This window comes from Oncorhynchus masou, chromosome 7 (genome assembly GCF_036934945.1).
Source record: "Oncorhynchus masou masou isolate Uvic2021 chromosome 7, UVic_Omas_1.1, whole genome shotgun sequence".
Classification (NCBI taxonomy): domain Eukaryota; kingdom Metazoa; phylum Chordata; class Actinopteri; order Salmoniformes; family Salmonidae; genus Oncorhynchus; species Oncorhynchus masou.
The window spans coordinates 14,208,535-14,428,534 of record NC_088218.1 but is presented as its reverse complement, the minus strand read 5'-3'; the positions used below and the strand labels follow the sequence as shown (position 1 = coordinate 14,428,534).

The following is a 220,000-nucleotide window of genomic DNA, read 5'->3' as shown; positions in this document are numbered from 1 at the left end:
TATAGACTAATACAAAATCGTTAGCGGATTTCTGTGCGTGTGACATGGGCAGCCGCTGGGGGCGGAACGGGGCCTGGGGGCGGGCGCTGAGAGGGGGGGGTTCGCCCAGGGCGCCATACAAGCTTGAACCGCCACATACACTTGAAACAAATAGCAAAACTGCAGAGAAATGCTTTCTGCTACTAAGATCTGAGTGAAGAGCGGAAATCTCAACTAGCAAACAAGTCGCAGAAATGAAGAACGCAAAGGGGGGGTTCTGGCAGGGGGGAGATTTTCGGCACAACACCAGTACTCATTTTGGGTGCTTATATTTAGGTGCAGGAGTGGCACTACCTTTGAGCTAATATTCTATAAGAGGTGCATGAACTCAAGGAGTAAAAAATGTGGTACTGACATTCTGCTCTGCCCAAGTTGAGCACTGGTGGTAGTGTTGTGTGTATTATACAGGGTACCATGGCTACATAGTTTTGATTATTGTTGTGACATGATGTTGTGTCCTTCTCCTGAAGGATGGATGCCTCGCTAAAGGAGCTGACCAGCCTAGTGAAGGAGGTGTACCCTGAAGCTCGGAAGAAAGGAACACACTTTGGTTTCGCCATCGTTTATCCTGAGCCCAAAAGAAATGGCTACAGGTTAGTATACTACTCTCCGGCCCAAGCTTAAAGGTAGAGTCAGCGATATGACAGAGGCACAAAGTATACAGTAGTGGGTCAGTATTGGTCCCATGGCTATCGCGCTGTGTCAGCGAGACGTGAACCCATTCACATCTGCAGATACTGTGAGAGCGAAGTTTTGCATCAGAGCACCTGAGCACCTTGTAGATTGAAGTCACGCTATGCTCTATAATCTTGCACACAGGGTGTGCACGGTTTTGTTCCAGTCCAGTACTAACACACCAGGGTTTCTGTTAGGAAAATGTGGCGCCGGACAGCATGACCAGGAAGATTTGAAAATGAAAATGAGTATCTGAAAATATAACTAGCAGGCAGAAGGTTAGAAATGGTAGGATAAATTGTAAGGTTCCCCAAACTTGATACTCACGCGCTGCCTATGAAGCTTTTATAAAATAATTGCCTCCCCATTTCCATGGTCGGATTTTGCCTATAGGCTACTTTGAAGCAAGGTAAGACATGTCTCATAATATTAAATAAAAGATTCATGTTTCAAACAATTAAGTATTTAAAAACAAAATACATACTGCCTCCAGCTCACATTGTAAAGTGGTGGATGTCGCGCTGATAGCTTGTTGGCCTGCACTTTCATAGTGAATGGGAGGCGCGCTTCAATTACCAGTTGAGAAATAAAAATGGTAGCTCTCTTTAATCATGTACCAAAACTGTTAACATGCAATTGCATTTAGAAATTGTTGTGCATTGAATGGGTGGGCTGATAAATCACATGTTTTACTCCAGCAGTAACCAGTTGAGCTGCAGGAGAAATCCCGCTTAAAATAGGCTGTGTATGCATGTGTGACAGTTGTATTGGATAAATAAGATAAACAGTGAATAACAAATACACACAGGACAACTTGAATTCCACTAAATTATTCAAATGAACCTATAGACTGATAAGCATCTCAGTCAAATGTATTTCCATCCACTGGTTTTAACATCAATGATTAAAAAGTAATATTTTGCAACTGGATTTTTAGAAATTTTGGCTGGCAACATTTAGTTATTGGCTTTATTTTTTTTCTAGCTAAAAGCGGGCATTAGCTGGCTAATGGAAACCCTGTAACACACCTGACTTAAAGTGAGACTCAGCGACATGATGTTGTCACGTGCAGCAGGATCAACCACAGGTTTTTCAGACGAGTGCAGTGCAAGATGTTGCACTGGCAAAAAAATATCTGCGTAGGTGCATTTCATGCTGCTGCATTAGACATATTCTAAAATGGATTCAACATCCCATAATGATATAGAAAATCAGGTTTTATTTGTTTATTTGTAAAAAAATATTTTTAATTTGTAGTTTTTTTGAACGTGTTTGTACTTTAGAAGTATTCAGGCCCTTTTACTCGGTACTAGGTTGAAGCACCGTTGGCAGCGACTACAGCATCAAGTCTTCTTGGGTATGATGCTACAAGCTTGGCACACCTGTATTTGGGGGGTTTCTCCCATTCTTCTCTGCAGATCCTCTTAAGCTCTGTCAGGTTAGATGGGGAGCGTCACTGCACAGCTATTCTTGGGTCTCTCCAGAGATGTTTGATCAAGTTCAAGTCCGGAATCTGGCTGGGCCACTCAAGTACATTCATAGACTCCAATGCAGTCACTCCTGCATTGTCTAGGCTGTGTGCTTAGGGTTGTTGTCCTTTTGGAAGGTGAACCTTCGCCCCAGTCTGAGGTCCTTTGTGCTTTGGAGCAGGTTTTCATCAAGGATCTCTCTGTACTTTGCTCCGTTCATCTTTCCCTTAATCCTGACAAGTCTCCCAGGCCAAAGAGTTCAATCTTGGTCAGACCAGAGAATCTTGTTTCTCATGGTGTGATTACCTTTTGGGAAACTCCAAGTGGGCTGTCGTGCTTTTTACTGAGTGGCGGCCTGATTGGTGGAGTGCTGCAGAGATGGTTGATTTTCTGGAAGGTTCTCCCATCTCCACAGAGGAACTCTGGAGCTCTGTCGGTGACCATCGGGTTCTTGGTCACCTCCCTAACCAAGGCCCTTCTCCCCAAATTGCTCTGTTTGCCAGCTCTAGGAAGATTCTTGGTGGTTCCAAACTTATTTCATTTAAGAATGATGGAGGCCACTGTGTTCTTGGCCATCTTCAATGCTGCAAAAATGTTTGCTACCCTTCCCCAGATCTGTGCATCGACACAATCCTGTCTCGGAGCTCTACGGACAATTCCTTTCGACCTGGTTTGGTTTTTGCTCTGACATGCACTGTCAACTGTGGGACATTTTTATATAGACAGGTGTGCCTTTCCAAATCATGTCCAATCAATTGATTTTACCACAGGTGGACTCCAATCAAGTTGTAGAATCTCAAGGATGATCAATAGGAACAGGATGCACCTGAGCTCAATTTCAAGGCTCATAGCAAATGATCTGAATACTTATGTAAAAAGGTATTTAAAAAATTGCTAAAAAAAAAATGTTTAAACTTGTTTTTGCTTTGTCATTATGGGGTTTGTGTGTAGATTGATGAGGAAAACAATTAATTTAATACATTTTAGAATAAGGCTATAACAACAAAATGTGGAGAATGTTAAGGAGTCTGAATACTTTCCGAATGCTCTGTAGTTGTTGCGGAACTCGGCCAGACATTGCTGTTTGCTTTGTGCATTGCTGACTACCTTAAATCAAGAGCTGGTGGTCAGTGGATTAGGTAAATCGGCTGTTTGCCTTTTTAAAAGTATTTAAACATGGCCTCAGTTGTTTGATTGGATGATGTCATTATGAAAGTACTGTTGTCTCTATGGTTACAGAGTGAAAGACATCGGCAACACTGTGTCAGGCAGGAAGGGGGAAAATGACTCCATGACGCTACAGTCGCAGCGCTTCCAGATAGGAGACTACCTGGACATAGCCATCACACCACCCAACAGAGCCCCCCCACTTAACCCACGCATGGGCATGGGGAGGCCATTCTGAACGTATCCACACCTGAACATAACCACCATATCACAAAACCCAAACCCACCTCTAAACATACATAAAGCCTTTCTGATCACACTGACTGACTCTTACCATGTCTCAGGAGACTACTGTGACTTTCAATAGGGCCATCCTTCAGATTTCACTGTCCCCCACATACATGCTTTTTATCTTCTGATAGATCATATTTATCAGACATGCATGTTAATTTTTTACCCTCTTGTCTCCCATCTTGGATAATGTGAAATAAAGTTGCCGTCTTTCCTCTTAAAACAATTTCTGTCATTCCTTTTGATAACAATACCAGCAGAAAGAGTGTTTGTGTAATGCCTTGTCTGGTGTAGTTGGGGTTATTGCAATGTCATAATGGTTCCTATAGGGGGCAGCATTAATACACAAATGCTGTTAACCCAGTCTAGACCCCTTCCCACTAGAACAGAGGAAGCCATCTGGGGCCTTGTTTCCTTTCATCCCAGCTCATCTGTTTCCAAAGGCTTCTCTTGGAATGTTTCCTTTTTTTAATCTGTAATATACTTTTTTTTTTGCCCCCCCCCCCTCTTTGTGAAGAGTGATGTAATAACGCTGTTGGCATGGTGATTACTAGACCCCTTATTTCTGGAATCCAGCCGTAATGAGGACGGAACATCAGGGCTGGCGAGCGCATCACAGACATGATGGATCCCTGTGGTCCTGCAGAACCAAACCTGTACTGTCATCGAGGCCAGGGAACCCCTCTGCCATCTGCTCATCTGGCTTGGATCCAGTTATTGAATTGGATGTTTTATATTGATGAATGTCTCTTATACTATACTTCACTTAGGAGAGACCTTATAGACATATCAGTTGCCAGTAATTCTAGTTCTATATCTATGATTGACTCTACCAATAAGGATAGCCATTTTAATGTTCTGGGCCCATAGCTACAAAGCGTCTCAAGAGTGCTGATCTAGGATCCGTTTGGCCTTTTAGATCATAATTAAAATGTATGGACAGGTCCTAGATCAGCACTGCTACTCTGAATTGCTTTGTGGACATGGGACCAGGTCTTGAATTTTTTTTTTCTCCACTTGACTAAATTCTGATGTAGCTTTAAATGTAAATGTAGCTTAAAAAAATGATTGTGTAAAAAAAGTGACAATGCTTTCTTTCTAATATAATAATCCTCAGTGAGTTTGAAGACTTGTTTTGAAACCTGTTCCTGTCTCTGCGTTCTAAGGTCTGCGATGATTGATAATGCATCACTGCTAATGTTGTCAGTCATTAATTCACATTACACACTGCTATCATTGGATGCAGCAGACTGAGAAAAGGTTATGACACCATTGAGGGTTTTATTAGAGATGAATATTTGCACATATTAAATAAGAATCAAGTATGACATCAAAACATGGCCATATAGGGTGTTTACAGCTGTGTCCCCTGAGGGACAATAATGTTTTTCTTATCTTACGTCTCGTATCTGCATAAGGCATCCCAATGTGTTTGTGGTGGTTGTCAACATTGTCTATGTGGCCACACATGCCTTGCAGTGTAAGTTGATGCATATTTCCTGAAGAAGATATTCATGAGGCTAAGCAGTTTTGATGTGACTTTCCCCATTTCATTCCTCCAATGGTTTCTACAGGGAACAGACACAAAACAGTGACATGCTGACCACCGAATCACCCACAGTCAGGAGCGCTGTAGTATAATGCTTCTAGGTTAGGCTAATTTACAGCATCGTTGATCTATTGATTCTCAGATATGCTGGAACAACCTCGGAATAGGTTGCCATGTCAGATCAGTGGTCCAGTCACTGGGGTTATTGAGCCAACTATATACTGTAATAGCGTAATGGGTATTGTGTCTCTGAAATGAGAAGAGACATCACAGAGAATAACACAACAGACTGACGCTTCAGTGGCAATTTGCTTTAATGACAACGGACATTTGAATCAGAGGAGCAAACCACTTTTCATCAGAGCAAATATGGGCTGAGTTATTCCACCTGAGCTACGCAGAGAGGCCACGGTGGGGATTCAGAGTAAATGGGAAGAGATGTAAAGACAAGCCCATGTTTTAGGGAGAGAGCGTTTTCTCTGCCTGCACGCCTCCCGGTTCATTCATTCAACACGCTGCTGTCAGACGGGTGTGTGAGGGCGGGAAACCTGTTTATTCTCCGAGAGCAATCGCTGGGTTTATTTATAGTTGGCCCCCAACTGGGTGTGTGGCACTTGGAGAAATTGGCAATTAAGGAGCAAGCACACCAATGATTGGTGTGGGACTGCATTGGTGAGACAGACACAGCTGTGACAATGGACAGGATGGATAGAAAGGAGTAGAACATGAATGAAGAAATGAAGCAGCACTCACACACCCAAGTCCCTTTGCCAATTAAATTAATGGTTTTAATATCAGTGAGTATCCTAGATTAGATTAGAATTGCAGATGATATGATATTAACAGGCACGGGCACTCTTGATTCAGCCACAACCATCATATTACATATGCAACAGTGTGCTCATGCCAAGATGTGTGTGTGTGTGTTTATTTTCAATCTCTGACCTGATGGTGTACTCAGCCCAGTAGCCACCCAGTCGTAGCTGAGCACTGTCCAACGGGCTAACTGAGATGAATAGTTATTTCCCTGTGTGTGGTGGTGCTACCAGTCCAGTAGGGCTGGGCGACTCTACAGAGTTATCGACAGTTTGGCTTGCCTTCGGCCATTATTGTTTTCAACCAAAAACCCTTGTTGAAATCAAAATGGACAAAATCTAATACCATGTCTTTTAACATTATTATGACGTACACTAAGTATACAAAATATTAAAGATGTGCTATGCAGAAATCGCTCCGGCATTTCTTTGTTGCTAAAATTAGAATAGTTAGCCTAATTTCAGTTTGTGTGAAAAAACAAGCAAGAATAGTATAGATAATCATTGTAACACTAAAACCGCTGTGAAATATCTTTCCCATAACCATGAATATAGTATTTTCAGCTATTTGAAGCTGGTGTATAAAAAAATAAGTAAAAGGCACAAACACAAAACTTAAGAATGGGAAGCATAGAAATAGAATAGTGCACATAGAACAGATATACTGCTTCTTAGACTTGCTTTCAATGACAATGACAGATCTATAACACAAAAAGTTACGTATTGCAGCTTTAAGGACACCTTCCTAATATTGAGTTGTCCAGACCTGTGCTTGGGTGCATCTTCTACTGGCAGCCTCTTCAGCCACCCACTCTGGTCTGAGTCACAGACCATGGCATCAGCCTGGCAAGACGACCTTGAACTTACCCAGGAGGCTCATGGGACAGGGGCCAGTGTGTGTGTCTGATACGGACGGCTGACATTAAATGACATTTCTGGCAGCAGGTGTGTTTGAAGGAAACCTATTAAGAAAGAGACTCACCCCCATCTCTCCCCCTCTCGCTCTCTCTCTCTCTCTCTCTCTCTCTCTCTCTCTCTCTCACACTCACTCACTCACTCACTCTTTCTCTCTCTTTCTCTCTTTTACTCCCCCTTCTTTCTCTCAACCTATCTATTTATGTTTCTATCTATTTACAGTGCATTCGGAAAGTACTCAGACCCCTTGACTTTTTCCACATTTTGTTACATTACAGCCTTATTAAAAAATTGATTAAATACAAATCTAGACACAATACCCCATAATCAGAGATCGAAAACTGTTTTTTTAGAATTGTTTGCAAATACAAAAATACTTCATCTGTGGAGATGGGGGAAAATTCCAGAAGGAAAACCATCTCTGCAGCACTTCATCAATTAGGCCTTGATGGTGGAGTGTCCAGACGAAAGCCACTCCTCAGTAAAAGGTAAATGACAGCCCACTTGGAGTTTGCCAAAAGGCACCTGAAGACTCTCAGACCATGAGAAACAAGATTATCTGGTCTGATGAAACCAAGATTGGACTCTTTGGACTGAATGTCAAGCGTCACGTCTGGAGGAAACCTGGCACCATCCCTACGGTGAAGCATGGTGTTAGCAGCATCATGCTGTGGAGATGTTTTTCAATGGCAGGGACTGGGAGACTAGTCAGGACCAAGGGAAAGCTTACAGAGCAAAGTACGGCGAGATCCTTGATGAAAACCTGCTCCAGAGTGCTCAGGACCTCAGATTGGAACGAAGGTTCACCTTCCAACAGGACAACGACCCCAAGCACACAGCCAAGACAATGCAGGAGTGGCTACAGGACAAGTCTCTGAATGTCCTTGAGATGTCCAGCCAGAGCCCGGACTTAAACTTGATCAAACATCTCTGAAGACCTGAAAATAGCTGTGCAGCAACACTCTCCATCCTACCTGACAGAGCTTGAGAGGATCTGCAGAGAAGAATGGGAGAAACTCCCCAAATACAGGTGTTCCAAGCTTGTAGCGTCATACCCAAGAAGACTCGAGGCTGTAATCGCTGCCAAAGGTGCTTCAACATAGTACTGAGTAATGGGTCTGAATAAATTATGTAAATGTGATCTTTTATTTTTAATTTTTCTGAAAAAATGTCTCAAAACCTATTTTTGCTTTGTCATTATGGGGTATTGTTTGTAGATTGATGAGGGGAAAAAACAATTCAATAAATTTTAGAATAAGGCTGTAACGTAACAAAATGTGGAAAAAGTCAAGGGATCTGTATACTTTCCGAATGCGCCGTATATGTTCAGAGAATATTAGCTGCCTCATTAACTACGTAGCATCACGTTTGAATTCATTAACTGCATTGATGGGAGTTTTAATTCTCCAGCCTCAATGTTTTTTCCACACTAAGAGGTTTGTATTGGGAACACATTATCAGATGGCAGGAGGTAAAAAGCCCCGGGCTACATGTTTGACGCCTCTGCAAACCCTCTATATACCAACCCTCTATATACCAACCCTCTATATACCAACCCTCTATATACCAACCCGCTATATACCAACCCGCTATATACCAACCCGCTATATACCAACCCTCTATATACCAACCCTCTATATACCAACCCGATATATACCAACCCTCTATATACCAACCCTCTATATACCAACCCTCTATATACCAACCCTCTATATACCAACCCTCTATATACCAACCCACTATATACCAACCCTCTATACCAACCCTCTATATACCAACCCTCTATATACCAACCCTCTATATACCAACCCGCTATATACCAACCCTCTATATACCAACCCTCTATATACCAACCCGCTATATACCAACCCGCTATATACCAACCCTCTATATACCAACCCGCTATATACCAACCCTCTATATACCAACCCGCTATATACCAACCCTCTATATACCAACCCGCTATATACCAACCCTCTATATACCAACCCGCTATATACCAACCCTCTATATACCAACTCTCTATACACCAACCCGATATATACCAACCCTCTATATACCAACCCTCTATATACCAACCCGCTATATACCAACCCTCTATATACCAACCCTCTATATACCAACCCTCTATATACCAACCCTCTATATACCAACCCTCTATATACCAACCCGATATATACCAACCCTCTATATACCAACCCTCTATACACCAACCCTCTAAACACCAACCCGCTATATACCAACCCTCTATATACCAACCCTCTATATACCAACCCTCTATATACCAACCCTCTAACCAACTCTATACACCAACCCGATATATACCAACCCTCTATATACCAACCCTCTATATACCAACCCGCTATATACCAACCCTCTATTTACCAACCCTCTATATACCAACCCTCTATATACCAACCCTCTATATACCAACCTGCTATATACCAACCCTCCATATACCAACCCTCTATTTACCAACCCTCTATATACCAACCCTATATATACTAACCCTCTATATACCAACCCTCTATATACAAACCCTTTCTGTAAAGTGCAAATCCTCAGCAAGAAGACAGCACAACCACAACATACACAACAACACTGATTCAAATAGATACCCACTCTCCTTGTATTTGGTTTTATGAGTTTTGAATTCATTATAGCTTCATGTCCTAGCTCAAATATAGTCTGCAACCCCTCATCTCCGTCTCTCCCTCTCTCCCCCTCTGTCTCATTAGATCATCTACAGAGCCTTCAGAAAGTATTCACACCCCTTGACTTTTTCCACATGTTGGTGTGTTACAGCCTGAGTACAACTGGCCTACACACAGTACCCCATAATGTCAAAGTGGAATTATGTTTTTCATGTTTAAAAACAAAATAAAAAATGAAAAGCTGAAATATCTTGAGTCAATAAGTATTCAACCCCTTTGTTTTGGCAAGCCTAAAAATGGGAGTAAAAATGGCTTAACGCAGTTGAACAGGGAATTTCTAACACAGATTCAACCACAAAAACCAGGGAGGTTTTCCAATGCCTCGCAAAGAAGGGCACTTCTTGGTAAAAAAAAAGTTTAAAAAAAAGCTGACATTGATTTCCCTTTGAGCATTGTGAAGTTGTTAATTAGTCACTTCAAAGATACAGGTGTCCTTCCTAACTCAGTGGCCAGAGAGGATGGAAACAGCTCAGGGATTTCACACGCCAATGGAGACTTTAAAACAGTTACTGAGTTTAATGTCTGTCAAAGGAGAAAAATGAAGATGGATCAACAACATTGTAGTTACTCCACAATACTAACCTAATTGACAGAGTGAAAAGAAGGAAGCCTGTACAAAATAAAATATTCCAAAACATGCAACCTGTTTGCAATAAGGCACTAAAGTAAAACTGCTAAAAATGTGTCAAAGAAATTAACTTGACAACCAACCAACTTGACAGAGCTTGAAGAATTAAAAAAAATAATAATGTGCAAATATTGTACAAACCATTTGCATTTCCTCGCATGTCAATTATGTTAATTAGACCGCTGACAGTAATGTGCTTGTTCTGGATGATGAACAGAGAGCTTACCTTCAGCTGAAATATGTCTGGGGCTTCTCAAGCCCTTAATTGGAGCAATCTGGTACGCTAATGCTGGGCTTGTACAAAAGCCTGCACACCCTGTATCTCTCCAGGACTGGTTTTGAAGAGTTCTGTTTCTGAGTGGAGCTTACCACAGGTTCAGAAGGAGGCCATGGTTAGAGGGCAGTGGCTAGGAGACATACAGGAATGCTGACTGTCCATTTACAAGGAGCTCACAGCCCCATAGAGATCCTATTCAATTCCTAATTCTATGTACATCCCCTCCTGTTACGCTAGTCATAGTAGCTAGGTTTCCATCCAAGTAGCGACAGATTTTCATGCGAATATTCTAAAATCTCATTGAACAATATGTGTTTCCATCAGACTGACTTGTTGGGGATGAAAGTATGTGCGTGATGACGTAGTGCACGTAAAAATAACATTTGCGGTAAGTTCCCATGTTCCGAATAGTTAACTGGATTTCCATCACCATTCTTACTCTACCAATAGTTTTGTCACATTGCAAACTTGCACCATTAGTTGTTTTGCATCTGCTCTCTGGACTTTGCTGATAAATGAGAAATATGGATAAGAGTAAAATCATTTTAAGAGTAAAATCATCAGAGAGAGAGAGATGCAGTATTCACTACCTTCACTGCAGTAGCCATGAAGCCTTGGTGAGGAAGCCAGTTCTTAGCCATCCCTAACAAGGTTTTACTTAATTTAAAAGTTAATTTAATAACATTATTTAATTGTGAAAGTACATTTTCTATTTAACTTTTGACCATTTTAAAATATACATGTATTTCTGCTTTGTTGTGCATATGGAATATGGCAGGTAGATGGAATAACTCTCTTGTTTATGTTTGTAATTTACAGCGATTTCCTCGGCAAAGTGAATTAGCCTTCAGTCTAAACTGAAGCAACCTGTGGGTGTTGTGGCTGCCCTTCCACTCTGATGCATCTGAGACACTTACAACGCTCACAAAAAGCCTTTCAGACTAATGGCAAAACATACCACTTTCTCTACAAACCAGCAGGACATAAACCCATCACTCTCTGTTGGAGAGGTAGGAACATAAGCACATTGTTCCCAGTAGAAAACACTTTCCAAATAATTACTCAACAGTTATACAATGTCTTAACTTGTCTTTTGAAGGCTTCGCTCCGTTTTTGAATTGACATTCTCCGCTGTTTCGACCGTTTAAAAAGGGGGGTCAACTTTTAGGATTGGATCTTAAGGACTCATTTCATCATACACAGCCGTTGTCAAAAGTCATCTTTGATTTAAAGGTTTCACTTTGGAATGGTTTTGTATGTATTTCAGGATTTCAAGTGACCACAATCTAACAGTGAGCCCAACAGAAATGTATTACTTTGGCTTTTATCATTGTCATTGGTTAAATGACATGAAGAAGAACCTGTTGGAATGTTCAACAAAGGACTGCGTATTCCATCCGTACTCCTCCCAGGCTAACACCTGTGTGTGAGTGTGTGCTGTGAAGTATTGTGACACGCTGAGATTGTTGTCGCTAATTCTGTTTTGTCTGCTCTAATCTTCCATGTCTGAGCTTTACATTTCGAGTCAGAGAAGGGGGCCACACCCAGGCATTGCTCCTGAGTGTGTGTGTGTTTTGTCTTCATCCACTTGGTATGCCACACATAGTGTCAGTCATCTATGTGATCCGTAGATGGTTGATTGGGATTTAGGCTACACGAACGCATACACACACACACACACACACACACACACACACACACACACACACACACACACACACACACACACACACACACACACACACACACACACACACACACACACACACACACACACACACACACACACACACACACACACACACACACACACACACACACACACACACACACACACACACACACACACACACACACACACACACACACACACACACACACACACACACACACACACACACACACACACACACACACACACACACACACACACACACACACACACACACACACACACACACACACACACACACACACACACACACACACACACACACACACACACACACACACACACACACACACACACACACACACACACACACACACACACACACACACACACACACACACACACACACACACACACACACACACACACACACACACACACACACACACACACACATTTGGCTTTTAACACACACATTTCCCCTGCTTGATAGAAAACCTGTAGCTACACACACACACACACACACACACACACACACACACACACACACACACACACACACACACACACATTTGGCTTTCAGCGAAATTACACTCCAGTTAACACACACATTTCCCCTGCTTGATAGAAAACCTGTAGCTACACACACACACACACACACACACACACACACACACACACACACACACACACACACACATTGGCACACACTCCACACACATTTCATAGAAAACACACACACACACACACACACACACACACACACACACACACACACACACATGTCTATTTCCCTTGTTTGATAGAAAACCTGTAGCTCCACAATCTGTTTCTGTTTGTGTTCAGGTGACATTTCCTGTATGGTGATATTTTGTTCCATTTCCTGATGATACAGTATCTCCAGGACCCATGCTGCACAACATCAGTAGATGCTATGTGATGTGACATTTTCCCTCTGTGTCTTCCACGGGGACCCTGGTGTGTATGACTGTGTGTGTGTGACTGTGTGTGTGTTGGTTGCTCAGTTTGACGATGTGACTTTCCTGGTCTACTTTAGTATCGTTTGATGCTCTGTCAAGTTCACCTGTCTGGCCTTCAGAGATAGAGGCAGAACGTGAACGCTGTGTGCAGTCTGTCATCTCGTCTAGACAGCCTGTTGTACACATTCCAGTCACTTACATTCTCGGCAGAGTCAGGAGCACTCACACACGCACAGACGCAAGCACACACACGCACACACACACAGTCTTGTATAACTAACCTTGTGGGGACACACAACTCAGGCCCATTCAAAATCCTATTTTCCCTAACCCGAACCCTAACCTTAACCAAAAAAACGAACCTTTACCATAACCCTAAAACTAACCCTAGTTCCTAACCCTAACCCTTAACGTAATTCCAACTCTAATTCTAACCCTAAACCCCCCAGAAAGAGGATTTGACCTCGTGGGGACTAACAAAATGTCCCCAGTTGGTCAAATTTTTGTTTGTTTACTATTCGTGTGGGCACTTCTGGTTCCCACACGAATAGTTAAACATGACCACGTGTTCACACACGCACACGCACGCACACGCACACGCACACACACACACACACACACACACACACACACACACACACACACACACACACACACACACACACACACACACACACACACACACACACACACACACACACACACACACACACACAATCAAATGGACAGACAGGTCCATTTAGTGATTATTGTGAAGGTCACCAAGTCCATCCCTGGAGTGTGAAAATAAAATAAAAAATATATAAAAAAATTAAGATTGAAAACACTTTTGTGATTGAGTCTATTCTCAGCTGTACATCTTTTCGTTGTGACGTTCTGGCAGTGCACTTTCCTATCTTTCTCTCTTTGTCTCTCTCTCTCTGTGACAGTTTGAATGGTGACTATGCCAAGTGGCACAGTGTGGAACATTATGTCCAAATGAACATGGGCTGTGGCAAATAGAATAGACCAGATATGACAGGCATCCAGCGGATCATTCTGTAGCCTCTGCTCTTGATTGGGTGAACTGATGCGGTTTTAATTGGGAATAGCCTCAAGACTCAAGATAATTGAATCTAATTCACAATAATATTAGCTTATTTTATTCACATTGTTCATTTTAATTGTTAGAAATGTGTTGGTTCTGCTTCTCTGAGATTATCTGAGGTAAACCGATTGTTATTGATTTGTATTAATTCCTCTTTTAATTTAAACGTATAAACAGTTTGCTCAAAGCAAAAGGCATCAAAAGCTGTTTTTCTCTCTTCCTCTCCTCTCAGACCAATTATAAACTTCACAGCTGAATTAATGATTCATGCAGCGTATAGAGGAGTAGGTTTACCCCCGTCGTTTGCGGAGAGTTCTGTGGTTATTAGTATTTCAGGACTTTTCTGCATTTAGATACGGAATCCATGGGTTCCCTAAGGGGTTGTTTCCCAACAATCAAGGCCCAAACTCCACTGCTGAAAACGTTGAATAATGCATCGTTCCTATCTATCCCCTTTCCATTCTTCCCTCTCTCCTTCCATCCCTCAGCTTCTTCCTCATCTCTTCATCTTCCTCAACCTTTTTCCTGCCATCCCTCCTCTTTCCCTTCCTTCCTTCCTTTCTCAATGACCTAATAGTATAATAATAATAATATTAATAATGATTAATTACATTTCTTGAGCGCTTTCACTATCAGACATACAGTGCCTTGCGAAAGTATTCGGCCCCCTTGAACTTTGCGACCTTTTGCCACATTTCAGGCTTCAAACATAAAGATATAAAACTGTATTTTTTTGTGAAGAATCAACAACAAGTGGGACACAATCATGAAGTGGAACGACATTTATTGGATATTTCAAACGTTTTTAACAAATCAAAAACTGAAAAATTGGGCGTGCAAAATTATTCAGCCCCTTTACTTTCAGTGCAGCAAACTCTCTCCAGATGTTCAGTGAGGATCTCTGAATGATCCAATGTTGACCTAAATGACTAATGATGATAAATACAATCCACCTGTGTGTAATCAAGTCTCCGTATAAAGGGGGCCGAATACTTTCGCAAGGCACTGTAAATTGTAAAACTATTTACATTGTGAGCAACCAGTGTAGCATTGGGTCAAAGAAATATGGTGGAAAGAAACCACCATTTCACTTCTGTAGTCTGTGAGGGATACGTTAAAGGTATAGTCCACCCCCAAATTGTATCCAATTAGATGGTGTCAATCTGCTCTTGCATATTTCTCCTAATCCAATGTATAGCCGGATGTACACAACAACAGACGGATTGCAGTACTGACTCAGCTCATCTTCATCACCTACGTGGTGTGATATTAGGGGGAGATATTGAGAGCCTTCCTCTCTATTCCAGTGGCTTTAACCTAACTGGTAAAATCATAATTTCTCTCTGTATAGTTTTGCTGGAAGGGAGTCGCAGTCGCTGTCCTCATCTGTAGATTAATCCATAAGCTTTCAAAGTGCTGAAAAGATGAGAATTGAGCCGTTTAAAGGGAATCGTAAAGGATTTTACATTAAGGGGAAGGTTTAGGATTGACTACAGCAGTGTTTCCTACTCTAGTCCTTCTGTACCACCAAAAGAACACGTTTGTTTGTACTCCCTGACAAACTCATTGAGAGCTTGATAATTAGTTGGCAAGTTGAATCAGGTGTTCTGGTCCAAGGCCACAACAAAAATGTGTACTGTTGGGGTGCTGGAGGACTGGAGTCGGGAAACAATGGACTACAGCAGTAGCTCTATTTTCAATGGTATGAGAACAGTCTGGGCCTATATCGAATAGAATATTCCCAGTGCTTCACCTACACAGTTCAAAGTACACATAAGGGAAAATCATTATCAGCCAATAGAAAAATATTTGTTATTCCACCTCCTCATCAACAATGTCTTCAAAACGTGACAGGTTTCCATTGAACATAATAAAGTGAATTTCTCCTTAAGGTCGGAATGAGTCTGTCACTCTCTCTCTGCTGAATATTAACATTGATTCAGATCTGTTTATGGCCGGTCATAAAGACCATAGATTTACAGAGCCTGGCGCTGACTTATGGTTAGAACAGTCTTATAAAGGTGTCAGTCTACCAGTGGAACTATACTGCCCTTTGGCCAGCAGTTAACTGCCTCAAGGTATTTAACGGTTTTCACAAAGTCTTAATGTGATTTATTAATGTTGTATGTGGGAAGCTGGGCCTCTGGGCATTCTGATAAAGACCATGTAGGATGAAATGTCAATAACTATAACTAGAAGTCAATGAGAGCTGAATCTGTGATTCTGAGTGCATCAAAGTCATGCGAGTGGATACAATCTGGATTGGTGGCAGTAGATACATAAGTGGATACAATCTGGATTGGTGGCAGTAGATACATAAGTGGATACAATCTGGATTGGTGGCAGTAGATACATAAATGGATACAATCTGGATTGGTGGCAGTAGATACATAAGTGGATACAATCTGGATTGGTGGCAGTAGATACATAAGTGGATACAATCTGGATTGGTGGCAGTAGATACATAAGTGGATACAATCTGGATTGGTGGCAGTAGATACATAAGTGGATACATAGGTAAGTGGGTGTGATACGGCAGCCATTTTATGTAAAATTGCCATATGGACTATCAAGGGGAGAGGTGGGGAGGAAATTGACAGAAGTAGACTCTGTTTAATGCAAGATGGCACTGTCAGAGATGGTCGCCTCCCTTTGAGTCCTTAGGAAACTATGCAGTATTTTGTTTTTCTAAAGTATTATTTCTTACATTTTTACCCCAGGAACTCTTAAATCTTATTACATACAGACGGGAATAACTATTGGATATAAGAGTGACGTCAGCGTACCAACATTACAACCATGTCACACCCTGACCATAGTTTGCTTTGTATGTTTCTATGCTTTGTTTGGTCAGGGTGTGATCTGAGTGGGCATTCTATGTTACATGTCTAGTTTGTCTATTTCTATGTTTGGCCTGATATGGTTCTCAATCAGAGGCAGGTGTTAGTCATTGTCTCTGATTGGGAACCATATTTAGGTAGCCTGTTTGGTGTTGGGTTTTGTGGGTGGTTGTTCCTGTCTCTGTGTTTGCTGCACCAGATAGGGCTGTTTGTTGTTTTGTATTATGTTCATGTTTAGTTGTCTTGTTAAAAAACATGAACTTCAACCACGCTGCGTTTTGGTCCGCCTCTCCTTCGACTCAAGAAAACCATTACAAACCAGGAATACGAATTTCCCGAAGAAGATCCTCTGTTTGGACCACCACCCAGGACAATGGATCTAATCCCAGAAGACGACCCAAGACAACGGCACCGATGAAGGGGCAGACAGAGCGGCCTCCTGGTCAGGCTCCGTAGACGTGGACATCGCCAACCGCTCCTGCGTATACTACTCGCCAATGTCCAGTCTCTTGACTACAAGGTAGATGAAATTCGAGCAAGGGTTGCCTTCCAGAGAAACATCAGAGATTGTAACATTCTCTGTTTCACGGAAACATGGTTTTCTCTGGATATTTTGTCAGAATCGGTTCCATGCATCGTGCTGACAGAGATAAACACCTCTCTGGAAAGAGGAAGGGCGGGGGTGTATGCTTCATGATTAACGGCTCATGGTGTAATCATAACAACATACAGGAACTCAAGACCTTCTGCTCACCCGACCTAGAATTCCTCACAATCAAATGCCAGCCATATTACCTTCCAAGAAAATTCTCGTCAGTTATCATCACAGCTGTGTACATTCCCCCTCAAGCAGACACCAAGATGGCCCTAAAGGAACTTCACTGGACTCTATGTAAACTGGAAACCATATATCCTGAGGCTGCATTTATTGTAGCTGGGGATTTTAACAAAGCAAATTTGAGAACAAGGCTACCTAAATTCTATCAGCATATTGATAGCACTACGAGCGGGGATAATACACTTGACCACTGCTACTCTAACTTCCGCGATGTATACAAAGCCCTCCCCCACCCTCCCTTCGGCAAATCCGACCATGACGCCATCTTGCTCCTACCGTCTTATAGGCAGAAACTCATACAGGATGTACCAGTGACTAGAACTGTTCAACGCTGACCAATCGGAATCCAAGATTGCTTTGATCACCCGGACTGCGATATGTTCCATGTAGCCTCAGAGAATAACATCAACCTATACGCTGACTATGTGAGTGAATTTATAAGGAAGTGCACTGGAGATGTTGTACCCACTGTGACTATTAAAACCTACCCTAACCAAAAACCGTGGATGGATGGCGGCATTCATTCAAAACTGAAAGAGCGAACCACCGCATTCAACCATGGAAAGAGGTTTGGGAATATAGACAGTGTAGTTATTCCCTCCACAAGGCAATCAAACAAGCGAAATGCAGGAACAGGGACAAAGTGGAGTTGCAATTCAATGGTTCAGACACGAGACGTATGTGGCAGGGTCAACAGGAAATCACAGACTACAAAAAGAACCAGCCACGTCACGGACACCGACGTCACGCTTCCAGACAAACTAAACACCTTTGCCCACTTTGAGGATAACACTGTCATGGCCTGCTAACAAGAACTGCACCCCCCCTCTCCTTTTCTGTGGCCGACGTGAGTAAAACATTTAAATCTGTTAACCCTCGCAAGGCTGCTGGCCCAGACGCCATCCCTAGCCACATCCTCAGAGCATGCGCAGACCAGCTGGCTGGTGTGTTTATGCTCCCTATCCCAGTCTGCTGTCCCCACATGCTTCAAGATGGCCAACATTGTTCCTGTACCCAAGAAGGCAAAGATAACTGAACTAATGACTACCACCCCGTAGCCCTCACTTCTGTTATCATGAAGTGCTTTGAGAGACTAGTCAAGAATCATATCACCTCCACCTTATCGGCCACCATAGACCCATTTCAGTTTGAATACCGCCCTAACAGGTCCACAGACGACACACTGCACACTGCCTTAACCCATCTGGACAAGAGCAATACCTATGTAAGAATGCTGTTCATTGACTACAGCTCAGCATTCAACACCATGGTACCCTCCAAGCTCATCATCAAGCTGGAGGCCCTGGGCCTCAACCCCGCCCTGTGCAATTGGGTCCTGGACTTTCTGACGCGCCACCTCCAGGTGGTGAAGGCAGGAAACAACTCACTGACCCTCAACACTGGGGCCCCACAAGGGTGCGTGCTCAGCCCCCTCCTATACTCCCTGTTCACCCATGACTGCGTGGCCATGCATGCCTCCAAGCTCATCATCAAGCTGGAGGCCCTAGGCCTCAACCCCGCCCTGTGCAATTGGGTCCTGGACTTTCTGACGCGCCGCCTCCGGGTGGTGAAGGCAGGAAACAACATCTCTACCTCACTGACCCTCAACACTGGGGCCCCACAAGGGTGCATGCTCAGCCCCCTCCAGTACTCCCTGTTCACCCATGACTGCGTGGCTCTGCACGCCTGCAACTCAATCATCAAGTTTGCAGATGACACAACAGTAGTGAGCTTGATTACCAACAACAACAAGACAACCTACAGGGAGGAGGTGAGGGCACTCCGAGTGTGGTGTCAGGAATACAACCTCTCACTCAACATCAACAAAACAAAGTAGATGATCGTGGACTTCAGGAAACAGCAGAGGGAACACCCCCCTATCCACATCAAAGGGACAGCACTGGAGAAAGTGGAAAGTTTTAAGTTCCTCGGCATACACATCAACGACAAACTGAAATGGTCCACCCACACAGACAGCGTGGTGAAGAAGGCGCAACAGCACCTCTTAAACTTCAGAAGGCTGAAGAAAACTGTTTTGTCACCCAAATCTATAATCCACCCTACAGCAGTCAGGTGTGAAACACTACTCAAATAGAGACATAAATACCCTAGTCAGCTCTCACTCTTCTAACTAATCTCTTTCTTTCTTTCTTTCTTTTGTCTTTCTTTCTTTTTTCTTTCTTTATTTCTCTCTCTCTCTCTCACACACACTTCCCTTTCTTTTCTATCCCTCTCTGTCTATCTAGACATTTTTCACTCATATTTTCACTCCACATTCTTTCTCTTTCTCTGTATACCACCTCCCCCCACACTTTCACTCCATTCTCTCCTCCTCTCTTTCTCTGTATACCACCTCCCCCCACACTTTCACTCCATTCTCTCCTCCTCTTACTTTCTCTGTATACCACCTCCCACCACACTTTCACTCCATTCTCTCCTCCTCTCTCTTTTCTCTGTATACCACCTCCCCCCCCACACTTTCCACCTCCATTCTCTCCTCCTCTTTACTTTCTCTGTATACCACCTCCCCCCACACTTTCACTCCATTCTCTCCTCCTCTTACTTTCTCTGTATACCACCTCCCCCACACTTTCACTCCATTCTCTCCTCCTCTTACTTTCTCTGTATACCACCTCCCCCCACACTTTCACTCCATTCTCTCCTCCTCTTACTTTCTCTGTATACCACCTCCCCCCACACTTTCACTCCATTCTCTCCTCCTCTTACTTTCTCTGGCACTGACAGAAAGGTGAAAAGAGGTGTGTATCTCCTCCTGTTTTCTCTGTGTGAGTCAAGCTGTCTCTCCCTCTCCTCTTTCTTTTTCCATCACTCATCTTTCCATCCACCTCCCTCCTTTTCTTCCTCTCTATCTGGTCGGAAACACATTTCCAGGGATTCCCTCCGGCTGTGACTCCTTCATAGCACCCTTGACCCAGTTACAATGGAAACAACCCACGTGTAGACTCTCACACATAGTTTGTCTGGCTATGGGTCTTAGGGGAGTAAAGACATATCCGTTACCTGAATTCAAAATGACAGGCTTTCTCTCATGATAACGACAGTGTTGTATGCCTCTCCCTGGGCCCTCTCTGCCTTCTCCTCTATCTGTCTGCTTCTCTCTTTCTACTTCACCCTTACCTTTACACTCTCCTCCTTCTCTTTCTCTCTTTATTTCTCTCTCCTCCTCCTCCTTCATCCTCCACTCACCCTTTCTCTCTCTGCCTCTCTCTCTCTCTGTCTGACTCAAGGCGATGCTTCTTGTGTCCTTCATTGATCTTTCTGTTCTCTCAGAGCCACGTCCCCTTGTCCCCCTCACTTCCTCTCCCTCCTCCTCACTCCCTCCCATTCTCCCTCCACCCCTCTCTTCCTCCGTCCCTCTCTGACCAATGGCTCGCTGGAATTGGTATCCACGCCCGTCCATCTCCTTGCCAACGGGGCCTGCGTGGCGTGCGGTTGCCATGGCAATGACTCTCACTTTCAGAACTTGTCTGGTCTGGAATCAAAACAGGCTCCCCGCGCCGTTGCCCCGGTGATGGATTGATGTTATGTTGTCAGACACACACACATTCACCCACACACACATACTCACGCACATACACTCACACACCCTGGCACACTTCTATAGCCAGGACAGTTGAGAGTTCCACCTTTACCTGATGACCACGATCATGACAATGAATGAGGACTGTAATCCATCAATCGACCAATCAATAAATCAATCAGTCAATTAAGCAATCCATCAGAAGTGGCGAAGAAGGCCTCAGAAACAGTGTCTGTGCTGATAGTGCTGGTCCTGGGTGTGATTGGGATTCCAGAGTAGTGTTTGTCTGGCAGACAGTAACAGCCTCAGGGATACAGCTGCTGCTGTAGTGTCTGCCACCTACCTAACGCTGGAGATAGTGACATTAGGTCATCTTGATTACACATCCAATTAAAAATGGTAGCACAAGTGCAAGCACACACACTGCCACACACACTGTCACACACCCACACACAAATGTGTACATGCATACACGTCTTCAAACCAACTAATTTCCTCTGCATTTATAACGAGTGAAAAATCTATGTGCAAAACACGTACGTGTTATTCATTCTTTAGAGAGAAATATGTTATTTTACATCCTCGTCAACAAAAACATCCGGTCAGTCACTCCCACAACCCATCTCAACACTCACTCCCAGCACATCATCACCCAGTACTCTCTCATTCAATGTAAGGTAGCCTGTCTATCTTTCTTCATCAATCCCACTTCCTCCCCGTCAAGATGTTTTGATGGTTGCCATGGCAACCAACAAATGTCCCTGGCAACAGACGGGTGGAAATGTGTGGGTTGTGATTGGTTAATCAGTATTCAGTCCAAGGTATGTTTAACTTGTGCTGTCCCAAGACCCCCCCCCCCACCACCAGCTCCTCTGCACCCTATCTGTCAGTCAAACAGCCTCATTCATCACAGTTATTATAGACACCCACCTCAGAGACCAGACATGTGTCTGTGTGCTGGAGTGAGAGAGAGTCTGTGAGAGAGTGTGTGGTGAGTGCGTGTGCATGTGTGTGAGTGCGTGTGTGTGTGTGTGTGTGTGTGTGTGTGTGTGTGTGTGTGTGTGTGTGTGTGTGAGAGAGAGATACATCAGGAGAGATCCATCAGTCCTTAATCAGAGCCCTGTCTCCCAGCTCCACTGTTAGAACCTTTATTAAATCAACCTCAGACTCCCAGTGGACCTGGTAGACAGTTATATACAGTACTGTGTTTGTCTGTAGAGAGCTTTGATTTCTTAACCTTCATTTAACAAAGCAGTCCTTTGAGATAAATAATCTATTTTTTGAGAAAGACCTGGATCTGTGTCCCAAATGGAACTATGTAGTGCAGCCCTGGCTAATACAGTAGAGCTGGATCTGTGTCCCAAATGGAACTATGTAGTGCAGCCCTGGCTAATACAGTAGAGCTGGATCTGTGTCCCAAATGGAACTATATGGCTAGTAGCCCTGTGTCCCAAATGCTAATAGCCCTGGCTAGTAGAGCTGGATCTGTGTCCCAAATGGAACTATGTAGTGCAGCCCTGGCTAATACAGTAGAGCTGGATCTGTGCCTCCCCTTAACATTTTTCCTATTTTATTGCCTTACAACCTGGAATGAAAATATATTTTGGGGGGTTTGTATCATTTGATTTACACAACATGCCTACCACTTTGAAGATGCAAAATATTTTTTCTTGTGAACAAACAAGAAATAAGACAAACTGAAAACTTGAGCGTGCATAACTATTCACCCCCCCCCCAAAGTCAATACTTTGTAGAGCCACCTTTTGCAGCAATTACAGCTGCAAGTGTCTTGGGGTATGTCTTTATAAGCTTGGCACATCTAGCCACTGGGATTTCTGCCCATTCTTCAAGGCAAAACATCTCCAGCTCCTTCAAGTTGGATGGGTTCCGCTGGTGTACAGCAATCTTTAAGTCATACCGCATATTCTCAATTCGATTGAGGCTTGGGCTTTGACTAGGCCATTCCAAGACATTTAAAAACCACTCGAGTGTTGCTTTAGCAGTATGCTTAGGGTCATTGTCCTGCTGGAAGGTGAACCTCCGTCCCACTCTCAAATCTCTGGAAGACTGAAACAGGTTTCCCTCAAGAAATTCCCTTTATTTAGCGCTGGCCATCATTCCTTAAATTCTGACCAGTTTCCCAGTCCCCGATGATGAAAAACATCCCCACAGCATGATGCTGTCACAACCATGCTTCACTGTGGGGGTGAGGTTCTCGGGGTGATGTGAGATGTTGGGTTTGTGCCAACATTTTCCTTGATTGTCAATTTGAGTCTCATCTGACCAGAGTACCTTCTTCCATATGTTTGGGGAGTCTCCCACATGCCTTTTGGAGTTTTCTTGTGTTTTCTTATTGTTTTCTTTATGCAATAGCTTTTTTCTGGACACTTTTCCGTAAAGCCCAGCTCTGTGGAGTGTACGGCTTAAAGTGGTCCTATGGACAGATACTCCAATCTCCGCTGTGGACCATTGCAGCTCCAGGGTTATCTTTGGTCTCTTTGTTGCCTCTCTGATTAATGCCCTCCTTGCCTGGTCTGTGAGTTTTGGTGGGCGGCCCTCTCTTGGCAGGTTTGTTGTGGTGCCATACTCTTTCATTTTTTTATAATGGTTTAATGGTGCTCCGTGGGATGTTCTGATATTTTTTATAACCCAATCCTGACCTGTACTTCTCCACAACTTTGTCCCTGACCTGTTTGGAGACCTCCTTGGTCTTCATAGTTTCACTTGTTTGGTGGTGCCCCTTGCTTAGTGGTGTTGCAGACTCTGGGACCTTTCAGAACAGGTGTATATATACGGAGATCATGTGACACTTAGCCTGCACACAGGTAGACTTTATTTAACTAATTATGTGACTTCTGAAGGTAATTGGTTGCACCAGATCTTATTTATGTGGTTTATAGCAAAACACTTCGCACCACTTTTCAGTTTGTTTTTTTTAGGATTTTTAAAAATAGGTTATTTTTTTTCATTAATTTCATCACCAATGTAAACTATTTTGTATGTCCATTACATGGAATCCAAATAAAAATAAATTAAAATGACATTGTAATGGAACAAAATAGGAAAAACGCCATGGGGGTTGAATACTTTTGCAAGGCACTGTATGTAGTGCAGAACTGGCAGATGCAGTAGAGCTGGATCTGTGTACCAAATGGAACTTTATCTCCTATGTAGTGTAGCCCTTGCTAATACAGTAGCATTCAGTATAAAGTTATACATTAAACATCAGTATAGTATGACAACACTCAACACATAAAAAAACATATACAGTACCAGTCAAAAGTTTAAACACACCTACTCATTCATATTTGTACTATTTTCTACATTGTAGAATAATAGTGAAGACATGAAAACTATGAAATAACACATATGGAATCATGTAGTAACCAAAAAAGCAATAAACAAATCAAAATATATTTTACATTTTAGATTCTTCAAAATAGCCACCCTTTGCCTTGATGACAGCTTTGCACACTCTTGGCATTTTCTCAACCAGCTTCACCTGGAATGCTTTTACAACACTTTTGAGGGAGTTCCCACATATGCTGAGCTCTTGTTGGCTGCTTTTCCTTCACTCTGCGGTCCAACTCATCCCAAACCCGATCGGGTGATTGTGGAGGCAAGGTCATCTGATGCAGCACTCCATCACTCTCCTTCTTAGTCAAATAGCCCTTACACAGCCTGGAGGCATTTTGGGTCATTGTCCTGTTGAAAAACAAATGATAATTCCACTAAGCACAAACCATATGGGATAGCGTATCGCTGCAGAATGGAGTGGTAGTCATGCTGGTTAAGTGTGCCTTGAATTCTAAATATATCACAAACAGTGTCTCCAGCAAAGCACCATCACACCTCCTCCTCCATGCTTCACAGTGGGAACCACACATGCGGAGATCATCTGTTCACCTACTCTGTCTCACAAAGACACAGCGGTTGAAACCAGAAATCTCAAATTTGGACTCATCAGACCAAAGGACAGATCTCCACCGGTCTAATGTCCATTGCTCATGTTTCTTGGGCCAAGCAAGTCTCTTCTTATTATTGATATCCTTTAGTAGTGGTTTCTTTGCAGCAATTCGATCATGAAGGCCTGATTCAAGCAGTCTCCTGTGAACAGTTGATGTTGAGATGTGTCTGTTACTTGAAGCATTTATTTGGGCTGCAATCTGAGGTGCAGTTAACTCTAATGAATTTATCCTCTGCAGCCAAGGTAACTCTGGGTCTTCCTTACCTGTGGGGGACCTCATGAGAGCAAGTATCATATTAGCGCTTGATGGTTTTTGCGACTGCACTTGAAGAAACGTTCAAAGTTCTTGTTATTTTCAGGATTGACTGACATTCATGTCTTAAAGTAATGATGGACTGTTGTTTCTCTTTGCTTGTTTGAGCTGTTCTTGCCATAATATGAACTTGGTCTTTTACCAAATTGGGCTATCTTCTGTATACCACTCCTACCTTGTCACAACACAACTGATTGGCTGTTAATTGAAATGCATTCCAGGTGACTACCTCATGAAGCTGGTTGAGAGAATGCAAAGCTGTCATCAAGGTAAGTTGGTGGCTACTTTGAAGAATCTCAAATATAAAATATATTTTGCTTTGTTTAACACTTTTTTGCTTACTACATGATTCCATGTTTTATTTCATAGTTTGATGTCTTCACTCTTATTCTACAATGTAGAAAATAGTACAGATAAAGAAACACCCTTGAATGAGTAGGTGTGTCCAAACATTTGATGGGTACTGTATATATATATATATATATATATATATATATATATATATATATATATATATATATATATATATATAAATAATCTACAGAATTCACTAACAGCAATTTATGAAATCATCATTTTTCCCCCTTCCATTTATTTTATTTTCTGCTCGTCTCCTGTCTTTCTCTCAATCTCTGTTGATTGACTGCTCGTACTTCACCTGTCAGTCACACTGGCCCCACCTTTCACCTTCCACTACTCCAGTGAAGGAGGAGAGGAGGACGGAGAACAGGAACGGTGGCGTGAAGAAGTGGTGGAGGAGGAGGGTAGGAGGAGAGGTGGAGAGAAGAAGGGGAAGATGAGAGGAGGGACAAAAGAGGAGTGTTGACAGTGTGTTCTCTTCTCCTGTCGGTTAGCTGAATCTGACTGCTCTGACCTCTTATCTCCTGTACTGATGGAGGTCACATTCCAAATGGCACCCTATTCCCCTATGTAGTGCACTACAGATATACGGTCTTAATTTGATCACCCTGTTGCAGGAGAACTTTCTTGCAATAAAGGAAATGTCAAATTAAACGTTTAAAGATTTGTGAAGTGTGCAATTTCCTCTTTAAAATGTATCAACCCTTACAAATGCATCCATAAAAATACTCATTATAATTCACATTTCCTGTTTCTGTTTTCTTTCCTGCTGTAGCACACTGGCTCAAATTAAGATCCTACATCTATACACAGGGAATAGCTGAGAGGGAATGGAGAGAAGGGGAGGAGGATAAGGACTGACGTTGCAGGAAAGGAGGGGAGGAGGTTGAGGACTGAGAGGGAATGGGAAGGAGAGGAGGATAAGAGAAGGGGGAGGAAGGGGTCATAAGGACTGGAGAGGGAATGGAGAGAAATGGAGAGAGGAGGTTATGCAAGGAATGGAGAGGGAATGGAGAGGAGAGAGGGGTTAGGAGGGTTAAGGAGTGAGGGGATGGAGAGAAGGGGAGGAGGAATGGAGAGAAGGGGTCAGGAGGAGTGCAAGGGAATGGAGGAAGGGGTCAAGGTTAAGGAATGGAGAGAAGGGGAGGAGGATAAGGAGTGCAAGGGAATGGAGAGAAGGGGTCAAGGTTAAGGAGTGCAAGGGAATGGAGAGAAGGGGTCAAGGTTAAGGAGTGCAAGGGAATGGAGAGAAGGGGTCAAGGTTAAGGAGTGCAAGGGAATGGAGAGAAGGGGTGGAGAGAAGGGAATGGAGAGAGGGGATAAGGAGTGAGAGGGAATGGAGAGAAGGGGTCAAGGTTAAGGAGTGCAAGGGAATGGAGAGAAGGGGAGGAGGTTAAGGAGTGCAAGGGAATGGAGAGAAGGGGAGGAGGATAAGGAGTGAGAGGGAATGGAGAGAAGGGGAGGAGGATAAGGAGTGAGAGGGAATGGAGAGAAGGGGAGGAGGATAAGGAGTGAGAGGGAATGGAGAGAAGGGGTCAAGGTTAAGGAGTGCGAGGGAATGGAGAGAAGGGGAGGATGGAATGGAGAGAAGGGGAGGAGGATAAGGAGTGAGAGGGAATGGAGAGAAGGGGTCAATGGAGAATGGAGAGAAGGGGAGGAGGATAAGAGGAATGGAGAGAAGGGGAGGAGGATAAGGAGTGAGAGGGAATGGAGAGAAGGGGTCAAGGTTAAGGAGTGAGAGGGAATGGAGAGAAGGGGAGGAGGATAAGGAGTGAGAGGGAATGGAGAGAAGGGGTCAAAGGAGTGCGAGGGAATGGAGAGGAGGAGTGGAGAGAAGGGGAGGAGGATGGAAGGGGGAGGAGGATGGAATGAGTGGAGAGGGAATGGAGAGAAGGGGTCAAGGTTAAGGAGTGAGAGGGAATGGAGAGAAGGGGTCAAGGTTAAGGAGTGCGAGGGAATGGGGTGGAGGGTGGATGGATGGATCAGAGCACCTGAGAAAGTCTATTTATTCCATGTGAAAATGTAATCTCACCCACACATGCTTTTCTTTAGATGGCCTCTCCATTGAATGAAGCCCACACATACTTTTCTATCAAACACTATACTGTAAGAGAGAAGAGCTTTCAGAAGAGCTGACAGATAACCATCTCTGTTATAAACTAACCATTAAAACTGGCCCTGGGCCAGTGGTTACAGCTTCTCTGATCTGAGAAGCAGACCACTCAGTGTGTGATTTGATAGGTGTGAAACTGTGTGTGTGCTGCTTTTGGTTACCATAGCTACATTAATAGGACTTCAAACCAGATCCCGCACCAATATGGTCACCACATGGGCATGAGTAGGGAATATTACCATGAAGAGCCTGTCTGTGACGCAGGTTGTGTGTGTGTGTCTCGCAGGCCTGACGTGTTTTGGCTTTGATGATAATGAAGCTGAGAGGAACAGGCTCTCAAGTGACAGATCAATGCCACCTCGACTCGACAGACTGCTGCTGTGTGTGTGTGTGTGTGTGTGTGTGTGTGTGTGTGTGTGTGTGTGTGTGTGTGTGTGTTTAATTCCTTTCAGACTATATGCTTATTGGGCTGATAGGTCATTGCTCTGGATGTTTGTGTAAAAAAGAAGTGAACTTAATTAAAGAGCAGGAAATTAACTAGTTCTTTCACCTTTAGATAAAAATAATGAAAACAGTATAACTGCTCGTACATAATTGGTGTGGGATATTATTCATTTCAGATAAGGCTTCAAATATATATGCATTCAATCAGCAAGACAATGAAGGCATGCCAACAGCTTTTCTTGTGTGTGTGTGTGTGTGTGTGTGTGTGTGTGTGTAGGTGCGTGTGTCTGCCTAAATGTGTGTGTTTGTGTCTCTGTGTCTGTGTGATTCTTTTAGCAATGGCAGCATCGACGTGTGGTTGTCAAGGTAGCAGCTCCAGAATTCCAGAATATGCTCACTGAGTCTGTACATAGTCAAAGATTTCCTTATTTTGGGTCACAGTGTTTAGGGCCAAATAGCATTCTAGTTGGCTCTGTTTTTTTGTAAATTATTTCAAATGTGTTGAGTAATTATCTTTTTGTTTTCTCATGATTTGGTTGGGTCTCATTGTGTTGCTGGACCAGCTTGCTTAAGAGGCTCTTCTCCAGGTTAATTTCTCTGTAGGTGATGGCTTTGTTATGGAAGGTTTGGGAATCGCGTCCTTATATAGATGGTTGTAAAATTTATCGGCTCTTTTCTGGATTTTGATCATTAGCGGGTATCGGCCAAATTCTGCTCTGCATGCATTATTTGGTGTTTTACGTTGTACATGGAGGATATTTTGACAGAATTCTGCATGCAGAGTCTCAATTTGGTGTTGGTCCCATTTAGTGAATTCTTGGTTGGTGAGCGGATCCCAGACCTCACAACCATTAAAGGGCAATGGGTTCTATAACTGATTCAAGTATTTTTTAGCCAGATCCTAATTGGTATGTCAAATTTTATGTTCCTTTTGATGGTATAGGAGGCCCTTCTTTCCTTGTCTCTCAGATCGTTCGCAACTTTGTGGAAGTTACCTGTGGTACTGATGTTTAGGCCGAGGTATGTATAGTTTTTCATGTGCTCTAGGGCAATGGTGTCTTCATGGAATTTGTATTTGTGGTCCTGGGAACTGGACCTTTTTTGGAACACTATTATTTTTGTCTTATTGAGATTTACTGTCAGGGCCCAGGTCTGACAGAATCTGTGCATAAGATCTACGTGCTGCTGTAGGCCTTCAGATTATAGTAGGGTGAGGCCGGGTGCTGCAGACTGTTCTAGTACCCTCACCAATTTGTTGATATATATGCTGAAGAGGGTGGGACTTATGCTGCATCCCTGTCTCACCCCCCGAACCTGTGGAAAGAAATTTGTGTTTTTTTGCCAATTTTAACTGCACACTTGTTGTTTGTGTACATGGATTTTATAATGTCATATGTTTTTCGCCCAACACCACTTTCCATCAGTTTGTAAAGCAGGCCCTCATGCCTTGAGTCAAAATATTTTTTGAAATCAACAAAGTATGAGCAGACTTTGCCTTTGTTTCTCTCTCGGTCTCTCAGTCTCTCTCTCTATCTCATTCTTTCTGTCTTCTCTGTCTCTTTTCTCTGTTTCCGTGGGGATTATCATTGTTAGTTTATTGACCACTATGAAGGCATCGCCGAAAAACCTGTGTAATATGGAATGGTGACAATATACAACAGGTGAGATCAGTATATGGTAACATTTAAAGATTTCACCCTAACAGGGCTGAATATGAACACATTCAATGATTGCTATGGGAAATGAGGCAGTGTGTGTTTCTTAAATAGCGTCCTCTTCATGATCTCATAAAGTCTCTGGCGACATTTGAAAAGTTCAACCTCCTCGTTGTGAGGTCTCCGGATGACATGAGGGCAGATTGTGACTTCTCAGCTGCCTTGCCCTCTGACACCGGGTGACATTTTAAAACCGTAATCAGGGTGCTGGAGTTAGGAGGAAATAAACATGAGTGTCAGATTGTCCACCGCTATTTCATTTATACCGTACAATAGTTTTTTTTGTCTCCAGAAATTAATTCTGAACTGTAACCTTGCCTTTTCTCTCTGTAGCTTCATCGCCATATTTAATTTAGCCTCTTTTCTAACCTTTTATGTGAAAAGGGACTTTACCCTGACCCCCAAACACACACATTATAACATTTACCTCAAAATGAACACTGCACAGGTAATTGTGTGAAGGGCAGCTAGTATACTCACATTACAAACAACAACATGGTTGTACATGTGGGGTGTAAACATAATGACAAATGTGTTTATTTTCTGTTGGCTTCAGATATGGCCAGAATGGCTCATGGTTGTGTCACTTTGTATAATACCCATAAGTCAGTGCTTTGGCATACGCTCTGATTCCACGCGACTTCCCCCTCAATGCTCAGACTAATTTACATTATGCAAAACTTAATTACCACAGCCTAATTAGTTGGCAGTCTCATCTATCATTTAGAAAAGGAGAGGGGATGTCTGTGTGTTTGTCTAAGTGTGTGTGTGTGTGTGTGTGTGTGTGTGTACTGTATCTCTGTGTCAATGGTGTGCCTTAATCTACGGTGTCTTCGGGGGTCAGTTTTCTGAACTGGTACATCTTGGGTAAGGCTGTGGGCATGTCAAACTGAATTATGTTTTTCCCGTTCTGGCCACACCTGAAGCTTGACTTCATACAAACATTTTGGAATTCATGTTTTGGTACTCTGGACTCTGTTTGCACATTAACTGAAGGACAGATTGAGGACAGATACTATCAATCGACTGAGGAAGGAAACATAGCTTTCTATTAGCAAATCTCCAATCAACCAATCCCAATCCCAATCACATCTTTGTCATTTCCAATCAGCCTATCCAGTGAGCCGTAGCCAGCCAACCACTGTGTAACATGGATTGATGAGTATTGGAGAGGTATTTTCTGCATTTAAGTCAGTTGTATCTGTGTGTTTGTGTGTGCGTGTTTTTGCGTGTGTTGTGTGTCTGTGTGCATGTCTGGGAGTCTGCCTGCCTACCTGTCTGCCTCCGTCTGTCTATCTGTATGTGTATGTACACTACCGTACAAAAGTTTGGGGTCACTTAGAAATGTCTTTGTTTTTGAAAGAAAAGCTAATTTTTTTGTCCATTAAAATAACATCAAATTGATCGGAAATACATTGTAGACATTGTTAATGTTGTAAATGACTATTGTAGCTGGATTTTTAATGGAATATCTACATAGGCGTACAGAGGCCCATTATCAGCAACTATCACTCCTGTGTTCCAATGGCACATTGTGTTATCTAATCCAAGTTTAGAATTTTAAAAGGCTAATTGATCATTAGAAAACTCTTTTGCAATTGTGGTAGCACAGCTGAAAACTGTTGTGCTGATTAAAGAAGCAAGTGGCCTTCTTTAGACTAGTTGAGTATCTGGAACATCAGCATTTGTGGGTTCGATTACAGGCTCAAAATGGCCAGAAACAAAGACCTTTCTTCTGAAACTTGTCAGTCTATTCTTGTTCTGAGAAATGAAGGCTATTCCATGCGAGAAATTGCCAAGAAACTGAAGATCTCGTACAACGCTGTGACAGCACAAACTGTCTCTAACCAGAATAGAGGTAGTGGGAAACCCCGGTGCACAGCTGAGCAAGAGGACAAGTACATTAGAGTGTCTAGTTTGAGAAACAGACGCCTTACAAGTTCTCAAATGTCCGTTTCATTAAATAGTACTCGCAAAACACCAGTCTCAAAGTCAATAGTGAAGAGGTGACTCTGGGATGCTTGCCTTCTAGGCAAAGTTCCTCTGTCCGGTGTCTGTGTTCTTTTGCCCATCTTAATCTTTTCTTTTTATTGGCCAGTCTGGGATATGGCTTTTTCTTTGCAACTCTGCCTAGAAGGCCAGCATCCCGGAGTCGCCTCTTATAAACTGGGATTAGCTAACACAACGTGCCATTGGAACACAGGAGTGATGGTTGCTGATAATGGGCCTCTGTACGCCTATGTAAATATTCCATAAAAAATCAGCCGTTTCCCGCTACAATAGTCATTTACAACATTAACAATGTCTACACTGTATTTCTGATCAATTTGATGTTATTTTAATGGACCAAAAAATGTGCTGTTCTTTCAAAAACAAGGACATTTCTAAGTGACCCCAAACTTTTGAACGGTAGTGTATATGTGTGTGTCTATGACTTCATGCCGTTTAAAACATGGGGTATTTTCCTTCACGTGTTCAGTCAGAACTTTTACATTTTCCATAGAGAATTAGAGGCATTAGACCGGGATGCTGGTTAATGTTACGCCTGGCAGCTCTCCACTGGAGCCAATCAGGAGATAAACAGCCAATAGAGGCACTTGGAGAGACTTCGACACCCAAACAAAAGACCCAACGTGGATAAATGGCTCGGGAACGTGGGCCTGAACAGGTGAGCTGGAGCGTGCGTTCAAGGGAACACTGCAGAAGTAATGATGCTAAACGAGAGCGTTTTCTCCATTGAAAAGAGCCAGACACAACCTAGGGCACAGTGTCTTTGTCTTCAGCATGTCGTCTGTGTTCTTTTCTGTTATGCCTCTTAGATGACCGAAAAGCCTTGAGTCTGAAGAGACCCTTGAGTCAACGCTGGGCTGTTTGAGTTGCAGTGGAGAGCAGTTAAATGAGCCAGTTGGAAGCTGATGATGAGATGGCCTTAAAGGGATACTTTGGGATTTTGGCAACGTTGCCCTTTATCAACTTCCACACAGTCAGATGAACTCATGGATACCATTTTTATGTCTCTGCATCCAGTATGAAATAAGTTAGAGGTAGTTTTGTGAGCTAATGGTAACTAGCGTTAGCGCAATGACTGGAAGTATATGTTATCTACTAGCATGCTAGCAATTACACAATATACTTCCAGTCATTGCGCTAATGCTAGTTAGCAATTGCGTTAATGCTAGTTAGCAACTTCCTTCATACTGCACACAGATACATAAAAATGGTATCAGTGAGTTCATCTGACTCTGGGGAAGTAGATAAAGGGCTTGATTGCCAAAATCCTGAAGTATCCCTTTAAGGGGGTTATGAAAAAGCTACCAACTCATAGAGAGGAGATATTACCTAATTTATTCAGCTATTCGTCCTTTGTCCAGCTCCTATGCCAAGTTTTGATGTGAGGAAACATTCTCCATTCTTTGTAATGTACCAGATTGGGACAATGCAGAGTAATGTCAATAACATCACCATGTCTCCTTCATATAAATATTTTATTCAATATGTTGTATCTGTGTATACAATGGAGACACAAACTGTACAGTGCAGACAAACTCTTTTGCATATATATGTATGTAAAGTCAGCGGTACATTCACTGACATCTCTTTTTTTTCTTTTGACTTGATACACATAGGCTACAGTACTACATGCTTATCTCCACTGCCTTTCTGGTTTACCATGCAACAGGTGAGAGACGTATAGACAGAGAGAGAGAGAGAGACAGATGGAGAGAGAGAGAGGGGGTGGGCAGGGGTAAGGGGACGAATGAGATGGAATGTTGAGAAAGAAAGAAAGAAAGGGAGAGAAAGAGAGAGAGGTTTGTACAGTTGCACAGTCAAAGTCAATTCAGTTTGACAAAAACTGATCCAGTCTTACTTGAAGTAGTCCGTTAGAGATTCTGAATCCAGCAGCACATAGAGCTCACCGATGGCAGGATTCAATCAGAGACCTTAGAGAGAGTTTGGCCAATGCAGTCTGAACTATGACATCACAGAGCTCGATGGCAGCCACGTTCGTGTCACTGGGCAATATTGAATCCTCAAGAGGCAGCAATGTGGTGCCCAGCTCTACAGTTGGCCCAACTCTCCATATTAAAGGACTCTGGTTTCAACAGGAACAGAAACACCATTAACTCAAAGACACAACACCATCAAATTGTAGGTCTACATTTCTTTGTCAAGAACAGCAGCTTTTGTTCAGCTTGGTACAGACAAAACACTGGACAAGAAGTACAGCAAATGTTGCTTCAACACTTTCCCACAAACAGCCCAGTGGAATCTTTTTTTTTTACACCGAACCTTTTCGAGTGTTTTCTCTATGATCTCACCCAGCGAGCAAGCTTACGGTGGCCCATGAGCAGCCTGGGCCACAGGGCAAGTTCGGCATCCATGGCCCGTTTTGCTCATAGGCTTTACAGTGGCTGACTGTTGTTATATGCTCTTGGAGCTAACGTCAGCCTTCAGGTCCCAGGCACGGTTACAGGCTCAGCAAACTTCCTCTGCGACTTATACAGGAAGTGACAGATCTTGATCCTCACAGTAAACATTTCAGCACAAAAACGTAACAGACCAACACCATTCCCTTATTTCATTTAGACAAATGACACGTAAAAGAGTTTGGGTAAAGTCAAACGACGGGTAACGTCAAAGTATCAATGGCTTCTAAATGAGAAAGCTACAACTCCAAGATGGGATGGGAGGTTTGTAGTCACAGTGTGAAAGCCAATGGATATAGGACTACCGCAGCGTACCTCTTACCAATGCCAGCTAACAGCTACACCTCCAACATCACTTCTTTGACTGGTCCATTTAGGACTGTTCCCCGTAGTGACTCTGTAGTGACTCTGTTCTTTCAATATTTTTTGTACATTCTTCGACTTTGTCAACTTCACTATGTGTGCATGTACAGGGAGCTGTCAAAATAAAGGAAACACCAACATAGTGTCTTAATAGGGCGTTGTGCCACGAGCCAGAACAGCTTCAATGCACCTTGGCATAGATTCTAGAAGTGTCTGGAACTCTATTGGAGGGATGCAACACTATTCTTCTGCAAGAAATTCCATCATTTGGTGTTTTGTTGGCAGGTTGACGTTTATTGTCATAAGTCTTGTCCTAGAGGCAGAACTGAGCGATTTCCCCTTAGATAGGCCAGCTGCAAAGTGAAAATGGGCTTTTTGGTGTTAATTTAAGATTAGGGTTAGGCATCAAGGTTAAAAGTGTGGTTAAAGTTAGGTTTAAAATCAGATTTTATGATTTGTGCCTGTGCCAGCTAGCTAGTGACCACTCTGCAGAACTGCCCCCAGAACAAGATGAATGCGTTTTGTTGATGGTGACGGAAAACGCTGCCTCAGGCACCACTCCAGAATCTCCCATAAGTGTTCAGTTGGGTTGAGATCTGGTGACTGTGCGGCCATTGCCTGTGGTTTACACCATCTTCATGCTCATCAAAACGTTCAGTTACCACTTCTGCCCTGTGGATGGGGGACCCTTATCATCCTAGGGGGGCTTAGCCATGGTAGCCAAAATAATGGCCTGCCCAGCATTTTTATAAATTACCCTAAGATGGGATGTTAATTGTTTAATTAACTCAGGAGCCACACCTGTGTGGAAGCACATTATTTCAATATACCTGGCATCCCTCATTTACTCAAGCATTTCCATTATTTTGGGCAGTTACCTATACGTTGCCAGTGAAAATGCTACATGTCGGTCACCATTGTGCAACTTTTAGTACTTTTCAAATATTTAATTGGAATTTCAATTGATGTTCTGAATTGACCATGGCTTTGGGATAGAAACTCCTAGCTTCTCTGGACATGCGAGCTACTCTGCTACCATGCACTCTACCTACCTACCATGCATTGCATCTGCTACCTCCTCAATACTACCAACGTATTAACATCTCATCCCCAGCCCCAGTCCTCTCCCTCTATACATGTCTTACAAAATAGAAGTATTGCCCTCCTGCATCATTCGCTGCCTAAATGAACCTACAAACACACACACAGAAAATAGTGATAGTAAGAAATAGAATAGAGATGTGGAGGCAGAGATAGAGAGAAGCTAAGAAAGAATGAGAGAGAGAGAAACAGAGAGAGAAAGAAACTAAGATAGAATGAAGGAGAGAGAAACAGCTGAGAATGAGAAAGAGAGAAGAAACTGAGAATGAGAGAGAGTGACAATCATTTGAAAAATAGAAGATGACAATCCTGTTTTGTGTCTGTACAACAATCTATCCAGACAGTCACTGGTGCATTTTGGGTATAGAATTATAAACAAACAAACAAATTGGTAAACAGACGAACAAACGGACTGTGGTCAATATGGATGGACTCTGTTGCTATAGTGATAGAATGAAGGAATGAGAGAGAGTGAGAGAGAGAAGCGTCAGAGTGAGAGAGGGGACAATCATTTGAAAAATAGAAGATGACTCCTGTTTTGTGTCTGTATCTATCCAGGGTAGCCATCAGCAGGCAAGGCTACCTGGCAAAAAGGAAGAGGGGAAAAACACTTCGTCATCATTCTCACAGATTGTCACAGAAAAATAATCGTAAGGATTTGAAAAAGGCATTCCATATCACGTAGGTAGGGCATTCTGCTGTCCAAGTTTGTAGTTTATCTAGCCGATACAAATCAGCCAATCCCCCTCCTCCTCCTTCCCTTCCTCCTCCTTCTCCTTCTCCCCTCCTCTTCTCCCTTCCACCTCCCCCATCCCCCAAATGGAGTGGTCCATTTCCTCATCTCGAACACCACTGCACCGAATCAGCCAAAAAGAGAAAGAGAGAGAGAGAGAGAGAGAGAGAGAATGAGCGAGAGAAAGAGAGAGGAGGTGGGACTTAGCCCATAATTGACCAATCAAGGTGAGAGTTTGAGTGCAGTGGGCAGAGTCTTAAGTCTCTGTCGTGCGGGGGGAGAGGAGGGGGCAGGGTTATGTTGCAGTCTCCTTCGGGTCGGGTTTGTTGATTGGTTTGCCCCCGTTCATGGCCACTGGTTCGCTGGTTGTGCTTTTGCTGGGCGGGACTCCGGCAACTTTAGGCAATGTCTCCCTGACGTCGTGCAACGACGGCTCCTTGTACATCGCAACTACAGAGAACAGGAGAGATCAGAGTGTTAGAGCGTGTGTGTGTGTGTGTGTGTGTGTGTGTGTGTGTGTGTGTGTGTGCATCCATGTGTGTGTGACAACCCCCTTACCTTCTATAGGTTTGGGCAGGAAGTGAGCGGCTGGTTTGGTCTTTTTCACTCGGTTGCCCTTCATGGGCTGTCCTTCCTTGTTCAGGCCCAAGAACCAGGCCCTCCCAGACTCATTCTGTCTGTACAGCATCGACGAGTAGATCACATAGTAGTTCTCAAACACAGACTCCTTAAACTTACACTCTGCTGTAAACAGCTCCTACAGGAGACACATAAACACATACACACAGGCACACAAACGTGTGCAGGCACACAGACACACACAGACACACACACACACACACACACACACACACACACACACACACACACACACACACACACACACACACACACACACACACACACACACACACACACACACACACACACACACACACACACACACACACACACACACAGAATCAGTATCAAACATGCAACAATGGACAAATTGCTACCACTTAATATTCCATTAGATACCAGCGAAACATCCATCCAAGATTTTTATAATAGTTTCAATTCAACTGTTTCCATGACGTTTATTTAACTTCCATTGGCGACGATTTAGCAACATTCAACCTGCTAAATGACTCACCCTGAATTGAATTCCGCTGCTCTATCGATCTCTACATACATTCAGCCTGAATCCTAGAAGTTGTTCAGCCATCCTAGAAGTTGTTTGTGCTCACTACAAAACAAATTCATCTGTGATTGGATCGTCTCTAACCAATCGGACTATCAAAGCCAATAATGTGATTCATGGTTCATGATGGCTCGCTCGAGCCCAACCCATTGGTTTCTGGAACCAATCAGAACGTTTAGAATGTGTTTGCATTCTACAAGATGTCAGGGAGGAAAGCAAATCCAGACTGATTGTGGAGAAGAAACGCTAGTGGGGGTGGTGTTTGGCGCTGTGGCTGGATGGGCAGTCTCCTAAATGACTGATTTGTACTGTAATTAACCATCCCTAGCTTCCAGAGCTTCAGAGAGACAGACGGGCTGGGAAAACATTGAAATTCCAATCAGGTGTGCTTGTCAGTCACCACCACAAGAAAAGAGACACTCGCTCACCTGTGTGGGCCTTTGTTCCCAGTTACCATGGAAACGATGGTACAGAGAAGATGGGAGGAGAAGAGGAGTAGGGTGGGGCAGTGGTGATTGATCGTGTTTGTGGTTGGCAACGTATTTCCATTTTCCTTTGCTCTTTTTATGGTTCTCATTATGGTTCACTGCACTTTTCCCCTGTCTTTCAACTCTGTCCAATTAGCACATTCAGGCTGTGTCTCAATAGTCTAAAGGTGCTTCCTCTACTTGTCTTCTCTCGTCTCTTTCATCTGTTCTGATGTGAAAGATTTGGACAGGTGTCCACCATGTTGTTTTTACTTATCCTGTGACTTCAGATCATTTAGGATTTAAAGGCCCAATGCAGACATTTTTATTTATTTATCTCAACATCAAATCATTTCTGGGTAACAATTAAGTACCTTACTGTGATTGTTTTCAATTAAAATAGTAAAAAATAAACAAAAATAGCTTCTTAGCAAAGATTGATTTTCTCAAGCAAAAAATGTTGCTATGAATGTCTGGGAGGGGTTTGAGTGGGGAGGGGAAAGCTGAAAACTAGCTGTTATTGGCAGCAAGGTGATGAATCCTCTTTCTTATTGGTCTATTAATTAATTCACCACCTGGCGACACCTAAGCAGGCCAAAACTCCATCCCACCAAAATATAAATTTTTAAACAGATCTTTCACGAAAAATACATTATCATAATTTTCACAATTTCACAGTATTATTCCAACCTCATAGTGTGGAAATATATATAAAACACAGTGAAATCCCGCTTTTGACTACACTGGGCCTTTAAGGTGAGGTGACAAGGAGAGGAAGCCATTTTAGAATATTGAGATGGACCGGCATACTGAACAATGTTATAACACACAGGCTGTTAGAGAGAAGGAAGAGGCAGTGGAGATTAAAGGAGAGAAAGAAAGAGGGGAAGGAAAGAATTAGAAAGAAAGGAGGACGAATAAGAAAGAAAGGAGGACGTAGGAGGAGAGAAGAGAGAGATAAATCACCAAGGGAGGAGAATGTTTCCTGGGGGGAAACACACAAACACACACAGTCTTGTATAACTAACCTTATGGGGACACACAATTCAGTCCCATTCAAAATCCTATTTTCCCTAACCCCTAAACCTAACCCTAGCTCCCTAAACATAATTTTAACCCTAACACTAATTCTAACCTTAACTCGAAACCCCATAGAAATAGTATTTGACCTTGTGGGGACCAACAAAATGTCAAATTGTTCTTTGTTTACTATTCTTCTGGGGACTTCTGTTCCCAACAAGTATAGTTAAACATGTTCAAACACACACACACACACACACACACACACACACACACAATTTGCTACAGCAGGAAAATAATCCTGCAGCAACAAGAAATGTGAATTATTATGTGGATTATAATTAATGGACATTTTTTGTATGAGTTGATACATTTTCCGCAAGGGAAAATCAAGTCTGACATTTCAAAGTGGAAATTACAAACTTCAGAAGCCTTATTAAACCTTGAATATACTAGACGTTTTAAATGTCCTGCATTGCAGGAAACTTCTCCTGCAACAGGGTGATCAAATAAAGATCCTACATCTGTACACACACACATGCTGGACCTTAATATTTTATAATATTAGAAACTGACTTAGGGCCAGTTTTTGTGCTGTGCTCTATACAGCTGAGGTCAGACCAGGGGTTAGAAGGGTGCAGAGGTCAGACCAGGGGTTAGAAGGGTGCAGAGGTCAGGCCAGTGGTTAGAAGGGTGCTGAGGTCAGACCAGGGGTTAGAAGGGTGCTGAGGCCAGACCAGTGGTTAGAAGGGTGCAGAGGTCAGACCAGGGGTTAGAAGGGTGCTGACAGTGATCCAGCATTGATCCCACATGACCACCGGGTCCCAGTGGAGACAGCTCTTATTGTTTTCTCTGTCATGCAGGGAGTGTGTGTCAGTGTGTGTGTGTGTATGTGGTGTGGTGTGTGTGTACGTGTGGTGTGGAGTGTGTGGTGTGGTGTGTATTATTTGTGTGGGGTTTGTGTGTATGTGTATATGTGTGTATGTGTGGTAAGTGTGTGTATGTGTGGTGTGTGTGTATGTGTGTCATGTGATTAAGTGTGTATGTGTGTGTGGGTTTGTGTGTGTGTTTGTGCCTCCAACACGGTTCATTATCACACTGCTAATTACCCAGGGGAATTGTGGGTAAACAAGTAAGTTAAAGAAAGGAAAGAGGGCGAGAGGACTGGAGAATGGCAGAATACAGAAGGACAGAATAAACACCGTGTGAAGGACTAGTGAAACTTAGAGACCTCTTTAGATGGAGTGTTTAAGTCTTAAAAGGGCAATCTTCATTTTTGGCAAATATAATTTTTGTATAAGTTATCATTTTGAAAGTATTTTGGCCGTAAACCAAAAAAGCAATACGATAATGGTGGAAACATGGTGTTCAGTTCTACAGTTGTCTGCATCTCTTCAGCTGCCATAAACTGTTAACATGGAGAGATATAGAGTAGCATCCTTGCTGTTGTGTGTCCTGTCTGGTTGTCCTTTAGTGAGGACGACACCCTGCTCTTCCTTTCAACTCCACAAACCTTTCATCTAGTCATCCTGTCCTGTCTCTGGATCCAACAAGCACGTGCACACACACACGCCACAAGGTCTAGGTCAGAAAACAGATGCTCTGGTATAGTGTGAAAGAGAGAGAGGGAGAGAAGAGAAAGAGAAGAGAGACTGATAGAAGAGGAAGAGAGAGAGAGAGAGAGAGAGAGAGAGAGAGAGAGAAGAGGGAGAGAGAGAGAGAGAACGAGAGAGAGAGAAGACAAAGAGGGAGCGAGAGAGAGAGAGAGAGAGAGAGGGAGAGAAGAGGAAGAGAAGAGAGAGAGTAGAGGAAAAAAGAGAGAGCGAGAGAAGATGAAGGGGGAGCAAGAGGGAGAGAAGAGGAAGAGAGGGAGAGAAGAGGAAAAGAAGAGAGAGAGCGAGAGAAGAGGGAGAGAGAGAGAGTGAGAGAGAGGGAGAGAAAAGGAAGAGAAGAGAAGAGAGAAGAGGAAGAGCGAGAGTGAGAGAAGAGAAAGAGAGAGAGTGAGAGAAGAGAAAGAGAGAGAGAGAAAAGGAAGAGGGAGAGAAGAGGAAGAGAAGAGAGACTGATAGAAGAGGAAGAGAGAGCGAGAGAGAGAGAAGAGGGAGAGGAGAGAGAGAGAGAGAGACAAGAGAGAGAGAGAGAACGAGAGAGAGAGAGAAGACTAAGAGGGAGTGAGAGAGAGAGAGAGAGAAGAGAGGGAGAGAAGAGGAAGAGAAGAGAGAGAGTAGAGGAAAAAAGAGAGAGCGAGAGAAGATGAAGGGGGAGCGAGAGAGAGAAGAGAGGGAGAGAAGAGGAAGAGAGGGAGAGAAGAGGAAGAGAAGAGAGAGCGAGAGACGAGGAAGAGAGAGAGCGAGAGAAGATGGAGAGAGAAGACGAAGAGGGAGCGAGAGAGAGAAGAGAGGGAGAGAAGAGGAAGAGAGAGAGTAGAGGAAAAAAGAGAGAGCGAGAGAAGATGAAGGGGGAGCGAGAGAGAGAGAAGAGAGGGAGAGAAGAGGAAGAGAAGAGAGAGAGCGAGAGACGAGGAAGAGCGAGAGAGCGAGAGAAGAGGGAGAGAGAGAGAGAGAGAGAGAGAAAAAGGAAGAGAAGAGAAAGAGAGAGAGCGAGAGAAGAGAAAGAGAGAGAGTGAGAGAAGAGAAAGAGAGAGAATGAGAAGAGAAAGAGTGAGAGAGAGGGAGAGAGAGAGAGAGAGAGAGGGAGAGAAAGGGAAGAGAGAGAAGAGAAAGAGAGAGTGAGAGAAGAGAAAGAGAGAGTGAGAGAAGAGAAAGAGTGAGAGAAGAGAAAGAGAGAGACGGAAGAAGAGAAAGAGAGAGAGAAAAGGAAGAGAGAAAGACTGCAAAAGAGAGATATACACACAGCCATACAAAGGTTTAATGTATTTCTCCACCAAATAAACAAATAACTAATTATCCTCCAGCCAATATATGAGCTACAGTATGTGTGTGCATACGGCCCAGGGTAACTTCTGTCTTTGTCCCTCAAAGCCGCAACAATCCTTTGCCAAGATAATCCAACCGCCTGACAGGTGTGGCATATCAATAAAATGATTAAACAACATGATCATTACACAGGTGCACCTTGTACTGGGGACAATAAAAGGGCACTCTAAAATGTGCAGTTGTGTCACAACACAATGCCACAGATGTCTCAAGTTTTAAGGAAGCATGTAATTGGCATGCTAACTGCAGGAATGCCAGATAATTGAATGTTAATTTCTCTACCTCAAGCCGCCTCCAACGTCATTTTAAAGAATTTGGCAGTAAGTCCAATCGGCTTCACAACTGCAGACCACGTGTTACCACGCCAGCTCATGACCTCTACATTCCGGCTTCTTCACCTGCGGGGTCATTCGAGACCAGACACCTGGACAGCTGATGAAACTGAGGAGTATTTTTGTCTTGTTATAAAGCCCTTTTGTGGGGAAAAGGTGGCACATACAGCATCTATCTCACTTACGTTTTCCTCCATTGTATTAACATGTAGAGGATATGATAGTTCTCCCTCCATAGTATTAACATGTAGAGGATATGATAGTTCTCCCTCCATAGTATTAACATGTAGAGGATATGATAGTTCTCCCTCCATAGTATTAACATGTAGAGGATATGATAGTTCTCCCTCCATAGTATTAACATGTAGAGGATATGATAGTTCTCCCTCCATAGTATTAACATGTAGAGGATATGATAGTTCTCCCTCCATAGTATTAACATGTAGAGGATATGATAGTTCTCCCTCCATAGTATTAACATGTAAGAGGATATGATAGTTCTCCCTCCATAGTATTAACATGTAGAGGATATGATAGTTCTCCCTCCATAGTATTAACATGTAGAGGATATGATAGTTCTCCCTCCATAGTATTAACATGTAGAGGATATGATAGTTCTCCCTCCATAGTATTAACATGTAGAGGATATGATAGTTCTCCCTCCATAGTATTAACATGTAGAGGATATGATAGTTCTCCCTCCATAGTATTAACATGTAGAGGATATGATAGTTCTCCCTCCATAGTATTAACATGTAGAGGATATGATAGTTCTCCCTCCAGAGTATTAACATGTAGAGGATATGATAGTTCTCCCTCCATAGAAAACTCTAACATGGTGAGGGCTAGGATATGTTTTTGTTCTCCCTCCATAAAGGTATTAAACCAACCTGTAGAGGATATTCCCCTCCATAGTTAAACTGTGTGTGTGCGTTGTCTGTCTGTCTGCATGAGTGTGTGCTCGAGTACTCAGATGTGTGTTCTTCACACCCTTCAACACACACTCAGAGCTGGTTTCCTCTTGCCCAGCGTGGTTGGTAATTAACACATACCAGATCATTTCACACTAGTCCATCTGTTGACTGCAGAGACAGAGACCGAGAGAGATGGATGGATCGAGACGAGTCTCTCTCTGCAACCAGAGAGCCGTCTCATCTGTCTGACAGATGTGTAGTACTATAGATCATGTTGATGCTTCGTCTTCAGGAGGAGTAACACTACAACAATCTACTCTGGATCTTACTGTTAAGAGTCGGCCATCTTGTGTCTTTGTGATTCATCAAAGCAGCACCTCTATGAACCATTTAGTTCCAGGTAGTTGTCAATTGTGTTGAATTCTTTGAAGTACTAGAGCAGCATATATGTTGTATTATTATAAAACATCATTCTTCGGTAAAAAACAGGTAATATCTGTTAAATCCCTAACATGACTGCTTTTTTCTTCATAGTCAGCGGTGTGTGTGCGCGTGCGGGTGCATGTGGACAGGACTTCCCACATCAATAATTAAAAAGCAGCCCTCCTCCCTCTGTCTCTAACTGAACAGACAAACAGAACATAACATCTCTCCTCCAAAAAAGGAGAAAACAAGCTGCTCTCCTCTCTGCAGCATCATATCACTGTCCCTCGCTCCGACACAGTGAGGAAAAAGAAGGGATATTTGACTGCTCTGGTGTGTCAGGGTCGGGAATAATTCATATTTCCCTCCCTCTCCATGTCTCACTCTCACCGTCCCTCCCTCCCTCCCACTCTCTCTCACCATCTTTCTCACCACTTCACTTTCTCTCAAGGAAGCCCTCAAGTTTCCTTGGAGACAAGGAGAGAGAGGAGGGTTTGGGTGCAAACGGATGTGGATTTCTCTCTATTTCAATCTCTCTCTCTCTTTCTCTCTCTGCTGGTCTTTTCCATACAAAGCTCCTTGTTAGAACACTACCTGTCGAAGCAGAAGCAGCAGTTGATGTAATTCCATTATTATGTGAAGAATAAAGAGGATGAGTGATGGTGAATTCACAATGAGAAACAGGAAGGGAACTGTTCTTCTGATATATCTGGTGTCATATAGTGACATGCCCATTGATTCATCACCAACCCCATAAAGACTAGAGAACTATTCAAGATAAGAATCTTACTGAGGAGTCATATAATGTTGCAGCCTAAAGAGAAGATGACCTCTTGTGCCCTACCTCGGGTAATGACCAGAGGAGGCTGGTGGGAGGCGCTACAGGAGGACGTGATCATTGTAACGGCTGGAATGGAATCAATGGAACGGAGTCAAATGTGTAGTTTCCATGTGTTTGATACCGTTCCATAGATTCCATTCCAGCCATTACAATGATCACGTCCTCCTATAGCGCCTCCCACCAGCCTCCTCTGGTCATGACAGTATTTAGTATTCATGACACATGTTCCCCTTCATACAAACCCGGGGTGAACCAATGGTCAGACAGGCAGCACTGTACACATAAAATAAGCCACGAGAGTTTTTTGAGCGAGAATAAAGAGGACTTTCGAGTAGTAAGCCATGTTAATAAGAAGTGTCTAGAAGAGTCTTATATGGTGAGCTACTGAGTGGCTAGGACAGGCAAGCCCCTTACTATTGTGGAGGGCTTCATTCTTCCTGCTGCCGCAGATATAGCTGGGACAATGCTGGGGGAAAGGCCCCAAAAAACTATACAGATAATGCATTAATAAACAACACAACGCATCAGTGACATGGCAGGAGATGTTTTGAAACAATTACTGCTTCGCAGACAAGCCAGTGAATTATATGCGTTACAGCTGGATGAGTCAACAGACGTGGCAGACCTGGCACAGCTCCTGGTATATGTCCCGTTACGTTTATGGGGGTCAATTAAGGAAGACATCCTCTTCTGCAAACTGCTGGAAACCCAACACTGCAGAGTTATGTGCCTCCTGTCAACCACACCTCATTAACCTGTGGGGAGTTCTTCACCAGTTTTGATATACAAATAAGGTTTTATATGTAAGATGTCGAAATAAAGAGCAAAATTATTGATTATTATATTACTATTTGTGCCCTGGTCCTATAAGAGCTCTTTGTCACTTCCCACGAGCCAGGTTGTGACAAAAACTCACACTCACACATCATTGGGAGCCTGTGTGGCAGGCTTCCAATGATGGCAAAAAACAACATTTGAGACGCTGACCCTGGAGCTAGAGGGGGTACAGAGGACCCTGGTGCTAGAAGGGGTACAGAGGACCCTGGTGCTAGAGGGGGTACAGAGGACCCTGGAGCTAGAGGGGGTACAGCTGACCCTGGTGCTAGAAGGGGTACAGATGACCCTGGTGCTAGAGGGGGTACAGAGGACCCTGGAGCTAGAGGGGGTACAGAGGACCCTGGAGCTAGAGGGGGTACAGAGGACCCTGGAGCTAGAAGGGGTACAGAGGACCCTGGTGCTAGAAGGGGGTACAGAGGACCCTTACAGCCCTGGTGCTAGAGGGGTACAGAGGACCCTGGAGCAGAGGGGGTAAAGCTGACCCTGGAGCTAGAGGGGGTACAGTTCCTGGTGCTAGAGGGGGTACAGCTGACCCTGGTGTCACAGCTGACCCTGGTGCTAGAAGGGGTACAGCTGAACCTGGTGCTAGAGGGGGTACAGGTGACCCTGGAGCTAGAGGGGGTACAGCTGACCCTGGAGCTAGAGGGGGTATAGCTGACCCTGGAGCTAGAGGGGGTACAGGTGACCCTGGAGCTAGAGGGGGTACAGCTGACCCTGGTGCTAGAGGGGTACAGCTGACCCTGGTGCTAGAGAGGGTACAGCTGACCCTGGAGCTAGAGGGGGTACAGCTGACCCTGGTGCTAGAAGGGGTACAGCTGACCCTGGTGCTAGAGAGGGTACAGCTGACCCTGGAGCTAGAGGGGGTACAGCCGACCCTAGAGCTAGAGGGGGTACAGCTGACCCTGGTGCTAGAGGGGGTACAGCTGATCCTGGTGCTAGAGAGGGTACAGGTGACCCTGGAGCTAGAGGGGGTACAGCTGACCCTGGAGCTAGAGGGGGTACAGAGGACCCTGGTGCTAGAGAGGGTACAGCTGACCCTGGAGCTAGAGGGGGTACAGGTGACCCTGGAGCTAGAGGGGGTACAGAGGACCCTGGTGCTAGAGGGGGTACAGCTGACCCTGGTGCTAGAGAGGGTACAGGTGACCCTGGAGCTAGAGGGGGTACAGCTGAACCTGGTGCTAGAGGGGGGTACAGCTGACCCTGGAGCTAGAGGGGGTACAGGGTACAGAGGACCTGACCCTGGTGCTAGAAGACAGCTGACCCTGGTGCTACATAAAATACAGCTGACCCTGGAGCTAGAGAGCTAGAGAGGGTACAGGTGACCCTGGAGCTAGAGGGGGTACAGAGTGACCCTGGAGCTAGAGGGGGTACAGCTGAACCTGGTGCTAGAGGGGGTACAGCTGACCCTGGTGCTAGAGAGAGTACAGATGACCCTGGTGCTAGAAGGGGTACAGCTGAACCTGGTGCTAGAGGGGTACAGGTGACCCCTGGAGCTAGAGGGGGTACAGCTGACCCTGGAGCTAGAGGGGTTAGCTGACCCTGGAGCTAGAGGGGTACAGGTGACCCTGGAGCTAGAGGGGTACAGCTGACCCTGGTGCTAGAGGGGGTACAGCTGACCCTGGTGCTAAGGGGGTACAGCTGACCCTGGTGCAGAGGGTACAGCTGACCCTGGTGCTAGAGAGGGTACAGCTGAACCTGGTGCTAGAGGGGGTACAGGTGACCCTGGGTGCTAGAGAGGGCACAGCTGACCCTGGAGCTAGAGGGGGTACAGCTGACCTGGTGCTAGAGAGGGCTGACAGCTGACCCTGGAGCTAGAGGGGTACAGCTGACCCTGGAGCTAGAGGGGTCAGCTGACCCTGGAGCTAGAGGGGGTACAGAGGACCCTGGTGCTAGAGAGGGTACAGCTGACCCTGGAGCTAGAGGGGGTACAGGTGACCCTGGAGCTAGAGGGGTACAGCTGACCCTTAAGGTGCTAGAGGGGTACAGCTGACCCTGGTGCTAGAGAGGGTACAGGTGACCCTGGAGCTAGAGGGGGTACAGCTGACCCTGGTGCTAGAGGGGGTACAGCTGATCCTGGTGCTAGAGAGGGTACAGCTGACCCTGGAGCTTTGACCCTGGAGCTAGAGGGGGTACAGGGACCCTGGTGCTAGAGGGGTACAGCTGACCCTGGAGCTAGAGGGGGTACAGGTGACCCTGGAGCTAGAGGGGGTACAGCTGACCCTGAGCTAGAGGGGTACAGCTGACCCTGGTGCTAGAGAGAGGGGTACAGGTGACCCTGGTGCTAGAGAGGGTACAGGTGACCCTGGAGCTAGAGGGGGTACAGCTGAACCTGGTGCTAGAGGGGGGTACAGCTGACCCTGGAGCTAGAGGGGGTACAGAGGACCCTGGTGCTAGAAGGGGTACAGCTGACCCTGGTGCTAGAGAGGGTACAGCTGACCCTGGAGCTAGGGGGTTCAGCCGACCCTGGAGCTAGAGGGGGTACAGCTGACCCTGGTGCTAGAGGGGGTACAGCTGATCCTGGTGCTAGAGAGGGTACAGCTGACCCTGGAGCTAGAGAGGGTACAGGTGACCCTGGAGCTAGAGGGGGTACAGGTGACCCTGGAGCTAGAGGGGGTACAGCTGAACCTGGTGCTAGAGGGGGTACAGCTGACCCTGGTGCTAGAGAGAGTACAGATGACCCTGGTGCTAGAGTGGGTACAGCTGACCCTGGAGCTAGAGGGGGTACAGAAGACCCTGAAGCTAGAGGTGGTACAGCTGACCCTGGAGCTAGAGGGGGTATAGCTGACCCTGGTGCTAGAGGGGGTACAGATGACCCTGGTGCTAGAGGGGGTATAGCTGATCTTGGAGCTAGAGGGGGTATAGCTGACCTTGGAGCTAGAGGGGGTACAGATGACCCTGGTGCTAGAGGGGGTACAGCTGACCCTGGAGCTAGAGGGGAGGGGGTACACAGCTGGAGGTTGAATGTTTGAAGGGGTACGGGACTATAACATGTTTGGGAACCACTGTATTAGACAAACCCTCACTATGGCCTCTGGGGAAACGTACACGTATTCCTCCTGAAGGATTCCATTGTCTTGTTGAACCCAGTGTGTCTACAGGACAGCTGGACTGTATATTAGTACGATGACTGAGTGGTATAAAGGTTGCGTTTACACAGGCAGCCCAATTCCAATCTTTTTTTCACTAATTGGTCTTTCAACCTGTCAGATCTTTGGCCAATAATTGGGCAAAAGATCGGATTTGGTCTGCCTGTGTAAACTCAGCCTTAGATAGTTAGATCAATCTGTTTTAGGTGAAATAATTACACACATACACTTATAGAAGAAAACTGAGAATTGTCATAGTAGTCAACAGAAAATCAGCTCAACCAAGATGGCCGCCCGGCTGGCACACGTCATCATCAGCACTGGTCTGTACTCACTGATGAGTAGAGGTGTCCCTCCCCGTTCATGGCGATGTACAGACCCATCTTGACTGACTGGATGGCCACCACTCGAAGGCCCACTGGGATGAGGTTGAACAAAGCTGAGAGACAAATCAGCACAGTAAAGCAGATTGACAATCTTACCGATAGAATACACATTATTGTGTGTGTGTGTGTGTGTGTGTGTGTGTGTGTGTGTGTGTGTGTGTGTGTGTGTGTGTGTGTGTGTACGTAGCGTACGTATGCATCTATATAAGATTCAGATACTCAGTCAACCATGTGACATAGTTCCACACACACACACGCATGACTAGAATGGGAACGATACAGTATATACATGTAAGCTACCAGAACACTTAATCACATGAATGGATCACGAGACGTGTATGAGACTTGACACATGCGTGTAGTAGCCGTGTGAGAAATGACATTAGTCACAGAGCCGTGTTCATCTGGACTTCTGCGTGTCAGTTCTCATTTGTCCATGTCTGACATGTACTGCATGAGATCTGTGATTGGATGACTTCTGATAAAATGTCTGTCACTGGGTTGACGGAGGTTGTCACTCAGCCACTCAATCTACCCCCCTCTGTGTGTGCATGTGTGTTCGTGTGGACTCACAGGAGTTAGTGCAGCCACTCAATCTACCCCCCTCTGTGTGTGCATGTGTGTTCGTGTGGACTCACAGGAGTTAGTGCAGCCACTCAATCTACCCCCCTCTGTGTGTGCATGTGTGGACTCACAGGAGTTAGTGCAGCCACTCAATCTACCCCCTGCATGTGTGGACTCACAGGAGTTAGTGCAGCCACTCAATCTACCCCCTCTGTGTGTGCATGTGTGACTCACAGGAGTTAGTGCAGCCACTCAATCTACCCCCCTCTGTGTGTGCATGTGTGGACTCACAGGAGTTAGTGCAGCCACTCAATCTACCCCCCTCTGTGTGTGCATGTGTGGACTCACAGGAGTTAGTGCAGCCACTCAATCTACCCCCCTCTGTGTGTGCATGTGTGGACTCACAGGAGTTAGTGCAGCCACTCAATCTACCCCCTCTGTGTGATGTGTGGACTCACAGGAGTTAGTGCAGCCACTCAATCTACCCCCCTCTGTGTGTGCATGTGTGTTCGTGTGGACTCACAGGAGTTAGTGCAGCCACTCAATCTACCCCCTCTGTGTGTGCATGTGTGTTCACAGTGTGGACTCACAGGAGTTAGTGCAGCCACTCAATCTACCCCCTCTGTGTGTTCATGTGTGGACTCACAGGAGTTAGTGCAGCCACTCAATCTACCCCCCTCTGTGTGTTCGTGTGTGTTCGTGTGGACTCACAGGAGTTAGTGCCGTCATCTTTGGTCCCGTCCAGACATCCATCTGGGTTCATCTGCAAGTAGTATCCCTGTCTGCAGTACAACCTGGTCACTATGCCCTTAAGCTGTGGATCTAGAGGGAGAGAGGAGAGAGGAGAGAGGAGAGAGAGGAGAGAGGAGAGGAGAGAGAGAGGAGAGGAGAGAGAGAGAAGTAGAGAGAGAGAAGAGAGAGAGAGAGTCTCATTATTAAAAGGTGGGCTGGCTTCAGTTTAAAATATCTAGACTACATTATTCGGAGGTTTCTTTTATCTCCGTGACAATATCAGTCTGTTCTCACAAAGAAAGAGCGAGCAGACAGACTGGAGCTCAGGAGAAAAAGCTCTTAATCTCAGAAATGTCTGAGAATGTCAGCATGTGTGTGCAACCCAGTCCACACCCACACAGGCCCGAGACTTCATTGTGTTCTCCCCCAACTCCCTGTCACAAAACAGCCAGAGAAAGAAACATGTCAAACAGAGAAACAGAGAGAGAAACAGAAAGAGAGAGAGAGCGTAAGAGAAGGATTTTAGAACAGTGTTGTAGGGCTGAGGAGAAAGAGAATAAAGGAACAGGAGGAGAAGCCATGGATAAACAGTGGTGAAATAGCTGGACCCAACACACACATACGGTGCATTCAGAAAGTATTCAGACCCCTTGACTTTTTGTTACGTTACAGCCTTATTCTAAAATGGATTCAATAGTTTTTCCCCCTCATCAATCTACACAAAATTCCCCATAATGACGAAGCAAAAAGAGGTTTCTAGACATTTTTGCAAATGTATAAATAAAAAAACGGAAATATCACATTTACATAACTATTCAAATCCTTTGCTCAGTACTTGTTGAAGCACCTTTGGCAGTGATTACAGAGTCTTAATCGTTAATTATGATGCTACAAGCTTGACACACCTGTATACTGTATACTGTCATACTGGAAGGTGAACCTTGCTCCGTTCATTTTTCCCTCAATCCTGACTAGTCTCCCAGTCCCTGTCGCTGAAAAACATCCCCACAGCCTGATGCTGCTACCACCATGCTTCACTGTATGGATGGTGCCAGGTTTCCTCCAAACGTGACGCTTGGCATTCAGGCCAAAGAGTTCAATCTTGGTTTCAATAAGACCAGAGAATCTTGTTTCTCATGATCTGAGAGTCTTTAGGTGCCTTTTGGCAAACTCCAAGCAGGCTGTCATGTGCCGTTTACTGAGGAGTGGCATCCGTCTGGCCACTCTTCTATAAAGGCCTGATTGGTGGAGTGCTGCAGAGATGGTTGTCTTTCTGGAAGGTTCTCCCATCTCCACAGAGGAAATCTGGAGGTTTGTTAGAGTCGGGTTCTTGGTCACCTCCCAGACCAAGGCCCTTCTCCCCCAATTGCTCAATTTGGTCGGGTGGCCAGCTCTAGGAAGAGTCTTGGTGGTTCCAAACTTCTTCCATTTAAGGATGATGGAGGCCACTGTGTTCTTGGGGTCCTTCAATGCTGCAGACCTTTGTTGGTACCCTTCCCCAGATCTGTGCCTTGTCACAATCCTGTCTCGGAGCCCTTTGGACAATTCCTTTGACCTCATGGCTTGGTTTTTGCTCTGACATGCACTGTCAACTGTGGGACTTTATATAGACATGTGTGTGCCTTTCCAAATCATGTCCAATCAATTGATTTTACCACAGGTGGACTCCAATCACGTTGTAGAAACATCTCAAGGATGATCAATGGAAACAGGATGCACCTGAGCTTCATTTAGAGTCTCATAGCAAAGGGTCTGAATACTTATGTAAATAAGGTATTTCTGTTTTTATTTTTAATACATTTGCAAACATTTCTAAAAACCAGTTTTCACTTTGTCATTATGGGGTGTTGAGTGTAGATCGACAAGGATGTTTTTTAGAATAAGACTGTAACATAACAAAATGTGCAAAATGTCAAGGGGTCTGAATACATTCTGAATGCACTGTACACCGACCGCACCATCCTGATTCACACACACACACACACACACACACACACACACACACACACACACACACACACACACACACACACACACACACACACACACACACACAGCACCCTCCTGTGTCTCTGTAGTAATGAAGGATTCCCCTTCTGTTGACATTAATATTAATCTGATGCTCTGCACATGCAGACCACACCCAATGCACTCTCTCGCTCTCACTCTCGTTCTCCCTCTACACACACATACACACACACACAAACACACTCACACTCGACACACTTTCTTTCACACAAACAGACCACACCCTCTTCTGAGTCTCTACAGCAATGTGGAGGTCCCCTCTGAAGGTGTTGTTGGTTGTGGTGATGTGTGTGTGCCAGAGGAAAAAAAGGTATGCTCCAATGAACATGATAGATTAGAACTGCAGACGAGACTGACCCAGTTTAGAAGCGCGAGAGAGGGAAATTGAGGAAGGGAGAGCGAGAGAGGGAAATAGAGGGAGAGAGAGGGAGAGAGGGAAAAAGGGAGAGGATGCTCCAATGAAATGAGGGAGAGAACGAGAGAGGGAAATGAGGGAGAGAAGCGAGAGAGGGAAATTGAGGGAGAGAGAGCGAGAGAGGGAAATAGAGGAGAGAGAGCGAGAGAGGGAAATAGAGGGAGAGAGAGCGAGAGAGGGAAATAGAGGGAGAGAGAGCGAGAGAAAGGGATTTTCCACTTTTCACACCAGGGACAGGGGAGGAATGGTTACCAGCCCTCTACACTAGTAGTCTGTCTGTTCAGCTCAACATTCAACCACCTGAGAATACACTTTAGAAGACCTTAGACAACGTCTGGTCATTTTCATTTGGGGGTGAAAAAACCGTCTATTACTATTCAGTCTTTACTAATGACCAGAACAGAGTAGAGATGAGGAGATAGAGGTGGAGTCACTGAGATGAGAACAGAGTAGAGATGAGGAGATAGAGGTGGAGTCACTGAGATGAGAACAGAGTAGAGATGAGGAGATAGAGGTGGAGTCACTGAGATGAGAACAGAGTAGAGATGAGGAGATAGAGGTGGAGTCACTGAGATGAGAACAGAGTAGAGATGAGGAGATAGAGGTGGAGTCACTGAGATGAGAACAGAGTAGAGATGAGGAGATAGGGGTGGAGTCACTGAGATGAGAACAGAGTAGAGATGAGGAGATAGAGGTGGAGTCACTGAGATGAGAACAGAGTAGAGATGAGGAGATAGAGGTGGAGTCACTGAGATGAGAACAGAGTAGAGATGAGGAGATAGGGGTGGAGTCACTGAGATGAGAACAGAGTAGAGATGAGGAGATAGGGGTGGAGTCACTGAGATGAGAACAGAGTAGAGATGAGTAGATAGAGGTGGAGTCACTGAGATGAGAACAGAGTAGAGATGAGGAGATAGGGGTGGAGTCACTGAGATGAGAACAGAGTAGAGATGAGGAGATAGGGGTGGAGTCACTGAGATGAGAACAGAGTAGAGATGAGGAGATAGGGGTGGAGTCACTGAGATGAGAGCAGAGTAGAGATGAGGAGATAGAGGTGGAGGAGATGAGAATAGTGTAGATTATGCTCTAGAAGGACTTCAACAGTACAGATTCACTTAGAGAGACCCATTTAAACACTGTTTAATCAAGTGTGTCAGGGCTTCCTCTAATACCTAAATGAGTCTCTCTGTGTGTGTGTGTGTGTGTGTGTGTGTGTGTGTGTGTGTGTGTGTGTGTGTGTGTGTGTGTGTGTGTGTGTGTGTGTGTGTGTGTGTGTGTGTGTGTGTGTGTGTCCTTATGGAAATCCTGTTCCGTATGAGTGTTAAATGAAGGCATGCTATCAGACCATTGACTTCCACTCAGAGACAGAGAGGGTATCAAGACGACACATCTGTACCTTAACTAGACTCTCCTAAAGACCCTCCTTTATGGATGGTTCATCCTGGGTCTGGTTTCCCTGAGCCTCTGTAGCGTTACACAGTTCAAAGCTGCACAGTCAAACATGACATGGAATGTGGGGAAAAACAAAGCCCTTTTCCTAAAGTGTATATCTTTGTCAATGGAAACACAAGGTCAAGACGACCCAAAACATATACAAAATTCCCAAGCTTCCATAAATCTGACTAACGGAATTGTATTTCTTCACTTTGGGAATTCTGTCTGCTTCAACAGGTAGGGTCTCTTTCCTTCCTCACTGACCTGCTGTGTGTTACTGAGGAGAAATTTCCATTTTCCCAGATTCCCATATCCTGTCTGTTACTAGGGAAACTGGCCCAGGATTCCCTCTTTGTCTGGGTTGCCATGGATACAGTCTCCTGATTCCAATGTCCCTGTCTGCTTATCCAGAGGAAGGTATTTCCCCGTCTTTGTCTGCGTTGTTCCAACACCGCTAATCTCTGGTTATCCTCCCCATGAGGATCCATATCATTTTAATCAAAATGATATCGACCTATTGAATAGAACATGTATTAAATAATGCCTGTCGCCATAAATCAAAATGTCAATATCATAAGTAGTCACACATGGCAGAAATCAATCATTGGTCATAGAATCCCTAGTACATGTATGTTACAGGAACGTCCACCATCTGTAGTTGACCTGAGAGCCTCTCTTTTCTCCTCTCGCCTCTCTTTTCTCCTCTCCTCTTGCCTCTCCTTTCTCCTCTCCTCTCGCCTCTCTTTTCTCCTCTCCTCTCGCCTCTCTTTTCTCCTCTCCTCTCGCCTCTCTTTTCTCCTCGCCTCTCTTTTCTCCTCTCCTATCGCCACTCTGACTGCGTGACTGGGTCTGAATCCTGGCGACACACACATAAGGTTTTCTGAAGGGCAAACATAGACTCTCCTCCTCCTTATCTATGCCTCTCTTCCCTCTTTCCATCTTTCATTCTCTCTCTCTCTCATAGGTAATGTTCAAATAATGTGAAAAGCCACCCTCTCCTCTTCTGCTTCTTGAAGTAATAGAAAATGTGTCCTTCCTTCTTACACCTTCTTCACGCAGTCAGAGTGGCGATAGGAGAGGAGAAAAGAGAGGCGAGAGGAGAGGAGAAAAGAAAGGCGAGAGGAGAGGAGAGGAGAAAAGAGAGGTGAGAGGAGAAGAACAGAGAGGCGAGAGGAGAGGAGAAAAGAGAGGCGAGGAGAAAAGAGGTGAGAGGAGAGGATAAAAGAGAGGCGAGAGGAGAAAAGAGAGGCGAGGTGAGAGGAGAGGAGAAAAGAGAGGTGAGAGGAGAGGAGAAAAGAGAGGCGAGAGGAGAGGAGAAAAGAGAGGTGAGAGGAGAGGAGAAAAGAGAGGCGAGAGGAGAGGAGAAAAGAGAGGCGACAGGAGAGGAGAAAAGAGAGGCGAGAGGAGAGGAGAAAAGAGAGGCGAGAGGAGAGGATATATGGCCAGGTTTCAACCAGAAGCTACCACAGCTGGAGGGAGGGAGGGATAGTGGAAGGAGAGAGGAGGAGGAGAGAATGGAGATGAGTAGTGGAGGAAACAAGTTGTAACGGAGGAAGGAGGAGAGAGGGAAAGAGAGAGAAGAAGGGAGAGGGGACTGTCTAAACATCACCATCACAATCTGAGCGATAAGAGTAAGGGATTATACCTCCCCTCCAACACACACACACACAGCCCTGTAAACTCTCTCAGATATCAGATAGGGACACCACAGAAGTTTTCATCTTTACATTCTGAGAATTCTTACATCCCAACACGTCAGCTGAGAGTGTATCAGAATGACTCCAGCCTCCTAGAACTGCTCTTGTTCATTTAGATGGTTGAGAATGTTCAGAACGAAGATGGGGGAGACTAGAGATTTGGAAAAGAGATTCAGATAGAGAGATGTACTGTATCATAAACAGAGGAGACCCTGGAGAGAAAATGGTAGATGAAGGGCGGAGAGAGGGGGAAAAGAGGGGGCAAAGAGGGGGAGAGGGAGGGGGGCAGTAGTTCCTTCTGGAATCAAACCAGACATGACCTTTTCTCTGTCTTACTGAAAAATGAATCGGGAACAAAAGAGATGTTCAACAGATCAAAGCACCATTCCTTCTATCCCACCTTCTCTACTCTTCTCTTCCCTTCTTCCTTCACTCCCTCTCCTCCCACCTTCCATCCTTCTCTACTCCTCTCTTCCCTTCTTCCTTCACTCCCTCTCCTCCCACCTTCCATCCTTCTCTACTCCTCTCTTCCCTTCTTCCTTCACTCCCTCTCCTCCCACCTTCCATCCTCCTCTACTCTTCTCTTCCCTTCTTCCTTCACTCCCTCTCCTCCCACCTTCCATCCTTCTCTACTCTTCTCTTCCCCTTGCTTCCTTCACTCCCCCCTTTTCATCCTTCTATCCCACCTTCCATCCTTCTCTACTCTTCTCTTCCCCTCTTCCTTCACTTCCTCTCCTCCCACCTTCCATCCTTCTCTACTCTTCTCTTCCCTTCTTCCTTCACTCCCTCTCCTCCCCTTTTCATCCTTCTATCCCACCTTCCATCCTTCTCTACTCTTCTCTTCCCCTTCTTCCTTCACTCCCTCTCCTCCCCTTTTCATCCTTCCACCTTCCATCCTTCTCTTCTTCTCTTCCCTTCTTCCTTCACTCCCTCTCCTCCCATCCTTCCCCACCATTCCATCCTTCTCTACTCTTCTCTTCCCTTCTTCCTTCACTCCCTCTCCTCCCACCTTCCATCCTTCTATCCTTCTACCTTCCATCCTTCTCTACTCTTCTCTTCCCCTCTTCCTTCACTTCCTCCTCCTCCCCCTTCTTCCTTCACTTCCTCTCCTCCCACCTTCCATCCTTCTATCCCACCTTCCATCCTTCTCTACTCTTCTCTTCCCTTCTTCCTTCACTCCCTCTCCTCCCCTTTTCATCCTTCTATCCCACCTTCCATCCTTCTCTACTCTTCTCTTCCCTTCTTCCTTCACTTCCTCTCCTCCCACCTTCCATCCCACTTCCTTCCCATCCTTCTCTACTCTTCTTCCCTTCCTTCTTCCTTCACTCCCTCTCCTCCCCTTTTCATCCTTCTATCCCACCTTCCATCCTTCTCTACTCTTCTCTTCCCTCTTCCTTCACTTCCTCCCCTCATCCTCCCCACCTTCCATCCTTCTCTACTCCTCTTCCCTTCCCTTCTTCCTCCCCTCATCCTCCCCACCTTCCATCCTCCCTTCTTTCCCCTCATCCTTCTTCCTCCCACCTTCCATCCTTCTCTACTCTTCTCTTCCCTTCTTCCTTCACTCCCTCTCCTCCCCTTTTCATCCTTCTATCCCACCTTCCATCCTTCTCTACTCTTCTCTTCCCTTCTTCCTTCACTCCCTCTCCTCCCCTTTTCATCCTTCTATCCCACCTTCCATCCTTCTCTACTCTTCTCTTCCCCTCTTCCTTCACTTCCTCTCCTCCCCTTTTCATCCTTCTCTTCCTCCGTCCATCTCCTCTTTCTTTCTTTCTTTCTTTCTTTTTCTGCCCTCCCCTCTTTCATTATTCTCATTTTCTCCCACTCTTCCCCTCTCTTCTTCCTTCAATCCCTCTCATCCTTTCCCCTTTCCTCCTCCACCCCACCTCTCCTTACTCTCCTCCTCCTCTCTCTCCATTCACACCTCTCCTCCTCCTCCTCCTCTCCCTTCACACCTCTCCTCCTCTCCTCCCTCTTCACACCTCTCCTCCTCCTCCTCTCTTCTCTCCCTTCACACCTCTCCTCCTCCTCCTCTCTTCTCTCCCTTCACACCTCTCCTCCTCCTCCTCTCTTCTCTCCCTTCACACCTCTCCTCCTCCTCCTCTCTCTCTCCCCCTTCACACCTCTCCTCCTCCTCCTCTCTCTCTCCCTTCACACCTCTCCTCCTCCTCTCATTCCTCTTACCCCCTGCTCACTCCGAGGTTAAGAAACCCTGAATTCATATTTCATTTTTGACAGGATGCTTGAGGCAACTCCCCTCAACTACACACACACACACACACACACACACACACACACACACACACACACACACACACACACAGCATGTGTCTCAGACTGTACTGTGTTCTACATGCATGCACCCCATCTATAAGGCCACAGGTTGCACTGAATGTCATTGGCTTTGACAAAATGGCTGTCACTTGACTGAGGTTGCTGCGCTCACAGTCAGTCACCCGCTCTCTCTCTCCTGAGACCAGTCATGCCAGTTACCCACTGCCATACAGAGCTTGTCATGATGTCATTTTCCTATATTGGTGGTGTCAGCTATACTGTATGTATGAATCAAGATATGTCAAATTCAATAGACTACGTTTCAAAAGCTGTCTGTTCTTTGACTCAACCTGATTCAAGTTCTGTGAAAAATACCTATAAAATAGCCAACTGTTTGGTGAGATATTTAATACGGCAACATGATTCACCTATCCACCCATCAAACTTATTTGAATCTGTATGTAACACCTAACTGTAACATCGATTTTGTCCGACTCAAACCCTTCACTCAGAAAGGCAATCAGCAGTAAACCAATCAATGAAAGATTAGGCTAGAAATCGTTATTTTCCCACTTTAGTCTCAACTCCTAGGCTAATTAAAATGCGTAATTTGAAGCCTTGTCGAGAGGACGAGAGAGTCAATGTTATCGCAATAACTATATTTGTAAGGAATGAAACAGCAATGTGGTCAAACTTACCGGCCACACTGCTTAGGCTACTTTCGTTAACTACCTGTTTTTATTAATGCATGTAGGGGTAAACTATTGAACCGTTGGAGCTAATGTAAGGCTGCTCTCTCCCTCGCGCATAATGACAACCGTAACGTGTCCATGCGTCTCCCGCGCTTTCCGCTCAGCCCACACCTTGTCTCCGTAGCCTTCTCTTCTTCAAGCCGAAGATTCTCACTTTGGAGAAGATGTCGACCAAATTCCCGTTACAAAGTCCTTTATTCTTGTTGGGGCTTCGCCTCCGTCGGTGTGGCGTCGGCCGGTGGACTTGTTGTTCCCGTGCCTGTCTCTTCTGTCGTATCAAACCGCTGGCAATAGCTGCCATGTCTCAACCGAAACAACCCGGGGGAAAAGGAAACACAGAGCCCGTTCCCCGTTTCCCGTTGGGCACGGAGCGCAGACGGAACAACAAGCGATTATGTTCGGTCTGCAGCTACAGCCCCATAGTTGTGTCTATAAAATGTATCTTCTTTATCCGTCAGAAAAACATTTCGACACTACGCAATCAAGTCCAAATACCACATTTCGGTGAGGATACAGAACATTGCGTTGTCATTTTATCATGGCCATTCAACAACTAATAATCTGTCACCGTTGTTGTCAAATGATTTCGAATTTGACTGCGTGAATCCTTGTAGAGAGGAAGGTTTTCCAAACTGACAACATTTCCGATATCCGTACTTGGTCATATTTTATCATTAAATATCTGTGACGTTTGATGTCACATAGTCCAAAAACACGAAAATAATTGTCGAAAGGTTTCGTTCTTCTCCTCGTCCAAAAATGTTTAGACTACCTCCCGTCTTCTACCGGTGATCGACAAAAAAAACAAGCCTATCGAAAATGTGAACATGCGAATTTGAAGCCACGCGCTAAAGGAGTCTGCCAGACATACTCTCAAAAACATACCGAGCTATTTTAACGTAATTATCTCGTGAAGGACGCAAGCCCCAGACGCTGCCCGGGTGGGGCTTGCTCCTTGGAAGAGAGGTTGTGATGCTTGCCTCGCGCGCACAGATTCACCAAGTCCGTATGCAAATTCGCCAGTCTCTTCTCCAAAAATAGAAAAAATAGAAACGAATAACGGAGGAGCACACAATGACCAAATCGGGATGATTGGAATCAAATAACTAAATACTAATAATGATCATCTTGTCTTAAAAAACGGCCCGGAGGAACTTCTCTGCATCAGGTAAAATGGTGACGCAATTTTATTTCACGCTTCAGAAACTTCATCCAGCACGTCGGGACTGTTTTTCCTCCGTGAGAAGGGAAAGGGGACAGGACACGACTCCTGTTGGCTCATGAATTGCTTTCAGATATGAATAAGGGGTGAAAAAAGGTAGGCTACATCAAACGCTCTCCTTCAACTCATCAATCAAAGGAAACGGGAACAGCCAGACCATTCAGATGAAAACAAGAGTCTGTGCGTCAGACCAAAGCCCCCTCGTTCTGGAGAAACCGTTCGGAAAGAAATACCTTATAAATGACCACAAGCGAGTGAACGCCCTCCGCATAAACGTAACCATTAGCACTAGACACCGACTGAAACTTTAGTATACTGTACACTGTCTTACTCCAACTCCAACTGTTGCTAATACATTGTATACACCATCCGGACACTGATTGATATATCGTGTTGTATATTTCACAAGAAGCAGACACCGAGCCGGAGATAGACATGTAACTGTATAGCCAACGTTGAGAATGTTTACACCTCATCTGATGTTAATCTTGATCAGATGAAAGATAGAGACCCAGCACACTGTCAAGTGGAGAATGTTCCCAAAATGTTTAATTAGCTATTCAATGTTCTTTAGTATAGGCCTAGAAATATCATGTGCACGTGTAAAGAGATCCCAGTCAGCGCCACTCGGGTATTCCTGCATTGAGTCATGTCCCAAAACACGGGACAGTATGGAGAAGTGTTTTCACCCTTATATCACCCAACACAATCATTGAGACACAATCCATAAAAGACGGCATTAAAACTTCAATCAAAATGGCAAAATAGTCCGTGTCATGGCATCTATAATACAATTAAACGAATCGATGGGCTGTAAAATCGAGGGAAAGTTGATCCTTTTGGTCAGTTGAATTCATTAATAACATGGGAGCGCAGAGCTTCTGACCAGCGCAAGCCACGTCTGATTTCAGCACCATGGGCAGCGACCGCGGTCTACAGTTCCACCAATCGCATGCTGTCTGCGGCTGAGCTGTAAGTAAACATGACCCTTGAGTTGAGGAGTAGCCTATAAATAATCCACGTGAAAATATCTCAAAACTAACTGTTGTTTTTCCTCATAATGTTAACCAAACTGCAAACTAGCCTATTTTTAACCAGGTCATGAACAATTTAAACGTAGTGAGTGAGTCATCGTCTTCCCGGGTAGAAGAGTGTCTATGCAGTATGCTGCCTGGAAAAGGGACAAGTCTGGAAAGGTCCCCATTGAAGCAGTGATGCGTGATCTCAATGGGGCTTCATCCCGGATTCATTCAAGTTTTAATTGACTAAATATTTTCAACCCAAACGTGAGAATACCTCCTTCATGGGAGGTTATCCACTGTGGTAGGTTGTTTCAATGTGCTTCCCGAGGATTGTTGTTATATTTCAATAAAGGGATTGAAACTCTACAGAGCCATCTACAGTTGGTCTCTCTCTCCCAGTAATTAAATCATCTGGTCAAAACCATTAATTCAAGACAAACAGTTTGGCACATTTTCAATCGCGTTTAGCTTAGTGAGGCACTTTCTTGAATCTGTATCGGCTTTGGTGGCAGAATTAAAGTTTTAAAAATGCATGAACCAGCGTCGATTCACAGGAGAGATACGGTAGCCAGCCGGAGTGCTCTGAACTGTACACCCGCCCCGTTTTCAGTTTAATAAATGAAAGGCCTACCGAGCTCAGGTCAGTGGCTGCCTCTGCGGGTAGATCCGGTGGGTTTCCTGCACGTTGTGTTCCCGAACACAGACTCACAGAAGAATGAGAATTCGATGTGATTCTCCGTGACAGTTACAAGCCATTGACATTTATATTACAACGAAACAGAATTTACTTTTCCAAAATTCATAAGGCATAGACTTTTCAAATCTGATGACGTTCAAAACGGCTAAAAACCTGCAGGAGAGCTCCAGCTTCATTCAGCCTACAGCAAAGGATTGGGTTGCCGAAAAATAAAGTAAAGCTGGAATTTGACCGCTTGGGGGCGCCAGAGTGTTCAGAAAAAGAAGGCACTTGTAATAAGCAGTCCAAGAGTTGACTCTTACCGCTGTGCATCGAATCATCCTCTGCTGCAACACAGTAAGGTGCAGGTTGCATGAAATCTATCTCATTGAATCCTCTCCAGTTACTCTGTAGGCCTATAGAGTTATGGTACCACAGCCTACTTACCAACAGGTCTTTTCACACTACAGTACTTACTGGCCATATGGTCAGACCTGGTGTATGGCATCCCATAACTTGGTGTAATATGAATGAATACCAACCCGCACACTGCCTGTCCCAAATGGTCTATCGCCACATGTTCATAACGCTACACATCTGGTTGACCAGAGAACTTCAAGCAGAAAGAGGGCTACATCTATTTAAATCTACTTACTGATTTTAGTGCACACACACACACACACACACACACACACACACACACACACACACACACACACACACACACACACACACACACACACACACACACACACACACACACACACACACACACACACACACACACATTGCACAGTGGGGAATGGAAATAAAACATCTTGTTGTCTTTGTGCTGATGTTTTTATCCAGGTCAACTGCTGTTGAGGATCATTAATAAATCAAAGCTTCCTGACTACATTTACATAAAAATCCTTTCTCCTCATTTCAATATTTAAAAAAAACCTTCAAAAGGAAACGTTCACCCACTTCACCCCCTTCCTCCCAAAACCCCCTTCCCTGTCTATGTAGTGAATAAGAGTGGAACGAACGGTTTAAAAACACTCTAAAACACTCTCTCTCTTCCTCTCTCTCTCTTTCTCTCCTCTCATGTGTCTCTCTCTCTCTCTCTCTCTCTCTCTCTATCTATCTCTCTATGCCAAAGGGCCTCATTACTACATATGCAGATGAGTGTGTGAAAAAGAATGAGAGAGAGAGAGGGAAAGAGAAAGAGAGGGAGATGATGTAGAGAAGCTGCTGTGTTATATCCTGAGAGGAGTTATCTTCCACATTTAAATCAATACATTAGCTGATCATCCTGTCTGTAGGATGTGTGTATGCTATATATTTCTTTGTCCTGCATACTTTCCTTTTATATCCTTCCGAATGAGGTTATCGGAAAAAAGGGAAGAGAAGGATAAAGAGAAAGGGATATTTTGTTTTCTGCAGAGGAGAGGAGAGCTCCCTCCATAGGTAACACAGGAGCACAGCACTCTTCCCCCCCCTCTCTCCATCCTCCTCTCTTTATTCTCTCTTTACAGAACGATAGTCTAAGCTGATATATCATTGCACGAATGGAAACTTAATCATAGTGAATGAATAACACCCTAGGAGTTATTAATACTGTAGGTGTGTTCATCAGAGAATAACAACTAGACCGTTATACAAAACTAGTATACAACAGAAAAGGCCATTATATTTGATAGCGGAACAAGACATTTAGTGAAAATGAAAAGCACAATCAATCACTCTGCTAATGAAGGGATCCCCTTGGGTGTGAGTCATGGGTGGGCAGGGGAGAGAGGGAGGAAGAGAGGCAGATAAAGGGAGAGAAAGAGAGAGGGGTGTTTGCAAATGATTCAAGACTCAGAAAGAGAAGGAAGAGAGGGATGGAGAGAAGAAAGACAGTGCGTGGAGGGAGAGAAGGAGAGCGAGATAAAAAGAAGAGAGAGAGGGACACGTCACAGCTTCTACAGGTTTCCCTGTGGGGGCGTGGAGGGATAACCGTCTCTCTCTTTTGCACACTGATGTGCTGAGTCACAGCGCACGCACGCACGCAGCACACGCGCACACACACACACACACACACACACACACACACACACACACACACACACACACACACACACACACACACACACACACACACACACACACACACACACACACACACACACACACACACACACACACACACACACACACACATACATCTCGGTTGATGAAGCCGGGACAGTCCTCCTGCAGTGCCACCCCTCTGTTGCCTAGGTAACGTCTGGTGAATAACTATGAGGAACCTCTGGGCGGTAGACAATAGGAATATTGGAATGTTCTATATGGGAGGAGTCAGGGGTAATGGTCAGGCTACAGACAAAAGTGTCAATATTAGCCCACAACAAGTGATCTATAGGTGATTACGCGATGCCAAACTGACCTTAGATTAGTATTCCAGCTGAATACACAGAGAAACATAGGATGCAAAGGGAAAGAACACTACCATGGACCCAACAATAACCAGACACAACCAGACAAAAATAAAAATGGCATCATTTTTTATTCAACATTTATTTTGTGGAGTGGATGCTTCATTTTCACCAACCTCACATCTCTTGTAACCTTGCAATGACACAGAATATTTAACTAACAAGATGTTGAAAACGCCAAACAGATTAACAGAAACACTTCTGATGACTGAATATGCACCAAGTAACCCCAAAAAGCTTTTCTTTCTACACCAGTGTAAAAGCAGTGAAGAGTTTGAAAAAGGTTTTGAACAGCATAAACACAGGACATGTTAAATAATAGAGACGTGAATGCTACTCTAACTCCACAGGCATTCAGGTTACTTTGCAGCATCCCTCCTCCCAACTCCTTGTGTTAACTAGCTTGCTTTCACACACAAACACACACACATACGCATGCACACGCACACTCAGACAAGGCTATGTCTGTATCTGTACCACGAGGCTATGTCTGTATCTGTACCACAAGGCTATGTCTGTACCTGTACCACAAGGCTATGTCTGTACCTGTACCACAAGGCTATGTCTGTACCTGTACCACGAGGCTATGTCTGTACCTGTACCACAAGGCTATGTCTGTACCTGTACCACGAGGCTATGTCTGTACCTGTACCACGAGGCTATGTCTGTATCTGTACCATAAGGCTATGTCTGTACCTGTACCACAAGGCTATGTCTGTACCTGTACCACAAGGCTATGTCTGTACCTGTACCACAAGGCTATGTCTGTACCTGTACCACGAGGCTATGTCTGTACCTGTACCACAAGGCTATGTCTGTACCTGTACCACGAGGCTATGTCTGTACCTGTACCACACAAGGCTATGTCTGTACCTGTACCACAAGGCTATGTCTGTATCTATACCAAAGGCTATGTCTGTACCTGTACCACAAGGCTATGTCTGTACCTGTACCACAAGGCTATGTCTGTACCTGTACCACAAGGCTATGTCTGTATCTATACCACAAGGCTATGTCTGTACCTGTACCACGAGGCTATGTCTGTACCTGTACCACAAGGCTATGTCTGTACCTGTACCACAAGGCTATGTCTGTATCTATACCACAAGGCTATGTCTGTATCTATACCACAAGGCTATGTCTGTACCTGTACCACAAGGCTATGTCTGTATCTACCACAAGGCTATGTCTGTACCTGTACAAGGCTATGTCTGTACCTGTACTGTATCTGTACCACAAGGCTATGTCTGTATACAAGGCTATGTCTGTATCTATACCACAAGGCTATGTCTGTACCTGTACCACAAGGCTATGTCTGTACCGGTACCACAAGGCTATGTCTGTACCTGTACCACAAGGCTATGTCTGTACCTGTACCACAAGGCTATGTCTGTATCTATACCACAAGGCTATGTCTGTACCTACCTGTACCTGTACCTGTACCACAAGGCTATGTCTGTACCTGTACCACAAGGCTATGTCTGTACCTGTACCACAAGGCTATGTCTGTATCTATACCACAAGGCTATGTCTGTACCTGTACCACGAGGCTATGTCTGTACCGGTACCACAAGGCTATGTCTGTATCTGTACCACAAGGCTATGTCTGTATCTATACCACAAGGCTATGTCTGTACCTGTACCACGAGGCTATGTCTGTACCTGTACCACAAGGCTATGTCTGTACCTGTACCACAAGGCTATGTCTGTATCTATACCACAAGGCTATGTCTGTACCTGTACCACGAGGCTATGTCTGTACCGGTACCACAAGGCTATGTCTGTACCTGTACCACAAGGCTATGTCTGTACCTGTACCACAAGGCTATGTCTGTACCTGTACCACAAGGCTATGTACCACAAGGCTTCTGTACCTGTACCACAAGGCTATGTCTGTATCTGTACCACAAGGCTATGTCTGTACCTGTACCACAAGGCTATGTCTGTACCTGTACCACAAGGCTATGTCTGTATCTGTACCACAAGGCTATGTCTGTATCTGTACCACAAGGCTATGTCTGTATCTGTACCACAAGGCTATGTCTGTATCTGTACCACAAGGCTATGTCTGTACCGGTACCACAAGGCTATGTCTGTACCTGTACCACAAGGCTATGTCTGTATCTGTACCACAAGGCTATGTCTGTACCTGTACCACAAGGCTATGTCTGTACCGGTACCACAAGGCTATGTCTGTATCTGTACCACAAGGCTATGTCTGTACCTGTACCACAAGGCTATGTCTGTACCTGTACCACAAGGCTATGTCTGTACCGGTACTGTCTGTACCTGTACCACAAGGCTATGTCTGTATCTGTACCACAAGGCTATGTCTGTATCTATACCACAAGGCTATGTCTGTACCGGTACCACAAGGCTATGTCTGTACCTGTACCACAAGGCTATGTCTGTACCTGTGACACCACCAAGTGGTCACATATCTCTAGTGCCCCCCAACCTCAGGTCACTTAGTGACCTGAGGCCAAACCACACGACCAACAGCATTGGACACTTTATGGAACACAAAGCACAATCACATCCTGGCATATCCAAGGCCTGAGGTCATCTGCCTTTGGCCTAAAGAGCAGAAACCTGGATTTCATCAAAGAAATCGGAAATACAGACATTGTCATCCTGCAAGAAACCTGGTATAGAGGAGACGGACCCACTGGTTGCCCTTTAGGTTACAGAGAGCTTGTAGTCCCATCCACCAAACTACCAGGTGTGAAACAGGAAGGGTATGCTAATTTGGTATAGAGCAGACCTAGCTCACTCCATTAAAGTCATCAAAACAGGAATTTGACTAGAAATTCAAAAGGAAATCTTAACAGAGAAAAATGTCCTCCTGTGTGCTACCTATATCCCCCCCCGAGAATCACCATACTTTAATGAAGACAGATTTTCCATCCTGGAGGGGGAAATCAATCATTTCCAGGCCCAGGGACATGTACTAGTCTGTGGCGACGTTAAATGCCATAACCTTCCGTGGCCTCTAACTGCTCTTAAACGCTAGTAAAACTAAATGCATGCTCTTCAACCGATTGCTGCCCGCACCCACCTGCCCGACTAGCATCACTACTCTGGACAGTTCTGACTTAGAATATGTGGACAACTACAAATACCTAGGTGTCTGGCTAGACTGTAAACTCTCCTTCCAGACTCATATTAATCCAAAATTAAATCTAGAATCGGCTTCCTATTTCGCAACAAAGCCTCCTTCATTCACGCTGCCAAACATACCCTTGTAAAACGGCCTATTCTACTGATCCTCGACTTTGGCGATGTCATTTACAAAATAGCCTCCAACACTCTACTCAGCAAACTGGATGGTGTCTATCACAGTGCCATCCGTTTTGTCACCAAAGCCCCATATACCACCCACCACTGCGACCTACTTCTGGCGCCGACAGAGATGGCCGCCTCGCTTCGCGTTCCTTGGAAACTATGCAGTTTTTTGTTTTTTTTACGTGTTATTTCTTACATTAGTACCCCAGGTCATCTTAGGTTTCATTACATACAGTCGAGAAGAACTACTGAATATAAGAGCAGCGTCAACTCACCATCAGTACGACCAAGAATATGACTTTCGCGAAGCGGATCCTGTGTTCTGCCTTTCACCCAGGACAACGGAATGGATCCCAGCCGGCGACCCAAAAAAACGACTTCGTTAAAGAGGGAAATAATTTTGCACGCCCAATTTATCAGTTTTTGATTTGTTAAAAAAGTTTGAAATATCCAATAAATGTTGTTCCACATCATGATTGTGTCCCACTTGTTGTTGATTCTTCACAAAAAAATACAGTTTTATATCTTTATGTTTGAAGCCTGAAATGTGGCAAAAGGTCGCAAAGTTCAAGGGGGCCAAATACATTCGCAAGGCACTGTATATCTCCCTCACTAACTTTAAGCATCAGCTATGTGTGCAGCTTACCGATCATTGCACCTATACATAGTCCATCTGTAAATAGCCCACCCAACAACCTACCTCACCCCCATATTGTTTTTATTTACTTTTTTGCTCTTTTGCACACCAGTATTTCTACTTGCACATCATCATCTGGACATCTATCACTTCTGTGTTAATTTGCTACATTGTAATTACTTTGCTTCCATGGCCTATTTATTGCCTTACCTCCTTACTCCATTCGCACACACTGTATAATGATTTTTCTATTGTGTTATTGACTGTATGTTTGTTTATCCCATGTGTAACTCTGTGTTGGTTTTTGTTGCACTGCTTTGCTTTATCTTGGCCAGGTCACAGTTGTAAATGACAACTTGTTCTCAACTGGCCTACCTGGTAAATATAAAAATAAAGGTTAAATGGTTAAATAAAGGTGTAATATATAAATAATAGAACCTGACCCCCTCAGCACACAGGGAGACAAACACCTGCCTGGAGGTGACAGCATTCCCATATGCCCCCTTAGGCACAACTATGACAACATAACCAACAAAAACGGGTCACAACTCCTGCAGCTCTGTCGCACGCTGGGTATGTACAAAGTCAATGGTAGGCTTCGAGGAGACTCCTATGGTAGGTACACCTATAGCTCATCTCTTGGCAGTAGTACTGTAGACTACTTTATCACTGACCTCAACCCAGAGTCTCTCAGAGCGTTCACAGTCAGCCCACTGACACCCCTATCAGATCACAGCAAAATCACAGTCCACTTGAACAGAGCAATATTCAATCATGATGCATCAAAGCCAAATGACCTGAGTAATATTAAGAAATGCTATAGATAGAAGGAATGTAGTGTGGAAACCTAATAGTGAAGGTGTAAATTTGGCTGTAGAAAATGTTAACAGTATATTTGATCTCTCAGCTTCCCTATCTATTCTAAACATTTAAAACAGAAAACCGAAGAAAATGAACAACAATGACAAATGGTTTGATGAAGAATTTAAAAACCTAAGAAAGATATTGAGAAACCTGTCCAGCCAAAAACATAGATACCCAGAAAACCTGAGTCCACGCCTTCACTATGGTGAATCACTAAAACAATACAAAAATTCACTACGGAAAAAGAAGGAAAGGCTTGTCAGGTATCAGCTCAATGTAATTGAAGAATCCATTCAGATCCAGTCAGTAACCACTTCTGGGAAAATTGGAAAACATTCAACATCCAACAGTAACCTCAAATAATTATCTATCCAAAATCGAGATGTATGGGTAAAATACTTCCAAAATCATTTTGGCTCTATAACAAAGAACAAACAGCAAAAACATATACATGATCAAATACAGATCTTTGAATAAACTCTTACAGACGACCAGAGCCCACTGGATTGATTCTCCAATGACCTGGAATGAACTACAGGACAAAATAAAAACCCTCCAACCAAAAAAGGCCTGTGGTGTTGATGGTATCCTCAATGAAATTATCAATTATCATTCACCATCCAGTCAGTAACCTCTCTGTAACATGGGGGCTTTCATTCACCATCCAGTCAGTAACCTCTCTGTAACATGGGGGGGCTGTCATTCACCATCCAGTCAGTAACCTCTCTATAACATGGGGGGCTGTCATTCACCATCCAGTCAGTAACCTCTCTATAACATGGGGGCTGTCATTCACCATCCAGTCAGTAACCTCTCTATAACATGGGGGCTGTCATTCACCATCCAGTCAGTAACCTCTCTATAACATGGGGGGCTGTCATTCACCATCCAGTCAGTAACCTCTCTGTAACATGGGGGCTGTCATTCACCATCCAGTCAGTAACCTCTCTGTAACATGGGGGCTGTCATTCACCATCCAGTCAGTAACCTCTCTGTAACATGGGGGCTGTCATTCACCATCCAGTCAGTAACCTCTCTGTAACATGGGGGCTGTCATTCACCATCCAGTCAGTAACCTCTCTGTAACATGGGGGCTGTCATTCACCATCCAGTCAGTAACCTCTCTGTAACATGGGGGCTGTCATTCACCATCCAGTCAGTAACCTCTCTGTAACATGGGGGCTGTCATTCACCATCCAGTCAGTAACCTCTCTGTAACATGGGGGCTGTCATTCACCATCCAGTCAGTAACCTCTCTGTAACATGGGGGCTGTCATTCACCATCCAGTCAGTAACCTTCAACATGGGGGCTGTCAATCATCCAGTCAGTAACCTCTCTGTAACATGGGGGCTGTCATTCACCATCCAGTCAGTAACCTCTCTGTAACATGGGGGCTGTCATTCACCATCCAGTCAGTAACCTCTCTGTAACATGGGGGCTGTCATTCACCATCCAGTCAGTAACCTCTCTGTAACATGGGGGCTGTCATTCACCATCCAGTCAGTAACCTCTCTGTAACATGGGGGCTGTCATTCACCATCCAGTCAGTAACCTCTCTGTAACATGGGGGCTGTCATTCACCATCCAGTCAGTAACCTCTCTGTAACATGGGGGCTGTCATTCACCATCCAGTCAGTAACCTCTCTGTAACATGGGGGCTGTCATTCACCATCCAGTCAGTAACCTCTCTGTAACATGGGGGCTGTCATTCACCATCCAGTCAGTAACCTCTCTGTAACATGGGGGCTGTCATTCACCATCCAGTCAGTAACCTCTCTGTAACATGGGGGCTGTCATTCACCATCCAGTCAGTAACCTCTCTGTAACATGGGGGGCTGTCATTCACCATCCAGTCAGTAACCTCTCTGTAACATGGGGGGCTGTCATTCACCATCCAGTCAGTAACCTCTCTGTAACATGGGGGCTGTCATTCACCATCCAGTCATTAACCTCTCTGTAACATGGGGGCTGTCATTCACCATCCAGTCAGTAACCTCTCTGTAACATGGGGGCTGTCATTCACCATCCAGTCAGTAACCTCTCTGTAACATGGGGGCTGTCATTCACCATCCAGTCATTCACCATCCAGTCAGTAACCTCTCTGTAACATGGGGGCTGTCATTCACCATCCAGTCAGTAACCTCTCTGTAACATGGGGGCTGTCATTCACCATCCAGTCAGTAACCTCTCTGTAACATGGGGGCTGTCATTCCCCATCCAGTCATTCACCATCCAGTCAGTAACCTCTCTGTAACATGGGGGCTGTCATTCACCATCCAGTCAGTAACCTCTCTGTAACATGGGGGCTGTCATTCACCATCCAGTCAGTAACCTCTCTGTAACATGGGGGCTGTCAATCACCATCCAGTCAGTAACCTCTCTGTAACATGGGGGCTGTCAATCACCATCCAGTCAGTAACCTCTCTAACATGGGGGCTGCCATTCACCATCCAGTCAGTAACCTCTCTGTAACATGGGGGCTGTCATTCACCATCCAGTCAGTAACCTCTCTGTAACATGGGGGTCTGTCATTCACCATCCAGTCAGTAACCTCTCTGTAACATGGGGGCTGTCATTCACCATCCAGTCAGTAACCTCTCTCATTCAACATGGGGGGGCTGTCATTCACCATCCAGTCAGTAACCTCTCTGTAACATGGGGGCTGTCATTCACCATCCAGTCAGTAACCTCTCTGTAACATGGGGGCTGTCATTCACCATCCAGTCAGTAACCTCTCTGTAACATCGGGGCTGTCATTCACCATCCAGTCATTAACCTCGCTGTAACATGGGGGCTGTCATTCACCATCCAGTCATTAACCTCACAGTAACATGGGGGCTGTCATTCACCATCCAGTCAGTAACCTCTCTGTAACATGGGGGCTGTCATTCACCATCCAGTCAGTAACCTCTCTGTAACATGGGGGCTGTCATTCCCCATCCAGTCATTCACCATCCAGTCAGTAACATTCTGTAACATGGGGGCTGTCATTCACATCCAGTCAGTAACCTCTCTGTAACATGGGGGCTGTCATTCACCATCCAGTCAGTAACCTCTCTGTAACATGGGGGCTGTCATTCACCATCCAGTCATTAACCATCCAGTCTGTAACCTCTGGGGGCTGTCATTCACCATCCAGTCAGTAACCTCTCTGTAACATGGGGGCTGTCATTCAGTAACCTCTCTGTAACATCCAGTCATTCACCATCATGTAACAGTCATTCACCATCCAGTCAGTAACCTCTCTGTAACATGGAGCCTGTCATTCACCATCCAGTCAGTAACCTCGCTGTAACATGGGGGCTGTCATTCCCCATCCAGTCAATCACCATCCAGTCAGTAACCTCTCTGTAACATGGGGGCTGTCAATCACCATCCAGTCAGTAACCTCTCTGTAACATGGGGGCTGTCAATCACCATCCAGTCAGTAACCTCTCTGTAACATGGGGGGCTGTCATTCACCATCCAGTCAGTAACCTCTCTGTAACATGGGGGCTGTCATTCACCATCCAGTCAGTAACCTCTCTGTAACATGGGGGCTGTCATTCACCATCCAGTCAGTAACCTCTCTGTAACATGGGGGCTGTCATTCACCATCCAGTCAGTAACCTCTCTGTAACATGGGGGCTGTCATTCACCATCCAGTCAGTAACCTCTCTGTAACATGGGGGCTGTCATTCACCATCCAGTCAGTAACCTCTCTGTAACATGGGGGCTGTCATTCACCATCCAGTCAGTAACCTCTCTGTAACATGGGGGCTGTCATTCACCATCCAGTCAGTAACCTCTCTGTAACATGGGGGCTGTCATTCACCATCCAGTCAGTAACCTCTCTGTAACATGGGGGCTGTCATTCACCTTCCAGTCATTAAACATCCAGTCAGTAACCTATCTGTAACATGGGGGCTGTCATTCACCATCCAGTCAGTAACCTCTCTGTAACATGGGGGTCAGTAACCTCTGTAACATCATTCACCATCCAGTCAGTAACCTCTCTGTAACATGGGGGGCTGTCATTCACCATCCAGTCAGTAACCTCTCTGTAACATGGGGGCTGTCATTCACCATCCAGTCAGTAACCTCTCTGTAACATGGGGGCTGTCATTCACCATCCAGTCAGTAACCTCTCTGTAACATGGGGGCTGTCATTCACCATCCAGTCAGTAACCTCTCTGTAACATGGGGGCTGTCATTCACAATCCAGTCAGTAACCTCTCTGTAACATGGGGGCTGTCATTCACCATCCAGTCAGTAACCTCTCTGTAACATGGGGGGGCTGTCATTCACCATCCAGTCATTCACCATCCAGTCTGTAACCTCTCTGTAACATGGGGGTTGTCATTCACCATCCAGAAATTCACCATCCAGTCAGTTACCTCTCTGTAACATGGGGGGGATGTCATTCACCATCCAGTCAGTAACATCTCTGTAACATGGGGGCTGTCATTCACCATCCAGTCAGTAACCTCTCTGTAACATGGGGGCTGTCATTCACCATCCAGTCATTAAACTCTCTGTAACATGGGGGCTGTCATTCACCATCCAGTCAGTAACCTCTCTGTAACATGGGGGCTGTCATTCACCATCCAGTCAGTAACCTCTCTGTAACATGGGGCTGTCATTCACCATCCAGTCAGTAACCTCTCTGTAACATGGGGGCTGTCATTCACCATCCAGTCAGTAACCTCTCTGTAACATGGGGGGCTGTCATTCACCATCCAGTCAGTAACCTCTCTGTAACATGGGGGCTGTCATTCACCATCCAGTCAGTAACCTCTCTGTAACATGGGGGCTGTCAATCACCATCCAGTCAGTAACCTCTTTGTAACATGGGGGCTGTCAATCACCATCCAGTCAGTAACCTCTTTGTAACATGGGGGCTGTCATTCACCATCCAGTCAGTAACCTCTCTGTAACATGGGGGCTGTCATTCACCATCCAGTCAGTAACCTCTCTGTAACATGGGGGCTGTCATTCACCATCCAGTCAGTAACCTCTCTGTAACATAGGGGGCTGTCATTCACCATCCAGTCAGTAACATCGCTGTAACATGGGGGCTGTCATTCCCCATCCAGTCAGTAACCTCTCTGTAACATGGGGCTGTCAATCACCATCCAGTCAGTAACCTCTCTGTAACATGGGGGCTGTCATTCACCATCCAGTCAGTAACCTCGCTGTAACATGGGGGCTGTCATTCCCCATCCAGTCATTCACCATCCAGTCAGTAACCTCTCTGTAACATGGGGGGGCTGTCATTCACCATCCAGTCAGTAACCTCTCTGTAACATGGGGGGCTGTCATTCACCATCCAGTCATTCACCATCCAGTCAGTAACCTCTCTGTAACATGGGGGCTGTCATTCACCATCCAGTCAGTAACCTCTCTGTAACATGGGGGCTGTCATTCACCATCCAGTCAGTAACCTCCGTGTAACATGGGGGCTGTCATTCACCATCCAGTCAGTAACCTCTCTGTAACATGGGGGGCTGTCATTCACCATCCAGTCAGTAACCTCTCTGTAACATGGGGGCTGTCATTCACCATCCAGTCAGTAACCTCTCTGTAACATGGGGGCTGTCATTCACCATCCAGTCAGTAACCTCTCTGTAACATGGGGGCTGTCATTCACCATCCAGTCAGTAACCTCTCTGTAACATGGGGGCTGTCATTCACCATCCAGTCAGTAACCTCTCTGTAACATGGGGGCTGTCATTCACCATCCAGTCAGTAACCTCTCTGTAACATGGGGGCTGTCATTCACCATCCAGTCAGTAACCTCTCTGTAACATGGGGGCTGTCATTCACCATCCAGTCAGTAACCTCTCTGTAACATGGGGGGCTGTCATTCACCATCCAGTCATTCAACATCCAGTCAGTAACCTCTCTGTAACATGGGGGGCTGTCATTCAACATCCAGTCAGTAACCTCTCTGTAACATGGGGGGCTGTCATTCACCATCCAGTCAGTAACCTCTCTGTAACATGGGGGCTGTCATTCACCATCCAGTCAGTAACCTCTCTGTAACATGGGGGCTGTCATTCACCATCCAGTCAGTAACCTCTCTGTAACATGGGGGCTGTCATTCACCATCCAGTCAGTAACCTCTCTGTAACATGGGGGCTGTCATTCACCATCCAGTCAGTAACCTCGCTGTAACATGGGGGCTGTCATTCACCATCCAGTCAGTAACCTCTAACTGTAACATGGGGGCTGTCATTCACCATCCAGTCAGTAACCTCTCTGTAACATGGGGGCTGTCATTCACCATCCAGTCAGTAACCTCTCTGTAACATGGGGGCTGTCATTCACCATCCAGTCAGTAACCTCTCTGTAACATGGGGGCTGTCATTCACCATCCAGTCATTCAACCATCCAGTCAGTAACCTCTCTGTAACATGGGGGTTGTCATTCACCATCCAGTTCACCATCCAGTAACCTCTCTGTAACATGGGGGCTGTCATTCACCATCCAGTCAGTAACCTCTCTGTAACATGGGGGCTGTCATTCACCATCCAGTCAGTAACCTCTCTGTAACATGGGGGCTGTCAATCACCATCCAGTCAGTAACCTCTCTGTAACATGGGGGGGGGCTGTCATTCACCATCCAGTCAGTAACATCTCTGTAACATGGGGGCTGTCATTCAACATCCAGTCAGTAACCTCTCTATAACATGGGGGCTGTCATTCACCATCCAGTCAGTAACCTCTCTGTAACATGGGGGCTTTCATTCACCATCCAGTCAGTAACCTCTCTGTAACATGGGGGCTGTCATTCACCATCCAGTCAGTAACCTCTCTGTAACATGGGGGGGGCTGTCATTCACCAATCAGTCAGTAACCTCTCTGTACATGGGGGGCTGTCATTCACCATCCAGTCAGTAACCTCTCTGTAACATCGGGGCTGTCATTCACCATCCAGTCATTAACCTCGCTGTAACATGGGGGCTGTCATTCACCATCCAGTCATTAACCTCACAGTAACATGGGGGCTGTCATTCACCATCCAGTCAGTAACCTCTCTGCAACATAGGGGGCTGTCATTCACCATCCAGTCAGTAACCTCGCTGTAACATGGGGGCTGTCATTCCCCATCCAGTCATTCACCATCCAGTCAGTAACCTCTCTGTAACATGGGGGCTGTCATTCACCATCCAGTCAGTAACCTCGCTGTAACATGGGGGCTGTCATTCCCCATCCAGTCATTCACCATCCAGTCAGTAACCTCTCTGTAACATGGGGGCTGTCATTCACCATCCAGTCAGTAACCTCTCTGTAACATGGGGGGGCTGTCATTCACCATCCAACATGTCATTCACCATCCAGTCAGTAACCTTTCTGTAACATGGGGGCTGTCATTCACCATCCAGTCAGTAACCTCTTTGTAACATGGGGGCTGTCAATCGCCATCCAGTCAGTAACCTCTCTGTAACATGGGGGCTGTCATTCAACATCCAGTCAGTAACCTCTCTGTAACATGGGGGCTGTCATTCACCATCCAGTCAGTAACCTCTCTGTAACATGGGGGCTGTCATTCACCATCCAGTCATTAACCAGTCAGTAACCTCTGTAACATGGGGGCTGTCATTCACCATCCAGTCAGTAACCTCTCTGTAACATGGGGGGCTGTCATTCACCATCCAGTCATTAACCTCTCTGTAACATGGGGGCTGTCATTCACCATCCAGTCAGTAACCTCTCTGTAACATGGGGGCTGTCATTCACAATCCAGTCAGTAACCTCACTGTAACATGGGGGCTGTCATTCACCATCCAGTCAGTAACCTCTCTGTAACATGGGGGCTGTCATTCACCATCCAGTCAGTAACCTCTCTGTAACATGGGGGCTGTCATTCACCATCCAGTCAGTAACCTCTCTGTAACATGGGGGCTGTCATTCACCATCCAGTCATTCACCATCCAGTCTGTAACCTCTCTGTAACATGGGGGCTGTCATTCACCATCCAGTCAGTAACCTATCTGTAACATGGGGGGGGGGGGCTGTCATTCACCATCCAGTCAGTAACATCTCTGTAACATGGGGGCTGTCATTCAACATCCAGTCAGTAACCTCTCTGTAACATGGGGGCTGTCATTCACCATCCAGTCAGTAACCTCTCTGTAACATGGGGGCTGTCATTCACCATCCAGTCAGTAACCTCTCTGTAACATGGGGGCTGTCATTCACCATCCAGTCAGTAACCTCTCTGTAACATGGGGGCTGTCATTCACCATCCAGTCAGTAACCTCTCTGTAACATGGGGGCTGTCATTCACCATCCAGTCAGTAACCTCTCTGTAACATGGGGGGCTGTCATTCACCATCCAGTCAGTAACCTCTCTGTAACATGGGGGGCTGTCATTCACCATCCAGTCAGTAACCTCTCTGTAACATGGGGGCTGTCATTCACCATCCAGTCAGTAACCTCTCTGTAACATGGGGGCTGTCAATCACCATCCAGTCAGTAACCTCTCTGTAACATGGGGGCTGTCATTCACCATCCAGTCAGTAACCTCTCTGTAACATGGGGGCTGTCATTCACCATCCAGTCAGTAACCTCTCTGTAACATGGGGGCTGTCATTCACCATCCAGTCAGTAACCTCTCTGTAACATGGGGGCTGTCATTCACCATCCAGTCAGTAACCTCTCTGTAACATGGGGGCTGTCATTCACCATCCAGTCAGTAACCTCTCTGTAACATGGGGGCTGTCATTCACCAATCAGTCAGTAACCTCTCTGTAACATGGGGGCTGTCATTCACCATCCAGTCAGTAACCTCTCTGTAACATGGGGGCTGTCATTCACCATCCAGTCAGTAACCTCTCTGTAACATGGGGGCTGTCATTCACCATCCAGTCAGTAACCTCTCTGTAACATGGGGGCTGTCATTCACCATCCAGTCAGTAACCTCTCTGTAACATGGGGGCTGTCATTCACCATCCAGTCAGTAACCTCTCTGTAACATGGGGGCTGTCATTCACCATCCAGTCATTCACCATCCAGTCAGTAACCTCTCTGTAACATGGGGGCTGTCATTCACCATCCAGTCAGTAACCTCTCTGTAACATGGGGGGCTGTCATTCACCATCCAGTCAGTAACCTCTCTGTAACATGGGGGCTGTCATTCACCATCCAGTCATTCAATCCAGTCAGTAACCTCTGTAACATGGGGGCTGTCATTCACCATCCAGTCAGTAACCTCTCTGTAACATGGGGGCTGTCATTCACCATCCAGTCAGTAACCTCTCTGTAACATGGGGGCTGTCATTCACCATCCAGTCAGTAACCTCTCTGTAACATGGGGGGCTGTCATTCACCATCCAGTCAGTAACCTCTCTGTAACATGGGGGCTGTCATTCACCATCCAGTCAGTAACCTCTCTGTAACATGGGGGCTGTCATTCACCATCCAGTCAGTAACCTCTCTGTAACATGGGGGGGCTGTCATTCACCATCCAGTCAGTAACCTCTCTGTAACATGGGGGCTGTCATTCACCATCCAGTCAGTAACCTCTCTGTAACATGGGGGCTGTCATTCACCATCCAGTCATTAACCATCTCAGTCATTCACATCCTGTCATTCACCATCCAGTCAGTAACCTCTCTGTAACATGGGGGCTGTCATTCACCATCCAGTCAGTAACCTCTCTGTAACATGGGGGCTGTCATTCACCATCCAGTCAGTAACCTCTCTGTAACATGGGGGCTGTCATTCACCATCCAGTCATTAACCATCTGTAACATGTCATTCACCATCCAGTCATTCACCATCCAGTCAGTAACCTCTCTGTAACATGGGGGCTGTCATTCACCATCCAGTCAGTAACCTCTCTGTAACATGGGGGCTGTCATTCACCATCCAGTCAGTAACCTCTCTGTAACATGGGGGCTGTCATTCACCATCCAGTCAGTAACCTCTCTGTAACATGGGGGCTGTCATTCACCATCCAGTCAGTAACCTCTCTGTAACATGGGGGCTGTCATTCACCATCCAGTCAGTAACCTCTCTGTAACATGGGGGCTGTCATTCACCATCCAGTCATTAACCTCCAGTCATTCACACCATCATCCAGTCATTCACCATCCAGTCAGTAACCTCTCTGTAACATGGGGGCTGTCATTCACCATCCAGTCAGTAACCTCTCTGTAACATGGGGGCTGTCATTCACCATCCAGTCAGTAACCTCTCTGTAACATGGGGGCTGTCATTCACCATCCAGTCAGTAACCTCTCTGTAACATGGGGGCTGTCATTCACCATCCAGTCATTAACCTCTTGTAACATGGGGGCTGTCATTCACCATCCAGTCTGTAACCTCTCTGTAACATGGGGGCTGTCATTCACCATCCAGTCAGTAACCTCTCTGTAACATGGGGGCTGTCATTCACCATCCAGTCAGTAACCTCTCTGTAACATGGGGGCTGTCAATCACCATCCAGTCAGTAACCTCTCTGTAACATGGGGGCTGTCAATCACCATCCAGTCATTCACCATCCAGACATTCACCATCCAGTCATTCACCATCCAGTCTGTAACCTCTCTGTAACATGGGGGCTGTCATTCACCATCTAGTCAGTAACCTCTCTGTAACATGGGGGCTGTCATTCACCATCAGTCAGTATCCAGTCATTCACCATCCAGTCAGTAACCTGTCTGTAACATGGGGGCTGTCATTCACCATCCAGTCAGTAACCTCTCTGTAACATGGGGGCTGTCATTCACCATCCAGTCAGTAACCTCTCTGTAACATGGGGGCTGTCATTCACCATCCAGTCAGTAACCTCTCTGTAACATGGGGGCTGTCATTCACCATCCAGTCAGTAACCTCTCTGTAACATGGGGGCTGTCATTCACCATCCAGTCAGTAACCTCTCTGTAACATGGGGGCTGTCATTCACCATCCAGTCAGTAACCTCTCTGTAACATGGGGGCTGTCATTCACCATCCAGTCAGTCACCTCTCTGTAACATGGGGGCTGTCATTCACCATCCAGTCAGTAACCTCTCTGTAACATGGGGGCTGTCATTCACCATCCAGTCATTCACCATCCAGTCAGTAACCTCTCTGTAACATGGGGGCTGTCATTCACCATCCAGTCAGTAACCTCGCTGTAACATGGGGGCTGTCATTCCCCATCCAGTCATTCACCATCCAGTCAGTAACCTCTCTGTAACATGGAGCCTGTCATTCACCATCCAGTCAGTAACCTCTCTGTAACATGGGGGCTGTCATTCACCATCCAGTCAGTAACCTCTCTGTAACATGGGGGGCTGTCATTCACCATCCAGTCAGTAACCTCTCTGTAACATGGGGGCTGTCATTCACCATCCAGTCAGTAACCTCTCTGTAACAAGGGGGCTGTCAATCACCATCCAGTCAGTAACCTCTCTGTAACATGGGGGCTGTCATTCACCATCCAGTCAGTAACCTCTCTGTAACATGGGGGCTGTCATTCACCATCCAGTCATTCACCATCCAGTCATTCACCATCCAGTCATTCACCATCCAGTCAGTAACCTCTCTGTAACATGGGGGCTATCATTCACCATCCAGTCAGTAACCTCTCTGTAACATGGGGGCTGTCATTCACCATCCAGTCAGTAACCTCTCTGTAACATGGGGGCTGTCATTCACCATCCAGTCAGTAACCTCTCTGTAACATGGGGGCTGTCATTCACCATCCAGTCAGTAACCTCTCTGTAACATCCAGGCATTTCACCATCCAGTCATTCACCATCCAGTCTGTAACCTCTCTGTAACATGGGGGCTGTCATTCACCATCCAGTCAGTAACCTCTCTGTAACATGGGGGCTGTCATTCACCATCCAGTCAGTAACCTCTCTGTAACATGGGGCTGTCATTCACCATCCAGTCAGTAACCTCTCTGTAACATGGGGGCTGTCATTCACCATCCAGTCATTCACCATCCAGTCATTCACCATCCAGTCTGTAACCTCTCTGTAACATGGGGGCTGTCATTCACCATCCAGTCAGTAACCTCTCTGTAACATGGGGGCTGTCATTCACCATCCAGTCAGTAACCTCTCTGTAACATGGGTGGGCTGTCATTCACCATCCAGTCAGTAACCTCTCTGTAACATGGGGGCTGTCATTCACCATCCAGTCAGTAACCTCTCTGTAACATGGGGGGGCTGTCATTCACCATCCAGTCAGTAACCTCTCTGTAACATGGGGGGCTGTCATTCACCATCCAGTCAGTAACATCTCTGTAACATGGGGGGCAGTCATTCAACATCCAGTCAGTAACCTCTCTGTAACATGGGGGCTGTCAATCACCATCCAGTCAGTAACCTCTTTGTAACATGGGGGCTGTCAATCGCCATCCAGTCAGTAACCTCTCTGTAACATGGGGGCTGTCATTCCCCATCCAGTCATTCACCATCCAGTCAGTAACCTCGCTGTAACATGGGGGCTGTCATTCACCATCCAGTCATTCACCATCCAGTCAGTAACCTGTAACATAGGGGGCTGTCATTCACCATCCAGTCAGTAACCTCGCTGTAACATGGGGGCTGTCATTCCCCATCCAGTCATTCACCATCCAGTCAGTAACCTCTCTGTAACATGGAGCCTGTCATTCACAATCCAGTCAGTAACCTCTCTGTAACATGGGGGGGCTGTCATTCACCATCCAGTCAGTAACCTCTCTGTAACATGGGGGCTGTCATTCACCATCCAGTCAGTAACCTCTCTGTAACATGGGGGCTGTCATTCACCATCCAGTCAGTAACCTCTCTGTAACATGGGGGGCTGTCATTCACCATCCAGTCAGTAACCTCTCTGTAACATGGGGGCAGTCATTCACCATCCAGTCAGTAACCTCTCTGTAACATGGGGGCTGTCATTCACCATCCAGTCAGTAACCTCTCTGTAACATGGGGGCTGTCATTCACCATCCAGTCAGTAACCTCTCTGTAACATGGGGGCTGTCAATCACCATCCAGTCAGTAACCTCTCTGTAACATGGGGGCTGTCAATCACCATCCAGTCATTCACCATCCAGTCATTCACCATCCAGTCATTCACCATCCAGTCTGTAACCTCTCTGTAACATGGGGGCTTTCATTCACCATCCAGTCAGTAACCTCTCTGTAACATGGGGGCTGTCATTCACCATCCAGTCAGTAACCTCTCTGTAACATGGGGGCTGTCATTCACCATCCAGTCAGTAACCTCTCTGTAACATGGGGGCTGTCATTCACCATCCAGTCAGTAACCTCTCTGTAACATGGGGGCTGTCATTCACCATCCAGTCAGTAACCTCTCTGTAACATGGGGGGGCTGTCATTCACCATCCAGTCAGTAACCTCTCTGTAACATGGGGGGGGGGGGGGTTGTCATTCACCATCCAGTCAGTAACCTCTCTGTAACATGGGGGCGGGTTGTCATTCACCATCCAGTCATTAACCTCTCTGTAACATGGGGGGGTGTCATTCACCATCCAGTCATTAACCTCTCTGTAACATGGTGGGGGGGGGGCTGTCATTCACCTTCCAGTCATTCACCATTCCAGTCAGTAACCTCTCTGTAACATGGGGCTGTCATTCACCATCCAGTCAGTAACCTCTCTGTAACATGGGGGCTGTCATTCACCATCCAGTCAGTAACCTCTCTGTAACATGGGGGCTGTCATTCACCATCCAGTCAGTAACCTCTCTGTAACATGGGGGCTGTCAATCACCATCCAGTCAGTAACCTCTCTGTAACATGGGGGCTGTCATTCACCATCCAGTCAGTAACCTCTCTGTAACATGGGGGCTGTCAATCACCATCCAGTCAGTAACCTCTCTGTAACATGGGGGCTGTCATTCACCATCCAGTCAGTAACCTCTCTGTAACATGGGGGCTGTCATTCACCATCCAGTCAGTAACCTCTATGTAACACGGGGGCTGTCATTCACCATCCAGTCAGTAACCTCTCTGTAACATGGGGGCTGTCATTCACCATCCAGTCAGTAACCTCTCTGTAACATGGGGGCTGTCATTCACCATCCAGTCAGTAACCTCTCTGTAACATGGGGGGGCTGTCATTCACCATCCAGTCAGTAACCTCTCTGTAACATGGGGGCTGTCATTCACCATCCAGTCAGTAACCTCTCTGTAACATGGGGGCTGTCATTCACCATCCAGTCAGTAACCTCTCTGTAACATGGGGGCTGTCATTCACCATCCAGTCAGTAACCTCTCTGTAACATGGGGGCTGTCATTCACCATCCAGTCAGTAACCTCTCTGTAACATGGGGGCTGTCATTCACCATCCAGTCAGTAACCTCTCTGTAACATGGGGGCTGTCATTTACCATCCAGTCAGTAACCTCCGTGTAACATGGGGGCTGTCATTCACCATCCAGTCAGTAACCTCTCTGTAACAAGGGGGCTGTCAATCACCATCCAGTCAGTAACCTCTCTGTAACATGGGGGGCTGTCATTCACCATCCAGTCAGTAACCTCTCTGTAACATGGGGGCTGTCATTCACCATCCAGTCAGTAACCTCTCTGTAACATGGGGGCTGTCATTCACCATCCAGTCAGTAACCTCTCTGTAACATGGGGGCTGTCATTCACCATCCAGTCAGTAACCTCTCTGTATCATGGGGTCTGTCATTCACCATCCAGTCAGTAACCTCTCTGTAACATGGGGGGGCTGTCATTCAACATCCAGTCATTCACCATCCAATCAGTAACCTCTCTGTAACATAGGGGGCTGTCATTCACCATCCAGTCAGTAACCTCGCTGTAACAAGGGGGCTGTCATTCCCCATCCAGTCATTCACCATCCAGTCAGTAACCTCTCTGTAACATGGAGCCTGTCATTCACCATCCAGTCAGTAACCTCTCTGTAACATGGGGGCTGTCATTCACCATCCAGTCAGTAACCTCTCTTAACATGGGGGCTGTCATTCACCATCCAGTCAGTAACCTCTCTGTAACATGGGGGCTGTCATTCACCATCCAGTCAGTAACCTCTCTGTAACATGGGGGCTGTCATTCACCATCCAGTCAGTAACCTCTCTGTAACATGGGGGCTGTCATTCACCATCCAGTCATTCACCATCCAGTCAGTAACCTCTCTGTAACATGGGGCTGTCATTCACCATCCAGTCAGTAACCTCTCTGTAACATGGGGGCTGTCATTCACCATCCAGTCAGTAACCTCTCTGTAACATGGGGGCTGTCATTCACCATCCAGTCAGTAACCTCTCTGTAACATGGGGGCTGTCATTCACCATCCAGTCAGTAACCTCTCTGTAACATGGGGGGCTGTCATTCACCATCCAGTCAGTAACCTCTCTGTAACATGGGGGCTGTCATTCACCATCCAGTCAGTAACCTCTCTGTAACATGGGGGGTCTGTCATTCACCATCCAGTCAGTAACCTCTCTGTAACATGGGGGGGCTGTCATTCACCATCCAGTCAGTAACCTCTCTGTAACATGGGGGGGCTGTCATTCACCATCCAGTCAGTAACCTCTCTGTAACATGGGGGCTGTCATTCACCATCCAGTCAGTAACCTCTCTGTAACATGGGGGGCTGTCATTCACCATCCAGTCAGTAACCTCGCTGTAACATGGGGGCTGTCATTCCCCATCCAGTCATTCACCATCCAGTCAGTAACCTCTCTGTAACATGGAGCCTGTCATTCACCATCCAGTCAGTAACCTCTCTGTAACATGGGGGCTGTCATTCACCATCCAGTCAGTAACCTCTCTTTAACACGGGGGGCAGTCATTCACCATCCAGTCAGTAACCTCTCTGTAACATGGGAGGCTGTCATTCACCATCCAGTCAGTAACCTCTCTGTAACACGGGGGGCAGTAATTCACCATCCAGTCAGTAACCTCTCTGTAACACGGGGGCTGTCATTCACCATCCAGTCAGTAACCTCTCTGTAACATGGGGGGGCTGTCATTCACCATCCAGTCAGTAACCTCTATGTAACACGGGGGCTGTCCTTCACCATCCAGTCATTAATCTCTCTGTAACATGGGGGGGGTTGTCATTCACCATCCAGTCATTAACCTCTCTGTAACATGGTGGGGGGGGCTGTCATTCACCTTCCAGTCATTCACCATCCAGTCAGTAACCTCTCTGTAACATGGGGCTGTCATTCACCATCCAGTCATTCACCATCCAGTCAGTAACCTCTCTGTAACATGGGGGCTGTCAATCACCATCCAGTCTGTAACCTCTCTGTAATATGGGGGGGGCTGTCATTCACCATCCCAGTCAGTAACCTCTCTGTCACATGGGGGGGCTGTCATTCACCTTCCAGTCCGTAACCTCTCTGTAACATGGGGGCTGTCAATCACCATCCAGTCAGTAACATCTCTGTAACATGGGGGCTGTCATTCACCATCCAGTCAGTAACCTCTCTGTAACATGGGGGCTGTCATTCACCATCCAGTCAGTAACCTCTATGTAACACGGGGGCTGTCATTCACCATCCAGTCAGTAACCTCTCTGTAACATGGGGGGGCTGTCATTCACCATCCAGTCAGTAACCTCTCTGTAACATGGGGGCTGTCATTCACCATCCAGTCAGTAACCTCTCTGTAACATGGGGGGCTGTCATTCACCATCCAGTCAGTAACCTCTCTGTAACATGGGGGCTGTCATTCACCATCCAGTCAGTAACCTCTCTGTAACATGGGGGCTGTCATTCACCATCCAGTCAGTAACCTCTCTGTAACATGGGGGCTGTCATTCACCATCCAGTCAGTAACCTCTCTGTAACATGGGGGCTGTCATTCACCATCCAGTCAGTAACCTCTCTGTAACATGGGGGCTGTCATTCACCATCCAGTCAGTAACCTCTCTGTAACATGGGGGCTGTCATTCACCATCCAGTCAGTAACCTCTCTGTAACATGGGGGCTGTCATTCACCATCCAGTCAGTAACCTCTCTGTAACATGGGGGGGCTGTCATTCACCATCCAGTCAGTAACCTCTCTGTAACATGGGGGCTGTCATTCACCATCCAGTCAGTAACCTCTCTGTAACATGGGGGCTGTCATTCACCATCCAGTCATTCACCATCCAGTCCGTAACCTCTCTGTAACATGGGGGCTGTCATTCACCATCCTGTCAGTAACCTCTCTGTAACATGGGGCTGTCATTCACCATCCAGTCAGTAACCTCTCTGTAACATGGGGGCTGTCATTCACCATCCAGTCAGTAACCTGTCTGTAACATGGGGGCTGTCATTCACCATCCAGTCAGTAACCTCTCTGTAACATGGGGGCTGTCATTCACCATCCAGTCAGTAACCTCTCTGTAACATGGGGGGGCTGTCATTCACCATCCAGTCAGTAACCTCTCTGTAACATGGGGGCTGTCATTCACCATCCAGTCAAACCTCTCTGTAACATGGGGGGTGTCATTCACCATCCAGTCAGTAACCTCTCTGTAACATGGGGGCTGTCATTCACCATCCAGTCATTAACCTCTCTGTAACATGGGGGCTGTCATTCACCATCCAGTCAGTAACCTCTCTGTAACATGGGGGCTGTCATTCACCATCCAGTCAGTAACCTCTCTGTAACATGGGGGGGCTGTCATTCACCATCCAGTCAGTAACCTCTCTGTAACATGGGGGGGGGGCTGTCATTCACCATCCAGTCAGTAACCTCTCTGTAACATGGGGGCTGTCATTCACCATCCAGTCAATAACCTCTCTGTAACATGGGGGCTGTCATTCACCATCCAGTCATTAACCTCTCTGTAACATGGGGGCTGTCATTCACCATCCAGTCAGTAACCTCTCTGTAACATGGGGGCTGTCATTCACCATCCAGTCAGTAACCTCTCTGTAACATGGGGGCTGTCATTCACCATCCAGTCATTAACCATCCAGTCAGTAACCTCTCTGTAACATGGGGGCTGTCATTCACCATCCAGTCAGTAACCTCTCTGTAACATGGGGGCTGTCATTCACCTTCCAGTCATTAACCATCCAGTCAGTAACCTCTCTGTAACATGGGGGCTGTCATTCACCATCCAGTCAGTAACCTCTCTGTAACATGGGGGCTGTAATTCACCATCCAGTCAGTAACCTCTCTGTATCATGGGGGCTGTCATTCACCTTCCAGTCATTAACCATCCAGTCAGTAACCTCTCTGTAACATGGGGGCTGTCATTCACCATCCAGTCAGTAACCTCTCTGTAACATAGGGGGCTGTCATTCACCATCCAGTCAGTAACCTCGCTGTAACATGGGGGCTGTCATTCCCCATCCAGTCATTCACCATCCAGTCAGTAACCTCTCTGTAACATGGGGGCTGTCATTCACCATCCAGTCAGTAACCTCTCTGTAACATGGGGGGCTGTCATTCACCATCCAGTCAGTAACCTCTCTTTAACATGGGGGCTGTCATTCACCATCCAGTCAGTAACCTCTCTGTAACATGGGGGGCTGTCATTCACCATCCAGTCAGTAACCTCTCTGTAACACGGGGGGCAGTCATTCACCATCCAGTCAGTAACCTCTCTGTAACATGGGGGCTGTCATTCACCATCCAGTCAGTAACCTCTCTGTAACATGGGGGCTGTCATTCACCATCCAGTCATTCACCATCCAGTCCGTAACCTCTCTGTAACAAGGGGGCTGTCAATCACCATCCAGTCAGTAACCTCTGTGTAACATGGGGGGGCTGTCATTCACCATCCAGTCAGTAACCTCTCTGTAACATGGGGGGCTGTCATTCACCATCCAGTCAGTAACCTCTCTGTAACATGGGGGCTGTCATTCACCATCCAGTCAGTAACCTCTCTGTAACATGGGGGGTCTGTCATTCAACATCCAGTCATTCACCATCCAGTCAGTAACCTCTCTGTAACATGGGGGCTGTCATTCACCATCCAGTCAGTAACCTCTCTGTAACAAGGGGGCTGTCATTCCCCATCCAGTCATTCACCATCCAGTCAGTAACCTCTCTGTAACATGGGGCCTGTCATTCACCATCCAGTCAGTAACCTCTCTGTAACATGGGGGCTGTCATTCACCATCCAGTCAGTAACCTCTCTGTAACATGGGGGCTGTCATTCACCATCCAGTCAGTAACCTCTCTGTAACATGGGGGCTGTCATTCACCATCCAGTCAGTAACCTCTCTGTAACATGGGGGCTGTCATTCACCATCCAGTCAGTAACCTCTCTGTAACATGGGGGTCATGTCATTCCCCATCCAGGGGGCTCATTCACCATCCAGTCAGTAACCTCTCTGTAACATGGGGCTGTCATTCACCATCCAGTCAGTAACCTCTCTGTAACATGGGGGCTGTCATTCACCATCCAGTCAGTAACCTCTCTGTAACATGGGGGCAGTCATTCACCATCCAGTCAGTAACCTCTCTGTAACACGGGGGCTGTCATTCACCATCCAGTCAGTAACCTCTCTGTAACATGGGGGGGCTGTCATTCACCATCCAGTCAGTAACCTCTATGTAACACGGGGGCTGTCCTTCACCATCCAGTCATTAATCTCTCTGTAACATGGTGGGGGGGGGGCTGTCATTCACCTTCCAGTCATTCACCATCCAGTCAGTAACCTCTCTGTAACATGAGGCTGTCATTCACCATCCAGTCAGTAACATCTCTGTAACATGGGGGCTGTCATTCACCATCCAGTCATTCACCATCCAGTCAGTAACCTCTCTGTAACATGGGGGCTGTCAATCACCATCCAGTCTGTAACCTCTCTGTAACATGGGGGCTGTCATTCACCATCCAGTCAGTAACCTCTCTGTAACATGGGGGCTGTCATTCACCATCCAGTCAGTAACCTCTCTGTAACATGGGGGCTGTCAATCACCATCCAGTCAGTAACATCTCTGTAACATGGGGGCTGTCATTCACCATCCAGTCAATAACCTCTCTGTAACATGGGGGCTGTCATTCACCATCCAGTCAGTAACCTCTCTGTAACATGGGGGCTGTCATTCACCATCCAGTCAGTAACCTCTCTGTAACATGGGGGCTGTCATTCACCATCCAGTCAGTAACCTCTCTGTAACATGGGGGCTGTCATTCACCATCCAGTCAGTAACCTCTCTGTAACATGGGGGCTGTCATTCACCATCCAGTCAGTAACCTCTCTGTAACATGGGGGGCTGTCATTCACCATCCAGTCATTAACCTCTCTGTAACATGGGGGCTGTCATTCACCTTCCAGTCATTAACCATCCAGTCAGTAACCTCTCTGTAACATGGGGGCTGTCATTCACCATCCAGTCAGTAACATCTCTGTAACATGGGGGCTGTCATTCACCTTCCAGTCATTAACCATCCAGTCAGTAACCTCTCTGTAACATGGGGGCTGTCATTCACCATCCAGTCAGTAACCTCTCTGTAACATGGGGGCTGTCATTCACCATCCAGTCAGTAACCTCTCTGTATCATGGGGGCTGTCATTCACCATCCAGTCAGTAACCTCTCTGTAACATGGGGGCTGTCATTCACCATCCAGTCATTAACCTCTCTGTAACATGGGGGCTGTCATTCACCATCCAGTCAGTAACCTCTCTGTAACATGGGGGCTGTCATTCACCTTCCAGTCATTAACCTCTCTGTAACATGGGGGCTGTCATTCACCATCCAGTCAGTAACCTCTCTGTAACATGGGGGCTGTCATTCACCATCCAGTCAGTAACCTCTCTGTAACATGGGGGGGCTGTCATTCACCTTCCAGTCATTAACCTCTCTGTAACATGGGGGCTGTCATTCACCATCCAGTAAGGCTTTGCAAATAAATTGGCCAAAATAAAACCTAATGCCCTTTCTTCCTTTCTCTCCTCAACCTCTCCTTCCATGTGTATTTCCTCTCCTCCTCTCTCTCCTCCTCCTCTCAACCTCTCCTTCCATGTCTATTTCCTCTACTCCTCTCTCTCCTCCACCTCTCAAAATCTCCTTCCATGTCTATTTCCTCTCCTCCTCTCTCTCCTCCACCTCTCAACCTCTCCTTCCATGTCTATTTCCTCTCCTCCTCTCTCTCCTCCACCTCTCAACCTCTCCTTCCATGTCTATTTCCTCTCCTCCTCTCTCTCCTCCACCTCTCAACGTCTCCTTCCATGTCTATTTCTCTCCTCCTCTCTCTCCTCCACCTCTCAACCTCTCCTTCCATGTCTATTTCTCTCCTCCTCTCTCACCTCCACCTCTCAACCTCTCCTTCCATGTCTATTTCCTCTCCTCCTCTCTCTCCCCTTCACAACTCCCTTTCTCTCCTCCTGTCTGTCTGGAGGTGAGTTGGAGGTCCAGTTGAGGGTCGATGGGGGTTTGGCTCCTAAATGCCTACACTGCTGCTTCAGGGAATCAAGTTCTCCTGAGTGATGGCTTTGGGGACCTGTGTGTGTGTGTCTGTGTGTGTGTGTGTCTCTGTGCGTGTGTGGCTCAGATTCTCCCGAGTTCTGTATTTGGGGTCTAGAGAGGCCATTGGGGAGATGCGAAACACAGCAAAAGGTGTATGCATGTGTGAACCTGCGTGTGTGTTCACCTCAACCTTAGAATAGGTCAGGGATAGTATGACCTAATGTCACCTCTCATCACACCCCTACTCCTGTGTCCATATCACTTCATACACAACCTGTTATGATCCATGTCAACTTTCCTTCCATCTACCAGGATGAACTTAGTAATGACAGCATCAATGATAGAACCCCATAAACAGAAGGAAGGATGATGGACTATGATGGGCTTGATTTGGTTCACCTGGTACTCAGCATGATCTAACTTGGAACACGCCATCCACCTTCTCTAGTTTCACCTCATACCTCTTTCCACAGAGAGATTATAAACCCATTAACTCAATCCCATCTCGTTACTCTGCACTACAAAAGGTGCAGCTACACGGATATTTAGACCTAATGCTGCATCCCCGTAATCCAATAATCTGATGTTATGCCGACATTTAAGGATGAGAAGGACTAGAGATGGTATGAAAGAGACCTGGCGCTGTATGTACCAAGTGTCTCAGAGTCGGAGGGCTGATTTAGGATCAGTAATGCCTTGTAGATCAAAATGAATAAGATTTCATATACAGAGGGGACCTGACCCTAGATCAGCACTCCTACTCTGAGATGCCTGATACATATGAATCCTGAGGTGTTCAAGGCTGACAGGTATACATCTGTAAATATCCTGCATTTATTATTAGTATACAGCTCAGTCAACACTAGAGAGGTTCCATGGCAGGGACAATACCAGGTGCTGACAAGGATTAACTACCTTGGAAAATATGCGCGCACACACTCATACGCACACACACACACGCATGCACGCATGCACGCACGCACGCACACACACACACACACACACACACACACACACACACACACACATGCACGCACGCACGCACACACACACACACACACACACACACACACACACACACACACACACACACACACACACACACACACACACACACACACACACACACACACACACACACACACACACACACACACACACACTTCAAACAGAGTCCTCAGACAGAGACGTGAGTCTGACGCCTGCCTTATCAAACACCTTTACAAACTTCAGGGGTCAGGTCACACTGTGCGTGTTTATGTGTGTGTGTGTGCGAATTTGGAGGTTAAATCATGACCAGGGGGACAGAAAGAAAATCAACTGCTTCCAATTTAGATAGAATCTGACATGTTGACATCACAACAGACCGAATCTGCATGGACAGAATTTACTGTAACATGATGACACCACAACAAGGAGAGTGGGAATTTGACATGATGACTTCACAATAGGGCCAGACAAAATCTACAATGATAGCATTTGTTATAATGAAATCCCTGTAGGGCCACACTGATTATGGCATGAGGACATCACAATAGGGCCAGACAGAATATTTTATAACTTTATAAAAAAACAAATACCAAAGATGACTAGCTACAGGTTTACAGATTGAACAAGCAGACAATTCAGGCATCAACTGCTTGTTGGTTTGATTCTCAATTTCCCCCAGTGCAATAGTATTCTGAAACATCCAATAGGCTTCAACTGTGACCCAACAGGAACCCAGTGACTTACCAGAGTGTCCTGACCAGACAACCACGGTAACATCCCATGATCCGCCTTTTCTCTCTTTCCTTTTCACTCAGTCTCTCTCCCTTTCCCTCTCTCCCTCTCCCTCACTCCCTCACTCTGTTTACCTCTCCCTCTCTCTTTTTCAAACTATCTAACCCATTCCTTACCTGGTGTGAGTTTCCCCAATGCAGTACGTATCCTCCTCTCTGTTATCCGTAGCACTGTCTCTAAATCCATGAGCGACACAAACACCCTCCATGGACCCCCGGGTTATATCTCTCCACTCCCCCTTCCCTATATCACACCCAGGGCTAGGAATATCTCTGTTGTGTCGCACAGTATTCAGGACCTCATAAGAAACACTGAGAGAGAGAGAGAGAGAGAGAGAGAGAGAGAGAGAGAGAGAGAGCAAGACAGAGAGAGAGAGAGAGAGAGAGAGAGAAAGAGCAAGACAGAGAGAGAGAGTGAGAGAGAGAGAGAGAGAGAGGGAGAGAGGGAGAGAGAGAGAGAGCAAGACAGAGAGAGAGAGAGAGAGAGAGAGAGAGAAAGAAAGAGCAAGACAGAGAGAGAGAGAGAGAGAGAGAGAGAGAGAGAGAGAGAGAAGAGAGAGAGAGAGAGAGAAAGAGCAAGACAGAGAGAGAGAGAGAGAGAGAGAGAGAGAGAGAGAGAGAGAGAGAGAGAGAGAGAGAGAGAGAGAGAGAGAGAAGAGAGAGAGAGAGAGAGAGAGACAGATAGAGAGAGAGAGAGAGAATGGCCACCAGGAATGTTGTTGACTGGGGTCCTTATAAGTCTGTCTACTGGCTCCACTTCTGATGCTGTTGAAGTATGCTTAGCAGAGATATCTGCACTGGTATCTGTCCTCAGTTCCACACTCACTATGACAACATATAGACCTGAAGGGAAACCTCTAAACCCTTACCACGCACGCACGCACACTCCCACACACATATAAACTCACGTGGGGAAATGTGTGGGGTTATGGGTAATGTAGGCCAGGCTGCATAAAACGTGAAATAAAGGTGTTGCAGCAAGGAGTTATAGGTAAAGTAGTCCAGGGATCAACATTCTGTGGAAATGTAGGCCATTCAGTCGTGGGTCTGTTATTGTTACAGATGAGGGGCTGAGTTTGTGTTGCAGTGAGGAGCAAGCAAGGACATGGGGGAATCATAAGCAGCTTTCAGATACTGGATAATGTATTAGAGAACAAACTAAACATGAAAACAGAAGTAGAGAAAACATAGATGTACATCAGTGTAGAGTGACTGTTTAATGCTATGTGTCTGCTGTCATGACGTTGGCCTGGGGGGTAGGTTTATGACCTGCATAAATACCTCTTCCCCCCTTTTCCTCTCTCTACCCTACTGATGTTACATTTGCAAAACCCTTGGTTAACATAGAGATTCTGGGAACATCAGAAGGTGGGGGGAAATGAACTATATTCTGGTAATCTGACCAATGGAACATGTGCGGTGGTACTTAATGAATATCATGTGAGTTCGGTTGTCATCTGAGACATTCTCATCAATGATCAGATGACATAAACTCTACAGTGGAAAGTCTACACATCAGAGTTATTGGATTCACATTGAATTGTTGTTCAATTTAAATGTTTGAATATGAAATTATTCGTGATGGGATGAAATGTGACTTTAGCTTCTAAAATGTGAGATTTGGGTTTTCATAGGATAGGGCTGCTCAATCAGTGACCCGCCCCTGTGAAGGGACAAGGGCTATAAAACTTTTCAAACACGCCCTCCTCTCCCTTCCTATATAAGCCCTTGACGACAATATAACTTCCTGTTCCGAGAGTGTATGACAACGGTCCTATGTCAGAATGGTTCAGATAATAACTACAGAATGAAGCCAACATCAGTGTGAGCTTTGGTTGCGAATGGTATGAACTTTGAACTCTTGTTCACTACAGAAGTGATACCTCCTAGCCGTTGAGTTAGCAACAGCAGATGCAACGAGGGTTAGGAAGGAACAAACAGAGTATCCCGTCTATCACCCAACGACGTTACTACAACGTATCCAATTGACAACCAGAGACATTCTCCAAAGGACTCGGTTTGGCAACACGGCCTTCCATCTACTACCAACCTACAGCTGACCTTGTGGGGACACACAATTCAGTCCCATTCAAAATCCTATTTTCCCTAACCCCTAACCCTAAACATTACCATAACCCTAACTCCTAACCCTAAACTTTACCCTAACCCTAACCCCTAACCCTAAACTTTACCCTAACCCTAACTCCTAACCCTAAACTTTACCCTAACCCTAACCCCTAACCCTAACCCCTAACCCTAAACTTTACTCTAACCCTAACTCCTAACCCTAAACTTTACCCTAACCCTAACCCCTAACCCTAACTCCTAACCCTAAACTTTACCCTAACCCTAACACCTAACCCTAAACTTTACCCTAACCCTAACCCCTAACCCTAACTCCTAACCCTAAACTTTACCCTAACCCTAACCCCAAACTTTACCCTAACCCTAACTCCTAACCCTAAACTTTACCCTAACCCTAACCCCTAACCCTAAACTTTACCCTAACCCTAACCCCTAACCCTAAACTTTACCCTAACCCTAACCCCTAACCCTAAACGTTACCCTAACCCTAACCCCTAACCCTAAACTTTACCCCCTAACCCTAACCCTAAACTTTACCTAACCCTAACCCCTAACCCTAAACTTTACCTAACCCTAACTCCTAACCCTAAACTTTACCCTAACCCTAACTCCTAACCCTAAACTTTACCCTAACCCTAACCCCTAACCCTAACCCCTAACCCTAAACTTTACTCTAACCCTAACTCCTAACCCTAAACTTTACCCTAACCCTAACCCCTAACCCTAACTCCTAACCCTAAACTTTACCCTAACCCTAACACCTAACCCTAAACTTTACCTAACCCTAACCCCTAACCCTAACTCCTAACCCTAAACTTTACCCTAACCCTAACCCCAAACTTTACCCTAACCCTAACTCCTAACCCTAAACTTTACCCTAACCCTAACCCCTAACCCTAAACTTTACCCTAACCCTAACCCCTAACCCTAAACTTTACCCTAACCCTAACCCCTAACCCTAAACGTTACCCTAACCCTAACCCCTAACCCTAAACTTTACCCTAACCCTAACCCCTAACCCTAAACTTTACCCTAACCCTAACCCCTAACCCTAAACTTTACCCTAACCCTAACTCCTAACCCTAAACTTTACCCTAACCCTAACTCCTAACCCTAAACTTTACCCTAACCCTAACCCCTAACCCTAACTCCTAACCCTAAACTTTACCCTAACCCCTAACCCTAAACTTTACCCTAACCCTAACCCCGAACCCTAACCCCTAACCCTAACCCCTAACCCTAAACTTTACCCTAACCCTAACTCCTAACCCTAAACTTTACCCTAACCCTAACCCCTAACCCTAACTCCTAACCCTAAACTTTACCCTAACCCTAACCCCTAACCCTAAACTTTACCCTAACCCTAACCCCTAACCCTAAACTTTACCATAACCCTAACTCCTAACCCTAAACTTTACCCTAACCCTAACCCCTAACCCTAAACTTTACCCTAACCCTAACCCCTAACCCTAAACTTTACCCTAACCCTAACCCCTAACCCTAAACGTTACCCTAACCCTAACCCCTAACCCTAAACTTTACCCTAACCCTAACTCCTAACTCCTAACCCTAAACTTTACCCTAACCCTAACCCCTAACCCTAAACTTTACCCTAACCCTAACCCCTAACCCTAAACTTTACCCTAACCCTAACCCTAACCCTAAACTTTACCCTAACCCTAACCCCTAACCCTAAACTTTACCCTAACCCTAACCCCTAACCCTAAACTTTACCCTAACCCTAACTCCTAACCCTAAACTTTACCCTAACCCTAACCCCTAACCCTAACTCCTAACCCCTAACTTTACCCTAACCCTAACACCTAAACTTTACCCTAACCCTAACCCCTAACCCTAACTCCTAACCCTAAACTTTACCCTAACCCTAACCCCAAACTTTACCCTAACCCTAACTCCTAACCCTAAACTTTACCCTAACCCTAACCCCTAACCCTAAACTTTACCCTAACCCTAACCCCGAACCCCTAACCCTAACCCCTAACCCTAAACTTTACTCTAACCCTAACCCCTAACCCTAAACTTTACCCTAACCCTAACCCCTAACTCTAACTCCTAACCCTAAACTTTACCCTAACCCTAACTCCTAACCCTAAACTTTACCCTAACCCTAACTCCTAACCCTAAAACTAACCCTTACGTATTTCTAACCTTAACTCTAAACCACCCAGAAATAGCATTTGACCTCGTGGGGACTAACAAAATGTTCTCAGTTGGTCAAATTTTTGATGTTTACTATTCTTGTGGGCACTTCTGGTCCCCACAAGAATAGTTAAACACACACACACACACAGACACACACAGATTCACATGGGGGCACTGCACCACAACATCTAATTTACAACCTAACGATTGTATCTGTAGCTTTTATTTTAAGTAAGCATTTCACTGTAAGGTCTTCACCTGTTGTATTCGGCGCATGTGACAAATTTGATTTGATTTGAAATGGAGAAATGTATATTTCTGAACCCTCTTGGACATAAGCAGCAGCGAGATAAGAGAAGACCCTCATTGATTTAACAATTATTTAAACAAATTTACATTATGCTCTGTCAGAATTATACAGTACACGTCATCAACTGTGATGTCATCAATTGGACTCTGTTACAAAGTTCAACAAAGTAATTTGTGATGCCATCAATTGGGATCTGTTAAAATGAACAAACAAGTCCTTTGTGATGTCATAATGAGAAACCATCAGAATGGTCAATTAAACCCTGTAATGTCATTAGGTAAAAAGAATCCATCACAACGGCAAGTAGAGGAAGGTGTATGCCATCTAAACTCCTCTTAGACGTACAGAAAGGAGAGGCAGCAAGGCAAACCGCAGCACGTTATGTATTGGGCACACGCCTTTAACACCAGCCAGCAGACTAAGAGGAAGTGTGGTGGGTGGTAAAAATATATATGCCTCAGGCCCGGGCCACAGAGTCACAGAAGAGAGAGAGAGAGAGAGCGAAACAGAGAGACATGAAACGAGAGAGAAAGAGAGAAGAGAATAGAGAAGAGAGCTACCACTTACCACTATTGATTTGATATTGCCCATACACAAACATAGACATACACTTAAATACGCACACAGATACGCACACACACACACACACACTGACCTGTCAACCTCAGAAGTATGAACTCACACAGGACTTGTACTAATAGTGCAGTTCAGAGAAAAAGAGAAAAGTCCAATTCAGCAAATCTCCCTTTTCTCTTATTTTTCCAGTCTGGGGCTGTCCAGCTCAATGTATCATTGTATATAATGGTGTTTTCTGTCTGGGGCTGTCCAGCTCAATGTATCATTGTATATAATGGTGTTTTACGGTCTGGGGCTGTCCAGCTCAATGTATCATTGTATATAATGGTGTTTCCAGTCTGGGGCTGTCCAGCTCAATGTATCATTGTATATAATGGTGTTTTCTGTCTGGGGCTGGGCAGCTCAATGTATCATTGTATATAATGGTGTTTCCAGTCTGGGGCTGTCCAGCTCAATGTATCATTGTATATAATGGTGTTTTACGGTCTGGGGCTGTCCAGCTCAATGTATCATTGTATATAATGGTGTTTCCAGTCTGGGGCTGTCCAGCTCAATGTATCATTGTATATAATGGTGTTTTCGGTCTGGGGCTGTCCAGCTCAATGTATCATTGTATATAATGGTGTTTTACGGTCTGGGGCTGTCCAGCTCAATGTATCATTGTATATAATGGTGTTTTCTGTCTGGGGCTGTCCAGCTCAATGTATCATTGTATATAATGGTGTTTCCAGTCTGGGGCTGTCCAGCTCAATGTATCATTGTATATAATGGTGTTTTCTGTCTGGGGCTGTCCAGCTCAATGTATCATTGTATATAATGGTGTTTCCAGTCTGGGGCTGTCCAGCTCAATGTATCATTGTATATAATGGTGTTTTACGGTCTGGGGCTGTCCAGCTCAATGTATCATTGTATATAATGGTGTTTTCTGTCTGGGGCTGTCCAGCTCAATGTATCATTGTATATAATGGTGTTTTACGGTCTGGGGCTGTCCAGCTCAATGTATCATTGTATATAATGGTGTTTTCTGTCTGGGGCTGTCCAGCTCAATGTATCATTGTATATAATGGTGTTTTCTGTCTGGGGCTGTCCAGCTCAATGTATCATTGTATATAATGGTGTTTTACGGTCTGGGGCTGTCCAGCTCAATGTATCATTGTATATAATGGTGTTTTACGGTCTGGGGCTGTCCAGCTCAATGTATCATTGTATATAATGGTGTTTTACGGTCTGGGGCTGTCCAGCTCAATGTATCATTGTATATAATGGTGTTTTCTGTCTGGGGCTGTCCAGCTCAATGTATCATTGTATATAATGGTGTTTCCAGTCTGGGGCTGTCCAGATCAATGTATCATTGTATATAATGGTGTTTTCTGTCTGGGGCTGTCCAGCTCAATGTATCATGGTATATAATGGTGTTTTCTGTCTGGGGCTGTCCAGCTCAATGTATCATTGTATATAATGGTGTTTTCTGTCTGGGGCTGTCCAGCTCAATGTATCATTGTATATAATGGTGTTTTACGGTCTGGGGCTGTCCAGCTCAATGTATCATTGTATATAATGGTGTTTTACGGTCTGGGGCTGTCCAGCTCAATGTATCATTGTATATAATGGTGTTTTACGGTCTGGGGCTGGGCAGCTCAATGTATCATTGTATATAATGGTGTTTTCTGTCTGGGGCTGTCCAGCTCAATGTATCATTGTATATAATGGTGTTTTCTGTCTGGGGCTGTCCAGCTCAATGTATCATTGTATATAATGGTGTTTTCTGTCTGGGGCTGTCCAGCTCAATGTATCATTGTATATAATGGTGTTTTCTGTCTGGGGCTGTCCAGCTCAATGTATCATTGTGTATAATGGGGTTTAAAGTCTGGGGCTGTCCAGCTCAATGTATCATTGTATATAATGGTGTTTTCTGTCTGGGGCTGTCCAGCTCAATGTATCATTGTATATAATGGTGTTTTCTGTCTGGGGCTGTCCAGCTCAATGTATCATTGTATATAATGGTGTTTTCTGTCTGGGGCTGTCCAGCTCAATGTATCATTGTATATAATGGTGTTTCCAGTCTGGGGCTGTCCAGCTCAATGTATCATTGTATATAATGGTGTTTTACGGTCTGGGGCTGTCCAGCTCAATGTATCATTGTATATAATGGTGTTTCCAGTCTGGGGCTGTCCAGCTCAATGTATCATTGTATATAATGGTGTTTTACGGTCTGGGGCTGTCCAGCTCAATGTATCATTGTATATAATGGTGTTTCCGGTCTGGGGCTGTCCAGCTCAATGTATCATTGTATATAATGGTGTTTTCTGTCTGGGGCTGTCCAGCTCAATGTATCATTGTATATAATGGTGTTTCCAGTCTGGGGCTGTCCAGCTCAATGTATCATTGTATATAATGGTGTTTTCTGTCTGGGGCTGTCCAGCTCAATGTATCATTGTATATAATGGTGTTTTCTGTCTGGGGCTGTCCAGCTCAATGTATCATTGTATATAATGGTGTTTTCTGTCTGGGGCTGTCCAGCTCAATGTATCATTGTATATAATGGTGTTTCCAGTCTGGGGCTGTCCAGCTCAATGTATCATTGTATATAATGGTGTTTCCAGTCTGGGGCTGTCCAGCTCAATGTATTGTATTAATGTATATAATGGGTGTTTTCTGTCTGGGGCTGTCCAGCTCAATGTAACATTGTATATAATGGTGTTTTCTGTCTGGGGCTGTCCAGCTCAATGTATCATTGTATATAATGGTGTTTTCTGTCTGGGGCTGTCCAGCTCAATGTATCATTGTATATAATGGTGTTTTCTGTCTGGGGCTGTCCAGCTCAATGTATCATTGTATATAATGGTGTTTTCTGTCTGGGGCTGTCCAGCTCAATGTATCATTGTATATAATGGTGTTTCCGGTCTGGGGCTGTCCAGCTCAATGTATCATTGTATATAATGGTGTTTTACGGTGTGGGGCTGTCCAGCTCAATGTATCATTGTATATAATGGTGTTTCCAGTCTGGGGCTGTCCAGCTCAATGTATCATTGTATATAATGGTGTTTTACGGTCTGGGGCTGTCCAGCTCAATGTATCATTGTATATAATGGTGTTTCCAGTCTGGGGCTGTCCAGCTCAATGTATCATTGTATATAATGGTGTTTTACGGTGTGGGGCTGTCCAGCTCAATGTATCATTGTATATAATGGTGTTTTCGGTCTGGGGCTGTCCAGCTCAATGTATCATTGTATATAATGGTGTTTTACGGTGTGGGGCTGTCCAGCTCAATGTATCATTGTATATAATGGTGTTTTACGGTCTGGGGCTGGGCAGCTCAATGTATCATTGTATATAATGGTGTTTTCTGTCTGGGGCTGTCCAGCTCAATGTATCATTGTATATAATGGTGTTTCCAGTCTGGGGCTGTCCAGCTCAATGTATCATTGTATATAATGGTGTTTTACGGTCTGGGGCTGTCCAGCTCAATGTATCATTGTATATAATGGTGTTTTCGGTCTGGGGCTGTCCAGCTCAATGTATCATTGTATATAATGGTGTTTTACGGTCTGGGGCTGTCCAGCTCAATGTATCATTGTATATAATGGTGTTTCCAGTCTGGGGCTGTCCAGCTCAATGTATCATTGTATATAATGGTGTTTTACGGTGTGGGGCTGTCCAGCTCAATGTATCATTGTATATAATGGTGTTTTACGGTCTGGGGCTGTCCAGCTCAATGTATCATTGTATATAATGGTGTTTTCTGTCTGGGGCTGTCCAGCTCAATGTATCATTGTATATAATGGTGTTTTCTGTCTGGGGCTGTCCAGCTCAATGTATCATTGTATATAATGGTGTTTTCTGTCTGGGGCTGTCCAGCTCAATGTATCATTGTATATAATGGTGTTTTACGGTCTGGGGCTGTCCAGCTCAATGTATCATTGTATATAATGGTGTTTCCAGTCTGGGGCTGTCCAGCTCAATGTATCATTGTATATAATGGTGTTTTCGGTCTGGGGCTGTCCAGCTCAATGTATCATTGTATATAATGGTGTTTTCTGTCTGGGGCTGTCCAGCTCAATGTATCATTGTATATAATGGTGTTTCCAGTCTGGGGCTGTCCAGCTCAATGTATCATTGTATATAATGGTGTTTCCGGTCTGGGGCTGTCCAGCTCAATGTATCATTGTATATAATGGTGTTTCCAGTCTGGGGCTGTCCAGCTCAATGTATCATTGTATATAATGGTGTTTTCTGTCTGGGGCTGGGCAGCTCAATGTATCATTGTATATAATGGTGTTTCCAGTCTGGGGCTGTCCAGCTCAATGTATCATTGTATATAATGGTGTTTTCTGTCTGGGGCTGGGCAGCTCAATGTATCATTGTATATAATGGTGTTTTCTGTCTGGGGCTGGGCAGCTCAATGTATCATTGTATATAATGGGGTTTTCTGTCTGGGGCTGGGCAGCTCAATGTTTCATTGTATATAATGGGGTTTTCTGTCTGGGGCTGTCCAGCTCAATGTATCATTGTATATAATTGTGTCAACAGGCAGACACTAAAATCACAATGCACTGGTGTGTCCTGTTACCTCTGTCCTGTTGTCAGGTCACATCAGCTGTTACCTCTGTCCTGTTGTCAGGTCACATCAGCTGTTACCTCTGTCCTGTTGTCAGGTCACATCAGCTGTTACCTCTGTCCTGTTGTCAGGTCACATCAGCTGTTACCTCTGTCCTGTTGTCAGGTCACATCAGCTGTTACCTCTGTCCTGTTGTCAGGTCACATCAGTTGTTACCTCTGTCCTGTTGTCAGGTCACATCAGTTGTTACCTCTGTCCTGTTGTCAGGTCACATCAGTTGTTACCTCTGTCCTGTTGTCAGGTCACATCAGCTGTTACCTCTGTCCTGTTGTCAGGTCACATCAGCTGTTACCTCTGTCCTGTTGTCAGGTCACATCAGCTGTTACCTCTGTCCTGTTGTCAGGTCACATCAGTTGTTACCTCTGTCCTGTTGTCAGGTCACATCAGCTGTTACCTCTGTCCTGTTGTCAGGTCACAGCAGTTGTTACCTCTGTCCTGTTGTCAGGTCACATCAGTTGTTACCTCTGTCCTGTTGTCAGGTCACATCAGTTGTTACCTCTGTCCTGTTGTCAGGTCACATCAGTTGTTACCTCTGTCCTGTTGTCAGGTCACATCAGCTGTTACCTCTGTCCTGTTGTCAGGTCACATCAGTTGTTACCTCTGTCCTGTTGTCAGGTCACATCAGTTGTTACCTCTGTCCTGTTGTCAGGTCACCAGCACATCAGTTGTTACCTCTGTCCTGTTGTCAGGTCACATCAGTTGTTACCTCTCCGGTTGTTAGGTCACATCAGTTGTTACCTCTGTCCTGTTGTCAGGTCACATCAGTTGTTACCTCTGTCCGGTTGTTAGGTCACATCAGTTGTTACCTCTGTCCTGTTGTCAGGTCACATCAGTTGTTACCTCTGTCCTGTTGTCAGGTCACATCAGTTGTTACCTCTCTCCGGTTGTTAGATCAGTGAAAGGGAGGAGATAATCCTAAGCTGTTTCCTTTGAACAGAAAAAGGCCTATCACGTAGTTGAGAGTCCTGATGTTGTTATAAACAGCATTCAGGGTGGCCGGGAGGTCCATGGGGCGATGTACAATTGGCCCAGCGTCGTCCGTATTAGGGAGGGTATATCAAAACAGTTTTTAAAACTTTTCTAATTACGTTAGGAACCCGTTTATAATAGCAATAAGGTAGTGCATTGCGTCATGGCTAAGAACAGCCCATTGTGTGTTATTGCTTAATTACAAAGCTGTATAGCGAGAGATGCTACCTGTTAGCATTTCCAATAGGAATTGCACTGGGTGGTTAGAACCCTGAATGCTGATTGGCTGAGCTATATCTTTTTTTGTTGTAGTTGTTACAGTCTTGTCTCATCGTTGCAACTCACGTACGGACTCGGGAGAGGCGTAGATCAAGAGCCATGCGTCTTCCGAAACACAACCCAACCTAGCCGCACTGCTTCTTGACACAACGTACATCCAACCCGGAAGCCAGCCACACCAATGTGTCAGAGGAAACACCGTACACCTGGCGACCTGGTCAGCGTACACTGCGCCCAGCCCGCTACAGGAGTCACTAGTGCGAGATAAGACAAGGATATCCCTGCCGGCTAAACCCTCCCTAATCCGGACGACCCTGGGCCAATTGTACATCGCCCCATGGACCTCCCGGTCACGGCTGCGACAGAGCCCGGGTCCGAACCCAGAATCTCTTGTGGCACAGCTAGCACTGTGATGCAGTGCCATAGACCACTGCGCCACCCGGGAGGCCACAAACTGTGCTATATCGAATGTATATCATGGGTATATCAAAACAGTTTTTAAAACTTTTCTAATTACGTTAGGAACCCGTTTATAATAGCAATAAGGTAGTGCATTGCATCATGGCCCCTTGTGTGTTATTGCTTAATTACAAAGCTGTATAGCGAGAGATGTTACCTGTTAGCATTTCCAATAGGAATTGCACTGGCAGTCTGAGGGATGCTAAAGCTAGCACCGTTACACTAGCTGGGCATTTACGCAAGCCAAAGCCGGATGCCTGCTCCACATAGAGTTCACCCCTCTGGCAATCTATAGGACCTTACACTGGCTGTCTGTATTGAGCCCTTGTGCTGATATAGAATGCTGGTTTCTCAATCAAAATACAAAACTAAGACTCAAGACTTCTGGTACTGTAATCTTCAAAATGCCCAGCCCACACACACCATTTTCCCATTCTGTTATGGGGTAGAAATTGATGTGCTGATTTAATGTTGTGTATCACTGACCCTTGGCCTTTCTCTCTGGCCCCAACTGATCATGGATCCAGCAGCGGTCAATACAACATTCAACCCCCTGAGGATGTGTGTGTGTATGTGTATTTGTGTGTGTGTGTGTGTGTGTGTGTGTTTGTGCATGTGTGTATGGTGTATGTGCATGTATATGTGTGCGTGCGTGTGCGTGTGTGTGTGTGTTGTTACGCACGCCTCTATGAAGAGGGAACGCAACACCCTGCTACAACTAAACTCTCCGTGAAGTGAAAGAGGTATGGACTGTAGGTGCGAGTAAGGATGACAACAGGCAGAATGTGGTACCGTTTACAAGGACTTTATTCCTTTACACGGTAATATGGGGAAAAGGGGCTGGACGGAACCAAAGCAAAGAAAGTAAATCTCAAAGCCCCCTCTCCTATCTTACCTGCCTAACCAATACTTACCTAATTTAGCACCACCTGGTGCCCTAACCAAAATACAGGGGGTGGTCCGCCCAGGTCTTACCTATTGTGCCTAGACAGTGAATATGCTACGGGTATATGTATGCCCGCGGGCCTCTTGCCTAAGCACTCCCTAGGTGCCTTCCCCTTCCCCCCTGGGAACAAATGAAACAGGAGAACAAATAATTTCTCAAACAAACTAAGAAACAAAGGACATCAAATAAGCTCTATCTGAGCAACAAACTCACTGAACATACCAACTGCTACCAACAACTAACATAGTAAATTATCCACAGCCATCAGCCTCCTCTCTCAGCAATGATTCTCTATCACATTCAATCTCTCTGCAATGACCTCCCAGCCATGAACCTCCTGAACAGAACACTGGCTTTTATATAGCTTCAGAATGAATGTGTAACTGGAGACAGCTGTGTCTTGACGAGGGGGCGGGGTCAGCTCTCCAATTAGCCATGGAGTCGACCAATCAGCTGCTTGAGGGATTTCAGGAAGCCATTTCCTGAAATAAACACATGCAAATACACAAACTACAACACAAACTGGGGAACATAACACGCCCATCACAAAAATTGCAAACCTAGTTTTTGCAATAACAAAAGCCAACGCATCCCCAGTTAGTAAACCCGTGATAGAGCGTCACCAACTACATTCGCCGAGCCCTTCACATAAGCCATCTGTACATTATATCTTTGTACAATCAGAGCCCACCGCATAAGGCGGCGGTTCTGGTTGTACATTTGTTTCAAGAACACCAATGGATTATGGTCCGTGAAGACCATTACAGGCAAGGCACTGGAGCCCACATATACCTCAAAGAACTGTAAGGCAAGCAATAAAGCCAGCGTCTCCTGTTCAATTGTAGAGTACCTTGACTGACACGAGTTGAACTTACGGGAGAAGAAACAGACGGGCCGATCCACTCCGTCCTCATCTTCCTGTAAGGGAACCGCACCCACCCCCACAATACCAGCATCTACCTCCAACTTAAAAGGTTTGTCAAAGTTGGGGGCGGCAAGCACTGGAGCACTACAAAGTAGCGCTTTAGCGGACTCAAATGCATAGTTACAGTCCTTGGACCACTTGAATGGTACCTTGGGACTAAGCAGAGATGAAAGGGGAGCTACTACCGTTGAGAAATTCTTACAGAATGTACGATAGTACCCTACCATCCCCAGGAATCTGCGCAACTGGCGGCGAGTCGTAGGAGCAGGAAAAGAAACAATTGCTTCCACTTTGCCAGTTACTGGGAGCACTTGACCTTGTCCCACTTGTTTCCCTAAATAAGTCACTGTAGTCTTCCCAAACTCACACTTGGCCAAATTGAGGGTTAAAGAAGCATTCTCCAACCGCTGAAACACACTTTTCAAAGTGGAGAGATGATCAGACCAAGTAGACGAATGAATCACCACATCGTCAAGCTAAGCAGTACAATTTGGCACATCTGCAAACACAATGTTAACTAGCCGCTGAAAAGTAGCAGGTGCATTACACATGCCAAAGGGCATCACAGTGTATTGTACAAAGTTATCTGGCATAACAAAAGCCGATATGTCAGAAGCTCGAGAGGTCAGAGGCACCTGCCAATAACCTTTTAGCAAATCTAACTTACTAACGTAGCAGCAGAGCCAATTCTATCAATACAGTCATCTAAGCGAGGTAGAGGAAAAGAATCAGACTTTGTAACTGCATTTACGCGACGATAGTCCGTACATAAGCGGGACGTACCGTCAGTCTTAGGAACAAGAATACATGGGGAACTCCAGGAGCTGTTACTGGGTTTTGCCATGTCATTCTGTAATAAATAAGCTACCTCACTTTTCATTACCTCCCTTTTCTTAGCATTAACCCGGTACGGATGCTGATGTATAGGAACAGCGTTCCCCACGTCATGTTCCAAGATGGATGTGTGACTTGGAATGTCCTGAAACACACTGAGAAAACGGTTTATCAATAGGATAAGATCCTTAGTTTGATCATTATCCAAATGTTCCATTTGAGAGGGTAACTTCTTCAGCATCTCTGAATTACATAGGCGTTCACCTTGCTGTAACGTATGGCGTAATTCCAACCCGTCCTCCTTATCCTCATCTAGGTCCCAGCCAGGCTTCAGCACCACCGCAGCCACACTGGAGACGGCGGGCTGGACCGGCTTACTTGAGGAGCTGTCGGGAGAATCACGCACATAATATGTTTTCAGCATGTTAACATGACACACACGGGAAGAACGCCTTCGATCTGGTGTCTTTATCACATAATTGGTGTCATTGAGTTTCTTTTCCACCAGATATGGTCCAGAAAAACGTGCTGACAGAGATGAGCCAGGGATTGGCAACAAAACTAAAACTTGATCCCCTGGTGCAAATGAACGGCCAACAGCCTTTTTGTCATAATGCAACTTCTTTCTTTTTTGAGACGAGGAGAGAGACTTTTGGGCTAACGCGCATGCGGCATGCAGTTTCTCCCGCATCTTACTGACATAATCCAACACATTTTTAGGGGCGCTACTGGGTGTAGGTGATAAGATATGCTCCTTCAAAACTTTCAGTGGACCCCGTGGGGTGTGTCCAAACACAAGGTCAGCAGGGCTGAACCCTAAGGACTCTTGTATCGTTTCCCTTATAACAAATAGGACAAAGGGCACCCCCTCATCCCAATCAGTACTGGTATCCATACAATACTTGCGTAGCATTGCCTTCAGTGTCTGATGCCAGCGTTCTAGAGCCCCTTGACTCTGGATGATACGGACTGGAGACCTGATGGGAAATACACAATGTCTTTAACACATTTGAAAACAGTTTAGACATGAAGTTGGATCCCTGATCAGTTTGGATTACTTTAGGGAGTCCAAACGTAGAGAAGAACTTCACCAGTGCCTTCACCACAGTCTTAGCCGTTATAGTACGGAGAGGAATAGCCTCTGGGTATCGAGTAGCACTGCACATTATTGTTAGTAGGAACTGGTTACCTGACCTGGTTTTCGGCAATGGACCTACACAATCAATTATCACTCTTTCAAACGGTTCCCACACCACAGGATTTGGGCAGAGCGGCGCTCGAGGAACTGTTTGATTCACTTTCCCAGTGAGTTGACATATGTGACATGTTTTACAAAATTGGACAACGTCAGACTTCAAACCTGGCCAGAAGAAATGACGAAGGACCCGGTTATATGTCTTTGTGATCCCCAAATGTCCAGACCACGCCTGGTCATGGGCGAGTGACAGCACCTGCTGTCGGAACGGTGTAGGAACAACCACTTGACACACTTCACTCCAGTCATTAACGGTGTCATGAGAAGCCCATTTCCGCATCAAAACTCCTGCTTCCATAAAGAAGGCGGTCTCTCTAGTTTTAGCTTCCTCAATGGAAATTACCGAAGCAAAACACTTGCGAAGACTGGTGTCTTCCTTTTGACATTCAATCACCTTCTCGGGGGTGACAGACAAAAGAATGTCATGTAATTGGGGCACAATTTCATTTTCCCCTGCCTTAGTTTTTACGGGGGTAAAAACTGTTGGCATTGCAGAAGGCATACTCGGTGCATTGTCTTCTACCTTAACGTTCTCAAAAATGGAACTAGCCAAATCCACCACATCTCCTAGCTTGCGAGATTGTGCTCTTGTTAACACACAAGCAGGAAAAACATGTGGAAATGCTTGAACCAATTTCTCATCTGTAGTTCTGATTTCTGGGTTGTCTACTACCTCTAACACAGGAGTGACATTACCACCAGCAATATCATTCCCTAGTAGCAATGTGACTCCTTTTACTGGCAGTGTAGACACTACACCAACACGGAAACGTCCTGATACCAAGTCTGACACTAAGTGGACCCAGTGTAATGGTACAGGTACGGTTTGTCTCTCCATCCCCTGTAATATGACATGCGAGCCACAATATGTTTCAGGAGACCAGGGTAAAGCATCAGTAACGATTACTGACTGCGCCGCCCCGGTGTCTCGTAGGATTTGGATAGGCTTTTGATCAGCTTGTTCTCCTGTTAAGGAAACACACCCGGCAGAGATAAACGGAGCATAGACAGGATGCAGTTTCTCAAATGCTGAATCAATAACTCGATCCAAGGGACGAGCCAAAGACTTGACTAAACCCAAACTTTTCATTTTTGGGGACGGTGACTGGGACTGTTGCGGTTTATTTTTCAAAACTGGGCAGTCCGCAATCACGTGACCCTTTTGGTGACAGTAAAAACATTCACGGATTTCATGAAAAGGCTTAGGGTTGTCAGAGGTAAAGCGACCTGAACAAGGAACTGATGACGTAATCGTCCGGCCTTCAAAATGGGGTGCACCAAAGACAGTCTTGTGTGTCAAAGCGTACTCATCTGCCAACACTGCTGCTTGGGCCAATGTCGCCACTTTCTGGTAATTTAAATGAACTACAATTCTATCTGGGAGGTTGCTTTTAAAGTCCTCCAACAGCATCAACTCCCAAATATCAGCAAAGGTGTTAGCTTTGCTGGCTGAACACCAGCGACTAAACAGAGACTCTTTGTCCCTAGCAAATTCAACAAATGTACGGTGAGATGTTTTTTTTGTGGTTCCTGAAGCGCTGTCTATAAGCTTCAGGTACCAACTCATAAGCCCGCAACACTGTAGTTTTAACTGTATCATAGTGTAAACTGTCTTCCAGGGAGAGAGCAGCTACTACTTCCTGGGCTTTCCCAGACAATTTACATTGTAACAGGAGCGGCCAAACCTCGAGTGGCCAATGCAGCGCAGTGGCCACACGTTCAAACGCAGAGAAATAAGAATCAACTTCCGACTCTCGGAATGGAGGGACTAAAGCTATGTTTTTACTCACATCGAAGTGGGCTTGATGATGAGCAGCTTGTGGAGTCGCACCGGAGCCAGCGTCTAGCTCCAGTTGTCGGATCCTCACCTCCTTGTCAGCTTCTATTTTCCTAATTTCAAGTTCAAAATTCATCTGTCTCTCTTTATCTTTTTGCTCCATTTCTAACCGAACCAGATTCACCTTCAGCCTAGCAGTCCTATCTGAACGACCCGAAGCAGAAGATAAAGGATCGAATCGGGGCAATGTAAAGGGGGTACGAGGAACCCCTTCCTCCGCCCTGTCCTCCGACTTGGCATCGGAAGGTCTACCCGTCTCCTCTCCTTGCAATGAGAGAATCCGTTCTCTCACTAAACCCTCCCTGACTAGCACCAAAAGCTCAGCCTTTAGGGCTTTCTCAGGGAAAACAAATCCATAATGGTCAGCTATAGCTATAAGGTCTACTTTACGAAACCTCAACAAACAATCAAAAAACTTGGAGATGGCTGATGCAGCCATCTCATATACAATGCAGTCTCCTGAACACACTAACTAAACAAGTCATCCAAACTCACAACCTACCATCACACCTCAATCACTAACCACAGAGAGCTCAGAGCAGCAGGGTCAGGTGGGTTTAATGGAAAGATCCTGGATGAGCCCCCATTATGTTACGCACGCCTCTATGAAGAGGGAACGCAACACCCTGCTACAACTAAACTCTCCGTGAAGTGAAAGAGGTATGGACTGTAGGCGTGAGTAAGGATGACAACAGGCAGAATGTGGTACCGTTTACAAGGACTTTATTCCTTTACACGGTAATATGGAGAAAAGGGGCTGGACGGAACCAAAGCAAAGAAAGTAAATCTCAAAGCCCCCTCTCCTATCTTACCTGCCTAACCAATACTTACCTAATTTAGCACCACCTGGTGCCCTAACCAAAATACAGGGGGTGGTCCGCCCAGGTCTTACCTACTGTGCCTAGACAGTGAATATGCTACGGGTATATATATGCCCGCGGGCCTCTTGCCTAAGCACTCCCTAGGTGCCTTCCACTTCCCCCCTGGGAACAAATGAAACAGGAGAACAAATAATTTCTCAAACAAACTAAGAAACAAAGGACATCAAATAAGCTCTATCTGAGCAACAAACTCACTGAACATACCAACTGCTACCAACAACTAACATAGTAAATTATCCACAGCCATCAGCCTCCTCTCTCAGCAATGATTCTCTATCACATTCAATATCTCTGCAATGACCTCCCAGCCATGAATCTCCTGGACAGAACACTGGCTTTTATATAGCTTCAGAATGAATGTGTAACTGGAGACAGCTGTGTCTTGACGAGGGGGCGGGGTCAACTCTCCAATTAGCCATGGAGTCGACCAATCAGCTGCTTGAGGGATTTCAGGAAACCATTTCCTGAAATAAACACATGCAAATACACAAACTACAACACAAACTGGGGAACGTAACAGTGTGTGTGTTTGTGTGTGTGTGTGTGTGTGTGTGTGTGTGTGTGTGTGTGTGTGTGTGTGTGTGTGTGTGTGTGTGTGTGTGTGTGTGTGTGTGTGTGTGTGTGTGTGTGTGTGTGTGTGTTTGTGTGTGTGTGTGTGTGTGAGGAGAAAGGAAGTGAGAAAGTTTCTAGCTGGGACACGGTTAAATGGGGTATGAGGCATTAAATAACATCACCTTTTTCACTTTAAAACCTGTTAAGGGTGCTGCGAATTTTCGCATTCTTTTGTTAAAAATCGCGCAACATTTCAACGTCCTGCTAGTCATGCCAGGAATATAGTATATGCATATGATTAGTATGTGTGGATAGAAAACACTCTGAAGTTTCTAAAACTGGTTAAATGATGTCTGTGACTATAACAGAACGCGTTTCGGACTCAAAATCCCAAGGAAACCTGATCACAAAATCGACAAAGAAAAAATCAATCCGCCAGTCTCTGTATCGTCTATTGCAAGGTATAATAGATAGCGACCGGCTTAGTTCCTACAGCTTCCACACGATGTTGCCAGTGTTGTGAATTCTATGCAGGTAAATCCTTGGTCATATGAGTAATAGGCACATCCTGTTATGAAGTCTCCTAGAGGAAGTGATGAAAGGGGCAAACTGGGACACGATTTCCAAACTTGCAGCTATTGAATACAGATCTCTCCATGATCAATTTGATCGTTTTTTAACGTTTACTAATACCTAAAGTTGGATTACAAAAGTAGTTTCAAGTGTTTTGTCAAAGTTTATAGGCAACTTTTTTAATTTAAAAAAATTACGTTGCGTTTGGAAACGGAGTTTTTTCCTGGATTTCACGGTGTTCATAAATGGACATTTTGGGTATATATGGACCGATTTAATCGAAAAAAATACCCAATTGTGATGTTTATGGGACATATAGGAGTGCCAACAAAGAATCTTGTCTAAGGTAATGAATGTTTTATATTTTATTTCTATGTTTTGTGTAGCGCCGGCTACGCTAATTTCTTTGTTTACGTCCCCTTCATGTGTTTCTGGTGGCTGCATGCTATCAGATAATAGCTTCTCATGCTTTCGCCGAAAAGCATTTTACAAATCTGACATGTTGGCTAGATTCACAACGAGTGTAGCTTTAATTGAGTACCCGGCATGTGTGTTTTAATGAAAGTTTGAGTTGTATGGAGTACTATTAGTTGGCGCTCTGGAATTTTGCTGATTTTGATGCCTGTACAGGTACCGCAGCCATAACAGGTTTTAAACAATGAATGACGGTCAGTGATGCTGAGTGGATATTGAAACGATAGAGTGAGCGAGCGAGAGAGAGAGAGAGAGAGAGAGAGAGAGAGAGAGAGAGAGAGAGAGAGAGAGAGATTGTGAGTGAGTGTCCGTGAGAGAGAGAGTTTGAAAAAGAGAGTGTGAAAGAGCGCGAGAGTGTGTGTGTGTGTGAGAAAGAGAGTGAGAGAGAGCGAGTGGACCTTAATGGGTATAATTTGAGTGCTGTTTAACCTTCCCTGTAGAATGAGCTGTTATGGGAGCTCTTGATGAAAGTAGTCCTGTAGCAGAGATGAGTCGTACCTTTGGGAATAGAGCTGTTGTCTGACTCACACACTTTCTGCTTCAATCAATCTAAACCTTGTTCAAGGAATTATAGCATTGTATCTGCACAGCGATAAGCATGTTTTAAGTACTATATATAGTACATATATTTACATTGCCAAAGCAAGTCAAATAGATCATAAACAAAAGTAAAATAAACAATTAAAATGAACTGGTTGTTACATTTCTCTCTCTCTCTCGGGATTTAAAATGCACACACACACACACACCTGCAGAGGTGGGGGAAATAACCTGTAGCAGGGGCTCCCCAGAAGAAAGGCTGGCTACCCCTGGTATAAGGTACTTCATTTGGAGCTGTCCATTCAACACTCCCAGTTTTCTAATGGCCCTGGTCAGCACCATGGACAGCGGCTGCCAAGAGATATTTCACATACAGAGACAAACAAAACAACAAGTACAAGCTATTGAGGCCGGGTGTATTTAGCAAACAAGTGTTAGGCCCTCTACCAATCAGCCAGGCAGCTATAAGCCAGAGCAGGATGTGAATACATAACCATCTGCTGGGAGTCTGGGTCAGAAGCCTGTAGAAGACAAGCTGACACAGTCTTTTTCTCTATCTCTATCTCTCTTCATCATTTTCCTTCCTCATGATGCCATCTATTTTGTGAAGTGCACCAGTCCCTCCTGCAGCAAAGCACCCCCACAACATGATGTTGCCACCCCCGTGCTTCATGGTTGGGATGGTGTTCTTCGGCTTGCAAGCATCCCCTTTTTTTCCTCCAAACATAACGATGGCCATTATAGCCAAACAGTTTCATCAGACCAGAGGACATTTCTCCAAAAAGTATGATATTTGTCCCCATGTGCAGTTGCAAACCGTAGTCTGTTTTTTTATGGTGGTTTTGGAGCAGTGGCTTCTTCCTTGTTGAGCGGCCTTTCAGGTTATGTCGATATAGGACTCGTTTTACTGTGGATATAGATACTTTTGTAATAGTTCCCTCCAGCATCGTCACAAGGTCCTTTGCTGTTTTTCTGGGATTGCTTTGCACTTTTTACACCAATGTACGTTAATCTCTAGGAGACAGAATGCATCTCCTTCCTGAGCGGTATGACGGCTGCATGGTCCCATGGTGTTTATACTTGTGTACTATTGTTTGTACAGATGAACGTGGTACCTTCAGGCATTTGGATACTGCTCCCAAGGATGAACCAGACTTGTGGAGGGCTACAATTGTGTAGATCTATTAAAAATAAAGGTGTATGCATGGTTGTTTATAGATCTATAATAGGTTCTGTACAGTACGGTTCATAATAATGTCTGGAATGGAGTGAATGGAATGGTATCAAACACATGGAAACCATATGTGTGATGTATTTGATACCATTCCATTAATTCCATTCAAGCCATTACAATAAGCCCGTCCTCCCAAATTAAGATGCCACCAGCCGCCTGTGAATTCAGTGCTGGATTTCCCAGTGTGCCTTCGAGCGAATTGTAGTGTTACCACCCATGACTTGTTAGTGACAGAGAAAGGGTTGTTGCATTCATTAATTTTCAATCCTGTGGCCTTCACCAAGTAGAGATACTAAGTGAATATGTTATCTTTAAAATGTTATTATTTTAAACAATACGATACATATTACATAATGCCTTTTTTTGAGGGCCTAGTTTTACCCTAATACAGTGTCCTGAAACTCAAGGTTTACACGTCACGTCAGACCTGCAAGTCATTTTATGCTGTTTTGCAAAATGATATGTAATTCTTATCGGAATCCATTAAAAGTTGGGATATCCAACATTTGCAACGTTTATTCACCCACAACGTGCATTCAGAATGACTGCTAGGGTTGGGAAGACTAATATGTCAGACTACCTTCAGCATCTAAACTGGAACAGACATTTCAGTTACAGGTTCAATAAGTCCAAATAACAAATTCTATTAGTTTATAAAAATGTATGCTATTTATATTTGAGTAGCATAAGATTAAATAATCAATCAACGTACATGCAAAAAATATAGATATTTAGTATTTTATAAGGATCCCAATGAGCTAGTGCTAAAGCAACAGCTACTTTTCCTGGGGTCCACATATTGAAACAAAAATCTACCAGCAATAGAGAATGCTGGGAAATATGATAATGATGGGCAAGATTTTGTTACAACTCTGGTTATTAACACAAACTATGTGATTATTTTTCAACTCTTCCCATGTTAATTTAACTCTTCCAGTGTTAATGTAACTCTTCCAGTGTTAATGTAACTCCCGAATCAACACTAGAAATGTTACACTGAAAAATAAACACTAGCCAATTTGCTGTGTGCTATGAAAGGGACACATCTGGAGGCTTCCGTACATTTCAAGAACCTTTTAGAATTCTGAAGAACTGTAGATGCCACATCAAGAAACCCCACTTAACTCAAAGGCTATTTATCAGTCAAGAGTTCTCCAAGGAACCTTAAAGGCATAGTTCGTGATTTTGGCAATGAATCCCTTTATCTCTTTCAACAGAGTCAAATGAACTCATGGATACAATTTTGATGTATATGCATCCAGTATGAAGGAAGTTAGAGGCAGTTTCATAAGCCAACGCTAACTAGCGTTAGTGCAATAATTGGAAGTCTATGAGAACAGCTAGAATAACAAATTTCGCTATTGCTAGTTAGCAACTTCCTTCACACTGCAGCACAGATATGAAAAATGGCTCTGGGGAAGTAGATAAAGGGCTTCACTGCCAAATCTCGAACTGTCCCTTTAAGAGCTGGGGAAGAACTATTTAAGAACCTTCTTTTTTTCAGTGTAGGCCTACTAGAAAAATAACCTATTTGGGGAAGTGAGAAAAGACGTGGTAGGCCTTGTGTAATTCAAAGTTTGCCTAAATGTTCCATTGTTAGTGCAGCATATGTCGCATTGCTTTGCATGAGATGCCATAGGCCTTCGTGTTGGAATATCTGATGATGTTATTTATAGATCAAAATGTAAAAAAATGCTGTGTATATCTCAGCGTGTATTTACAGTCATGGCAACGTATCGAGGTGAGCTGCATCAACAGCCTTGATCTCCAATTCGTATGCAGCCTTGGTGAATTCTTAATATCGGCGTAAAGGGGAAACATTGCGTTTAGGTTTAGGGCCGCAGAGTGTTTGACTGGGCCAGTACTGAGCTGAGCCCGTGGAAGTGTTGCAGAAGTGAGCATTACTGCAGTGATACAAACCCGAACAAACCCGAGTGAGAACAGCGGCAGCCACAGAACAGCGAAAAGACGCAGCCTCGATACAGTCTGCAGCTAAATAGAATTGGCATAACAGGCCCTACAATCACCCGAAAAAAGTTCCGCTAGAGCTGAAATCTATGTGTTGCTGTGTCGTTGCGTTTAAGGGATTTGTTTTTGTGTGTTGGCTTTTTTTCCTGCTGCGCTTCTGGCACGCGCGCGCTCAACACACACGCACACACACACACGCACACGCACACGCACACACGCACACACACACACACACACACACACACACACACACACACACACACACACACACACACACAACACCACCAGCAGCAGTGGGGTCTGCGCAAATAAGTTATTCACCCCCTCCTCTCCCCCTGCGCTCACTTGGTGCACAATTGCGATTGCAGCTACAACACACCAGCAACCACAAGCTTGCGCCTAACAGTGCAGTAACAGGGGAGAAATACACACACACACACGCACACGCACACACACACACACACACACACACACACACACACACACACACACACACACACACACACACACACACACACACACACACACACACACACACACAGGGGGGTCACTCTCTCAGTCTCTCACTCACCAGTTGGGTTCTTGGTTTTCTTGAGACTCTTGCCACAAAGACACTGCAGCATATGCGATCCTTTGCTGTAAATGTTCCAAAGAAACCTCATTGATTTGGTCGAGGAGCGCTCCAGCAGCCTAGACACCCTCATGGGGACTCGCTCCCCCCGCTTGCATAACAGCCAGGTCCCGTTGGGCTTAGCTCTGCGACTCGGCCCAACCAGCTGGACCATAGAACAGAACAGATGAATCCCCGGGTCCTTCGCGTTGGCGCTTAGCTGCAGAAACGCTTCGTTATACCTCAGAATGAAGGCGAATGCTGCAGTTTCCTCCACTTGCTCCTGCTCCTTAACGGTATCGCTGTTGCGGGTACTGCTGCTGCCGCCTGGCCGGCGCGTCAGAAGCCCAAATAGACTCTTTAGATCGCATCTGCCGCACAGGGGGAGCGGTGCGGCAGACAGACATGCGGAGCTAGCGTGTAGTCGGCGAAACGCAGGGGATTTCTGGACAAAAAACCATTGCATATTAGTTCGCACGTTCCCGGGGTGAGGGTGGATATGGGATCGGTCCGTTAGTGAACCCGTAGGGGTACCATCCCTATGCGAACACTGCAGCGGAGCTTTCTAACCAACAACGCATAGCCAAACGGTGGAGCCCCGAATCCAAATCAAGTCGCGTCGTCACGTTGGTGAAGGCTACCCGCTTTTACTGTAAATCCCAGCAGGAATCAATCCCTTAGTTCCTGCGTCTTTAAAAAACGTGTTTAATATTTAATAAAGCCTAGGCTTTTTAAAATGAATAATCCATGCTTCTCGGATAGAGTCCCAGTGCACTGCTACTGCTCTCCTATCCGGGTAGTTTCTGTTTTCTCTTTCCCCCTCTTCTTTCCTCTCTTTCTCACCTTGTTGATGAAAATAAGCTGACTACGGCCCTCCCTTCTCCCAAAAGTATAACGCATCCGGTAGGGATGTGTGTGCGTGGTCCCGTACCCCTGCGCTGGAGAGAGGCGGGCGCGAGGAAGGGGGGTGGGATGAGAGGGAGGAGGGGTTCAAGCCAAGATATCCGCTTTCCATTACGTAGACACGTGGTTTCCACATCATCACCTACGAACGAGACGCTCCCCCAGTTTTGGTAAAAGTGACTCGAGATATCGTCACTTCACCGGTCGGCTCGCTCTCTCTTGTCTTTTCCAGTCACTTCCAAACCGTGATTGGAGTTCTCCATTGGGGGGAGAACATAGGCTGAGGCTCACGCAGGTGGGTAAAACGTCCAGTGCGTTGTAGAGCCATATGTAAAATAATAGATCAACAATTATCCTGTAGTTTATTGATAAAGTGCTCTCTAGCTAGAAATCGTAATGTGTGTGTGTGTGTGTGTGTGTGTGTGTGTGTGTGTGTGTGTGTGTGTGTGTGTGTGTGTGTGTGTGTATTCCAGCAGATACATTGAAGCGCTGCAGCATTGAGCAGCATTTTGTTGGCTATAACCGCTCTCCGTGGACCTGACCTGCTCCACCCGCATAGCACCAGCTCGACATCCGGTGCTGAAAGGACAGCGCAGGACCAGCATCATATCAGTGGTGACGCATTCTCCCATTTTCCCTGCATGTTCTGCCATATATAATTAGTTTGGATTCTAACTTTCGACAAGAGAGCCATATTGCCCAGCCTTGAACCACCAAGAAAGGTTAAATAATAGCAATCGAGTGGGTGATAACTCTATTCATGCAAGGCACTACCGCTTTATTTGAACAACATTGTTTAGTCACTTCTCAGTGTTCAAGGCCAAAGCTTAGCACTATTACACAACACATAAACAGCTCAGAACATTGCAGCAGGTGAGAAGATGTAAAATATTGCATAGGAGGTCAGCTGTGGTGTGTATTGAACCACCACAGTCAAAACTCTTTTCCATTTTCTTAAAATGTGTTTCTAAATATAAGGTTATAATATACAGCGTCCTGGGAAAGTATTCAACCCCGTTGACACATTTAGTTGTGTTACAGCCTTATTCTAAAATGGATTAATACAAAATAAAAAATCTACACACAATACCTCCATTGATCATCCTTGAGATGTTTCTACAACTTGATTGTAGTCCACCGTGGTAAATTCCATTGATTGGACATGATTTGGAAAGGCACACACCTGTCTATATAAGGTCCCACGGTTGACAGTGCATGTCAGAGAAAAAAACAAGCCATGAGGTCGAAGGAATAGTCCGTAGAGCTCCGAGACAGGATTGTGTCGAGGCACAGATCTGGGGAAGGGTACCAAAAAATGTCTGCAGCATTGAAGCACTTCAAGAACACAGTGGTCTCCTCATTTTTAAATGAAAGAAGTTTGGAACCACCAAGGCCAAACTGAGCAATCGGGGGAGAACGGCCTTGGTCAAGGAGGTGACCAGAAACCTGATGGTCACTCTGACAGAGCTCCAGAATTACTCTGTGGAGACGGGAGTACCTTCCAGAAGGACAACCATCTCTACAACACTCTATCAATCAGGCCTTTGTGGTAGAGTGGCCAGACAGATGCCACTCCTCAGTAAAAGGCACATGACAGCCTGCTTGGAGTTTGCCAAAAGGCACCTAAAGACTCTCAGACCATGAGAAACACGATTCTCTGGTCTGATGAAACCAAGACTAAATTCTTTGGCCTGAATCTCAAGCTTCACGTGCAGAGGAAACCTGGCACTATCCCTGCGGTGAAGCATGGTGGTGGCAGCACCATGCTGTGGGGGTATTTTTCAGGGACTGGGAGACTAGTCACGATCGAGGGAAAGATGAACGGAGCAATGTACAGCGGGATCCTTGATGAAAACCTGCTCCAGAGTGCTCAGGACCTCAGACTGGAGCAAGGGTTTACCTTCCAACAGGACAGCGTCCCTAAGCACACAGCCAAGACAACATAGGTGTGTCTTCAAGACAAGTCTCTGAATGTTCTTGAGTGGCCCAGCCAGAGCCCAGACTTGAACCCATGTCTGGAGAGACCTGAAAATAGCTGTGCAGCAACGCTCCCAATCCCACCTGACAGAGCTTGAGAGGATCTGCATAGGAGAATGGGAGAAACTCTCCAAATACAGGTGAGCCAAGCTTGTAGTGTCATACCCAAGAATACTTGAGGCTGTAATTTCTGCCAATGGTGCTTCAACAAAATACTGAGTAAAGCGTCTGAATACTTATGTAAATGTGATATTTCTGTATAGTTAAAAAAATAAATATTTTTTGCAAAAACTAATAGAAACCAGATTTTGCTCTTTCATTTTGGGGTATTGTGTGGAGATTAATAAAAAAACTAAGATTTAATACATATTATAATAAGCCTGTAACGTAACAAAATGTGGAAAAAGTCAAGAGGTCTGAATACTTTCAGAAGGCAATGTATATATAAATATATATCTTTCTTTAATATATATTTTTTGAATATACAATATACACAGTTTGGACACACCTACTCATTCAAGGGTTTTTCTTTATGTTGACTTGTTGGCTGCTTTTCCTTCCCTCTGCGGTCCAACTCATCCCAAACCATCTCAATTGGGTTGAGGTCAGGTAATTGTGGAGACCAGGTCATCTGATGCAGCACTCCATCACTCTCCTTCTTGGTCAAATAGACCTCACACAGCCTGGACGTGTGTTTGGTCAATGTCCCACTAAGCGCAAACCAGATGGGATGGCGTATCACTGCAGCCATGCTGATTAAGTGTGCCTTGAATTCTAAATAAATCACAGACAGTGTCACCAGCAAGCACCCCCCACACCATCACACCTCCTCCTCCATGCTTCACGTGGGAACCACACATGCGGAGATCATCCGTTCACCTACTCTGAGTCTCACAAAGACACCGCGGTTGCAACCAAAAATCACACATTTGGATTCATCATAACAAAGAACAGATTTCCACCGGTCTAATGTCAAGTGCTCGTGTTTCTTGGCCCAAGTAAGTCTCTTCTTCTTATTGGTGTCCTTTAGTAGTGATTTCTTTGCAGCAATTCAACCATGAAGGCCTGATTCACGTGGATCCCCTCTGAGCAGTTGATGTTGAGATGTGTCTGTTGCTTGAACTCTGTGAAGCATTTATTTGGGCTGCAATTTCTGAGGCTGGTAACTCTAATGAACATATCCTATGCAGCAGAGGTAACTCAGGGTCTTCCTTTCCTGTGGCGGTCCTCATGAGAGACCGTTTCATTACAGCGCTTGATGGTTTTTGCAACTGCGCTTGAAGAAACTTTCAAAGTACTTGAGATTTTCCAGATTGACTGACCTTCATGTTTTAAAGTCATGATGGACTGTTGTTTCTCTTTGCTTATTTGACCTGTTCTTGCTATAACATGGACTTGGTATTTTACCAAATAGGGCTATCTTCTGTATACCACCCGTACCTTGTCACAACACAACTGATTGTCTCAAACGCATTAAGAAGGAAAGAAATTCCACAAATTAACTTTTAACAAGGCACACCTGTTAATTGAAATGCATTCCACGTGACTACCTCATGAAGCTGGTTGAGAGAATGCCAAGAGTGTGCAAAGCTGTCATCAAGGCAAAGGGTGGCAACTTTGAGGAATTTCAAATGTAAAATATATTTTGATTTGTTTAACACTTTTTTGGTTACTACATGATTCCATATGTGTTATTTCATAGTTTTGATGTCTCATTATTATTCTACCATGTAGAAAATAGTAAAAATAAAGAAAAACCCTTGAATGAGTAGGTGTGTCTGTATATATATTTTATTATTATTTATTTTTGATATTTCATAGGCTACACCCAGGCTGTAAAATCCGTGCTACTTTCTGCATTCCATTCCAAAATCATTTTTCCTTCGACTCTCCTTTCCAGAGAGAGAAGGCTTGTTTTTCACAATGAAATTCCACCCTCATCTACTTCAGTTTTCAGAATGGATTTCGGCGACCCTCTACCAGAGCGAGAGAACAGTTGGAGTGTGTGAGAGAGGGCTCCTCATTCACTGATCTTTGTCACAGTACTGAATGGGCAGGCTATCATCTGGTTGCCCTGTCAGCCAGCATTAAATAGCTCTCAATGACAGACCCGGCTGGTACTGGTCCTTTCAGATACTGTCTGCTTCCTAAATGGCACACTTCTCCGTACAGAGTGCACTAGTATATGAATCTCCCCCCCTCCCATTTCCTTGCTTATTATCGCTCTACCTCTCTCTCTCTTTATTTCTCTCTCTTCTCTCAGACAACACCTTTTACTTATTTGCAAGTCACACATAAGAACACATATTACATTCCAAAAACAATTCAAAGATGGGCACATCCCCATGGCAACAGAACAACTAAACTCAACCTTGGATAACTGCGGTGATTGCTTTACTCTATACAATCATTGTGGTCCGTCAATATGCCCCAAGAGAACTGTGGTGTGGTGTGTGTGTGTTTGTGTGTGTGTTGCATCACTCAGAGAATGTAATTTTATTACAGCTGAGTCTACACACCAGAGGGGGGTATCTAACATGATAAAGCCCAAGCAGAAAGCCTCTACAGTACTATAGTCTTTAACCTCTGGTGGGTAGATGTGCGACCAGTATATTCAATCACATGCATTGGATTAGGACTTCCAGACTGTCTGCAGTACATTGGAGAATACAAGATGGTCCTTCTATTGATGAACTACTGTCTATATGTTTGATTCATCACAGACACAATGTATAGGTGATTGTGCCGTATGTTCTTTATTCTATCATTTGAGACCAAAAACACAAACAACATTAGCGATGTATCATTATAACCATTAAAAGGTTTTGGAGTGGCAATACCTCTTCCCCTAGTTGAGTACACGTTCTACAGCAGGCTACCAAACACACAAAGAGGTTTATGAGGCGCTCTGATTTCTGCTTAATATCACCACCTGCTGGCCATTCAAAACACTGACAGGCGGCTACACTACATATGCAAACTAACTCTGCCATATGTGCCTAACATAACTATTTTCCAGGTCATGGAAATGTAATAGAAGATAATAAAATATCTTGGAAGTGTTTGAGAGACACACACAGACAGACAGACAGACTTTGCTCCTCTGTCCCTCTCACATGTATTCTGGTGAAATCTGCCTGATCGTGCGATAGCTGACATTCTGTTGAAGTACAACGAAACAAGAGCGCTGCGTGACCAGGCTAACTCTTTCACAGGTGCCAGACACTGTTCTTCCTCTTGCTGTGCTGCTGCTGCTGGGCCAGACGGGAGAGCACCTGTCTTCTGTGAAACACCACCAGACGGCGCTGTAGAGTAGGGCTCACACCCTCCATCGTGACCTCACTCTGCCCGTACCTGGCCCCAGCTGTCCCCTGCGCCCAAAACCCCTCACTGCAGCATAGCTAGGGAGAAGGAGAAAGAGGGGGATGGGAGGGGGAGAGAGGGAGAAAGGAGAGGAGCAGCAGAGGGAGGGGGAGAGCTCATAAATGTTGAGCATTTTTCAGTCTGAAAAAAGTACTACTCAAAGTATTACTATAAATCATTACAATGATGTAATCATGGTGAGCCCACCTGTTGGAGCCTCTTGCAGGTCTGGGAGATATTCTTAATATCCGCCCACTCCAGGAAGGACAGGATGTTCAGGAGCAGCCAATCAGGGAGCCGGACCAGGTAGTCATAGCGATGCCAGCACAGGTTCACCACATAGTCCAGAATGTGTGGACCAAACACTCGCCCTATGTGACCTGTGAAGGAACCCCCCCCCCCACACACACACATTCTCATTCAATAAAATGTTATTTGAAATAGTAAGTTTATTGGCATATATTCTAAATAAATCATATGATCCTTGGAATTGGGCAATACAAGATTTGAATGTGTATTCTTGCTATGGACAATTAAAAGGATATTGTGGGAGTAGGTTCTCTCCTTCCATGTCTAGACTTGCCCATCGGGTGACAGATTGATCGTTCGGTTTTATATCAAATAATTATTTATGGAGGGTATGCATTTGTGTGACCTAAAATAGCACTTTATCTCTAACGCACGCACACACACACACACACACACACACACTACCTTGTGCGTGGCTATCCTGTAGGAAGTCTGTGTGTGATTTCTTGTTTTCTGCAGGTTGTGGTTTCTCGTGTCGTAGAGGACAGGACACTCTCCACACCTTGAAAACCACCTACGACCAAACCAGGTCTACATGATTACAAGTTCATAGCCTAACAGCGTACAAATGTAGCCAGTTAGTTACAAAACACACTCTATTCACTTGACTGTGTAAATGACTATTCCCCATTACTGTGGCATTTAAATGGGAAGTTTGGTTCTTTACCATTTTTATATTTCATTAAAATGCTACCATGTGTCTAGCCAGGAGACTGATCCACATCTGTAGCAGAGCCCTAAAGCTGATGATATTTCCAGGGTTGCATTCCCTCCCTGCCCTCGTCTGACATAGTTTATGAAACAGCTTAGAAATGCTGCACCTAAAATACATCCAGAAGTCAGTGCAATAGACTAAGCTAGGTGTTTGTACTGTTTCTGTTCCTGTAGGTGTCTGTACTGTCCCTGTAGGTGTCTATACTGTCCCTGTAGGTGTCTATACTGTTCCTGTAGGTGTCTGTACTGTTTCTGTTCCTGTAGGTGTCTGTACTGTGTCTGTAGGTGTCGGTACTGGACCTGTAGGTGTCTATACTGTCCCTGTAGGTGTCTATACTGTGTCTGTAGGTGTCTGTACTGTCCCTGTAGGTGTCTGTACTGTACCTGTAGGTGTCTGTACTGTGTCTGTAGGTGTCTGTACTGTCCCTGTAGGTGTCTGTACTGTACCTGTAGGTGTCTGTACTGTACCTGTAGGTGTCTGTACTGTACCTGTAGGTGTCTGTACTGTTTCTGTTCCTGTAGGTGTCTGTACTGTCCCTGTAGGTGTCTGTACTGTACCTGTAGGTGTCTGTACTGTTTCTGTAGGTGTCTGTACTGTTCCTGTAGGTGTTTGTACTGTTTCTGTTCCTGTAGGTGTCTGTACTGTACCTGTAGGTGTCTGTACTGTTTCTGTTCCTGTAGGTGTCTGTACTGTCCCTGTAGGTGTCTGTACTGTTTCTGTAGGTGTCTGTACTGTACCTGTAGGTGTCTGTACTGTCCCTGTAGGTGTCTGTACTGTACCTGTAGGTGTCTGTACTGTTCCTGTAGGTGTTTGTACTGTTTCTGTTCCTGTAGGTGTCTGTACTGTCCCTGTAGGTGTCTGTACTGTACCTGTAGGTGTCTGTACTGTACGTGTAGGTGTCTATACTGTTCCTGTAGGTGTCTATACTGTTCCTCTAGGTGTCTATACTGTCCCTGTAGGTGTCTATACTGTTCCTGTAGGTGTCTGTACTGTTACTGTAGGTGTCTGTACTGTACCTGTAGGTGTCTGTACTGTTACTGTAGGTGTCTGTACTGTACCTGTAGGTGTCTATACTGTTCCTGTAGGTGTCTGTACTGTTCCTGTAGGTGTCTATACTGTCCCTGTAGGTGTCTATACTGTTCCTGTAGGTGTCTGTACTGTTCCTGTAGGTGTCTGTACTGTTCCTGTAGGTGTCTGTACTGTACCTGTAGGTGTCTGTACTGTTACTGTAGGTGTCTGTACTGTACCTGTAGGTGTCTATACTGTTCCTGTAGGTGTCTGTACTGTTCCTGTAGGTGTCTGTACTGTACCTGTAGGTGTCTGTACTGTCCCTGTAGGTGTCTATACTGTTCCTGTAGGTGTCTGTACTGTCCCTGTAGGTGTCTATACTGTTCCTGTATGTGTCTGTACTGTACCTGTAGGTGTGTGTACTGTTACTGTAGGTGTCGGTACTGTCCCTGTAGGTGTCTGTACTGTTCCTGTAGGTGTCTGTACTGTGTCTGTAGGTGTCGGTACTGGACCTGTAGGTGTCTATACTGTGCCTGTAGGTGTCTATACTGTGTCTGTAGGTGTCTGTACTGTCCCTGTAGGTGTCTGTACTGTACCTGTAGGTGTCTGTACTGTGTCTGTAGGTGTCGGTACTGGACCTGTAGGTGTCTATACTGTCCCTGTAGGTGTCTATACTGTGTCTGTAGGTGTCTGTACTGTACCTGTAGGTGTCTGTACTGTCCCTGTAGGTGTCTCTCCTGCGTCTGAGGTGTGTTACTGTACCTGTAGGTGTCTGTACTGTCCCTGTAGGTGTCTATACTGTTCCTGTGGGTGTCTGTACTGTACCTGTAGGAGTCTGTAGTTGTCGGTACTGTCCCTGTAGGTGTCTGTACTGTGTATGTAGGTGTCTGTACTGTACCTGTAGGTGTCTGTACTGTACCTGTAGGTCCCTGTAGGTGTCTATACTGTTCCTGTAGGTGTCTGTACTGTACCTGTAGGTGTCTGTACTGTTCCTGTAGGTGTCTGTACTGTACCTGTAGGTGTCTGTACTGTACCTGTAGGTCCCTGTAGGTGTCTATACTGTTCCTGTAGGTGTCTGTACTGTCCCTGTAGGTGTCTGTACTGTCTTTGTAGGTGTCTATACTGTTCCTGTAGATGTCTGTACTGTACCTGTAGGTGTCTGTACTGTCCCTGTAGGTGTCTATACTGTTCCTGTAGATGTCTGTACTGTACCTGTAGGTGTCGTTTTTTTTCCTGTAGGTGTCTGTACTGTCCCTGTAGGTGTCTGTACTGTACCTGTAGGTGTCTGTACTGTACCTGTAGGTGTCTGTACTGTGTCTGTAGGTGTCTGTACTGTCCCTGTAGGTGTCTGTACTGTACCTGTAGGTGTCTGTACTGTACCTGTAGGTGTCTGTACTGTACCTGTAGGTGTCTGTACTGTTTCTGTTCCTGTAGGTGTCTGTACTGTCCCTGTAGGTGTCTGTACTGTACCTGTAGGTGTCTGTACTGTTTCTGTAGGTGTCTGTACTGTTCCTGTAGGTGTTTGTACTGTTTCTGTTCCTGTAGGTGTCTGTACTGTACCTGTAGGTGTCTGTACTGTTTCTGTTCCTGTAGGTGTCTGTACTGTCCCTGTAGGTGTCTGTACTGTTTCTGTTCCTGTAGGTGTCTGTACTGTCCCTGTAGGTGTCTGTACTGTACCTGTAGGTGTCTGTACTGTACCTGTAGGTGTCTGTACTGTACCTGTAGTTGTCTGTACTGTACCTGTAGGTGTCTGTACTGTACCTGTAGGTGTCTGTACTGTACCTGTAGGTGTCTGTACTGTTTCTGTTCCTGTAGGTGTCTGTACTGTCCCTGTAGGTGTCTGTACTGTACCTGTAGGTGTCTGTACTGTACCTGTAGGTGTCTGTACTGTACCTGTAGGTGTCTGTACTGTTTCTGTTCCTGTAGGTGTCTGTACTGTCCCTGTAGGTGTCTGTACTGTACCTGTAGGTGTCTGTACTGTTCCTGTAGGTGTCTGTACTGTTCCTGTAGGTGTCTGTACTGTACCTGTAGGTGTCTGTACTGTTTCTGTAGGTGTCTGTACTGTTCCTGTAGGTGTCTGTACTGTCCCTGTAGGTGTCTGTACTGTACCTGTAGGTGTCTGTACTGTTCTTGTAGGTGTTTGTACTGTTTCTGTTCCTGTAGGTGTCTGTACTGTACCTGTAGGTGTCTGTACTGTACCTGTAGGTGTCTGTACTGTTTCTGTTCCTGTAGGTGTCTGTACTGTCCCTGTAGGTGTCTGTACTGTACCTGTAGGTGTCTGTACTGTACCTGTAGGTGTCTGTACTGTACCTGTAGGTGTCTGTACTGTTTCTGTTCCTGTAGGTGTCTGTACTGTCCCTGTAGGTGTCTGTACTGTACCTGTAGGTGTCTGTACTGTACCTGTAGGTGTCTGTACTGTTTCTGTAGGTGTCTGTACTGTTCCTGTAGGTGTTTGTACTGTTTCTGTTCCTGTAGGTGTCTGTACTGTCCCTGTAGGTGTCTGTACTGTCCCTGTAGGTGTCTGTACTGTACCTGTAGGTGTCTGTACTGTCCCTGTAGGTGTCTGTACTGTACCTGTAGGTGTCTGTACTGTTCCTGTAGGTGTTTGTACTGTTTCTGTTCCTGTAGGTGTCTGTACTGTCCCTGTAGGTGTCTGTACTGTACCTGTAGGTGTCTGTACTGTACCTGTAGGTGTCTATACTGTTCCTGTAGGTGTCTATACTGTTCCTCTAGGTGTCTATACTGTCCCTGTAGGTGTCTATACTGTTCCTGTAGGTGTCTGTCCTGTTACTGTAGGTGTCTGTACTGTACCTGTAGGTGTCTGTACTGTTACTGTAGGTGTCTGTACTGTACCTGTAGGTGTCTATACTGTTCCTGTAGGTGTCTGTACTGTTCCTGTAGGTGTCTATACTGTCCCTGTAGGTGTCTATACTGTTCCTGTAGGTGTCTGTACTGTTCCTGTAGGTGTCTGTACTGTTCCTGTAGGTGTCTGTACTGTACCTGTAGGTGTCTGTACTGTTACTGTAGGTGTCTGTACTGTACCTGTAGGTGTCTATACTGTTCCTGTAGGTGTCTGTACTGTTCCTGTAGGTGTCTGTACTGTACCTGTAGGTGTCTGTACTGTCCCTGTAGGTGTCTATACTGTTCCTGTAGGTGTCTGTACTGTCCCTGTAGGTGTCTATACTGTTCCTGTATGTGTCTGTACTGTACCTGTAGGTGTCTGTACTGTTACTGTAGGTGTCGGTACTGTCCCTGTAGGTGTCTGTACTGTTCCTGTAGGTGTCTGTACTGTGTCTGTAGGTGTCGGTACTGGACCTGTAGGTGTCTATACTGTCCCTGTAGGTGTCTATACTGTGTCTGTAGGTGTCTGTACTGTCCCTGTAGGTGTCTGTACTGTACCTGTAGGTGTCTGTACTGTGTCTGTAGGTGTCGGTACTGGACCTGTAGGTGTCTATACTGTCCCTGTAGGTGTCTATGTACTGTGTCTGTAGGTGTCTGTACTGTACCTGTAGGTGTCTGTACTGTCCCTGTAGGTGTCTCTCCTGCGTCTGAGGTGTGTTACTGTACCTGTAGGTGTCTGTACTGTCCCTGTAGGTGTCTATACTGTTCCTGTGGGTGTCTGTACTGTACCTGTAGGAGTCTGTAGTTGTCGGTACTGTCCCTGTAGGTGTCTGTACTGTGTATGTAGGTGTCTGTACTGTACCTGTAGGTGTCTGTACTGAACCTGTAGGTCCCTGTAGGTGTCTATACTGTTCCTGTAGGTGTCTGTACTGTACCTGTAGGTGTCTGTACTGTTCCTGTAGGTGTCTGTACTGTACCTGTAGGTGTCTGTACTGTACCTGTAGGTCCCTGTAGGTGTCTATACTGTTCCTGTAGGTGTCTGTACTGTCCCTGTAGGTGTCTGTACTGTCTTTGTAGGTGTCTATACTGTTCCTGTAGATGTCTGTACTGTACCTGTAGGTGTCTGTACTGTCCCTGTAGGTGTCTATACTGTTCCTGTAGATGTCTGTACTGTACCTGTAGGTGTCGTTTTTTCCTGTAGGTGTCTGTACAGTCCCTGTAGGTGTCTGTACTGTACCTGTAGGTGTCTGTACTGTTCCTGTAGGTGTTTGTACTGTTTCTGTTCCTGTAGGTGTCTGTACTGTCCCTGTAGGTGTCTGTACTGTACCTGTAGGTGTCTGTACTGTACCTGTAGGTGTCTATACTGTTCCTGTAGGTGTCTATACTGTTCCTCTAGGTGTCTATACTGTCCCTGTAGGTGTCTATACTGTTCCTGTAGGTGTCTGAACTGTTACTGTAGGTGTCTGTACTGTACCTGTAGGTGTCTGTACTGTTACTGTAGGTGTCTGTTCTGTACCTGTAGGTGTCTATACTGTTCCTGTAGGTGTCTGTACTGTTCCTGTAGGTGTCTATACTGTCCCTGTAGGTGTCTATACTGTTCCTGTAGGTGTCTGTACTGTTCCTGTAGGTGTCTGTACTGTCCCCTGTAGGTGTTCCTGTAGGTGTCTGTACTGTACCTGTAGGTGTCTGTACTGTTACTGTAGGTGTCTGTACTGTACCTGTAGGTGTCTATACTGTTCCTGTAGGTGTCTGTACTGTTCCTGTAGGTGTCTGTACTGTACCTGTAGGTGTCTGTACTGTCCCTGTAGGTGTCTATACTGTTCCTGTAGGTGTCTGTACTGTCCCTGTAGGTGTCTATACTGTTCCTGTATGTGTCTGTACTGTACCTGTAGGTGTCTGTACTGTTACTGTAGGTGTCGGTACTGTCCCTGTAGGTGTCTGTACTGTTCCTGTAGGTGTCTGTACTGTGTCTGTAGGTGTCGGTACTGGACCTGTAGGTGTCTATACTGTCCCTGTAGGTGTCTATACTGTGTCTGTAGGTGTCTGTACTGTCCCTGTAGGTGTCTGTACTGTACCTGTAGGTGTAGGTGTCTATACTGTGTCTGTAGGTGTCTGTACTGTCCCTGTAGGTGTCTGTACTGTACCTGTAGGTGTAGGTGTCTGTACTGTGTCTGTAGGTGTCTGTACTGTCTTTGTAGGTGTCTATACTGTTCCTGTAGGTGTCTGTACTGTCCCTGTAGGTGTCTGCACTGTACCTGTAGTTGTCTGTACTGTTCCTGGAGGTGTCTGTACTGTACCTGTAGGTGTCTGTACTATACCTGTAGGTCCCTGTAGGTGTCTATACTGTTCCTGTAGGTGTCTGTACTGCACCTGTAGGTGTCTGTACTGTCCCTGTAGGTGTCTATACTGTTCCTGTAGGTGTCTGTACTGTCCCTGTAGGTGTCTATACTGTTCCTGTATGTGTCTGTACTGTACCTGTAGGTGTCTGTACTGTTACTGTAGGTGTCGGTACTGTCCCTGTAGGTGTCTGTACTGTTCCTGTAGGTGTCTGTACTGTTCCTGTAGGTGTCTGTACTGTACCTGTAGGTGTCTGTACTGTCCCTGTAGGTGTCTATACTGTTCCTGTAGGTGTCTGTACTGTCCCTGTAGGTGTCTATACTGTTCCTGTATGTGTCTGTACTGTACCTGTAGGTGTCTGTACTGTTACTGTAGGTGTCGGTACTGTCCCTGTAGGTGTCTGTACTGTTCCTGTAGGTGTCTGTACTGTGTCTGTAGGTGTCGGTACTGGACCTGTAGGTGTCTATACTGTCCCTGTAGGTGTCTATACTGTGTCTGTAGGTGTCTGTACTGTCCCTGTAGGTGTCTGTACTGTACCTGTAGGTGTCTGTACTGTGTCTGTAGGTGTCGGTACTGGACCTGTAGGTGTCTATACTGTCCCTGTAGGTGTCTATACTGTGTCTGTAGGTGTCTGTACTGTACCTGTAGGTGTCTGTACTGTCCCTGTAGGTGTCTCTCCTGCGTCTGAGGTGTGTTACTGTACCTGTAGGTGTCTGTACTGTCCCTGTAGGTGTCTATACTGTTCCTGTGGGTGTCTGTACTGTACCTGTAGGAGTCTGTAGTTGTCGGTACTGTCCCTGTAGGTGTCTGTACTGTGTATGTAGGTGTCTGTACTGTACCTGTAGGTGTCTGTACTGTACCTGTAGGTCCCTGTAGGTGTCTATACTGTTCCTGTAGGTGTCTGTACTGTACCTGTAGGTGTCTGTACTGTTCCTGTAGGTGTCTGTACTGTACCTGTAGGTGTCTGTACTGTACCTGTAGGTCCCTGTAGGTGTCTATACTGTTCCTGTAGGTGTCTGTACTGTCCCTGTAGGTGTCTGTACTGTCTTTGTAGGTGTCTATACTGTTCCTGTAGATGTCTGTACTGTACCTGTAGGTGTCTGTACTGTCCCTGTAGGTGTCTATACTGTTCCTGTAGATGTCTGTACTGTACCTGTAGGTGTCGTTTTTTTTCCTGTAGGTGTCTGTACTGTCCCTGTAGGTGTCTGTACTGTTCCTGTAGGTGTTTGTACTGTTTCTGTTCCTGTAGGTGTCTGTACTGTCCCTGTAGGTGTCTGTACTGTACCTGTAGGTGTCTGTACTGTACCTGTAGGTGTCTATACTGTTCCTGTAGGTGTCTATACTGTTCCTCTAGGTGTCTATACTGTCCCTGTAGGTGTCTATACTGTTCCTGTAGGTGTCTGTACTGTTACTGTAGGTGTCTGTACTGTACCTGTAGGTGTCTGTACTGTTACTGTAGGTGTCTGTACTGTACCTGTAGGTGTCTATACTGTTCCTGTAGGTGTCTGTACTGTTCCTGTAGGTGTCTATACTGTCCCTGTAGGTGTCTATACTGTTCCTGTAGGTGTCTGTACTGTTCCTGTAGGTGTCTGTACTGTTCCTGTAGGTGTCTGTACTGTACCTGTAGGTGTCTGTACTGTTACTGTAGGTGTCTGTACTGTACCTGTAGGTGTCTATACTGTTCCTGTAGGTGTCTGTACTGTTCCTGTAGGTGTCTGTACTGTACCTGTAGGTGTCTGTACTGTCCCTGTAGGTGTCTATACTGTTCCTGTAGGTGTCTGTACTGTCCCTGTAGGTGTCTATACTGTTCCTGTATGTGTCTGTACTGTACCTGTAGGTGTCTGTACTGTTACTGTAGGTGTCGGTACTGTCCCTGTAGGTGTCTGTACTGTTCCTGTAGGTGTCTGTACTGTGTCTGTAGGTGTCGGTACTGGACCTGTAGGTGTCTATACTGTCCCTGTAGGTGTCTATACTGTGTCTGTAGGTGTCTGTACTGTCCCTGTAGGTGTCTGTACTGTACCTGTAGGTGTCTGTACTGTGTCTGTAGGTGTCGGTACTGGACCTGTAGGTGTCTATACTGTCCCTGTAGGTGTCTATACTGTGTCTGTAGGTGTCTGTACTGTACCTGTAGGTGTCTGTACTGTCCCTGTAGGTGTCTCTGCTGCGTCTGAGGTGTGTTACTGTACCTGTAGGTGTCTGTACTGTCCCTGTAGGTGTCTATACTGTTCCTGTGGGTGTCTGTACTGTACCTGTAGGAGTCTGTAGTTGTCGGTACTGTCCCTGTAGGTGTCTGTACTGTGTATGTAGGTGTCTGTACTGTACCTGTAGGTGTCTGTACTGTACCTGTAGGTCCCTCTAGGTGTCTGTACTGTACCTGTAGGTGTCTGTACTGTGTCTGTAGGTGTCGGTACTGGACCTGTAGGTGTCTATACTGTCCCTGTAGGTGTCTATACTGTGTCTGTAGGTGTCTGTACTGTACCTGTAGGTGTCTGTACTGTCCCTGTAGGTGTCTCTGCTGCGTCTGAGGTGTGTTACTGTACCTGTAGCTGTCTGTACTGTCCCTGTAGGTGTCTATACTGTTCCTGTGGGTGTCTGTACTGTACCTGTAGGAGTCTGTAGTTGTCGGTACTGTCCCTGTAGGTGTCTGTACTGTGTATGTAGGTGTCTGTACTGTACCTGTAGGTGTCTGTACTGTACCTGTAGGTTCCTGTAGGTTCCTGTAGGTGTCTGTACTGTGTCTGTAGGTGTCGGTACTGGACCTGTAGGTGTCTATACTGTCCCTGTAGGTGTCTATACTGTGTCTGTAGGTGTCTGTACTGTCCCTGTAGGTGTCTGTACTGTACCTGTAGGTGTCTGTACTGTGTCTGTAGGTGTCGGTACTGGACCTGTAGGTGTCTATACTGTCCCTGTAGGTGTCTATACTGTGTCTGTAGGTGTCTGTACTGTACCTGTAGGTGTCTGTACTGTCCCTGTAGGTGTCTATACTGTGTCTGTAGGTGTCTGTACTGTCCCTGTAGGTGTCTGTACTGTACCTGTAGGTGTCTGTACTGTGTCTGTAGGTGTCGGTACTGGACCTGTAGGTGTCTATACTGTCCCTGTAGGTGTCTATACTGTGTCTGTAGGTGTCTGTACTGTACCTGTAGGTGTCTGTACTGTCCCTGTAGGTGTCTCTCCTGCGTCTGAGGTGTGTTACTGTACCTGTAGGTGTCTGTACTGTCCCTGTAGGTGTCTATACTGTTCCTGTGGGTGTCTGTACTGTACCTGTAGGAGTCTGTAGTTGTCGGTACTGTCCCTGTAGGTGTCTGTACTGTGTATGTAGGTGTCTGTACTGTACCTGTAGGTGTCTGTACTGTACCTGTAGGTCCCTGTAGGTGTCTATACTGTTCCTGTAGGTGTCTGTACTGTACCTGTAGGTGTCTGTACTGTTCCTGTAGGTGTCTGTACTGTACCTGTAGGTGTCTGTACTGTACCTGTAGGTCCCTGTAGGTGTCTATACTGTTCCTGTAGGTGTCTGTACTGTCCCTGTAGGTGTCTGTACTGTCTTTGTAGGTGTCTATACTGTTCCTGTAGATGTCTGTACTGTACCTGTAGGTGTCTGTACTGTCCCTGTAGGTGTCTATACTGTTCCTGTAGATGTCTGTACTGTACCTGTAGGTGTCGTTTTTTTCCTGTAGGTGTCTGTACTGTCCCTGTAGGTGTCTGTACTGTACCTGTAGGTGTCTGTACTGTTCCTGTAGGTGTTTGTACTGTTTCTGTTCCTGTAGGTGTCTGTACTGTCCCTGTAGGTGTCTGTACTGTACCTGTAGGTGTCTGTACTGTACCTGTAGGTGTCTATACTGTTCCTGTAGGTGTCTATACTGTTCCTCTAGGTGTCTATACTGTCCCTGTAGGTGTCTATACTGTTCCTGTAGGTGTCTGTACTGTTACTGTAGGTGTCTGTACTGTACCTGTAGGTGTCTGTACTGTTACTGTAGGTGTCTGTACTGTACCTGTAGGTGTCTATACTGTTCCTGTAGGTGTCTGTACTGTTCCTGTAGGTGTCTATACTGTCCCTGTAGGTGTCTATACTGTTCCTGTAGGTGTCTGTACTGTTCCTGTAGGTGTCTGTACTGTTCCTGTAGGTGTCTGTACTGTACCTGTAGGTGTCTGTACTGTTACTGTAGGTGTCTGTACTGTACCTGTAGGTGTCTATACTGTTCCTGTAGGTGTCTGTACTGTTCCTGTAGGTGTCTGTACTGTACCTGTAGGTGTCTGTACTGTCCCTGTAGGTGTCTATACTGTTCCTGTAGGTGTCTGTACTGTCCCTGTAGGTGTCTGTACTGTTCCTGTATGTGTCTGTACTGTACCTGTAGGTGTCTGTACTGTTACTGTAGGTGTCGGTACTGTCCCTGTAGGTGTCTGTACTGTTCCTGTAGGTGTCTGTACTGTGTCTGTAGGTGTCGGTACTGGACCTGTAGGTGTCTATACTGTCCCTGTAGGTGTCTATACTGTGTCTGTAGGTGTCTGTACTGTCCCTGTAGGTGTCTGTACTGTACCTGTAGGTGTCTGTACTGTGTCTGTAGGTGTCGGTACTGGACCTGTAGGTGTCTATACTGTCCCTGTAGGTGTCTATACTGTGTCTGTAGGTGTCTGTACTGTACCTGTAGGTGTCTGTACTGTCCCTGTAGGTGTCTCTGCTGCGTCTGAGGTGTGTTACTGTACCTGTAGGTGTCTGTACTGTCCCTGTAGGTGTCTATACTGTTCCTGTGGGTGTCTGTACTGTACCTGTAGGAGTCTGTAGTTGTCGGTACTGTCCCTGTAGGTGTCTGTACTGTGTATGTAGGTGTCTGTACTGTACCTGTAGGTGTCTGTACTGTACCTGTAGGTCCCTGTAGGTGTCTGTACTGTACCTGTAGGTGTCTGTACTGTGTCTGTAGGTGTCGGTACTGGACCTGTAGGTGTCTATACTGTCCCTGTAGGTGTCTATACTGTGTCTGTAGGTGTCTGTACTGTACCTGTAGGTGTCTGTACTGTCCCTGTAGGTGTCTCTGCTGCGTCTGAGGTGTGTTACTGTACCTGTAGCTGTCTGTACTGTCCCTGTAGGTGTCTATACTGTTCCTGTGGGTGTCTGTACTGTACCTGTAGGAGTCTGTAGTTGTCGGTACTGTCCCTGTAGGTGTCTGTACTGTGTATGTAGGTGTCTGTACTGTACCTGTAGGTGTCTGTACTGTACCTGTAGGTTCCTGTAGGTGTCTGTACTGTGTCTGTAGGTGTCGGTACTGGACCTGTAGGTGTCTATACTGTCCCTGTAGGTGTCTATACTGTGTCTGTAGGTGTCTGTACTGTCCCTGTAGGTGTCTGTACTGTACCTGTAGGTGTCTGTACTGTGTCTGTAGGTGTCGGTACTGGACCTGTAGGTGTCTATACTGTCCCTGTAGGTGTCTATACTGTGTCTGTAGGTGTCTGTACTGTACCTGTAGGTGTCTGTACTGTCCCTGTAGGTGTCTCTGCTGCGTCTGAGGTGTGTTACTGTACCTGTAGGTGTCTGTACTGTCCCTGTAGGTGTCTATACTGTTCCTGTGGGTGTCTGTACTGTACCTGTAGGAGTCTGTAGTTGTCGGTACTGTCCCTGTAGGTGTCTGTACTGTGTATGTAGGTGTCTGTACTGTACCTGTAGGTGTCTGTACTGTACCTGTAGGTCCCTGTAGGTGTCTATACTGTTCCTGTAGGTGTCTGTACTGTACCTGTAGGTGTCTGTACTGTTCCTGTAGGTGTCTGTACTGTACCTGTAGGTGTCTGTACTGTACCTGTAGGTCCCTGTAGGTGTCTATACTGTTCCTGTAGGTTTCTGTACTGTCCCTGTAGGTGTCTGTACTGTCTTTGTAGGTGTCTATACTGTTCCTGTAGATGTCTGTACTGTACCTGTAGGTGTCTGTACTGTCCCTGTAGGTGTCTATACTGTTCCTGTAGATGTCTGTACTGTACCTGTAGGTGTCGTTTTTTTTCCTGTAGTTGTATGTACTGTACCTGTGTCTGTAGGTGTCTATACTGTTCCTGTAGGTGTCTGTACTGTCCCTGTAGGTGTCTGCACTGTACCTGTAGGTGTCTATACTGTTCCTGTAGATGTCTGTACTGTACCTGTAGGTGTCGTTTTTTTTCCTGTAGTTGTATGTACTGTACCTGTGTCTGTAGGTGTCTATACTGTTCCTGTAGGTGTCTGTACTATCCCTGTAGGTCCCTGTAGGTGTCTATACTGTTCCTGTAGGTGTCTGCACTGTACCTGTAGTTGTCTGTACTGTTCCTGGAGGTGTCTGTACTGTACCTGTAGGTGTCTGTACTATACCTGTAGGTCCCTGTAGTTGTCTGTACTGTACCTGTAGGTGTCTGTACTGTACATGTAGGAGTCTGTACTGTACCTGTAGGTGTCTGTACTGTTCCTGTAGGTGTCTGTACTGTGTCTGTAGGTGTCGGTACTGTACCTGTAGGTGTCTGTACTGTACCTGTAGGTGTCTGTACTGTACCTGTAGGTGTCTGTACTGTACCTGTAGGTGTCTATACTGTTCCTGTAGGTGTCTGTACTGTTCCTGTAGGTGTCTGTACTGTTCCTGTAGGTGTCTATACTGTTCCTGTAGGTGTCTGTACTGTTCCTGTAGGTGTCTATACTGTTCCCGTAGGTGTCTATACTGTTCCTGTAGGTGTCTGTACTGTTCCTGTAGGTGTCTGTACTGTTCCTGTAGGTGTCTGTACTGTCTTTGTAGGTGTCTATACTGTTCCTGTAGATGTCTGTACTGTACCTGTAGGTGTCTGTACTGTCCCTGTAGGTGTCTATACTGTTCCTGTAGATGTCTGTACTGTACCTGTAGGTGTCTGTACTGTTCCTGTAGGTGTCTGTACTGTACCTGTAGGTGTCGTTTTTTTTCCTGTAGTTGTATGTACTGTACCTGTGTCTGTAGGTGTCTATACTGTTCCTGTAGGTGTCTGTACTGTCCCTGTAGGTGTCTGCACTGTACCTGTAGTTGTCTGTACTGTTCCTGTAGGTGTCTGTACTGTACCTGTAGGTGTCTGTACTATACCTGTAGGTCCCTGTAGGTGTCTATACTGTTCCTGTAGGTGTCTGTACTGCACCTGTAGGTGTCTGTACTGTCCCTGTAGGTGTCTATACTGTTCCTGTAGATGTCTGTACTGTACCTGTAGGTGTCGTTTTTTTTCCTGTAGTTGTATGTACTGTACCTGTGTCTGTAGGTGTCTATACTGTTCCTGTAGGTGTCTGTACTGTCCCTGTAGGTGTCTGCACTGTACCTGTAGTTGTCTGTACTGTTCCTGGAGGTGTCTGTACTGTACCTGTAGGTGTCTGTACTATACCTGTAGGTCCCTGTAGTTGTCTGTACTGTACCTGTAGGTGTCTGTACTGTACCTGTAGGTGTCTGTAGTTGTCGGTACTGTCCCTGTAGGTGTCTGTACAGTTCCTGTAAGTGTCTGTACTGTGTCTGTAGGTGTCGGTACTGTCCCTGTAGGTGTCTGTACTCTTCCTGTAAGTGTCTGTACTGTGTCTGTAGGTGTCGGTACTGTACCTGTAGGTGTCTGTACTGTACATGTAGGAGTCTGTACTGTACCTGTAGGTGTCTGTACTGTTCCTGTAGGTGTCTGTACTGTGTCTGTAGGTGTCGGTACTGTACCTGTAGGTGTCTGTACTGTACCTGTAGGTGTCTGTACTGTACCTGTAGGTGTCTGTACTGTACCTGTAGGTGTCTATACTGTTCCTGTAGGTGTCTGTACTGTTCCTGTAGGTGTCTGTACTGTTCCTGTAGGTGTCTATACTGTTCCTGTAGGTGTCTGTACTGTTCCTGTAGGTGTCTATACTGTTCCCGTAGGTGTCTGTACTGTTCCTGTAGGTGTCTGTACTGTTCCTGTAGGTGTCTGTACTGTTCCTGTAGGTGTCGGTACATTTCCTGTAGGTGTCGGTACTGTACCTGTAGGTGTCTGTACTGTACCTATAGGTGTCTGTACTGTACCTGTAGGTGTCTGAACTGTACCTGTAGGTGTCTGTACTGTCCCTGTAGGTGTCTGTACTGGTCCTGTAGGTGTCTGTACTGGTCCTGTAGGTGTCTGTACTGTGTCTGTAGGTGTCTGTACTGTACCTGTAGGTGTCTGTACTGTACCTGTAGGTGTCTGTACTGGTCCTGTAGGTGTCTGTACTGTGTCTGTAGGTGTCTGTACTGTACCTGTAGGTGTCTGTACTGTACCTGTAGGTGTCTGAACTGTACCTGTAGGTGTCTGTACTGTCCCTGTAGGTGTCTGTACTGGTCCTGTAGGTGTCTGTACTGTGTCTGTAGGTGTCTGTACTGTACCTGTAGGTGTCTGTACTGTACCTGTAGGTCCCTGTAGTTGTCGGTACTGTCCCTGTAGGTGTCTGTACTGTACCTGTAGGTGTCTGTAGTTGTCGGTACTGTACCTGTAGGTGTCTGTACTGTACCTGTAGGTGTCTGTACTGTACCTGTAGGTGTCTGTACTGTACCTGTAGGTGTCTGTACTGTACCTGTAGGTGTCTGTACTGTACCTGTAGGTGTCTATACTGTTCCTGTAGGTGTCTGTACTGTTCCTGTAGTTGTCTGTACTGTCCCTGTAGGTGTCTATACTGTTCCTGTAGGTGTCTGTACTGTACCTGTAGGTGTCTTTACTGTACCTGTAGGTGTCTATACTGTTCCTGTCAGTGTCTGTACTGTACCTGTAGGTGTCTGTACTGTACCTGTAGGTCCCTGTAGTTGTCTGTACTGTCCCTGTAGGTGTCTATACTGTTCCTGTAGGTGTCTGTACTGTACCTGTAGGTGTCTGTACTGTACCTGTAGGTGTCTATACTGTTCCTGTCGGTGTCTGTACTGTACCTGTAGGTGTCTGTACTGTACCTGTAGGTCCCTGTAGTTGTCTGTACTGTCCCTGTAGGTGTCTATACTGTTCCTGTAGGTGTCTGTACTGTACCTGTAGGTGTCTGTACTGTACCTGTAGGTGTCTGTAGTTGTCGGTACCTTCCCTGTAGGTGTCTGTACTGTACCTGTAGGTGTCTGTAGTTGTCGGTACTGTACCTGTAGGTGTCTCTACTGTACCCGTAGGTCCCTGTAGTAATCGGTACTGTCCCTGTAGGTGTCTATACTGTTCCTGTAGGTGCCTGTACTGTACCTGTAGGTGTCTGTACTGTACCTGTAGGTCCCTGTAGTTGTCGGTACTGTCCCTGTAGGTGTCTGTACTGTACCTGTAGGTGTCTGTAGTTGTCCTGTAGGTGTCTGTACTGTACCTGTAGGTGTCTGTACTGTACCTGTAGGTGTCTGTACTGTACCTGTAGGTGTCTGTACTGTACCTGTAGGTGTCTGTACTGTACCTGTAGGTGTCTATACTCTTCCTGTAGGTGTCTGTACTGTTCCTGTAGTTGTCTGTACTGTCCCTGTAGGTGTCTATACTGTTCCTGTAGGTGTCTGTACTGTACCTGTAGGTGTCTGTACTGTACCTGTAGGTGTCTATACTGTTCCTGTCGGTGTCTGTACTGTACCTGTAGGTGTCTGTACTGTACCTGTAGGTCCATGTAGTTGTCTGTACTGTCCCTGTAGGTGTCTATACTGTTCCTGTAGGTGTCTGTACTGTACCTGTAGGTGTCTGTACTGTACCTGTAGGTGTCTATACTGTTCCTGTCGGTGTCTGTACTGTACCTGTAGGTGTCTGTACTGTACCTGTAGGTCCCTGTAGTTGTCTGTACTGTCCCTGTAGGTGTCTATACTGTTCCTGTAGGTGTCTGTACTGTACCTGTAGGTGTCTGTACTGTACCTGTAGGTGTCTGTAGTTGTCGGTACCTTCCCTGTAGGTGTCTGTACTGTACCTGTAGGTGTCTGTAGTTGTCGGTACTGTACCTGTAGGTGTCTCTACTGTACCCGTAGGTCCCTGTAGTAATCGGTACTGTCCCTGTAGGTGTCTATACTGTTCCTGTAGGTGCCTGTACTGTACCTGTAGGTGTCGGTACTGTACCTGTAGGTGTCTGTAGTTGTCGGTAATGTCCCTGTAGGTGTCTGTAATGTTCCTGTACGTGTCTATACTGTTCCTGTAGGTGTCTGTACTGTACCTGTAGGTGTCTGTACTGTACCTGTAGGTGTCTGTACTGTACCTGTAGGTGTCTGTACTGTACCTGTTTGTGTCTGTACTGTACCTGTAGGTGTCTGTACTGTACCTGTAGGTGTCTGAACTGTACCTGTAGGTGTCTGTACTGTCCCTGTAGGTGTCTGTACTGTCCCTGTAGGTGTCTGTAGTTGTCGGTAATGTCCCTGTAGGTGTCTGTACTGTTCCTGTAGGTGTCTGTACTGTACCTGTAGGTGTCTGTACTGTACCTGTAGGTCCCTGTAGTTGTCGGTAATGTCCCTGTAGGTGTCTATACTGTTCCTGTCGGTGTCTGTACTGTACCTGTAGGTGTCTATACTGTACCTGTAGGTGTCTGTACTGTACCTGTAGGTGTCTGTACTGTACCTGTAGGTGTCTGTACTGTACCTGTTTGTGTCTGTACTGTACCTGTAGGTGTCTGTACTGTACCTGTAGGTGTCTGAACTGTACCTGTAGGTGTCTGTACTGTACCTGTAGGTGTCTGTACTGTACCTGTAGGTGTCTGTACTGTACCTGTAGGTGTCTGTACTGTACCTGTAGGTGTCTGTACTGTACCTGTAGGTGTCTGTACTGCACCTGTAGGTGTCTATACTGTTCCTGAAGGTGTCTGTACTTTACCTGTAGGTGTCTGTACTGTACCTGTAGGTGTCTGTAGTTGTCGGTAATGTCCCTGTAGGTGTCTGTACTGTTCCTGTAGGTGTCTGCACTGTACCTGTAGGTGTCTGTACTGTACCTGTAGTTGTTGTTACTGTCCCTGTCGGTGTCTATACTGTTCCTGTAGGTGTCTGTACTTTACCTGTAGGTGTCTGTACTGTACCTGTAGGTGTCTGTAGTTGTCGGTAATGTCCCTGTAGGTGTCTGTATTGTTCCTGTAGGTGTCTGCACTGTACCTGTAGGTGTCTGTACTGTACCTGTAGGTGTCTGTACTGTACCTGTAGGTGTCTGTACTGTACCTGTAGGTGTCTGTACTGTCCCTGTAGGTGTCTGTAGTTGTCGGTAATGTCCCTGTAGGTGTCTGTACTGTTCCTGTAGGTGTCTGTACTGTACCTGTAGGTGTCTATACTGTTCCTGTAGGTGTCTGTACTGTACCTGTATGTGTCTGTACTGTACCTGAAGGTGTCTGTACTGTACCTGTAGGTGTCTGTACAGTACCTGTAGGTGTCTGTACAGTACCTGTAGGTCCCTGTAGTTGTCGGTACTGTCCCTGTAGGTGTCTGTACTGTACCTGTAGGTGTCGGTACTGTCCCTGTATGTGTCTGTACTGTACCTGTAGGTGTCTGTACTGTTCCTGTAGCTGTCTGTACTGTACCTGTAGGTGTCTGTACAGTACCTGTAGGTGTCTGTACAGTACCTGTAGGTCGCTGTAGTTGTCGGTACTGTCCCTGTAGGTGTCTGTACTGTACCTGTAGGTGTCGGTACTGTCCCTGTAGGTGTCTGTACTGTACCTGTAGGTGTCTGTACTGTTCCTGTAGGTGTCTGTACTGTACCTGTAGGTGTCTGTACTGTACCTGTAGGTGTCTGTACTGTACCTGTAGGTGTCTGTACTGTACCTGTAGGTGTCTGTACTGTTCCTGTAGGTGTCTGTACTGTACCTGTAGGTGTCTGTACTGTACCTGTAGGTGTCTGTACTGTACCTGTAGGTGTCTATACTGTTCCTGTGGGTGTCTGTACTGTACCTGTAGGTGTCGGTACTGTCCCTGTAGGTGTCTGTACTGTACCTGTAGGTGTCTCTACTGTTCCTGTAGGTGTCTGTACTGTACCTGTTGTTGTCTATACTGTTCCTGTAGGTGTCTGTACTGTACCTGTAGATGTCTGCACTGTAACTGTAGGTGTCTGTACTGTACCTGTAGGTGTCTGTACTGTACCTGTAGGTGTCTGTACTGTACCTGTAGGCGTCTATACTGTTCCTGTAGGTGTCTGTACTGTACCTGTAGGTGTCTGTACTGTACCTGTAGGTGTCTGTACTGTACCTTTAGGTGTCTGTAGTTGTCGGTACTGTCCCCGTAGGTGTCTGTACTGTTCCTGTAGGTGTCTGTACTGTGTCTGTAGGTGTCGGTACTGTCCCTGTAGGTGTCTGTACTGTACCTGTAGGTGTCTGTAGTTGTCGGTACTGTAACTGTAGGTGTCTGTACTGTACCTGTAGGTGTCTGTACTGTACCTGTAGTTGTCTATACTGTTCCTGTAGTTGTCTGTACTGTACCTGTAGGTGTCTATACTGTTCCTGTAGGTGTCTGTACTGTACCTGTAGGTGTCTATACTGTTCCTGTAGGTGTCTGTACTGTACCTGTAGTTGTCGGTACTGTCCCTGTAGGTGTCTATACTGTCCCTGAAGGTGTCTGTACTGTCCCTGTAGGTGTCTGTACTGTACCTGTAGTTGTCTATACTGTTCCTGTAGTTGTCTGTACTGTACCTGTAGGTGTCTATACTGTTCCTGTAGGTGTCTGTACTGTACCTGTAGGTGTCTATACTGTTCCTGTAGGTGTCTGTACTGTCCCTGTAGGTGTCTGTACTGTACCTGTAGGTGTCTGTACTGTTCCTGTAGGTGTCTGTACTGTACCTGTAGGTGTCTGTACTGTATCTGTAGGTGTCTGTACTGTACCTGTAGGTGTCTATACTGTTCCTGTGGGTGTCTGTACTGTACCTGTAGGTGTCGGTACTGTCCCTGTAGGTGTCTGTACTGTACCTGTAGGTGTCTCTACTGTTCCTGTAGGTGTCTGTACTGTACCTGTAGGTGTCTATACCTGTTGTTGTCTATACTGTTCCTGTAGGTGTCTGTACTGTACCTGTAGATGTCTGCACTGTAACTGTAGGTGTCTGTACTGTACCTGTAGGTGTCTGTACTGTACCTGTAGGTGTCTGTACTGTACCTGTAGGCGTCTATACTGTTCCTGTAGGTGTCTGTACTGTACCTGTAGGTGTCTGTACTGTACCTGTAGGTGTCTGTACTGTACCTGTAGTTGTCGGTACTGTCCCTGTAGGTGTCTATACTGTCCCTGTAGGTGTCTGTACTGTCCCTGTAGGTGTCTGTACTGTACCTGTAGTTGTCTATACTGTTCCTGTAGTTGTCTGTACTGTACCTGTAGGTGTCTATACTGTTCCTGTAGGTGTCTGTACTGTACCTGTAGGTGTCTATACTGTTCCTGTAGGTGTCTGTACTGTACCTGTAGTTGTCGGTACTGTCCCTGTAGGTGTCTATACTGTTCCTGTAGGTGTATGTACTGTACCTGTAGTTGTCTGTACTGTACCTGTAGGTGTCTGTACTGTTCCTGTAGGTGTATGTACTGTACCTGTAGTTGTCGGTACTGTCCCTGTAGGTGTCTATCCTGTTCCTGTAGGTGTATGTACTGTACCTGTAGGTGTCTGTACTGTTCCTGTAGGTGTCTGTACTGTACCTGTAGGTGTCGGTACTGTACCTGTAGGTGTCTGTAGTTGTCGGTACTGTCCCTGTAGGTGTCTGTACTGTACCTGTAGGTGTCTGTAGTTGTCGGTACTGTCCCTGTAGGTGTCTGTACTGTACCTGTAGTTGTCTGTAGTTGTCAGTACTGTCCCTGTAGGTGTCTGTACTGTACCTGTAGGTGTCTGTAGTTGTCTGTACTGTACCTGTAGGTGTCTGTACTGTACCTGTTGTTGTCTGTACTGTACCTGTAGGTGTCTATACTGTTCCTGTAGGTGTCTGCACTGTACCTGTAGGTGTCTGTACTGTACCTGTAGGTGTCTGTACTGTACCTGTAGGTGTCTATACTGTTCCTGTAGGTGTCTGTACTGTACCTGTAGGTGTCTGTACTGTACCTGTAGGTGTCTGTACTGTACCTGTAGGTGTCTGTAGTTGTTGGTACTGTAACTGTAGGTGTCTGTACTGTACCTGTAGGTGTCTATACTGTTCCTGTAGGTGTCTGTACTGTACCTGTAGGTGTCTGTACTGTACCTGTAGGTGTCTGTAGTTGTCGGTAATGTCCCTGTAGGTGTCTGTACTGTTCCTGTAGGTGTCAGTACTGTACCTGAAGGTGTCTGTACTTTACCTGTAGGTCCCTGTCGTTGTCGGTACTGTCCCTGTAGGTGTCTATACTGTTCCTGTAGGTGTCTGTACTGTACCTGTAGTTGTCTGTACTGTACCTGTAGGTGTCTATACTGTTCCTGTAGGTGTCTGCACTGTACCTGTAGGTGTCTATACTGTCCCTGCAGGTGTCTGTACTGTACCTGTAGGTGTCTATACTGTTCCTGTAGGTGTCTGTACTGTAACTGTAGGTGTCTGTACTGTACCTGTAGGTGTCTGTACTGTACCTGTAGGTGTCTGTACTGTACCTGTAGGCGTCTATACTGTTCCTGTAGGTGTCTGTACTGTACCTGTAGGTGTCTGTACTGTACCTGTAGGTGTCTGTACTGTACCTTTAGGTGTCTGTAGTTGTCGGTACTGTCCCCGTAGGTGTCTGTACTGTTCCTGTAGGTGTCTGTACTGTGTCTGTAGGTGTCGGTACTGTCCCTGTAGGTGTCTGTACTGTACCTGTAGGTGTCTGCAGTTGTCGGTACTGTACCTGTAGGTGTCTGTACTGTACCTGTAGGTGTCTGTACTGTACCTGTAGTTGTCTATACTGTTCCTGTAGTTGTCTGTACTGTACCTGTAGGTGTCTATACTGTTCCTGTAGGTGTCTGTACTGTACCTGTAGGTGTCTATACTGTTCCTGTAGGTGTCTGTACTGTACCTGTAGTTGTCGGTACTGTCCCTGTAGGTGTCTATACTGTCCCTGTAGGTGTCTGTACTGTCCCTGTAGGTGTCTGTACTGTACCTGTAGTTGTCTATACTGTTCCTGTAGTTGTCTGTACTGTACCTGTAGGTGTCTATACTGTCCCTGTAGGTGTCTGTACTGTCCCTGTAGGTGTCTGTACTGTACCTGTAGTTGTCTATACTGTTCCTGTAGTTGTCTGTACTGTACCTGTAGGTGTCTATACTGTTCCTGTAGGTGTCTGTACTGTACCTGTAGGTGTCTGTACTGTTCCTGTAGGTGTCTGTACTGTACCTGTAGTTGTCGGTACTGTCCCTGTAGGTGTCTATACTGTTCCTGTAGGTGTATGTACTGTACCTGTAGTTGTCTGTACTGTACCTGTAGGTGTCTATACTGTTCCTGTAGGTGTATGTACTGTACCTGTAGTTGTCGGTACTGTCCCTGTAGGTGTCTATCCTGTTCCTGTAGGTGTATGTACTGTACCTGTAGGTGTCTGTACTGTTCCTGTAGGTGTCTGTACTGTACCTGTAGGTGTCGGTACTGTACCTGAAGGTGTCTGTACTGTACCTGTAGGTGTCTGTAGTTGTCGGTACTGTCCCTGTAGGTGTCTGTACTGTACCTGTAGGTGTCTGTAGTTGTCGGTACTGTCCCTGTAGGTGTCTGTACTGTACCTGTAGTTGTCTGTAGTTGTCAGTACTGTCCCTGTAGGTGTCTGTACTGTACCTGTAGGTGTCTGTAGTTGTCTGTACTGTACCTGTAGGTGTCTGTACTGTACCTGTTGTTGTCTGTACTGTACCTGTAGGTGTCTATACTGTTCCTGTAGGTGTCTGCACTGTACCTGTAGGTGTCTGTACTGTACCTGTAGGTGTCTGTACTGTACCTGTAGGTGTCTATACTGTTCCTGTAGGTGTCTGTACTGTACCTGTAGGTGTCTGTACTGTACCTGTAGGTGTCTGTACTGTACCTGTAGGTGTCTGTAGTTGTTGGTACTGTAACTGTAGGTGTCTGTACTGTACCTGTAGGTGTCTATACTGTTCCTGTAGGTGTCTGTACTGTACCTGTAGGTGTCTGTACTGTACCTGTAGGTGTCTGTAGTTGTCGGTAATGTCCCTGTAGGTGTCTGTACTGTTCCTGTAGGTGTCAGTACTGTACCTGAAGGTGTCTGTACTTTACCTGTAGGTCCCTGTCGTTGTCGGTACTGTCCCTGTAGGTGTCTATACTGTTCCTGTAGGTGTCTGTACTGTACCTGTAGTTGTCTGTACTGTACCTGTAGGTGTCTATACTGTTCCTGTAGGTGTCTGCACTGTACCTGTAGGTGTCTATACTGTCCCTGCAGGTGTCTGTACTGTACCTGTAGGTGTCTATACTGTTCCTGTTGTTGTCTGTACTGTAACTGTAGGTGTCTGTACTGTACCTGTAGGTGTCTGTACTGTACCTGTAGGTGTCTGTACTGTACCTGTAGGCGTCTATACTGTTCCTGTAGGTGTCTGTACTGTACCTGTAGGTGTCTGTACTGTACCTGTAGGTGTCTGTACTGTACCTTTAGGTGTCTGTAGTTGTCGGTACTGTCCCCGTAGGTGTCTGTACTGTTCCTGTAGGTGTCTGTACTGTGTCTGTAGGTGTCGGTACTGTCCCTGTAGGTGTCTGTACTGTACCTGTAGGTGTCTGCAGTTGTCGGTACTGTACCTGTAGGTGTCTGTACTGTACCTGTAGGTGTCTGTACTGTACCTGTAGTTGTCTATACTGTTCCTGTAGTTGTCTGTACTGTACCTGTAGGTGTCTATACTGTTCCTGTAGGTGTCTGTACTGTACCTGTAGGTGTCTATACTGTTCCTGTAGGTGTCTGTACTGTACCTGTAGTTGTCGGTACTGTCCCTGTAGGTGTCTATACTGTCCCTGTAGGTGTCTGTACTGTCCCTGTAGGTGTCTGTACTGTACCTGTAGTTGTCTATACTGTTCCTGTAGTTGTCTGTACTGTACCTGTAGGTGTCTATACTGTTCCTGTAGGTGTCTGTACTGTACCTGTAGGTGTCTATACTGTTCCTGTAGGTGTCTGTACTGTACCTGTAGTTGTCGGTACTGTCCCTGTAGGTGTCTATACTGTTCCTGTAGGTGTATGTACTGTACCTGTAGTTGTCTGTACTGTACCTGTAGGTGTCTATACTGTTCCTGTAGGTGTATGTACTGTACCTGTAGTTGTCGGTAATGTCCCTGTAGGTGTCTATCCTGTTCCTGTAGGTGTATGTACTGTACCTGTAGGTGTCTGTACTGTTCCTGTAGGTGTCTGTACTGTACCTGTAGGTGTCGGTACTGTACCTGAAGGTGTCTGTACTGTACCTGTAGGTGTCTGTAGTTGTCGGTACTGTCCCTGTAGGTGTCTGTACTGTACCTGTAGGTGTCTGTAGTTGTCGGTACTGTCCCTGTAGGTGTCTGTACTGTACCTGTAGTTGTCTGTAGTTGTCAGTACTGTCCCTGTAGGTGTCTGTACTGTACCTGTAGGTGTCTGTAGTTGTCTGTAGGTGTCTGTACTGTACCTGTAGGTGTCTGTACTGTACCTGTAGGTGTCTGTACTGTACCTGTAGGTGTCTATACTGTTCCTGTAGGTGTCTGCACTGTACCTGTAGGTGTCTGTACTGTACCTGTAGGTGTCTGTACTGTACCTGTAGGTGTCTATACTGTTCCTGTAGGTGTCTGTACTGTACCTGTAGGTGTCTGTACTCTACCTGTAGGTGTCTGTACTGTACCTGTAGGTGTCTGTAGTTGTTGGTACTGTAACTGTAGGTGTCTGTACTGTACCTGTAGGTGTCTATACTGTTCCTGTAGGTGTCTGTACTGTACCTGTAGGTGTCTGTACTGTACCTGTAGGTGTCTGTAGTTGTCGGTAATGTCCCTGTAGGTGTCTGTACTGTTCCTGTAGGTGTCAGTACTGTACCTGAAGGTGTCTGTACTTTACCTGTAGGTCCCTGTCGTTGTCGGTACTGTCCCTGTAGGTGTCTATACTGTTCCTGTAGGTGTCTGTACTGTACCTGTAGTTGTCTGTACTGTACCTGTAGGTGTCTATACTGTTCCTGTAGGTGTCTGCACTGTACCTGTAGGTGTCTATACTGTCCCTGCAGGTGTCTGTACTGTACCTGTAGGTGTCTATACTGTTCCTGTAGGTGTCTGTACTGTACCTGTAGGTGTCTATACTGTTCCTGTAGGTGTCTGTACTGTACCTGTAGTTGTCGGTACTGTCCCTTTAGGTGTCTGTGCTGTACCTGTTGGTGTCTGTACTGTACCTGTAGGTGTCTGTACTCTACCTGTAGGTCCCTGTAGTTGTCGGTACTGTCCCTGTAGGTGTCTATACTGTTCCTGTAGGTGTCTGTACTGTACCTGTAGGTGTCTGTACTGTACCTGTAGGTGTCTGTACTGTACCTGTAGGTCCCTGTAGTTGTCGGTACTGTCCCAGTAGGTGTCTATACTGTTCCTGTAGGTGTCGGTACTGTGCCTGTAGGTGTCTATACTGTTCCTGTAGGTGTCGGTATGGTCCCTGTAGGTGTCTATACTGTTCCTGTAGGTGTCGGTACTGTCCCTGTAGGTGTCTGTACTGTACCTGTAGGTCCCTGTTTGTGTCTATACTGTTCCTCTAGGTGTCGGTACTGTACCTGTAGGTGTCTATACTGTTCCTGTAGGTGTCGGTATGGTCCCTGTAGGTGTCTATACTGTTCCTGTAGTTGTCTGTACTGTACCTGTAGGTGTCTGTACTGTACCTGTGTCTGTCGGTGTCTGTACCGTTCTTGTATGTGGCTGTACTGTTCCTGCATGTGTCTGTAGTTGTCTGTACTGTAGTTGCCTGGACTGTTCCTGTAGGTGGCTGTACTGTACCTTCAGTTGTCTGTTCTGTACCTGTAGGTGTCTGTACTATACCTGTGTCTGTGTCTGTAGTGTTCCTGTAGTTGTCTGTACTGTACCTGTAGGTGTCTGTACTGTTCCTGTAGTTGTCTGTACTGTACCTGTAGGTGTCTGTACTGTTCCTGTAGGTGTCTGTACTGTACCTGTAGGTGTCTGTACTGTTCCTGTAGGTGTCTGTACTGTACCTGTAGGTGTCTGTACTGTACCTGTAGGTGTCTGTACTGTACCTGTAGGTGTCTGTACTGTTCCTGTAGGTGTCTGTACTGTACCTGTAGCTGTCTGTACTGTTCCTGTGGGTGTCTGTATTGCACATGTAGTTGTCTGTGCCGTGTCTGTGGTTGTCTGCACTGTACCTGTGTCTGTGGGTTTCTGTACTGTTCCTGCACGTGTCTGTACTGTTCCTGTAGGTGTCTGTACTGTACCTGTCTGTACTGTGTCTGTGGTTGTCTATACTGCTCATGTGGTTGTCTGTACTGCACCTGTGGTTGTCTGTGCTGCACCTGTGGTTGTCTGCACTGTACCTGTGGTTGTCTGTGCTGCACCTGTGGTTGTCTGCACTGTACCTGTGTCTGTGGTTGTCTGTGCTGCACCTGTGGTTGTCTGTACTGTACCCGTGTCTGCAGGTGTCTGTACTGGTCCTGTAGTTGTCTGTACTGTACTTGTAGGTGTCTGTGCTGTACCTGTAGGTGTTTGTACGGTACCTGCAGGTGGCTGTACTGTGCCTGCTGTTGTCTGTACTGTACCTGTAGTTGTCTGTGCTGTACCTGTGTCTGTAGTTGTCTGTGCTGTACCTGTACTGTGTCTGTCTGTATTGTACCTGTAGGTGTCTGTGCTGCATCTGTAGTTGTCTGTGCTGTACCTGTGTCTGGTTGTCTGTGCTGTACCTGTCGTTGTCTGTAGTTGCCTGTACTGTGTCTGTGGTTGTCTGTACTGTACCTGTAGTTGTCTGTACTGTGTTTGTGGTTGGCTGTACTGTACCTGTAGGTATCTGTACTCGAGGTCGGCTGATTAATCTGAATGGCCGATTAATTAGGGCCGATTTCAAGTTTTCATAACAATCGGAAATCGTTATTTTTGGGTGCCGATTTGCAGATTTTTAAATATTTTTTATACCTTTACTTATCTAGGCAAGTCAGTTAAGAACATATTATTTTCAATGATGGCAGATTTTCACCTTGTCCGCTTGGGGGATACAATCTTGCAACCTTACAGTTAACTAGTCCAATGCAATAAAGACCTGCCTCTCTCTTGTTGCACTCCACAAGGAGACTGCCTGTTACCCGAATGCAGTAAGCCAAGGTAAGTTGCGAGCTAGCATTAAACTTATCTTATAAAAAAACAATCAATCATAATCACTAATTAACTACATATGGTTGATGATATTACTAGATATTATCTAGGGTGTCCTGCGTTGCATATAATCTGACTGAGCATTATACAAGCATCTAAGTATCTGACAGTGGTTGGCAGAAGCAGGCACGTAAACATGAATTCAAACAGCACTTTCGTGTGTTTTGCCAGCAGCTCTTCGTTGTGTGTCAAGCATTACGCTGTTTATGACTTCAAGCCTTTCAACTCCCGAGATGAGGCTGGTGTGACCGAGGTGAAATGGCTAGCTAGTTAGCGTGCCCTAATAGCGTTTCAAATGTCACTCGCTCTGAGCCTTCTAGTAGTTGTTCCCCTTGCTCTGCATTACCATTACGCTGCTTCAATGGTGGCTGTTGTCGTTGTGTTGCTGGTTCGAGCCCAGGTAGGGGCGAGGACGGAAGCTATACTGTTACACTGGCAATACTAAAGTGCCTATAAGAACATCCAATAGTCAAAGGTTAGTGAAATACAAATGGTATATATATATATTTTTAAATTTTACCTTTATTTTACTAGGCAACTGTTACACTGGCAATACTAAAGTGCCTATAAAAACATCCAATAGTCAAAGGTTAATGAAATATATATTTTTTTTAAATTTTACTAGGCAAGTCAGTTAAGAACAAATTCTTATTTTCAATGACAGCCTAGGAACAGTGGGTTAACTTCCTGTTCAGGGGCAGAACAACAGATTTGTACCTTGTCAGCTCGGGGATTCGAACTTGCAACCTTTCGGTTACGAGTCCAACGCTCTAACCACTAGGCTACCCTGCCGCCCTAGAGGAACATGTTTCTTTATTTACTTGAGGCTAAATTGAATTTATTGATGTATTATAATAAGTTAAAATATGTGTTCATTCAGTATTGTTGTAATTGTCATTATTAGAAATACATTTGTAAAAAATTGGCCGATTAAATCGGTATCGACGTTGAAAAATCATAATCGGTCGACCTCTAATCTGTACTGTACCTGTAGTTGTCTGTGCTGTACCTGTAGGTGTCTGTAGTTGCCTGTACTGTGTCTGTGGTTGTCTGTACTACACCGGTAGTTGTCTGTACCACGTCTTTAGTTGTCTGTACTGTACCTGTGGGTGGCTGTACTGTCCCTGTAGGTGTCTGTACTGTCCCTGTAGGTGTCTGTACTGTCCCTGTAGGTGTCTATACTGTACCTGTAGGTGTCTGTACTGTGTCTGTGGTTGTCTGTACCACGTCTTTAGTTGCCTGTACTGTACCTGTAGGTGTCTGTACTGTACCTGTGGGTGTCTGTAATGTTCCTGTAGGTGTCTGTAGTTGTCTGTATTTGTCTGTACTGTACCTGTGTCTGGGTGACTGTGAGTTGGTGGTAATCCTTACAGGGAGGTGCAGCCTGTTGACTGATCTCATACAAACACTCTGAGAGGAGAGAAGACATGATCTCTATACTACTAACACACGCAGCCTCAGAAACTTTCATATGATATTTTGTGTGCGTGCGTGTGTGAAGGTGCTGGCACACAAGGGGGGTGTGGGAGTGGGTGTCATGTGTGCCAACACTGTTTTCAGGACCTACTGTTTGCCAGTTCAACTCTTTGCTGAGTTACGAGGTACAATAAGTACATAGCTATGGGTTTGTCAAGGATTGAGTGTGTGTGTGTGTGTGTGTGGTGTGGTTGAGGGGAACGGTGAGAAAATGGTGAGTGAACGTGTGATATTACCCAGCACTCATTTCCTGATGGCTCAAACTGAATTCTTCCACTGTTCTATGTTCGCTACATACTTCAATCTGAGATTGCCATCGTTGAAGTCGTTAGTGGTGACATCAAAATGAAAGGTCATGTACAACACAAAGTTGTCAGTGATTGTATTATCTCTAACCAATCAGAGTATCAAAGCCAATGACACATTTTCACAACACTAGTTTACCCACGTGTTATAAACTTACATCCATGGGCGTGGCGTAGCGTTTGGACGGAGCAAGGAGTTTGGGTTGCCAGGCAACAGCTTTCATTGTTTACAACAATGTCAAGGCACCGTGCTCCTTCTGTTCAACTTCTCCTAGCCAGTTTCTCAACCACAACTCTTTCTGTTCCACCTTCCACACGTTTTTACTCTGTATCTGGGCCATTTCTACGTTTTGAGGGGAAGTGAGGGGGAAATAAGAGGCTTCTGGTCATAGTGGGTGTCATATGTGGCAACAATGTTTTCAGGACCTGTTTGCCAGTTCAACTCTTTGCTGAGTTACGAGGTACCTTAAGTGGCCATGGGTTTGTCTAGGATTGAAAGTGTGAGTAGATGTGTGTGTGTGTGTGTGTATGTGTGGTTGAGGGGTAAGCTGAGAAATCTAGAGCTTAAATGTGTGATATTGCCCAGCACTCATTTACAATAATGTCAAGGCACCATGCTCCTTCTGTTCAACTTCTCTTAACCAGTCTCTCAACCACAACTCTTTCTCTTCCGCCTTTCACACATTCTTACTCTGTATCCGGGTCATTTCTCACATTTGAGAGGAAGTGAGGGGGAAATAAGAAGCTGGGAAATACCCAAGACTACAAAATGTCCACCCTGTTTCATTTTTGTGATATTTCATTGATACACATTTTATTGGAGATTTACACATTTGAAGCAAAAGGAATCACAAGCCAAAATCAAATCTACATTTCATTACGAAAACCTGTCCCCTCTGTTCGTCCCTCTATCCTTTGCACAGTTGACTATGTCAAAATGTCTAAAGTACTGAATGGCGCTGCCCATGCTAAAAGAGCTTTTGGGCACTAGAGTCCTCTATCTATCTCTATGAGAAAGCCCTCAGTGGTGTGTCAAAGCAGCCATTAGTGCACATACATAAAGATGAGTCAAAGATTTTCTACCTCCATGGTGGAAACCTAAATATCACTTGAGCCGTGTTGGAATACTTATACTAACCGCATTAACCTTACTATTTGTGACGTGAATTGAGTATATAGTATGCGTATTGGTCATAGTATGGATATAGTTAGTATGCCAAAAGTTCCCAGATGTCATACTAAATTCACCAAAATATGAAGTATACACGCGGAGGACACTATTTCTGTACTTTAGGGCCCCTAATACAATTCTTCAGGAAATGGGCCCAAGCTAACGTTGTTCACATCGTTTTCCGATGTGAAGACAATGGAGGAAAATATGCAGCCGAAGTACGACAGCGGATACAAATTCATTGTTTTAACTATTTAATACAAATGTTAAGCAACGTAATAAAGTAATGATTTTTCAAAGAAGTTACTTTACACGTTATGTTGGCTGACAATTTGTTAGCTATGCTGTCCTTACGAACCATATTGCATATCATTACAACAGTATGTATGTTAGCTACCTACCTAACCTTAGTTGGCTACTAACTTATACATCAAACTTGCCAGTATATTAACTATAGGCTAACTAACTAACTACCCAATGTTTAGACTTGATTATTCCTGTCAGTCTTAGCTTAGCTATATGGTACAGTCGTGCTTTCGTGAATTCTTTCGTGCTTTCGTGAATTCGCCCTGGCTATCTACTCCGACTTCAAAGGATCCTGTCTGAGTGGTGCCTAGTGTGCTTATGTCTGCATAACGAGGAAGTAGGAAAAAAACATGATTAAAATGGTGTCAAAATAAATAAAAAAAATCTAAAATATACACATTACGAGATATTTGACAAAATAGAAAGACACACATCTCTATATATACAGGAAACAATGGGACGACCTCAGAGTTCCAAGAGTAATATTTTGTTGTTGTTTACATTTGAACTACAAACAACATGTCTTATTGCCAACAATATCAAAACACGCATTGTGACGTAGAACGTTCGGAAGGCGAGTTACCAGGTTAAGCCCAATTCAACCCTCTGTTCCTCTTTGAGCCTTGTGTTTCCTGCAGTACCTCCTCATCGGGCCTCTTGGGGTGTTGAGACATATGGGGGCAATTACAGTTGCATCACTGGTACAGGTAATGGCATTGATTATGGGAGATTGCCTGAAGCTGATTGCAGTAGTAACATAACCATTAATTCCACTTGGCCAGTTACAGGCCTAAACCAAACTAGTGGTCTGGCTGATGTGTGGTGGATGTGTGGAGCCAAAAGAGTGCTGAGACCCATTCTTAGAGGAGAATGGCAAGGTACATGTGGTCTGACCAGTTTGATAATTCCACTGACCATTGTTGATGTTACTGCTGAACAGCTGCTGGGTTCTGTATCCAGGGGACCTGAAAACATTCCATCCCATGGGAGACATAGACATAGTGCTCCATGGACAGAGGATGTAGTTGACATACACACTAACCTGTTGGGAGTGCCAGTGGGGGTTCATCATGAGTTTCAGGCCTTGGGTAGGAATGATGGACCCTGGCACTTACTACCTATTATGGGTCCAGCCATAGTGGATGCTAGACAGACTGCATGGATTAATTATATCTACTGTAATCAACAGTGTTTTGTGAATTACTCCCGTGATGCACTCACTGGTATGTCTGAACAGCTTGAGGCCACATCAAGGGTTGCCAGACAGAATAGACTTGCTTTGGATATGCTTCTTGCCAGTCAGGGGGGCGTCTGCAAGATGTTCGGTGAACAACGTTGCACGTTTATTCCTAATAACACCAGTCCTGATGGTAGTATATCTAAGGCCCTTAGTGGGCTTGATGCACTATCTGCTGAGATGAGGACCATGGCGGGGGTGGAGGAGTCTGGACTGTTCTCTTGGTTGGGAGCCTGTTTTGGTAAGTACACTGGTATGGTGGTTGCTGGATTTCTGACCCTAATTCTTGTATTTTTGTTTTTGATGTGTTGTGCTGCTTGCATCATACCGTATTTTAAGAAATCTGTTACAGATGTGGTGAAGGCTTCAGGCATGATGCCTTTGCTTGATGCTCCAGTTGGAGATGCTGATACTGAAGCATGCTTTCAGGGGAGGATGAGACTGACTGAGGATGACCCATGTATGTTTGTTCTCCCTGTTGTGAAGGTTTGGAGTCCCTGGGTGGCATGGTGCCCACCTGGTGCAGGATAGGAGTAGCTGGGAGGACCAGATGGTTTATAATAATGCTTTGCTCTGCTTTACTCTGTTTTCCATGACCAAAGTTTTATCCTACATCTTTACACGTCAATAAACAATAAAGTCTTATCCTGTTTTTGTCAAAAGGGGAAAAGGGGGATTGTTGGATCCTGTATTTTACATTATAGCCATTACCATATATATGATTGAATATTATCTGCTGTTGCCTTGTGTGGATGTATGTGTTATGCAACATAGCTGACTTGAAACATTGTTAAAAGTTTCAAGGCCATGGGCCTTTCTCATGATGGAAAAGTAGCATGAAGACAGGAACTGTTCAATGAGTTGGGAGGGGGGCACATTCAGAGCGGGGTGTTGCAAGAACAAGTGGTCTTTTGTTAGATAACAGGAGCCAGGTGCGAGATAACGGTATGGAGCATGAGAGCCTGGATGTTCTTCACAAGCAAGTTACATCTATCAAAGCAGCGCCAAGAGGCGGGGACCCGCCTGAGCGCCTGCAATAGGCTGGGCAAGTTTAAACCACGCCCAGCCTCTACTGTGATAGGCCAACAGACGGGTTGGAACTATGTCTATCACAGTATAAAGAATACTGTTTACATACATCTTGTCAGTTCTCTGTTCTGCCCTGTGGGGCATTACAGTGAGCCCGTATATACGAAAGTTGCATTTGCCATTTATTACTTAGCTAATAAATGTATCTGTTGCTCGGGATTGAGGAACCTATAGATTTGGCTGAGTGCAGCTATTTGGCTGTTGATTAGAGCGTGTCACATCTCTTTGGAGATGTGAAGAGAGGGAATCACAACTTTTTCCTGCTGGAAAAAGTTGGCTTATGTGGACAAACATTTTACTTTTATTTTGAGCTGTTGTTCTCCGCTCTGTTAAATGAGGGTTTTGAGTTCCTAAGTGGCTGGTAGCCAACTTAGTACATAGTGGGATTGAATGGAGGACATGTAGGTATTTTAAACCTTGTGACTGTTATATGATTCATTGCTGATTTTGTGTTCACACCCTTGGGGTTATTTTACATTGTAGCCATACCATATATATGATTAACACAAACTTTTCCTTCTGGGAAAATTTTTCTTTTTGTGTCTGGATCCAGTTTAGGTTGTGTCACGTCTCTGGGGAGACGTGAAGAGAGGGATTTGTAAAGAAATGTTAATTCTTATGCAGGTGACCAACTTACTGCTATTGCCTTGACGAACGCACACACATTACACACTAACTACCGAGGACATACAGATAAGACTCCTACACACATTGGCAGGGAGAAACAGAATAGGGAGAGACAACCTTGACTTGGAGACAAACCAGCGCACACACATAACCTCCTTTTTCTAGCTGAACATTGTGTGACTGAGAACAGGCATGGAGGGATTCTACGATGACGGACAGACAACTGAGCCAATGACGGAAGACTACACCCCAGCCTGAGCCTGAACCAATCCGAAGAACCGAACTTCTAGAATCAACCTACTTTCTGTTCTGTATTAATTGCTTGTGCAAACGATTAGCGGGGCTTTTTTGTTGGTTCCTCATGAGCTAATAGAAGGGCCCGTATATACGCTGTACCAGATATCTTTACTCTGAATAAACAGTCGCTTGTCATACAATCTACCACCTTGTCTGCATCGATCCTTGAACGGCTCACCCTTCATCACATCTCTTATCAACACTTATTGCCAACAATATCAAAACACGCATTGTGACGTAGAACGTTCGGAAGGCGAGTTGGTTCTCAATAGAACTAATAGGAGCTGGCAGGGTGAAAAATGTCCTAAAATTAGGCCTGTTTTTTTCGTGATTACTTCAGAACTATGGCAAGCAGCTGGGGCATATGGTAATATTACGAAACTGGGCTCCATGACGGATGTGATGAACTAGTTATCAGAAAAAAGCATCGTTAAAAATGTCATGTGTCCAGCCTATTACAGTCACCAACGCTCTGGATAACATGAACACTGACAAACCAGGTCTGCTAGGGCGAGTAAATTGGTCAGTGGGCTCATTTGAGTCTGGAAGTAGCTAGCAAGCTAGCCAACGTTAGCTTGGGTGCCATTGTAAGGTCAGAACGCTCAAATGTGAAATGCTTACAGTGAAATGCTTACTTATAGGCTCTAACCAAAGTGCAAAAAAATGTATTAGGTGAACAACAGGTAAGTAAAGAAATAAAAACAACAGTAAAAAACAGTAGCGAGGCTATAAAAGTAGCGAGGCTATATACAGACACCGGTTAGTCAGGCTGATTGAGGTAGTATATACACATGCAGATATGGTTAAAATGACTATGCATATATGATGAAAAGAGAGCAGCAGTAGCGTAAAAGAGGGGTTGGTGGGTGGCGGGACACAATGCAGATAGCCCGGTTAGCCAATGTGAGGGAGCACTGGTTGGTCGGGCCAATTGAGGTAGTATGTATATGAATGTATAGTTAAAGTGACTATGCATATATGATAAACAGAGAGTAGCAGCAGCGTAAAAGAGTGGTTGGGGGAGGGGGCACACAATGCAGATAGTCCGGGTAGCCATTTGATGACCTGTTCAGGAGTTTTATGGCTTGGGGGTAAAAACTGTTGAGAAGCCTTTTTGTCCTAGACTTGGTACTCCAAGTGCGAAACGCTCTGAATTTACGAACGGACAATCTGACAAAGCTCTGAATTTACGAGCGAACTCTGGCACTCCAGATGGAATTTAAGAACGCACCCAAATTCGTAAAATGTCTAACTAGTAATTTGTTAAGGTTGCATAGCAACAGCATCAACTTCTGGTAGACATGCGAAGAACTTGTACACTCAACAGGAAACAATGGGAAGACCTCAGTTCCATGATAGCCTGAGCAGAACCGAAACTACTTCTTCTTAGCCAAAAGGACGAGAAGGATACTGTTCATTTCCAGTATGCTAAAATGAACTAACAGTATATACTCATTAAGTATGTAGTACACAGTATGTTAGCATGGGTTTTCGAACACAGCTTTGGTGCTTGCCCCAGTTTACTCGATTTACAAAACGCCGACACTGTGCATTGTCCTGTGCTGCAAACCACCAGTTTCCACTCTTTTCCAAAAGACTACATCGTATTCCGAAAATTGGTGGGATTCGCCTCCTTACACGAGAATGGCGTGTTGAACGGCACTCAGATACGCGAGGCTCATTTCAGCAAAGAATGTTTTCGACTCCATACACCGAAAAAGTGATTGTTGTGGGATGACGCAGTTCCCACGATTTGTCCCAGCGATAGCCCGAGCAGAACCGATACTTCTTCACCTTATGTTAGCCAAAATGACGAGAAGAAGCAACACAGACCGAACCAAGAAGTTCAGGATAGACCACGCGTGGATTATTCTGTTATCCAGAACAGCAGGGAGCCGAAACGGTGAGTAGAGAGTTAATGATGGAAGCTACGTCACGTACTGAGCGTCACTTCTGATAAACCAAGGAAAGGCTCTCGAGGAAAAACTGTTACATTATAGCAGATATTTGCTATTTCATCAAATTAAACGAACAACAATCAGGCATAATCTATATAGTCACGGAAATATGGAATGTGTGTTTCATTGGCTTTTTGAGAATTGATAGGTGAGTTAAAATGTACATTTTCGAACGAACTGTGTGCTATTGTTTACACAGTAAGCTAGCTTGAGTTCGGCTAAATCTATTTGGGAATGAACTAGCATACTTTCATTCTGTGAACATGGCTGGAATTATGCCTCTACAATGTCGGATGTGAATCTAGATTAAACTAGTGTCAAATGTTGAGACCTGCACACTCAGCGTTGTTAGTGATATAGCTTTCCCGATGTACAGATGTGCTACAATGCTAGCTTGTAAATGTGTATGCATTTGGACAACTGTTAAGTTACGTTGTCATTACTAATGTATCACCAACAACACTTCTGTACTACATACAATCAGTCTTATTCAAATAAACAACAATCAATAATTAAAACGGAAAGTTGTTCACTCCCCTCTGTGTCCAGTGAGCTCCAGTCAATGGAAGCCGTGGTGGAGGTTAAGGAGTCAGATACAGCCATGACGGGTTTTAAGAAGTCAACGGAAGCCACAATGGACGTTAAGGAGTCAATTTCAGCCGCCATGGACGTGAAGGAGTCCATGCCAGTCATGATTGAAGTTAATGAGTCAGAGTCAAAAGAAGCCGTTGTGGACATTAAGGAGTCACAGGGAGCTGTTATGGAACTCAAGAGGCAGTCTTCCTCCTCTGGCGGCCAGGGGCGGGACAGAGACCGGGAGTCGGACAGCTATCTCCAGCACCTCCAGTGTCCCCACTGTCTGCTCCAGTGTAAGAGCCACTGCAGCTACCTCATCCACATCGCTAAGATCCATCCAAGCCGCCTGGATGACACGCCTGTGGGTCGCCTGGGCAACGCCATCTTCTACCAGCGCACGGCACGGCTGTTCCACTGCAGCTTGTGTTTCCACACGGCCAGGGAGTTCCCTCGCCTCTACGACCACCTGCTCACCTGCCACTGCCTCTCTGGGAAGGGCCAGGGTGAGGAGGGAGAAGGGGATGAGCATAGGGGGGAGGGGGAGAAGAACAGGAAGGTATCAGTGTAAACGTGCTGTCAAAAGACAGTAGTCATCCTCCCAGTGAGCCCAAGGCAGAAGAGGATGATGAGGACAAAGGAGGAGTGAAGCAAGAGGAGGAAGGTAGGAAAAGAGGACAAGAGGAGATGGAGGGAGGCGAGGACAATGAAGAGGACTCCCGCTCAGCCGGCAGCCCCATGAAACGAAAAAGAAGCTCTACGGCAGGCAGTGAGGAAGATGATCATGATGAAGAGGAAGAGGAGCTACAGACCAACAACAACAAAAAAAGTGACAAACACAAAAAGCAGGAAGAGGCCTTCCTGACCAAATATATCCAGCGCCAGGGGGGTCGCTACAACTGTCGCCTGTGCGGCAAGCGCTCCAAGATGAAGGGCCATGCTATCTACCACGTGAGCTACAAGCACGACGTGCCCAAACCTTACTGCTGTAAAGAGTGTAGCAAGGCCTTCATACTAGAGTATTTGCTACTCAACCATATCTACCACAACCACAGACGGGGCATGTACCGCTGCCTCTTCTGCCCCTTCAGCTCTGACGTGGTGTGGGGCATAAAACGTCATGGCAACCGCTGCAATGCCCGAAGCGGGGAGGGGGAGGAGGGGGAGGGCAGCAATGGAGAAGAGTGATTGGTTAATGGTTGCTAGCACATACTGTACCTTCGTAATCAGGAGAAGGGACTCCAGGCCTACATTATCTAAGTTCCAGAATCTCTTTGCATTGTGCATCTACTAGGCTAGTAACCCTAGGTACAGTAGATTCCACTGTCACAGAGGTGTAGATTCTCAGTGAAGCATGTATTTACTTCCTCTGTACACACAGTGATGAAGAATGAGGTACTTTGTCATTCTGTAGACTTTTCCTGATATACTGGAGCTGATGGACTCAAATGTAGAATATGTACTTTGTGAACTCGAAAAACAGCATTAATATGTACATGACAGCTGTTGATGACTCATAATGCTACACAATGAAACTATCAACTGACAAAAACATGTTTTTTGTGTGTTTTTTACCTGCCTTTTTATTGTCGTTATTACATGGGATGTGTTTGTCTCTTTGAAAACAATACAATAAAAATAATACATGAAGTTTAGGTCCAATTGAGACGACTTCCTCTGTTATAGAAGTCTTGACACACACCCACACCTGCAGCACAGGAGGTGTGAAACAGTTTGTTTCCTGTCCTGCAGGTGTGTGTGTGTGTGTTTGGGGCTGTTCCTTACCTCTCCACTGTGGTTTCTTGAACTAACAGGTTTTTTGTTGTGAGTAGGCCACAGCAGTGTCTCACAACCCATTCTTGTATTTCATACACTGAACAAAAATAAATGCCACATGTAAAGTGTTGGTCCCATGTTTCATGAACTGAAATTTAAAAAAAATAGCAGAAATGTTCCATATGCACAAAATTGTTATTTCTCTCAGATGTTGTGGACAAATTTGTTTACATCCCTGTTAGTAACTATTTCTGAGGAATATTTCTGTCTGTAATAAAGCCCTTTTGTCGGGAACAACTCATTCTAATTGGCTTCAGCTTGGTTCCGCAGTGAGTTGGCCTGGCTGCCAAGTGGGTGGGCCTATGCCCTCCCAGGACCACCCATGGCTGTGCCCCTTCCCAGTCATGTGAAATCCATAGATTAGGGCCTAATGAATATATATCAATATACTGATTCTTATATGAACTGTAACTCAGTAAAATCTTTGAAATTGTTGCATATTGCAAATATATTTTTGTTCAGTATATATTTTATATAAAACAGTACTATATTGGTGATATGAGAGGAAACAGCCCAGTCATGTGACTGGATGTTTATTTCTTAAGAACAGGGAGTAAATGGTAGCTGGTTTTCTTTCTGTCACCACCAATTGTAGTGTTCAGCTACAGTATTTTCCTTTGCAGTGACACAGATAGTACTTTTTCACCACGTGTCAACAGCATGCAACCTGATACACTACAGGCACATGTTCGGTTCCTTAGTGGTGAGGGAGAGCGAACCAACTTCATTGGGCAAGACACAGAACAAATCATTTCTACCACATTTCCTGTGTGAAATTGCAGATTACACACTTGAATGTAGCAGCACTGACAGTGTGCATCACATGTGCATAAAGGTAAGTCACCAACAATACATTTTATTAATCAGTTTAGATTTGACAAATCAATGTTCTTCCATGGATATGTTAGTTGTAAGTGTTATGTTTAATTATTGGTCACAGTTTTATTTCTATAGTTGTTAAATCACTGACACTAGCTAGTTTTCCATCCCATGGGTGACAATATTCGAAACTGCGCATAAATACTATATGCGCAGTTTCCCGTAGATGTTTCCATCAAATTGACTTGTTGCAGATAAAAGGCTGTGCGCTATGACGTGGTCCACATAAAAATATTATTTGCAGTTAAATTCCCATGAACCGAATAAAAAATACAAGAGCAATAGGGTTCATCACATTTTTAACTCTACTGGTGGGTTTCTCACACAAAATAATTGACTTATATAGCGAGTGTGTCCGCTCTGGTTGTCACATGCTCTTTATCCAACAGCAAGCAGTGCGCAGATAGCGGTGTTGTCTAGAGCGCATGTATAGCCTACATGGTGAGATTATGGACAAAAAATATCTACATTATTTTTATTTGTCAAACGGCAGAAAGGATTATGTTCAAAGCACTTTAAAAAAAAAATCGGTGCTGGGTTATGGTAATATTGTCTATATACTGGCCTCAACAAGTACCTTTAAAACTCTGGACACAGTGTATCATGGTGCTTTTACGATTTATTTCAAACGCTAGCTCACCCTACGTCACCACGCACTGATTTATATCCGCCAAGAAGTCCCTTTGGTGGAAACGCGCATATTTTCTTTATTAGGGTTTTAGAATACTAGTATGAAAATCTGTTGCCAATTGGATGGAAACCTAGCTATTGAAATCAGAGTGAGGTTTCATCTCAATGACCGCATACATAGCCTGGGAGATTTTTTAAATAATTCATAAACTTCACAATGCTGTTTCACAGCTCTACATCGACTTGAATCAAATCAACTTTTTTTTGACATATGCACAGGGTGCAGCGTAAATGGTGCAAATTCTTATCAGCAATCTTCAACAGTAAAAAAAAAAGTGCTAGAAAGTAAACCACTACAGTACCAGTCAAAAGTTTAGACACACCTACTCATTCAAGTTTCCTTTTAATGTTTTGCTATTTTCTACATTGTAGAATAATAGTGAAGACATCAAAACTATGAAATAGCACATATGGAATCATTTAGTAACCAAAAAAAGTGTTTCAAATATAAAATACATTTTTATTTGTTTGACTGTTCAAAGTAGCCACCCTTTGCCGTGACAGCTTTGCACACTGTTGGCATTCTCTCTCTAAACACACATACAGGTGTTTAGCAGATGTTATTGCAGATGAAGTGAAACACTGCACCCTGTGCATATAACACAAAAACATTGATTTAATTTGATTTAGATGATTTTACTTGAACTCTGAAGCATTTATTTGGGCTGCAATCTGAGGTGCAGATAACGCCAATGAACTTGTCCTCTGCAGCAGAGGTAACTCTGGGTCTTCCTTTGCTGTGGCGGTTCTCATGAGAGCCAGTGTCATCATAGCGCTTGATGGTTTTTGCGACTGCACTAAGAAATTTTCTTCAAATGTTCCGTATTGGCTGACCTTCATGTCTTAAAGTAATGATGGACTGTCATTTCTCTTTGCTTATTTGAGCTGTTCTTGCCATAATATGGACTTGGTCTTTTACCAAAACAGGGCTTTCTTCTGTATACCACAACTGATTGGCTCAAACGCATGAAGGAAAGAAATTCCACAAATTAACATTTAACAAGGCACACCAGTTAATTGAAATGTATTCCAGGTGACTACTTCATGATGCTGGCTGAGAGAATGCCAAGAGTGTGCAAAGCTGTCATCAAGGCAAAGGGTGGCTACTTTGAAGAATCTCAAATATAAAATATTTTGATTTCTTTCACACTTTTCTGGTTACTACATGATTCCATATCTGTTATTTAATATTTTTGATGTCTTCACTATTATTCTACAATGTAGAAAATTGTAAAAATGAAGAAAATCCCTTGAATGAGTAGGTGTGTCCAAACCTTTGACTGGTACTGTAGATATGATCTCTCCAACAATGTTCCTGGAGAGCTACCGTGTTGTAGGTTTTCACTCCAACCCTGTTCCTGGAGAGCTACCGTGTTGTAGGTTTTCACTCCAACAATGTTCCTGGAGAGCTACCGTGTTGTAGGTTTTCACTCCAACCCTGTTCTTGGAGAGCTACCGTCTTGTAGGTTTTCACTCCAACCCTGTTCCTGGAGAGCTACCGTGTTGTAGGTTTTCACTCCAACAATGTTCCTGGAGAGCTACCGTGTTGTAGGTTTTCACTCCAACCCTGTTCCCGGAGAGCTACCGTGTTGTAGGTTTTCACTCCAACAATGTTCCTGGAGAGCTACCGTCTTGTAGGTTTTCACTCCAACCCTGTTCCTGGAGAGCTACCGTGTTGTAGGTTTTCAATCTAACCTCTAGCGCACCTGATTATAATTATTAGCTAGTTGATTAATTAAATCAGTTTAGCTACAAATGGGGTTGGAGTGAAAACCTTTCGAGGGTTGTTCTCCAAGAACAGGGTTGGAGAGCCCCTGTACTCGATTAGTGTTTCCCAAACTTGTTCCTGGCCCCCTGGGTGCACATTTATTTTTTTGCCTAGCACTACACAGCTGATTCAAATAACCAATTAATCATCAAGCTTTGATTATTTGAATCAGCTGTGTAGTGCAAAAACTACACGGCCCCCTGGACCGAGTTTTGGAAACTCTCTATGAGAGCAATAGGTCAATAGCATGTAGAATACATGTAAAATAGAAATAATATGTCAATAGGAAAAAGTAACTAACTTCACCTCAAGCTGTTTATGACAGTACATTTCCTGTTCCAATTTGTATTTCCACATACACAGATGTGAAATAGGCATGATGGAAAGACCCATGTGAGCATTACAATAACTTCACCCCTTAAGGGAACATAAGGGGCTTTCTCCAGTTCTAGTCACAGTGTGAATAGTGAAACTAGTGTAACGTTAGTATAGTGTGAGGGGAAAACATTGTTCGTCTTTCACATGGATGAATTAGCATCACACTGTTTCTGCATTCAACAACACTACTCTCTTGTTGCCTAACCAATATCTTTCACTTCCTCCAACATAGTGTGGTTTTGGTGTATTCAAATGAAATTTATAACACTCTCTTTTCTTCCCTTATCATTCCCAGTGATGCTTGTACACCAACCTAAGTGACAGGACCGGTCACCCTGGTCAACTCCCCCTGTTGCTGTGGTCAAGTTACTGTTGTGGTCAGTCACAATGAACATCTCAGTAGAGGTGGCCAGAGGGGTCAACAATGCCACCCTGGAGATGCTGGTCAGTCCTGTGATGACCGTGGCTGTGCCTGTTATTTACCTGTCTGTGTTTGTGTGCAGTACCCCCTGCAACCTGCTGTCTCTGGTAGCGCTGCTGAACGTCCATTACAAACGCCACACTCCCACGTCTGTGTTTGCCATCAACCTGTCGCTGGCAGACCTGCTCTACAGCGCCTTCCTGCCCCTACAGGTGAGTCACTGCCACTACAGGCAACAAACAATGCATTCATAAGTGCCATGTACAAGGTTGTCTCTGACACACTGGCACCGGTTACAACTAATCTGCACTGTTATTGCTGTCACATGTTACTAAGTTTCTACAGAAACGTTTCCCTTCTAGTTGGACATAGCTAATATTTGATGACCACTAAGCCCGTCTCTCCCTCCCTCTCTCTCTCTTTTCTCTCAGGTGTTGTACCACCTGTGGGGTAATGACTGGCCGTGGGGCGCTGCCCTCTGTGGCCTCACCACCACAGCCCTCAACTGCAACATGCATTGTTCTGTCCTCACCACCTGTGCCATCGCGCTTGAGCGCTACTGCGGTGTCGTACGCCCGCTACGCACCAAACACTGGCGCACCGCCCGGAGAGCCGCCATCACCTGCGTCCTCATCTGGGCATTTGTTCTGATTACTCAGACACCCTTGCTCCTCCGTGACCTCACCCTCCGGGTCGTCGAGCTAAACATCACGACCTGCTTCGACGTGCTTCCACGTAAACTGTTCATTCACGAATCAGTAGCCTATCTCTACTTCCTAGTGGTTCTGCTGATGTTCTACGTGTTGCCGTTAGCCGTCCTGGTCAGCTGTTACGTTGCCGTGGCCAGAGGCCTGCACAGGTCGTTGCCGACGGCAGCTGAAGGCAGTGACGGTAAGAGGGAAGTGTTGTCAAGGCGACGGGCTCAGACCACAGTCGCCTTAGCAACCCTGTGCTTTGTGGTGTGTTACCTACCAACCATCACCCTTCATGGCCTGCACATAGTCTTCCACACCCAGGGCAAGAGCCTGTACAGATACTATAAACTAGCGCTGAGCATCAACAGCCTCAACTGCTGCTTTGACCCGTTTGTGTACTACTTTGCGTCGAGGGAGTTCCGTCTGGCTCTGAGGAGGCTGCTGGGGCGGTGTGTCCCACTGGGAGAGGGGGAGGAGCTTGGGACCTCTGAGCTGGTGTCCATGACTGGGGAGCCTAGGGAATCTAAGGGCCACTACTAGGCTGTAGTTGATCACTAGATAGTCATGCTGGAATGGACAAAGTGTGCAAATGACCCAAACTGTAAATACAACAACATCTACTTTGTTATTTTATGCACAGACCCTGTGCGGTCTTCATTATAAAGCTGTTTATGCAATTGTTGTCAATGCTAATTTTTATAGTTATTCTGACTTCATTCCGTTGACATTTATTATTAAATAAATCTTAGACATGCATCATCTTGGTATCAAGTGAGTTTATTACTTAGGCATTGATAAGTGCACAAAAAGGCAGACTAATCACACTACTGTAATATACTGACGTAATCAACACAAGAAATGCCCGTTTCAAAAGCCTGAATGCCAGTTAATGTTAAATGAATACGGACAGTAGAAATACACGACATTACAATGAAATAAATACAAGGAAATACATTCAGTGAAGGCCACTTTGAAAAGGATGGGCCAGTGGGGTCTGTTTTGTCTCTGAGAAATATTATTACATACTATACTTTATACAATTCTCCAACAGTTGAAACATCTTGTTTTTCATAACCTTCATCAGTGGCGACAACAACAACAACATGTTCAGCCTTCAATCATTTTAAGCTTCATAAATCATCGCTGCATTCGTCAGGTGTATAACTTGCACTGCTACATTTAGAAGGTACAAGTTGCTACGTCGTCAAGCTTTTTACACCCCGGATCACATTTGAACCTATTCGTCGCACCAAAGCTAACATACAATAATGTAACAAACCTCCGAAGGAAAGCACATACACTAAAGCTTGGGTTTATGAATAGTGATGATGGCTCAAAAACATCTTTCTTCACTCTGAGAAGCATTCTCATTCTCTCAGAACATTTGTCTTCACAGTTGTGGAGAAATGATAGGACGATGTATGCATACATACATAAAAATACACGATCACACATACTAGATCATATGCTTGAGTATGTACATACCAAATAAAGCTATTCATGTACAGTATTTATCCTCATACACACTGAAGGACTGGCGTGTGTGATGTCACACCACGAGGAAGACTAAATATGGGCAAAATATGAATGTCGTTTCAAATTTAGCAGCAGGACGACTGATATCGCTGGTCACATCATTTTCAGGAGGAGATTGTGTGCTTCTCCAAATATATCAGTCCATCACAGTAATATGGTTTGTGTTCATTTGAAATACCACCTCACTTTTTACAACAACAAACCATTTTTTTTGAGTGCTTTCCTTTATTTGAGTGTTTTATGTTTGTCTTATTACGTTCTCATTGCAGTGGGTTCTAACCAATCAAATTATATTATGTGTATCATTCCCAATTGTGCTCCAAAGCATCACAAACAGGCAAATGAAAGTCTTCTGTGCTTTTAAGACTGAACAATGAAAGCTTAAACTGACCACCTCCCCATACTCCATCTGTATGTAAGGACAGCGATGTGTTGTGTAAGATCTGCTCGTGGAACAGGAATCATTGAACATCAACAGTAACTATTTGAAGATGAATACGTTAAAGTAACACATGACTGGATTAGTATCCCTCAGACTTAATGTCCCTAAGAAGAGAATCCTTTCCATTGTCTTCACACTACAAGTCAAATACACACACTTTCCTCTTTTCATACACAACATTTGACTTTATACCTTTCATGCATTCTCAAAGAAATAATGGTATTTCCCCCTTAATAGAGGTGTAAAGAAGACCTCTAAAAGGGACAGCTGTGTATCAGTGTCTAGTTTACAAACAGAGCGATAGACAGATGGCTGGGTACAGCCAGTCTTAAACGCTGTGAGCAGAGCAGGCAATGGTGTTAATATCGATTTCCTGTAAAGGCAGGCAATCACAGTGGGTAAGTGTCAGTGTTCTGTACAGGAGGACTGTATCCCTGTCCGTCTCTGCTGCCAGATCCCAATACAGCCCTCTATCCTCTCTAATTACCCTTCATTATCTCTCTATACAGTATCTCTAATTCCTCATCGCAGGCAGTGTTCAGAACGCATCTTCTTTGACACAGATGCCAGGAATGAGATGATCTGAAGCCATACTACTGCTGTGTCCACTAGCATCTATCTAACTATTCCCTTTAGAAGGACTGGAGCCTACACATCCATCAAACCACAGAAAACGCTTTAACATCGCCATACGCTGTCTCAGCTGTACGTCAACATACGACCCCTATAGGAAAACAATAAACAATAAACTCAATCCCTTCTTGACAGATTCAACATTTCTGTAACCACCACAGCCAATTCAGGAAAAAGCACTGACCATGCAACTGGACATGAAACATGCCCATTAACTACTGAATGCCAATAATGTCAATACACTTCCAGAATTGACTGGTATTGAAATAAGTCTCATCCCAGTCCATCTCTGGTGAGCAGTGCCTTAGCTCCGTTTGACCAGAGGCCTCTCTTCTCTGACATGGTGCCTGGCGCTTCTCTTCTCGGCCCTCCCCTTCTCCCTCACCTTCCTCAGCCTGCGTGGGGGCGGTGTCCCCCTCGACTCACTGTCCTCCTGTGCACTGGACGTGTCCATCCCGTCCCGCTCCTCCGGGATATTGGGAATGGCCCCGCTGCTCCCGTCCAGAATGTTCCTCAGGTAGGGGTCTTCAGGGGTGCAGGTGGCGGTGGTGCCGCTCTCACTGCTGCTCAGGTCCTGCTCCTCGCTGTAGCGCCCTCTGCTGTGGTGGGGGAACGAGCCCCGGATGGAAGGCCTCTCTCGCTCCGCCTCCCTCACACTCTGCTGGGGCTCATTCATGTCCACGCCAGAGTCCAGACTGGTGTCGTTGCTGCTGGGGGGCCGTGGGTGGCGTCCCTGGAGCTCTATGATGGAGTGGCGGACCGAGGCGGCTGGTTTCCCATCCAGGGAGACGAACCAGGCCCTGGGGTGAGGCGACGAGGCCTTGCCTCGGGTCAGCTCCAGGAGTGTACGCTCTGATATCCCCTGGAGTTCACTGGGGCCCCCCATCCCACTGCTGAATGCCCTCATTCCGGCCGCCTCGTTCAGAGTACCGGGGACGGAAACGGAGGACTCCGGGAGGCTGCTGTAACGGCCCCAAGCCCCAGGATTAGAGGCTGGGCCTTGGGGAGTGGTCTCCAGGGCCTGGGGCTGGTCTTGGCCGCCCTGCTGGGGGTTGGCTCCCTGGGCATGGTGGGGGTTCTTAGGGAGGGTCTGGGTGTAGCTGTCATGACCGCCTTGCTCAGAGTGGGAGTGGGTGTCATAGGCTCCTCCGTTACGGGGGAAGGTGGCCGACTTGCAGCCTGATCCTTGCTGCTCCCCGCCTTGGCTGCTGAAGCGCTCCGGGGCCTGGAGGATGGCCACAGGCTGGTTGTAAAGGTGGAGCAGCTGAGCACCTCCACCCAGGTGGGCTCTGTTCCGCTCCTCTCTGGACCTCTCCCTCAGCCTGGCCACCTCCTCACTGTTGATGTAGTGGTGTGATGCCTGGGGTCCCTTGGCCCCGCTCCCCACATTTTCATACAGGAGGGCGGACCCACGCCCGGGGTCTTCCACATAGATGTTGTAGTTGGCTTTGTTGTGCATGGGGGTGGAGGGGTCACACTGGACGCTGCGCGAGGCCAGGCCGTGGGCTCTGTCTCCGGGGTGGAAGGACATCATGGCATGCCCTTCCTCCATGTGGGTGGAGGTGGTCTGGTCCTTCTTCAGAGCGGACCGCTTCGAGAACCGTGCTCTCCTCCTCGGCCCACGAGAGGAGCCTGAACCTCTGCAGATGACAGTCAACACAGCAGGTTGATTGAGAAGCAGAGAAGGTAGTCAATATCCAGTGGGTCTTTTGGGGTCTTTGTTATGTGTTTTACTTCATATAATCTAATCAGCATTTGTGTCAACAATTAGTAGAACAATCCTGGCCATTCAAATGTTTTAAATGATATAACTTACTGTAAACTTTTTGTACAACACCCTTCGCCCCACACACCTCCATCTGTGATATTTCCAGCTGCGGTTGACACACAATCAGTAACGTTAGTTAATGAGGTTGGTCTCTTACCCACATTGACACAGCAGCACAGCCAGAAACCCCAAGACTATAACCAGAGTCCCACCCAGTATTCCTACAAGCAGGTAGGTGTGGTAGGAGAGGAATTCCATTGAGCTGGCATGGCCCATATAACCTAGACAGGTACAGACAGAGATGAGTTGATTATATTATGTTGATGGTGGTCAATATGTTCTCCAGGATAGTAAGACATGTTTGAAAACAATACTGAGAGTGAGACTCCATAATTTAGTTCATTCGTAACATTCAATTCATGAAAATGTTAATTTTGGACCGTTACAATCGTTATACCATTGGAGGAGGGTAGGGGTGCAGCGATCCAGTAACCCAGGTGAGAAGCAATGTAGGTCCAGACCAGATGATCTCCAACCATCTTCACTATCCCCAGACCCTGGTTCTCCCAAGCACCTGGAGGACGAAACATTGTGAGGAAAATGTATGAAGTAAAACTTGGAAGACACAAGCAGATACTTCCAGTTCCACAAAGTAAGTGAACACAGGAAGTATTTTGTAAACAAAGCCTTTGAACAAGTTACTAAGGTAGTTCCAGTCCTAGTCCTTCTGTTGCACTATTAGCTATATTCGTAAAGAACAGGAAGGCCTGGACACTGTTTATGCTCTCAATTCTCACCTCTTTATTGACAACGTTTCGATCCAAACCGGATCTTCATCTTCGTTTTGACCAGACGAAGAGCCGGTTTGGATCGAAACATTGTCAATAAAGAGGTGAATTGGGAGCATAAACAGTGTGCAGGCTTTCCTGTTCTTTACAAGTATTTTTTATTAACCCAGCACCTGCTGTATGTTTTTAAGGACGTGCGTATGACCACAAACTTCTCTAGTAGCTATATTCCCCACCTGTCTTGGTGTTGAAGTCCCAGGCAGGGAGGGTGTCCAAGGGCCTCAGGTTGGTGGTGTGTGCCAGGGGCAGGGAGATCTGGATGGGGCCTTTCACCTGGACCTCCTGACCACCAGAGTACAGCAGAGTGCTGACCGCTGCCATCGCCCGCAACTCAACACTCCTGAACACTGAACACACATACAACAGTGGAGGCTGCTGAGGGGAGGACGGCTCATAATAATGGCTGGAAGGGAGCAAATGGAATGGCATCAACCACCTGGAAACCATGGAAACTATGTGTTTGAAGTATTTGATACCATTCCACTAATTCCGCTCCAGCCATTACCACAAGCCCGTCCTCCCCAATTAAGTTGCCACCAACCTCCTGTGACATACAAACACACGGGAGAGAATTACAACATGTCCAACGTTTTTGAAAAAACATTGTTTTTTAAATTTTACCTTTATTTAACTAGGCAAGTCAGTTAAGAACCAAATCTAATTTTCAATTATGGCCTAGGAACAGTGGGTTAACTGCCTATTCAGGGTCAGCTCGGGGTTTGAACTTGCAACCTCCCGGTTACTAATCCAACACTCTAACCACTATGCAGGCTCTACAAACACTACAACATTAAAGAGGAATAGTTTTCAGCAAATGAATAGTTTTCCGAGGGCTACTTCAGCTCAGAATCTTGAAGTATTCCTCAATCTTGGAAATGTTCAATGCTTACTTCCATGTATCAATACCACCTCACATTACCATTAGTTGGTGCACTGCACTCCATGTATTCGATTTGCTGAGCCCACCTGACTTGTTGTGAATGATGCCTGGGGTGCAGTTGACACAGTCCTTGCCTAGGTGGCGCTGTGGCACGGTCAGGTAGGCCATCACTGTGGAGGTGTTACTGCCGTCAGAGAGCATCAGGTGACTCTTGGGGAATTGAACACTGGGCTGGTAGGAGATGTCTGTGGAAATAAGAAGAAAAAGACCAGATGAAGTTCATTCCCTCCACCAAAGCACTTCTGCCACAGTAGACTAAAATTGTTTAAAGAGTAAGATGTTGCATCACATTTAGGGTTATGTTGAAGTGACAGTTTCCAGATGTGTGCACATACCAGGTAACTTCCCAGTGATGAGCACGGAGTCGTCAAACAGCCAGATGTTGCCTTGCTTTTGAGGGAGCAGCGATAAGGTCACTGAGGAGAATACTGTATACACATGAGGTCAGGTCAGGTGACATTCCAGTCAGGAAATCACTAGACACTATTCAGATGTACCTTCAAAAGGGTCCCTTTGTAGTGTCATGTTCCTGTACTTCTACAAAGACACCAGTAGATGGCGACATTGAAAAGGGCTTTTTATGGTCCTGCGTGTTAGAGTAGAGAGAAGGGAGGTGGCTTTTGATGACACAGAGCATAGCTTGTACCACCAGCCACCTCTCTCTCAGTTCTGTCTTTGCCCCCTCTCTCTTTATCTTGATCTGTTCTCTCTCTCTTTATCTTTCTCTGTTCTCTCTCTTTCTTTCTCTCCTTTGCTCTGCCTTATTCAAGAGAGAGAGAGAGAGAGAGAGAGAGAGAGAGAGAGAGAGAGAGAGAGAGAGAGAGCAGCCCTAAGAGCAGCAGTCTCCTCTTACCAGATACAGCATGTCTAAATGGTGGTCAGAGTCCTCTTAACATCTTATTCAATACAGCTGCAATTAGCTGACACTTGATATGACATGGCATTGTGGTGTTACATTTCAGTACAAAACGCTTGCCTCAGACTCGCTGGCTACACGTTCTATACATAGTGAGTGCATCCTGCTTCTGAGAGTAAGAAATCAATACAATTAATGCAGTGTACGGCATTAAATTGTGCTTTGCTCCAACGCAAAAACAAGAACAAACACTGATGCTAATGTGCTATGTGACACAGTAGGCGAACACCTTATTTTGCTAATTGTGTCAAATCAATGCGTTTAAAGGAAAGGAAACAAACAGCTATATCATTTAGTAGTTTGGGTGAACTATCCCAGTTTAAACTCTAGAATTTAGCCACACGCAACACCCATAGGTCAGCTGGTTGGGTGCTTCTCAGGGGCTCCTCCAGGTGGGGCCAGACTGTCACAGTGCTACTCACTAGGTCTCTTGGTGGTCCTCCAGGGCAACGGGGTGAGGACGTATCCCTCCATGCTAGCTACAATGGTGAGGCTGAGTCCCAGGCTGTAGGGGACCCTGAGAAGCACCTCTCCCTTCTCCCCAGTCAGGGCCTGGCTCCTCAGGGTGTGGTTGACAAACACCCCCACCTGGGCCCCGCCCAGGCGCCGCCGGGTCACCTGATCCTTCACCAGGACCCTCAGGGCAAAGGGCGGTTCTGGGAAGACACAGGAAACAGGAAGTGAAACACAGGAAGTGAGGCAGTTTGTGTATTGCAAAGACAAAGTAATATTAAACCTTTGTTTGTATGGCTGATTTTCTACACTAGAATTGCAGAACACATATGTATGTTCATAGAATGTACCAGGGCAGAACACAACCAAATCATTTACAAAGCCACATACAAAGAGACAAGACTACACTAAAAGACCAAGGAGGTGTATTTAAAGGTGTTTTCGGAGGTTTATCTGAAGGTGTATGCCGGTGTGTGGCTTTGTGAATGCAGGGATCCCATTTAAACAGTCTCTCCTCAGATTCAGTGGCAGATCTATGAATTATCTCAGGAACCTTAACTGCACATGAACATGTGATGAGAGCTGAATCTGTGAGAGGTAATGAAAAATAGATCAAAGTGCTGTAGCATCTGTGAGAGGTAATGAAAAATAGATCAAAGTGCTGTAGCATCTGTGAGAGGCCTTGTGCGGTGTCAGACGACGTTCCCTCCCCTACAACACACACACACACACACACACACACACACACACACACACACACACACACACACACACACACACACACACACACACACACACACACACACACACACACACACACACACACACACGCACACACACACTGATGCTATAGGCCAGGCGCTATTTAGCATACAAGGCTGCCCCGACAAAACTGCTTCACAACAGCAACAATGAGGAAATGTAGCCTATTTATAGACTACAATCTGTTTACTAATCTAATCTGATCATAGCTACTCATGATAATAACTCTAACTAATATGATGAGGTTTAGTCAATTAAATCAAGGACTTCTGAAGCAAGGCAATGGTGAAAAAGACATGGTGTGAGTGTGCTGTACTAAAGCATTAAAACCCTGATCATTACAAGCACAGTTTCACACTGGCCATACTGATAATCCCCTAATCTCGAAAACCTTCAAATGAAATCATAACACTAAATCCGATTAGTTGCCAGGGGAATCTGAGGGGACAGACTATTAGATTGCAGTGAAAGTCATAAATCTTAGTAAGATACTTCATATTGAATGTGTAGGATACTCTACAATACGTGATGACAAAGTTGGTAAAACCCGTGTGCTGATAATGGTTCAATCATTGTGTACATTGTTTTAAAACATCATTGTATGTATTATTGTTGTAGCCTATGTTGAGTGAGATAAATACACAAAATATCATATAGGTTAATATCATCATCCTATATCGTCCTATATGATATTATCAATGAGAAATTATCATCAGTTCCGTTATTTTATTCTCTCCACACTGAACATTTCCTCCCCACCATTTTAACATGCTGGACAGGCCCTCAAACCCGCAGCCCAACCCAAATATACCGCAAACATGTCCTCTACCTGCTGTTAGGACAGACGGAGTCTGAACCTGAGAAAGGGCCGTCTGGCCTGTGATGGATCCGCCTGGGACAGTGGCGATGGCATTGTCATCCGCAGTCAGCAGCGTGATTAGGCCGCCGAGGACACCACCCTCAGGCGCCGCCCTCACGACACCATCCCCGCAGGAGATCACAACCAGCGAGAAAAGCAGGTACAGGCGGTCCGCAGGCATGGCGAGAGGGAGCCGCGAACCAAAGACATAACTGCGCGAAATGAGACAGAGAAGGAGGAATGGAGGCCTAGTCTCGCCGCTTTCTTTGTCATGGAAACCTCATGGTGGAACGGAGGCAGGTAACCTAAGTATGCACAGAGAAAGCAGGCAGGCTGGTGGTGTTGACGCGCTGGTGCTGATGCTGTGTTTTCGGGGCGTACAACAACAGAGACGGGAGATGGTGCTGTTACATCATAGATAAAACTCTACAATGCCCTCTGTCGGAAATTTATTTTTGTACATAAACAAAACGATGGTAGCCTACACGTTATAAATTGATGCCAATTAAATCCACACTCTGTCAGATGCGCACAATCAAATTGTGCCCAACGAGCGGAACAATTTAAATAGAGCAAATACATCCCATGACATTTTCACATGCAAATAGCAGAATATTTATATGTAATGTCTCTATTGCTCAGGGAATGATTTTCCATGACCTCAACATTACTTTAAAACAATATTATTTGAAGATGTAGCCTACATTGTATACAAAGATATTTTATGAGGAAAAACATATCCCTAAACAATGGAGTAGGCACTCCCGAGTGACACGGCGGTCTAAGGCAGCATTGGATCGCAGTGCTTGAGGCGTCACTACAAACACCCTGGTTCAATTCCAGGCTGCATCACTACCGGCCCTGATTGGGAGTCCCGGAGAGCTGCGCACAATTGGCCTAGTGTTGTCAGGGTTTGGCCGGTGTAGGCCATCATTGTAAATAAGCATTTGTTCTTAACTGACTTGCCTAGTTAAATAGCCCAGGTCCTTCATTTTCTGATGCCTTTTCTCAGAACTGAGTCTAAGAAAAAAATGTGTTCATATCTGTGGGGGAAATTGAAAGGGGCCATTAATATTTTATTTGAAGCACCACAATTCTAGAAAAATAGAAAGAATTGACCACTAAGTGGCGACATTGTATCGTTTCCCAACACTGAGGCAAGCAAGATGGTTGAACTTGAGTTCCATATCTATCTTCACAAGAGAGCAGGGTCAAACTCAACGAGAAAAAGCAGCATTGGAATCTTTTCTTTTTCAATAATGGATATTTCTATTGGTAGTCTATATGGCTGTGGAATGTTTGAACGGAAGACATAAGCTCTGTGCAAATAGTAGGCCTAGAAAAGGTGATATCATCTCAATCAGTGGTCAGAACTATGGCCAATTTCACCCTCTCCTCATATATGGAACCAGTTAAGATTTAAAGAAGTCTATTCCAATATTCTGTGTGTTGCTTTGTTATTGTTGTCATTTAGCAGACCATCTTATCCAGAGCGAATTACAGGAGCAATTAGGTTTAAGTGCCTTGCTCAAGGGCTCATCGATAGATTTCTCCCCTAGTCGGCTCGGGGGTTTGAATCAGCGACTTTTCAGTTATTGGCCCAGCACTCTTAACTGCTAGGCTACCTTCCATCTTAAGGAGACAGCCTCTTCTCCTTTTAGAATCTCTCCCAGTGTGCTGCCTTCCTCTTCTGATTGAGGGATTCTGTCCCAAATGGCGCCCTGTTCCCTATATAGTGCACTACTTTTGACCAGGGCACATAGGGTCCCATATGTAGTGCACTATATAGGGAATAGGGTGCCAACAGTGAGCCATTTGCGACAGAACCAGGCAGTGTCTTGTCCGTCCACAACAGGAGCCTCATCAGTGAAGAGGATGGCAGTTAAACAACTATTATGGGTTAAATGAATAGCTTCTCCAAATGGCTCAGTGATTCATGTTTTTGATGTCCCTCTCTCCCAGTTTCAAATTGCTTTGAATGGGACATATTAAATGAAATATATTTCTTTCAGATATGGATGATCAGGGGGGATATTTGTATTTTCTAAACAATGCATAGCATAGCACTCTGTCATTATTGTGGAAACACAGTCCTGTTTGATAAATAGCATCAAGGTAGTTCTGCTGATGCTGATATTGTTTTTGTTGGGGACAACTTTTTTATAGCCCATTCAGCAGTGAGGACCATGATATTTATGGGCAATAACTTGGACTATAAATGTTATGCTACTATAAACCAAAAAGGATTTGCTCATACAGTTCAGGTCCTTTAGACTAATTGACAGTGTTAAAGGAACTTAAATCAGAACAACCAGGGGTTTCCAGTACAACATGCTGCAACATTGTGTAGGTCTATAGTGTGTGTATGGTCCATGATGTACGACCATGACACTCTCAAAAGAAAGCCAGGACTGTCACCAACCACAGCAATATTCTCCCCTTGTCCCCCCCCACCCACAATCTCCCTCCCTTAACTCCTAACCACGCCTTTATCCCCATTGAACAAATCCAAGCTGCCTCTGCCTCACCTCCCTCTATATCTGTCTGATGAATGGCTTTCCCCTCCACTGGCTTTAATGGGTTGCTGTGGGCCTGCTGCAGTCCAGACTGGGCCCAGGCTCTGAGGCTCTGAGGCCAACGCTACGTGTCCTCTTATCTGTGTTGTGGAGAATCTAAATGGCTGTTTAGATGATGGATACAGACACAACTTGAATATTAAAGAAAAAGCACCCCACATCACCCATTATTACCTTTAGGCTATAGTGTTACAGATGGAAGTTGTCTGTCATGAATCATCTTAAAGTCATGCTGGTCACCACCATGTTTGGTTTTACCATTGGGTGTATCATACTGCATTTGAGGTTGGTTAAAATAATACGATTTTGTATGTGTGTGTATGTGTGTGTGTCCTAGAGGTGCCAGTCCTTAATATACCATAGTGGTATCTTGTTATTTCCTCTCTTGGAAATCCAGAGGCTGAGTTGTTACAGACTGTGTATTGGATGATAAATAAAGGGTTGATCAATACGGATGTCACCACAGTGCTGAAAACTGACAACCCAGTCTCACCACAGTGCTGAAAACTGACAACCCAGTCTCACCATAGTGCTGAATAACTGACAACCCAGTCTCACCACAGTGCTGAATAACTGACAACCCAGTCTCACCACAGTGCTGAATAACTGACAACCCAGTCTCACCACAGTGCGGAATAACTGACAACCCAGTCTCACCACAGTGCTGAATAACTGACAACCCAGTCTCACAACAGTGCTGAATAACTGACAACCCAGTCTCACCACAGTGCTGAATAGCTGACAACCCAGTCTCACCATAGTGCTGAATAACTGACAACCCAGTCTCACCATAGTGCTGAATAACTGACAACACAGTCTCACCACAGTGCTGAATAACTGACAATCCAGTCTCACCACAGTGCGGAATAACTGACAACCCAGTCTCACCACAGTGCTGAATAACTGACAACCCAGTCTCACAGCAGTGCTGAATAACCGACAACCCAGTCTCACCATAGTGCTGAATAACTGACAACCCAGTCTCACCACAGTGCTGAATAACTGACAACCCAGTCTCATCACAGTGCTGAATAACTGACAACCCAGTCTCACAGCAATGCTGAATAACTGACAACCCAGTCTCACAGCAGTGCTGAATAACTGACAACCCAGTCTCACCACAGTGCTGAATAACTGACAACCCAGTCTCACAGCAGTGCTGAATAACTGACAACCCAGTCTCACAGCAGTGCTGAATAACTGACAACCCAGTCTCTCAGCAGTGCTGAATAACTGACAACCCAGTCTCACAGCAGTGCTGAATAACTGACAACCCAGTCTCACCATAGTGCTGAATAACTGACAACCCAGTCTCACCACAGTGCTGAATAACTGACAACCCAGTCTCATCACAGTGCTGAATAACTGACAACCCAGTCTCACAGCAGTGCTGAATAACTGACAACCCAGTCTCACAGCAGTGCTGAATAACTGACAACCCAGTCTCACCATAGTGCTGAATAACTGACAACCCAGTCTCACCACAGTGCTGAATAACTGACAACCCAGTCTCATCACAGTGCTGAATAACTGACAACCCAGTCTCACAGCAGTGCTGAATAACTGACAACCCAGTCTCACAGCAGTGCTGAATAACTGACAACCCAGTCTCACCACAGTGCTGAATAACTGACAACCCAGTCTCACAGCAGTGCTGAATAACTGACAACCCAGTCTCTCAGCAGGAGGGGAACTAAAAAGTCAGTTGTCCTTTATCAGATCAGAGCCGATGCAAATCTCATTTGACATTTTAGATGTTGATTATTCCTATCTGTTGATGTGCGTTGAAGTGAGTCATGCTGGGGGAATGGAATGGTAATGAACGCTGTCTTATCGACATATTAATGGATTGAATACGACATGAGTTGATTGGTGGTTCTAGAAAACTGAAATGTACATTTTAGATTCATCCATCTGTCAAACTTTGGCAGACTTTTCATATAAGTGTTTGAGTGAACACCTAACCATTCATGAAACTTATTATCAGAAGTTTATAGAAGAAATATGTTAAATAGACAGAAATAAAAAGAGCTGGAAAGAGAGAGGGATTGGGCTGTTTTGGTCTCTCTGGACTGGGTCCTGTCACCACTTAAGACCAATGAACACTGCTCCTCACCTCTCTGGGCAGGAAAGTCATCCAATCAAAACAAGGTCCACTTTTACTCAAGTGGGAGAGAGAACAGATTTTAATCTTGGCGAGGATTGAACCCGTCACAGTGATCCGTGTAGGTGAGGCGTTATGGAATAACTCTGACTGATGAAGATGAGAGAGAAAGAGAGAGAGAGAGAGACAGGGACAGGGACAGAGAGAGAAATAAAGATAGACTAGAGAGAAAAAGACAGACAGAGAGAGAGAAAGAGAAAGAGAGACAGAGAGAGAGAAAGAGAAAGAGACAGGGACAGAGAGAGAGAGAGAGAGAGAGAGAGAGGGGTCAAAGAAATAGAGAAAGAAAGACTATAGAGAAAGAAATAGAAAGACAAGAGAGAGGACGAGATACAGAGACAAAGACAGAGATGAAGAGATAAAGAGAGAGAGAAAGACAGAGCGTGAGAGAAAGAGAGAAAGAGAGAGTGAGCGAGAGAGAGAAGGTCAAGTTATCAGTGTAGGAGCGTAGTGCCGGTGTGAACACAGACCAGTTAAAGGTCAGGATCGCTTGTTGCTGTCAGTTGTCTGGGAATGTGTCTGCAATATGAGACAAGCATTTGTGACACATTGTCAGGGAGATACACCCTAACAAACCTCGACAGGGTGTACAGGCCTCAGTCAATGCTAAAGTAAACAAACACTCAGTCTGACAATATACTGTGTCTTACATTTTAGTCATTTAGCAGACGCTGTTATCCAGAGCAACTTACAGGAGCAATTAGGGTTAAGGTGCCTTGCTCAAGTGCACAGATGCACAGATGTTTCACTTAGTCAGCTCAGGGATCTGAACCAGCAACCTATCGGTCACTGGCCCAACGCTCTTAACCGCTAGGGTTTACTGTAACCCTGTGAAAAGTCCCAGACTGTCATCTCAAATGAGGTAAGTCCTACCAGAGAAAGAGAGAGCCGGCTTGTGGATGAGATGAAGAACCACAGGCTGTGAATAACTACAGGGGAGAGCGCTCTGAAAGCATTCCACTTCCCCTCCTGTTCTCCAGGTGACAGGAGAGGAGGAGTATAGGAGGAGTCATTGAATTAAATGAGTAACTTTATGGTGGTGTATGAACTGTGACCACAATAGTTCATAAAGAGTGAACTGTGTGTGACCCTTGCTTCTCATAGCAGAGGTCAGAGGTCAGCCTCAGAGGTGACTTCATTCACAGACGCTGCCCAGAGAGAACCATTTGCCTCCCAAAGTAACGCAGAACTAGAGGTGACAGATTATGAAAAGCAAATGTATTTCTTGTCTTTGTGAACTATTTTGAAATGCCCAAAACAGGGGAATTTGAATATCTGGTGAGGACAAAAAGGACGTGCACAAATTAAGCTTATCTGAACATAAGTCCACAACGGGTAGGACAAGCAGAAAATCAGATTGGTCACAGCTGTCAGACCAAATAGATATGACAAGCATGACTTTTTTTGCACAAAAGCATCATTGCCTTTCCAGGCCACTTTTGCACCTGCTCTGGTGTAGCAATGAAAGTACTGTAGAACTTTCCTTGTGTTGAAAACATGTATCCCTGATGAAGACCTTTGGGTCAAGACTTCGCACAAACAGTTGGAGCATTCAGCAGTGTGTGGTTATCTATGACTTATTTCCTGCTTTTTATTTAACTAGGCAAGTCAGTTAAGACCAATTTCGTATTTACAATGACAGCCTACCCCGGCCAAACCCTCCCCTAACCCGGACGACGCTGGGCCAATTGTGCATCACGTTATGGGACTCCCGTTCACAGCCGGTTGTAATACTGCCCGGGATCGAACCCGGGTCTGTAGTGACGCAGCTAGCACTGCAATGCAGTACCTTAGACTGCTGCGCCACTCAGGATCCCGTGTGCATGTACTCATGGGACCAACCGGTTTCCGCTCAGGGCTTATTCCACTTCTATGAAGTCGAGAGGTCAATCCCTGAAAAATAAATCCACATTTTCAAAATCAGACAGGAGTCACAGTTGGCTGACAACGTCACGAAAATGATGTGCACACAGCAATGAGGCAGAAGGCCGTGTGGTCAGATCACTGTCGTAACAATAACAAGAAGCTGCCATGTAGGGAATCGTAGGTGGCTCTTTTCAGATAGTTTCCTCTTGTTCTTGATACCATGTCTTGTTTTGAGGTGTTTTGACTCATGTCATGTCTATGCTAATACGGCAAAACATGTGCTAGCTAGTTAACTAACAACTGTAACGATGAGGGGAAAAAATACAATGATTTGACACACTGGAAAGAATCAACCAAAAAACCAAAGCAAATTGGAATGCTACCTAGTCCTAAATAGAGAGTACACAGTGGCAGAATGCCTGACCATTGTGACTGACCCAAAATCCTTGACTATGTACAGACTCAGTGAGCATAGCCTTGCTGTTGATAGAGAACAGCGTAGGCAGACCTGGCTCTCGAGAGAAGACAGGATATGTGCCCACTGTCCCCAAAATGAGGTGGAAACTGAGTTGCTCTTCCTAACTGATAAAATAATTTATATGTTGAAAGATAATGATTGAATAATTCCACTCTGAAACCATATAATTGTATGAAATTGATTAGAATCATAAAGTTATAGTCTGATGATGTGTGTGGTTTTAGTCAGAATTAGATTAAACAATGTATCTGTATAGTGGAAAAACACAGACTGTCTGAGCAAAGCGTAGCTTAGGATTTGAACTTGTATGTGTGTGTGCTGAAGAAAATACAGAGAACAATTCAACTGTGTTTGAACCGACCTGGCAGGAACTCTGAGGAACCTATGAGGACAGGGAGTACTTCTCAATGTTCCCCTAATCTCAGGGGAATGGAACCGTCGGCTGGGTAGTGATACACAGTGGTGAGAACTATGGAGAAGGATACAACTCACCTACTGTTGGTGTGTATGTATGTGCGTAGGATACCTACTGTTTGTGTGAAAGTATGTGAGTAATTAAGGAGCATGGTATAGCATGGATGTCTTTGTATTCTTGACTGTTGAACGTTCTCTGAATAAACTGTACTAACCTTTTGCATAAGCTGAGTCTTTGCCTTATTATTATTATACCCATGGTCTTACAAACCTCGGGATTGGTCAGAGCTATTGATTGATAGTTATTATCATTGGGATTGAAAATGCTCATGACACTAACCTCCTGACAAATGTATGACCACATTAGAGATACATATTTCCCACAGATTTGAAAACAAATCAAACATTGATAAACTCTCATATCTGTTAGGTGAAATACTGCAATGTGCAATGTGTGTCCCGTTGCCATGAGAAAAGGGCAGGAAGTGGAGCACAAACAACATTTTAAATACCACCAATATTTATCTGTTTATCTTCCCCCACTATTCGTAACTAAAACAATTTGTACATTGCTAAAACACTGTTCGTAACTGATAACATAACAATAGGAATGTCTTTCTTTTTCAAACCCTTTTGAGTGCAATCTTTACTTTCAAATGTTTTGTTGTTGATGTTGTTAAATTTGTTTCTTCTCACTTTTGTTTATTATTTATTTTACTTGCTCTAGCAATGTAAACAGATGTTTCCCATGCCAATAAAGCCCTTCAAAATGAACAGAGAGAGGGCGAGACAGAGACAGGAAGACAGAGGGACAGAGAGAGATGGGGGGGGCTTAGGTGCGTTCAACAAGGGAAATAGTATGCGAGAGCTGGCTAACATTAGCTAACATATTCCATTGGTTTTGTGCTAGCCACGACCGTTGGTTTTGTGCTAGCCGCGACCGTTGGTTTTGTGCTAGCCGCGACCGTTGGTTTTGTGCTAGCCGCGACCGTTGGTTTTGTGCTAGCCGCGACCGTTGGTTTTGAGCTAGCCGCGACCATTGGTTTTGTGCTAGCCGCGACCGCTGGTTTTGTGCTAGCCGCGACCGTTGGTTTTGTGCTAGCCGCGACCGTTGGTTTTGTGCTAGCCGCGACCGTTGGTTTTGTGCTAGCCGCGACCGTTGGTTTTGTGCTAGCCGCGACCATTGGTTTTGTGCTAGCCGCGACCGTTGGTTTTGAGCTAGCCGCGACCATTGGTTTTGTGCTAGCCACGACCGTTGGTTTTGTGCTAGCCGCGACCGTTGGTTTTGTGCTAGCCGCGACCATTGGTTTTGTGCTAGCCGCGACCGTTGGTTTTGAGCTAGCCGCGACCATTGGTTTTGTGCTAGCCGCGACCGTTGGTTTTGAGCTAGCCGCGACCATTGGTTTTGTGCTAGCCACGACCGTCAGAAAAGGTAGTGTGCAGCAAACGTAGGTGTCAGTTTCAGGTCTAAACTGCCGCCAAAAAGAATCAAGTGGCTATGTAGACTTTCTACTACATTTAGTAGGAATAGCCGAAGTCATTTCCAGTTTGAATATTGACTCTAAAAAGCCACAGTAATCCTTAAAAAAAGTAGCTGTGTGATGTTTCACTGGAACATATTGGAATGTTCATGAAATTGTTACACTGGCAACACGTTTGCGTGCAAACAAAAGCCTTGTTGGATGCGCCTCTGGTCACTTGTGGTTCTGTACCAGGTATGGAGGATATTGGGTTACCATGACATCAGAGAAAATCTAGAATATTCACTGTCATTATTTACTGGCCTGGTTTAGGTGATGGACAATAGAGTAAAGCCTGCATCATAACATGACACTTTTACCATCTGTCATGTGTGTACAGGCCTATATGGTTGACTGTTGATAGACTGGTTGTGAATGACGTACTAAACCTGAAATAGGTTCAACAAAGGTGAAATAGCTTGCTTCTATTATAATGATGGCATACTGACTCTGCTCTCCCTGTGGAATCCGTCCTCTGCTCTCTCCTAGGGGTCTATCCACTATCCAGTGTCTTAAGGAAATGGAGAGACATAATGGCCAGGTTGAAATATGGACCTGATGGCAATAAGTGACAGATCATTAGATCCCCAGTGATAAGTGGCTATGTACTGCTTCAGGCTACTGCTTCAGGGTCTAGTTGTGTAAGTAGCTGTGCAATAAGCCTCCATATATCTCTGCCTACACTTAGAAAAAAAGGTGCTATCTAGAACCTAAAAAAAGGTTCTGCAGCTGTCCCCATAGGAGAACCCTTTGAAGAACCCTTTTTAGTTCCAGGTAGAACCTTTTTGAGCTCCATGTAGATCCCTTTACACAGAGGCTTCTACACGGAACCCAAAAGGGTTCTCCTGTGGGGACAGCCAAACAACCCTTTTGGAACCCTTTTTTCTAAGATTACTCAAGTAGGTCTCTGGACTTTACCTGTGTGCACTACACACCCTTTGCAATGTGTAGTCTGCCAAGTTCATCTACATTCATGAAAGCAAGGATGTTGATGGAAAATCTCATTGCTTGCCAGTGAATGAAGCAACAATCAATGGACACATTTTATTTTTTTTATTTTAGGACCCAGGGCTAGTGGCAATAATTTGAGTGCAACAGAACTTGAATAAAATAAACATCTCACGTCCTCATTGTGGTATTCCGTGCTCTGCGCCACTAGCCTGCTACCTAAATGAATAAGGTTAACGTCTTGGTGTTTTCCATTCAGTGAAATGTATTGCTCATATGGGTGTGAATGTGGGATTGGGGTTGGCTGTTCTGGAGTGAATTAGAGACACTGCACAATCTTTCAGAGGCGAGCCAGACGAAGCTGGAATTCACTGTAAGGAGAAATGATCCCACCTTTCTCTGTGATTTAGCTCGGGCAACGAGATGAAATGCATATCTTAAATCATGCACGTCGGCTGCAATGGAGATAATATTTTTGAGAACACACCTTGAACTCTCCTGATCTACTGTTGATATCGTTATGCTAGAAACCTGCAGATTTATGATACATCTCTACACAGCTAACACTTAGTTTATCTCAGTTGACACATTCTTAAAGCCATTTTACACCAAGGTGCAGCCCTTTATCAATGTCGACGTATGACACTCAGTATTCAGAAAGGCTCTTCAAAATCATCATCATCTCTTTACTTTCCCCTGAGCTAAAGTACATAAACATGTCTTCAGTATTTGGCGGAAAGTCTATTATGTGGAACACAGGCCTCATTAGTGTGTGTGTGTGTGTGTGTGTGTGTGTGTGTGTGTGTGTGTGTGTGTGTGTGTGTGTGTGTGTGTGTGTGTGTGTGTGTGTGTGTGTGTGTGTGTGTGTGTGTGTGTCAATATGAGGACTGGCCACCCCTCATAGCCTGGTTCCTCTCTAGGTTTCTTCCTAGGTTTTGGCCTTTCTAGGGAGTTTTTCCTAGCCACCGTGCTTCTACACCTGCATTGCTTGCTGTTTGGGGTTTTAGGCTGGGTTTCTGTACAGCACTTTGAGATATCAGCTGATGTATGAAGGGCCATACAAATCAATTTGATTTGATTTGTACGTACACATATGCATGCCCTGTGGGAATTCTATGAAAACGGCACCTTAAAATACAGTACGTTGTCCATTCTAAGGCCCCAAACCACCTATGAAGCTAGCAGAATTCAACTTAAAAAAAGATGGGGGCACCCTTCCACGTTACCAACAGAAACAGATGGAGCCCCGACAGGGGGAAATGCACTTGGCTACTGTGAAACGACACGAGTGTTCCCAACCATCTGTAGCAGATGTCCAACATGGAGCATGGAGCACAGAGGTCTGTATACCTGGAAATGCCAGATGGGCATTTGGGTCTGGCCCTGTCTATCTGTTCAAGGATGAACCAGCAGGACAGGACTAATGTTCACTACGGCGCTGCAGGGTTGTAACATCCCATTCATTTCAGATGAGAGTGCAGGTCACTGAGGCATGCCTTGTCAGTCTGACACCAGACCTCACAATGCATTGAAACAGGTAGACTCCAGTTGTTTTTGTGCCCTGAACCATTTATAATCCTGTATGTGCTTTTTGGGTATTGGATTTAGCATGTAACTGTAGCCTTGCCCACCGAAATATAGCATTACAGTCTACCAGTAAAGTGTAAACCCACTGCTCTGTAGGGTGCCTGGTGTTGACTAGGAAGTAGGTTTGCTTCCTGTTGCCTGTGTTTATTTCCACCAAGGTCATTGCTCATAGGTGAGAGAGAACGTATGTGGGGGAGTGAGTGGGCAGAAACCAAGGGATGTCATTCATCACATGCTCAACCAAACGCTCTTCTCCATGGTTACACCAGGAACAAAGCAAACGATATCCTAATCATCTGTCCAGTTTACCTACTTGGTTCAGCAGGGTATACTTGGTTCAGCAGGGGGTACATGGTTCAGCAGGGGATACTTGGTTCAGCAGGGGGTACTTGGTTCAGCAGGGGATACTTGGTTCAGCAGGGGATACTTGGTTCAGCAGGGGATACTTGGTTCAGCAGGGGATACTTACTGTAGTTCTTATACAGTAATTGATTGAGTAATTTGCCTTAGTGTTCCACTGACGTCTTTGTCCGTTTAATCAATAATCTGAGGCTTTAAGCATCTCTCTACTTAGAACCTTTTACTGTGGGCTTGGATAGACAGGTCAGGGCCTCCTTGACTAATATACCATAAGGAGAGACTAATATGGTAAAACAGCAGTGTGTATCAGTCATTGGGCCGTTGTACCTGCCACGAAGCTGAGCAATGGAACTAATTGTCCCTTTTATAGCTACAACATGTTGTTGTTGTAACGAAAGGGGTTTGGTAGTGGATTGATGCTAATAGACCAAGAAGACAGGTTCCCATTGGCTTCATCAGTATCTTTTAATTGCAGCCATAGCAACCTGTTTGTAGCTGTTTACTCCCATGCACTGGCTAATGCAGCCTTAGATGCTAGTTCAAATACATGAGTAATGGCTCTGCTCCCATGCAATTTAACCAGTGAATTTGTGGGGGTGTATTGTACAAATACTCAATGCAGTTCTACACTCTTAGGAAAAAAGTGCTGTCTAGAACCTAAAAGGGTTCTTCAGCTGTCCCCATAGGAGAACCCTTTGAAGACACCCTTTTTGGTTCCAAGTAGAACCGTTTTGGGTTCCATGTAGAACCCTTTCCACAGAGGTAGTTATACTTGGAACCAAAAAGGGTTCTCCTATGGGGACAGCCGAAGAACCCTTTTGGAACCCTTTTTTCTAAGAGTGTATTGGGCCTAGTCATTAGGAAGCAGACATATGTTGCATGCAAACCGATGCATGTGCACACGCACAAATAGCTGCATGGTCAACCAAAGTCTCACAGTTGCAGTGTAACAAGCGTGTGTTTCGTCTGTAGAATGAAAACAGGAAGTGTCAAGAACACGAAAGGTCTAATTCAATCAACTCAGCTATTCAGGATTCATTATTAGAGCTAAACACATGACAATGTTCTCTCGGGGGCCGGGCTATTGCTTATTTCCATAAATATACAGACACGTTTCTCCTTTGCCTGAACATAACCTAATTAATTAGATCAAGCCAAGCAGGCGTTGGTGTGTTGTTGTGGTTCATGCGGTAAACATGCACATAACAGATGGTTAGATTGAATTAAGATCTGTTACAGGCAAGAACATCAAGGGGACATTGTGAATTAGCGGTCTATCGTTTACCACGTAACCCTCCTCCTCCCTCTATCAACCAGTCCCTATACGTGTGTGGGGTCCACATGTACTGCTTAACATTGCCTCAGGGGTCCACATCTAACATCAAACCCAACTCTGGTGTTCCTGCCTGATGCCCAAATCAACTTAGTTAGATATCATTAGGCACATAGTCCCATTTTATGGTGTTGGAGGACATTTGCTTTGCTAGCAGTTGGGGGAACCATTACCATTTAGACACAAACTCTGGATTATAATCTAATAACTCACCCTTTTTACTCTAAATCAGACCGGATAGGTGAAAGCAATGGGTTCCAAACTCTACTCAGCCACTATCCAGGCCCTCTGAGATCAGCGAGGAGGGAAATTCGACAAGGTCAGAAGAAAGGAAGATAGGGAGCAAGTTATCCAACTGGAATGTAGCCACAACGTCCGTCCGTGGAGCTGAGATATTGATTAGATCCCAACATTGCTCCTGATTTAGCTCCTGATTTAGCCCCTGATTTAGCCCCGGCAGGAACAGCTGTAGCACCCATGTTAGACTACTGACAGGCCATTCATCTGACTGTAAGAGCCTCAACGACCGCTGGTAGATCAGGCAAATTAATAATTTTCCATTAATAATTGTCTATTCTCTCCCTTCTCCGTGTTCCATCCTCCGTGTATCCTCCAGGGCTAGCAGGACAAAGTATCTGAGAGCCCGGAAATAAAACACCGGTTAACAGTTCTGACAGACACAGGCGGTTTCTTTGTCTCTTTGGCTGTCAGGTGCTACTGAGATTGACCTAATAAACTATAGTCAAAGTCATGGGAACCAGTCCAAGTCGTCAGGTCCAGACATATGTCTTGGTGTGTTCAAGACAACTGGGAACTCTAAAAAATCATGACGTCAGTCATATCATGACGTCAGTGATCTTCAGGTTGGAAAGTTGGAGCTCTAGAAAGAGGCCAGAGTTCCTGACTTGGACTTCCAACTTAGATGACCATTCAAACTATTTTTCCCAGTCGGAGCTCATTTTTTTCCGAGTTCCCAGTTGTCTTGAACGCACTGAAGTCTGAGATTTCAGAGTTCCCAGTTGTCTTGAACGCACTGAAGTCTGAGATTTCAGAGTTCCCAGTTGTCTTGAACGCTGACAGAGTTCCCAGAAGTCTGAGATTTCAGAGTTCCCAGTTGTCTTGAACGCACTGAAGTCTGAGATTTCAGAGTTCCCAGTTGTCTTGAACGCACTGAAGTCTGAGATTTCAGAGTTCCCAGTTGTCTTGAACGCACTGAAGTCTGAGATTTCAGAGTTCCCAGTTGTCTTGAACGCACTGAAGTCTGAGATTTCCGAGTTCCCAGTTGTCTTGAACGCACTGAAGTCTGAGATTTCCGAGTTCCCAGTTGTTTTGAACGTGGGTTCTTGGGCAACTTGGGTTCTGATAATGATGGTAATTAACGTTTGAACGTTGAGGATTTTACACATTACTTTGAATGTGCAAATGTGTGAATGTTTGTGTATATGCATGACAGAGAGAGATAGGGAGAGAGATAGGGAGAGAGAGAGAGAGAGAGAGAGCGAGAATGAGAGCGATGTCAATCATTCCCAAGCCTCTCAAGCATCCCCTAAATGTAATCTGTGGTCTGAAGACATTCTCCTCTCTCGATCACTACACCATCAGCACACCTGACTGCACTGGCTTCTTGATGGTTCTGTAAATGTTAGTAGAGCTATTTTCGTCACTTTTTAGTTCCATCCTGAATCTACTCACTAGGGGCCTTATTCTTTTTTGGAGCATGCATGTATGTGACAGTGTTTACCCCAAAGTTTGTATTTATAAAAACTGAACTTGACATGACTATATGCTTATCCTCCCGTGAACTTTAGACCATGCATACGCACGGTTTCTATTGGTTGAAGTCTTGCATTGCAAGATGGCAAAAGTATTCTAGTAGTAGTAGTAGACTTTTACAAATCGGGAATAAATATATGATGTCACTCTTATTCATAACAACCAACAAAAACATGTAGGCCTAGCTAAATATAATAACAATATGCAATCATTTGCCATAGTTAGAAAAGTGAAAATCGATGTATCTTTGCATTCTAAAATAAATAGACATATTTCCTATTATCTATTGCAGAATAAATGTCTCACCTTTTCTGACTGATGGTAGCCTTTAAGGCCTACAACAAGTTGGGACAGACTAACATTCTTCATCTCTCATTTAATCGGACCCACGTTACAGTAGTAAAAAGATAAGCTATTTCAAGAATTCCTATTTTGCTCCATGCGATCCGATCCGAAGCGCAGTTTAACGGTTGAACAGACGGTTCACCTTTTCCATTGACGTTTGTATGCTACGTCGAAGTACTGTAATGTGACATTTGCAGCGTATACAATATTTTATTTATATGCTCAACAAAGATAAACACAACATGCAACAATTTGAATGATTTATAAGGAAATCAGTCAATGGAAATAAATAAATTAGGCCCTAATCTCTGGATTTCACATGATTGGGCAGGGGCACAGCCATGTGTGGGCCTGGGAGGGCATAGGCCCACCCCCTGGGGAGCCAGGCCCAGCCAATCAGAATTCGTTTTCCCCCACAAAAGGGCTTTATTACAGACAGAAATACTCCTCCGTTTCATCAGCTGTCTGGGTGGCTGGTCTCAGATGATCCAGTGAGGAAGGCCGGATATGGAGGTCCTGGTGTAGCGTGGTTACACGTGGTCTGCGGTTGTGAGGCCGATTGAACGTACTGCCAAATTCTCTAAAACAACGTTGGAGGCAGCTTATGGTAGACAAATTAACATTCAATTCTCTGGCAACAGCTCTGGTGGACATTCCTGCAGTCAGCATGCCAATTGCATGCTCCCTCAAACTTTAGACTTCTGTGGTATTGTGTTGCCATACACCAAATTACCATATGCACTTAGCTGGGACTATTAGTTAGGCTATTATAATTTCACAATTTTGCTCTATGCATCCAACAGGGTGAGCGGTTTATAACATACAGCAGAATTTAACAGATGAACACAGCTGTAACGTTCTGGGTGTCGTGAGTGGGAAGTCAGGCGCAGGAAACAGAGAGTTCAATATAGTGCTCTTTTAATGCACACATGGTGAACAACGGCCACCCCACGAAACACTGGGTGCTCAAAAACAAATACCCCAGACACGGGGGATGAAAACTGTCCAGCAAACTCCACTAACATAAACCAACACGTTCGTCTACACCAAACACAAAGGTTACAATAATTATTCGTACAAAGAAATGGGCGGGCTGGCTGACTAATAAAGCCCAACTAATTACAACAAGCTCAAAACAGGTGTAATCAATAAAGACATAAGGAGGGGGAGGAAAGAATCAGTGGCAGCTCGTAGGCCGGCGACGACGACCGCCGAGTGCCACCCGAACGGCCTTCGGTCGGAGTCGTGACAACAGCTGATATTTTGCATTAAAGTGTGTACGCTACCACTCTTAAGTAGACCCACTGTAGTTTTCATTTTTACAATAAAAAGTACACAATATTTCAGAATTCGCAGGCAGTGCAGCTGTCAGGCATATGTGTATAGGTGGCAGGGAAGTCAGGCGCAGGAGAGTCAAACGGAGTGTAAAATGGAGTCTTTTAATAAAGTCCAAGTGACATGCTCCATAACACTGAATAGACAAATGAACAATAAAATAAATATGGGTACGAAGACCCGACGCGCACCTATACAAAAACACTACACTGACGATAAACAATCTCTGACAAAGACATGAGGGGAAACAGAGGGTAAATACACAACAGGTAATGGGATTTAAAACAGGTGTGTGGGAAGACAAGACAAAACCAATGTAAAATGAAAAATGGATCAATGATGGCAAGAAGACCGGTGACGTCGAACGCCGAGCACCGCCCGAACAAGGAGAGGCAACGACTTCGGCAGAAGTCGTGACAGCAGCATATTTAGGTTCAGGAAAAAATTTATGCCATTATTGCTTTCAAACGATCTGTTTACAGGTCCATAACAATTTGATATTGTTTTTTTCCCAGAAATGGTCAGATACAACAAATTTCACTGCAAAAGAGAACTGCAAACCCTTCCAAAGACATATGATCCAGATCACCATTGATATTTCCTTTAGATACGGTCTTGGCCTAATTCCAATACCGTACATCCAAACTATACAGCAAATAGGGCGTCATTGTCGCCATGAAAAAGGTGAGTGAATGATGGACGTTTTTCAGGCAGCCTTATAATGCGCGTCTACAGTTCTACGACAGGTCGGATTCAGATTAGGAAACAGGCGTATGTATGGCGTGCACCAATTTTAGGAATCTTAATATTTGTGTGTACAGTCTTCATAAATAGCTCACACAGATATTTAGTGTTCAATTTTAACAATGGTTATAAATGAGGCCCCATAAAAGAGGCACTGTCTGGCATGTTCATACCACCTGATGTTGCTGTTCGCTGGCTACTGAAAGGCTAGGGAGAGGAGGGGAAGATTGCTATGTTCCAAACACTTGCGAGACAGATAGGGGTGGGGGGGGACAGCCAAACACACTTTTTCCTAGCGTGCTCTTTCTCTCAACATACCAAGCAGGGTGCTGCTTACTAACCACTAATGACGTTGCAACAAACAGTACATAGGAGGTAAGGAATGTACATTAGCTTCCATACAACACTAGATACGCATTTCTGGGAAACTTTAAAACTGTAAGCTGGGTCAGAAAACTGGACACTTATCCACTATTTGTGCTGAACCCCCTACATGTGCTGAACCCCCTACATGGTAGGGTCAACACCCAGTTGTTGACTGGGGTTGTGCCAGACCACCCAGCACAAGGAAAGGCCTTGGACATGGACCAAGGTTGTGCTGGACTGGCCAGTGCAGGGAAAGGCCCTGGACATGGTCCAAGGTTGTGCTGGACTGGCCAGTGCAGGGAAAGGCCCTGGACATGGTCCAAGGTTGTGCTGGACTGGCCAGTGCAGGGAAAGGCCCTGGTCCAAGGTTGTGCTGGACTGGCCAGTGCAGGGAAAGGCCCTGGACATGGTCCAAGGTTGTGCTGGACTGGCCAGTGCAGGGAAAGGCCCTGGACATGGTCCAAGGTTGTGCTGGACTGGCCAGTGCAGGGAAAGGCCCTGGTCCAAGGTTGTGCTGGACTGGCCAGTGCAGGGAAAGGCCCTGGTCCAAGGTCGTGCTGGACTGGCCAGTGCAGGGAAAGGCCCTGGTCCAAGGTCGTGCTGGACTGGCCAGTGCAGGGAAAGGCCCTGGACTGGCCAGTGCAGGGAAAGGCCCTGGTCCAAGGTCGTGCTGGACTGGCCAGTGCAGGGAAAGGCCTGGACTGAAAGGCCTGGACTGGTCCAAGGTCGTGCTGGACTGGCCAGTGCAGGGAAAGGCCCTGGTCCAAGGTCGGGCTGGACTGGCCAGTGCAGGGAAAGGCCCTGGTCCAAGGTCGTGCTGGACTGGCCAGTGCAGGGAAAGGCCCTGGTCCAAGGTCGGGCTGGACTGGCCAGTGCAGGGAAAGGAGAAGCAGGGAACTGCCAGAAGGCAAGAGGGGCTGCAGGGAAGGAGCGGTGTGGTCGCCGTGGAGGTAGGTCAGGGAGGGACGGCGTGAGGAGGAAGGGGCTGTACCATGTCAGCACACCATGGAAGGGGAGAACACATTTCAAACATGAATTTTCACTCTGTGACGAGTCATAAGGTGGGAGCAGTCTGAGGATGACTGGAGATCTGCCCCTAGCATGTGTGGTGGCCGAGGCAAGGGCCACAGTAAGGGTCGCTTGTCCAGCAGACAGGGACCTGATTGTTTCTAGGACAGCTGTGTCAGAAAATTCCTCCCAAGGCAAACAGTCCATGTCTTACAGTTATTGCCCAAGGGCCTTGCAGCACAGAAGGATTTGTTAGGCAGATGTACAAAGGATTACGTTTAAATACTATGAGGGTGATTGATTAAGCAAGGGGATTCAGGTGACTGAGGTGGGCTTGTGGATAATGAAGATTGGATGCAGGTGTGCAAATTGGCATGGTCACAGCTCTATGTCCATATATGGAGTTCTTTGTTAATAGGCAGCATTCCAATATGGGTGTCGGTGCCCATGTATGGAGTTCCTGCTCAAAACCACATTCCAATATGAAAGTATGCTCTAAAGCTGCATTTCAATATGGAAGACAATGCCCATATATGGAAGTTCCTGTTGTGGACTGGCTGTATCGTCCTCCAGAAACTGCGTTATAACCTACACATGGTGCTACTATATAGTAGGGAAAGTATACTATATAGCACCCTGCTTATACACACACTATATGCCTATCATTCTTAAACTACTTGGCTCTGAGATCAAGGGGGAAGAGTGGAAAAGACAGAGAAAGCTGAGGAGACAAATTGAAGCAGCTATTAGGACAGCTCATAACACTCTAGCTATACTAATTCTCTAGTCTAATGGGATATGAAGACAGAAGATCCTTTATTAAGTTCTGATTGTGTCATTGGAAAAGCTAATTTGGAAAATGACCTGAGAAAATGACCTTTAGATTTGGAGATGGACAAATGGAATAATTTCCCATTGGGCTATCATCATAGACAATAGTTGCAATTTTAAGAAATGTCACAATTACCATAAGGACTAGAATTTAAGTATGCATTTTCACTTCTTTCATATGCAGAACGAATGGATCTATTGCCCTTAAAGTTCTTATTTGAATCTTGTAAGTAATACAAATTACTACTCTGCATTGAGTCATTGACAGTATGTGTAAGTCTAGCTAAAATCCCACATTATGCAGATAAGTCAAATGTAACCCAAATATTGATTAAAATGCCCCAAATGATTAATACAAACGTCTATATTGCTTTGGCCAGAGTCATTTACGCCAATTCACTGAACCACAATGAATCTTGATGGGTAATCTTTCATTTCTCTCCATCTATTGATATTTCTATTATTCGGCATGTTATACTTTCCCTTTGGAAGCACCAGACACCAGGCCACTGAGTTTGACATGATAAACTAATGAGTCATAGGGCTCTGGTCAAAAATAGTGCACTATGTAGGGAATAGGGTCCCATTTGGGACGCTCTGCGGAGGCTTCCTACTGCGCACTCACTCCAATTCCACATCTATGACTCCATCCATAAATAGTATGTCTTTTCTAGGTAACGCTACTCTCATTCAGGGAAACACAAAGAGTCTGCAGTCGAATCTCTCACATAAAAATCCAACTGAGATTTACACCGGCTCAGATATAGATAGAATATCAAAGATGGGACAAGAGCAATCATGTTGGTAAAATGTCACATCGTTGATCAATAAATTATTGTCCCTCAACATACAGGATTTGCTGTGAATGCTTTGTGTATTCTCTAGTGCATTTAGTGATAATAGTAAACAAGATGTACATAACTCAGTTTGAAGGTTCTGTACTGTTGGGCTACAACTAGTAGGTTATACAATATGATGGTGAGAATCCTCTCAAGATTTATAGTTAAGCAATAAGGGGGTGTGGTATATGGCCAATATACCACGGCTAAGGGCTTTTCTTAGGCATGACGCAACTCGGATATACCATGGCTGTCAGCCAATCAGCATTCAGGACTCAAACCACCCAGTTTATAATATAACTTAGATCACATCAGTGAATGTTGGTGAAATGGCACATCATTGATCAATAAATAGCGATGCCACAACATAGGTCTTGTACACTAGTGAATTTAATTATACTATTAGGATTATACCTGATATACATTTGACCTTTATATACTGTTGGGGTAAAACCAATAAACAACATTTGTTGGGTGAGATTTAGTCCAAATTTGGATCGCATCAGTGAGAGGGTTAACCTATTTTGGGTTTGAGTCATTCTTTGTTCCATGTCTTGCTCCTATAATAAATGGGGGGGGGGGGGGGTATTCCATGTCCAGCATGTGCTGTATAATTCATAATGATGTATGTTCTGTGGGAATAAATAGGAAATCTCATTATAAAGCCATACTTCAGATTTTAGTTTAGCCTCTGCAGGTCAGATAGGGTCAGAGTAGTGAGATTTCCTTTTGAGGCATTCCACCACATCTAATTTTAAAACCACACTTGTCTCCTAGAATACCTTCACAGCCTCCAAAATGTCAACCTATCCCCTATATAGTGACCTATGGCTCTGGTCAAAAGTAGTGCACTATATAGGGTTTAGGGTGCCATTTGGGGTACAGGCCTTGTGAATAATAACATGATTTCTCTGAAATGGGAGAAGGCAAAGTAGCAGCACAAACTGCAGTTGCAGAGATGAATATAATACAAGCGTAAGAGCTCAATCAGACACAGGACATATGTGATGAGAGAGAGACAGAGAAGAGCGAGAGAGAGATGAGACCGATAAAAACCACACACCACACTAGTGCACTCAACCATGTCCTCGGAAAGAGAGAAAGAAGATTGGACAACCTCATCATGAATTCAGTCATAAAAAGGAAGTGTAGGAATTCTCTTCCATATGCAAAGTAAAAAGTCAAGGTATTCAGAAACGACTACCTTTCTGTTTCTGACGGAAACAAAACAGGATTACTAGTAGTTAGAGCCCTTTTTATTTCAGATGTAAAAATTACAACGCTTGATTCACAACCATTTTGCTAAGAATAATTAGAAACAGAGACGAGCGCAACAAGATCAAGACATATCCCTGGGGCTACACGACAGACAAAGACAGTTTTCATGGTCAACGTTTCTCCGTTTGAACACAAGTCTCAATAAAACAATAGAATGTCTAATTTTCTCACTTTCCTTTCATTAGTTTCTCTCTCCTAAACATAAACTACACCCCATACCATTAAAGGGACAAACATACAAACCAATAGAGACAAAACAATACAGAACACATACACTACTGAGGAAGTATAGACTACTTCCAACTGTTGGTCATCATAGACTTTCGGACACAACATTAGCATCGATCAACGTCTGTGGAAGGGTGTTTGACAGTTTGGGAACTAAATCCGATATGAGTATTTAAAGATTTATGTCCTGAAAGTGGCATCACATTGATTGCCAAAATGAGTAATGGTAAATGATTCATGACACCCTTGACAACAACTAAAATATTTAACATGACATATTAAAGCTAGAATCTTCAGCTAAAACAATAACAAAGTGGTACCCCTCTGTTTAGTAACAAGCCTGGAGAAATGTAACCACTGTCAAATTCATAGACATAGCTATGGACATAATCAAACAAATGACAGTTTTAACCATGTTTTAAAGCTATACAGTATTTGTTTACATTTACCTTGTTTGCAAACATTGAAGCAAAAAAAGCACATATCTGGGGTTCTGATTGGGTACGACAGTTGAACTAAGCTCATGAGGCATTTATACATTATATTCCTTAAGAAGCAATGGGTATGTATCATTCATTTATAAGTCAAAGAATGGATCTAACAACTCCCACTGGGCGAAAATGGATTGAATCAACGTTGTTTCCACCATCCGTTAAAATCAAAAATCTATGTGATGATGTTGAATCAATGTGGGAAACTGATTAGATTTGAAAAAAGTCATCAACGTAAGGGAATGTCGTAATTTTTTCAATGACATGGTGAAATGTTTTGTTGATTTCACATCGAATTGACGTTAGTTGACAACTCAACCAAAATTAGATCAAAACCAGACATTGAAATGACATCTGTGCCCAGTGGGTAAGGATTCTAGCTTAAGGGATTTTGTAGTTCGACATTTGCTTTCACAGTGCCTTGGTTGAGGTACTGTTTACTGTTTCTAGGCACTTGAAGACACAAGATGAACATTCAGTCCAGTGTAACAGCCAATCACAATGACTAGATCAATAGTACTGTATAGCACTGCAACCAATCACAACAACCAAATCAATATGGAGACACTCTCAGAGACTTATACAATATCTTTCTCATTAAATCCTACTGTTGGGAAAACATATGACGGTGAGAAATAGAGGTCATGTTCCTTTCCAATAAACAATAAATACAATAAAAACAGTCGACAAAAAAGTAGGTCGGAATTGAGTCAGAAATCTCAAAAGGTATTGACCCCATGACTTCATAAACAGTCGAAACAAAAAGGGTCTCGTTGATTGCACTGATGAACCCGAGGCCCACTGCGAGCCGTCAGGCACGTGCAGACGGGCAGGTGCAGTCCAGTGGCTCGTCCAGAGGCCCGTCTTCACATTCAAAATAGTTACATACACCTTGCAAGTTTGCCATTGTGTGAACTATCCCATGGACATGTAAGAACCCCCACCGCTGTCACTGCCACCACACATAGAGCACTGCTAGAGCACAGTGCTGGCTGTGTCAAAGTCCTTGCTGGTCTGGGAGGAGCTGGGTAGAGACTTGAGGTACTCCATGTGTCTCCTCGCATCCTCCTGGTTGTGCCTGACGTAGTAGATGACGTAGGCGATCACCATGGCGAACCAGCAGAACATGGTCACGAACATGGCCACGTCGGTGGTCTTGTGGTGGAAGTTACAGAAGTTGATGCCAGAGTCCAGGACCTGAATGACGGGCCGGCCAGCGTACTCGTCCTGGACAGAGGTGTGGCAGCTCACCTCGTTGACCGTCTCAGGGTCCAGCCTCAGCTCCCTCAGTACCTCCTGGAGGGAACACTCGCAGTGCCAGGGGTTGTTGGAGAGTCTTATACGGGCACTCAGCTTGGTGAAGGCCTCCTTGGGGACGCTGCGGAGCTGGTTGTTGGAGAGGTCCAGGGAGCGGAGTCCCTCGGAGACCCCCAGGAAGGCCCCTGCGTCGATACTCTCGATGTGGTTATGTGACAGGTCCAGCTCCTTGAGGCGGCGGAGGTCCTTGAAGGCCTGGTTGGGGATGTGGCTGATCCGGTTGGATGAGAGCAGGAGGGTGACAGTGTCTTCCGGTATGTCCGGGGGGATCTGGTCAAGGCTCCGGGAGACGCACTGCACCACCACACCGTTCCTCTCCGAGCAGTGGCAGCTCTTGGGGCACGGTGTCACCATGACAACCATGAGGGCCGCCACGAGACACAACGTCCTCACGGGGGAAGTGGAGACACAGAAAGAAGAAGGGGACAGGGCTTGCCAATGTGGCTGAGGAGGACCCATTAGCCCAGCCGCTAAAAGACCTGACTATCCCTGCGGTTCCCGAACAGGTTTCAATGATTATTGATGGTACATAGCAGCTACTCATATACATATAATTTGATCCTGTAACAGATTAATAAGCCTCTATCTTCATCCCCATATCCATCCATTGGAGTCTAGTGTAGTGAATGTAGTTTGACCAAGGACAGTCCAGAAGAATACAAAAGATGGGTTCCAACTAGACAGATGATGAAAGGAGTGGGCATATCATTTTGATAAAGACATACTGTAGCACAAGTTTCAGGACAGCCTATCACTCAGTCCTCTGAAGGCAAGGAATCTGAAATAGAGAGAGAGAGAGAGAGACAGAGAGAGAGAGCGAGAGAGAGCGAGAGAGAGAGAGATTAAAAGAGAGATTAAAAAAGAGAATAAAAGAGAGAAACAGGCCATGGCTATTTCTTTAATGATCCATTTTGTGGAAAATTGTTTATGTTGTAAGTCTGTGAGGTTCTGGGTAGATGAACATTACAAAGCATGTTTGAGTTGTAGTAGTGAGACAAGCCAGTGTTTGAGATGTAGTAGTGAGATGTAGTAGTGAGAAAAGTCAGTGTTTGAGATGTAGTAGTGAGACAAGCCAGTGTTTGAGATGTAGTAGTGAGACAAATCAGTGTTTGAGATGTAGTAGTGAGACAAGTCAGTGTTTGAGATGTAGTAGTGAGACAAGCCAGTGTTTGAGATGTAGTAGTGAGACAAGCCAGTGTTTGAGATGCAGTAGTGAGACAAGTCAGTGTTTGAGATGTAGTAGTGAGACAAGCCAGTGTTTGAGATGTAGTAGTGAGACAAGTCAGTGTTTGAGATGTAGTAGTGAGACAAGCCAGTGTTTGAGATGTAGTAGTGAGACAAGCCAGTGTTTGAGCTGTAGTAGTGAGATGTAGTAGTGAGACAAGACAGTGTTTGAGATGTAGTAGTGAGACAAGCCAGTGTTTGAGCTGTAGTAGTGAGATGTAGCAGTGAGAGAAGCCAGTGTTTGAGATGTAGTAGTGAGACAAGCCAGTGTTTGAGCTGTAGTAGTGAGATGTAGCTGTGAGAGAAGCCAGTGTTTGAGATGTAGTAGTGAGACAAGCCAGTGTTTGAGATGTAGTAGTGAGATGTAGCAGTGAGATGTAGTAGTGAGATGTAGTAGTGAGATGTAGTAGTGAGACAAGCCAGTGTTTGAGATGTAGTAGTGAGATGTAGCAGTGAGATGTAGTAGTGAAATGTAGTAGTGAGATGTAGTAGTGAGACAAGCCAGTGTTTGAGATGTAGTAGTGAGAGAAGCCAGTGTTTATATCTTCAGTAATTCCATATGGTAGAAATCATATCTATTGATTTCTTGATGCACAAAGGCTTTGAAAAACAGTACATTGAAAAAGCATCCTTTAAAAAAAATCCTTCATCAATGACACTCCGCAAAACAAAAACTATTTGGATCTGTTAAAAATAGGTATTGATAATGCATTAAGGGGAAACATTGTTTTTCCAATTTGAGCACCAATTTTCCAAAGCTAAAAAATAACTACACAACAATGTGATACTGTACTGCATGGTGTGCGCCTGTTCTCCCATTTCTTACAGTGCTGAACGCAAAGAGAGTATCTCCAGTCTCCAGTCCTTTGCCCTGACAGTATAAATAGAAAAGATACATTACCCTAGTAATAATAGATTGCTCTGATAGTTCCAGATGGTTACTCAATTCCGGACCATGGAGATTCACAGCATTAAACCTACACTTGAGAAACGTTCCCAGAATAATTGAAATCATTGAGGAATTTTTCCCTGTGATTTGTTTTCTATTGAACACTTCAACATAGACCAAACAGAAACTGTGACTCAACATTCCCTTTCATGTGATTAATATTTGCTGACAACATTCCTGAGACAGTGACTTTTTGCATTCTCCAAATGTTTGCGCGGCATTCATTCATGTCAAAGGTGGTCTATAACCTCACAACAATCTCAAGGAAAACCATAGCATTCAGCCAACATGTCCTGCTCTCCGTCTGCCTGTTTGAAGTCCATGAACCCTCACAGGTCTTCCGCCACATTATTAGCTAGACACCACAGCTTGATTTAGCCAGTTAGCCCACATGTCCGACTGAAAACAAAAAATTAAACAGTATATAGCCTATGATCACCCGCGGACAGAGGGCTTTGTCTCAGTAACCCAGGGCGACACAGAAACCTAAATGTTAGATGTATCCTTATCATGACATACAGTACTTCCATAGGTACAATTAGGCTGCCAGTGGTCCGCAAGCAGCAAAACATGCGACTCACTTTTCAGAATGCAAAAGGTCATTCAGGTGGAGAAAGTACGTTCTAATGTTTCATTCTGAATCGTCACATGCATGGTAGAGGCACTATTTTATTAGTGTCCCTGTTAATATAGTCTAATGGTCATCATTTGGTGGTGGCGATAATGATGATGATGAAGAACCGAAGGTAGTATAATTTATTGTAAGTTTTATTGTTACATGCACACGAACAATGAAATGGTTAACTTGCGAGCTTAATTTCCCATCCAGCTCAATTAATGATTTCTGTAGTCTAAAAAGTAATAGGAATGTACTTTTGAATGACCTAAAAAGACGTATAAAAATATCTAAAAATACTAATCTTCAATAATATCGACCTTTTATAAATAATATCGACCTTTTATAAATCTACTGTCCATAGCACTACTTACATTGTCTTTTTCTCCCGGTTTGTTTTCAGAATGAGAGTATGGTCCAGTCAGGGCTATTCCGTTGCTTCATCGACGTAGAGTAAAATGCAAACCAACAAACGAATCAGTATCGAGTAGAGAGGGACCGAACATAGAATGAGCGCAGTAGGTATAACTCACCTCGCCAGCGCACCGCCTCCACTTGTTGCTGTCATAATAAAAGGGACTATAAAGTTGCATCTCCTCTACGCTACACTGTATATGTGTACCGGTTGCCTCAAGACTTCTGAACCTCGTTCAGTTTGCGCGCGCACCTATTGGACCGTTTGGATCCATTCGGGACCTCATCCACTTGCTTTCTTTGCGTTATATTGAGGTGTCTCTCCCAGTTCATCATAAATCATCCCTGCAATATTTTTGAATGCTTTTGAAGATGTGACACAACTGTGGGAAACACTGGAGTCAACATGGGCCAGCATCCTAGTTGAACGCTTTCGACACCTTGTAGAGTCCATTCCCTTACGAATTGAGTCTGTTCTGAGGGCAAAAGGGGGTTCAACTCAATATTAGGAAGGTGTTCCTATTGTTTTGTACACTCAGTGTATATGGAACGCATTGCTGAGAGACACCCCATTCAGAAATATCCAATGAATGTGAGGACTTTCAACGTGAAGTCTGTATAGACATTCTACCATAGGGAGATGTCCAGCACGTCACTCTGTTCAATATGGGTTTGCTTGAACTAAATCACCCAGTAGTCACCTCCTGGAGGCGATTGCAAGTGCTGTCCATCTTGAGGACTGAAATGAGAGGACTGTCTAGAAAGCCACAATTTCCTCAATTCAATTGAAACCATCAACAAATGTCAACATCCGTTCTAGTTCACGGTTGCAGATAATAGAACCTGTCTCACGAGATCAACAGAATTGACAGGTTTTGATATTGTCATTCTCCCTCTGAGAGCCTACTTCTGTAGACTGATCACCACAACACAGATGCCAATGCCACGACAGGCAGTGGAGTTGTCTTTACTCAGTCTTGTTCTGTCAACCAATTATCAATGTTTTTTCCCACGAGGCAGAGCTGCCCTCAGAACAAGATTAAATAAGTTAAACTCCAATTGGCTACCGCTATGAACTCTTACTTTAGCCACCAAAACTAAGTTACAGCACTATGGCTGCTACCACTGTGGACTGCAGCTTTCTCACCACTAGCTGATTGTTTGCGCCCTGTGCCACCAGGTGTCATCCCTCATATCCCAGACTAGTTATTATCGCTGACTGAAAGGTTCCATATCCGGGTGTCACATCCACAATGACTGAGGATCTGAGAATGTACCCTCCCTCTACACACACACACACACACACTCTCTCTCGCTCTCTCTCTCGCTCTCTCTCTCTCTCTCTCTCTCTCTCTCTCTCTCCCTCTCCCTCTCTCTCTCTCTCTCTCTCCCTCTCCCTCTCCCTCTCTCTCTCTCTCTGTCTCTCTCTCTGTCTCTCTCTCTCTCTCTCTCTCTCTCTCTCTGTCTCTCCCTCTCTCTCCCTCTCTCTCACTCACACAGAGGCCGGGCCACTCACACATGTCTGGTTGGTGATATGTCATATGACCATAGCTGGAACTGATTACATATCTGTAATTAAATGGAGCCTTAGTGTTGAGGAGGGTGAGAAATGAAATCTGTGAGAGGAAATCTACATTTACAAGGCAAGATATCCAATAATGTCAAATGTGCACCTAAATGTAAAAGGCATGAGATTCTGCAATTTAAACAAGATTGGCAGACCCTTATTCTATTACAGGGCCTTGGAACCGCAGCAAAATTCTTCAGCGAATTTGAATGGATTCAACTTTTTTTCCCCTTAAGGGTTTGGATAGATTTATGGCTGGTTGTAATGATATTAGACTTGGTGGAAGCTGGCTCTTTAAACATGTAGAGTTGAGTTATTATGCCAGACATCAATAATGATTAAATGACTTTAGAAAGAGCGTACTTCACCTTTGTCCCAGCTGGCCCCTTTGGCTGATGGATATTGATGAGAATCCATGACTTGGGAGAAAGAGACCCACTCATGATATTATAGATTGTGTCGTAAGTGTCTTTTTACTATCATAAAGACGCTCTTTTAATGTTCAAACTCTGTTCTGATATTTTACAGTCTATTATCAAATGGAAATGTATTAAAAATATAGTGCTGAGACTGAAAATGTTGACCGTATAGGCATTGTGATATACCAACCTAAAGCAGTGCTGGAAACAGCCTCCACTAAGAACTTGTTGAGGACTTCTAAGACTTGTGCCTATGCATTAGACTTATCTCCTGATACAGTGCTTGTGGTACAAAAAACGTTGAATCAAGGAACACAATGCCTATCCATAGCCTCTGTAATCCTCTTTAAGCCACTCCACTTCTTATCATGTTTTACTCATATCACCTCAAGCAGAGGTGACGAGGGATTCAATTTGGAAAGTTTGCTCCCTGAGCTTTGGTAATCCTCTGTCCATTCCTCACATTCTATTTAATGTGATGGAATATAATACCTCAGCCACAGAGTCTAGAACAGAGGAGGAAGGGAGGGAGAGAGGGGGAGGGAGGAGGGAGAGAGGGAGGGAGGGAGGGAGGGAGGGAGGGAGGGAGGGAGAGAGGGAGGGAGGGAGGGAGGAGGGAGGGAGGGAGAGAGGGAGGGACAGGTTGATAACGACTGCTAAAAAGACATGAGAGAGTGTCACAGGCCTCTGCTTGATTGCTTTAGATTCAGTTTAGCAACCATTCTCTCCCTCTCTACCTCTCCCTCGCTCACTCTTCCTCTCTTCCTCTATAACGGCCAAAGGAAGCTAAGGAGCACACCTTAAATATGAAACACACATCAGATCAGTCAAGCTGCTCAGTGGCGACCTGTCATTCAGGGCAGGTGAGCACCACCTGTTTAGCATTGACATTAATTAATGTCACATATACTTTTGTAAGCAATGTTTTTAACAAAATATTGAGTTAAAGCCACATACAAACATGGTTTCTTTTCTCTCTCTCTCTCTCTTTCCTAATGTTTGTGTACGGTTCAAAAGTTAAAACTCATGTTGGCGTTCATTATTATTGAAAGACAATGCGGTTCTTATTGACTTACACAAATCCACAAGGATTCATTAGAAACCACATTTGTTTCAGCTAGTCAGCCATATCAGCTATGGTTTTAAAAAGTCAGTGAGTTTGAATGAACTGTTTCACTGCCAGACTCCACTGATAGCCAGGTCAGCAGTGCTAAGGATTCACTCCATGGTGCTGAAAAGAAAGCTCTGCTGTTGGGACAGCTTTATGTAGGCCCTAACTGTTTGTGGGCACCGTTTGTCACCGTTATTGTCACGCCCTGACCTTAGAGAGCTTTTTATGTCTCTATTTTGGTTTGGTCAGGGTGTGATTTGGGTGGGCATTCTATGTTAATTTTTCTATGTTTTGTATTTCTTTGTTTTGGCCGGGTATGGTTCTCAATCAGGGACAGCTGTCTATCGTTGTCTCTGATTGGGACCATACTTAGGCAGCCTTTTCTCACCTGTGTTTTATGGGTAGTTATTTTCTGTTTTGTGTTTCTGCACCTGACAGAACTGTTCTTTGTCGTTTTGCTCTTTGTTATTTTGTTTCAGTGTTCAGTTTAAATAAAAATCATGAACACTTACCACGCTTTGCTTTGGTCCGATCCTTCATGCAACGACGACCGTTACAGTTATAGTGCAATTAATGTATTGTTTAGTGATGTGTTGTGGCTTTGCTGGCATGCATCTGCCGATTTTAGATTTACATGCTAAAATTGCCACTGGAGCTGCTTTCGCACAAGGAGAGAGTCCCTGTCTGACAGTGGCTGCTGAAGCAAACCGAGGATGGAACAATAGAAGGACTGTGGATATTAGGCTTGAACCAAAGAGTCTAATTTTCTTCTGGGATCAACCCAATACACCGGTGATTACTGTATTCTTCCTGCATTCCCTCCTCAGTAAGCTATTTCCAGGAGTCTGTTGAACAGGGGAGTGATTTTCCTGCCTTTCTCTCTTTGGGTTTTCTTCTTCAAGCATGACTGTGATGAGACAAAGACAGAGAGTGGTCCCACTCTGTATAGGAGGGCCCATTTTTATGTCCTCTAATTAAGCTTCATTGACAATTTTTCAGTCAGAATGTACTCATCTGAAAGCATACAAACATACATATTACACACACACACACACACACACACACACACACACAGCTGTACATACACACATGCGCACACACACAAACAAACATTTTGTTGTCAACGAAGGCTGTTGCAGAAAGAAAAATAGCTACAAGGTGTGCTCATGAGATATCATCATATTATATTCAATATTCATCAAATGGGCTCACTCTGCAAATGGACGTTCCAGAGCCCTTAGACTACTGTGAGGCGCAGTCAACAATTCTTCAGTATGCCCAATCAGTCATCGGTTGTTGGAGTTTTATCTTGACGGTTTACTCCTAAAGCCTTTATTTGTCTTTGAGGAGAGTAATACATATAGATGTGACAAACAATAAAATATGTTCTATTTAAAGTTATACTCATATTGTCCTTAACAACTGACAGTGAGGGGACACCACAGACTGTAGCCTGTAATAGAATTACTTCATACTGCACCCTGGGAAAGAACAGAGTCATAACATTCTCATTCTTTCACAAGCCAATCAAAAGAGACCTGCGTCAAAAACAATCTCAACATACCACTTCTCTCCCATAATCATGAATCATGATCATCTACAAGCTCTGCATCTGTCTACCTCACATGAGTCTGAAAATAGATGTATCGTCATTTAAAATGTCATAGTTTCTTTAGCATCTATAAATCTATATAAATACTCTCAATTTCCGTACAGTGGATTGGCTAAGCTCTGAGAGGACGGAGAGAGACTTGGTGACTTTGAGTATCCTACTGCAGTTCACTGGCTGCCTGACTCCAGCAGTAATGATATGTCCCATAGAGAGAGAGCCCCAGGTACAGTGCAGAGGTCTCTCTCCTGGTCTATCTCCTCTAGTAGTCCTCTGGTGTCAGGTTGGACATGAGCCAGAGAGGGCCTGCCTAATGAGAGAGGGATGGGGGAGGAGAGAGGAGTGAGGGAGTGAGAGAGAGACAGAGAGAGAGCGGGCAAGGAGTGGAGGTGAATGAGCTATGATTCCACACTCCAAGACTGCTTCCATCACGTGGACTGGGATATGTTTCGTATTGCGTCAGACAACAACATTGACGGATACGCTGATTCGGTGTGCGAGTTCATTAGAACGTGCGTTGAAGATGTCGTTCCCATAGCAACGATTAAAACATTCCCTAACCAGAAACCGTGGATTGATGGCAGCATTCGCGTGAAACTGAAAGCGCGAAACACTGCTTTTAATCAGGGCAAGGTGACTGGTAACATGACCGAATACAAACAGTGCAGCTATTCCCTCCGCAAGGCTATCAAACAAGCTAAGCGTCAGTATAGAGACAAAGTAGAATCTCAATTCAACGGCTCAGACACAAGAGGTATGTGGCAGGGTCTACAGTCAATCACGGACTACAAGAAGAAAACCAGCCCAGTCACGGACCAGGATGTCTTGCTCCCAGGCAGACTAAATAACTTTTTTGCCTGCTTTGAGGACAATACAGTGCCACTGACACGGCCTGCAACGAAAACATGCGGACTCTCCTTCACTGCAGCCGAGGTGAGTAAAACATTTAAACGTGTTAACCCTCGCAAGGCTGCAGGCCCAGACGGCATCCCCAGCCGCGCCCTCAAAGCATGCGCAGACCAGCTGGCTGGTGTGTTTACGGACATATTCAATCAATCCCTATACCAGTCTGATGTTCCCACATGCTTCAAGAGGGCCACCATTGTTCCTGTTCCCAAGAAAGCTAAGGTAACTGAGCTAAACGACTACCGTAGCACTCACTTCCGTCATCATGAAGTGCTTTGAGAGACTAGTCAAGGACCATATCACCTCCACCCTACCTGACACCCTAGACCCACTCCAATTTGCTTACCGCCCAAATAGGTCCACAGACGATGCAATCTCAACAACACTGCACACTGCCCTAACCCATCTGGACAAGAGGAATACCTATGTGAGAATGCTGTTCATCGACTACAGCTCAGCATTTAACACCATAGTACCCTCCATTCCAAGCTCGTCATCCCACCCTGTGCAACTGGGTACTGGACTTCCTGACGGGCCGCCCCCAGGTGGTGAGGGTAGCCAACAACATCTCCGCCCCGCTGATCCTCAACACTGGGGCCCCACAAGGGTGCGTTCTGAGCCCTCTCCTGTACTCCCTGTTCACCCACGACTGCGTGGCCACGCACGCCTCCAACTCAATCATCAAGTTTGCGGACGACACAACAGTGGTAGGCTTGATTACCAACAACGACGAGACGGCCTACCGGGAGGAGGTGAGGGCCCTCGGAGTGTGGTGTCAGGAAAATAACCTCACACTCAACGTCAACAAAACTAAGGAGATGATTGTGGACTTCAGGAAACAGCAGAGGGAACACCCCCCTATCCACATCGATGGAACAGTAGTGGAGAGGGTAGTAAGTTTTAAGTTCCTCGGCATACACATCACAGACAAACTGAATTGGTCCACACACACAGACAGCATCGTGAAGAAGGCGCAGCAGCGCCTCTTCAACCTCAGGAGGATGAAGAAATTTGGCTTGTCACCAAAAGCACTCACAAACTTCTACAGATGCACAATCGAGAGCATCCTGGCGGGCTGTATCACCGCCTGGTACGGCAACTGCTCCACCCACAACCGTAAGGCTCTCCAGAGGGTAGTGAGGTCTGCACAACGCATCACCGGGGCAAACTACCTGCCCTCCAGGACACCTACACCACCCGATGTTACAGGAAGGCCATAAAGATCATCAAGGACAACAACCACCCAAGCCACTGCCTGTTCACCCCGCTATCATCCAGAAGGCGAGGTCAGTACAGGTGCATCAAAGCTGGGACCGAGAGACTGAAAAACAGCTTCTATCTCAAGGCCATCAGACTGTTAAACAGCAACCACTAACATTGAGTGGCTGCTGCCAACACACTGACTCAACTCCAGCCACTTTAATAATGGGAATTGATGGGAAATGATGTAAAATATATCACTAGCCACTTTAAACAATGCTACCTAATATAATGTTTACATACCCTACATTATTCATCTCATATGTATACGTATATACTGTACTCTATCATCTACTGCATCCTTATGTAATACATGTATCACTAGCCACTTTAACTATGCCACTTTGTTTACATACTCATCTCATTTGTATATACTGTACTCGACACCATCTACTGTATCTTGCCTATGCTGCTCTGTACCATCACTCATTCATATATCTTTATGTACATATTCTTTATCCCCTTACACTGTGTATAAGACAGTAGTTTTGGAATTGTTAGTTAGATTACTTGTTGGTTATTACTGCATTGTCGGAACTAGAAGCACAAGATTTTTGCTACACTCGCATTAACATCTGCTAACCATGTGTATGTGACAAATAAAATTTGATTTGATTTGATTTGGTTGAGTGAGCATAGTGGAGAGAATGAGAGCGAGAGAAATAGAGAAGGAGAAAAAGGGCGAGAGAGACAAAGCCAGGAGAGAGGAGTGATTTGGATGCGGTATAGGAAAGGAAGACAGAGAGATGAGGGGTTAGTTATAGGCCTGGTAGTGGTGGGTGGTACAGCAGGGGGTGGACACTGACTGGACAGTGTGTGCCTGCATTGAATAAGACCCCAATCACCTCCTGAAAGTGGATCGATCTTCAGTGAGACCACCTTGCCTGGACCCTGCCTGGACGTGCTTCCCTGAACACCTGATCATTTCTCGGTGTCGAAGACACCCTTAACCCCCCCCCCCTCCATTCTATGTTTTGCACCACGCTCAGAGCACAAACCTTTCCTCCCTCGGTCAACACCCACTCAAAAAGTCAATGCATCGCTGTGTGTTTTCACTGATTGTACAAGAGAAGGTGTCACTCCTGTTATGATGAGAGGATTAGGACATGGTAAAGATATATCCAAGGGCTTTGTGTAAGATCCATTCTATAGACTTCCGCTGGCATTCATTTCCTTGCCTTGATCACATTGATGGAAGCCAGGGATAGATGTCCAGGGCATCCTGTAGAACAGTGTCCTGGACTGTGAGTGGGACTGAGGGATGATAGCCAAGACTCTTGTGCGGAAAACTAATTTCTATCCTGCTTTTAAATATTGTGTTAGATCGTTTACAGTCAAAAAGCTTTAACTAAGCAAGGTAGTTCCTGTTCTCCCTGTTACCCTGCCAACCCAAGTCAAGGACAAAAAAGTTGGAATACAGGAAATGTAATTAATTCAGTGTGAACGGTCACCGAGACCTTTCCTCAATGCTTGGTTTGCCAATGACAGAGGGTGTATGGAGAGTCCATTCTTTATACCACACGTGTCCAAACTCATTCCACAGAGGACCAGGTGCATGTTTTCACTCCTCCCTTGTGTTTGATTGATGAGTTAAGATCACTAATTAATAAGGAACTCCCCACACCGGGTTGTCTAGGTCTTAAATGAAAGGACTAAAAACCTGCGGACACTAGGCCCTCCATGGAATGAATTTGATACTCCTGCTTTAGACGTTAATATAGAGCCTTGGCATGTATTCTCTCCAGGCATCTGTCACCGGGCCCTCTATCCCTGTGCAACTGTCCTCTTTTATATGACACTCATCTCACACCCATTTAGCTTATAGACATATTAAAATATCCCTATTACTGTAATATTATTACTGTAAAACCCAAAGGAATGAAATCATGATGGACTCTGTCCTCTATCCTTGTCTGTCATTGGAGCCAGAGACAAAGACCCTTGATGGACCCCAGGAAGAGTAGGTGCTGATTTAGCAACAGCTAATGGGGATCCTAATAAAATACTACAATTGTCTTGTTACACAGGTATTGTCACGACTTCTGCCGAAGTCGGTCCCTCTTCTTGTTCAGGCGGTGTTCGGCGGTCGACGTCACCGGCCTTCTAGCCATCGTTGATCCATTTTTCATTTTCCATTTGTTTTGTCTTTGTTTTATACACCTGGTTTCAATTCCCCAATTACATGTTCCTTATTTAACTCTCTGTTTTCCCCATGGTTTTTGTGAGTGATTGTTTTATTTGTAAGTTCAGTCCGATGTTTGTGGGCTTGGTATTACTTCATGTATTTGGAAATTCTGAGTAAAATGCCTTGTGTTACTCATCTCTGCTGTCCTGCGCCTGACTCCTCTGCACCAGCTACACCCAGAACCTTACAGGTATAAAGGCAACTTAACATTTCTACTGTTTTTCTGATATATTTCACTTGTAATGATGTCCAAAGTAATAATCAATTAACCCCCACTTCTGACATACTGCAGTGATGTAAAGTACTTAAGTAAATATACTTTGAAGTACTACTTATATCGTTTTTTTTGTTATCTGTACTTTGCTATTTTTATTTTTGACAACTTTTACTTTTACTCCACTATATTCCTAAAGACAATAATGTATTTTTTACTCCATACATTTTCCCTGACACCCAAAAGTACTCATTACATTTTGAATAGTTAGCAGGACAGAAGAATCCAACCACTTATCAAGAGGACATCCGTGGTCATCCCTACTACCTGATCTGGCAGATTCACTAAACACAAATGCTTTGCTTGTAAATGATGTCTGAGTGTTGGAGTGTGCGCCTGGCTAACTGTGCATTTAAAAAACAAGAAAATCATGTGGTCTGGTTTGCTTAATATAAGGAATATGAAACTATTTATACTTTTACTTTTGATACTTAAGTACATTTTATAAATTACATTTACTTTTGATACTTAAGTATGTTTTAAACCAAATACTTTTAGACTTTTACTCAAATAGTATTTTACTGGGTGATTTTCACTTGTATTTGAGTCATGTTCTATTAAGGTGTCTCAACTATGACAATTGGTTGCTTTTTGCACCACTGACATACTGTATGTTTCTCCTGTTCAATCCCATACAGCAGCTAGTGATGGTTGTGTTTGTTTTGATTGGTCTTGTATTGATTGTATTGTGTTGATGTTGTTATTTTTGCTATATGTTGTATTGTGTTGATGTTGTTATTTTTCTGCATGTTGTATTGTATTGTATTGATGTTGTTATTTTTGCTTTATGTTCTATTGTATTGTGTTGATGTTCACAGGGCTCCCTTGAGAATGAGACCCTGGTCTCAATGGTGCGCCCCCCTTTCTAAATCAAAGATTTTTTTAAACAAAAGCAAAAAAATGAATTTGATGGATACTGTCTTCTCCTGCATAGCTAGGCCCTCTAGTGGTATCTCCTAGACATACACGATGAGACATTCAAGATGAGACATTTAAGATGAGATTATTCAAGTTGAGACATTCAAGATGATACTATCAAGATGAGACATTCAGGTTGATACCATCAATATGAGACATTCAGGTTGATACCATCAAGATGAGACATTCAGGTTGATACCATCAAGATGAGACATTCAAGATGATACCATCAAGTTGAGACATTCAGGATGAGACATTCAAAATAATACCATCAAGATGAGACATTCAAGATGAGACATTCAGGATGATACTATCAAATGAGACTTTCAAGATGAGACATTCAGGTTGATACCATCAATATGAGACATTCAAGATGATACCATCAAGTTGAGACATTCAGGATGAGACATTCAAGATGATACCATCAAGATAAGACATTCAGGTTGATACCATCAAGATGAGACATTCAGGTTGATACCATCAAGATGAGACATTCAAGATGATACCATCAAGTTGAGACATTCAGGATGAGACATTCAAGATGATACCATCAAGATGAGACATTCAAGATAAGACATTCAGGTTGATACCATCAAGATAAGACATTCAGGTTGATACCATCAAGATAAGACATTCAGGTTGATACCATCAATATGAGACATTCAGGTTGATACCATCAAGATGTAACATTCAGGTTGATACCATCAATATGAGACATTCAGGTTGATACCATCAAGATGTAACATTCAGGTTGATACCATCAAGATGAGACATTCAAGATGAGACATTCAGGTTGATACCATCAAGATGAGACATTCAGGTTGATACCATCAAGATGAGACATTCAGGTTGATACCATCAAGATGAGACATTCAAGATGAGACATTCAGGTTGATACCATCAAGATGAGACATTCAGGTTGATACCATCAAGATGAGACATTCAAGATAAGACATTCAGGTTGATACCATCAAGATGAGACATTCAGGTTGATACCATCAAGATGAGACATTCAGGTTGATACCATCAAGATAAGACATTCAGGTTGATACCATCAAGATGAGACATTCAGGATGAGACATTCAAGATGGCATGTACGCTGCTGACAGTAACATTTTAATGGGCAACACAGAAAAACCAAGCCCCTTTTGATATCATTGAAGATCAAAATGATACAAGACAAACCTAGGTTCACAAGAAGAAAAACTTTATTCATTTTCTTACTTACAAACAATTTAAAAAGTAACCTAAATAATGAAATTACATCAACCTAAGATAGATTTGCTCATTGCAAATAATCCAACTGAAAATATATACCAAGCTCCAATACATTTTCCTAAATAAGCAAAATATACAGGAGCAAAAAACGGAGAAAAAAAAACAGCTCATGTATTTTTTCAATTTTTGTTGCTGCCGCCATCCAGAAAGGAAGGAGGTCAAGGAGCAACAATGAGTTGTAAATACATGACAAACTTTCCTTGTATTATATGCACAAGAAAAAATACAAATAATAATTGCACATCATTCCCTTGTTATTGCATCAGTTGCATTTTAGTCTGTTTCAGTAGGTGTGTATACTCAGTCATATACACCAGTGTAAATACAGTTTCAATACACTGTAACAACATATGGATATTGAAGTTATTGAAATCACATTGGCATCACTATTTCAACAATTCAATATTCCTGCCTAGTCTGAATGCAATCGATGATGAGAAGCTGAACAGTTCTAAAAGCTTGCCAAATAAAACAGACATTTGAACTTGTTTAAATGACAAACATTCCATTGAATTACGAGCTATGGCAAAGTTTTAAATTAAACGAATAACACAAACCCATAATGTCAAGGCTAGCACTACCACTTCAGTTTAACATCAAAATGTAAGAATTATTGCAGAATAATAATCAACTATGCATCGTTCAGTACATCAGTACAGCATTTGGTCCATTGACATATCACGTTTATATGATGAAAGCGGTTGAAATTAGACCCAAAGTCAGGCTCAGCATATTGAAACCAAAACAGGGAGTTACATGAAACAAACCAGTCTTACAGAATGAAAATCCAGACCAGGATGGTTTTTACTGTACTTGAAACCAGTTGGACAGTGAATGAATGACCTGTGTTGAGAGGATAACATTCAACGGCTGTTCATATGCATCAGTGCTGAATATGACCTCAGCCCAGGCTTGCAAACATGCCATGTCACAACAGCCTATACTTTGAATAAGCTTGAGAATTGTTATGAAGAGAATTTGACATGTTTAATCCAAGCAAATATAGCCCAAACCTACCCTGAAATACAATACAATACACACAAAAAAAACCTAGCTTAAATATCATGATTAACCAAAACAGTCATTATAATGCACCAAGAAACAATAAATAGAATTGCAATTTTTGTTTTTTAAATCACTTAAAACGAGCAACATGACTCTAATCTGTTGACATCATCGTAAAAGCATAATGACATTCAAAACCTAAAGCATTAAATAAACAATATTATAATAAAAATAACATGATGGATGAACAATCGCGAATGTGGCGGCGTGGGGGTCAACACGTCCGCCCAGGCCCCACGGGTTCCCCCATGAACCCCAGGAACATTCCATGGCCCATAAACATTTGGCTCCATCCAAACACCTATGGCCACGTCCCAATAATATCAAACAGCTTCCTCTCCTGGTCTCCTTTCCTTCAAGAGTAGTACATTGAAGCCTCTTTTATCTGTTGTGGACATGGGAGTGAAGGAGACGACGAAAGGAAGCCAACTAAGAGAATTTGGACACAGCAATAGTCTTAAGTCCAACTAATTCCTCACACACTAGAGGCAGTCCACAGTATAACGAAGAGTTGAATTGTCTATTGCATGAGCGTAGCATAGCTGACTATGTGGTCACCCACAGTAGTCTTGGTTAAGAAATCGAGTAAACAATCATTTTAGTTTTCAGTCAGTTAGGATACAGTTTTTAGCCACTGATGATTCTTTTCTTGAGTAATTTCCTTTCATGCTTCTTAAATACTATAAATAGGTTTCCTGGAGGATGTGAGGGAGAGTTATTCATTTGGGGTGGTAGTAGGACTAGACGTGAATGGCAAAAAAACTCATGAAAATAATTGCAGAAAAGGTTTGGAGCAGTGGAGGCTGGTGGGAGGAGTTATAGGAGGACAGACTTATTGTAATGGCTGGAATGGAATACATGGAACGGTATCAAACACATCAAAGAAATGGAAACCATACCTTTGGCTATGTTCCATTAATTCCATTCCAGCCATTACAATGAGCTCGTCCTCCAATAGCACCTCCCATCAGCACTAACATAGCAACACCATAGGAACACTTACACCGAACTGGAATACTCAAATACATACAATACATTACTGAACACATGCAGTATAAGTCATAATGTAAAATACAAGAAATTAACATAGAAAGGAGGGCTCTAGGAGTAATACCATTGGCTCAAAGAGGTCATGTGATGCAGCAAAAAGTTATGGGTAGAGATCGGATTAGTAAGCAGATCATTTTAAGGATCTGAATAGGGGTAAAAATAGAACGATTAAATTGACTAAAAAGACCTCTTTTCAAAAGAGCATCATAAAGTAATCATTGGGCTACATCCCACCTTACTGTGCCGATAGCATCACCCAGCACCTAGAAAATGGAACAGTAGCATTTTTTTTCCAATTTTTTAAAACTTTTACATTTTTTTGTACATTTTTTTCAAACTGATATTGAAATCCTATTTTGTAACACTAGCAGAGAGAGTGATAGAGAGAGATAATTCAGAATAACACAATTTGATCCTAATGAACGTTCAACATGCTTCAACACTTGTCTAATGGTCTAAAATCAACAAAAACAAAGACATTACTTATTTTTTCAGTTTCTCTGAAAGAAACAGGTCTCTTATTAGAGAGCGATCATGGTAGTAAGCTGGAGGGTCAATGGAGTTGTTATCAGAGCCAGATTCATTAGTCTAGAGGGCATCATCATCAGGAGTTAGGTAGGAACATCATGTCTTCAGTGGTCAGGAGATGGAGGGGGCGGAGCAGAGGGAGTGGAGGCCGGCCGGGCTGGGTCCTTAGGATGTCGTCATGGAGGATGGGTCATTCCACATGGCCGCCACGTCTCTGAACCTGCCACAGGGCATGATGGGAAAGGGAGTGCATCATTGTTTCTGTCAAATTCTTTGGCTGAAGATAATGTAATAACAACAAACAGACAAACAGAGGATCCCCGGGACAACAGGTGAGCTATTGACCCCTTTGTCAATTGTAATGTGTGTGTGTCTGCCAGAACTCTGACCTTGCGTTGATGAGATACTGGGCCAGGCTGATGTTGGCGGGGGTTCCTGTGATGGTGATCTGGCGCTCCGATGACCCTTCCATGGCGTTAGCAATTTTGATCTGCGCCCCAGACATCTGACGGATCTCGTTGATTTTGGTTCCCTGGCGCCCGATTATGCAGCCTATTAGCTGGGAAGAAGAGGCGGAGGGACTTAAAACAGGGGAATAGCAAAGTCTGAATGGAATGCAGGCAAAGTCACACGCACCATGAAACACTGACCACTTTTTTCAATTGTTCTATTTTTACAAATATATCCATGGCGGTGCATGCAAGCATTTGAAAACTGTTTGTTAAAATATTGACTGACTATTGGTGAAATCACCTTAGCCATCCCTTACATGACAATAGATGACAAATGTCAAATGAAAAGCTCCATGGTCCCCATACTCACATCATTGGGAATGGTGAGTTCATGAGTACTGGCCTGGTTACTGGCATCCAGACCTGCTATATGGGAGAGAGAGACCGAGAGAGGGGACACGACATAAAATATAGTTTTGCACGGGGAGGGTGGCGTCCGCTGTGAGCGACAGTTAGCTTTGGAGACCTATAGTCGGAACCCTGATTGGAGATGCTCCTGCAGAGGTCTTGAGAGAGGAGCCTGTGGCTTCTGCTTCTCTGTTGGAAAGGGGGCTGGTTCTCAAACCAAGGGAGATTTACCCGCCGACCCAGATAAAACTAACTCGGAAGGACCAAAATCTTCAAGGAGCTACAAAAGCAGATTAAGAAAACAAACCAAATATTTGAAAAACTACAAATAAAAGGTCAACAAGAGCAACCACCAGGTGGCCATGTCATCGGAAGCGCAGCACAAAGAACGACAGGAAGAGAATGAACAGAGAAAGACAGATAGAGGAAGAGAGAGAGAAAGAGGAGGAAGTGTGTGTGTGTCTCTACAGGTAAAAAAAAGAGAAGGAGATTTGGTAGAGGGTGGTTCTCGTGTAGGTGGGTACGTACCGGGGAAGGCAGGGGTGGTCTGTCCAAGGGGGTTAAAGGGGGTTTGCTGCATAGCCAACTGGTGGAGCTTGGTCAACTGCTGAGGGGGGTAGGAGGGACAGCAGAGCTATGAGGGCATCGTTAAAACACACACACACAGGTCAGGTCTGTCACCAAGAAACCGTACAAGAAGAAAGACAGGATTCAGGAGAAGCAGTGACACAGATAGGAGGAGAGAGAGAGAGAAAGGAAACTCATAGAGGACTTGGCCCGAGTCGGTGAAGAAAGGATGTCTCTGTGTGTTGGGATGGTGCCATGTGAAATGTAGTTCATGGATGTCTGTGTCTGAAACACTTGGACCCAACATGGAGTCATGAAACATACCATGTCTGATTGACTACGTTGAGGTATTCCTTGAAATTGACCTCCCCCTCTATGAAAAAATACTGCACTTAACTTTCACATTCCTCACTTGAGCAACCGGTATCCTTATTATTCTGGGTGATAAGGAAATAATTGTTTTCTTTCTGTGTCCCTCTGCTAGTTTTCCTACAGGCCAAGTCCTATGATGTTTGGCTCCAAACGAAGGACAGAGGTTGTGAGTAATTTCAGATTTGAAAGAGACAGAAATTACTTTTCAGAATTGGTGGTATTAATATTATGGGTTAATATTAATAGGATTGGACACAGAGAGAGTAGAGAGTAGAGAGAAGACTGCCTCGTGGAATTAGAACTCACGTCAGGGTGAGGGATGGCGTATTGTCCCTGAATGGTGTAAGCCTGGAAAGAGAGGGAGAAACATACAACGCTATTAGAATCTGCTGATGGAAGTGGCTAAATCAGAGTTTCCCAAACTCGGTCCTCGGGCCCCAAGGAATGAACTTTTTTTGTTTGTTGCCATAACACTACACAACTGATTCAAATGATCAAAGCTGGGTGATTAGTTGATTACTTGAATCAGTTGTGTTGTGCTAGTGCAATAACCAAAGCGTGCACCCCTTGGGGTCCTGGGGACAGAGTTTGGGAAAGTCCATGTACTTCCACTATACCTCCACTTGGGGTGGTAGTGGTCTACATTCGTGACCCCACATCTATCATATTCACTGATTCTAGTCACTTGATAACTCTTTCAGTATTCTCTTAGCAGGGTTGGGCCAATTCCATTTCAAATCCAGTCAATGCAGAAAGTAAACCAAATTCCAATTCCACATTTCCTCATTGAAAAGCATTTAAGAGAATTTGAATTAGAATTTCAGTGTACTTCCTGAATTGACTAGAATTTAAATGGAACAGACCCCAACCCTGTCTTAGTATCATCTCTATGGCAATCAAGTTAAATTCATGTCAAAATTAAACATACAATGCTATCAAAAAAAAGATATATGAGCAAACTTGAAAAACAATTCAGATATCATATCCTTGGTCCTGAGGTGAATACTGAACATAACTGTCTACTTCAGTCTGACCACTTATGTGGCTCCATTTATTGCAAGTCACCATTTGTGAAACTTGAGATAATGTCATATTACAGGCAATTATTCATAAAGAAATGTGATATAATATCTGTTGGAGGGAGTTGGATAAACAATGGGAGCTTGCACATGAATACTTTGCTGACGTACTAAACATGTTACTGATCATTTCTAGGGCCATTTTATTTATTTTTTAGGAAAGGAATGTGGTAGTAATAATAACTGCTCTCTTTAATCATATTGCAAGCTCCTCCATTGTCCTCTAGACTCCCTCTCTAGTTCTTCACCCCTCACATCAATCAGGTTCAGGTTAACTGCACTGGCTAAGAACAGCCAGGTGGGAGTGGCTACGGTGAGGGCTGGGGAGAGATGTGATTGGAGGAAGGAGTCGAGGACCCACTGTCAGGGGAATGTGATTGGACCTAATTGATGTGTGCTCATCGGGGTTCACAGCATGATAATGGGGTCAGCATTGGGCTGAATTCCATTTCAACACCAGCCAGCACAGCAACTCCATCCAACATCCAACATATTTTTGGATCATGTTTAGGATCAAGTCCTGAGTCAACTGGTGCTGAAATGGCAGCTAGCCCAGTTCTGGTGATGGTAGTGGTGATGGTGGTGGTGATGATATCATGCCAGCAGAGGCAGTGGCAGTGGTGAGGAGGTGAGTGATAAAACCTGGAAGTGACACTAACAGGCAGTGGCTGGTGCTGCAGTAAGAGGCTGAGGTTGGCAGTGGAGGCCCCCAGCGGGTCGGCTCTTACCTGGCCACCTGAAAAAATGATGGGGGTGGAGGCAGGCTTGGGGCGGTAGGGGATAGTGGCACCTTTCGGTGGGGACTGAGGAGAGGAAGGAGAGGGGAAGAGGGGTAGAGAGAGTGTTAT

At 44.9% G+C, this 220,000-nt stretch overlaps 7 protein-coding genes across 10 annotated transcripts in view; 2 read left to right on the top strand and 5 right to left on the bottom strand.

Moving 5' to 3' along the window:
* LOC135543330 (histone deacetylase complex subunit SAP18-like) overlaps positions 1-3,867 on the top strand; it is a 4,939-nt gene extending 1,072 nt beyond the window's left edge. The window contains exons 3-4 of the mRNA XM_064970510.1: positions 510-632; positions 3,423-3,867. Of these exons, the coding sequence (XP_064826582.1) occupies positions 510-632; positions 3,423-3,588 (289 nt within the window). The 3' untranslated portion in view covers positions 3,589-3,867. The remainder of the gene's footprint in view (positions 1-509; positions 633-3,422) is intronic.
* A 32,996-nt stretch (positions 3,868-36,863) lies between these two features.
* LOC135543329 (fibroblast growth factor 14-like) lies at positions 36,864-117,605 on the bottom strand. 3 transcript variants are annotated; one of them, XM_064970507.1, is made up of 5 exons: positions 116,668-117,605; positions 50,734-50,844; positions 49,408-49,511; positions 37,592-37,790; positions 36,864-37,483 (listed from the first exon to the last, which is right to left on the bottom strand). In XM_064970507.1, the coding sequence occupies exons 1-5, from the start codon at positions 117,170-117,172 to the stop codon at positions 37,329-37,331; spliced, it is 1,074 nt and encodes a 357-aa protein (XP_064826579.1). In that variant the 5' UTR covers positions 117,173-117,605; the 3' UTR covers positions 36,864-37,328. The 3 variants fall into 3 exon arrangements, with proteins under 3 accessions (XP_064826579.1, XP_064826581.1, XP_064826580.1); XM_064970509.1 differs by lacking the exon at positions 116,668-117,605 and adding an exon at positions 62,227-62,264; XM_064970508.1 differs by lacking the exon at positions 116,668-117,605 and adding an exon at positions 59,463-60,235.
* Positions 117,606-122,795: 5,190 nt separating this feature from the next.
* Positions 122,796-151,666, bottom strand: LOC135543018 (F-box only protein 36-like). The gene is made up of 4 exons (XM_064970122.1): positions 151,571-151,666; positions 123,664-123,772; positions 123,157-123,329; positions 122,796-122,987 (listed from the first exon to the last, which is right to left on the bottom strand). The coding sequence occupies exons 1-4, from the start codon at positions 151,664-151,666 to the stop codon at positions 122,796-122,798; spliced, it is 570 nt and encodes a 189-aa protein (XP_064826194.1).
* Positions 151,667-161,711: 10,045 nt separating this feature from the next.
* LOC135543328 (P2Y purinoceptor 8-like) lies at positions 161,712-166,703 on the top strand. The gene is made up of 3 exons (XM_064970505.1): positions 161,712-161,947; positions 165,123-165,460; positions 165,680-166,703. Exons 2-3 carry the CDS (start codon positions 165,215-165,217, stop codon positions 166,481-166,483), a joined length of 1,050 nt encoding a protein of 349 aa, XP_064826577.1. The 5' UTR covers positions 161,712-161,947; positions 165,123-165,214; the 3' UTR covers positions 166,484-166,703.
* Position 166,704: 1 nt separating this feature from the next.
* LOC135543327 (protein FAM171B-like) lies at positions 166,705-175,467 on the bottom strand. 2 transcript variants are annotated; one of them, XM_064970503.1, is made up of 8 exons: positions 175,071-175,467; positions 173,449-173,682; positions 172,446-172,538; positions 172,137-172,295; positions 171,347-171,517; positions 170,780-170,896; positions 170,480-170,603; positions 166,705-170,194 (listed from the first exon to the last, which is right to left on the bottom strand). In XM_064970503.1, the coding sequence occupies exons 1-8, from the start codon at positions 175,279-175,281 to the stop codon at positions 168,859-168,861; spliced, it is 2,445 nt and encodes an 814-aa protein (XP_064826575.1). In that variant the 5' UTR covers positions 175,282-175,467; the 3' UTR covers positions 166,705-168,858. The 2 variants fall into 2 exon arrangements, with proteins under 2 accessions (XP_064826575.1, XP_064826576.1); XM_064970504.1 differs by lacking the exons at positions 173,449-173,682; positions 175,071-175,467 and adding an exon at positions 172,608-172,744.
* Positions 175,468-198,559: 23,092 nt separating this feature from the next.
* LOC135543017 (leucine-rich repeat-containing protein 3-like) lies at positions 198,560-199,360 on the bottom strand. The gene has a single exon (XM_064970121.1). It carries the CDS (start codon positions 199,358-199,360, stop codon positions 198,560-198,562), a length of 801 nt encoding a protein of 266 aa, XP_064826193.1.
* A 16,571-nt stretch (positions 199,361-215,931) lies between these two features.
* On the bottom strand, positions 215,932-219,982 carry LOC135542980 (poly(rC)-binding protein 3-like; the record flags this gene model as incomplete). The annotated part of the gene is made up of 6 exons (XM_064970100.1): positions 215,932-216,494; positions 216,664-216,833; positions 217,097-217,152; positions 217,663-217,741; positions 218,380-218,421; positions 219,812-219,982. Coding segments are annotated over 6 exons (573 nt in total), but the record flags the coding sequence as incomplete, so codon positions are not given.
* Between the last annotated feature and the right edge of the window lie 18 nt (positions 219,983-220,000).

Excerpts from the sequence above, each read along its gene's own strand:
- LOC135543329 (XM_064970507.1), bottom strand. The coding sequence starts at position 117,172 with ATGCAATGGTTTTTTGTCCAGAAATCCCCTGCGTTTCGCCGACTACAC. Across the intron at positions 50,845-116,667 it reads GAAAACCAAGAACCCAACTG|ATCCACAGCTTAAGGGCATA; the intron begins GTGAGTGAGAGA and ends CTCTCCCTCTAG. Across the intron at positions 37,484-37,591 it reads CCTGCCCAAACCTATAGAAG|TTGCGATGTACAAGGAGCCG; the intron begins GTAAGGGGGTTG and ends TGTTCTCTGTAG.
- LOC135543018 (XM_064970122.1), bottom strand. The coding sequence starts at position 151,666 with ATGTCTTCTCTCCTCTCAGAGTGTTTGTATGAGATCAGTCAACAGGCT. Across the intron at positions 123,330-123,663 it reads ACAGGATAGCCACGCACAAG|GTCACATAGGGCGAGTGTTT; the intron begins GTAGTGTGTGTG and ends GTTCCTTCACAG. Across the intron at positions 122,988-123,156 it reads CCTGCAAGAGGCTCCAACAG|CTATGCTGCAGTGAGGGGTT; the intron begins GTGGGCTCACCA and ends CCTTCTCCCTAG.
- LOC135543328 (XM_064970505.1), top strand. The coding sequence starts at position 165,215 with ATGAACATCTCAGTAGAGGTGGCCAGAGGGGTCAACAATGCCACCCTG. Across the intron at positions 165,461-165,679 it reads GCGCCTTCCTGCCCCTACAG|GTGTTGTACCACCTGTGGGG; the intron begins GTGAGTCACTGC and ends CTTTTCTCTCAG.
- LOC135543327 (XM_064970503.1), bottom strand. The coding sequence starts at position 175,281 with ATGCCTGCGGACCGCCTGTACCTGCTTTTCTCGCTGGTTGTGATCTCC. Across the intron at positions 170,897-171,346 it reads GGACTTCAACACCAAGACAG|GTGCTTGGGAGAACCAGGGT; the intron begins GTGGGGAATATA and ends TTCGTCCTCCAG. Across the intron at positions 170,195-170,479 it reads GTGCTGCTGTGTCAATGTGG|AGGTTCAGGCTCCTCTCGTG; the intron begins GTAAGAGACCAA and ends TGTCATCTGCAG.
- LOC135543017 (XM_064970121.1), bottom strand. The coding sequence starts at position 199,360 with ATGGGTCCTCCTCAGCCACATTGGCAAGCCCTGTCCCCTTCTTCTTTC.